General features: G+C 45.3%; 2 protein-coding genes across 4 annotated transcripts; both read right to left on the minus strand.

The window, feature by feature from the left end:
* Nucleotides 1-7,579: 7,579 nt before the first annotated feature.
* NOC4L (nucleolar complex associated 4 homolog) lies at nucleotides 7,580-35,746 on the minus strand. The gene is made up of 15 exons (XM_088482076.1): nucleotides 35,488-35,746; nucleotides 30,643-30,763; nucleotides 29,598-29,704; nucleotides 29,359-29,466; nucleotides 29,133-29,282; nucleotides 28,149-28,248; nucleotides 27,118-27,152; nucleotides 26,878-26,928; nucleotides 26,638-26,749; nucleotides 26,473-26,533; nucleotides 26,031-26,141; nucleotides 25,740-25,903; nucleotides 16,790-16,872; nucleotides 13,751-13,864; nucleotides 7,580-7,782 (listed from the first exon to the last, which is right to left on the minus strand). Exons 1-15 carry the CDS (start codon nucleotides 35,632-35,634, stop codon nucleotides 7,669-7,671), a joined length of 1,578 nt encoding a protein of 525 aa, XP_088338202.1. The 5' UTR covers nucleotides 35,635-35,746; the 3' UTR covers nucleotides 7,580-7,668.
* Nucleotides 35,747-59,062: 23,316 nt separating this feature from the next.
* EP400 (E1A binding protein p400) lies at nucleotides 59,063-240,580 on the minus strand. 3 transcript variants are annotated; one of them, XM_088482077.1, is made up of 54 exons: nucleotides 240,478-240,580; nucleotides 222,842-224,206; nucleotides 221,220-221,330; nucleotides 188,034-188,121; nucleotides 185,991-186,098; nucleotides 185,349-185,755; nucleotides 182,372-182,656; nucleotides 181,420-181,605; nucleotides 181,146-181,286; nucleotides 180,327-180,405; nucleotides 176,116-176,171; nucleotides 175,782-175,836; nucleotides 173,477-173,566; nucleotides 172,371-172,481; nucleotides 169,375-169,580; nucleotides 165,850-166,027; nucleotides 164,083-164,219; nucleotides 159,374-159,543; nucleotides 158,534-158,708; nucleotides 155,676-155,812; nucleotides 155,300-155,486; nucleotides 147,163-147,329; nucleotides 132,345-132,505; nucleotides 117,081-117,242; nucleotides 116,794-116,961; nucleotides 115,737-115,828; nucleotides 104,108-104,397; nucleotides 103,764-103,966; nucleotides 103,074-103,243; nucleotides 102,763-102,959; nucleotides 102,551-102,662; nucleotides 100,790-100,933; nucleotides 100,544-100,696; nucleotides 99,784-99,867; nucleotides 99,179-99,310; nucleotides 92,945-92,989; nucleotides 92,684-92,837; nucleotides 91,963-92,204; nucleotides 89,957-90,130; nucleotides 89,480-89,527; nucleotides 84,407-84,543; nucleotides 83,953-84,009; nucleotides 81,721-81,799; nucleotides 79,978-80,190; nucleotides 79,458-79,503; nucleotides 73,317-73,426; nucleotides 72,855-73,053; nucleotides 72,496-72,650; nucleotides 72,168-72,410; nucleotides 69,968-70,133; nucleotides 63,942-64,063; nucleotides 63,248-63,418; nucleotides 61,557-61,634; nucleotides 59,063-61,427 (listed from the first exon to the last, which is right to left on the minus strand). In XM_088482077.1, the coding sequence occupies exons 2-54, from the start codon at nucleotides 224,162-224,164 to the stop codon at nucleotides 61,155-61,157; spliced, it is 9,177 nt and encodes a 3,058-aa protein (XP_088338203.1). In that variant the 5' UTR covers nucleotides 224,165-224,206; nucleotides 240,478-240,580; the 3' UTR covers nucleotides 59,063-61,154. The 3 variants fall into 3 exon arrangements, with proteins under 3 accessions (XP_088338203.1, XP_088338205.1, XP_088338206.1); XM_088482079.1 differs by lacking the exon at nucleotides 221,220-221,330 and having other exon boundaries at nucleotides 63,242-63,418; XM_088482080.1 differs by lacking the exon at nucleotides 221,220-221,330 and having other exon boundaries at nucleotides 61,155-61,427.
* Between the last annotated feature and the right edge of the window lie 42,841 nt (nucleotides 240,581-283,421).

The raw sequence follows: 283,421 nt of genomic DNA on the forward strand, positions 1-283,421 counted from the left end.
CCTAGTTGACGTTAACCACCAGGTCCCCTGGCCTTTAAAATATGCCTCTGCGCCAGTATTGTTATGCCCTGGTGGTCTAGTGGGCAAAGTCACTGTCCACATCAGCGCCTCCGGTCTGTCTCCTGAGACCAGAGGCAAGACTGCACTAAGATGTGGGTCCCCGCAAATGGGGTTCCGCCTTACCTGTCCCTTGGATTCCGGGCTGCAGTCTGGGGTCTGGGAAGTCTGCTAGCTGGTCCTCCTCGGAGCACTGCCGGGAGTACCTAGCACAGGTTTGGTGTCACGGCGCCAAGGAGGGGTGATGAATCGGCAGCACAGACGTCAGAAGGACAGTCTGGTGCTACACACCCGTTTGTAACAAAAAAAAAAAAGTAAATATAAGCATAAAAGTAAAGCTTGGGCTGCTTAATACAACACACTGTTATAATGGTGGTCCAGCTCCTGCCGGACACCAACGCCCTCAGGCTGTGGGCGGGGTATAGGGGGAGAAGGACCGGAGCATCCAGGGCTTGAAAAGCTTTGGTGTTGGTGTCTGGTCCTCCAGGTCCCTCTTACACTCCAATGTCTCCCTGTGAACCCTGAAGTAGAAATATGCACGGACACTAACGCTACTGCATACACACTACACAATTATTGGGCTGATCATCCATTTATCGACTTATTGCTCGATAATTGTATAGTCCAGAGTATCCCCAAACTCTGCCATTACAGATAGCCGTACTTGAGCACAGGTGACTTAATTAGAACCTCAGTCAATTTAATTAAACCATCTGGACTCAAGCATGGATATCCTTAAAAACTGAAGTTTTGGAAACTCTGGTATAGTGTATACCCAGCTTAACTGTGCACCTGGGCAAGCCATGTTGTGATGCAGGGAGTGCAAATGAATTTATTTTGCCTGCTGGGTAAATAATGGCTGCATTTGCATGTAACCCACACATCCTGTATAGGTTTACACAACAATTGGCGTAATCGACAGATTGAGTTGAATAGGTATAACGTAAACTTATACTGCCATGACTCGAAGCTAAACCCAAGAGCTTGATGTGGTACCCATAAGCCACTAAACATTTGGGTCTCTGAAACCTTATCCAGATGTCCCTTAAGTTTTTACAAGGAGAGTGATAATCTCGCTCAAAGCAAACAAGGCGTTACACATACTGTAGGTAAACTTGAATCTTTCCTTTTTCAAAAATTCAATAGCTATGTGACCATGGATGTGAATTCAATAGTCCATATGCCCTTAACTAAAACAGATAAACTGCAAGACCATATTCAGATCCATGAGGAAACAGAGGTCACCAAAAAAAGAAAGAAAAAAAAAAAAAAAAGAAGGATGGTGAACCTTCCTTTTCTGGATATAGTAGTTGCCCTCTCTCTCTGGTAGACTGTAAATATTAGTCATATGCTATATCCTCTTAAAACAGGATTTTGGTACTTACCGTTAAATCCATTTCTCCGATTCCACAGGGGACACTGGAGCTTCATGACAGTGGGGTATAGACGGTGGGTTGAGTTGAGCCTGGCACTTTAAAAATCTACAAGTGTGACTGGCTCCTCCCCCTCTATGCCCCATCAACCCCAGTTTTAAAGAACTGAGCCCGAGAGGAGACGGAGAACAGACTGAAGAACAGAGAAGGAGAACAGGAAAAGAAACATCCAACATACTGACACACTGCAAGAACACAGCAGGCTGCAGTGATAAACAGTCACACAATAAAACAGACAAAACTGCAACAGAACTGAAGCAGAACAAACAACTGAGAACAGGCAAGAAGCACTGGGTGGGCGTCCAGTGTCCCCTGTGGAATCGGAGAAATGGATTTAACGGTAAGTACCAAAATCCTGTTTTCTCCTTCATCCACTAGGGGACACTGGAGCTTCATGACAGTGGGGACGTCCCAAAGCTACCCTCCTGGGGGGGGGAGTGCTGAACGCCCTGCAAGACACTACGACCAAAATTTGAAGCAGAAGCCGCAAAAGTGTCAAATCTGTAGAAACGTACAAAAGTATGAACCGAAGACCACGTCGCTGCCCTACAAAGCTGTGAAGCCGAGACACCTCTACGTGCCGCCCAAGAAGTACCCACAGAGCGCGTAGAATGCGCAGAAATGGATACCGGCGGTGGTCGAGCAGAAGCAACATATGCCTGACGAATAGTCAGACGAATCCACCTAGCCAAAGTTTGTTTAGACGCCGGCCAGCCACGCCGATTAGCATCATAAAGGACGAATAGAGCCTCTGATTTACGTAGCCCCTCAGTACGGGACACATAAATGCGAAGTGCCCGAACCACATCCAAGGAGTGAGAATCCCCAGAAGAGTCCGACAACGCTGGCACTACAATCGGCTGATTCAGATGAAAACCCGAGACCACCTTGGGCAAAAAGGAAGGCCGGGTACGAAGTTCCGCCCGATCTTCGTGAAAAATCAAGTAAGGGGAACGGCAGGACAAGGCTCCAAGTTCCGACACACGTCTGGCCGAAGCCAGGGCCAATAAAAGGATCATCTTCCAAGTCAAATACTTCAATTCCACCTCCTGCAAAGGCTCAAAGGTGGATGACTGAAGAAAAGATAAAACAAGATTCAGGTCCCAAGGAGCCGTGGGTGGCACAAAGGGGGGCTGAATTCTAAGAACCCCTTGAAAAAAGGTCTGAACCTCCGGAATCAGAGCTAGGCGACGCTGGAAAAAAATAGAAAGAGCAGAAATCTGCACTTTAAGCGATCCCAAGCGTAACCCCGCATCGAGGCCTTTTTGAAGAAAAAGAAGAAGACGTGGTAAATGAAAAGAGGAAGTGGAGGATCCACGACCTTCACACCAGGAGATATAAGCCCTCCAAATGCGATGATAATGCGCTGATGTTACCGGTTTTCTAGCCCTAAGCATGGTAGGAATGACCGACCTAGGAACTCCATGGCTTCTTAGGATGGCGGTCTCAATAGCCACGCCGTTAAACGAAGCCGCCGTAAATCCGGGTACACACATGGACCCTGTTGTAGAAGGTCCGATCGTAGCGGAAGATGCCAAGGTTCGTCTGCCAGAAGGAATAAAAGATCGGAGTACCAAACCCGACGAGGCCAATCCGGAGCCACTAGGATGACGGTGGACGACTCTCGTTTGATCCGCTTGAGAATCCGAGGGAGGAGCGGAAACGGTGGGAACAGGTACACAAGGCTGTACGGCCAAGGGATCAGTAAAGCATCCGCTCCCACCGCTGCCGGATCCATGGTCCTGGAGCAGTAAAGGGGTAGTTGATGATTTATCCGAGATGCCATCAGGTCTATCTGTGGCTTCCCCCATCTGCAAACCAGTTGATGAAAGACCTCGGGATGAAGGGACCACTCCCCGGGATGAAGATCCTGACGACTGAGGTAGTCCGCTTCCCAGTTGTCGACCCCCGGAATAAACACTGCTGAAATGACCTCTACGTGTCTTTCTGCCCACAGAAGGATGCGACTGGCTTCTCTCATTGCCATCCGACTGCGGGTTCCCCCTTGGCGATTTATGTATGCCACTGCCGTGGCGTTGTCTGATTGTATCCGAACCGGAAGTCCTCGTAACAGAGGAGCAGCCTGTATCAAAGCTCTGTAGACTGCCCGCAGTTCGAGAACATTGATTGGTAAGAGGGACTCCTGCTGCGACCAAAGCCCCTGGAAGTGATTGTCCAGAACCACCGCTCCCCATCCGCGGAGGCTGGCGTCCGTGGTGACCAAGGTCCAATTCCAAATTCCGAAGCGGCGACCCGCTAACAGATGCTCCGTCCGAAGCCACCAGAGCAAGGATATGCGGGTCCGGGGAGACAGACGCACCAGCCGATGCATCTGTAGGTGGGACCCGGACCACTGAGACAGAAGATCCAGTTGAAATATTCTGGAGTGAAATCTGCCGAATTGGATGGCCTCGAAGGAAGCCACCATTTTCCCCAGGAGACGTATGCAAAGATGCACAGATACTTTCCTGGGTCTGAGCACTAGACGAACCAGCTCCTGTATGGCTATGGCCTTGTCCCTTGGCAAGAATATACGAAGCAGAACAGTGTCTAGAATCATTCCTAGGAACTGAAGTCTCTGGGACGGCATCAACTGAGACTTCTGGAAGTTCACAATCCATCCATGTTGAATGAGAATCTGATGTGTAAGGGACACTTGGTGTAAAAGGACTTCTGCCGTCGGAGCCTTGATGAGTAAATCGTCTAGGTACGGAACTATCGTCACCCCCCGAGAGCGCAAGTGAGACACCATGACGGCCATCACTTTGGTGAATACCCTGGGAGCTGACGAGAGACCGAATGGCAGGGCCTGAAACTGGAAATGAGCTTCCCTGATGGCAAATCTGAGGAAAGCCTGGTGAGGAACCCAAATTGGGACATGCAGATAGGCGTCCTTGATATCTATCGACACCAGAAACTCTTCTGCCTCTAGTCCTGCAATGACAGAATGGAGAGATTCCATCTTGAACCTGTGAAATGAAAGATACTGGTTCAATGATTTCAGATTCAAAATGGGTCTGACTGACCCATCTGGTTTCGGAACCACAAAAAGGTTTGAGTAAAACCCTTGTTGCCTTTGTGCAGTGGGAACCGCCACAAGGACCTCGGCCAGCAAAAGTTTCTCGATCGCTTGACGCAAAATTAGTTGCTTCAAGGGATCGACGGGCAAACCTGTTGTAAAATAACGCCGAGGAGGAGTGAAAGCGAACTCGATCTTGTACCCCTGAGATACCAGATTTCGAACCCAAGTGTCTGGAGAAGTCCGTCTCCAAACCTCCGAGAAACGCTGGAGGCGTGCCCCCACCTTCGGATTTCCGAGATGGGATGGGAGCCCGTCATGCCACAGGCTTGTCTGCTGGCTTGGGATCTGGACGGCGGCCAATATTTGCTTGACGTCCTCTAGTACGGCCTCCTCGCCCCGCTGAAGACGAACCTCGCGATCGTCCCTGAAATCTTGCCGATGCTCGAAAGGAACGAAAGGAAGGTCCCCTAAACGAGCGACGCGGAGGAGGTGCTGATGAAGGTAGAAAAGTACTCTTACCTCCAGTGGCCAGCGAAATCCATTTGTCCAGCTCTGGACCAAATAAAATATCGCCTGTGAAAGGAAGAGCTTCCACTGCTCTTTTTGACTCCGCATCCGCTTGCCAGGCACGAAGCCAAAGTGCCCGGCGAGCAGAGACCGCCGAAGCAGAAATCCTAGCGCCTACCTGGCCGATATCTCTGGAGGCGTCTCCTAAGTATACAGCAGACTCCTGAATATGTTCTGCCAAGGTAATCAGATCTGCTCGCGGAGTGCTGGATCTAAGACCCTCAGTCAATTGTTCCGCCCACTTTTCCACAGCCTTGTTGACCCAAGATCCTACCAAGGCCGGGCGGAGAAGTGCACCTGCGGCCGTATAAATGGATTTCAAAGTGGTTTCTAATCTCCGCTCTGAGGTTTCCTTCAATGTAGTAGCTCCTGGAACAGGTAACGTGGTCTTCTTTGACAACCGAGAAACCGAAGAATCCACAGGTGGCGGGGTCTCCCACCTCTTCCTATTTTCCGCAGGAAATGGGTAAAGAGAGAAAAAGCGCTTAGGAATCTGGAATTTACGGTCCGGATTCTGCCAGGCTGCCGTCATCTGTTCATCCAACTGGAGAGAAACAGGGAATGTGACGGCCATCTTCTGTGACCTGGCAAATAAGGAGTCTTCTAACGATTCTGGAGCTTCCTGGCCAGAAATCTTAAGAACTTCCCTTACCGCTAGAATGAGTGCGTCAATACCTTGCAATGCCTCAGGTTCTTGTGAGTAAGTCTCTACGTCTGATTCGTCCAGCATCTCCCCTTCCTCCTGAGACGAGTGATCCGCTGCCGAATCCTCATCCGACTGGAGAACCGCCGGAAGAGCCCTCTTTTTAGATGAGCGACTTACCGTAGCTTCAGGAGCTTTAGACGCAGAACCCATCGCTTGAGCAAGGCTATTCACCGAGCGGACTAAATTCTGAGCCCACGCTGGTTCTGCTAGAAAAGAAGGGTGAGATGTGCCAGGTAGATCTCTGGCAGACTCCCGTTCCCTACGGGAAGCGGCTAATTCAGAAGAAAGGTCCGCCATGACCCCGGCCAAACTATTTATGAAGGAGGGAGTGACAGACTGCGTGTTAGCACTGTCTGCTTCACATGTCTCGCACAGGGAAGACCCTTCGGAGCGAGCATGGGTAAACTTCTTCCTGCACTTAGTGCAGGCAAACAGCTTTTGTGATGCAGTTTTTTCTGTCCTGGATGTCATCATGTACTCACAGACAAGCACCACATACAATTCAGGAATGCAGAAGAAGTATAGAGAGAAGCAGAATTACAATAATAATGCTACTCAAGTATAGGAGCAGACAGAGCAATAAGGGAGGAGCAGAATTTCAATAATAATGCTACTCAAATTGCATGCAGAGCAGTATAAGAGGAGCAGAATTTCAAGAAAATGCAACTCAGTAACAGGGGCAGACAGGCATATAAGGGAGGAGCAATCAATAGGACCAGAAAGTAGTTAAAACCACCCTCTGTATTTACAGACCCCCTGTAGATGCTCTCATCTGCTCCTCTCCCCCTCCGCTCAGTGCCTGCAGTCTGAGGCGCCACTCCCGTTCAGAGCGCGCCAAACTAGCCCAGGCAGTGAAGGAGGAAGAGGAGGAGGGACCCAAAAGCTCCTCCCCTAATGGCCGCCGCTTTGTATGCGCGCGGCATACACTTATACAGTGGGACGTTCTGTCCCCGCACTAACAGCGGGGGCAAGCGGCACGACCGCCCCAGTGATAACCGTGCCGGTGCCTTTTACCAAGCACCGGCACGCAGAGGCAGGACCGCTGTGAGCGCGCCTACCTAACAGCCAGCGCCGGTGTTCTATCACAACACCAGCGTGGCAACTGACAGCAGGGCTGACAGCCGCGCGCTGTTTTCAGACCCAGCAGTTATTTTCACCTCTCCTGCTAGTCAGGAGAGGTGTGCTACTCACCGAGCTGCTGCGGCCAGAGCGCTGGGCAGTGAGGGGAGAGCGGGGACCCGGACACAAGCCAGTGGTAGCTGTGGCGGGCCCCGCTGAGTCTGATGACTCCTAACTGCCTAAAGCAGCCTCCCCTCCATAGGGTGACCGGACACAGGCTGCAGTAGCCGTGTGGTCCCCTCTCTGGCGGCTCCCACGATGCAGGCAGACTGTCACAGCTAACAGTCTGCCTGTCCTCTTGCTTGATTCTTTTACAAATCATATAAAAATTAATATAAGGGCTGGAGACAGCCCCTGTGCACCGGCTCTACTCGGGCACATTCTAAAAACTGGGGTTGATGGGGCATAGAGGGGGAGGAGCCAGTCACACTTGTAGATTTTTAAAGTGCCAGGCTCAACTCAACCCACCGTCTATACCCCACTGTCATGAAGCTCCAGTGTCCCCTAGTGGATGAAGGAGAAATACTGTATTGTTTTAAGTTTTATGGTAGAATAAAAAAGCAGAATTAACATTTATGTTGCCTTTTTGCAAAGGGTCAACTTGAAAGACTGTCTAACAGATTGCGCCAGTAGAAATAAGAATAAAAAAATAGAAGTACGATACAGTTTCTCTTGGATCAATAAGAATTTATTGCAAATATGGAAATGTGGTCTGAGATTGCATGAAAAAAATAAATGAATACAATGTAAAAGAGTAAAACAATTTACAAGCAGAAGTGTTCAGCAGTGATATCATGTTTCTTGCCAAGAAGTCCTCTAACAGGTTCGAATTCCAATGGCACAGACTTGAACTTTTTCTTCATCTGCTTCTCAAAAAGCTTTAATAAAAAAAAAAAAAAAGATCTTGTTATTAAAGATTAATCAAAACAAGAGATATGGTAAGAACTTACCTTTGTTATCTCTGTTTCTACGAAGTCCATAGGGTCCACAGGGTTGACCTTGGGGTATAGGTTGGGAACCAAATCCGGGCACCACGCAGTTAAAGCTTTTAGCTCCCAGGATGCACTTGGCTCCACTCTCCCTATAACCCCGCCCCCCAGCCAGAGGCACCTCAGTTTGTAAGTAGCCAAAGGCCGGAGGAGGAGAGAAAAAGAGAGAGAAAACTGGAACACTAGAACCATACTCACAGAAAAGGAGACGGGAAACCGGTGACCAGTAACACAGCCCATATGAAGCCAGGTGCGTCAGGGCGGGCGCCCTGTGGACCCTATGGACTTCGTAGAAACAGAGATAACAAAGGTAAGTTCTTACCATATCTCTTGTTTTCTACTTCAAGGTCCATAGGGGGTCCACAGGGTTGACCTTGGGGATGTCCCAAAGCAGTTCAACCAAGGGTGGGGACGCTCCTGTGCTGAGAGGAGAATCCGTCGCCAAAAAGGAAGCATCCTGAGAGGCAAAGGAAACCAATGCCTAGAACCTTAAAAAGGTATGGACAGAAGACCACGTGGACACCTAGTAAGGCAAAACAGCCGAGGCGCCACAACGAGCCGCCCACAAGGGTTACATGGCCCGAGAAAAAAACAAGCATCAACAACAGAAAGGCCTACCCCTGGGTAAGCCCCTGAGGAAGACATACGAGGCCATCCAGCCAACATTTAGTTGTAGGCCGGCCATCCTTTCCTGTGAAAACTAGAAATCTCAGACCACCAATAAGGAGTCCGATTTCCGTAAGGAGCTTGAACGGATCACATAAATCCAAAGAGACCGGACCACAGTCAATGAGGCCACACCAGCCGAGAGGACTGGGGGCTGAATGGCTGTACCATAAGTTCCAGAATAATATGGAACCTAAAAACCACATTAAGAAGAAACACAGGGCGAGAGCAACTCACACCCTGACATGATGCCCTCCAGAAGAGGGAGCCACATGAGAATGCTCCCAAGTCAGACAGACACTCTCCTGGTTAATATAAACACCCTGAGAGAAAGAGAGGGAGCCTAAGCAATAGACCATGTAATGGCTATCACAACCAGCGGTTCCATCGACTGTCCCCGGAGGGAACGAAGAACCACTACTAACTCCCAAGGAGTCCCTAGGGAGGACAAATGGAGGCATAAGCCAGAAAACACACCAAAGGATGAACTGGATACCAGAGTGGAGCAATTCCATATCTTAACCATACCGACAGTGTAGAGATCCGCACTGTCAGGAAGGCCAGGCCGAGGGTGAAACCCAAGCCAGCTGGCAGGAATGCCAGAATATCTGGAAATCCTGGACACCGGAGGATCATATCGACAGGTACGATACCGTAAGAATTACGTATGCCACAGTCTGTGGCAGATCCCAGCAAAGTCTGGCCTGTCTGCTCTAAACATCTCAATGAAGACAGAGCCAGGGAAGCCCTAGGACCACAGCAGGGGCGCAGTCATAGACAAACGATCCAGGTCCAGGGAAAAACAAGGACCCTGAGACAACAGGTCCAGATAGTGAAGCAGTAGGAACGGAGCATCGATGAGGAGACTCCGAAAATCCTAGTACCAGTGACGTCTGGGATGAACTGGAGCCCCCAGAAGGAAAGCCCCTCCGTCTCGAATTAAACTTCCGAAGACCTCGAGGAAGAAGGGAGACCAGAGGACACAGGTACACAAAGTGGAAGGACCACTTCACTGACAGAGTCACTGAAGGTAGCTTCAGTACTCCTAGAGCTGGACTGTAACACCGGTAGTGTGTGATAGAGTCAGAAGGCCATGAGGACCAATCACTTCAGGGAGGCACCCTCTGCTCACCAGGAGTTGAAACCTCTCTTGGAGAAGAGACTAGTCCCCGGGATGCACGTCGTGACGGCTGAGGAAGCCCGCTTCCCAATGGAGAGCTCCCGGAATGAACACTGCAGAGTTGGCCAGGAGAAGACCCTTGGACTATGTCAGAATGTATGACATTCCTGTCATTGCCACCGAACTACCAGTGTTGCCTAGATGGAAGCCACTGTTGTGACACTGTTGGACTGAACCTATGCAGGTTTACCGTGACATAAGGGTTAGGCCAGAGTGAAGGCCCAAGACAGCCGAAAGTTCCAACAAGTGGCAGGGCGGAAGCGACAGATGTCCAGCTACCCCGAAATGAATGCGGACCAGACACTGTCTGCAGCAAAGAATACCCTGGACGAGATGGCCATAGCCACCCGGACAGAGACCGACTCGGCTTCGGAGAGAGCATCATCGTCCGAACAGCAATCCGATGGAAAAAACTCGATCCATCTGGAGAAGAGTCAATTATGGCAAGGCCTGGAATGGAACTGAACACATTCCCCCCTCCCAGAAGGTAGACACTCTGGGAGACCACGCATCACCAAGAGTAATGACATATGTCGACCGCGTAGACATCCGCACACTCCAAGTTGAAGAGCGGAGAGCTTGTCTTACGCCAGAAAAATTCTCAGATTCCTGAGAATCCAGCAGTGCTCCCAGATGAAGAATACTCTGTGAGGGATGCAGGGAGGACTTTTTCTCCGGTGACTAATTATCTGTGCCGAGAAAAAGCCACGGTTATCCTGACCCGGCGGTAAAGTACCTCGGTGATCCTGCTAAAAGCAGGATGACGTCCAGAGAAAGGAGCATTCGGATACACTGAACAGGTGAACCGTCAGAAAATCCGTAAAGCTGGTAAACCCCGGTGGAGTTAAGGACAGTCCCAAAAGGCAGAGCCTGAAACTTGCAAGTTTTGCTGTGGCACAGCAAACCTGAACCCCTGCTGATGAGAGGGCTCTGTATGTACCCGTAGGTACGTATCCTGAATACTCAGATATACCATAAAGTCCCCAGGCTCCAAACGTCGGATGATGGAGCAAGGAGGATTCCACCTGAGTCCAGGCACCCTTGGAATCTGATTCAGGGATTTGAGACAGAGTATAGGCAAATGAAGGACCAGTCAGTCACTGCCCCAGAAAGAAAAAAGAACAACCAGTCCCTCGCTGAGATAGTGAGGCTGGCCGAAATAGCTCTGCTTACCGCAAAGGCTGTATAGCTTTCTGGGTTTGTAAGGCCCTGATCGGAAGAAGGGCCCGTGTAACAACGCCTGTGAGGAGGCCGCCTGAGCAATGAGAGACCGTTGAGAATCAGTATCTCACTCTGGAATCCCCCAGATGTAGACCTGCCCCGTCAGGCTGAAGGTTTATCCTCCGGCGTAGAAGCAGGGCCGTCCAGAAGTCCAGGACAGCTCGGTACTAGATATGGTGGCCCCCGTGGAGGCCAACAGCCTAGGAAAAAACAGGCCTTTAGGCTGACCCTGAGGACAAAAAGACTTAACAGAGTTAGTCCGAATGTAGTGGGAGTAGCTAAAGACGGCATCTCTCCATTAGTGATACTGCCAATGATGCAACAATCTTGTCAAGGCCGGACCAAACAAGATCTTCCCCATGGTAGGAGACTGCACCTCTGCTTTCCCATAACGTAGCCATAGGGTATTGCGGCGGATACAGACGCAGCCGAAACCCTGAAAGTTAGAAGACCGGCATCCAATGTAGGTAATCCCACATATGACAACTGCATATTTTATGTGAGCGGCAAAAGACATTTGAATCCCAGACGTGTTGAAGGGGGAAAAACGTTACAAATGCATCAGCCCAGTATGCAACAGTATTAACCAACCATGCGATGGCCATGGTAGTACGGGCAACAGGCCCTGAAAACAAGTACATTGATTTCAGGTAAAGTTACCACCTACGGATCCGTAAAATCTGTCCAGGCCGGGATGGGAGGCATATTAATGCCTGTAACCCGACGATTAACATACAAATCCACCCCAGAAGGAGATTTCTATTACTTGTGAGGACCCTCAGGGAATGGGAAACAGGAGGCCTTTGTGACCCCTCGTATCTGGCGACAGCCAGACTCTCGCCATGAGATCCACCCGCTGGGCAGAAACGAGGAATGTATGATACAGGTGCAGGATCGACATTCTCCATATCCAGAATGAACCTGGCTACCAGCCCCAAAGCAGGAATAATAATACTTGAAATCGGCCCCCCCCCATGTGAGGGGGAAAGAGCCGAATACACCCTCCAGTTCACGGCAGAGCCACTGGGAAGTAACCACAGGGCGTATATCACGCCATTTAGTATTTCGTAGAAAACGACATCCACCAGGGTGACCGTTGTGGTAATCCCTGCAAGGGGAATGACAGACCGATGCGGTACCGGAGGTAATTCATGTACTGTGAAAAACCCCGGCAGGGAGCGATAGTCTGCGACACAGGGGTAAAGTGCAAGAAATTGCGAGATACCCCGAGTTGAAAAGGGCAGTATGGTGAAGTAACCACAAGCGAGTTACGACAATGCGGCAGATAAAGAAAAGGGATAGATATACACTGACAGGTGAGAGAAAAAGCAGACAGTCAGCACTAGCATAAGTCACATACAATGCAGACATATATACTGTACATACATAAGCATGACATATAATATACTGCACAATGTCGCTACATTCAACTGCCCAGATTCAGTGTCTGGGAAGGCTATAGCGCTGTGTACACTCACCCAAAATGGCCAGGTACGCAGGGGGACTGGGCTCACTGTCATCCTAGGAGTTCTGCAGCACCACCGAGAGATAATGGCCGCTGGAGACCTCAGAAGAAGCGTGGCCCGCGGAGGAAGCAACCCAGCGACGCCAGACTGCGTGTTGAAAGGCGCGCTGAGCTGAGGGGAGGAGCCGCTAGACAGGGAAGGCTTCCTCCCCTGGCTAGCAATTAACCCCCCGGGATGCCGGCTCCCGCTGCCACTATAATCCCTGGTGGGCTAGTGGACACGCGGGGTATGCCTCCATGGAGGGGGAGCCCGTCGCCACCGCTAGCGCCTCCGGTCTGTCCCCAGAGGCATAAGGCTGCATACACACGTGGATCACCGCAAGCGGTGACCACGCGACTTACCTGTCCCCGTCGATCCGGCAGCAGCCTAGGGATTCCTCCAGAGTCCGGCTAGTACAGACTCTGGGGTCCCGCTGCGATCCCCAGATCTGTACTGGCGTCGCAGCGCCGGTGGGGTGTAGGAGCGGCAGCTTAGACGTCCATTGGACAGTCTGACGCTGCCGCTCTGAAGAGTAGTAAAAAATAATAAAACTCTTTTTTAAAATAAATTTTAAGCTTAGGGGCTGCTAATCAGCTCCCCACTGCACTCCGGCCGGGCACCAACTTAAACTGAGGTGCCTCTGGTTGGGGGGCAGGGTTATAGGGAGAGTGGACCCAAGTGCATCCTGGGAGCTAAAAGCTTTAACTGCGTGGTGCCCGGATTTGGTTCCCAACCTATACCCCAAGGTCAACCCTGTGGACCCCCTATGGACCCTGAAGTAGAAAAACATGTTAAAGGCGTTTTCCCATTTGAATTGGAATAAACGACGACATGAAAGATTACGTATCACTGCATGGGATGCCAATAGGTTTACTAAATCAGGCAATTGGAAGGCTTGGCAAAAAGGGGAGGCTGGAACCAATTGATGGTAATTAGAAATAAAATAAAAATGGACCTTTCTTTGGATTCACAACTTAAAAGGGTTTAAGTGACAAATATGCAGTACTAATATACCAATGAAAGAAATGATGTAGTCATTAGAGCCAACATCATTGCGAATAGCTGTGGTGTCCATAAAACAGCTACCTACAGGCCATTAGCCAGAAGGTGAATCATATACCACCACCACTCTGTGTGAATAGCCACTTGACGCCTACACCTGCATTTCACCAGCTGGCGTACTGCCAGCTAAGGCTTCAAGGTAAGGAAATCCTATATGAAATAGATTCCATATAGGAATTCTGCTCATTAACACAAACCACATATACAGGATAATAGATCCTACCTCATAGGATGACATCTCCAGGAACTCAGAGACATCGCTTTCTTGTGTTGACAGTGTCCGGCTAATTACATTGGCAGCTCTCACAACATCTGGGTAGTAATGATTCTGCAAAGCCTGCATTTAATATAAAACAAAAAATAGAAAATCAATGGTATTAGAATTAGAAATGGGAAAGGGACTAGAAGAATACAGTTAGTTTTACACTGCATAATGATTTTGTCTGTAGATATGATTTAACATCAATAAATGGTACAAGATCTAATCATTACTGGAGTGAATGTCAGAAAGAATGTAAAGATTTTTGAATTCTGTCCTGTTTATTGCTGAAAATACCAATATATAAAAAAAAAAAAGTGACCCTAACATTCCAATGCAACCACTAATACGTAAAGAGGTAATCGGCAAGTTGCTACCTTGTCCATATAGCCAAATTCCTTTCATGCCCATGTAGTCAATGTTCATGTGTACATCCAATCAAGTGTTGCCTGTTCTCATCTGTAAACATGGCGGATTATACATATACAAGGGTGGTTCAATTAATAAGGTAGCAAGAACTCTCATTGCACATATTTATTAATCTCGTACTGATAGATATAATCCATGGTATAGCCTTGGTACAGATTATTTTTCCACATAGCTCCCATTCTTATTTAAGTAGGAGTTCCAACGGTACACCAAGGCCTCTAACCCGGCATCAAAGAAATCAGCGTCAAGCGCCTGATGCCAGGACATGATGGCTTGCTGAACTTCATCGTCTCTTGCGAATCGCCTTCCACCCAGGTGCTTCTTCAATTGTCCAAAAGAGATGGAAATCACTTGGTGCTAGGTCACAGCTGAAGGGAGGATGGACCAGTACCTCCCAATGGTGGCGTCGTAACAACTAACGCGTGCGGTTGGCTGAGTATGGCCTGGCGTTTTCGTGCAGCAATACGATGCCCGCTTACAGTAACCCAGATCGTTTTAGATGAATTGCCCTCTGCAACCAGCTAAATGTGTCTCAAGAGCAGGCAGCATTCACAGGATTTCTTTTGGTGAGTAAATCAGCAAGAAGCACACCCTTGTGGTCCCAAAACATGGTCGCCATGACCTTTCTTGCTGATGGGAGTTGTTTTGAATTTCTTTGTAGTTGGGGATGATGCATGTTTCCATATCATAGATGCTTGCTTCATCTCCGGTGCACCCATGTTTCATCGCCTGTAAAAATACGCTGCAGGAACTGCACACCCTCATGGTACCGCGACAAGTGCACGAGAGACAATCCCATCCTATTGGTTTTGTGAACTTCTGTGACTAGCTTCGGTACCCAGTGTGAACCATTTTTTCCTGTACCCCCATGAATGATGTGTACAGTACCCACTGAGATGTTCAGTTCATCAGCAATATCATTAACTCGAGTACGTCTGTCCTCTTGGATCAGACCTTCAATGCAGCACAAATTGCCATCTGTGGTAGACACATTTGGCCAGCTAGATCGCTGCTTATCTTGAACGTCTTTCCTGCCGTTATCAAAGGCAGTGCACCAAACCCAAACCTGACAAGATGTTATCACCATACACCTCGACAAGTTGTCAATGAATTTCAGCTGCCGTGTTTGTCCATGTTCCCGCCATCTTACAACTGATGTTGGGACAGTATGACTGAAAGGAGGCGCAGTCTGATGGCCGCGAGGGGAAGCAGAATGAAAGCGTACATTACACGTGTTGTTACCTTACTTACAGTATTGAACAACCCTTGTATGTCAGAATGGCTGCCACAGAGCAGATATTATAGTGGATTTAGTGGTTTAAGATAAAGCGAAAAAGCAGACTCAGTAGTGCAGGTGAAGGGGCACCGGCTTGTCTGTGATGGTCCCAGGACACAGTGAGATACGGTAGTGCAGGTGAAGGGGCACCGGCTTGTTAGTGATGTTGGTCTCAGTACACAGTGGGATGGGTCGCTTCTTAATTTGGACCACAAAATCTATGGGGCATCTTATGTTCCAAAAAATATATATTCTACAAATAGATGTATGCAGTACAAAAAAAACTAATGGCAAAAATACAGTATGGTGATATGAGAAACAAAAATTTTAAAAAATATAATTTATTAGTTTAACCCGATAAAAATTATTAATGAAAACCCATGCAATATGCTAACTGTGTAATAGTGAGGGAGGCATTATTTAATATTTCTAATTAAGAACTAAACATTCATCCAATCTACATCTGGAAACACCTGGAATAGCTTGGTCAGGGGCTCTCGATTGGCTGTGACCATTCATAATAGGCCTCCAAAAATACCAAAATGTGATACATGCAGACAAGTTAAAAACCAGACTTATAGGGAAGAATTTAATATTTGCTTTGATCGGGTGCGAATGCCTCTGACGCACAGATTTCTGCCCGTACACTCCTATGGTGGCAAGCAGAAATCATCAAAAATTCCTGGTTTGCTGCGCGCTAACCAGGACTTTCGCTTAAAGCAGCTAAACCTGGTCTATTTGGGCACAACATTCGTGAAAAGGCGTGGACGCCCAAAACAACTGAATATCGCCCCCGATCTCCCATCACTTTAGATGGGAGATTGGGTACAAAAAAAACAATTGAAGTGCCCTCATAAGGTCATAGGTGACCCCATATGCAGTAAAAACATCAGATCCAAATTAGAAAATCAAAGCACAACGATGACATCTTCAAATAGTTTAAGCAGAAAGTTTTGATAAGAAGAATCACCCATCAATTAACTAACCTGCTACATAGTCAAAATAAATGCAATTGACACACTGGTATCATTCAGGCTACATACAGTCATTCGGGCTACATACAGTCCTGTTGCTGACCACAGATATAGCTGATGACAAGCTGATTTTCAAAATGACACAGGAAAGCAACGGTAATACACATACTGAATCTAAATGGTCTAAAGTTACAGGTGACAAAACATTTCATATTACATAATGGCCTGATCCTCCCAATTTTAGCTATCAAGTTTTAGTGCACTGAAGAATAAAGGTATAGCTATTGCAGGGATACTATGATATAATGTACTTTACTGTAATACCTCCAGCTCCCAGAGAGAACTGTCCAAAGCTTGACTTTTTGCTGGGTCCTGCTCTTCCATGATGTATGGATCTGATGTCAGATCTAAGAGCAAAAAACAATGACTGAGTTGCAGAAATGGCCTCAAAAACTGGATTTTGGTACTTACCATTAAATCCATTTCTCCGATTCCACAGGGGACACTGGAGCTCCTGACAGTGGGGTATAGACGGTGGGTTGAGTAGAGCCTGGAACTTTAAGAATCTAGAAGTGTGACTGGCTCCTCCCCCTCTATGCCCAGTGAGCCCCACATTTAAGAACTGAGCCCTAGAGTAGACGGAGAACAGACAGAACGACAGAAGAACAAAAACAATCGAACCAACACACTGCAGGAACACACACAGTCTTCAGGAACATAAACAGTCAGACAAAAACAACAGATAAAACTGCAACTAAACCAAAGCAGAATAAGTAACTGGTAAGCAAGTAAGAAGCACTGGGTGGTCGTCCAGTGTCCCCTGTGGAATCGGAGAAATGGATATAACAGTAAGTACCAAAATCCTCTTTTCTCCTTCATCCACTAGGGGACAGTGGAGCTTCTGACAGTGGGGACGTTCCAAAGCTTCCCTGCCAGAAGAGTGCTGAACAACCTGCAACACTCGAAGCAGATGCCGCAAAATATGTCAAACCTGTAGAAACGTACAAACGTATTTAACGAAGACCATGTAGCTGCTCTACAAAGCAGTGAAGCCGAGGCACCTTTACATACCGCCCCTCGAAGTACTCACCGAGCGCCTAGAATGCACAGAGATGGATACAGGCGAGGTCGTGCAGAAGCAACATATGCCTGACAAATGGTCAGACGAATCCACCTGGCCAAAATCTGTTTTGACGCTGGCCAGCCACGTCGATTTGAATAATAAGGAATGAATAGAGCCTCTGATTTACGTAGTCTTTCAGTACGGGCCACATAAGTTCGTAGCGCCCGTACAACATCTAGGGAGAAAGAACCCCTGGAAGAGTCCAACAAGGCCGGCACCACAATCTGCCAACTTAGGTGAAAAGCAGAGACTACTTTAGGCAAAAAAGAATGGTGGATACACAATTCCGCCCGATCACCATGAAAAATTAAGTAAGGGGAACGACAACACAAGCCCCAAGTTCCAACACTCACCTAGCCGAAGCAAGGTCCAATAAGAGGACCACCTTCCAAGTTAAATATTTCAAATCCACATCCTCCAAAGGCTCAAACTTGGCCAACTGAAGGAAGGATAAGACGAGGTTCAGGTCCCATGGGTCCGTTTGTGGCACAAAGGGGGGCTGTATTTTAAGCACCCCTTGAAAAAAAGGTCTGCACCTCCGGAATCAGAGCTAGGCGACGCTGGAAAAAAAATGAAAGAGCAGAAATCTCCACTTTTAGAGACCCTAAACGTAGCGTCAAGCCCCTTTTGAAGAAGAAGACACTGCAAATGAAAGGACGAAGTGGAAGATACACGTCCTTCACACCAGGAGATAAGCCTTCCAAATGCAACAATATGCTAATGTCACCGGTTTCCTAGCTCGGAGCATAGTAGGAATGACTGCCTTTGGAATGCCAGGTCTTCTTAGGATGGCGGTTTTGACAGCCACGCCGTTAAATGAAGCGGACATAAATCCGGGTACACGAATGGACCCTGCTGCAGAAGATCCGACTGTAGTGGAAGGGGCCAAGGTTCGTCTACCAGAAGGAGTAGATCGAAGTACCAAGACTGACAAGGCCAATCCGGAGCCACTAGGATGACTGTGGACGTCTCGCACTTGATCCTCTTGAGAACCCGAGGAAGAAGTGGAAAAGGTGGGAACAGGTACACAAGGTTGTACGGCCAAGGAACCGCTGCTGGATTTCTGGTCCTGGAACAGTAAAGGGGTAGCTGTCGATTCATCCGGAAAGCCATGAGGTCTATTTGTGGCCTCCCCCAATGGTAAACTAGTTGAAGGAAGACCTCAGGATGAAGGGACCACTCCTCGGGGTGAAAATCCTGACGACCGAGGTAGTCTGCTTCCCAGTTATAGAATCCCGGAATGAAGACTACCGAGATGGCCTCGACGTGTATTTCTGACCACAGAAGAATGCAGCTGGCCTCTCTCATTGCTAGACAACTGCAGGTTTCCCCTTGTCAATCTATGTATGCCACAGCTGTGGCGTTGTCGGAATGTATCCGAACCAGAAATGCCTGTAGAAGAGGAGCAGCCTGTAGACTGCCCACAGTTCGAGAACATTGATCGGTAACAGGAATTCCTGCTGCAACCAACACCCCTGGAAGTGGTTGTCCAAGACCACAGCTCCCCATCCGCAAAGGGTGGCGTCCGTAGTGGGTCCAATTCCAAATTCTGAAGAGTCTAACCGCTACCAGATGGTCCATCCAGAGCCACCAGATCAAGGATATGAGGAGACAGACGCACTAGACGATGCATTTGGATGTGGGACCCCGACCATGGAGACAGAAGTTCTAATTGAAATGTTCTGGAGTGAAACCTGCCGAAGTGGATGGCCTCTAAGGATGCCACCATCTTCCCTAGGAGACAAATGTAAAGACACTTTCTTTGGCCTGAGCACCAAGCGAACCAACTCCTGGATGGCTATGGCCTTGTCTACCGGCAGGAAGATCCGAAGCAGGATTGTGTCCAGAATCATACCCAGGAACTGAAGTCTCTGCGATGCCATCAATTGAGAATTCTGGATGTTGACAATCCAGCTGTGTTGTATGAGTATCTGATGAGTAAGGACGGCAGGCATTGGCAGTCTGATGTCCTCTTGCGCAACCTTCTTGGTCTGCTAGAGACGAACCTCAAGGTCGACCCTGAAATCTCGCTGGAGCTCGAAAGGAGCGATAAGACGGTCCCTTAAACGAGTGACATGGAGGAGGTGCTGCCGAAGGTAGAAAAGTGCTCTTACCCCCGGTGGCCAGAGAGATCCATTTGTCCAACTCTGGACCAAAAAAAAATATCACCTGTGAAAGGAAGGGCTCACACCGCCCGTTTAGAATCAGCATCCGCTTGCCAAGCACGAAGCCAAAGTGCCCGGCGAGCAGCAACAGCCAAAGCAGAGCTCCTAGCGCCTACCTGGCCAATATCTCTGGAGGCATGTACTGCAGACTCCAGAAAATGCTCCGCCAAGGTAATCAGATCCACCCGTGGAGTGTTTGACCTTAGACCTTCTGTCAATTGTTTCGCCCACTTCTCCACTGCCTTGTTTACCCAGGAGCCGACAAAGGCCGGTCTGAGAAGCGTGCCCACAGCAGTATAAATGGATTTTAACGGAGTTTCCAATTTCCGCTCTGAGCTTTCCTTTAACTATTATAGCTCCCGGAACTGTAAACGTGGTTTTCTTCGACGGACGAGAAACCGAAGAGTCCACGATCTCCCATCGACTTCTATTTTCTGTTAGAATAGGATAAAGGGAGAAAAAATGTCTATGGATCTGGAACTTACGGTCCGGACGCTGCCAGGCTGCCGCTATCTGTTCGTCTAACTTACCGGAATCCGGAAAGGAAACAGAAGACTTCTGTTTCTTAGCAAACAAGGAGTCATCTAACGATCTTGGGGCCTCAGAGTCAGAAAAGTGAAGTACTTCCCTCACAGCCAGGTTAAGTGCTTCAATAACCTGCATCGCTTCAGGTTCTGGTGAAAAGCCTCTATTTCGGATCGTCCAGCATCACCCCTTCCTCCTCCTGAGACGAGTGATCTGCTTCAGATTCCTCATCTGACTGGAGAATCGCCGGAAGTGCCCTCTTCCTAGACGGCCAACTTAGCACGGCTCAGGAGACTTAGGCGCAGAACACATCACCTTGGCAAGGCTATTTACTGATCGGGCTAGATCCTGAGCCCAAGCTGGTTCTGTAGCAAGAAAAGAAGGGTGAGAGGTGCTAGATCTATCCTTGGCAGCCTCCCGTTCCCTACCAGAAGCGGCTAATTCTGATGGAAGATCTGCCCTGACCCCAGCCAAACTATTTATTAAGGAGGGTGTGACAGACTATGCTGTTTTAGCACTCTCCGCTTCACAAACAACGCACAGGGATGACCCTTCAGAGCGAGCCTGATTAAATATCTTCTTGCACTTAGTGCAGGCAAACAGTTATGTGTAGCAGTCTTGTCTGTAGTGACACCTGTGACAGGCAATGTAAACTGAGGCAGACAAAGCAACAGATAGGGAGAAGCAGAATATCAATATAATACCACCAATGTAGAATAGGCAGGCTTATAAATGAATGCTACCCCACAGCAGGACTCACGGACCCCTTAGCAGAGTGGATCTGTCTGTCCCCTCTGCTCTGAGTCAACCAGCCACGTCCAAGCGGTTGTAAGGTACCGGCACTATGCAAGCGCTGATGGCAGGCAGACAGCCCCTTCAAGCAGCCCTGGAAGCCGGCACTTCTCTCATGCAAGCACCGGCGCTGCAGACTGACAGCCGTGCTTCTATAAGTGACAATGCATAGCAACTGACACTAGCCCAGCTGGATTTTAGTAACGCCTCTCTTGCTAATCAGGAGAGACATGTATACTCACAGAGCTGCTGCGGCCAAGATGCTGGGCAGGGAGGGGAAGCCCAGACACGAGCTGGTTTCAGCTGTGGCGGACCCCGCTGAGTCTGTGGACTCTCTATCCTACGTGTGGGAGCCTCCTCCTTAGGGTGACCGGACACAGGCTGCAGTAGCCGTGGTGGTACCCTCCCTGGCAGCTACCACGGTGCAGGCAGAATGCCACAGCCAGAAGTCTGCCTGTCCTCATTGATCTTATTTAAAAAAATTTAAAATAGGGCTGGAGACAGCCCCATGTGCACCGGCTCTCTCGGGTGCATTCTAAAAACTGGGGCTGATGGAGCATAGAGGGGGAGAAGCCAGTCACACTTTTAGATTCTTAAAGTGCCAGGATCTACTCAACCCACCACTGTCAGAAGCTCCAGTGTCCCCTTGTGGATGATGGAGAAATATACCTGTTAATCAAGTTTATAAAAGACATGTGGCATGCGGTCAATACCCGACTGTGGGGATTCAGGTGCTGGAATCCCGACACTTGTCAGAATCCCTGCAAAGGCATCCCAACTGCCAGAATCCAGAAGGTCAGTAGCGGGGTTGCGGGGAGGGGTAATGTTAGATTTAGGCACTAGGGTGGGAGGTTAGGGTCAGGGTAGGGAGAGGGTTAGAATGCGGACTGACAAGTGTCAGTAATCTAACCCTGTCGGGGTGTTGGCATCGGGATTCTGACTGCCAGGATCCCGAGCGCTGGCTTCCTGTACCCATCCCGTGGCATGCTGTAGGAAAAGGAATACATATTCTATAAAAATAAGAAAAAAAAAAATAAGAAAAACAATATATGGCTGGCAAATTAGGTAACAGAACTCACAAGCACAAATAAATCATCTACTATACAATATTGCAAACCCTTGTTTTACTTAACAAAAAATAAAATAGTTAAAATATTGAGTCACAATAATTGAAATGAAGCTGGACATACAATTATATCTTCCATAAGTGAAGCCTCCCTCTTGGATCACTCTGGCATAGCACCTGCAGTCTGCTCAGTAGCAGAAATGCTCTGTCCTAGCTGGTGAAGTCACACATGGACATGGCCAGTTATGTCAGGGAGAAATACTGCCACATTTATTATTCTGTCAGTACCATGCTAGATAATGACAAAATGGTCAGGTCTACATGATCCTCCAACAGTGCACGTTGTCCGGATCTTTATTCAAAGAAAAATGGAGTAAAACAGTGACTGGTCCTAATTGATCCAAATGTGCCCCTTAATACCATGTCTGTAATCAATACAATATTATGGCAAACACACATACCTCTATCATTTGTCCACTACAAGTCGCCGGAGCTCCGTGTGACTCGGTAGCGTCAATCATCTTTTTGCCCTCAAATGCGTCTTATTTGCACAGTGATGCGAATAGGTAGCATAAGCAGCTTCTGTTACTTCAAATGATATGCAGCATGACTATGTTCGCTGAGCGAGTGCGGGTGTATCTGCATGCAAAATGCTACGTTACAGTGTTACAGCCGCTGACAGTAACATAGCATCTCGCATGCAGATACACCCGCACACAGAACATAGTCATGCTGCATATCATTTTTATTAGCAGAAGCTGCTTGTGCTACATATTCACATCACTGTGCAAATAAGATACATTTGAACGCAAAAAGTCACATGAAGATGCTCAGTGCTACCGAGTCACGTCACGGTATAACGCGACTAGAAGGGCTTTTTAACGCGCAAGGAGGCTAGATGTATGAGGACACATCTGTGTGTATGTATGTATTTGTGGCTTTACTGGGCTGCAGTCGGTGTCTCAAATAGCCCAATGACTGCAGAATCACCATAATTTCACAGAAGTCGCAGCTGCTACTGCTTAGCGTCCACCTCTGAATCAGGCCCTCAGTCAGATGCTATTTAGTGGACCCCCATCTCCCAGGTGACTGGCTACCTGTCTTTTGCTAGTCCCATTTCGGGGGCTGCAATTTCTTTCTGGATTCCTGTTTATAGGAAGACTCAATTCAGTTATACCTTGAGCCATCTTGGATGTTGTTTCATTTTTTCTTAAACCTTCTTTAGACCAGAGTAAACTTCAAAAACATGGCATATGCTTTGGACCGTTCCACCAAAAGCAATTCAGGATGCAATTCATGACTCTGAGGGCCTGATTCAGAGATGGATGGAATTGCAGAGCCACACAAGCTGTGCAATTCCGTCCATCTCACATGCAAATGCAGCAGGAGATGTCTTTAGGAAACAGAAACCTTACATTTGCGTGGTCTCAGCGCTGCGACCGAGGTCACAGCTTGGGATCACCATCGGAACAATCGCAACCATGAATCACGATTGTTGCTGCTCTGGCCAGGCTGTGGTAGCTGAAGCTTACCGCAGCCTGGCCGGGTTCTGGCGGCTTGCGAGGCCAGTAAGTCTTCATCCATCTTCGCAGACCCTGGCCTCAGCACTCTCAGAAAACAGGGGGAAAACACACACCCCTTTCCAGGAAAGCAGGCCACCTCCGCACCGCGCCAAAAACGCTTTTGCCTGTCAATCAAGTAGAGCCTTGACGGAACTCCGTGCGGTATCGCAGAACTGGCCCTGCTCAAGAGCACACCACTTACCATCGGAGATGTGCACTAACCATCGGTTAAGCGTACATCTCTGAATCAGACCCTGAGTCCCTAATGATGCTCCTTTTCCCCTTCCCCTGTGTTTTCAGACATTGATTACTTTTATGCAATATTCTGCTTTTTGTTATATACTGACATAGTAACAGTCTGAGCATTTGACAATTTTATACATGTTGATGAAGTTGCTGCCATTACTAAATTGATCAAATAAGAGCCAACTCTGGGCCTGATTCAGCAAGGATTGCAATTGCAAAGCTGCACGCAGGCAGCATTGCAATTGCGATCCTCGCTATTATGCAAATGCAGCAGATGTATGACACCCCCTGCTGTGTTTGCGATCCCAGCACTGCGACGGAGGTGGCAGGCTGGGATCACCATCGCGACCATCGGTGATCAATGGTCGCGATAGTGGACGGCATCGGGCCTCCGCTTACTCAGGCTGGCCGGCTTGCGAGCCCAGGTCACTGGGCTGGCTCAGGCTGGCCGTTTTGCGAGCCCACGACACTGGGCTGGCCACTCCTGGGAAAACGAGGCGACACGCCCCTATGCCTGGAACGCCGGCCGCCCCCTCCCCTTAAATGCCTCTGCTTGTCAATCAGGCAGAGGCATTGAAGGGTCTGCGTGTGACTATGCAGGACCCATTCTGCATGCTTGAAGAATGGGTCCTGCGCAGATTCCAAATAATCGGGAATCTGCAAGTGCACTTGTGAATCAGGCCATCTGTTGAATTGTGTGGAAAATATATTAGCAGGTCCCCCACAATGTTTCAGTATGTACAGTGGGTAACAATTACAATTCACCGGTGACTCTGGAAACATACACTGTTGGTCAGCCCATGAAATAAGAGCTATGAGATGTGGCAAAAAGGTAAGGTACAGTCATTTATTGGGGCTCCTGTAGGCATGGACTTTAATGGGTGGTTTAACCATTAATGTTTTGTATATGTTCCGATATGCAATAGGTGGAAAAAGAGTCTCAGCTCCTATTATAATAATGCCTATAATTTATTTCTGAGACTATTATTTAATACATGTATTTGATATTTATAATTATTCATATTATTGATTGTTAACTGAAAATCTGGGTATTGCTCATCAATGAAACTTGCAAGACCCTTAATCTTTATGTTTTCTTTGTATGCTGTCTCTATTGTAAAAATCAATAAAATAAACGAGGACAAAAACAAACAAAAAAAAAGAAAAGGTCATTTTGTGGCTATGAAAGCTGCAGTGGTAAAATGAAAGATTGCATTCCTGCTGACAATATAAATGTCTGGAATTAGCCATCCTTTCAGCTACAGGTAACATAGCACACATTTTCTAGTCATGAGCAGAGAAAGAAAATAGCAACTTTGCTGTCATAACATCCAGGACAGAAAAACATCTCCATTATCATCGCCTACAACAACTGCTGAACATTCTAACAATTGTTATAAGTGTATAAATCTACAGTATACACCAGACACTATGGTATTAAAAAAACAAACAAAAAAAACAAACATGAACCAGAACGTATGCATGCTGAGGCAATGCTGCCCACATTCGGTGTACGGCGTAATGGCATTGTTGAAGAAAAACAGCCACTCTATATAGACCTATAGGGGTCTATTTACTAAGCCTTGGAGGAGATAAAGTGGATGGAGATAAAGTACCAGTCAACCAGCTCCTGTCATTTTTCAAACATTGCCTGTGATGTGGCAGTTAGGAGCTGATTGACTGGTACTTTATCTCCATCCAAGGCTTAGTAAATAGACCACATTGTCTCCCGCAATGATCAAAGTCTCCAAACTTCTGGAAAAGCATTAACAACATATGATAAACATGGATTCACCTCCAGATGCCATGGGCCTGTGAATGAGAGGTCGACAAGCTGGATGCCTCCGGATCAGGTTGCATATAAATGGAATGATCATCAGCAGGACTTGAGGAGGTGCTGTGAGAGAGAGCCGTGACAGGCGCTTGGCAAACGCAGCAACTAGGTACACAGGTAAGTGCCTGGAAGAGCACATTATAAAACAGAAGAAAAAAAATCTGTAAAGTGCTGTGTGCGGAATGTAAACTGCAACTGGCAAATAGAAAACTTCAGTATGTACGTACAAGTGTGTTCAGCCTTATAACTTACGTGGATGACAAGAATAGGTTTGCCAAATGAAAGAAGCGGGCTCGATATTTCACATGAAACACAGAAGGATCCAGGAGAGAATAAAGCTTCTTGTAGAAATCTGGGTACTCTCTGAGAGGACAAACAATCTATGAGCACATAAATCTGCCAGCAGTACCTTCTGTAATATTCTAACTCCACTCAACTGGTGGTATCCAGGTATGTGCCTTATAGTAGTGTACAATTTCCCGGAAACTTTATGTTGTAAGTTTCATCTCCAATTGTGTCATCTATGGGACACTAACTGCTGGGGGAAAGGCTTTACTACACAAATTCAGGGACTTCCCCAATGAAATCAGGGCCTGGTCTCTGCACAGTTCATTAATGACTACATGCTTAAAAAGCAGACACACTCATCCCCAAGATACATTTCATAACCAGAAATAATCAGACTGTTACTTACAGATTGTGCTGATGAATGAGAACAAACAGCCCATTTAGTGCAAGAAGGCTTATGGCTCCACCTAAGCACACAGCAGGAAAATACAGCAATTTGTTACAAATGTCAAGAGGTTGTCAGCGGGACAACATAGATACACAGACATTTCCAAGTTTTATTTCTGCTTACCAACTTCATAGGCTGCTGTAAGGAAGTCTATCATTAGAGTGGGCTTGCTCATGTGCGGCAATATAGACTCATGCAGGATTAAAAGCACCTTTTTATACAGACTGACTGGGAGCTGGAGAAATGAAACATGTGTCAGCTCTAATAAGAATTTGAGAATTAAAGCTATAGCAAGGAAAAGTACTGTACGGAGTTTGTGCTCCATGAGAAATGTATGAGCGTGTGTAGGCACTGCATACTAACCTTGTGCCTAAGGAAGCTCATCCAGACTCTCTCAAATAGCCTTTTGTGTTCCTGGAAAGTATAGAGAAATTACTTAAAAAAAATAAAAATAAGAAAAACTGTATTATATATATATATATATATATATACACACATATACATACACACACACGTATATATATATATATATATATATATATATATATATATATATACATACACACACACACACACACACACACAGTATATATAGAGATTTACCTTTAATTTCGATGGTTTCCAGTCATCACAGTTTTCTGAGTTAGAAGAAAAGAGAAGTCAATTACATATATTCCATAGCTTGAAGAACTTAATCCAAAAATCTAAATAATAATGATGATAATAATAAGTTAACCACTTAGCTTTTGTTTATTGAAACATTTAAGGGGAGTCCAAATATTTTTTATATCAGTAACTAAAGCAAATATTCAGAAGATAGAACTATTATTTAACACATCCTCACCTATAATACGCACAGATCTAAATGTCCGTACACACGGTAAGCTTAAACTTGACGATTTGAACGATAACGATATCGTTATCATTCAAATCATCCAGGTTTTGGCCCCTTCCAACGACCATCGATGCGCAGGCACAAATGGTCGATAACGACCATCGCTCGTGCATGCCGGTCAACTTGGTCAATACCGACCAGGTTACTATAGGGACCTGAGATCGTTTATCGTTACAGTCGTTTGGGGGTTGGTGCTGTGTTGGATGATCATTATCGATCATCCAGCACATGCAGGACGATCAGACAATATCTTTATCGTTGTCTGATCTGAACGTGTGTATGCACCTTATCACTGATCTTTGGGTTTTAGGTTTCTAACCAAACACAGTGAGGTTGCTAGAGAGACAAATTTGCTTTAGTGACAGTGCATGTTCATTTTTTCCCAGGCACAATTAACCAAAAACCACAGTAAAAAAAACACTAGATGGGTCAACCGCACCAAATTCACCTGTTACAGAGTGGTACCCTAAGCTAGACCAAAACCGCAGCGCAGGACCTTGTGTTATTCAATGGAAAGTCATCTCAAGCAAAAGGCATAAAGGTAGGTTGTTAAGCTATTTAAGAGCAAAAGCTCAATTACAAGGCCTAGGGGATACACCAGAGAGAGAAATAAGTGTGAAGAAGGTCAGTTTAAGAATCGTACCTTAGAACCAAACTGGGATATAATGGGGCGAGACCACAACATATAAACTACAGTATAAATGTAATATAACACAAAGTGTGTATATCGTGTTCTTACCTCTCTGTGTTATCAGGAAATTTGACAATTCATTCTCAATAGGCATATTAATGGATGAAATGAGGCAAAAAACATTGTTCTGGAAAATGGAGGGTAGAGGCTGAAGAAAAAATAAAAAATATAAAAAAATAATCAAGAATATTTAACTGAAAATAAGAATAAATCTATTATAGGCCCCAACACAATTCTGAAAGTTTACAACAGAGAAGCAAAATGGTTTTGCAAATTTTTGAAGGATTTGAAGTTGCAAATATTCTTATTTACAGGATTAGATGATAAATAAAGACTTAAAAACCAACAGTAGGCTTACTTACCTCTATTTGTAAATGCTGGTTAACGAGTGTAAAAAAAAAAAAAAAACCCAAACAAACAGAAAAGAAACAGTACATCCACATTTGGAACAACATAAGTGGGACAGTGGGAGATAGTTATAAAAGGAAATGGTGTAAAGAAAATAGTGTTTCCATAGTAACCAGATTCAAACTTCTATTTCTAGTGCTGTACAGAAATTGAAAGCTAAATAAGTTGTTTTATTTTTTGAGATGGTTAACAATACCTTTTGTTGTATGCACCAGTTTTCATCAAATGGCCCCCAATATTTCATAAGCAGCTGTTTTCTTCAGCAAGATGAAGGCAATTCCTTCATAATGCAAGCAGCTATAGTATATGAAATTATGTATATTTAGGCTCACCATAACACCCCTTAAAACCGGGACACTCAATTACACAGGTTCTGTGGCTGATTAAAACCAGGTGAAACGCAGGCTTGAAGAACCATTCACAGAACCTGCATAATTCATGCGTGTCCTGCTTTAAAGGGATATTATAGTAAGCCTATGTATATTTATTTAGATTGTCTATGAGATGATGTAAAGAGAAAATAAACATTAAAGGTACACTAACAGATGAAGGAATCAACATTTTCAAGCTAAAATTAATTTAGAAACAATTAGGGCAGTTCAATGCAATCCACAACCACTGTACCTCTTTAGTATTCTGCTGCACACGTGCAGTGCGATCATTGATCATCGTCATGGTGTAATAACGGACGTCATCATATTCCAGATACTCTTGGAATCGATGAATTAAAAGGGAAGAATCTTTATCCTCCTTTAATAAACCATCTACAACTAACTGAAAAGAAACACAAGCGTAAGTTTACAAGTAAAAGGGATGATTAGAAGAAAGGTCCCTCCTGGAACAAGCTTACTTTTAACAAGGGACGTGGAAACCGGTAATTATCTTTCCACTTGGCGCTTTCCAAAGGGAACTTTCCTTCTAGCAGGATGAATTTCATAAGTATGCACAAAGTGAGCTCCTTCAGAAGAAAAATAAAACATAGAAAATGACAGCCAAAGATCACATTGAAGTATAAATAACTTCTGCAGTACCTAAAGCAAAGTTATCATTACACAGTTACTCTAGCACTAACAGGAATGTCACACTGACCTGAACTTGAAAAGAAGTATGACACAGAAGCTCCAACAGACAGGACACACAGCTGTTGTAGCGGTGCCTCATCCATACTTTATACTTCTCTTCTGCACTCAGTGAATCTGGTCATAGAAAAAGAAATTCAGGACACGTTAAATGAGCATATGATACTTTACATTATAAACTGAAACCAGAAACAAATCATTTAAAAAATAAAAGTTGGAAAAGCACTCAAGATGAAGGTGGACAGCATGGAAGAGGAACAAACATTTAGCACACTTCTTTTAAAGCCCAGTTAGAGCACTTCTTTCCGATGACAAGCTTTCTTATTACCTCTACATCATTTTGTCCACCCTGAAGTAAGTATCTGGATGCTGCAGGAGGGGAAAGTGTGTGAATGGGTGCTGCTAGGGTTTTTGTAGTGAATGCAGGGGGAATGGTGCGCATCTGGGTGCTGCTAGGGGGTTAGTAGTGAATTTGGGGGGAATGTGTGTCTGGGTGGTGCTGTAGTGTTGGCAGTGAATGCAGGGAGGGAGTGGAGAGCATATGTCTGGCTGCTGCTAGTGTGTTAATAGTGAATGATGTAGCGGATGGGTGGGGGGGGGGTGGGAAGAGTGTTACTAGGTGCTGCTGGGGTAGTATGTGTCCGGGAGATTCTGGGTTGCTGTTGGGGTGTTGGTAGTGAACATGGATTAGAGTTTCTGGGACTAGGAAGTTGGCAGTGAATGCAAATGGGGGAAGGGGGTGGAGAGTACCAACAACTATCTCACCTCTGGGCTCCTGGTATTAACTTACGCCCCTGGTGTGATCAGTTTTCCACTCCGGATTCGAGTGACTCGTGAGGTGACTCAGTCACTCAGCCCAATTTCATATGGCTAGATAGGACAGCGATCCTACTTTTTGCCTCTTGGGCTAAGCAGTTGGATTGCACATGCGACCAGCCTTATAGTATTGAACGCTACTAATGTATATTACTTATAGTTACAAACTATTGAGACAACAAATGTGCTTCATAAAGTTTTTCCCTAATATAACCTACAATGTAGCTGTTTGTGTCTACCTGGAAGGCTTTCATCTTCGGATGGAAGGTCCCCAATATAGAGCTCTCCCTTTTCCAGCAGAGACTCAAAAAGTGTAGAGCATGTCTGAATTGCAGCTTGTACATCATCTTTATTTTCAGACTATACAATGCAAAGAAAAAACACTTAATATTCGTTAACACAGTAGTAAAGATCACAATGGGTACAACAAAACAAAAATAATAAGTCTCTCAAAAACGGGTTGCCTCAACACAAGCAAAGCTGCATGTTTCGTAAAGGCCCGCACACACAGAGCGATATAGCGGCCGATACGAGAGATAGGAACGATATCACAGCTATATTGTTCCATGTGTGGGCATGATATCATCCACTGCACGCTGCCGTCATTTGCTCCTCCAGATCTACCCATGCAGGTCTATGGGGGGGATGGCGGCATATCAGGTGGTCGGACCGCCCGATATGTCTGACGTCAGATCATGGATCACATCGCTGGGTACACATCATACCATGTATACCCAGCTTCAGAGTTCAGGTGTAACAAGGAAACGTTCAATATATTGTAAATATACAGTGAAGAATAAATATTAACACAAGTGTAAAACACATAAATCTCTTTGGATTTCAAACAAACATTTAATACAATATTTTACTTATGTCAACAAAACATTAACTGTTTGGCAATATCGTACAGAGGTTAGCAAGCCTTGTGTTAAGATATGACTAGACTAGATGCTGAACAACAATGATGCATTTTAAAGATAATAAATCAAATTAAAGCTACACCAAGTAGTTTTTTTCTTCTGTATTTCAAATGCAAATTAATTTAAGGTGTATTTGTTACCAGCCATTGGAGCCTTGCTTTAGTCTTCCCTGAGAAGTTTAACCACTATACACATAAATAATAGAAAAAGATCTGTTCCAAAAAAAGGAGAGTTATGGTAAAACTTAACCTTGTAAACTCTTTTTCTTCCATAGTCCATAGGGTCCACAGGGAGACAATGGGGTGTAGGTGGTACTTGGAAGACCGGACACCAACCGGAAAGCTTTATTCAATCCCAGGATGCTCCGGTCCTTCCCAGCCTGAAGGCAACTCAGTTTTGTTAACAAGCCCAAGGCAGTAGAAGGATAGGAGAGAAGGAAGACTGGTACACTGAAGAATCACACTCTCACGCACAGAAGGAAACAAGTGACCAAGAAAAGCAACACATAGAAGTCAAGTGGGTCAGGGCGGGTGCCCTGTGGACCCTATGGACTGAAGAAAGAGTTAACAGGCGTATGTTTTACCATAAAACTCTCCTTTTCTTGTTCAGGGTCCATAGGGCTCCACAGAGAGACAATGGGGATGCCCAAAGCAGTTGTTCAAGGGTGGGGACACTCCTGAGCCGAGAGGAGAACCCGGCCCCCCAAGGAAGTATCCTCAGAGGCAAATGTATCAAAGGCATAGAATCTAAGAATGGTGTGGGCAGAAGACCACATGGAGTCTTGCATAGTTGTTCGGCAGACGCGCGACAGCGGGTTGCCCATGAGGGACACACAGAGCGAGTAGAATAAGCAGATTCCTGTATCCGGCACAGGAAAGCCAGTCTGCATGTAAGCCTGTGAGATAGTCATGCGAAGCCATCTGGCCATTGTCTGTCTGATAGCTAGCAATCTCTTCTTGAGGAATCCATATAGGACAGAGGGAGTCCGATTTCCTGATGGCACTAGTACGGTCCACGTGGATCCTCAGAGCACAGACCACATAAGAGGCCTCACCTGCTGAGAGGTTTGGTGATTGAAAGGCCAGAAACACAATTACCTCATTGAGGTGGAAACGAGAGACCACCTTTGGAAGGAAGCCAGGGCATGTTCGAAGAACAGCCCAGTCCGGATGAAATATTTTCTTTGCAGTGAACCATTTGACATCTACTGAATCAAGGGGTTCGAATGGAGGTTCCTGAAATGCATGGAGAACCACTGACAAACCCCACAGAGCCACAGGAGGAACAAAGGGAGGTTGTATTCGTAGAACACCTTGCAGGAAGGTGTGAACATTCGGTAGAGGAACAATTCTGCGCTGGAACCAGATGGACAAAGCAGAGACGTGCACTTTCAGAGAGGCTAGGTGGAGACTGAGATCCAATCCAGCTTGAAGAAAGGCAAGGATTCTAGAAACCCTAAAAACCTGGAGGGTCAGTTTCTAGTAGCACAGCACTGGAAATATGTATGCCACACCCGGTGATAAATCCTGGCAGAGGCCGGTTTATGCGCTCTGAGCATGGTCTGGACCTCAATGCTAGAAAACCCTTAAGATCTTAGGAGGGATGTCTCAAGAGCCAAGTCATTAAAGACAGACGGGCCAGGTCCAGATTTAGAAAGGGACCCTGAGACAACAGGTCGTAGAGGAAGTTGGAGAGGAACGTCTATGGAGACTTTGAAGTTGGGAGTACCAATGGCATCAGGGGCAAGCCAGAGCTACCAACAGGACCATGCCCCCTTCTTGAATAAACTTCTGAAGAACTCGAGGCAGAAGGGAGACTGGAGGAAAGAGGTATGCCAAATGGAAGGTCCACTTCACAGATAAAGCATCCACGAAGGCTGCATCGGGGTCCCTCGTCCTGGCCCCGTACACTGGAAGCTTGTGGCTGTGTTGTGAGGCCATGAGGTCCACGTCCTGGAGGCCCCATTTGTCCATTTGTTCTGGATTGAGAGACCACTCCCCTGCATGCACGTCGTGGCGGCTGAGGAAATCTGCCTCCCAATTGAGAATCCCTGGGATGAATACTGTGTATAAGGCTGGAAGATAGCGTTCAGTCCAGGTGAGAATGCGGGACACTTCTGCCATTGCTGACCGACTTCGAGTGCCTCCTTGGTGATTGAGGTAGGCCATTGCCGTGGCGTTGTCGGACTTCACTTGCACTGGCTTGCCCAGAAGAATATCCTATATATATTACAGCTGTTCCCTTGAAGCATCAGAGGGAAATGTATCTTCTAGGGCCTCTGCCCAACTCTCAATGGCTTTTGCCACCCAGGCCATAGCCCTGGCAGGATGAGTAATAGCTCCTGTAACAGAGTATATAGACTTCAGGCAAGCTTCCATCCTTCTATCCGTAGTCCTCTTTAAGGAGGTTGCAGTGTGGATAGGTAAAGTGTGGAAAGGCAAAGTAGCGTTCTTAAGTAGAGGTGTCACGTGGGAATCCACAGCAGGGGGAGCTTCCCATTAAGTGCAATCAGTAGCTGGAAGAGGGTAAAAGGAAATTAAGACTTTAGGCAGCTGAAACTTTTTCCTAGGCATGTTCCATGCTTCACACATATGATCAGATAGCTGATCCGAATGTGGAAACTCTGTCAAAACTACCTTCTGTCACTTAAATAGTTGCTCTTTTGCCCATGGAGTGGGTTCTGCCTCTTCTATTTGAAGATTACATTTTACAGCTCTTACAAGTGCAGAGTGAGAGAGGTCTGCATCTTCTGCCTCCCCAGATGATAACTCAGAATCTGATAGCTGGGAAGATAACACAGCATGCTTAGTAGGTTTACTATGTAAGGGTCTCTCCTTTTGCAGCATTTGTTGAAGGCTGTAGAGGTAGCTGCCAGACTCCGTACTGAGATAGAAAGTACGTCTACCCATGGGGGAGGCAAAGGATTCTCAGGGAGTACCTGCTGTGGTCATCCCATAGGGGGAGCTACCACAGGGACCGCTAGGTGGTCCACAATTTTGCTAACACCTGTGAAAAAGAACCCCTACACCAGTCAGGTTCCAATAGAACTGAATGCTCCCCCACCCTACAACCCATTGTCTCTGAGCTGCAATCCTATGAGCTGCGGAGTAGGCAATCTGCAGCATTTACAGTACCTAAGGACTTGTGGATGTTTGTCTGCAGACCCATAGGGCTTCGTACAAAAATCCAAGTGTGGGGCTAGATCAGGCCAGAAGGGGAAAGGAGAAAGGGTGCGAGTTGTAGTGCTGTTGGATCGTGCTACACGCTGCAGTGTTCTCCCTTGAGGTAGTAGGGTAGGATTAATAACCCCAGTGGAATAAAATTTGGGTTTGAGAGCGCTGCTGGCGATATACCTGTAGGGTGATGTTAATCAGTTAAATGAGTCTGCCTAGTCAATATGATATGGTCATTTACAAATCAAATTGGTGCTGAATATTTTAAAAATATAGGCGTATGAGTTAGTGCCTACTTTTATCAATCTTACTTCCCGGGGATAGGTCTCAATCCTGAATCTGGAATCCCGACACAGGACTTAAAATAGGCATGCCGGAATCCAGGAGGACGCGTGCCTGAACGAAGGTAAGCCGGGGCGCCCTTAGTGTTGGCTGCAGGGGGGGGGGGGGGGGGGGGGGGTTAGGTTTTGGCTACAAGAAGGGAGGGTTAGGGGGCGGGTAAGTATACTTACCCGACCCCTGTCGGGATACCAACTGTCGGGATACCTATGTCAGTATTGCGACAGGAGGCATCCCGATAGCCGGCATTACAGACCCATTCCGGTCTGGTTACATAAACAGCATCACTAAAGGAAGGCTATTTTGGAAGAATCCTATTACTGTATCAGGCAAGGCACTTATTCAAGTAGATCAATACATGTTAATCTGAATTGAATTTTAGGATATAAGGCAATGATATAATTCAATGATTTGCAGATCAACTAGGAGTCTGTATGAAAGTTTAAGTGAATTACCTTAACTGTAATTTGGTCCCTTTACATGTATTTGGCTAAACGGCAGCTTGGAATAACACAGTAGTAAAATACATGCTACTTATTTGGAGCACGCTGGCGAGCATGATATTGTCTACAGTCACCTTCGCATGCTAAAAACACATCTGATTACAGGCCTTATCCCGCTCTCATGCAAACATGTTATCACTTTACGTCACCTGCAGATATTCAAGGATATCGAACACAGCGTTTGCATTAGCCCGGCTCTGCAGCACAGCCCCAAGCTTCGCGCTTAGCTCTTGTTTCACTGTATCCCCATTCTCGCACCGGAGCCGGCTCACACGTTTTCCCATGCGCGCAGCCATCTTGTCCAATCCTCATCACGTGAGACAATGAGCACACACAGCGCATGCGTGTGCAGCACAGTACAGAGATGCTTGTGCTTGGCTTGCTTCTTCCTTCATCGTCAGTGTGTACGATTACACAACCGCGTCACTAGTACTCACTAAACAAACATAACATTGCAGTCTGGAGGAAAAAGTACAGTAGTTGTACATAGGGTTTGAGATAGAGGGGATTCATTCATTTATTTTACTTTCAGTAAACACTGCATTGACAGTCTATTTATCAAATGTATCACACTGCAAACTCAAACCCTCCAAGTCAGGGAGCCGAGCTGCAGGACCAGAGAGCCGTGGAAGACAGGCAGCAGTAGGGGGGCGCATGCGCAGACACATTCTCCCTGTGTTTTGCGAAAAATACAATGAGAAGTGTGATTTATCGCAAGCTGTGTCTCAGTAAATACGGGCTTTCGAATGAGATTAAAAAAAAGTACCAACCAGGTTCTAAATGTAATTTTTCAAACTCAGGGGGTGATTTATCAAACCTCGGAGAGAGATAAAGTGGAGAGAGATAAAGTACCAACCAATCTTTGGTTTGTTATCTCCCTCATTGTTGCCTCCTTCATACGAAAAGCTAAGAATTTTGCCATGTTCGGCTGCAGTCTAGTATTGTTATAAGGTTTGTCACAACCCAGCAGAAATAAGTTAAGTTGCAAAAGCTATGTAATTAGTCCTGTAGCCCAGTGGTTCCCAAACTTTTTTGATTCACAGCGCCCTAGAGTATCAGCATTTTTTCCACGGCACCCCTGAGTCAAATGTTTCTAACTGAGAAATTCAGAAAAAAATTAAATGAAGTTGTGCTTCTATGTCAGGCTTAGGTTCAGTTATGTGGTGGTTGACAGGGCTGTGCTTCATTTTGTCCACATATTCTTTGATTGGCAGCCATTAGCACTGGCTTTGCCTATCACACTGAACAAAATTAATTATATGGTACTGTACCACCAACCCAAGGCACCCCTGCAAGTGCTGTGAGGCACCCCAGGGTGCCACGGCACACAGTTTGGGAACCACTGCTGTAGCCACTAAATGGTGATATTAAGATGCAGTGCAAAATACAAAAGAATGCAGGGCTTACCACTAAAGCAACCATCCAGGAAAAATGAAATAATCGTACATCTAAGGCAAATGAATAAAACCAAGTTTCCAGGTATACAATTAATGCTAAGGGGTCTATTCAGCATTGATTTTTTTTACATAAAAAATACGGAAACTATGATTTCCGTATTTCTTTATGTAAATCCCCTATTCAGCAATGGGATAATGGGGAATATAGCGCAATTATCTTCTCCATTGATTCCCATCTCGCTGAATACTGCACTGTAGGGATCAGCCATTGATCTCTACACTGCTTTAACACTTTTTGCTATTCAGCAAAGCAAAAAGTGTTACATCACTCAATAAATATTTCCTTTATATATCGCCATTTCAGAATGGCGTTAATCGAAGAAAATACTTACATTTCCCGAAAACTGCAGGGACAGAGGGAAATTCTCCCATAAGTCCCTGCAGCATCTTGTAAGCCCGCCCAGTCTCCGTCCCTGCTTCCTGGTGATCGGCAGCAGGTAAGTCACTTTAGAGCCTTTTAAACCTGAAATTGATTGATATGTGTATACAGGCTTTATACTAGCCTGTATACATGTATATTTATGTGCGATTATATTTAATGACCCCTGCACTGCATACAGATATCAATCAATTTCGGGAGGCTAGAGCTGTACTTACCCCTCCGCGGTCACCGGGAAGCCAGGACGTAGACTGTTCCCGAGCGCATGATTGAACATGCGTAGAGGAACAAACAGAATGGATGGTTTTCGGAATCCCGAAAACAATCCCTTCTGTGACATTGCAGGGACTGCATGTTACCGCAACCGCTGTCCCTGCTTAAAATCTTGCTGAATAGCTTACTAAACATTTTACAATTAATAATTATTCGTGATGATGTTGCCCGTTAATATTGTGGGCAACATCGTCACTGTTGCTGAATAGACCCTTAAAACTGTTCTGATGTTGAACCAATAGATTGTGAGATAAATATTATAAAAGATATGTAATTCAAAATGGTGTATTTCTGAAAAACAAAACACTATGGAAATGCTCCCCAGTCACCTGGAGGATTCAAACAGGCAGGTTGGAATAGCTTCTGGTGGAGTCCAAGGCTGCCACGATGAAGTCGGGGGTAGGATGACAAATTAATTGTCAGGAAACCTTCCCCAGCCACCACAACCACGGATTTATCCGCTACCATGACGAAACAGAGAAGCTGCATTTCAAACATAGCGCCAGCCGCGAGCCAATCACAGCTTCCGTAAAGGCAACCAATCAAGAGCGGACACTCCTGATTGGCTGCCGTTCCGAGAGCTGTGATTGGCTTGTGGCCGGCGCCATTTTTAAAATGCCAGCGTTGTTTTACCATGCCTGGCGGCAGCAGGTGTGGTCGTTCATAAGATATGGAATATCGGTGAACAGGGCGAATGGGTGGTCCGGTGCAAACCCAGACCACCCCCCAGTTTCACCTATGGTAGTATCGTGCAGAACCCCCTCTAACCCAGCAAAGTGCAGTAACTAACGCGACGTGGCATCGATTCCACATGTGGACGGAAGACCACCGGCAAGATGTTGCCACAGCTCCCTGATATCTGTGGGTGCAGGAACTTGGGTGTGAATGGACCTCTCCTCCATATCCCATAAATGCTCAATTGGATTGATGTGTTGGGTGAACGTGGTGGCCACACCATTCGTCGGAACTCTCCAGAATGCTCCTCAAACCAGTTCTGGACAACTTGGGACAGAAAACAAAGTTTCATTATCTTGCTGGAATATTCCATCATTGTGGGGGAACATGAAGTCGATGAAGAGCTGCAAGCAATGCAATGTAGTGGTTATCGGTCAATGATATATTCAGGCGGACCAGTGGACCCAACCCATTCCAAGTGAACACACCCCACACCATTATGGAACCACCACCAGTCTGCATGGTGTCTTGTTGACAACTGGGGATAAAAGCCTCATGAGGTCTGCACCACGTCCAAACCCTACCATCAGCCTGAAACAACTGGAACCATGACTCATGTTGCCAGTCCTCCAGGGTCCAATTAGTGATGTCACAAGCCCAGGTGAGGTGCCGTGTCTTGTGTCATAGTGTTAACAGGTGCTCTATTGTGGATCCCATGGAAGCTAAAGAACGCTGCACTGACCTGCTGGGTATGCAACTGGTACCTCCTGCATTGAATGTGGATGTGATTTGAGACAGTGTTGCTTGTCTGTTACCACAGACAATTCTGGCCAGACACCACTGGCCACAATCATTAAGCACCCGTGGTCGGCCACTTCTCTGCCCAAGGTGGGTGGTAATGCCTTCCATGAGGTATTACTGTACACACGTGACACCAGTGGTGTATCTATAATGGGTGCAGTGTGTGCCCCGCACTGCACACCCTGCACCCATATTAGTTTAAACACACCTGTCCGTGGTCCCGCGTCGGGTGTCAACGCTGCTCAGAACACCGGAAAATGGCCACCGCGGCCATTTTTCCAGTGTTCTGCGCATGCGCAGTAGACTCGGGGAACACTCTAGTGTCCAGAGTCTACTAATGCTCCGGTACCGGGCCAGCCACGTCAGTCAGTTGCCGGTCACCGGGGAGAGAGGAGGGGGCCCCACAAGGGGAGTGCACACGGGCCCCCTAATTTCTTAAGACGCCCCTGCATGACACCGTTGATCGAGGAATGTCAAATGTCCATACATCTTCGGAAATGGATTGTCCCATCTGACGGGCACCCACTATCATGCCCCTTTCAAACTCCAATAATTAACATCGCCTTGCCATAAGCAGCCTAGCCGGCGTTCAAATCGACTCATGAGATGTCAGATTACAACTGATGAAGATCCCTGCATTTCCAAGATGTCACAGTATGGTGACCATTACCTTTACATACTGCTATCCCATGACTTTTGGCACTTCAGTGTAAGTACCCCACTAAAGTCAATATATAATGGAACAAGTGACCCCATCCATAAATTTTCCTTCTGCTGATTAGTTGCTCCTCAGATATACACACAGGCAAATAGCAGACATTATCCTGCTGCATGTATAAACATGCTTGATCAGACTATTGACTGATAATAGCTGCAATATCGCAGCATGTGTGACTAGCAATATTGTCCTCGTGGATTAAAGTGGTCCTGGAGAGGCATACTTGCCGACTATCTGGCTGCCCCTTCCGGGAGGGTGCAGCCAGATCGGCATTACTGGGGGGCCGGGCCAGCAAACGGGGGCGGGGGCGGCCAGATGAGAAGATTTTGTGGGCGGGGCGGAGCCACGCGAGCACGTCATTTTGGCCCCACCCCCGGTACACACTGCCGATATTACAGGCAGTGTGAAGCAGGGGGCGGTGCCAAAATGACGCGAATCGCGTCACCGCCCCCTCTGGCTGCCGGTATTTTACAAGTGATTGAGGTGGGATTGGAGGGGTCGGCGGCAGCCAGGAGACTTACCTGCCTTCCCAGGAGGTCGGGAGCGGCACCCAATTTTCGGGAGGCTCCCGACCAAATCGGGAGGGTAGGCAAGTATGTGGAGAGGTGATGGAACTCATCTCCCCCGCCGTCTACTCTCCCCCACCCACCCCCTTTAACCTATATGCTGGTTCCCTGAAATGAAAGACCTCTAAAGAAATTAAGACTCCCTAGGTAGACAGAGTGTGGTGTCTGTGGGACTTCTGTGCAGGTGTGCAGGGACTTGGAGGAGGTGGAACTAGTTCCACCTACCATTAGAGGTGATGGAAGTGGGTCGATAGTGGCCCGGAGTGAGCTCAAAAAGCACTCGCTCCGTGGCTCACTACAAAAGGGGCGGCTGTCGATGTTGATCGACAGCCCGCCCCATTTTGTAGGCGTGGCGGGGAGATGGCTTCACAAACGGAGGCGTTCCCATGCGAACGCCTGCCGTTTGCGGGCGGCCCCACTGACATCACCAGTGATGTCAGTGAGAAATCTTCTGGCTCTATTAGAGCCAGATGCTCTCTGGGGCTTGTGGCCACGAGACCCTACCACAAGGGTCTCGTCGCAAGCCCGATGGTCGCGATGGTCTTGACCATCGCGACCATCATCCTGGTCGCTCGCAATAGCTGTGGGTGGTCACCCACAGCTATGCGAGCGGCCAGGAGGCCGCAACTAAAACAAGTGCCCGCCCTGATCCAGAGCGAGCGCTTGCTTTTTGCTAGCGCCTCTGAATCAGGCCCTCAGTTTCACCCCGTTCCTGCCCACTTTAACCCCTGATTGTCCTGAGCAGTTTGCATTTAGCAGGAAAACCTTTGCATTTTCACTTTTATATGACATTTGTGACAATTCCTCTTCTCCCTCTTCCACTTGGGGATAACATACTATCAATTGTATTTAGCTCCACCCAAAGAGCACCAATAAAGCAGATTTTCAAGGAATAGAGCTCACAGCAGCAATGCTCATGGATTTGTTTGCGGATGGCTATTTAACAAGCTCCAAAAAACGTAGCTTTCCGAACCCGGGTAATTACTAGCCCGTTGTTCCTTCTAGGGGGAAATCCGATGGAGAAAAATTTTATGATACCTCTCCTGTGGGCTGAAGTGACTGCAATGGCCAACTCCAGTTTTATGCACAGCTCATGGGTCGCCCGGATACCCGCACATGCACAGTCTTGTGGCCGGGTCCTAACCCGAAAGTAAAATGATAGCAAAATCTATCACTTCTTACTGATTGCCGGGACAGGCTTTTATCGGAAATTTTAATAAATAGGCCCATTAAGATGAAAGATGCCCTAACTCCATACTTGCCTACCCTCCCAATTCGTCCGGGAGCCTCCCGAATATCGGGTGCCGCTGCCGGCCTCCCGGAAAGACAAGCAAGCCTCCCGGGCCCCGGTGACCTGTCCTGTCCCCCCCACACTTACAGTATCAATCCTGGCTGCGGAGGGGCCGGTGACGGGATTTGAGTTGAATCGCGTCATCGTGGCCCCGCCCCTTGCATCACAATGCCATTAATAACGGCCTCAAATACATGTCAACTGCTGGGCCACGCCCCCGCCGAGAAGGCCCGACACCTCCCTCCCAGAAGGAGGGAGTGAAATGTCGGCAAGTATGCCTAACTCCTCCCAGGCTACTTACTCCCTGCTTTAAGGGGCCCATACATCTGCAATGTATTGGCACAATTTTCCATTCTGCCTGGGTTGGGAAATCGGGAAATTCAACATGTTGGAAATCCCCGATTCACCTACTGTATCCTGACCAAAAAATGATCGGAATCAGCGAGTCAGGGATTTTTAATATGGTTTTTTTCCCCGTTTTGCCTACGGATCGTCGATCATCGATTTCCATGCATCAGTATTTATTTTATAGCCAATCGGATCCGCAAAACGGGGTATTGGGATCATAAATGTATGGACCGCATTAGACAAGGAAGCCGACAGGACAGTGGTTTTCAAATCCAATGCTAAAGTATCACTAACTGGTCAGTAACTTTTGTGGGTATTTGAATATTGGAGTTAGGATTTTGTCCAATGCTTAGCTGCTTAATTTATGTAATTATCCCCCATAAGTTACTTGCTTTGGTCTCGTTGTGACGGTAGCGATTACATTCATAAATAATTGTTATATATTATGATTAAGGCAAAATTAAACATATGTAACACTAAGGGGAATATTTACAATTCATCGAGAATTGGGTTCGGACCCCGGCCACACTACTGCGCAGTCGCAGTCATCAGACCGTGCATGTGCAAGCAGACACTACCAGGGAGAGATCCTACGGATTCTTCTCCCGGAAAATGTTGTAAAGTGAAGCCCATAGGCTACAACGGCTATTCCCCATTAGCTATTGGGGCCAATGTGGTAAATTCAAAGTTTTAGTAGCACCCTTAGAAACCTACAGTATGGTGGCTGCATTTGTCAACGAACACAGGGGACTGCAGCAGACATACCTGGAGATACTTACTTTTTATGCAAAATTGCTTTAAGAAAATTGCCCATAAGCCAAATATATATCATGTTTTATCTAACAAACAAAGGTATAATCAAAATTAATTCACATATTTAAATATATATAATTTGCTTATTTATTAAACATTTTAGACCTCATTCAGAGTTGGATGCAGGTTTTTTAGGGAATCGGTATGAAATACCGCCGGCCCTCTGGCCGGCAGTTCGATTTCCGGCAGCGGCAGGCTGACAGAAGCAGAGATCCCGGCAGCGGAAGCTAGACAAGCCTGGAAATCCAGATCGTCTGTAGGTAACTAAAAACTAAGCTAACCTAACCCCCTAACCCTAACCCTTCTTAGGGGTGCCAACCCTAACCTCCCCCCCAAGTGCCTAAACCTAATCCACCCTCTAAGTGCCTAACCCCCCCTTCCCCGCTGCCTAAGCCTAAGTCCCCCGGGGGGGTGCCTAACCCTAAGTTCCCTCCGGGGGTGCCTAACCCTAACACTCCCTCCCCCTAGCCTAATCCTAACCCTCCCGGGGGGGTGCCTAACCCTAAGTCCTGCCTGGGTGCCCTAAACCTAACCCTCCCCCCCACGGCTGTCCGCTCGCGGGAAATGAGCGGCGTCTACATCTAGACGCCGGGCATTTCACCCTCGCCGGAATAAAGCAGTCGGGAAGCCGGCTGTCGGGATTAAGACAGCCGGTTTCCCGATTGCATCCTGTTTTTTAGTGTGGATGCATATCTTTGCGCGATGCACAGCTTTTTTTCACACAAGTTGAATTGACAACCTGATTCAGAGACTGAAAGTAATGCATACACAGCTGCATACTCTCACGGATCGCAATTGCTAATATATGCTAATGCCTTCCGAAGCATCGCCGAGTATAGGGACGGTCACTGTTGCCTTTCCATATCCGTACGACGACGTGCAACAGCATAAACATCAGCTACATAAATGTACTCAGGAAGTCACACAGCATGTAAGGTAAGTCTGACCAGTCGCAAACACTGCAACTCACCTGACAGGCAGAGAGCTCTCATGCCGCGCAGTAGAACGCAATCGCTAATTTATACGCAGCGCTAAAAAACATCCTTTAAACGGTCAGACACGCCTGCATTTTTCTAACCATCCCCCCGTTACCACCCCCAAATGCTGACTACCTGTCACTCACTTTGCGAGTTGGACCTCTGTGTGCGTGATTGCAATGCAATCGTGTGAGTGCACAGTGCTGCATTCGCGTCTGCGCATTAGCAAAAAATCGTGCAGTGTAATAACTGCCATTGCGTCCATCTCTGAATCAGGCCCTGCATACGACAAGGGGGCTTGTAGTAGACATGGGAAAAGTACAGTAAGGGCGGATCAAAGCAATAACCGCCTAAGATGGCCGTGTTTGATTTGTCTCATTATTCTAAAACATACACAATGCTATAAATGAAGTAAACTGTTTAGTACTCTGTTTGGGAAGGGAAATGCTACACATAAATGTATTAGTATGGACTTAATTTTTTTTTATAATTTATAAATGTTTCTGTTTTGTTTTGCATTTTACAGGCTCTAAGCTAGTTGGGTACTTACTTTCTGTACTCCCCTGACTGTTACTGTAGTGTGTATTGTCAGGACCGAATTCAAAATTCCTTACGTGTGGAAGGCAGGGCCTAAAATTATCATTACAATGAATATATTATCACCCCCACCATTCATCCAAGTAAAGCTGGGTACACACTATATGATGTGCAGAGCCGTAACTAGACTTTTTGGTGCCCTGTGCCAGAAAGAGCATTGGCGCCCCCCTCATTTTTCAAAGGGACATAATGCACCCAAAAAAGGGCCATGGCCTCATGGGGAAGCGCCAGGGAAGAGATAGGAGAGGCCAGGAGATGCTGGGGATGAAATAAGAGGAAGCTACAAGCAAGAATTATAATAAACAGAAATTTGACAGGCCCAAACAGAGCCCCCTGACCTGTGGTGCCCTGTGCGATGGCACCGGCCGCACTACCCTAGCTACGGCCCTGACGATGTGTAATCCAGCCGACAGGGCGATGCGATATAACGATACATCATGAGCGCAGTACACACTGCACGATTCGATGTACAATGGCACGATGTGTCACTACATCCTGCATATAACTGCACAGGGTCACACACAGGCCTGGCGACAGGGAGAGACTACGGGCACAGCGCTGCCAGGCCCCGAGTTTGTAGGGGGCCCAGGAGGAGCCCACACATAATACTTCCTTTGATCTCTGTCTGCGCTGCTGCATGATCAGGAGCGCACAGCAGGCAGGTATCAGCAGGGGAGCCGAGAGGGGGGGAGCGGGTACAGATTACCGGGGCCTGGGCTTCCTGAGGGGCCCGGCGGGGCCCCGGGTCCGGCGCCGCTCCCCCTCCCTCACAGCAGCCCAGCACACAGCGTGTGCTGAGCTGCAGTGGAAACTGCTCGTGGCTGCTGAGCAGCAGTCTCCTATGCCTGTGGGGGATAGCGATCACAATGATCGCGCCCCCCCTGGCTTTGAGCAGGGCTGAGGGGGCCCAGAACGCCCCCCTCCCCAGTGGTTTTTTTTTTCAGGAAGGGGGCGTGGCCATGCCTTCCGCGATTAGGCCACGCCCCCTATTACCCGGGCCTGCCGCACCTCTCAGCAGTCCTGGGTATCAGCCGGATCCTTAGGGAGAGTCTGTATCTGTGAACTGATGTAGCTTTATTGCCGATGCAATAAAAATTTTTTGTTTATTGCAGTGCAGCGCGTGACTTCATGACGTCAGCCAGCGTCGCACTGGCACTTCTAGCAGACAGAGGAGCCGCGGCATGGTAAGTATTGGTGCTGCACTTTGGGGAACTGGTTGGCCAGCACTCACAGGAGGCTGGCCACCGGGGGACACTCACAGGGGGCTGGCCACCGGGGGGACACTCACAGGGGGCTGGCTGCAAGGAAACTGACATGGGGTGGCCCCTAAAACATGTGTGTAATGGGGCCCATAATTTCTGTTGCCATCCCTGGTCGTACACTACAGCGTTCCATCTGTTGTGCACCAAGGCAGATGAGATGATGCGATGAACAACCGTCGTACACGTATAATCGGGCCTATCCACTGCGCGATCCTTACGATACATCATATAGTGTGCACCCAGCTTAAGGGGTCTATTTACTAAGCAGTGTTAGGAGACAGACTGAAAAGTGATAAAAAAGTGATAAGGTGCCAGCCAATCAGCTCCCAATTGTCATCTCACTGTGGGCCTGATTCAGAGCCGGACGCTCTGACCAGAGCGCTCGCTCTGAATCAGGGCACTCCTACATGAAAATGGAGTGGCCTTATGGACGCTCGCATAGCTGTGGGTTACCACCCACAGCTTATGCGAGCGTCCATGATGATGGTCGTGATGGTCAAGACCATCGCAACCATCGGGCTTGCGACGGAGACCCTGCGGTAGGGTCTCGCTGCCGCAAGCCCTGGAGTGATTTTGGCTCTATCAGTGCCAAAATCACTCCCACTGACATCACTAGTGATGTCAGTGGGGCCGGCTTCAGACAGTAGGCGTTCCCATGGGAATGCCTCCGTCTGGCAGCCTCGCCCCCGGCACTCCCACCAAAGGGGGTGTGCTGTCAATCAACATCGGCAGCACGCCCCCTTTGGTGCGAGACCCGGAGCAACGGCTATCCCGTCGCTATCCGGGTCTCGCGCATGCGCACGACGGAGCTCCCTCCGTTGTGCGCATGCGCAGTGGGGCAACATCAACCCGCTTGCGAGCGTCCTGCACTCGCGAGCGGGTCTGAATGACCCCCTGTGTTTGAAAAATGACAGTTGGGAGCTGATTGGCTGGCACCTTATCACTTTCTTATCACTTTTCACTCTGTCTCCTAACACTACTTAGTAAATAGACCCTTAAGTGTAATGGAGTATACACACGGTCAGATTTGTCAGATGTGTCAGATGAACGATTGAATGATTTGAACGATCTGAACGATTTGATGAACGATTTGAATGATTTGAACTATGAACGATTTTTGACTGCATTAAAATGAATGGAATCGTCCAATTCTGACTACAAACACATCAGATGTCAGATATCGTTACCTGACCATCGGGAACGCACATCGTTCATCGTTCAGACATGTCAGATATGTCAGATTTTCCTTCAGATATGAACGATTGAACAATTTTTTAATCAGGCCCTTAGTTCATTAGCCTTATAACAACTCTGTAGATTTAAGATAGCCAAAGCGATCAATAGCGTCTTCAAAGTCTAAAGGTGCGTACACACTAGACAATATTTTACACGATACGCCCGATTTCCACTAATCGGAACGACAAATCATGTAAAATATGTCCAAATTGTGAGTTTCCACTCACGATCACTATGCCAATGTGCGTCCCTGCTGGTTGTACATCGCTTCTTCAGATCTTGCCTACTCATACACTTCTGGAGTGCCGGAGAGCTGCCGGGGAGAGTTCAAGGGAAATCGCTCACGAAATTGCATCATAAACACATCATCTACTGTAGTGGCGTCCCTCCCCATGGTGTCACCTGGGGCGGGAAGGGACGCTGTGCTCACGGCGCAGCTGTGCTCTGCTAAAAAGTGGGTGTGGCCTCGCAGATAGGGAGTGGCCACACAGGAAGGCCTCGTGCCCCGAACCCCAGACTCCCGTGCTTTTTACTGGGAGGGCCAGGGGGGTGCAGGAGGTGCGGACTGCCCTGTGTGCAGTGCCAGCTCCCTCACAGTGTCAGGAGCCGAGTGCTCCACTTAATACTACAGTGCAGCACCCGGCTCCTGTCACTCAGGGAGAGTCTGCACCTTGGTGTCACCCCTCGGCGGCCCGCACCCCCCTTGTGACGCCACTAATCTAGAGCATATATGAACAGACTAATAAAAAAAAAAACGCTTACAAAAATGATCACAGGTTACAATAAAAATAGACAATACATGTATAACAATTCAATATAAAAGGGACAGCATACAGGAAATAGAACACATAGTTGTATCTTCTGATGGCTGAGGGGACAGCAAGAAAATTTGTGCAGCATTTTGAATGGAATTTATCCCCAAAGTCTAACACAGAACACAGTTAAAATAACTTTTAAAACCCCACGCCATAGCTTTACTGATGTAATCTCCAACTCTCCTGTGACTGTTTTTTTACCCTATTTTATGATGGCTGGGATGGATGTCCCAGCTAGTTTGTACCTTAAACCTAGAAAATGATACAACTTCCTTTGTGTAGGGGGGAACTGGAAAATGTATGCTCAATTTATGATTTATAAATTAATCTCTAGATTGATACCAAACATCACTGTATAGAGAGAGATGAGTTCAAAGATACACAGTACACATAGTGTTAAAGCCCATAATTTGTACAATTTGGGTGCATCAGGTTGTGTATTTATATGATTTTAGAGATTATTTTTTATTATCTCGGTAGTATAATTTTTTAACCCCAAAACAGATTAAATATTGAGCTGCCTTTATTTCCTCAATGGCTTCACATAGTCTTGCAACCTTTTGCCTTTGGGCGTCCTGCTGTGCCTTGCTGATAGACATTCATTTGAAGCTCAATCTATGTCTGAAAGTAATCTAATTGCAGAACTTGGGTAAATGACTTCCAAGAAAAGGATGTTTACTATTTAAAATGTAATTTTACCTGGCTGGTGGAAGTAGTGTACATATGTAAATATTCCCCTACACATAGGATACCACAAGTCATTTACAAACGGTCTCCCATTTTCCTGTTTTTACAGTGGTCCCTTGCAGGGGCTGGCTGGCAACTTTCAGCTTGGGGGGCAAACAAGAACAAGTGGCCCAGCTATTCTACCAGCGAATGCAATATTAAGATGGGCGTGACAATAATGTTGGGGGTGTGGTCTGTGTAATGTGGCGCTGCAGAGCAGAAAATATTTTAATTTTTTTTTTGCAGGGGTCCTATCCTATATGTGACAGCTATTTATGTGATGGGATGAAATATATTGCAGCTGTCCCATGTGTTTGTTACTTATGTATCATGCACATTGACATTTATGTAGTGGGCAAATGTAGTAATTATTTAGGTGACATGCACATGTGCAAGTACAACCTACATAAATGTCAACGTAACAAAAACATAAGACACCTACACTATATATCATTCCATCGCCTAAATAATTACATATAGTATAGGAGGACCCCTGCAATATATAATAGTGAAGTGTCCTATGTATTTGTTACAAAATATAAAATATGCTGGCAGTGGCACTTACGTTGCACTTGCGTGTGTAGTAATTGTTTAGGTGACATTCGCATGTACATGTCACCTGAATAATTACATGTGCAAGTGCAACATAAATGCATGATATTTTATATAATTAGTAAACACATAGGACCCCAGCAGTATTTATAATACATACAGTATGCAGCCCATTGCCATAATATAAAATAAATGTGTGACTGTGCCACTGCCCTTACCTGTTTTGCCTCAGTCTTTGGCTGCACATGGATGCCCTGGAGTTGCTGCAGTCCACTGGACTTGGATGGGGCGGAGCCGTGAGTTGTGACTTACGAGCTCTGCAAAGTCCCATGGGAGGAGCTGCTGCGGCTGGGCATGCGCGGCAGCCCTCCCACGGCCATTTTAGTATGGGGTAGCCAGGACTCAGCGGAGCTCAGATCGGGGTAGCTGCGGCGCTATGTGGCCGGGTAAGTAGCGCGAGCTGGCCCGACATAGGGGGACATGGGACCGGCCCAGTGGCGGTGGCCCAATCATCTCTCTCTCTAGCTGTGCAGGGAGCAGGAGCATCCTCTGCCTGCTTGCTGGAGCCTGGCGGCCCTGGAATACTAACATTGTACTGGCCCGGGGAGCAGATGGCACCCTGCCCCTGGTCCAGCCCGCCACTGGTCCCTTGAGTGTAATTGACAAATCTCTATTTTCATATGGGCATAGCAGTCTTGCGGTATTTCTCTTGACTGCCCATACCTCTACATTTAATAATTGTGTACTACAGTGGTTCCCGAACTGGGTGCCAGCCACGGCCGGCCCGGGTGGAAGGGGGCGTGGCCTAATCACAGTCACTTTTGCAGCGCCAGGGAGGGGAACGCTGTGAGCTCCTCAGCCCAGCGCAAAGCCATAATGGGCGCGATCAGTGTGATCGTTCCCCCCCCACAGGCATAGATAGGAGCGCCAATTTACCTGCCAGCAACTGCCCTGATCTATGGACAAATACGGCTAACGGCTCGTTATTCATATGAGCCATACCTGCAACCGCCTGCTGCAAAGAAAACTTATGCTGAAGGAAGTCCAGGCCGCGGGACAAACACCGCTGACGGCTCGCTATTGAGGTTAGCCACATATGCGGCTACTGCCACCCGGATTACCCGGCTGATACTATCCTACCTTGCACAGCTCAGGTGTATATCTCATAAAAATATCTGGTCACACACAAGAAGACACCCAATACTCAAAGATCTTGCAACAGTCCTATGACTCCGAGGACCCCCCAAATCAACTACCATTCCTAAGTGGGATAGGATCTACCTGGATACAGACTGGATCATATAACCGATGAGATCCATTTTTTATACAAATTTTTTTTTAACAGTGCACTGTAACCAATGTGACATTCTCACTGAAGTTTCATGATCTAATGACTATATCACGTTACAGCGCCATATAAAAGATTGTTTCAATAACACAGATACAGCAGCAACCAAGTTGCCTTTTTTATGCAACCTTTTTGTGCCCATAATACATTTGACTCTTTTTCAACAAATACTTAAGGAGTTTCTAATCTAGTCAGCTGACATCTATTACTGTAAATGTCTATAATTCTTATATTTTATGTATTTTTTAAGACTGCTAATACCGAGCATTATAAAATAAATTATTGTTACATTTAATTGATTATTTTCTCTGGATATAACTGTTTTAGAAACCCTTAGCGCTTCCCTTAATTCTTTATTTGTTTCTGTACTTCTCTATACGGAGAGCCCACATCTCCCCTAAGGGATAGCTGATGTGGGTCTCTTGACCACACATAGCTGGACATTAGTAGCGCCTAGTGCTGGGTACTTAGGACCTCATTCAGAGCCGCTCGCAAGATGTGACCGCTCGCTTGCAAAAAGGGGCCGGGTATACAAATCAAGCGCTCGCTCTTTGCGCTGGAAGGACGCCCTCTATGTCTTAGTGAGCGACGGCAGTTAGCGTACGCTGAACTATAAAACCTCCCACCTGTCACTCGCAGCACACGTCATCTCCAGGAAGTGTCTGATTAATCGTGAACATCGAGGGCCATCGAAGCTGCTCGCAGCGCTTGGGGTTGACCTAACCTACCCCAAGCACTGCGAGCAGTTTAGGCTAAACAACAACCAAGTCACGTGTGCAATGACGCTACTTTGCTAATTATGCACGCCCATTAAACGCCGTTCTGACGGTCAGACACGCCTGCGTTCGCACAACCACTTCCCCGTTCACAAGCACCTTCCCCTGTTACCACCCACAAACGGCGCAATCTGTCACTCAAAGTAGCGTCCTGTGTACTACGAGCGCTCGATTGTACATCACAGATGCTAGTTTGCGCACGCGCACTGCGACTTAGACGCATGCACAGACGGGCGAAAATCTCTCTGAGCAAGCGCAGCTTAGTGAGCGGCTCTAAATGAGGTCCTTAGTACACAGCTGTTTTATAGATAGGAGACTGCTGCAGCTGCTGCGAACCACCTCCCACTGCAGCCCAGCACACAGCAGCGTGTGCTGGGCTGCTGAGAGGTAGGAGGGAGGGGGGGCGGTGCTGGACCTGGGTCCCTCCAGCAGGCCCGGTCCTGGGTATTTAGTACCCCCCTTCTCTTGGTGCCCCTGCCCTGGGGTGCCTCAGGGCACTTGCAGGGGTGTCTCGGGTTGGTGGTCCAGTACCAAATAAAATAATTTTAGTCAGTGTGATTGGCAGCCATTACCACTGGTTTTGCTTATCTAAAAAGAAGCACAGCCCTGTCAACCACCACATAACTGCTCCTAAGGGTGACATATAAGCACAATCAGTGGTTAAAGTGAGCCAGAACTGCGTTCCGTCAGTTTTAATTGGAGACAAAACCAGTTCCACCTCCTCCAGCCCACCTTACCTAGCCAGTCAGCCCTGTGCCGCAGGGAGTTGCTGGCCACCCGCTGAGATTTTGCCCAGCTCGTTCCCTATAGCAGCAGCTGGAGTTCAGTGTGTGGGCACTATGGGAGAGATGTCATGACGTGAGGAGCAGCCAGTCGGACAGCAGCGGACGCAGTAGTGGGGCTTAAGCTAAGTATTGTGTGTTACTGTTTTTTTTGTGTAAAAGGCACTACTACTGGGAGTATTACTACTGGTGGCACTACTACTGAGGCATTGCTTATGGGGGCAATACTAATGGGGGTCACCACTCCTGTGGGCTCTGCATAAGGGGCACCACTACTGGGGACATTGCATAAGGGGTACCACTACTGTGGGCTCTGCATAAGAGGCACTACCACTGTGGGCACTGCATAAGGGGCACCACTACTTTGGGCACTGCATAAGGGCACCACTACTGAAGGCATTGCATAAAGTACACTACTGCTGTGGGCATTATGGGTAAGGGGCACTACTGCTGTGGGCACTGCATAAGGAGCACTACTACTGTGGGCATTGTGTGTATTAGGGGCACTACTACTGTGGGCATTGTGTATAAGGGGCACTAATGTGGGCATTGTGTAAAAGTGGCACTACTATGTGTCATAACATGAATAAGGGACACTACTATGTGGTGTAATGTGAATCAGGGGCACTATGGGCCTGATTCAGAGCCGGACGCTATTTGCGGACGGTTGTTCCAAAAAAGGGCCCGGCTATTTAAATAGAGTGCTCACTCTTTGCGGTGTGTTGACACCTCTATGTCTGAGTGAGCAAACGAAAAATGTGCTCGCTATTTTGTAAAGACGCCCCTTTGCCGTTCGCAACACACGTCATCTCCGGTATTAGATTAATCGGGTACATCGAAAGGCATCTGAACTGCTCGCAGTGCTTGTGGTAGGTTTTTCTTACCGCTATCACTGCGAGCAGTTCAGGCTAAAAGTCAACCAAGTGACGTGGTCGATGACAATCCTTTACTAATTATGCACTCCGATTAAACGCCCGTTTGACTGTTTGGCACGCCTGCGTTCGGATCTCCACTCCCCCATTTTCAAGCACCTTCCCGTTACCACCCACAAACGGTACATTCTGTCAATCAAATTAGCAGCCCCTCGCTGTTTTGCGAGCGCACGATTTCTGACCGCAATGACTGGTTTGCGCATGCGCATTACGACCCATACGCATGCGCAGTTGTGCGAACATCGCTCAGAGCGAACGAGCAGCCGCTTACGAGCGGCTCTGAATCAGGCCCTATGTGCGGTGTAATGTGAATAAGATTGTGCTATTGTGTGTCATAATTTGAATTGGGGATACTATTGTGTGACCACGCCCCTTTCTTTTGAGATCACACCCCTTTTTGTGATGCGCCCTGTCACTTTATTAAGATAGCGCAGTTAAGATATATCTTCTATCATATTAGTGCCACGTCTACTCATGTTACTTGCATGGGGAGGGAGACGAGGCATTGCATAAATAAATAATAAAATCTTTTTAACTGATAAAAGCTGCTTAAAGATGGTAACACTCCAAAGGCACATGCATTAAACTGATTCCTATTTGATCCTGTGGGGCTGAGGGGATGTAGAGAGTAGGGTTTTAGCTACAGACAAGTTTAGTTTAATGTGCCAATTACTCACAGTGCCTTTACACTTGCCTTCAGCTCTGAATAAGGCACTGTGTATATGAATTAATTGTTACTGTCTCTATTGTAACTTTGAATTTGTGTATTAAGATTACAGATGTGCCCAGCTAGTTTTTTGCTCACAGCGCGCCATTCAGGCCTCTGGGTCGCGCCATGGAACGTTATGTGATGGCTGGACTTTGGCGCACGGTGGTATTCTTCAACAAAAGATACGCAACGGCATGTAATACACCACTTAACTGCTGAGTGGCGAGTGCTCCACTGATATAATTTGTACTGAATACCATACTGTTAAATTGGATGGATATCACATTCACGCAGTGTATTTGCATATTGCATGTTCACACAACCAATCTTTTTAATATCACATAACGGGACGCAAATCAGTACACATACTGTACATAACTGTACAGTAGTATAATTGCCGTGTTCTTATAACGGTATAACCGATACTATACATTAATGAGATGCACGCACAGCTTTCAATGAGATGGGATGAATTATTCTCTGATGGTGGGGTACTGTGTATATATGTACTAGTATAATATTTTGAAAGGAAGACACATTTTTTTATTATTAAAAACAGCAGTGGGTGGAGTACACAAGGATGAGCCCGCTATTGACATTGTACACACTGCCTGCTGTAATTTGCACACGTCACATCACATACACGACAGGTGCGGTTCTTGATATGGCTGACATGTGGGCTAGAGATTAGGTGAGCGCCATGTTTGTCCCGGGTTCGAGACCTGGAAAATATATATTTTTTTAAAATCTTCACTACAGGATAAGAAATCTCTGGCGCATGCCTAGTGGAGCCGCTCTATATGCCAGTAGTGCAATGCTGTGGCGTACGGGAGGCTCATAGTACTGAGCATGCCCAGTGGGTCGGGACTCACACACAGTGCATCCCAGACTTAGACACTATAGTGATTTCATGTCTTTAGAAACTAGTAGAGGGCTGTTTGAAGGGGTCTCTGTATTACAAACTGACTGTGCACTTTAATCCGCACACTTGTGGCACTGTCGGCACGTCGGTGCTGTGGTGGCTGCCAGCTCTGGGATTTGCAATGGGATCTCTGGTGCATGCCAAGTGGAGCCGCTCTATACGCCAGTCGCGCTATGCTGTTGCAAACGGGAGGCTCATATGTGCCCTTGTGCCCTGAAAAGGTGAGGAATGGTGACCATTGCCAAGGACACCATCCCCCATCTGCTACAGTAAGACAACTAATGTGCTGCTTTGAATGTGTCGGTCGCTGTGGCACTGCAGAATACGCGGTGGCATGTTTTAGCAATTTGTAGTGTTGTCTTAACAATGGTGCATAAAACCATCACACAGCACCAAGTGATTTCTTTTTAATCCTGTAGTGAAGATTAAAGAAAAAAAATATATATATTTTCAAGGTCTCGAACCCCCAGGACAAGCACTGTAGCAAGGCGATCACCTAACCTCTAGTCCACACGCCAGCAATTTCAAGAGCTGCACTTGTCGTGTATGTGATGTGACATCTGCGAATTACAGCAGGCAATGTGTACTATGAGCCTCCATACGCCACAGCATAGCGCGACTGGTGTATGGAGCGGCTCCACTGGGCATGCGCCAGAGATCCCATTGCAACCACTAGAGCTGGCAGCCACCACAGCGCCGACGCATTGACAGTCCCGCAAGTGTGCGGATTAAAACCCCACTTTTAAACAGCTCATTGCTAGTTTTTAAAGTCATAAAATCACTATAGTGTTTAAGTCTGGGACAGCACCGACAGTGCCGACATTGATGCAAGTGTGCAGCTTCAAACGCACAGTCAGTTTGTAATACAGAGACCCCACTTATAAACAGAGCCCACTACTAGTTTCTAAAGTCATGGCATCACTTTAGTGTCTAAGTCTGGGATGCACTGTGTGTGATTCCCGACCCACGGGGCATGCGCAGTAGTATCAGCCTCCCGTACGCTTTAGCATAGCACGACTAGCAGGATGCTACATGGCGTATGGAGCGGCTCCACTGGGCATGCGCCAGAGATTCCATTGCATCCCCCAGAGCTGGCAGCCACCACAGCGCCATGTTGAAAGTGTGTGGATTAAAACCCCACTTTCAAACAGCTCTATGCTAGTTTCTAAAGTCATGAAATCACTATAGTGTTTCAGTCTGGGACAGCGCCGACATTGATGCAAGTGTGCAGCTTCAAATGCACAGTCAGATTGTAATACAGAGACCCCACTTTTAAACAGAGCCCACTACTAGTTTCTAAAGTCATGACATCACTTTAGTGTCTAAGTCTGGGATGCACTGTGTGTGACTCCCGACCCACTGGGTATGCGCAGTAGTATCAGCCTCCCGTAAGCTACAGCATAGCGTGACTAGCAGGGCGCTACATGGCATATGGAGCTTGCTCCACTGGGCAAGCGCCAGAGATCCCATTGCAACCCCCAGAGCGGGCAGCCACCACAGCGCCGACATGCTCGACAGTGCGGCAAGTATGCGGATTAAAACCCCACTTTCAAATAACTCATTGCTAGTTTCTAAAGTCATGAAATCACTAGAGTGTTTAAGTCTGGGACAGTGCCGACATTGACGCAAGTGTGCAGCTTCAAATGCACAGTGAGTTTGTATTAGAGACCCCACTTTTAAACAGCCCACTACTAGTTTCTATAGTCATGACATCACTATAGTGTCTAAGTCTGGGATGCACTGTGTGTGACTCCCGACCCACTGAGCCTCCCGTACACCACAGCATAGCGCGACTAGCAGGGCACTACATGGCGTATGCAGTGCCACACACCACTTTCTTGTGCACACAGTGCATCAGCAGTGCAGTGGCATAAAGTAGCATAGAAATGCCAGGTGGTGGGAAGTTGTAGATATTGTATTGAGTTCAGTAAGGGTTGGATAACAATACTGAACTTCAATAGCTTGGTCTTTATGCAATGCTGGGAGTGCATCTGTTTGGTCAACACAGATATCTGTATAAATGACAGAGCTCACACACCACCAAGTGATTTCTTTTTCATCCTGTAGTGAAGATTAAAGAAAAATAAAATATATATATTTTCCAGGTCTCGAACCCCCGGGACAAGCACTGTAGCAAGGCAATCACCTAACCTCTAGCCCAAACGCCAGCCATATCAAGGGATGCAACTGTCGTGTATGTGATGTGACGTCTGTGAATTACAGCAGGCAATGTGTACTATGAGCCTCCATACGCCACAGCATAGTGCGACTGGTGTATTGAGCGGCTCCACTGTGCATGCACCAGAGATCCCATTGCAACCCCCAGAGCTGGCAGCCACCACAGCGCCGACGTGCCGACACTGCCGCAAGTGTGCCGATTAAAACCCCACTTTCAAACAGCTCATTTCTAGTTTCTGAAGTCTGGGACAGTGCCGGCAGTGCCGACATTGACACAAGTGTGTCAGTTTGTCATATGAGACCCCTCTTTCAAACACAGCCTGCTACTAGTTCCTAAAGTCATAAAATCACATAGTCTGGGACGGCGCCGACAGTGCCATGTACAGCTTCAAACGCACAGTCAGTGTGTAATACAGAGCTGTGCGTGCATGTGAAATAGTTTTATAAAAAAGTACAGGACTAACACACCTAATGTAATGTTTTAAAACTTTATTAGACATTCTTCTACAGCTCTGATTCCATGAGAAAAACGCTGTACTATAGTGTACCGAATCACTGCTTCTGTCAGTCAATCATCGGACGGTGATACAGAAAATGCATTGGAAATCTGACGCATGCGCTGTGTAGTTTAGGAAAAGTGACACCTGGTGGACAAAAAGTTGTATTACACGTTATGACTTTTTTCCATCGCTATACTATGTTCCGTTACGAAAAACATTCTGTGTGGCACGACTCAAGGCGTAGTGTGTGGCACAAGATGCATGGCGCGCTACATGGCGTATGGGCACAACTGTATGTAATTCAGAAAAATTCATGTTTGCACATGCCGAGATGATGTTGTAGACATAGAATATCACCTGAATAAGTGGTAAGACCCCCAAAACATTACGTTGCTTCACAATAAACATGGTCTGAGTTAGTTCTTGAAAAACATCTGTGTGCAGTACACCTTTATGTCTACTTGCGTAGTCTTTGGGAGGTAGTGTATAGAAAACTGAGTGATTTCCTGCAATTGGCGAGAAGCTTGGATGCGTCTGCAGTTTTGGCTCGGATATTTGCCTCACGACCATTGGACAGATTTAGACTAGAGGTTGGACCTCCTTTCTGAGCATGTCCTCACTCTGTTGGATGGTAAGGTGACAAACAAAGTGGAAAATTAAGGCCAACTCTCCATAACCACATAGTAGTGAGGAAATCCTTTCTGCTCAGAGTCAATGAGCAGATTAATTAAGGTGACTCTCAACACTGGGCATTACAGACCCAATACTTTTTGCCCACAGGTCCACTCAGCTCTTTCCCATTCCACAGAGTAAGGACCTTAAGAGCTGGTCATTCTCAAAGGGAAATACGCAGAGAAAATCCCTCTATTACAAGGGTGTGTGTGAAGATTATTAGACTTTTGGTTCTTTTACAGGGATTGTTGACTTTACGGTGCCTTATATTTTTGTCTGTTGCTGACACTAATCCCTAGGGACACTCCTAGTGCTCAGGGCCCTTCATAAATGCTCTCATGGAGGTCAGACTTAATATACTGGTTACCTAAACCCTAGGCACCGTTACTTTGGGACAAGCTACCTTCCTTCTGAGGTATTTTTGAATATATAATTTATACACATTTAATTTGATACTGTTTGACTATTGTCAATTTATACTGCTATATTACGGTGACAGGATGGGCTTACACTGCATGGGGAAGGGTTTAGATATTTGTTTTCAGGTTCCTCATACAATACGTCAGAACTTGCCATTACTGGCCAATCTTACTGGCCACCAGACACTTAGGGCCTGATTCAGAGCCGCTCGTAAGCGGCCGCTCGTTCGCTCCAAGCGATGTTTGCCCAACTGCGCATGCGTACGGATCGTTATACGCATGCGCGAACCAGCCAGTGCAGCCGAAATTCGTTTGTTCGCTAAACAGCGAATGCCTGCTATTTTGAGTGACAGGAGGAGGCGTATGTGGGTGGTACCAGGGGAAGGTGCTTGAAAACGGGGAGTGGCGATCCGAACGCAGGCGTGCTTAACAGTCAAAACGGGCGTTTTAAGGGTGTGCATAATTAATACAGGAGCGTCATTGACCACGTCACTGGGTTATTTTATAGCCAGAACTGCTCGCAAGATTGTGGTAGCAAAAACCAACCACAAGAATAGCGAGCAGTTCATACGCTGGTCGATGTACTCGATTAATCTAATAAATAGCGGACATGAGGTAGGATGCGAGCGGCCAGGGGGTGTATTTTTCCAAAAAACGACCGCAAGTTTTGTTCGCTCGTTCAGACCTAGAGGCGTGAACAGACCGCAAAGAGCGAACGGTTCATTTGGATAGCCACCCCTATTTTCTGGACGAGCAAGTGCTAATTGCGTCCGGCTCTGAATCAGGCCCTTATACCGCTTTCAGACATCCTGGCTTCAACCCGGCTCAAACCTTTGCTCCTGGGTGGACTGTGTAGCACCTCTTTCCTGGTTACTTTGGCTGGATCTTCCCGAGTGTTTGGATGAGAATATTCGCTTTTATCTGTGGGTCACAGGTATAAAGCAAGTACAGGCATCTTTGATGCCCGACTTCATTAAAGTAAAAACACATAACAAGTAAGAACGTTTATAAAAAATTTAGTTTATTACACTGGCAATGTGCTATGCATCACTCACTATGGTTCTACAGCACGTACAAATGTGTTTTCATAGTATATGTACATGTTGAACACAGTATGGTTCACGGAGACCAAGCTTTAACCCTTTTTCTGCCAAGGGACTTAAAATTGAATGCGGAACAAATCCAGTAGTGAAAGGGTGGTCATATTGTTTTAAATTATACACATATATATATATATATATATATATATTGATAGTTATATAAAACAAAAGAAGACTTTTTTTTTTAGCAAACAATAGTTTACAAACATTCATGCACATACATATAAAATGTTTAAAACAGGACATTAGGAGAAATCTCTTCCAGAATACACCATATATTTCATTCAAGTTTCCTCTCTGTTCTATTGATAAAACTTCTTTCTGTGATGTAATAAGAATTTCATTTGACTATAAGGTGGCACAGGAACTAGGAAATACAGGTGCTTAGGATTTGGTAAAATTTATCCATCCAACCTTTAGTAAAAGCCAATGCAATAGTATGCTTCCTAAAGAGACATTGTAGTAGCAAAACTACACACTTACAACAAATAACAAACACATTATACTTAAATAATCTAACCTAACAAACACAGGAGTCTACTTTCTACACAACGAATTAAATATGTGCAAATATAAGACATGGATAATAAGGTTTCTAATGTAAATCATGGACAGGGAATTACTGTGGGTTTGCAAATTGCGCAGTCAGGAAAATGCATTTTGTTGATGAATAATTCTCATCTTTATATTCAACAAATTGATTGACGCTGTTTTTTTGTACAAAACACACACACACACGCACACACGCTCACACACCATTTAAAGGCCTTATGGATTTTGAACTGTACAAACACAAGGAGTGGGGAATTCCTAGTTACACAGGTTTAAATTCAGTAATAACAGAAGACATATGGTTAGACTGTACACTAGTTAATATTTTGCTGGACAGTGGATAATGTCACGTACAGTACCACGACACTTAATATTGTAGAGCAAAGCAGCTTCTTAGTAACATTAAACCAGGAGGGTCCAATGGTAGATTCAGATATTCCCAAAAGTGCACAAGTTTATAATGAAATCAAAACACAGCTTGGCAGAAAAACAACAAGTTTTAAAAATAATCTGAATAAATGGAGATAGGGAGTAAAAAGTGCATAACAAAGAAAAAAGAGCAAAGGGCTCAAAGCAACTTTATCAACATTCTGAAGCAGCTAATTCTCTGCACTGTATAACAAGTTTGTCCTTCACATAAACGGGTAAAGTAGTTGGCTTTAGGCAGCCTGTTTTAGCTAAATTCATTGAAGCTGCACAAAGGGTCAGACCTTGAAGCTGCACCAATGTAATAACCAATTAGTACTGTATCATCACCCTAGACGCATTGAAACCACAGCGATACTTCTACATGGGAGCACAACACAAGCAGCTGCAGAAAGCCTTTACTTGCCACCCTGTGCCGTACAGAGGAAACACTTTATGATGCATTGTAAACATACACTCTGACATGGAGGTTGAATGCGGGAGATGTTTCAGATCATAAACTAACCATCTAATGTGCTGCTCCACTTTGTGTACCTTCCATTTGTAAATCAAATTGAAATACAAAGCAGTGTACCCCAACACAAAACTACTTTAAAAAACATAAATAAAAACAAACTGCAAAATGACGGAGTTGGGTAACTAAAAGTCTATACATTAGCATCCTTCCCAAATTGGCTGATTGGCTTTGTGCAAAATGTACTATCGAGAAGGAAAGACATTAGTAGACCCAAATGACACAGTGGGTTCCTCCACTTTACTTTTCAATTGAGAAGCATCTTCCTCTGACTATATTATAGCCTGTGACGTCTTCAGTAGCTGTAGCAGGACCGTCTTATCCCTTTCTTCATATCCCTTTTTTCACATTTACAAAATGTCTTTTTTTTTTTCCAGATGAATGAAACACTTTCTCATAAATGAACAACACAATACATCTAGAAGCCATTTAAAGGTGGTTTGTAAGAGCTCTTCTTGGAGATGGAAATTCTTCAGTTATCTCTCAGATCACCTTGTCCCTCAGCTAGGTTTCGTGGGAGCTTTGATTCGGACAGTAGATGCTCTTACTTGAAGCTTTGCCTGCTGGTTTGGGGCATCTGCTGTGCCTGATGTTGGTGCAGGGCACTGATTGGATGGAGCTTGGAGTTGTGGTGAAGCTGCTGCTACAACCTGCTGTTGTTGCTGGAGAAGTTTCTGCTGCACTACTTGGGCGGCTGCTGAACCAGCTGGTAACACTTGAACCTGTTGTCCAGCTGTCGTTGCCTGGGTCAGTGTAACAGCCTGGGGCTGGACCTGTATGATTATACGATTACATTAAAAAACTGGCACTGGTTCCTACAATGTATCCTTCCAAGAGCTTGTGTAACAGAAAAGATCACATATATTTTTTAAAACAGAGCAGGAGACATGACCTAAACTAACCTGTTGAGATGCTGGTACCATTTGCTGGATATTGGCCACTGCTGCCTGCTGTTGGACCACCTGGGGAAGCTTTGCAACCTTGAAGGAAATGAGCCTTTATGAATTTCAGATAACAAAAAAGCATAACTCCCGTCATTCACAACTGTTCACCCAGCCACACACTGATATTGCCATGTACGCTCCCAGTAAGAATGAGGTGACTTTTCATATAGGAAATCGGCACTCTAGTGCAAAATGAGAAACCTGATAGTACTGTATGCAAACAAGCACTAATAAAGCATTATTAGCTCCTCAACAGGACACAACAAACCTCAAGTGCTTGGTCAGCGCCTAAACATTTACAGCTATACTCAGCTTCCTTGAGTACTTTCTGAAAAGACAATAAGGGCCAGATACTGAGTTACGTGCTATGTCGATGTTGGGTGCAGTTGAATGATAATTTTCTACTGCGCATGCGCCTACGTCGCACTGCGCAAAGAGTTCCAGTTGCGATTGAGACGCATGGCTTTCAATAATGTTTGTATAATTTATTGAGCGGTCCTGTGCGGTGGCTAAGCGGACGCACAAAGATGGTCCGTCTTATGGGCGTGTCGCTGAAGTGGTTGCGAACTCAAGACGCATAATCATTCACATTGGAGGCCGTACTCTGCCAGAGAATCTGTATCTAGCATGGGGCTGGTGCAAATTTCCATGGTGCATCCAGTGGTTGCTTCTAAAGATGCACCAAGCGGTATTTGAGCGTCTAATGCCTGTCCAAGTGGGTTTCCTAGTGCTTGCATGCTTGTATACCAAGGAAGGTCTTGTAGCAGTACTGGCATATAGTCGCAGAAGCAATACCTGTAAAGGATGAACACACAGATGCTGCAGACATCCGACTCAAGGGGCACATCCACTAGGCGACTAGTGAAGGACTGAACGATAACGATATTGGTACCGTTCAGTCGTTCATTAAACTGTGCATGCCTACACTGAACGATATATCGTTCAGCGCAGGCACCCTCCCTCATACTTGAACATGGTCAATCTGTCGTTATCGGCACATTGACCAGCATGTTCAGGCGATGATTGAAGTCGGAAATGACCAGCGGGAGCGCACATCACTGGTCGTTTCCGACATTATAGTGCATGATTTGTGCATGATTAATGAGCGATTGAGCGATAACGATGTCGTTATCGTTCAGTCGTCCATAAATATCTGCTAGTGGATGTGTGCCTTTAGAATTAGCCTCTAAATCATGTAGTTTACTGCACTAGGAACGTAACATTTTGTAACTACAATATAATTATTCAGTGAGGTGGTGGAACTATCTGCATTCCTAGCAAATGATACAATGATCGCTATTCTCAGCTACCAATCCTCCAAGACTTAAATATATTGAGGCTCCAGCAGATAAATTCAGATCCTACTGATATGCGGAATCAGCCTCACAGGTATAAAGGGCAGGTGCACCACCAATGGTGGAGTTGTCTGCAGGTGAACATCTTTCTCTAATAGAAACTGATCTGGGTTTGATAGAAAACAGTTACTTTTTTCATGTAATTATTCCACCACCCGTTTTCTTATTATACTAACTCATTTTGAAATGGGTGAGATAGCATTGTTAAAAAATGAGCAAGTGTCAATAAAAATCTGAAATAAACAAATGCGTTCTGTAATGTTCTCAGGGGGGCAGCAGTTACAGTACCTGTACCTGAATCTGTGCCTGCACTTGCTGAGCTCCTGGCGACTTTTGTGTCTGAGCAATAGGTGTGGTTAAGAACTGGGTTTTAATGGCTTGCTGAGTGGTGTACGTCAACTTCTGCTGTTGGGCTTGTTGCTGTTGCTGCTGGGTCTGGACGGTCACTTGCTGGGCTGTTATTTGCTAAAACGCACAAATCAGTTTTATCACATTATGCTCTTTCCATAGACATGAGACTCTAATATACTTTATTGATGTGATTAGCCGACTTATTTAACATTTGCAATAGTACGGTCAACACTGTTGTTCAAAGTTGATGATTAAAGCCTCCTAGTAAGTTAGCACTCAATTTAAATGTAAAACTCATGAATATTAATATATATATATATATATATATATATATATATATATATATATATATATATATATATATATAAAAAAAAAAACATGAATTAGCTGTATAAAATATGTAATAGAAAAGTTCTCTTTCATCCCTCTTCAGCATGTTGCCATGTTAGGAGAGAGGTGCTTGTCTAAATGAGTATACAAAGTGTGACTGACAGACTTTTAGGCTTGCTCTGCAGAAATACACTGTGTGAATGGAGTGTAAAGGTTACATTTTACATTGCAACAGAGTAACAGTGAAATATCAGGGTAACACTTAAAACTGTAATGTACAGCATTACAGAGTTGATATTTGTATTACCTTCTGCTGCTGTACAGTGGACTGTCCTGGAGCTACCCCAGATTGCAAAGCTTTTTGCTGTTGTTGCTGTTTCAGTTTCATAAGGTGTACATTCAAGGGCTGAGCGACCACAGCCTGCCCACCTGCAGGAGAAATTTGTAAAGGGTCATAACACTATCAAAATGTTTAGCCCATTTAGGGTGTTACCAATAATGGAAGCAACACCAGCAGGACAATTCTGTTTGGTTGAATGAATCTTTAAAGGGAAAAATGAATTCCAGATTTTTAGAACATTTTCTACAAGGGAGATGAAATTTCCTTGTTACACAAAGTAGTAATATGCTTTCAACTTGCAGCATAGGAAGACATATAATTATTATTATCTTTTATCTGTTCAAGTGGCTAAAACTGACGAAGGGATACCTAAGTTTAAACTAACACAGACAGTCTACATATTCACACAGGTACATAATTACTATGAGCTGTTAGCATATTTATGTAGAGAAGACAAGGAGAGAGGGTGCTGCTATGAGTCTCTAAGTTAGGGATGGGCAATAATCGGCACCCCAGCTGTTTTAGAACTACACATCCCAGCATGCCTTGTTACCGTTTTGCTATTTGGCCATGCTAAACCATTGCAAGGCATGCTGGGAATTGTAGTTCAACAACAGCTGGAGGGACGCTTGATACGAGAGGACACAATGGGAAAAGAGGGCAGAGGAGTTCCTGTAGTCTCCCATAAAGCTCTATAGTATTGTGCTATACAGGTCTATGAGGGTGGGTTGTGGAGGTTTCTGCCCTTTAGAAAAACTGACCAATGTACTTCATAATCAACATGACAAGCCCAGATCATTATTATGTATAATAATTGATTTACTGTGCACTTACAAATAGTTCATTAACCACTTAACTGACATGGTCATATGGGTTGTGAAAGCAGCCAGCTGTACTTCAGCTGACAAGGTATGACCGCACCGCCCGTTGTATTTTTGAAGAGAAAATTTGTTCTACACATGTACAGAGCGGATCTCCTCTGACTCCCTGGACGTTCCCGCTGACCCGGCAATTTCTAACCGATTTTGCCGAAATAATCGTCCGTTAAGTGGATAAGAAACTATTCTGCAAATGAAAATGGGCCTTACTTAATTTAATACCAACATCAATATTATTTCCCTAAGGTGTTATGGACTTAATTATAGCTCCTATGTCTATCTACAGGTGATAGCTAATGATAGGTATGGCTTAATAAAGCCAGTGGAGGACAGGTTTAGACACAACAAAACCTTTTAAGCTCAGTAATTGGTTCTAAAAGTAATATTTGCAAACATTTAACTTAACAGTACTCGGTATTAGTTGCTCAATTAATTACTAAGTAAATGCAGGTGCTTATAAATTGATTGAGCAACTTCCATTTTGGGTATAATTATCTGTCAGGCATGTATGGGATCAGCAGTTGATAGTGTCACTTTGGAGACTTTTGGGGTACCTCCTAGTAAGTTAGCACTCAATTTAAATGTAAAACTCATGAATATGTGGCCCAACAAAGGGACACCCATTGTTTATTGTTAGGACCTCTCTTTTACCAGAAGCGCCATGAAATGGTATGTGGCTTTTCATATAAAAAGATTTTTGTCTTACCTGTTAAATCTTTCCATGGGGGATACTGAGGCCATGGGTATAGGTGAAGTTGCAGAATGCTCAGACTCCTGTATCTTCACCTATATCCATGGTCCCCGTGTCCCACATGGACTCAGAAAAAAGGATTTAGCAAGGAAAACAAAAATCACCTTTTTTATTTCATCTACTGGGGGGACACAGACCACGGGATGTTCCAAAGCTGTCCCTTCAAGGGAGGGAACGTTCCTGTGCTGTGCTAAGGACCCGACGCCCAAAAGCCGCATCGGGCGAGGAGAAGGTGTCAAAGCTGTAAAACGTAATGAAAGTATTGGCGGAGGACCACGTGGTAGCTTGACAGAGTTACTCCACAGAGGCACCTCGGTGAGTCCCACACAAGGTTCCCATGGACCTACTGGAATGAGCCGTCACGGCTGTTTGCCAAAAGATGAGACTGACTAATTGTCATGCGTAACCAGTGAGCTAAAGTTTGTTGAGAGGCCGGCCAGCCACCCTTGTGGAAGTCATAAAGAACAAATAAGGAGCCTGACTTCCGAATATCCTTGGTTCTGTCAACGTACGTGCAAAGAGCCTGGATCATTTACAATGTGAGGAGAGAATGACCCGAGTCTGCAGCTTCTGAAGCCGAAAGGGAAAGTACCACAATCTCCTGATTGATGTGGAAATGTGATACGACCTTCGGAAGATAGCCCAAACTAGCACGAAGGATAGTGTGATTCGAATGGAAAACCAGGAAAGGAGCGCGGTAGGATAACACTTAAGTCCGGTACTCTGCAGGCTGAGGCAATAGCCAGTAAGAAAACAGTTTTCCATGTCAGCCAGCGCAGATCGACAGAATACAATGGTTCAAAGGGAGATATTTTAAGAACACTCAACACACAAGGCAGGTCCCACAGAGTCACCAGGGGAACAAAGGGTGGTTGAATGTGAAGAAACCCTTGCAAGAAAGTTTGAACAGCCAGAAGGTGAGCTATCTTGTGTTGTAGCAAGACAGAGAGGGCCAACACCTGTACCTTCAGGGAAGCAAGGCGAAGGCCCAGATCCAAGCCTGCCTGCAGAAAAGACAAAATCTTGGAAAGGTAGAAGATAAGTGGATCCCAACCACGTGCAGAACACCAGCCAAAGTATGTTCGCCATGCACGATAATAGATCCTTGCTGAGGGAGGTTTTCTGGTGCAGATCATGGTCCGGATAATGAAATTAGAATAACATTTGGCCCTTAGGATCGAGGTTTTAATAGCCACCCCGTTAAAGCTAGTCTGGCGAGAACGGGATGGAGGCACGGGCCCTGGGATAGAAAATCTGGCCAGAGAAGAAGACACCACAGGGACACAATGGACAGACAGTGAAGGTCTGCATACCAAGCCCTCCGTGGCCAATCCGGAGCAATGAAGATGGCGTAGATTCCTTTCTGCTTCAACTTCCGAAGGACCCGCGGGAGAAGAGCAATATGGGGAAAGATGTAAACGAGTGGGAAGTTCCATGGCACCGCGAGTGCCCCAAGTCTCTGGTGCAGGAGCCATAGCAAGGAAGTTTGTAGTTGTGTCTGGAGGCCATCGGGTCGATTTTCAGGCGGCCCCAGTGCCTGACCAACATCTGAAAAACCTTGAGGTGCACAGACCACTCTCCGGAATGAACGTTCTGCCCACCTCCCAATTCTGGACTCCCGGAATGTAGACTGCTGACAGAGCTAAAGAAAGCGCTCTGCCCAGCAGATGATGCGGCTAACTTCCTTCATATCCCAGTGACTTCGGGTGGCTCCCTGATGGTTTATGTTAGCTACAGCCGTCGCATTGTCTGATTGTACCTTCACTGCCCTGTGTTGAAGAAAGAGCCATGTCAGACAAAGTGCCCTGTAGACCTCTCGAAGTTCCAGGATGTTGATCGGTAGACTTGCCTCTCGACTTGTCCACTTGCCCTGAAAGGTGTGACCTCCGGTGACAACCACCCAGCCTCGAAAGCTGGTATCCGTGGTCAGAAGAACCCAATCTTGGATCATGAACGGATGACCCTTGTTGAGGTGAGGTGAGGTGATTGGAGCTACCACGCCACGGAATTGCGGACCTCTCTGGACAGCATTTTCGTTTGGGATTTGAGATGGCGGGGAGAGCGGTTCCACTGCTGTAGAAGTTCCAGTTGCAGTGGCCTGGAATGTAACTGCGCATATTCCACCATATCGAAAGTGGAGACCATGGCCCTCATTCAGAGCCGCTCGTTAGCGGCAGTACGCTCGTTCCGAGCGATGTTTGCACATCTGCGCATGCGTACGCTTTTTAGTACGCATGCGCGAACCAGTCAGTGCGGCCGAAAATCGTTTGTACGCTATATAGCGAGTGCCTGCTATTTTGAGTGACAGAATGAGGCGTATGTGGGTGGTAACAGGGGAAGGTGCTTGAAAATGGGGAGTGGAGATCCGAACGCAGGCGTGCTTAAAGGTCAAAACGGGCGTTTTATGGGTGTGTATATTTAAAACAGCAGCGTCAATGACCACGTCACTGGGTTATTTTAGAGCCAGAACTGCTCGCAAATTTGTGGTAGCAAACACCAACCACAAGAATAGCGAGCAGTTCATACGCTGGTCGATGTACTCGATTAATCTAATAAATAGCGGACATGACGTAGGATGCGTGCGGCCAGGGGGCGTTTTTAACAAATAAACGAGCGTATGTTTTGCTCGTTCGTTCAGACTTAGAGGTGTGAACAGACTGCAATGTGCGTACGGATCATTTGAATAGCCACCCCTTGTTTTTAAACGAACGACCGCAAATAGCGAACGGCTCTGAATGAGGGCCCATGTTCCCAAAACTTGCATCCAGAAGTGAATCAAGACTCTGCACTGGTGTAAGAATAGTTTGACAAGGGACGCTAGCTTGTCCCCGGGAAAGAAGACTCTCTGGTATTCAGGCGAGCGCCCAGATGGAGCATTCCCTGAGACGGAGTCAGGCTGGACTTGCGCCAATTGATCAGCTAGCCATGTGACTGCAAGTCATTTATGGTGAGTTGCAGGTGTTCCTGAAGGGTATTCGGAAACTGAGCTAATAGGAGAAGGTCGTCCAGATACGGCAGCATTCTGAATCAGTGGCGACAAAGGTCTGCCGTCATGCCTTTGTAAACACCCGAGGTGCCGTAGACAGTCCAAGCCCAAAACTGGAAGTGGTCCTTCTGTATCGTGAACCGCAGGATCCGCTGATGATCGTCCCGGATAGGCACTTGCAAGTAGGTATGCTGTATGTCCGGGGAGGCGATGTTATCCGCAGGCTCCATGGCTTGTATGATGGAACAGAGCGACTCCATCCTGAACCTGGGAGCCCTGAGAAACAGGTTGAATGTCTTCAGGTTGAGGATGGGGCAGAAGGAGCCTTGTGGTTTTTGAACAAGGAACAGATTTGAGTAAAAACCTGTTCCCCTTTGGGTAGGAGGAACTGGAACAATCACCTCAGAGGCCAAAACTGCCCTTACAGAAGTTTCGAGGGCAGCTACCTTGCTGACATTGATTGGAAAACCAGTGGAAAAAAAAGTGGACTAGAGTGTGTTTCCGAAATGGTAAGGAGTAACCTCTGGATATGATTCCTCTTACCCAGGCATCTGATGATGTTTCCAACGATATATATGCAAAGCAAAGATGATGGCTGCCCACCGCGTGAGGTCCCAGGTGGGGGCTGTCCCTTCATGCCGCAGGTTTATTGGCTGACAGCGACCTGACCAGTTTTGACAGATCTGGACTTTTGGAGGAAGAGCCCTGAGCTCTGGAAGGCCTATCCTTGTAGGTGTATCGAAAGGAAAAACCGTCGGACTTCAGAGCTGCCAAGGGAAGTACAGTGGTGCTGACAGAAGAACCAGCACGCTGGTCGCCGGATGTGGGTGATGGAGTTGACAGCAGTAGCCCAGAAGTAAAAGAAAAAAATAAATAAAAATTAAGCTAACAGGGGCTGCAGTGCAACCCCTAAAAAACATGCTCTCTTTGAGGCACCAAAATTAACTGGCTTTCCGGGTTTCAGGCAGAGTATAGGGGAGGAGGAGCCTGTGCTGCTTCCAAAGAAGTTAACTCTTTGGTGCCCAGACTCTCGCAACTCCACCCATACCGATGGTCCCAGTGTCCCCCAGTGGAGGAAGAAAAATATTTGTAACAAATGGAAATCAGTTTTATTGAGTCTTCTTTACAGGATAAGTGTGTTCTAGGAGATCTTTATGTGTTTCATGTGTTTGGATTTAAAATGATCCCCCCCCCAATTAGTTTTGTATATGTATATATGTTGAGCTATTTTGAACAGCCTGAAGTATCCCTTGAGTTTATTTGAATAAATAGAAAAGTAGTTATATTTACAATGATCTGTACATATTCATGCCAGTTTATATATTACTGTAATAGAAAATCTGACAGAGACACAAGACACGATTGTTACACAGTATACCTGCAGCTTTCTGAGGCTGGCCAATAGCAACGCTGATTCCAGCAACTGTGACAGGAAGGGTGGTAACACCGGTTGAAGACACAACAGCAGAGACCACTGGAGGCTTTGCTAGTGCCACCTGTGCCGTTTGTCCTGGCTGTGCCTGGATTTGACCCTGAGCCTGAAGCTGAAGGAAATCAAATACAATTGACTGTGTCATTTCACAATACTGATAAAGATGTTATCCCCTCTCAGTATACACAAGACAAACAATGGGAAGTTCCTTGTTTACAGCAAGACATATAACCACTTAACCGACGATTTTTTCCGGCAAAACCAGTCAGAAATTGCCGGGTCTGCAGGAGAGTCCGGGGAGTCGGAGGAGATCCATTCTCTATGTGTAGAACAAATTTCCTCTTCAGTTACACAGTGGGGCGGTGCAGTCGCAGCTTGTCAGCTGAAGCACAGTTGTCTGCGTTCACATCCCAAACGACCACGTCAGTTAAGTGGTTACTAACACTGACAAACCCTCGCTTCAGGACCTAGGGCCTGATTCAGCAAGCAATGAAGAGGAGAGAACCCACGCATTTGGCCAGTGTTTTTGTACTGCGCATGCGTATGAATCGCACTGCGCGTGCGCAAACTAGCCAGTGTGGTCGAGTAAGCGTACGCAGACTACACGCAGATTCCACGCAGACTCCTTCCAATATTGATTGAGAGGAAGTGCCGTTTGTGGGTGGTGACGGTGGGTGGTCGGGCGAACGCAGCGTGCCTGGGCGTTGGGACGGCGTTTTAGGTGTGTCTATAATTAAGCCAGTGCGGCGATGGACGCAGTGATGAGACTCTGTGCACAGAGGAAGTTGCCAAGATCCTGCGCAAGGTCTGGTCAACCACTATTATGCAAATGTGGTCAATGGTTCTCAATGTTACTGATGTTTATGCTATCTTCTGTACTCATCAGGCTTTGAGTAAAGGGAGATGAGCGGCTTAATATAGGGCTGAGAGTCTGCATCTTGTGCTGCTGCTGTCTCCGTGTGTATGCATTGATTAGCATATTCTCGCAGCGGACGGATGCGTGCATTCTCTCCTTTGTGTTGCTTATTGAATCAGTTACAAAAATGTATGTACAGTACACACACATAAAATCCCCAGGAGCAACTCAAACAATCACCAGGGGGCCAGAGACCTGTTGTGTGCAGATGCATGGTACTAGTATAACTGTACACACCAATGCCCTTGCTAGCTGCTGTGATTGATCAGATTTGGGTGAGAAGGCTTATGTGATCAGTGAACAACAGGATTCTGGGCCTGATTCAGAGACGGACGCTCTGAAAGAGAGCTCGCTCTGAATAAGGGTGTTTGGTTTTTTTTGGAGCGGCCTCCTGGCCGCTCGCATAGCTGTGGGTGACCACCCATAGCTTATGCGAGCGGCCAGGATGATGGTCGCGATGGTCAAGACCATAGCGACCATCGGGCTCTATTAGAGCCAGAGAGTTTCTGGCTCTAATAGAGCCGGAAGCTCTCCCACTGACATCACTGGTGATGTCAGTGGGGCCGCCCACAAAAAGCAGGCGTTCACATGGGAACGCCTCCGTTTCTGAAGCCACACCCCCGCCACGTCTACAAAATGGGGCGAGCTGTCGATCAACATCGACAGCCGCCCCTTTTGTAGTGAGCCACGGAGCAAGTACTTTTTGCGCTCGCTCCGGGGCTCGCGCGATCGCTTGCAAGCGGGTCTGAATCAGGCCCTCTGTCAGGACTAGCTCTCTGTGACGGGATCAATGCTTTGAATGAACCTAACTACTTAAGACCTGACTTAGAGATGTAAGCAAACCCGATGGTTTGTGTACATCTCCGATAGTTACTGATCTGCGCATGTGTAGATCTAGTACTGTGAGATCTCTCGCAGTCGCCCCTAAGCTGCAGCATGATTGACATGCTGCGGCCATTTAGGGGCGGGGAAGGTGCAGAGACAGGTACTGTTTTACAATACGGGGGCGTGTCTCCCATAGGCTGTACCTTCAGACGTACAACTCTGAATCAGGCCCTTAGTTCACAGAAGTACAATGATACTACAATATCATATTGAATATGATTATTGATAATATATATATACATATTTATATATATATATTTATCACAATAACTACCACATCAGGTGCAGAACAATAAATGTCTTACAGAGCTTATAAGAAAAGCATTATTTAATGTCAGCACCTACCAGTCGAGCCACCTGTAGATTAGCAACAGTTGCACCAGTGAGGACAGCTCCAGATCTAGGTGCAGTGACTGCGGTAAGCTGCTGAGCCTGTTGCTGCGGTTGTGCCTGCTGCGCTTGTTGCTGACCCGGCACTGGTGCTGGCTGTGGTCCTCCCTGTTGAGGCTGCTGCTGTTGTTGAGCTACAGTCTGAGTTGTCTGTTGTGATAGCTGCATTTTCTGCTTCTGTAATTTCAGTAAATGTTCCTGGGTGTAAAACAAGAATGTAGCAGTTTTTGAGTGACCACTGATATTCCTTAGGAAACTCATGAAATAATTCTGGATAAATTACCTGGGATAGTTTTCCAACAGCTTTTATCTGTCCCGGGGACTGTGTCTGGGATTGTATCTGAGGAACCTGCACTTGGGCAGCTTGCTGTTGGCGAAGAAGTTGGAATTGGGCTGGGGTTATGGCTTTACTGGCAAGTTGAACCCCAGCAGTTGTAGCTGTAGAGGTGGAAAGAAAGAATAAAAAGAGATATAATAGGCAAACAGAAAATAGATGAGCAGAGTATAACAATAAACCCCCACAAAAAAGCATTCATTTCAAACTAAGCAGAAATCACTGGTAACCACAGTGTGATACAGAATGAGATGAGATGGATGTAATGAGTTATAGAAAGTACAAGAGAAATGCAAGCGGAACAGTACCTGTTGTCACCTGTGTAACTATTGACCTGGTCTGTGTTTGGACAGGGGTAATACTACTGCACACCACAGTTCCACCAGTCACTGGCGTCACGGCTCGCACCCCCTGATTTGATCCTAGAGTAACGATCTCTGCAGGTGCGGCTGAAGCTGCTACAGCTCTCTGCTGTGTGTGGACAACCTGCGGAGCACCACCAGGAGACTAACAGGAAAATAATGCCACTGTTAGATTGACATTCAATTCTCAGTTCACATGTACAAATCTGTTGGAATGGATTCCCTACAGCTTTCTCTGATCTGATCAGAGTTCCAATGATTTCACATCGGTAGGCTTATTTTACATCAATTTGAAGATCAAGGGGTGCTCCAAACCCCAATTTCAGTAAAATTCTCATTTATTCAGTTCAATTACTTATCTACCAACATTATCAGTTCCAAATCTTGAGAATATATTTGTTTACTTACTGTAAGCGTTCCTGGTATGACAGGGGATGCCAGCCTCTTATTGATAGGCTGGAAAGTGGCAGAAGGGACGCCAGCAACAGTGTTTACAATGACATTCCCACTGACAGCAGCTGTAAACATGATAATGAATATTAGGAATAAAGAAGGACATCTGCAATTCACACTGAGAGAACAGGCTCTCTCCCAGCAGGCCTTAGCATTTGATTGACAAATGCTGCTATCAGGATGGATACATTTCTGTTTCTTGTAAAATGCATGGAGACCTATGGATCATGTATCCTTAGGGCTGCCCACCTCATCTGTTCAGCAGCCTAAGGAGCACTACACTAGGAATGTACCTTGAAAGTTTCCTGGGCTGTTGTCACAGGTGGCAAAAATTATAAGTGTTAATGAACCATAAGGCACTGTGTACTTTACAAAGAATAAGAGGATTTTGGGGTACTTACCGTTGAATCATTTTCTCTGAATGATGCTGGGGGACACTGGACCATGGGGTTGTAGCTGGGACTGCAAGGAGCTGGAACTTATTTAACTCTGTAACTTTAACTCTCAGCTCCTCCCCTCTGCAACCCCATGACTTCAGTATAACTTCAAAAGTGCCTGGTAAGGAGAAGCAGTAACCCAGTGAAACTGTTATTATCAAAAATAAAAATAGAACCGCAGGAATTAACCGGTCAAAAAAAACTTAACACAATAGAGCTCGAGGGAGGGAACGCAGTGTTCCCCAGCATGATTCAGAGAAAAGGATTCAACGGTAAGTACCCAAAGATAGTCTTTTCTCTTTCATCGATGCTGGGGGACACTGGACCATGGTACGTTCAACAGCCGCCCCCAGGGGAGGGAACGCACAGTCTGCCTGACTGGAGAACTGTACGCCAAAGTGGGCGTCGCCGGAAGCAAAAACATGAAACCTGTAAAACCGAGCGAGTGTGTGAACAGAGGACCAGTTAGCTGCGCTGCAGACCTGTTCAGCCGAAGCCCCGTGACGTGCCACCCAGGTAGTTGCTACCGCCCTCGTATAATGAGCCGACATCCTGGCAGGTGCTGGTCGCCCTGCATCAGAATAGGCCCGAGAAATGACTGATCAGATCCAACATGCGATGGTCTGCTTCGTAGCCGGCCAGCCACATTTCTGAGCGTCGTAGAGAACCAGTAGGGAATCCGTCCGACGAAGTCCTGTTCAAGTTGGTCCACACCGCCCAGACGATGTCCAACGGAGCCAAATCTTCCCGGTTCTGGGAAGTCTCAGATGGGCCAAACACAGAAAATACAATGTCCTGATTTAAATTGAAAGCCGAAACAACCTTCGGTTGGAACAAAGGTACTGTTCGGAGTACCACCCTATTGTCATGAAAAATGAGGAAGGCTGTTTGCAAGGCAAAGCCCCCAACTCCAAGACACCGAGGTGAGGCAATGGCCATAAGGAAAACCAATTTCCATGTGACAAATCGAAGGTCCACCGAGTCCAAAGGCTCAAAAGGAGCCTGCTTAAGAGCGGAAAAGACCAAAATCAGATCCCACGGAGCCACCGGCGGCTGAAACGGAGGTTGAACCCGCAACACTCACTGCAAAAAAAGTCCGAACCTCTGGCAGGAGGGCCAGACGCCGTTGAAAATAAATTGACAGAGCCGAAATCTTAACCTTTAAGGAGTGAAGCCGCAAGCAGGCTTCCAGACCTCCCTGAAGGAAAGCTAAAACCTTGGCAGGTGAAACCGGGATGTGTGAACCTCTCGCCGTTCAAACCACAAGATGTAGGTCTTCCAGACCCTGTGATAGTTGTGCAACGAAACTGGTTTCTGGGCCCGCAAAATAGTACGGACTACAGAAGGGGAAGATCCCTTAGCCTTTAAGAGCTTGGTCTCAAAAGCCAGGCCATTAAAGCCAATCGAGGAAGGTCCTCGTACTGAAACGGATCCTGCAGGAGCAGGTACCGCCGCTGCGGAAGACGCCAACCTGGACCTACGGCCAGCTTGAGAATGGCTGCATACCACGACCTGCGTGGCCAGTTTGGAGCCACAAGGATCACCGGAACCTGTTGCTCCCTGATCTGCTGGAGTATCCGGGGTAACATGGGAATCAGCGGAAAAAGTTATGCCAGCCGTAACCGCCACAGAACAGTCATGGCATCCACTGCAAAGGCCTCGCACAAAATCGGGCACCTTGCAGTTGTGCCGAGACACCATCAGGCACAAGTTGTGCCGGAAGACCCCACCTCTGTACCAACTGCTGGAAGACCTCCGGATGGAGAACGCACTCCCATGGCAGGAAGGTGTTCCTGCGGAGAAAGTCCACCTCCCAATTCTCTACTCCCAGAATAAATACTGCCGAAACAAAGTCCTCCGCCCAAGTGAGAATGAGGGCCGCCTCCACCATAGCTGTCGCACTCTTGGTGCCGCCCTGATGATTCACATACGCCACAGCCGTGGCGTTGTCTGACTGGATTTGCTCCCAGCACAGCCAGATAGATGGCATGGAGCTCCAGCACATTGATCGGCAGGACAGTCTCCGATGATGCCCAAAGACCCTTAAAACGAAGGTTCGACGTCATAGCTCCCCAACCGAGGAGACTTGCGTCTGTGGTCACAATGACCCATTCTGGAGTAGCCAAGGAGCGACCTTGGAGCAGGTGTCCGACAGAACCAGATGCAGAGAGGAGAGGTCCTCCGTGCGACCTGCACAATTGTGGAGAATTTCCCACTGGAACTCCCGCAAATGGAAACGGGCATACTGGATGGTCTCGAAGGTGGAGACCATCGTGCCCAACAGCTTCATGCACAGCCGTATGGATGGGCGAGGGACCAACAGCACAATCGTTAGCAAATACTGGAGGGCCCGGATTTGGCCTCGGGCAGGTAGACTCGGTGGAGAGAGGTGTCGAAGATGACTCTCTGGAACATAAGGCGCTGGCAAGGCGTCAAGTGAGATTTATCGAAGTTCAGGATCCAGCCAAGATCCTGAAGCACCTGCAACGTGTGGAAGCTGAATCTACAGATGGGCCTGCAACTGGGAAGCTGAATCTGCATTTACCAGCAGATCGTCCAAATAGGGAACTACCGTTATCCCGTCCTTGTGTAGCAGGCTCGTCATAGTCGCCATGATCTTTGTGAATACGCATGGGGCTGTTGCCAGGCAGAAATGCAGAGCCTGGAACTGATAGTGTGACGGGAGAGAATAATGACCTGATCAAATGGGAACGTAGAATTATGCGTCCCAGATGTCGAGCGAGGCCAAAAACTCATTGACAAACATTTCCTGGATCACCGAGCAGAGAGATTCCATGTGGATCTGGTCCACCCACAGTCTTGTGTTCAAGGCCTGTAGGTTCAAGATTGGGCGATAGGTGCCGTTGGGATTCCGAACAAGGAAGAGGTTGGAGTAGAACCCCCGTTTTCATTCCGACCCCGGAACTGGAACAACAACTCCTTCCGCAAGCAGAGAACTGATGGCCCGGTCCAAGGCTGCTCCCTTCTTCATGTCCCGGGAAAGGGCCGTAGTGAAAAAACGTTGCGGCAGCGGACGCCTGAGGTCGATGACATATCCACGGGAGATGATGCCCTGCACCCAGGCATCGGCAGTTGACTCCACCCACCGATCTCTGAACTGGAGCAGACGTCTGCCAACCCCCGAACGGACTGGGTGGGCCGAGACCCTGTCAGGCACTAGGCTTCTCCGTAGCCTTGGCTTCCGAGCGCCTGTAAGTACCCGAGAACCTGCCCAGAGGAGCGGAATCCCTGCTGAGGAAAAACCAGCCTCGGGCAGACTGACCTCTAACAGGTGCCCCCCTTGAAAAGAGGAGCGAAAAGCATGGAACCGTGGTCCCCACTGTCTTTGGGCCACTACAGGCAGGAAAGTGCTTTTTCCCCCAGTAGCTTGGGCAATAATGGTGTCCAACTCAGCGCCAAAAAGAAACCCCCCACCAAAGGGGAGAGATTCTAAGGAACGCTTGGAGTCGGTGTCTGCCTCCCAGGGGCAGAGCCAGAGTGCCCTTCGAGGCGAGACGGCCGTAACCGAAACCCTGGAGGCTACCTCAGCACCATCCTGGACGGCTTTGCACACATATTCAGCCACCACGTGAAGCTATTCCACCAAATCCATTAAAGCATCTCTGGACAAATCACCCTGAATTCCAGCAACGAGCTTGTCGGCCCATGTTTCAATTGCCGAGCAACCCACACTGAGGCCAGCAAAGGTCGAATAACGACCTCAGAGCCAATAAAAATTGACTTAAGGCAACCTTTCAATTTCTTATCCAACGGATCCTTGAAGGACGCCGCACCCTGCACCGGAAGCGCAGTGTGCAATCCACTTGGTGACATGCCCTGGCGGAAGTGGGTAAAGAGACGCAAACTTGCGAGGAATAGAGAATTTCTTGTCCGGGGCCTTCCACGCCTCTTCCACGACATCTGAGAGATCCGAGGAAGCAGGGAAAGAAACAATCCTCTTGCGTTGACGCTTGAACGGGCCCAACGCTTGTGCCTGGGTATCCAAGTCTAGGCCGTCCAGCTGCAGTAATGAGGTCTTCCACAACGAGGGCTCTGGATCCTCCCCCTAACGGAGAACCTCCTCTTCTGGTAATGCAACCTCCTCCTCCTCGGGCTCCGAAGCGTCTAACGCCCCCCTGGAAGGAGTATGGCGCTTATGCGCCTTGCGCAACTTAGGATCCTCAAAGAAACGTTCCATGTAAGAGGAAACTTTCTCAAAACCTGCCACAGAGCGCTCCATTGTACGAAGCCATGGTGGGTCGGGCCCTGGATGTGGTGCCGCACTGGCTGCCGCTGGAGACGCAGCACTCTGTATGGCAGAAACAGACACAGCAGCAGCCGGGTGCGCCTGTTCCTCATCATAAGCTGCACCAAGTCGGAAAGTGACTGACCCATAGCCCGAGCCCATGACGGTTCTTCTGAGGCGGTCGTTGTGCCTCCCGACGCCTGTGCGCCACCAGGCACCGCCTGGCAGTCTGCGCACAGTGCCCCGGAGTCTGACTGTCCACATGGCAGTTTCACGTGACACTGGGCACACGTAAAAAACAATGCCATAGTAGCGTTGTTTGCCCTGACGGCTTTCAGTTTGTCCGCCATCCCTACCACCCGGTTCCGCTGAATTTCAGTGGGCGGGGGCAGATAGTGCAAAAGCAATAAGGCTGCGGCACTCTGAGACTGGTTATCAAACTAATGTATTAAATGGTGTCACATAATCAATACCAACGTTTTGGAGCACTAAGCTCCTTTGTCAGGGAGGGACGAGCAGCCCTCCCAAATTGTGCCTCTCTCCTAAGGCACTTAAACTACACTGAAATCATGGGGTTGCAGAGGGGAGGAGCTTAGAGTTAAAGTTACAGAGTTGATTAAGTGCCAGCTCCTTGCAGTCCCAGCTACAACCCCATGGTCCAGTGTTCCTCAGCACCGATGAAAGAGAAAGATATGCTGCCTGCATATACTCACTTTATCACTTCTAAAGTGGATGTAGACCTTGACAGCAATTTTGTAATTGTGGTTTAAATGAAATATATGTAGGATTACTAATGATGCAAAGACAAAATTATTTAAAACTGTATGAGTGGTATTGCAGATGAATAGTAATCACAAAGCATAACAATATACATATAAAACAAACAGGTCACAACATCTGCATATATTTATACAAATTTCCACCAAAATGCAGAACCCTTACAATGTCTGACATAAATATGATTGTTAATATGATACAAATTGGTGTGTCCTAAAATTTACATAGACCTAAACAGAACAAATATAATAAGAGGGAATTACATTTTTTCCGCCTGTGGCATGGTGCCGAGCACCCGACAGAGCAATTTAATTGTTGCTCTGTTTGGCTGCGTACAGCCGCTGGAGTACACATTTCTGCTCGCAGCCCCCTAAGCAGGAGAGCAGGAATGTGCAATAAGTCGGCACATTGGGTGCCCAAAGCAGGAGCTTAGACGGGTTTACCCATTTTACATGGCTAAACCCTGACTATTTGGGTGACAGATGTGTGATATGTATGGGTGCCCAAAAACAATTGAATATCATACTCCGATTTCCCGGCACCTTAGACTGGAGATAGTGTGCGATAAAATAATAGATTTGCGCCCTAAATGTCAGATGTACTAGTGGCACATTGGGATACACTGAAGTAACTTACCAGCTTGTATACTTGCTCCTGTTGCTGCTGTCTTGATGGTTCCAGCCTGTATGAACACATAGCATGTTATATTTAAGTTTGCAAATTAAGGAATGTACAATTTATACTGTATAGACTGGTGACTCACGAGCAGGGCCCTATTTTCTTATGTGCTTTTCCTTCCTCACTTATACCATCATCTCCACCCCACTGCTAATAATTATAGTACATATAGTACCTAACCTTTGGGTATGGATGTTCTACTACTATTTGAGCATTATGACCGCTGTAGGTCATAATGCTCAAATAGGTTTATGAGTTAGAGCCTCAGCTAGTCATGTGATAACTGTACAGCCACAGAGAACACAGACTAGTGCACTGATACAATCTATGGTTGGAAACACCACAAGTCTTCAATCAGAGCAGAGAACTTGGCATGTGAAAACATATATAGTGTAAAAAAAAAAAAAAACATTTAAATATGTTTGGAAAATACAATCAGAATATGAAAGAAATGTGCATCTCTGTGCGTACTGCTTACCAGCACTGCAGTGGTTGGTACATTGGTGCCAGTTGGACTGGTAACTACTGCCTGTGGCTGCTGGACAACCTGTTGCTGACCTGCTTGTTGTTGAGGCTGTACCTGAGCAGGTTGAACAGCTGGAGTTGATGATTGCTGCCCATTCTGTAGTGGCTGTTGTGGAGTCTGTGGACCTGACTGTTGCTGGGACCTGTGGTGTTGCTCTACCAATGCCTAAAATACATTTATGCAATATTACTATATTGTGCATCTACTGTACAATAAAATATTACACATGCAGCACATTTATATACTGCAGCACATTTATATAGGACGCTATTTATCATGAACCCGTGAGCCAGTTATTTAAAAATGACCATTTAGGAATTATAAAATTCTTCAAACTACCAGTGTATCAACCTTTATAACCTAATTTGTCAGATGTGTCCTCATACACTATTGCTGCAGTCATCTCGCAGCGTACCAGGTCCCATGCAACTCAAGCAGAGTGTCTTTGTCGGCTGAAAATGTGATGCGACTGACATGCACCGGAGACTGCACTGATTAATATATGTGACACTTGTATATCTGTGTGTGACTGAGTCTGAATCTGTATACAAAGTGCTACGATGCAGCGGCCCCAGCATTTTTTCATGCAAGATCCGTTGTACTTTGTTTACAGACTCCTATGCACACATATATACAGGTGTCACATATCAAATGAATCAGTGCAGTCTCCTGGTGCACCTTAAAGCCCCCATACATCAGCAATTGATTGCAGCAGTTGTGCAATTTGCAATCGATTGTGTATAAAAATCTTTCCCTTTTTCAATCGATTGCAGAATTGCCACAATCGAATGAAAAAGGGAAAGAGTTTTATACACAATCGATTGCAAATTGCTGCAATCAATTGCTGATGTATGGGGGCCTTTAGTCACATTGCCACTTAAACGCACTTTCGGGCAAAAAAGATGCTCGACACAAGCTGAGTCGCGCTGGACCAGGCGTCTCGCGCCGCACAGGGTATTGAGGCTAGATGTATAAGGACACATCTGTATATGAAAACAAAACCCAACCACACAGGATACTTAGAACAATATATATGCTTTAAACATTTCTTTACTGACATAGAAGGCTGTGGAATGTGATGTACTGTAGTCATCATATTGACATTGAGAATATCAATATTCACACTGAATGTACACATTACGAGTGTCGACAGCCAGAATGTTGAATTTAGGGTTACACTTAAATTAGGGTTAAAGGTGCGTACACACGTAACGATTTTTTGAACGATTTAACTAGAACGACGTCGTTATCATTCAATAGTTCAAAAAATTGTTCAGTTCCTGAGTTATAACAATGAACGAAAATCGTTCAAGCGCGATCCTGTTTGTAGTTCTTTTCAGACTGACCAACATAATGATTTTCATTAAGGGAAGGAACATTTTTCGTTCATCGTTCATTACACTTCAAAAAATCGTTCACTTTTTCAAGGGAAAATCTGACAGATAATCGTTGGTTGCAAAATCGTTACGTGTGTATGCACCTTTAGTTTTAGGGTCAGTTTAACGCTAAAATTGCATTATAGACAAGTTGACTGTCGACATTCACATTGTCGACATCCTGAATGTTGACATTCAGAGCATGCTGTCAACATATTGAATGTCGGCATTCTGAACGTCAACATGTTATATCACACCCTGGGAATAACTTTTTAAAAAATACATAGTTATTTTAAAAAATGTAATGAGTAGAAACTACCTTCTTCTCCTTGGCAATGCGTTCAGCACGCAGAGAAGCCACTTGGATAGGTGGTAGTGGCTTCTCGTAGCTAATTCCGCTGGAAAAAAAATGCATTTAAATTTAAAACTGATAGAAACCTTTAAATAAATCAAAACAATTCCAAAATAACATGTTATACTTTCAGTTAATGTCACAAGACGGCATAGGAGATTAATTTCGAAGCACACATCTAAGGGACAAACATTATTGAAAAGTTATCTATTGTTATTTCTTCAGCCACAGGGGGCCACTATGAGCGAGATTGGTTTGGGTCCTGTAAATGTAACTCAATTGACAAATACTGTAGTAGGAGTGCCGTCCTTCTACTCTCTAACTAGCCTAAAGAGTCACAAGTGAAATTCACTTAAAAGGTCAGGAGTGTAGTGTTGAGGCCAGGTTTTTCCTTCCGAGATGTAGGCATATTCAATTTCCAGCAATCAATTTCCAAGAAGAGGGACACTAGGCCCCCAAATCATGGTGGTCCACCATTATGTCTGTGCAAAATGCTATAGAAATTACAAGCAACACAACCAGGCTCCCAGGGCTGACACCCATCACACAATGCCTGAGTGATAGTGGCCTTAGTCACTAGCACAATCAGACTACGTTCAAGTAGTAGGGAAAGAAAAAACTCCTTGCTTCTCAAATTAGCTTGCTGGTGATAATTAATCAACACTAATTCATAAAATTCAATATGCAATAAATATAGTTACTATCAGTGTTGTTTTCACTTTGCACTGTAGCACAGAATATATATATATATATATATATATATATATATATATATACATACATATATATATATATATATATATATACATATATACAGTATCTACTAGCTGTTTTCAAATATTTAGCAAGTCCACTTGTTGGGAAGCAGTTATGTAGCAACTGCTTTCTCATTTTTCTACAATATCAGTTATGTAGTTCTATCACAGGTAAATACCAGCGACCTTGAGGAACAATTAATTTTTTTCCCTACTACAGCATCTCTTAAATACTCTGGCATTATAACCGAGAGGATTGACTCTTGTGTATTATACTCAGTTAAAATATATGCCATCAAGGTTACATACTGTACAAATGATGGGACAGTAATTGTTCTGGATTGCTGTCTTTGGAGCAGCTGATTACTCCATTTGCGCATATTAAGTCTTACTTCTGAGCAAATCAAAAAGTGACAGATATGTTTCCTAACCAGTCGGGTTGACTTTGTATAAGGCTGCTCAAATTTCAAAGGTAAGACTGTGGTAGAAGAATTGCCAGAAGGCCCGTATCCCTAAAACATTTATTAGAAGTCTTGCCTCTGCCCGAGACCAAACCCTATTGATTCGGAGATGAAGGCCCAGCGTTAACGCACCTTACCTCTGTAGACTGACATCTGTGGTCATGATGGTCCACTTTAGAATAGAAAATAGTGTCCCACAATGGCAAATTCACAAGTGTCCACCAATTTGTATAAGTTCTCTTACACAGAAATTCCATTTAGTCCTTTTCCATAGACATTGCCAGTTTAACAGAGGTTGACTCAGGTTGTGTCTGTTGAGCCATCACAACCGAGACTTATGGGTTGCCTGTGCCAATTGGAACACTTGAATCACAAAGTTAGGCTTTGTTCGAGAACATCGGGCGAGAAGTTGCAGCTCAAAGGTCCGTGAGTGGAAACATGCGAAAGGAATCCCTAGAAAGCAACATACCATCTGCCAGATCACCTAAAAGACTCTGATAAAGGGTGTGACAGTCTCTGTTAGTCAGTCTCGCCCTGTCTGGGGAACAGGTCAGAGGGCTGTTGAGAGACACTGTGCTTACTTAATGTAAGTGCTGTGTTACATACTTCTGTTTTGTGAGAGGGACGTTAGGTCCTTCCACTCTTTGCTTCTTGGACTATAATTTGACAGTGGAACAATGCCCAAATTACAACTGAATTGTAATAATATTTGCTGGTATTTGACAAGCAATAGCTTTTAAACAAAAAAAAGCCATCTGAGAGCTAATACAGCTTTATTATAATGTCCATTAAAGTTAGCCTAATCACAACCCTTTACCATATCCATCAACTAGCCTATGGCTGTTTTCATGCATATAGAATAGGTAGCCCAAAGCTCACTTAACAGATAACATGGATTATCATGAAAAGGTCATAGAAACAATTGGAGTCAGAGGTAAGTAGCACCAGTCTGGGAAATAAGTGTGTTTGTTTGTTGTGATTACCTTTCTGCAAGCACAGAGGCATGTTTTGGATTCTTCTGAAATGGGTTCATTCCCAAGCTAAAAAACACATTAATGACACATACATTACAAATAGTAATTTCTCCACTGAAACATCAGCAATAAAGTATAAGCACCTAGATGAAATGCACGGTGTCTTTCTATGTGTGAATACTATGGAAAAGGCCATCCAGGGTTACTTCTGTAAAGAGCAACCCTAGTAATAATTTATGTAGCCATACATATTTCTTATATTTGTTTGTTATTTCTGATATGCTTATATTTGGTGCAAAGTTATTATAATGTCATGTTTTAAAACTGCAATAAACTTAAATTACAAAATAAATAAATGCCTAGTTGAAGTAATTTGTTAGTTTATAATTATATCCATGCATCCAGCACATCTACACTAATCCTACAAAGCAAAGTGAGTTTAGATGGAAGGAGGAGTCCTTACAGTGGCTTTATAGGAGGGCTCCTCTTGCCTGCTGTCATTTTCATCAGCTCAAAACGATTTGTATAGAGCTGTGTGTGCGTCACTCCTTCATCCTGAGCATGGATCTGACTGGTCCGGAGAGGTCGGCTGTTCTTAGTCTGAAGACATAAAGTCCCATTAGTATGAAATAAAAATGAGCGCACAAGCCACAGTACCCTTCAATTTGTCTAACAAAGTCCTTAACTATCAGGTATCATACATTGAGTCGGACAGTGTCATGTCACTGCACTACGTGGCGGCTTTTTGCATTCCTGAGACGTGCACTGGCACTACTGAGGCATGCCTGACATTTACCCTCCTGTCAGTTCCACAGCTGTGGAGCATGGGTGTGGCCATCTTGGATTTGTCCCCATGACTACAATCTGCCAACCGGATTCCAGCAGCTGCGCTCACATGACCTGCTTGGCCAATAGGTGTACGTGGCCCTTTATTTAAAACATCTGCTATGTCCAGCTAATTGCCAAACCAGCTCTCTTCTCCCTGACAACAGTTTCCTGACTGAAGTGACTTCCAGCTCTGTTCCAGTTTCTACATCTGTCTCAGCTTTCAGTATCCTGCGCTTACAAACTGCATCTGACTCAGCTTCCAGTGTCTTGCATTATAGTGCATACTGACTCTGACACCAGCTCCCTGCATATAAGTGCTTTCTGCATCCATTCAGTCCACATTCATTCCAAGCATCTACCATCTGAGCTGTTCTGCACTTCACACCCATTCCAGCAGGTGTCCCACTACACACTGGTAAATCCATCTATTAGTACTGTGCAGCACTCCAGTATCATCTCCTGCAGGCTGATACCAGTACTACCAACATTTTGCTGAGGTCATCTACTGCCTGTCTCTGCTCACTACAGTTCTGAGCACCGTATCATCAAGAGATTATTCCTGTCCTTCAACCGGCACTCTATCCAGTATTTTCCTAAAGACTATATTATATCAGTTTGTTGGCAAGCACCCATACATATTCTTCTAGTAGTTGTCTGATAAGTAGGCACTTTATCAAGGCCTCAAGCTTCCACTACTCTCTCACATACAAAGCTATCCGCAAGGGTTCTGATCAAAATCTACAAACTCCCAGTGATCTGACATCACGACACAGGGTTACAATGGGGATATCCCAAAGCTGTCCTGTACGCTTATAGATTGTGGTGCACACAATTAATGTCCAAAACTGGCATCTTTAGGTGCAAAAGTATTAAATTTTAAATATTTTGTGAGAGTGTGCACTGAAGACCAGGTGGATGTCTCGTACAACTGCACTGCATAGCGGCCATTATATTTTCAGGAACTGGCAGACCTGATTTAAGGTAAGCTTGGCAAATTATCAAAGTAAACCACCTAGAAATATATAATGCCAGGGGGCTGAAGGAGTATGCACCCGTGTGCTTTGTAAAAACACACAAGTTTGTACTGCACATGCCCACAAAAAGAGGATTTTTGACACTTACTGTACAGTTAAAGCAATTTATTTGAATCCATCTGGACGACACTGCTATACCTTGGGGTGTAGAGGGCACCAAAATAGGAGCAGGCACAAAAAGACTTCCTAAGTCGTCAAGACGTCCATGCAGGCAAGCTGGCCTTACATCTAGACGTCTTCCAGCTATTAGTCCATCGCTGGGGCCTACCGAACATGATGGCGTCCCGCTACAATTATCAGCTTCCGAGCTATTGCTTTTGCACCAGGGATCCGGAAGTTCTCCTGGCAGATGCACTAGCGGTTCCTTGGAACTTCCCTCTAATCTCAATGAGAGAAGTTCAACCAGGTCTTTCCACCTTTCCCGTGTCCTCTCCTTTCTGCAGACTGGTCTGGATTTGGGCCTTTGGCTCTCATCTTTGAAGGTCCAGGTTTCGGATTTGTCTGTTCTTTTTCAAAGGCAAATAGTTCTGTTCCCGGAGGTACGAACTTATTTCCAGGGGGTTCTCAATGTTCAGACACCGTTTGTTTCTCCTGTGGCTCCCTGGGATCTTTCTTTCTCTCTTTCTCTCCGAGCTCTCCAATCGGCTCCATTTGAACCATTGCAGACGGTGGAATTGCGTTGGCTCACGTGGAAGATGGTGTTTCTACTAGCCATTGCGTCTGCTTGGAGGGTAACGAATTTGAGCACCCTTTCGTGTCACTCCCCTTTTCTCGTGTTCCATTCAGACAGGGCTGTCTTGAGGACTCACTTGGGCAACCTTCCCAAGGTAGTATCCCGCTTCCATATCAATCAGGAAATAGTAGTTCCTGCATTCCAGACTACAGATACATCTCAGTAGGAGGCTTCACTGGATGTGGTGAGGGCTCTCTGGCTTTATGTCAAGCGGACCAGAGAGATTCGCAAGTCGTACTCTGTTTGTCTTGTATGATGTCCATAAGTGGGGCTGGCTGGCTACTAAGCAGACCTTGGCTCGCTGGCTTCGCATTACCATTCACCAGGCTTACTCATTGGTGAATCTTCCTGCCCCTGCCGTGGTGATGGCCCACTCCACTCGGTCAGTGGAAACTTTTTGGGCAGCACGGGTGAGTTTTCTTGGTGACTGGTACTTGACGTGGCGTGTATGGCTTTGTATGTATGCCGCCCCTCCTTCTCCTTCTCCTCTGCCCTGCTCCTGCCATGGGCTTGCAACTAAACTGAGGTCCAGTGGCTGGAAGAGAGGGGCCTGGGCTTGTTGGAAATTTTAATTAACCGTTTGGTGCCCAGACTCTCCTCTCCAGGCTAAACCCAGAGTCATCCCTGTACCCCCTATGGAGTCAAAGAAAAAGACTTAACAGGCAAGACAGGGATTCCGAACCACGGTCCTCAAGGCACACTAACGTGTTTTAAGGATAGCCATACTTGAGCACAGGTGAATTAATTAGTACCTCAGTTATTTTGATTTAACCATCTGTGCTTAAGCATGGATATCACTAAAACCAGGACTGTTTGTGTGCCTTGAGGACCGAGGTTGGGAATCACTGAGGTAAGACATAAGTCTTCTTTTTACTAAAAATTACCAGTGCAGCAGAGCAATACAGCATTAAATTTCAGTCACAGTGAGGATTACACTCTAGGTCTCTTTATATTTAAACCCATAGGCTGCAGGCTCTAAAATATTCTTATACCTACAGATAAGTCTTCAAACATTTAGCCTCCATACGCCATGAAACATTACTTCTCTGGCATGACTGAGCTGCCGGGTCCCATGCTACTCTGCTAGCGCTGGGCATTTTTTTTGCCGAAAATGCGTCTAAGTCGTACAATGCGAGCGATTAGGGTGCACCGGCAGACTTTGCTGATTAATTTGATATGCAACACTTATTTATCTGTGTGCACCTGAGTCTGTAAATTAAGCACAACGGAACTTGAAATGAAAGACGCTGCGGCCGCAACATTGTAGCACTTCGTATACAGATTCAGAGAATAAGTCGCACACAGATATACAAGTGTCACATATCAAATTAATCAGCACAGTCTGTTGCTGCATCCTAGTCACATCACATTGCGACACATTTTCGTCCATAAAGAGGAAAAAGATGTCTGGTGCTAAGAGTCTCACAGGATCTGGAGTGCCGAGAGGGGCTTTTTAGTGCGACTGCAGCAAAGATGTATAAGGACACATCTGTGGGCTAGGCTAATGTAGGCTGACAATCTAAAAGCACAGTCCACAGACTGCAGTCCCTCACAGCCTAACAATGTAAATGTTAATTATTATTATGTCTCACAAGCAGGAATGTAGGGAACATACAGGAAAGATAAAAAACAAACAATCCTGCATACTCCAGGTAGATAGCAACCAAGAAGTCCTAGCATAAACACACATAGACTGACTCACCACTTCCAGCAAATCTTCTCTACACTTCCCCTGTTAGAGACAGCTGCCAGAAGAATTTTGGCAGACTAATTCCTGCAAAAGCCCACCATGGAGGAGAGTAATGGATGCCCCTCCACCAGAGGTCCATGCCAGACCATGCTAAAGTCTGACCAAAGATGCGGCTCAACCATAGGGTAAAGCCCGCACTGAACCTCCAATCCTTGCACCGGGATGCCTTGTACCATCGTACACAGCCCGAGAGGTGAGAGAACCTTGCAAGCCCTGTCTCAATCGCAGTGACAGAGATGGGTCTGCATTATTGTTCTGGCCACGGCTCCCAGTGTACAGTGCCCAGGCTGAGTGGTGGGCAGGTAGTCAGCAATTGACACCTGGAATTGTCCGGTCTCAAAATAGCAGAGACCGGGACACCTCTCCATCATTATCCAGAGAACACAGGGACAGGTGTGGTGGGTGGAGCGCTGATGAGCTCTCTTATCTGGCCCTCTCCAGTGGAGTTCTCGCAAAAAACTAAGTCACATAAAACGTAAGTCTACGGAAAAACAATCCAGCTGTAATGTAACATGTGCCATGTTAAGTAGTAAAGAGGTGGACTCAGCATATCAAGCTTCTACTGCCACTATCTTTTTGTAATATGCTGCTAACTGTTTAACTAAAGTCTGCTCCATTTATGTGTAAGTATTAATAACAGAGTAATAGCTACATGTATAGTCCAGTGTCTGCATGTACAGCACCTACTGAGTACAGCATAGCTCAAAGCTGTACCTGCCATGTACGCCATAATCCCAGCACCGGCACTGGCCATTTTTGTAGTCTGATACGGTTACTCAACATAATATTGTAACACAAAATGTGCTGCAAAATTATTGTTTTAATAAAACATTTTTTAATACTGATATAATTGAACAAAGTTCACTTTCTTTCAAGTAATAACAGCCAATATTATTTTTGTTCACAAATTAAATTTTGTATTACATAGTGATGTTTATAATTTAATCCTTGAAAACTGTGTGTAAGCCATAATTGGAAAATGATTGCAATTTATCATTATTTAATACTGTAGGGATTGCAGAGTGTCTACAGGTAAACTGGATTAAGCAGTATTCATATGCTGTGATGACAGGACACGGTGTTTTAAGTGTCTGAAGTAGATGTAATACCCTTTGCATTACAATTACTAAAATTCATTAACACAAAGTATAAAGTTATTATGCTGTAAAAAAAAAAAAAAACATCACAAACCTTGTATAGACTCTTAGTCTTCTTTTTCGGGTTCGCTTCAAACATGAGCTTTTAAAAGAAAGAATTAAAATTCAAATTAAATCTTAGTTTTACAATATTATTTATAATACTGGTTCTCGACTTTTACAACTCTGAGATTATTTTTTTACCTACTGGGACTGAGCAAAGTTGGAATGTAAAAGTTTCTAGCAATCTTTAGCAAACTGAGCATGCATCGTAGGCTGGATATACATCTTTATGTATTTCTGAGCCATTCTAATACATACGCAATTCAGTCTTTTCTGTGCAACCTCCGAGTAGGCGTTATTAGGTGTCAGCTGGGAAGTCGCATGTAAAAGAAATGTTCCATGGGTGTGTCATAGGTTTCTATTCTGAGTATGTTCACAAAATGTAGTTGCATCTCCAGAATTGGGTTCTCATTATGTGCATTAAAACACATATAAAGCAGCATTAAAAAATAACATGTCAACTTCTCACCTTTCCTTCCTCTCTTGGAATAATGACATTTTCATACCGAGTGCGGCATTGTTTAGAGGAGCGATAGATTCTGCTGCAAGAATTCACCACATCGCTGACTAGATCCCAATTGGGGGTGTGAGCCGGTGACACCACTGTTAGATTTAGAGGTAGCTCCAAGAGATGCTTGACAGCCTGTGTAAGTGCCAAAAAACAGCTATGTTCATTACAGCAGTTTGCATAAAACACATTTATGTGCGTGCCGTGTAATTTCATCTGTTCCACATTCACCAACCAACATAGAATTTTCTTTGTCTTCCCGGAGGACATGTTTGCTTTATGTAATTTGCTGCAATAAACACCTCCACAGTAGGTTACTGAAGATGACAATGGGCCTGATTCAGAGGCGCTCGCTATTTGCTCGCTCTGAATCAGGGCGGATTGTAGTAGGGTCTCGGTTCCCGCAAGCCCGAGTGAACTTCCTGCTCTAATAGAGCAGGAAGTTCACTACTGACATCACGAATGATGTCAGTAGGGCCGCCCACAAACGGCAGGGGTTCCTTTGGCAATGCCTCCGTTTGTCCAGCCACGCCCCCTCCCCGCCTACAAAATGGGGCGAGCGGTCGATCAACATCGACAGCCGCCCTATTTTGTAGCGAGCCCTGGAGCGAGTGAAGTTCTCACTCGCTCCAGGGCTCGCGCATGTGCATTGGCCGACCATCGACCCGCTTGTGAGCGCTATGCACTCGCGAGCGGGTCTGAATCAGGCCCAATAAGCTGTAGATTTACTAAAAAGCGGGTAGTCAAAGCTTTCCGGCTTCTCGTCACAAGCCGGATATTGTAAAATGGCTATAGTAATAAATGCTAAACAAGCCTAGTCTAGCATTTATTTATATTGCAGTTTTAAAACTATGATAGCTGTCTTTGACCACCCACTCCTTAGTAAATCTACCCCTTAGTCTTCACGGGAGTTTAGCCATATACAGAAAGGTTTAACTATACTGTATTAAGAATTTACATTTAGTGCTTATTAAAAAACAAACAACAAACAAGACAGATGACAATTCCAATTCTTATCGTACAGATGGAGTTAGTTTACGTTAAATGTGGAACACGATACACAGTGTACCATTACTAAATGTAAGGCTTGGTACTGAATGCAATGTCTATGCGAGTGTAGAATGCTTGAGTGGATTCAGAGCACTGCCTGCCCTGAGCGCATAGTGTCACAAGCATCTCCTGCTTCCTTTCCAAATCTCCTTTTTTCTAGATTTATTACCTGCCTTGTTTATTACTTTTTGTGAGTGATTCACATTAGCGTCTATACTAAAATAACCATGTCGGGAATAGCATAACATATCAGTACATACAATGTGAACACGGGGCCTGATTCAGAGCCGGACGCTATTTGCGCTCGCTCGTTCAGAAAAAAGGGGTGGCTATTCAAATGAACCGTTCACTCTTTGCGGTCTGTTCACGCCTCTAGGTCTGAACGAGCGAACAAAACTTGCGGTCGTTTTTTGGGAAACTACGCCCCCTTGCCGCTCGCATCCTACGTCATGTCCGCTATTTATTAGATTAATCGAGTACATCGACCAGCGTATGAACTGCTCGCTATTCTTCTGGTTGTTTTTTCCTACCGCAATCTTGCGAGCAGTTCTGACTATAAAATAACCCAGTGATGTGGTCAATGAGGCTGCTGTATTAATTATGCACACCCATAAAACGCCCGTTTTGACCTTTAAGCACGCCTGCGTTCTGATCTCCACTCCCCGTTTTCAAGCACCTTCCCCTGTTACCACCCACATACGCCTCCTCCTGTCACTCAAAATAGCAGGCATTCGCTATTTAGCGAACAAACGATTTTCGGCCGCACTGACTGGTTCGCGCATGCGTATTACGATCCGTACGCATACGCAGTTGTGCAAACATTGCTCGGAACGAACGAGCGGCCGCTTGTGAGCGGCTCTGAATCAGGCCCACAGTTCACTTATTACGTTTATTTACACTAAAAGACATGTTTGCACCTGAAGCAGAGCCCAGTCTTCGCTGATCAACCACTCTGGGTTGTCAGGCCCAGACTCAGTTGCTGGTTTCACCAGGGTTGGCAGTGGTTTGGCAAACTGGGTTTGCTGTTTCAAAAGGATGTTCTTCTTCTGTTCTTTGCCTTCTCTCTTCACTTTCAGCATGCCTGGGGCGGCTCTATCAAACAGTGAGCGCGGAGGAACTACAGATTCCCCATGCCTTTGTTTCTTCTTTCGGCCTGTAGCTAAACAAGTAATGCACATTTTAATAACACCCATTTCTTTAACTGTTTAACATAAATCACAGATCAAGAATATGACAAAGAATTAAACTAAAGTTAATGAGCGAGAAGATCAAAATGACACATATGTCAAATAGTTGGAATGTTCCAAAAAACGAACATAGCAATTGACCAATACATTATTTCTCAATTGCTATAGAAATAATTGATGCACAACTACTTTCCTCAATAAAGAACTTGAAGCTTTATATGTGATCTCTAAATTGACCCCTCAACTCGATCCACAACCTATTGTTTTGTTTTCCTCTCATGACCTCTATCTGTGCACTTCATCATCGCTGATCTGTGCACTTCATCATCGTGTCTAATTAGGCTCTGGCTCCCCAATTTTTCTTCCTTCAAATCTCTTGTCAAATAGACCAAAAACCAAACCAAAAGTTTCCAAAACAGCAGTTCATAAAGGCAATTTTATTACTGCTCACCTGCAGGATCTGTCTTGTGTCTCTTGTGCTCTTTTCTTACATATACTGGGGGCAGTTTAGATTCAGGGATGGGGTTGGTATCGTACATTAGACACATCACCGAATCTATATAAATGTCATTCTCATCTTGTGGGGGAGTGGGTGGGGTCCAGATCTGAGTAGAAAATAATTATGTGTGCTATATCAATTTGGTAAGTGCATAGCATCAACGTATCAAACATGATCATCTAAGTCTTTAGTGCATTATTACTCCACACTTACTGGCATCACTTCTGTCTGCCCATCTGGATTCTCGTAAACAAATTCCTGCAGGAAATAAAAAAAATATATATATCATTTTTTTTCTGTAATCACCAACAGCTGATTTGCTTAATAGTTCCCATGTTCTCTTTATATTACTGTAGTGATTGATCATCAATACTGTAAAAGTTGCAGTAGTAACAAATTGACACAATATTATTATATATTAACATAAGCAAGCTATAAACTCACATTACAAAGCATGAGTGAAACAGTGATTCTGATAGTTGGCAATACTATGGAAATGTAGTAGTAAAAACATTCCTATGTGTTTGTATATGGTGTCCGAACACTGGAGCACAAAGATATCCCTTTAGAGCAGGGGCGTCAGACTTTTGGAATCAGTGATCTACTCAAAAGGATGAAAATCTTTTGCGATCTACCATAGTACATAATGCAATACTTCTTAGGGCTTTTTAGGCAATGAAACAAAACTAACAAAACATTTTAAAATAATTAACCACTTAACTGATGTGTTTTTCCTACAAAACCGGTCAGAAATTGCAGAGTCTGCAGGAAAGTCTGGGGAGTCAGAGGAGATCCGTTCTGCACATGTGTAGAGCAAATTTCCTCTACAAAAACACAGTGGGGTGGTGCGGTCTCACCTTGTGAACTGAAGCACAGCTGGCTGCATTCGCATCCCATACAACTATGTCAGTTAAGAGGTTAAAGGATGGTTTTCACTTATAATCTTGTTGGTAATGAGAGGTTGACTTGATACATGAGTCTGCATGTCTTATGTTAACCTGCTAAAATACATTTCCAATTTAGTCATGTTCATCGGTCAGACGGCTTCTGTATCTTAATGTTATTATTTTCATCTGGGAGAAAGCAGATTCACAAAGGTAGGTTGATCCAAAAAATGCCGTCGAATGAAGAGCTAGTGATCTCAAGCCTGGGTACCGTTCTTCACAGAGTAGTTTCCAGAAATGAATGTCAGAAGTTCATGCTTTCAGAGGGATATCAGATTCCAGCTTTAATATTTCTTCCTCTAAATGTTTCAGCAATGTCAACATCAGCAAATGGAAATGACATGAAAGCTAGGATTGGCTAAAGTTGCTTAATAACCTGAAATCACATAAATCGCCTCTTTAGTTCTTGTCAAAGATTTGTAAAGTTGAACCTGGATAAGTGGGATCTCAAGGGATGGCACGTTTAGTCTCACATAAAGAGGTAGCTCACTTATCCAGTTTCTCACTTACCCAGGTACAAAAAGTGTTTGTCTCACTTATAGATGTACAGACATAGAGACTTGTCAATACCTGTACTAATCCCAGTTACAGAGGTTCTAAAGGCGGTCGTCTTATTTATAGAGGTTAATAAACTGCACTAATCTCACTTAAAGATGTCCAAACAGCAATCGTCTCAGTTATAGAGGTTATTATTCCTAATAATCGATAAAAATCAGTCTCACTAACAGAGGTTTTTTGGTGCAAAAATGCAGGGACCTCACAATTAGTCCCAGTAATAGAAGTTTCCCACTTATCCAGGTCCCACTTATCCAGGTTTGACTGTATTTCTCCTTCATCCATTAGGGGACACTGGAGCTTCTGCCAGTGGGGTATAGACGGTGGGTTGAGTAGAGCCTGGTTCCTTAAGAATCTAAAACTGTAACTGACTCCTCCCCCTCTATGCTCCATCAGCCCCAGTTTTTAGAATGTGCCCGAGAGAGCCGGTGCACATGGGGCTGTCTCCAGTCCTTTTATCTATTTCATTTTGACATAAGTTCAATGAGGACAGGCAGGCTGTTGGCTGTAACAGTCTGCCTGCACAGTGGGTGCCGCCAGGTACCGCCACAGCTACTGCAGCCTGTGCCCGGTCATCCTATGGAGGGGGCCCCCACCTAACAAGAGTCCACTGACTCAGCAGGGCCTGTCACAGCTGAAAACGGCTTGTGTCCGGTTACCCCCTTCCTGCCCAGCACTCTGGCCACAGTAGCATCAAGTAAGTACACGCAACTCTCCTGATAAGCAGGAGAGGTGGTACTTTCTCTGCTGGGCAAGTGACAGACGGTCTTACTGGCAGCGGCCATGGTTCTCTCCTCCTTCTCCATACTCTGCGGTATTGGCGCTCTCTACTCACTAGGAGCGGCACCATCTTAAGTATAAGACACAGGTCCCAGTGCTCCTCTTCCCTGCTGCCTGCAAAGAGCATCTCAGAGAGCAACAGTGAACAGCTCCAGTCTGCTAAGGGGTCTGTGAGTCCTGCAGTGGGATAGTATTAAATTTGTAATTCTGCTCTCCCCACCTGTTTCTACATTGCATAGTAATAATGGGGTAGCATTATTATTTGAGAATTCTGCTCCTTCCCACCTTTTTTCTGAGTAGAATTGTTATTGAAATTCTGCTCCTCCCCATCTATTGCTCTGTCTGCCTCAGTTTACCTTTTCTGTGTCAGATTATCTGCAAAAACTGTGTGCGTGTGCTTGTCTGTGAGTGGGCTATGATGTCTTCCAAAGCGAAAAACAAAACTGCTACATAGAAACTGTTCACTAGGTGCAAAAAGAAATCTACCCATGCTTGCTCTGAAGGGTCATCCCTGTGTGATGCTTGTGAAGTGGAGAGCACTAACACAGCGCAGACTGTCACACCCTCATACTAAATAGTTTGGCAGGGGTCATGGTAGATCTTACATCAGAATTAGCCTCTTCCTGTTAGAGAGGGAGGCTGTCAAGGATAAACCTAGCACCTCTAACCCTTCTTTTCTTGCTACAGAACCAGTGTGGGCTCAGGATCTAGCCTGCTCAGTAAATAGCCTTGCCCAGGTGATGTGTTCTGCACCTAAGTCTCCTGAGGCCGTGGTAAGAAGAGGGCACTTTCGACGGTTCTCCAGTCAGGGGAGGATTCTGAAGCAGATCACTCGTCTCAGGAGGAGGAAGGGGAGATCCTGGACGAATCCGATATAGAGGCTTCTTTACAGGAACCTGAAGCGACACAGGGTATTGAAGCACTTATCCTAGCTGTGAGGGAAGTACTTCACGTTTCTGACCCTGAGGCTCCAGAATCATCAGATGATTCCTTGTTTGCTAAGAAACAGAAGTCTTCTGTTACCTTTCCGGTTTCAGGCAAGGTAGACAAACAGATGGAGGCAGTCTGGCAGAATCCCGACAGTGAGTTCCAGATCCCTAGGCATTTTTTCTCCCTTTATCCTTTTCCAGCAGAGAATAGCATTCGATGGAAGACTTCACCACCTGTGGATTCTTCGGTTTCTCTTCTGTCGAAGAAAACCACACTTCCAGTTCCGTGAGCTAATGCGTTACAGGAAAGCTCAGAGCAGAAATTGGAAACTACATTAAAATCCATTTATACTGCTGCTGGCGCACTTCTCAGGCCGGCCTTGGTCAACTCTTGGGTCAACAAGGCAGTGGAGAAGTGTGCGGAACAATTGGAGTAAGGTCTAAAGTCAAACACTCTGATTACCTTGGTGGAGCATATTCAGGAGTCCACAGTATACTTGGGAGATGCCTCCAAAGATGTCTGCCAGGTAGGCGCTTGGATCTCTGCTTCGGCTGTCGCTGCTCGCCGGGCTCTTTGGCTTCGCGCTTGGCAAGCGGATGCTGAGTCTAAACGAGCGGTTGAAGCTCTTCCTTTCACTGGTGATATTTTATTTGGTACAGAGTTGGACAAGTGTATCTCTCTGGCCACTGGGAGTAGGAGTACTTTTCTACCTTTGTCAGCACCTCGTCCACGTTGTTCATTTAAAGAACCATCTTTTCGGTCCTTTCGAGCCCAACGAGATCTCAGGGTCGACCTCGAGGTTCGTCTTCAGCATGTCAAGGAGGTCGTGCAAGAGGACATCAGATTGCCAGTGCCCGCTGTCCAGATCCCAATCCAGCAGAAAAGCCCGTGGCATGACGGGCTTCCATCACACCTCGGGGATCCTGCGCTTCTCGGAGGTTTGGTGGCAGACTTGTCCCGACACTTGGGTTCAGAATCTGGTATCTCAAGGATACAATATAGAGTTTGCCTTCTCTCCTCCAGTGCGATTTTTCACAGGGTTTCCAGTCGATCCTTTGAAACAACTAGTTTTACGTCAGGTGATCGACAGACTTCTGCTGGCCAAGGTTCTGGTCCCAGTTCCGAAAGCACAAAGAAACCAGGGATTTTATTCCAATCTTTTTGTGGTTCCAAAGCCGGATGGATCCGTCAGACCCATTCTAAATCTCAAGTCTTTGAACCAGTATCTCTCCTTTCACAGGTTCAAGATGGAGTCCCTTCATTCTGAAAATTGCGGGACTAGAAGCAGGGAAATTTTTGGTGTCATTAGACATCAAAGATGCCTATCTACACATTGTGTTTACCAAGCTCCAGCTCATTTACCAGTTTCATGTGTCTCCTCCTGTACCATTCCCAAGCACTAGTTTCAGTAGCTTTCCCTGCATCTGGTTTCACGAAGCACCTTCCATTATCCCCACGACTGGATATTCAGTGTATCAAGTTCACTAACCTGCATCTGAATTCCCTGCACAATTACTTGTATTCGTGACTGGATCCACAGTGTGTCAAGTTCACCAACCCGCTTCTGAGTTCCCTGCATAGTTACTTGTATTCCATGACTAGATCCACAGTGTATCAAGTTCACTAACCTGCGTCTGAGTTCCCTGCACAGTTACTTGTATTCCGTGACTGGATCTACAGAGTGCCTATGCACTAACCTGCGTCTTAGTTACCTGCACAGTTATCTCCATTCCGCGACTAGATCTACAGTGTCTTTACCAGGGCTGCCAAGAGCCACGACAGGCCCGGGGAAGGATGCATGGCCTAATCGCAGGAGGCGTAACCACGTCCCCTTAAGAAAAAACATTGTTGCAGCGAAGCGGCACTGTGAGCTGGGGAGGGGGTGCTGTGAGCTCCTCAACCCAGCACATATCAAGGAGGGGGGGGGGCACGATCAGAATGATCGCTCCCCCCCACAGGCAGAGGTGACTGCTGCTGCAGTCTCCCTTTGCAGCCCAGCACACAGTAGTGTGTGCCGGGCTGCCCAGCTGACAGGGAGAAGGGGAAAGCGGTGTCGGACCCAGACCTCCAGCAGGCCCGTACACGCCCCCCCCCCTCGGCACCCCTGGTCTTAACATTACCCTGCGCCTGGGTTCACTGTACACCCAGTGTCTCTCTGTGTCTGGATTATTGAGCTTCCTTTACACTACTCTGCCTTCAGATATTCCGAGTTACCCAAAGCATCCAGTATCTGATCTTCCATTATTCCTCGTAACTCCCAACTAGTCTGCGCCTGGATCTCCTGCATCACTTCCTGGTGTATCCTGTCTCTGAATCCTGCAACGTTTCTTAGAGCATACCAGTGCATCATTCCACTCATTGTATTATTGTCATTCCCTAGTCTCCTCGTCACTCCCAGGTACCTAATCAGAGGACCGCAACCTGCTCACACGGTGCGGCGAAACCCAAATCCCAATAGGAGGGGTCACTGGTGAAGACCACCGAGCGGGTTAGACTCCGCTCCTCTGGTTAGGTCTAGCCAACAGCTGGGTTTGACCTTTATTGAGGACACTAGTACTGTCACTCCTCTAGCTGTCTCCTAAAAATCCTAACCCCCCGGCTCATTGTCCTCCACAGAGAAATTCCTTGTACCGGATCGTGACACATATAGAGGTTTAGGGCTGGAATATATGGACATGAGGGGCTTTATGGTATGTACTGTATAGGTGCATGAGATGGATTTTAGTTATATATGGGTGGCTCTGAAGCATAGAATGTATAGGTGAATGGGAGGGCTCTGAGGCATATACTGTATAGGAGCATGAGCAGGCTCTGAGGCATATACTGTATACAGATGTGTCCTCTTGCATCTTTGCCACTTTCGCAGCAAATCAAGCCACGCATGGCGTTCGCACCCGCGACTCCATAGGATTGCATGGTGCGAATGCTGCACGTGTCATGGCGTAGCGTAGTGCACAGGGCTAATCGCATGATGCGATGCATGCGTACGGTTTGTAGCGTAATCAGCAAAGATGCAAGAGGACACTTCTGTAGGTGCATGAGGGGGCTCTGCGCTGGCATATAAAAGGGCATGAGTGGACTCTTTATTATAGTGGTAAGATAATGGCTTGAGATATGACAAACAAAATGACTGTAATTCTTTTGCATTTGTGGCCACTTCTGGCCCCAGGGAGGTCACGGGGGTTGACATGGCTGCTTTAGAGAATAACATAGACAATCCAAGCCAAGGCTACTGTACCTTGTTACACACATCTTCTCTTGTGTAGGTCAGAAGCTCTTCCTCAGCTTCTTCCCAAGCCATTTTCTCTTCCCACTCCTTTTTCTCTTTTAGCTGTTGAATCACCCAAGTTTTCTTTGCCCTTTTAAGTTCCTGTAGATCGCAAAGATGTCACATGAAAAGGAAAGAATAAAATGTGTATTTTTTCACTAGGATGTGAGTGTGCCAGTTTAGTGCTAGCGGGCGTTTAAAGAATATCTTCCTCAAGTACATTTTTTTATATGCTCATTACATTATGAGGCTGATTTAGAGTTGCATGCAAGTCAGCTGCAAGTGCACAATCCTGTCTACATGCCCACGTCACAGTGTCCAAACACTTAGCCTATGTCCAAAGCACCATAGTTACAACCAATCCGAGCGATAGCATATGAACATAATTAGCATGCAGCAGGCAGACAGATTGACTTGGAAGATAAGTAAGGATATGCAGTGTTCTCTCTGGGGCACTTTCTTATTACATCTCTCCTCTTAAGCAGACAAGAGAGGAATTATGTGTTTTGCTGATGACATTTCTTTAACCTAAAGTTATAAATACTGAAGAATAACAAGAGAAACCAGATACTTACCTCTGAGTCCTTCAATTTCCCCTCAGCACTGGATGTGTAGAATTCCTCCAGGTAGTTTAGAGCATACTTTTCAATGGGGGTAAGCTGAAAAAACACAGCAGCAGAGAGTGACAGATTTTCAAAAATCTTCAAAAACAAACATCAAATCACAGTATACTATTATTTAAAAGACTAGTTTAAGCGTTACAAGTGATGAATGGTAATTTATGACATTTACAATAGTACATCATTGTTTTGTAGCTATGTTTTCAGTACACCACTGTACAATTCACCTCCATTACTGCAATACAGCTATATGTTCCAATTACGAAACTGAAGACATTATAGAGTCTCATAATTGGTTAGCCGCATAGAGGTCTAAAGACTTTGGGGCTGGATTCTGGTGCTGGGGGCTCATTGTATACACAACTATTGCATGCAAAGTGGTTATGTCTCACCTGCACTCCCGAACCCTTATAGAGGCCCAGGTAATCTGTACCTGCTCCCCCCACTCGGCATCCCTTGGCCACAGAAACAATCTTTGCAATGTATCCGTGCACTTGGTTTGCTACTTGTCATTATCACCAGTGCACACTTGTACAAGACCATGCTTTGTGCAAATGATATGCCTGGAGGGTATTTACTATACGTGAAACTCTGCATATCCTGCAGGTCAGCTGCGTGCCCTCCCTGAACTTACATTTTCTTTTTCTTTTCTTTTTTAATCTGAGACTCTTTATCAAGAGAATTGTAGTAAGTAATTTATAAAATCCAGATTTACCTGCTCTACCACTGCAGCCAACTCTTTCAGCTCCAAGGTCTCACCATTGCAGCAGCAACCTTCTGATGCCTTCATCTTTCCTTGGTCTCCTTTTTTCTCAGACACAAATAAATCCACGTCCATTTCAGCTTCATGTTCGATGCTCTTCAGAGCCTTTATATTGTAAATACAAGAACAGTTGCAGGAAATTGGTATCCAATAGCTTTCAATATAAGCAAATAAATCAGTAATACATTGGCCTTTTACCTCTATAAATGGTTTGGCAAACTTAGTAGCTATTGTCTCTGCTGGAGGTGGTTCTTGGGAGAGCATGACAAACTCTTCTGCTTTAGCTCCAAATCCTGAGTCTTCAAGTGGTGAATAAAGCTCAAATAGCTCATGTATTGTTTGCTGGGGAAGGAAAATGTTGTTTCACCTTAATATATCTCGTTATTATGCTATAAAGCAATGTATTACTGGACTCAGAAGATGAGTAGGTCCTAATTTCAGGAATGCATCGCTACATCATTTAGCTCTATATAAAGTGTAATGGGTATATTTTCCAAACGTCGATTTTTTATGTCGATTTTAATCGACTGAAATCGACTCAAAATCTACTGTATAAATGGCCAAAACTCTAATTTACTAACATTTGATTTTGAAAATGATTTCAAAATCGAACGCGATGTGGGGAGATTTTCAAGAGTGTAAAAATGGTCGATTTGGAGTGTGCACTTTAAAATTACCTACAAATTCGACAAAACACTTCCAAAACTTGCCACATACCCGGTAAAACACAGAAACTCATTATAAAAAGGCTGGCACACACACAAGCAAATTGAAAGGGAATTTTGTGAAGAGAGAGGAGGGAGGAGTGATTAGCAGGACACTGGGTGATTTCATTTAGGTGCTTAAAAAGTGATATCTGGGAGTTTTGTCCTGTCCATTTCTGTATTATTATTGTAATTTTGAAGTTTGTCTTATTTTATTTTTTGTCTTATCTAATTTTTTATTTAGTCTTTGTTGGTGTTTCTGTGTGTGTGTTTAAGTTTTTCTTAGTTTGTAAGTGTAGTTTGTGTATTTATTTTTCTCTTTGCTATGGATGCTGCCAGCAGTAGAGATAGAGAGGATAGGGTGGTGGAGGAGTGGGATCCAGTTGGTGGGGATAGTGTGATGGAGGAGGCAGAGGGCCAGGACTCCGATTCGGGGGAGGAGTCTCAACCTGGCAAAACTAAATCTGGTTGCAATGTCAGGTTTAACTTTGAGGAGAATTTTGCATTGGTAAACTGCTTGTTGTCTAATTTTGTGGAGTTATTTGATCATTGGGCCCAACGCACATCTGCAAGAGGAAAGCGGCCCATGTGGCAGGCAGCAGTTAATGCAGTGAATTCTATAGGGCATTTAAAAGGAAACAAGCTCCAGTGTGTGAAGTGTTTTTCAGACATCCGACGCTGTGTTATATCCAAGATGGCTCTGGAAAGGCGCACTACACGCAGCACTGGAGGAGGGTCACCTGTGGAGCTCAATTATAATGAGTATGAGGTACGAGCAAAGGGAATTATACCGTAGGAATTAGTGTCAGGTGTTAACGTGCATACCACATAATCTTCACATGTAAGAAAATTGGGATGGTAATTTGTTGAGTGGCATCTTCTAAACTGTGGATTGTCAAAAGTTTGGACTTTAGTAAATACAGTGGATGAAAATCCAACAGACAAAAAACATTGTTTTCACAAACTACTGTTTAAGATATTTACCCAATCTAACTTGCTTAAAACAACTCTGTACTGAGACATGGTGAATAGAAATTTACTTTTTGTTCACCAATGTTCTAAAAAATAACCAACTACCCATCCCACACTGTGAATCCTTAGATCAAGCAGTTAATAGTAATCCAAAAATGTAATAAACCATAAGGCTGTGGATTTGCATCATTTAGAAATGTCCAAACTGATCTTCACAGGTTGTTTAATGAGTAAAACAGACACATATTCAGTGTGATATATCTAGATTCAGAACAAAATGTACCTGCGTAAGGAAAGCCATTGAAAAGTCATTCCCCTGAGCTGCAACTTCTCGAATCAGATCCTTGGTGCCATTCTTCAGCAGCTTCTCTTCAACCGAGTTTCCACTAACAAGTCTAGGTGCATAATGTCCAAGGTTGGTTATAATAAAGCTACAGCTTGTAAAAATTCTATTTGCTCTTTTTAATAATGATCATGCAAAATCCATATTCTCACCGATATATGTGAATGTCCTTAGTTCTACCAATTCGATCACACCATGCATGAGCTCTAGAGTCCATCACTGGATTTAAATCACTATCATAAAAGATTGCTGTGTCAGCTTCCACATAGGGAACACCCAGTGAGCGGCTTTGGGTTGATATTAGAATGCAGAAAATTCGGGGGTCTTTGTTAAAGCTCTTCATCAGATCCTATGTAGAGGTAATACAGTAGTAGTTAGCTAACAGAAACTTTTACTTTGTGACATTTACATTCCTTAACTTATCATTCTGCAATGTAAAAAAAAAAGATAAACTACTACATACATTGCATTGATCATAGTTAGCAAACTCATCGATCCTCAAGAAAGTGAAAGAGTTAACGTCCAGGAAGATCTCCAGTATGTCCAGCATGAGCAGCATCTGGGAGAATATCAAAGCACGCCGGCCCTCAGACTTCAGTTTCCGGAGAAGAATGGACAAAGCCTCAAGCTTGCCTACATAATGGGAAACATCAAAAGTTATGTCTATAATTAATTATTTATACCTTTTGTGGTTTCATTTTTTGAACATCCTGTTCCTTAGAAGCTTTCTCCAAGTATAAGTGTTGGTCCCTCACATGCATTACCTTGCTGTATATTCAGAATGGCTGCTGCATTTAAAATACATTTAGAAGGCTAAAAGACTCCAACTGCTGGGAGATATTAAAACGGCTGGTATAATGAAGGCAGCAACTAATTGGATAGCCACACTATCTGTCCAATCAGGTGCCACCGTCACTGGACACCTCATCAATGAGATTTGTATTATTTCCTGCAATTGGAGTCATCCAAGCTCCTCATCTGGAGCTCTACCACAACAAGCTGCAACCTGAAACAAAAACTAACTTCAATAAGAGCAGAGTACTAATAAGTAAAATGGGATATCTGAAAGAGGACATCCCATTGCAACAGAAATACTTGGGAGTAACAAATTAAGATTTATGGGTCTTTTATGAATTATAACAATGAAGCCTACCTGAATCACACTGGATGAGACGCAGGTCTGGAGTCTGCATACAATGAGGCGATGTTCGCTCCTGCAGGTATTTTATATATGGAGCTAACTGTTCCCTCAGGTTGCGAGTTAGGATCTTCATGTTGTGAGTGTATGTGGGAGGAGGATGTGGAACTACCAAAAGTGGAGGAGCAGCAACAACAGCAGGGACCACACACAAAGCACTATGAAAAAAAAAATTAGGAAAAGGAAAGTAAAAATTAAACCGATCAGGTTTCATATTTCGCACCTTATACCAATGTAACAGGCATATCTATACATGCTAATAGCAAAAAGTTGTGTTGTCTCTAACTCATGACAATCACCTCTTTGCAAGGGGTTCCAGCAACAGTTTCTGCTTCCCTGAGGATAGAATAAGGTGCCCCAATGGATCACTGAAGCCTTTGGAGGAGTGGGAGGATAAAAGACAGTTCACAGACCCCACCCATCTCCATCTTGTGCCTGTCACAGGTGTCAGAACTCCAGACGACTGCAGAGAACAGAGCGATAATAGGTCAGTCCCATACACTGGAGTCTGTCCACAGCGCCGTTCGTTACAGAAAAAGAGTCGCTCCAGCCGCTCCCTCATTAGACGTTGTTTTTCTTCTGCTACATCCTGTATGAAAGGAATAAAGATTTATTTACTAAGAATAATGTTTTTTTTTCCATTATAACCATTTTAGCAGAAATAAGAAATTATTTCAATTGATTTTGCAGGAAAAAGATTATGGATTTATTATTTATACCTTAATATTATGCAATACTATTTCCTAAAACAAATTAATATTGTATTAACTATAAAGCTAATGTAAGTATATCTTCTTGCTTTCTACCACTCCTTGTGTGCTTTGGCCATATTAGGACAGATGTAGAGTTGAACGTATGCCAATTTGTGTAGCGGTTCTTGAATGACTTCACACTGCATTTGCTCAGAAAATGTACGTATGCAAATAAGAGAATGCAGAGTTAAACTCATTCCAACTGTATGTACACTTATGACCAGAGAGGCAAAACGGATACAAGAAGGGGGCGTTCTCATGTACACAAAGTTCAGTGAGGGCATGTTCATGCAAATGTAGCCCAGCATGTTTGTGCATATACGCATGTTAGGAGGTGTATCTTTTCCACCTAGTATAGGACAGGTGCAAGTACACACTGATGATGAATTGTTGTAAATCAGGTGCAGTTGCTGAAGACACAGAGGTGGAAGCATCTCACGATAGAAATAGGCTCTGCATATGTGCGAAAATGCGCTATTTTTCCATTCATGTTTCTCTTGAGTAATGTGCGTGCAGTCTACCTCCAACTCTGCATCGTCCCATTGTATTTACAACAGTACATGTTTTCAGTATACATATGTTAGTAACATAACATTGAAGAGTGCCATTAAGGGCATATTCACACAGAATATGGTTTACACTCTGAACATGCTAATAAAGCATGAAAGGTGCATGAAAAATGGGATTTACCGAATAAATCCTTTTCTCTGATTCCATGAAGACACTGGAATTGTGGGTATTGAATCTGGGCACCAAAGTGCTAACGTTTGAACAGCACAGGCTCCTCCTCCCCTGTAACAGTTAGTTAACACTAACAAAGCCCAAGGACAGGGAAAATAGTGTCCTTTATGGATAAAAGAGAAAATGTGATTTTGGTTCTGAGTTCAAGGGGGACACTGGGTGCCCACCCATACACCCCTGGCTTACTTGGGTTGTTTTTCAAGACATACGGTGATCTAGGCTCACCAACCTCTCTTGCTTGGTGGTTTTCTGTTTGCCTGGTCTTTTTCCTCCTCTAATCCTACTCCCTATCCTTGGGTTTTGTTAGTGTTAAGTGGCTGTTAAAGGGTATAGAGGAGGAGGAGTCTTTACTAGCACTTTGGTACCCAGGATCTATATCCACGGTTCCAGTGTCCCCCATGGAATCAGAGAAAAGGATTTATCAGGTAAGAGCCTCAATCCCATTTTCTCTTTCATCCATGGAGGACACTGGGTCTATGGGAAGCTGTCCCCCTAAAGGAGGGAACGCTCCTGCACTTTGCATAGGACCCTTTGCCCACTAGCATCTATAGAAGTTGTCAAATCTGTAGAATTTTATGAAGGTTTGCATAGAGGACAAGGCAGAGTTGTTCCATCAAGACACCCGGACTAGCCTCCCAAGAAGTGCCTACTGATCGAGTTGAGTTGGCTTTTGCCAAATACAGAACTGGTGTAAGCCTGCTGGATGACTAATTTTATCCAACGTGCCGATGTCTTCTTAGTAGCAGGCCAGCCTCATCTATGAACATTATAGAGAGTGAAAAGCAAATCTGACCAGTGGAAATCTTTGTTCCTGTCTATGTAAATGTGGATGGCCCGCAGAACGTCCAGTGAGGCAAGGGAGGAACTTGTTACCTGTGGCACGCTCTCCAGTAAGATCCTGGTTGATATGAAATTTAGAAACCACCTTTGAAAGAAAATCCAATCTGATGTGGAGGACTGCACGGTCCAGATAAAAAGAGAAAATAATATTTATGAGACAAATCACTCAAATCAGACAACTGTCAAACAGAAAAGATAGCTAGTAGGAACACCATCTTCCACGTGAGCCAGTGGAGGTCAACAATTCATAATGTTCCTACGGATGAGTCTGAAGAATCCTTAACACCAGAAATTAATCCACTGGACAACTGGGGAAAGGAAGGGTGGCTGAATATGAAGTACCCTTTGGAGGTAAGTGTGTAAGCACAATCTTGCACTGGAAAAAGATCAAAAGGGCTGAGACCTGACCCTTTACGAAAGAGAGACGGAGACCCAAATCCAATCCTGCTTGCCATAAGGCAGCTGAATCCAGGTTTTGTACAGAACACCAGTTAAAATAGGCATGCCACAAACGATAATAGGCTCTTGCTGGTGCAAATCATGGTGCCAGGGGGAAGACACCAAGGGGAGGGGGCTACCGACAATCAACAAAGATCCACATACCAAGCCCTGCATGGCTAGTCTGAAGCCACCAGAAGGGCCGATTCAACCTCCAGTTTCAGTTTGCAGAGAATGTAAGGCAACATGGACACCGGAAGGAAAAGAAAGATGTGGGGATATGTCCATGGAACTGAAAGGGCGTCTACCAGGATCCTGAGTTCGGGAACAGTATTGGGGAAGCTTGCAATTGTGATGGAAGGCCATCATGCCGATGTCTGGACAGCCCCAGTGATCCACTATCATCTGGTACACGGCAGGTTGGAGAGAAGTTGGCCTCACAGTTTTCGACCCTTGGGATGTAAACTGCCGAGAGTGTGGGGGAGAAATCCTTGCACCCAATCTTGCTGACTGAAGAAGGATGTACATGACTGTGATCACGTTGTCCGACTGGGCTTTTACCTCCTAGACCTGAAGAATTAGTTTCACCTGGCAAAGGGCTCAGTAGCATGCATGGAGTTCTAGAATGTTAATTGGAAGGAGGGATTCCTGTGCTGTCCATCGACCCTGGAACGTGGTGGGGAGCTACAGCACCCCCATCCCCTCAGGCTTGCATCTGTCATAAGCAGGAGCCAGTCTGGAATTAAAAAGCCTGGCTGCTACCACCGAAGCCGTAACCTTAGCGGAGAGGATGCTGGAATCAATAGCTGCCTCTTCGAGATAAGAATCCGCTTTCCAGATATAGTTGATAACTGACAACAAGTACGAGGGGCCCCTGACCTGAGTCTTTTGTGCAGGGAATCCGGCAACCACTTCAAAGCTTTAGAAAAACAAGCTGAGGTGACGGCTGGCACTGCACATACAGTACAAAATAAGGATTTCAGAAAAAAAAAAATTCCTGTCCACATTAGGTATAGGTAACATGGTGGCCTTAAACCATTCTTGCAATAGGAGCATCTACTGGGTTTGGCATCTTCCACCTTGCTCTGTCGACAGAAAGGTGTGGATAAAAAGTTATGACTCATTTGGAGGCCTGAAAACATCTATTAAGAGTCCAAGCTTCTACCATTAGATTCTCTGGCTCTGCAAGGGAAGGGAAGGTAATAGTCTCCTTCTTCTTGCATTTGAAGGCCACCTCTTGAGGAGGGGTAGTATCCTCTTGGGGGGCAGCCTCAGGAATGAGAGGGCGTATCCGTGGGAGACCACTTCTTGTACTCAGGCATCTGTGGTGTTCTGACGCCAGAACTGGGCGAACTGAAGAAGTCGGCCTCCCACGCTGGGAGCCCCCAGGGAGAGGCCCACCCCGTCAGGCTGAAGGCTTGTCCTCAAATTTGGTAGGTGGACGTCTAGTAGCCCAGGCCTGTTTGGTCCTAGGCTTGGAGGCATTTGTGGATGCCGACTGCCGTGGAAAGTACTGACCTTTAGCTTTTCCCTGGGGACAAAAGGACATCCAAGGCTTCGTAGATGCAGAGGACAAGAACGCTGTCTTAGAATCTGCCAAGGTAGTGACAATATTGTCCAATTCTGGGCCAAACAGGATCCCCCCAGAGTAAGGCAGAGACTCTAAAGCCTTTTTAGAGTCCGAGTCTGCCTTCTATGAGCGAACCCAAACAATACGGCCGGCTACCACGGAAGTGGCAGATGCCTTGGAAGCTAGGAGACAAGTATCCAAAGCCACCTCTCCTAAATAGGAGGCTGCATCTCTAATGTGAGATATGTAGGAAAGCTGTTCCCTCAAAGCATCAGAGGGAAATGTATTTGCTAGGGTCTCTGCCCAACTCTCAATGGCTTTTGCGACCCAGGCCGTAGCCCTGGCAGAACGAGTAATAGTCTTCTTTAAGTAGGTTGCTGGATAGATTATTATTATTATTATTATTATTATATCGTTTATTTATATGGCGCCACAAGTGTTCCACAGCGCCTTACAAAGTACATAAACAAATAATTTGACAATGGACTTACAGTAAAAAATAGGACAAGGACATGGATAATATATACGTTGATACATAAGTGACCATAACACCTAGATATGCAACAGAGCGTAAGCAACCAAGTGTTAGGTGCCATGGTGGGGGGTAAGAAGTAGGTGAAAGTAAGGAGAAGCACAAGAGGGTAGAGGCCCTGCTCGTAAGAGCTTACATTCTAAAGGGGAGGGGCAGACAAACAGGTGTGACACAGATGGGGTAAACGGAGGAAGGAGCATGTTGCAGCAAGTTAGGATGGGAGCTGGAAGGCTTTGATGAAGTAGTGGGTCTTGAGAGCCCGTTTGAAGGATTGTAAAGAGGAGGAGAGTCTGATAGGGAGAGGGAGAGAGTTCCAAAGGTCGGGAGCATCACGGGCAAAATCTTGGAGGCGGGAGTGGGAGGAAGTAATCAGTTGGCATGAGAGGCGGCGTGCATTGGTTGAGCGAATGGGGCGGCCAGGAGAGTGGAGGGAGATGAGGTCAGAGATGTAAATGGGATAGGAATGGGTGAGGGCTTTGTAAGCAAGTGTGAGAACCTTGAATTGGGTTCTAAAAGGGAAGGGAAGCCAGTGGAGGGCTTGTAGGAGAGGGGAGGCAGATGTAGAGCGCTTGGAGAGGAAGATGAGTCGAGCAGCAGCATTGAGGACAGACTGGAGAAGAGAGAGATGGGAGTTGGGGAGGCCAGATAGGAGAAGGTTACAGTAGTCCAATCTGGATATGACCAGTGAGTGTATGAGGGTTTTGGTGGCATCCTGGGTGAGAAAGGGTCTAATCTTGGAAATATTTTTGAGATGGAAGCGACAGGACTGTGAGAGGCTCTGGATATGTGGTTTGTAGGAGAGGGAGGAGTCCAGGATAACTCCAAGACAGCGCACCTTGGGGCAAGAAGAGATAGTTGTGCCATCAATTGTTAAAGAAATAGTGGGAAGTGAGGTTATGATGGAGGGTGGTAAAATGATCAGCTCAGTCTTAGACATATTAAGTTTAAGAAATCGCTGGGACATCCAGGAAGAAATAGCAGAGAGACAGTTGGAGATACGAGTGAGGAGAGAGGGGGAGAGGTCAGGGGAGGAAAGGTAGATCTGAGTATCATCAGCATAGAGGTGATAATGGAGGTCAAAAGAGCTGATGAGTTCACCTAGAGAGGACGTATAGAGGTAGAATAGTAGAGGTCGAAGAACGGAACCTTGGGGAACACCTACTGTAAGAGGCTGTGGTGGGGAAAAGGAGTCATGAGAAGAGACAGAGAAGGACCGGTCTGAGAGGTAGGACGACAGCCAGGAGAGAGCAGTGTCACGTAAACCAAGGAAGTGAAGGATTTGCAGCAAGAGAGGGTGGTCAACAGTGTCAAATGCAGCAGAGAGGTCAAGGAGAATAAGCAGAGTGGCCCATGGATTTGGCAGCAAGGCGGTCATTGCTGACTTTTGTGAGGGCAGTTTCAGTGGAGTGGAAAGAACGGAAGCCAGACTGAAAAGGATCAAGGAGGGAGTGGGAGGAAAGAAAGGGGGTAAGGCGTTTGTAAACAACACGCTCAAGGAGCTTGGAGGCAAAAGGGAGGAGAGAGATGGGACGGTAGTTGGAGAGAGTGTTGGGATCAAGGGTAGGTTTTTTAAGAATGGGGGAGACTATCGCATGTTTGAATGCCGAAGGGACAGTGCCAGATGAGAGGGAGAGATTGAGGAGGTGGGCAAGATGGGAACAGGCACAAGGAGAGAGGTAGCGGAGGAGACGTGAAGGGATAGGGTCAAGGGGGGAGGTAGAAAGGGGGGAGGACTGGATGAGAGCCATGACTTCCTCTCCAGATACAGAGTCGGTGAAATGGATGGAGATGGGTGATCAGGGAAAAAAGGAGGTATAGAGCAGGGGGACTGGTGGGATGTGATGTCCTGACGTATGGAATCGATTTTGGATGTAAAGTAGGTAGCAAAGTCAATGGCAGTGAGTGAGGAGGGGAGGCGGGGAGGGGGTGGACAGAGGAGGGAGTTAAAGGTGGTGAAGAGATGCTGGGGATTTGAGGACTGGGAGGAAATTAGGTGCTTGAAATAGGACTGTTTAGATAGGGAAAGGGCAACACTGTAGGATGAGAGCATAAATTTGAAGTGGAGAAAATCTGCCTTAGAGCATGATCTTCTCCACTGTCGCTCGGCAGTTCTTGAACACCTTCGCAGATATCTGGTGCATTTGGAATGCCAGGGTTGTAGTGTGGATCTGCGAGGGTGAGTAGTGATTGCCGATGCAACAGAGTCCAGAGCAGAAGTAAGGGAGGCATTGTATAGGGAAGCAGCTTGTTCAGGGCAGGAGAGAGAGAGGATAGGGGAGAGAAGCGTGTCAAGCAGGGAAGATAAAGAAACGGCATTGATAGCCTAAATGTTAAGTTTAGTGATGGTGGCCTTCGGAGGTAGAGGAGAGGAGGGAGAGAGAGATAGGTTAAAAGAAAGAAGGTGATGATCAGAGAGGGGGAATGGGGAGTTGGAACAATTAGAAATATTACAGCGGTGAGTGAAGACTAAATCAAGTGAGTGCCCACTCACATGTGAGGGTGAGGAGGTCCATTGTGAGAGACCAAATGAAGATGTGAGGGTAAGGAGTTTGGAGGCAGAGGATTCTGTGGGGATATTAATTGGAATATTGAAGTCACCAAGGATAATGGAGGGGAGGTCAGAGGAGAGAAAGTGAAGGAGCCAGGAAGCAAAGTTAGAGGGAGGGCCAGGGGGACGGTAAATGACAGCTACTCGCAGGTGTACTGGTTGGAAGAGGCGTATAGCATGAACCTCAAATGTAGAGAATGTAAGGGATGGTTCAGAGGGTAGGAGTTGGTAGGAGTAACCTGGGGATAGAAGGACCCCCACACCACCACCATGATAGGTAAGGTAGCATTCTTAACCAGGCGAATCACGTGGGAATCCAATGCAGGGGGAACTTATTATTTAGTGCAATCAGTAGCTGGAAGAGGGTAAAAAGAAATCAAGCGGTTAGGCAGCTGAAACCTTTTATTCGGCATATTCCATGCTTCACTCATTAGATCAAAGTGAGGAAACTCTGGCAAAACTACCTTCTGTCGCTTAAAGAGTGGCTCTTTTGCCTTAGGAGTGGTCCTACCTCTTCTATTTGAAGAATAGATTTACAGCTCTCACAAGTGCAGGTATATTCAATTTAGAGGGGGGCTCCTCCTCTTCCGAAGGGGGCGTCAGAGTGAGAGAGGTCTACGTGTTCTGCCTCCCCAGATAACTCAGAATCTGATAGCTGGGTGGACTGGGAAGATAACACAGCATGCTTAGCAAGTTTACTAGGCAAGGGTTTCTCCTTTTGCAACATTTGTTGAAAGGCTGTAGAGGTAGCCGCCTGACTCTGCACTGAGGTAGAAACGTCTACCCATGGAGGAGGCAAAGGATTTGCAGGGAGTACCTGCTGTGGCCATCCCATAGGGAGAGCTACCACAGTGACCGCTAGGTGGTCTGCATGGGGGGGGTCCTGAGGAGAGGATGCTGGGGCTGAAGGGCCAGGTGCCGTATAACAAGATGCACATAGACCATCTTGAATGAGATCCTCTGAAGCTAAGCCTGCTAAACAGGACTTACAAGAAACTAGAGTGGGAGCAGCAGGCTGCTTGTTATTCTTGCCTATGCTAGACATAGCTGCAAGTATAATGTAGCACACAATCTGGCACAGCGCAGTGAGCAACCCAGAGATATTTACAATATGGCACATTGTAGGGCACAACCCAGATATACAGTATGTGACAGCCCTCACCAATATAGGTAGATGTGAGGTACAGTGAGCCCCCTGTACCTCAGTATTCCAAGGTTATAATGAAAGAAAGGGAAAGGTATAAGCTGACAGTTGAGAAAAATAAACAGACAGCAGCACTAGCACAAGTCACATACAATGCAGAGCATACAAGTTAACTGCAGTGGGCACTAAATTCAACTACACAGACTGCTTTGGCTGATAGGAAATAGCTCTGTATAACCTGACTCCTGGGAGAAGTATACAGGGAGACCGGACCCAGCGTCCCGGAGACCTGAGGCTGTTGCTGAAAATGGTTGCCGTGAGTCTCTGAGGGTGCGGTGGTGAGGAAGGAGCAGCTCCGGAGCGGCAAGACCGGAGTTAAATGGCGCCCTGAGCTAGGGGAGGAGCCGCAGGGAGAGGACCTTCTCCCCTATGCTGACATCAACCACCAGGTCCCTGGCCATAGTCTGTCCCCTGCACCAGTATAGGTTATGCCCTAGTGGTCTAGTGGAGTCCTGGACGAACCAGTGTTTACATCAGCGCCTCCGGTCTGTCTCCTGACACCGGAGGTAAGACTGCGCATAGCGGTGTCCCCTGTCTGAGTCCCTGCTGCAGTCTGGGATACTAGGACCCCTGCTATCTAGGTCCCCCTGGAGCCCCGCCGAGAGTACCTAGCCGATGGCTGGATCGCAGTGCCGCGCAGGGGTGATGGAGCAGCAGTGCAGATGTCAAGAGGACTGTCTAGCACTGCTTGTTCTATAATACAAAATGAAAATAAAAATAAATCATAATATAAAGCTTGGGCTTTTCTAACGGTGATCCAGCTCCTGCCGGATACCAACGAAACTGAGTTGCCTTCAGGCTGTGGGTGGGATATAGGGGGGAAGGACCAGAGCATCCTGGGATAGAAAGAAGCTGTGCTGTTGGTGTCCGGTCCGCCAAGTACCACCTACACCACATTTTCTCCATGTGGAGTCCTATGGACCCTGAAGAAGAAAATTGGTTATCTGTAAAAGTACTGCAACTAACCTAAGAGATACAATCTAAAACCTGTATGAACACAGATGCAGTTGTAAAACAACTTTAAACAGTAAAGTAATGACATACTGTAGTATTTAACCAGTATACAAAAAAATCTTAAACTATATATATTGTGGTAGAATGAAGCTAGGTGGCGTTGGTGAGCCACCGAGTCTGTGCTGTGATGATGGGAACCGCCCAAACAAGTTTAAAAAGGGGTGTGACCACATCTACAGTATCTGCTGCTCAGAGTATGCAGCCCAGGTGGTGCTGTGGCAGTCAAGCTAGCCAGGAGGCTAGTGGGCCATACCTGCAAGAAGCAGGCAGGACTGAGACTTTGGGGAGAATTTACGTAGCATCGGCTTCTGTAAGCCACTGCTACCCGGCGGGTTGCGGGTCCATATTTAAAACGGCACACGCAGTCAGTGTAAAGCCCGGCATGCTTAACTCTGACTCCGGGTGCCGATTAAAATACTCACTTGCAACCCGCCGGGAAGCAGCAGCTTTGTAAATTCTCCCCTTTGTGTGAAATTGTGCGCAGACTAGCTGCCATTGATAGTTTGGGCTGAATAAATGAGGTAGTGCCCTGAATGGGGGCTACATTGTTTCTGTTGCTGTATGCTGACTAAAACATCATTGTGTTTGTAATAACCCAAACAAGCTGTATGGTTACTTTTATTTGAGCACCTAAATACTGCATCACTGACATGCAGCAGCAAAACACACAGACACACGGAAATTATCAGGGAGCTTTCAACTACCCTAACACCAAAAGGTGAGATAGGGAGTATAATCTATAACCTGAAACCTGGCTGTGAGATATAGGCGACAATGGTTTAGTGTATCTCTTTTCAGCAGGCAGCTATGCAGTACTGGAAAAAGGCTTCCCAAGATAGGAGGAGAGAATGAGCCTTTCTTGGGCAGCCTAGGAAGAGGACGTGCCGAACGTTGGCATAGGAGTGAGTTGTGTGAAGACACTGAGTCATGCTCCTTGGCGGCCTTCTCCGCCATATGGGAACCGCTGTTGTGTCTCCTGCTGCCCCTACACTCCAACTGCAGCTGTGTCCCGATTGAGTGCTCTGGGGACCTCCCTGTGCAGCTGACTCAATAGTCAGCGCTCCGGACACTAGAGCATGGTCCTAATGGAGTGGATGGTGAAAGAGCGGTGTCTGCACTCAGTAAAGTAAAATAAAAATAAAAAAAAGTATTCCAAGCAGCCGATTGCTGGAAAAAAATGGTATACAATTGGGAATCCGGCTGCCTTAATACCGGCAGCCGGCTTCCCGACTGTCATATCCCGGCGAGGGTGAAATGCCGGGCGTCTAGATGTAGACGCCTGACATTTCCCCGACGCCGGGAGACCGACGCCAGGCATCCTGATCGAAGGTATGCCGGGCCCCGCGAGCGGACAGCCGCAGGGGGGAGGGTTAGGTTTAGGGCACCCGGGGGGGACTTAGGGTTAGGCACCTCCCCTGGGAGGGTTAGGCACCCCTGGGGGGGACTTAGGATTAGGCACCCCCCCAGGGGGCTTAGGTTTAGGCAGTGGGGAAGGGGGGGGTTAGGGTTAGGAACTTAGAGGGGGGATCAGGGTTAGGCACTTGGGGGGGGAGGTTAGGGTTAGGCACCCCTAAGGAGGGTTAAGGGGTTAGGTTAGGTTAGTCAATACTTACCTATAGATGATTGGGATTTCCAGCGCTATCGGGCTTCCGCTGCAGGGAACTCTGCTTTGGTCGGCCAGGCGCTGCTGGGAATCAAACCGCCGCCCATGCGGCCGGTGGTATTTCATACCGATTCCAAAAAAATTTTTCCCAGCTCCTTGAGCACCACAAAAAAACTGGCTGTTACAGATAGAGGGTGGGGTATAGGGGAGGAGGAGCCCGTGCTGTTCAAATATTAACACTTTGGTGCCCAGACACCTCCAGCTCCACCTTTACCAACGGTTTCATCCTCCCCATGGATGAAAGAGAAATGAGTTTTAATAACAGCTAATGGTATAATATGTGTATTATGTTCTAAAATACAAACATACAGCATTACCTATTCCTCCTAAGTGTGCTATCAGTACAATAGATTGTATTTCTAAAGTGCACTGGACCACACATTATAAGTCAACAGCCACATTATTTAAAAGAACATCCTGCGCAGTACGACTACATGGGAGAGAACAGACACACCTTAGCAAGGGTGTAGGTACAGTAGGTGCAGGGAGTGCATCTGTTACAGGGCCTGTGGAAAAATGTTGCTATGGGGCCCCCATAGGTCTTGCTACGCCCTTGCACCTTAGTGTTTTGTTGTTGTTGTTGTTGTTATTGACCATTTTCAAACTAATGCCTGCATATGACATACTTGTGCTGGGGTCACTGAGCTCTGTGAAGGTTTGAGAGGAGATGCAGCATCACTACCACCTGGATAAGGCAATATGCTTCTTCCTTGCATTCCTGTAAGAGGAGTAACCAACATATAGCAGCAAATTAGTCATGTAACAGTCTTTACTAGTTAACAAACATATCTCCCTCCTGTATCTTACTATAGGGCTAAGCTGCGCTTACATAGTAGAGATGTTTTCTCTATGGAAAAAGACACTTTAATATTAGCTGACAAATCATAGGATAAAGGTTATAGATAAATAGCCGCCATTAAACATAAAGATGTGTCTCCTTTGTTATTTATCCCTGTCATTTCAAGTTCAGGGACTCAATCAATATTTAAACGAAGCCGTCCTTCAGGATGTTGTCAAACCATTATTGTAGATTTATGGATATGTCCTTATATATCCTTGCTGCTGTCGCCCTAAAAAGCCTCTCTTGGCGCGCCAAGTCCCATGACTCTGCTAGCGCCAAGAGGTCTTTTTTCACGAAAATGCCTCTAAATCGCAATGCAATGTGGCAGGAGACTGTGCTGATTCATTTGATATGCAACACTTGTATATCTGTGTGCGAATGAGTACACACTGGGCGATTTTACTGAGTTATATACTGAGACATCGTAATCGTACAATGGTGCACTATAATGTCGGAAACGACCAGCGATGCGCGCTCCCACTGGTCGTTTCCGACATTGTCCATCGCCTGAACATGCAGGCCAATCTGTCGATAACGACAGATTGGCCATGTTCAGGAATAAGAGGATGCCTACACTGAACGACTGATCGTTCAGTGTAGGCACTACAGGGGATCAGGAACGATGGTACGTTTACGATGTCGTACTGTGTTTCCTGATCGCCCAGTGCATACGCACCTTTAGAGGCATTTTCGGCAAAAAAGACACCAAGCGCTAGCAGAGTCTCAATGGACCTGGCAGCTCACACAGGCTAGGCAAGTCGCTCTGTGTGGCGTATTGAGGCTTGATGTATGTGTGTGATGCTTTGCTTATAAATGTTGTGTTGCCCAGAAGATAACCTGACCTGTCTGAGGGGAAACAGCAGTATTGGGTAGGTTGGCAGGATGCTGGTTTCCCAAGGCATTGATTGCATTTTGAATGGAGCTCCCCTGTGACACTGTCTGCATTACCACAGGGCCAGGGGGCCGAAGATACTGCTGTCCAGGTGCTGATACGATCTGGAGAACGCTTCCTGAGGATTTACAAACAAACATAATCAAGGCAATAACGCAGCGGCTACAATGTGACAATACAGAACTGTGTTATTAAAGATGTATTATTTTCATTTTGTGATCTACACTCCCCACTTACCTTGCAGTTGTAGTGGTTGCCCAGCAGTAAGTTGGCGCAGCTGACTCTGTGACAAAGTGAACGTATTTCCTTGGAACTGCAGAGTAACTGGGGTCTTGGGCTGTGTTATCCTGCCTTGAGCTGCACCTGAAGTCAGCTGAGCCATTTTTACCACTTCACCACCTGAAGAAATTAAAACAAAAACAATTAAACTATCTCTCAAATTGTAGTCATTTTACCTTTATTGTAGTAACCAAATTTGTCTGTACAGTAGAAAGCCTACAATAGTATTACCAGATGTTTTTTCACATCCCATATGTACAGACATCCTCACCATACCCAGAGAACCCTGTAACACTTTCCAGAGATTACTACTTAGATAGATATTACTAATTAAAATAATAACTTTTAAATTCTCTCTCGCTGGGAGGACAACCCTGGGGTGAGAATATTCTTCACTTATAATGAGGCTAACCTACATCATTAAATCATTGCTACTACTGCCTATGCAAGGCAGTAGTCTTCCTAAACCACCAAGTACATCTATATTTTGTAGGGTGGCCAAGAAGAAGGAACAGTTCTCAAAAGGTAATGTTTGTCGTTCATCATCTTTCCGTGTAATCTACACAGTGGGCATGTGACAAAACCCAGCCACATGCTGCAATGACAAAATTAATGGAACCGCACCCCCATCCATTACAATCCTAGATTATCCAACTTCAGGTGCCCACAGGTTCCCCTGCATCAGTGAAAGGTAACCATATAGTCATAAAGGACAGCATTGAATGACCTCTAATCTTTAACATGCCACACATTACTGTTACTCTCAGTAATAACTCTCAGTAATAAGTTAATTTAAAGACAGACACCTATCTGAAATAACATATAATCAGGTATTTCAAACAAGTGTTACAAACTATAGTAACAAATATAACATAAAGCAGGAAGGAGCTGGGAGCTGCAGGTTAATGCTGAGGATCATCTGTTGCAGAACTAGGATCATCTGTTGCCAATCACTACCCTAGTACCGAGGTTATGTAACTTGCACTAGCTGTATTGATTTTAACTATCTGTGTGAAATTGCTGAACATAAGATAACCGTTCAGCACTCTGCAAAGTTTAGAACAAATGCATTACTAGTGTGTTTTAAGGGCATGCTTTAAACAGTAGAGCCACACACTAACCTATTCCTTGTGTTTATATATATATATGTTGGGAAGCACCCACAGGGAAATGCCAACTGGGTCTCTAAAACCTCCCAGCAGCTGGGAGCAACAGAGTGAGTTTAAGCTGACTGCAGCCTTTTGTACTAGGAGGTTTGTCCTTGTCCAGCTTCAGAGGAAAAGTATATCCCGGACCAGCATTCTGTGACATGCAACTTTGCTGATTTCTCCAACTCTCCTTTTCTGTTTTCCAACCACCAAAGTCTCCCCTTCACAATTTCCTCACCTTCTGCTCCCTCTTCCCAAAACCTCCTTTATGAACCTCGACAACCTTGACAGTGCTTCATTCTCCTTCTCGCTCAAATCCCTCCTCTCCCCTATCACTGACCTAGCATATCCAACCCAAGCTATTGCCCTGTACAATCTGCCCTAGGTTAATATACCCCTGCTGTCTTGGTCAGCCTCCAGTTGACCAAAACCCAAACCTGGTAATCCAAACTTATTAGAATCTTCCAAAACTGCTACAGCATTGCTCTATGCCTGTGGAGTAGGTCTTTATTTTCAATTTATAATCTCTCTGTAAAGTTCATCTCTCACACTAGTCAAGCATCGTAAAGGCCCTCATCACCACTCAATCTTCAAATTGACAGCTGTGTTTCACCATCTTCAACTACCTTCTCTGCCCTCTACATGCCCTCCTCTCCCTGCATCCATTTCCCCCTCTGGCTTCGCCTCTTTCTTCCCCTGGAGTCATGTGACACATGCCAAGGACAAAGCATTATGGTTAAGGGCGAACTGTTCGTTCTCTATTTGTATTAATGTGGCTCCATGTTCAACTTAGCAAAGGTACTATTCAAGCTGTCAGCAGCACACTGGTTTCTGGCACTATGGACCTCATTCAGAGTCGGTCGAAGCGGCCGCACGGTCGTACAGGAAAAGGGGCCGGATATTCAAATGATTCCCTCGCAAGTTGCTTCCCTAAGTTCGGATCAGTAGCTGGCCGACCAAGGGGAGGAAGCGGTCGGAATTCAAAAAAATACGCCCCCTTCTCATACGCATTGCACGTCATCTCCGGGCATATAAGGATTAATCGAGACCATCGGGAACCATCGAAACTGGTCGTAGAGCTTAAGGTTGACCGTACCCTCTCTTAAGCTCTACGATCATGTCAGTGTAAAAACCTCCCATGTCACATGTGCCATGACGCTACTTTGTTAATTATGCACTCCCATAAACCGCATGCACTCCCATAAAACGCCGTTCGCACAATTAGGCACGCCTGCATTCGGATCTCCACTCCCCCGTTTTCAAGCACCTTCCCCTGTTACCACCCACAAACGCCTCATTCTGTCACTCAAACTACCGACCTGGCTGTGTTCAAGGAGAGAGAAATTTCTGATCGTAGCGGCTAGTTTGCGCACGCGCATTGCGAACTTTACGCATGCGCAGTATAGCGAACATCGGTGGCGTACGACCGTGTGGCCGCAACGACCGACTCTGAATGAGGTCCAATGTGCTTCTGCAAAATATATGTTATGGGCTAGAGACCTGTCACTTCAAAAACCACAGACTCCTTGGTTTGAGTCGTTCTTATGTCATATTTGTAAGTCAGGCCTAGCTGTTTGGTAAAATGTTTGGATTTGCTTATTGTAAATGATAGGAAGCTTAAAAGTAATGAAAGTCTGCACTGATTTAAATTGACATGAACATAGTGAAATAGTGTCTAGTTAGTTCTTAGTGTATAATTATAAGACAGCATCATAGTACACGTCACCTGGCTTGTTTTTACACTGAAGTGCTCGCAGTGCTTACGGCAGGGTATGGTCAACCTCAAGCGCTGCGATAGCATCCGATGTATCGATGGTTGCATACACTTCCTGGACATGACGTGCACAAGTGGGCATCTTAAAATAGGCTGGTGTGTCTGCATACACTATGTGATCGCTCTCTAAGAAATACTGGGCATGCTAATGCATTGCTGTGCACTGTCTACGCAATTTGCATACACATCGTGCGAGCAATCGCATCTAGCTAGCGGCTTTGAATCAGGCCCTTAGTGCGTTGTCACATTTACCACCAGGCAGGGACAACCAGGCAAGCCCTCAGAGAAGTGAGTATTCAGATCTGTTATATCATTGTTATGCAGGAGAGCTCACGTTCTACATCACATTGCAGCCTGTGCTGACTGGCTGGTAGATTAAGGGGAGCCTGGAAACCCTGCAATCTCCTCAGTTAACATTGAGAATTGTAGATAGGTGAGGTAGGGGGCAAAAGCAATTCAATAATATGAGATATGGTAAGAACTTACCCTTGTTATCTCTATTTCTACGAAGTCCATAGGGTTCCACAGGATACCTTGGGGTATAGGTGTGACGTCAGTCGCTGGGCACCATAGAGTTAAGCTTTTCAGCCTCCCAGGATGCACTAGGGTCCCCCTCCTATACCCCGCCCCCGAGCCAAGGCACCTCAGTTAGTTATCAAGCCATAGGCCGGAGAAGGAGAAGGAAGAGAGAGAAAAAAGATCTGGACACATACAAGAATCACATTCTTACCAGAGGGAGACGGAAAACTGGTGACCAGAGCAAAGCCCATCGGCAGCACAGGTGCGACAGGGCGGAAGTCCTGTGGAACCCTATGGACTTCGTAGAAATAGAGATAACAAGGGTAAGTTCTTACCATATCTCATATTTTCTACTTCAGGGTCCATAGGGTATCCACAGGATACCTTGGGGATGTCCCAAAGCAGGAGCGTCCCCACCTTTAAGGGTGGGGACGCTCCTGTGCAGAAAGGAGAATCCGCCGCCCGAAGGAAGCATCCTGAGAGGCGAAGGTGTCAAACCTGTAATACCTCACGAAGGTATGGACAGAGGACCACGTAGCAGCCTTGCAGATCTGAACTGCCGAGGCACCACGTCGAGCTGCCCACGAAGGACCCACAGACCTAGTGGAATGAGCCTTCAGAGAAGGAGGAACCGGTAGGCCTTCATGAAGATAAGCTTCAGAAATAGCCATACGGATCCAGGCTGCCAAAGTTTGCTTTGAAGCAGGCCGACCCTTTTTACGGAAGCCATAGAGGACAAACAAAGCGTCCGACTTCCTAAACGAAGAAGTGCGGTCAACATAAGTCCTTAAGGCCCGCACAACATCCAAAGAGGCCTCACCCACGGAAAGACCCGGTGAGTTAAAGGCCGGAACAACGATTTCCTCGTTAACATGAAACTGGGAAACAACTTTGGGAAGAAACTCGGGCCGAGTGCGGAGCACTGCCCTGTTCCCATGAAAAACCAAGAAAGGGGGTCTACAAGAAAGAGCCCCTAACTCAGAAACACGTCTGGCCGAAGCAATAGCCAGAAGGAAAACAGTCTTAGCTGTCAGCCATTTAAGATCCACTGAGCCCAGTGGTTCAAACGGCGGTTCTTGGAGAGCCCTCAGGACCACAGCCAGATCCCAAGGCGCCACAGGTGGAACAAAGGGCGGCTGAATGCGGAGAACACCTTGCATAAAGGTGCGCACATCCGGGATTGTAGCAATTCTACGGTGAAACCAGACAGATAGGGCCGAAACCTGTACCTTCAAAGAAGCAAGGCGAAGCCCATGATCTAGTCCCGCTTGCAGGAAGGCGAGAATCCTAGACAGACGAAACTCCCGCGGTGCATAACCTCTCGGTCGACACCACTGGAAGAACGTATGCCACACGCGATGGTATATCCTCGCGGAAGACGGTTTCCGAGCTCGCAACATGGTACGCACCACAGAGCTGGAAAACCCCGGGACCTCAGCATGGCCGTCTCAACAGCCACGCCATCAAAGACAGCCGAGTCAGGTCCGGGTGAAGACAAGGACCCTGAGACAGAAGGTCCGGTCGCAGCGGCAACCGCAGAGGAGAGTCCACGGACAGACCCTGAAGGTCTGAGAACCAGTGCCGTCTGGGCCACGCAGGAGCTATCAACAGGAGCGTCCCTCCTTCCTGTTTGAATTTCCGGATTACCCGTGGAAGAAGGGAGACCGGAGGGAACAGGTATGCGAACCGGAACGTCCACCGGACGGACAGAGCATCCACCAGAGACGCCCCTTCGTCTCTTGTGCGAGACCCGTACACCGGCAACTTGTTGTTGTGCCGGGACGCCACGAGGTCGATCTCTGGAAGACCCCACCTGTCCACCAGCATTTGAAAAACGTCCGGGTGCAGGGACCATTCCCCCGGATGAACGTCCTGGCGACTTAGAAAGTCCGCCTCCCAATTTAGTACTCCCGGGATGAAGACCGCTGATATGGCCGGAAGATTGTGCTCCGCCCAAACCAGGATCCGAGAGACCTCTACGAGAGCCGCCCGACTGCGAGTCCCTCCTTGCCTGTTTATGTAGGCCACGGTGGTAGCGTTGTCCGACTGGACCTGCACCGGGTGACCCTGGAGAAACCGATGTGCCTGCTGGAGAGCATTGAAGACCGCACGGAGTTCCAAGATATTTATTGGAAGCTCCGCTTCTGTCGGCGTCCACCTGCCCTGGAACAAGTGTGGACCTGAAACTGCTCCCCAGCCCCGAAGACTGGCGTCCGTTGTCAACAGGACCCAATTTGGAACCCAGAACGGACGTCCCTTGTTGAGGTGGGTCGTCTGTAACCACCACGCAAGGGACAGGCGAACCTCCGGGGTAATCACAATCGTCTGGGACTTCAGAGACTGAGGCAGCCCGTTCCACTTGGACAGGATCAGGTGCTGCAGAGGTCTGGAGTGAAACTGGGCGTATTCCACCATGTTGAACACCGACACCATGGAGCCCAGTAACCTCATCGCCGAGTGTAGGGACACCCGGCGGCTGTGCAGACAACTGCGCACCCTTGACTGTAAAGCAGAGATCTTGTCCTCCGTCACGAAGATCCTTTGCTGTCCCGAGTCCAATAAGGCTCCAAGATGCAGAATCCTCCGAGATGGGATTAGAGTGGACTTCTGCCAGTTGATTAGCCAGCCGTGCAGTTGCAGCAGTGCAATGGTCAGGTCCAAGTGGCGTAACAGGAGCTCTGGAGATCCTGCCACCAATAACAGGTCGTCCAAGTACGGCAACATGCTGACTCCCTGCAGCCGCAGAGAAGCCGCCATGACCGCCATCACCTTGGTGAAAACACGTGGTGGTGTCGCCAGGCCAAAGGGTAACGCCCGAAACTGGAAGTGGTCGCTGCGGATTGCAAACCTGAGGAACTGTTGATGGCGCAAAAGAATAGGGACATGCAGGTGAGCGTCCTGTATGTCCAATGACACCATGTAGTCCCCAGGTTCCAGCGCCAGAATGATGGACCGTAGGGTCTCCATCCGAAACTTCGGAACCCGCAAAGACTTGTTGAGTGCTTTGAGGTTGAGAATCGGACGATACGACCCATTGGGTTTCTGGACCAAAAATAGATTTGAATAGAAATCCTGGCCCCTCTGGGAGAATGGAACAGGCACTATAACTCCAGCCTGGAGCATAGTGTGCAATACCTTCCGCAGCTCCGTAGCCTTGTTCCGGTCTGATGGTAGACCCGTGGTGAAGAATCGAGCCGGGGGTCTGTGCCGGAAGGAGAGGGCGTATCCGTGGGAAACCACCTCCAGAACCCAAGTGTCTGTCGTAGTGGCTGACCAACACTGGGCGAACTGCAGCAGGCGGCCTCCCACCCTGGGATCCCCCAAAAGGAGGCCCGGACCGTCAGGCCGCAGGCTTGTCATCTGACTTGGGGGCCGGACGTCTGGTACTCCATGCCTGCTTCCGGGGCTTGGCCGATTTCTTAGGGCCAGCCTGTCGAGGAAACGACTATGGTTTGGGCCTGCCCTGGGCCCTAGATGACCAAAAGGACGATGGTCCAGAACCAGAAGGAGCAGCGGCCGACGGGAGAGAAGCCGATTTGGCTGCCGCCAGCGTGGCCACAATCTTATCCAGATCCGGACCGAAGAGAACTTCTCCGGTAAACGGCAACGCCTCCAGACCCTTTTTGGAATCTGCGTCCGCCTTCCAGGATCGCAGCCACAAGGTGCGACGAGCAGCCACCGCTGCTGAAGAAATTCTAGACACCAGAGTACTAATGTCTAGGGCCGCCTCGTTGATATAAGTGGCCGAATCACGGAGATTACCAATCAACTCCGCCTGTTCGGCCGGACAGTCGGAATCAAAAGAAGCCTCTAATGAATCCGCCCAGCGCTCCATCGCTCTGGCAACCCAGCAAATGGCCATAGCCGGCCGCGCTGCCCCCCCCGCAAGGGAATAAGCGGACTTCAGGCAGATCTCCACCTTGCGGTCCGTAGCATCCTTAAGGGAGGACATAGATGGCATCGGCAATGTGGCACTACGGACAAGACGGGTCACGTGAGAATCCACCTGTGGAGGGGATTCCCACTTTGCAAAATAATTATCCGCGAACGGATAAGCCACCGCCAGGCGTCTCTGCGGCTGGTATCTTTTGCCAGGCTGTTTCCACGCCTCCTCTAAATGGTCCACCAACTGACCCGAAAGAGGAAAGACTGTGGCATCGCCCTTCACATCTTTGAAAAAGGCATACTTAGATTTAGCCGCTGGGGGAACTTCGTCCTCAATCACCAAGGCTGTGCGGACCGCCCGAATAAGTCCAGGAATAAATACTTTGGACTTAGCATCAGCGTCCTTAGTATGGAGAGGTTCCTGATCGTAAGGATCCAGAATCTCCCCATCATCAGACGTCCCCTCGTCATCCTCATAAGGAGCCGACAGAGACGCCACCGGCCGTTTATGCGGCCGCATCACAGACTCCCCTTGCAACACATCCGACAAGTGCTGTACAGAACTCGTCAGGGAGTTAACCCACGCTGGCTCCTGAGAAACCGGGAGCGGGGAAATAGGGAGACTGTGGGGTACCACCAATTGTCGTGGGAAACCCTGCATGGGTGACGACACCACTGACTGCTGGGATAAACCCATCGGCGTAAACGCGGGCTGCGGAGCTAACTGGCCCACTAAGGCTGTAAGCGCCTGAGCGAAACAAGCCCAGGGCGGCTCCTGTACCGGTGCTGTAACCGTAAGAGGCCGCGCCATGGACAAACACTGCCGGCAAAGGCCCTCCGCGCTACCCTCCCCCTCCGCTAACGGTACTTTACACGTAGTACACTGTAGCCGGAGGGGAAAATCACTTTCGGACATGATGGCACCACGTATGTGACCTCTCTCACCAATTATAACTTAAATAGGCGAGAGACCACCCTGCAGCACCGCACCGCAAGGGCTTAGCAGAAAGAACAGGGACAGTAATAAAGCTGACAGTTTAGAGAAAAGTTACAGGCAGCAGCGCTAGCACAGTCACATACAATGCAAAGAAAATAAATTCCTGCACTAACAGCGCTGATCACTCAACTACGCAGACACAGGGCCTGGTAGGACACAGCGCTGCATACACAGACCTGACCACAGCGGAGGAGAGGTATGTGGGGGCACCCAGACCACGATGCTTCCGTCCAGCGCTTCCAGCAGCGTTCACCATGCGTTCTGGAGAAGATGGCTGCCGAGGAGCAGAGAGGAGGCTGGCCTGGGGGAGGAGCGCTGCAACAGGACCAGTCGGCAGCGTGCAGAGAGGGCTGTGTGCAGCGGGGGAGGCGCGCTCCCCTGGCATGCATTTAACCCCTGGGACGCCGCAGCGCTACCGCTCTGCTGCGGTCCGCTGTCCCAGGGGGTAGTGGAAAGCGCAGGTTGGTCGCCTGGCTCCACGCTGCAGCCAGTCCCCAGGGAGCCCCCTGCCTGGGGACTTAGGACCATGTGACCAGCGGGGACCCACCGCGGGACCCCGCTGCTTACCTTTGTCCCCCTTGGATCCGGCCATCCCCGGATCGGTACCGGCGTTCTGGTACCGGCGGGGGTGTAGGGAAGACAGCATGGACGTCAGGACTGACTGTCCATGCTGTACAACCAGATGTGCAGCCACAGCTGCACTGAAGAAAGCTTCAGGGGCTTCTAGCCCCCACTCCGACAGGTGCACCCGACTCCGGACGGGCACCAAACTAAACTGAGGTGCCTTGGCTCGGGGGCGGGGTATAGGAGGGGGACCCTAGTGCATCCTGGGAGGCTGAAAAGCTTAACTCTATGGTGCCCAGCGACTGACGTCACACCTATACCCCAAGGTATCCTGTGGATACCCTATGGACCCTGAAGTAGAAAATAATAATTATTATTTGCTATGTCACTCTGAAACGTGTGTTACCATGGAATGACCCCTAGGGCATCTGGAATGCCTTAGGGCAGTGGTTCCCAAACTGTGTGCCGTAGCACCCAGTGCTAGTGGCTGACAGTCCAAAAAATATGTGGACAAAAAGAAACGCAACCCTGTCAACCAACACATAACTGAACCTAGGGGTGACATGTAAGCACAATTTACTTTCTCAATAAGAAACTTTTGGCCCAGGGGTGTCGTGGAAAAATTCTGATACTCTAGGGCGCCATTATTCAAAAAAGTTTGGGAACCACTGCCTGCAGCTGTGAAGCGGTGCCTACTGGATACTTACCCTCAGAGCCGGCCTAGCAGCTGTGACGGCGCCAGCCACTGCAACTATAGACTACCTACCCTGCTGGCTACTGCGATTGGAGCTCAGCTCCAATCAGGCAGCGGTCAGAATGAGCTTCTGCACATGTGCAGGAGCTCATTCTGGCTACAAGTAATATGGCCGCTGGAGGGCATGCCCAGACGCGGCCACTCCAATGGGCCTTTGCTGAGCTGAGTCATGAGTAACAACTAACGGTTCTGCCTCCATTTTCCGCTGCCACCCAGCGCCCATCAAGTCAGGCCAGCAGCAACTGCAGCACGGACAGTCGGTCACACTCCCAGGACAAGAGTGTGAGTGAGACTGTCTCTAACTAAGAGTTGAAGCTGAGGTTTCAGCTGGGAGAGGGCAGAGGGTTGATGCTGGAGGTTGGACCTGACAAGGGCTGTCTGTGCCTGGGGTGCTGACTGTGCTGGCAAAGGGCCGGGGTGCTGGGTACATAGAGACCAGTTTTGCCAGGGGTGCTGAATGTGTTGGATGATTGAGGGGTGCTGTGCTGGGAAAGGAGTGCATAATTAATGGGGCAAGGGTGCTGACTGTGCTTGGAAAGAGGTGCATAATTAATGAGGGATGTGGTGCTATGCTGATGAGAGGCACTGTGCTGGCTAAGGGTTGCTTAATTAATGAGGCCAGGGGTGCTCTGCTGCATGAGTGATGCTGATTGTGCTGGGAAAAGGGTACATAATTAATGAGGCCAGGGGTGCTATGCCAGATGAGGGGTGCTGGGAAAGGGTGCATAATTACTGAGGCCAGGGGTGTTGTGCTGAATGAGGAGTGCTGTGCTGGCAAGGGGATGCATAATGAGGCCCGTGCTGCTGTGCTTGATGAGGGGTGCTGTTCTGGGAAAAGGGTGCATAAGGAGGCCAAGGGTGCTATGCTGCATTGGGGTTGCTGTGCTTGGAGAGGGGTGCTGTATGAGGCCGGGGGTACTGTGCTGTGGGCTGGAGGGATCAGCCCACACATGGTAGAAAAACCCAGGTGTTAGCTCACCTAAGGGCTGCCCTTTGCACAGAGCCCAGAGAGGGCTGGATCAGTCAGACAGTCCAGGTGGGACTGCAATTGGGGACTAGTGTCTGCTGGGAAGCCACAGGTGGCTAGGAAGCCGGTGTTCAGACCTACAGGAGTACCCTAAACCTCTAAAAGACTGTGTTGAGAGTGCAACTGTGAGGCGGTGGCAGCCAGCCAGGTAAAGACCAGGCCGGAGCCTGTGTCAGGACAGCTGATAATTGAGAAACCAGAGGCCAAGCCAGGCCAGGCTAAATATCCCAGTATTACTCTGCAGTAAGCAGAGAGAGACTTTGGACTTTTATTTGCAGACTAGCTGCCCTGAATGGGGGCTAGGCTTTTGTTATTTTCTTTCTATGCTGACAGTAAAGCACTTTTCTTTTCTTTATAACCTGAGAAGTTGTGTGTGGACCCTGATTCAAGCACCTAACACTGCACCACTGACGTGCATCTACCAAGCCAATTACCCCACAAGATCACAAAATGGTGGAAAATGCGGGTATTTGATCTACGCAGAAAGTGGATTACTGCAGCTAATTGAAATATGGATGCTTACTGCACAGCATAAAGGAGACAAAAGGACAGGACAGGTGGTGAGTGAAGGAAAGCCAGTTGTAAACTGTTTAAGTAGAACATTATCTGCATATGGGAGATGTAACAGTTGTTGGAGCATTGTCTGCTACCTGCAAATTGTCTGCATATATGAAAAACCATTATAACACGTGCAAATGTTTGGGAATTATACAGTATATTGTCTGTGAAGAGAAATGTGCACAAATGTTGAAATTCCTGCTGCAGCATTGGAAGGGTTAAAGGAAAATTTGTGGTTTATTCTGCTGGAATGCTCAAGCCTATGACCTCAATAAGTCAGAGTGTGGTACTGGGAGAGTAGAGATTTCTTTTGAAAGGCTGTTAAAGAGACAGTACTTGATACATGTGGGTAAGTGTAGTGCCACATGAAAAAAATGTTTTGCTGTATTGAGAATAGTTCTGAAGTCAAAGTTTGATACTGTGAAAATTAAAGCTGTTCCTGTGTTTATGCTGAGTGGAGATAAATATGCGGAAACAGAAGCAAGGTCATAGAAAAGGCAGGTTCCCTAGAGTTATTCAAGATGGAGATTTGCAAATCCAGGACTGGAGTTTACAGTTTGAATGTAAAGAAAGTGTATTTCAAGGAAGTGATTTAAAGTTGTTTGAAATCCTCTGTGGTAACTCTTTTCAAAATGCTGGGGCTCCGAGTAATGTTCCAGAGAAAGAGACACCAGATTATATGTCAGCATGGAAGAGTTTGACCATATGAACAAAGTTATGCATGATAGAATGACATATTATTATGTGCAAATAAGTGACTTGGAGTCAGCTGAAGAAATGTTTGTACATAAGCAAGTTGAAGAAAAGTTGCTCAGTGAATTGTCCTCTTTAAAAATGTCACTTAAACAAGAGCAAGACGAGAGAGAGCTGGGAATTGAGGCTCTTAAAGAGAACGACAACAGAAAAGATACCCTTGCGCAAATTAATAAAAGTAAGAACTAGTATAGAAAATGTCGTAAGTTTCAAAAATATATAAACACATTTATTATCATATGTACATTAAAATATGTTTTTCATTGACCAATCTCTCAATAATATGGAAAATAATTAATATGCTTGAAGAAACAATATAAACTCAGGATCCAAATATTCTTAATAATATTTGGATACTAGTTCTTACTTTTATTAATTAGCGCAAGGGTATCTTTTCTGTTGTCATTCTGGAAAACCTGGCCTATAGGTGTTTGTTTGTGTGCAACCACAAGCACGCTGAGTCTTTGCTGCTTGAATTATTATATTTTCATATCAATTTACTTTTTATTTATTACAGTATTAGTGCCAGGTTCTTTCTGTTAATTATTTCTTAAAGAGAGAGACCTAAAATTGGCAGCTGTATCTATATGCCTTGAGGAGACTGAAGCATTCAAATGTATTATAAAGTATGATAATGATGTGGTGCTTGCAAAGAATGAAGTATTAGATCAAGACATTTTTGTTGAATTGCATCAAAAGTGTCTGGTACTTCAGCAGAAGGTGAAAGAATTAAAAGAAAGAAATTCACTGTCTGAGAAGCTTCGTGAATGTTCGGAAGAAAGGAAGAAATGTCTCCAGATGGAGCAGAAAGAGCGTAGTGCAATGGACATGGAGGTTGTCCATCTTGAGGCAAGCTTTAAGGAGCAAATACAAACCCTCCAATTCAACTTGTCTGCAGCCTAAGGACTGCCCTTTGCACAAAGCCTAGTGAGGGCTGGAGCAGTCAGACAGTCCAGGTGGGACTGCAATTGGAGACCAGTGTGTGCTGGGAAGCCACTGGTGGCTAGGAAGCCGAGGTTCAGACCTACAGAAGGTAGGGAGTAACCTAAACTTCTAAAAGACTGTGTTGAGAGTGCAACTGTGAGGCTGTGGCAGCCACCCAGCTAAAGAACAGGCTGGAGCCTGTGTCAGGACAGCTGATAATTGAAAATTTATGTTCGTGTGAAGGACCGCCCAGTCCTGGTGAAAGATAAGGAACAGGGATCTGTGTGACAAGGCTGACAACTCGAAGATCCGCCTGGCCAATGAAATAGCAAGTCCACTGAATCTAACAACTCAAAAGGGAGTTCCTGTAGAGCCCGAAGCACCAGGACTAAATCCCACGGTACCACCGGAGGAACGAAGGGGGACTGGATATGTTCCACCCCTGGTTGGAAAATCTGTACAGCAAGTATGGCTGCAAGTTTCTTCTGAATGAAAACGGACAGGGCAGATACATGAACTTTTAAGAGCAGTATCCAATTAGCCCCGAACAACGGGCGCTAATTGATCCCCACGATCGTTGAAAAACGGGGATTTTTTGCCAATTATCCCAGATTTTCGCCAATGTTTTTTTTCACCCTATCCTATGATTTTGGACAAAATAATAGAATAGTTCTCCCGAAAACACATAGGAGCCGCAATAAGCTTGCGGACCTATGTGTTTTTGCCTTTTTTTGGGTGAAAAAACAGCACTTATTGTGGATTATTTTTGGTAATTTACTGTGGCTAATTGGATAGCCCCCTAAATTGGAGCCCCAAATCCATTCCTCTCTGAAGAAAGGACAGCAACCTGGATAGCCAGAATACCGAAGGGGAAAAGTCCTCTTGGGCACACCAAGTGAAATAGGCCTTCCACACCCGGCGGTAATTAAGAGCCGAAGACAGTTTCCTGGCCTGGCACATAGTCCTAACCACTGCAGCGGGGAAACCCTGTGCAGCTAAGATGGATGCTTCAAAAGCTACTCCGTCAAAGCCAGTCTCAGTAGGTGATAAAAAGAACCTTGACTGAGAAGTTCTGGGCGGAGAGGTAGGCACCAAGAAGGGACTATGGATAGTCGAAAAAGGTCTGCATACTAGGACCGGCGAGGCAAACTTGGAGCTACCAGTATTGCCAGAATGCGTTCTGCCTTCAGCTTGTTGAAAACCAGCGGAATCAGAGCAGTTGGAGGAGAGATAGACTAGGTTGTAAGCCCACGGGAACGATAGGGCGTTGATGAGATAAGCTCCTGGATCCCGAGTCCGGGAGCCATACCTGACCACTTGTAGTTTCTCCCGGAGGCCATCAAGTTGATCTCTAGTTGACCCCAACGATCCCCTAGAAGATGGAAAATGGCTGGGCGCAGGTACTATTCCCCCCTTCCCCCCTGTTCTGCTAATTAGGCTGGTTATATAAAAAAATGCTGCCTATGTCCCTGGTGGTCCAGTGAGGGCCACAGTATATCGGACTGTCACTCATTCATCCCCCATGGGGGGAGTCGCTATCCAAATATGGTGTCCTGCTGTCAGCGAGACACCCTTATAAGCCACTCTGCTCCGGTGTGTGGCCAGGGGCTCCAGGCGTGGGGAAGCTGCAAGGGACTCCTCTGCTGGCCGCTGGGTCCATGCAGCACTACGTCCTCTCCAAAGTCTGCCGGGTCAAGGCAACTGTCTCAGAAGACAGTGCTTTGACTCCAGAGTGGCAGTCCCACAGCAGAGGCGGACTGTCTACTCACACTATCACAGTACAGCCTGCCCCAGAAAAATAAAAAATAAAAACTGCAGATCACTTTTTAAAATGTGCCCTCTCTCCTGAGACACTAAAGCAAAACTGACATCAGGAGGCAGAGGGTGAGGTATAGAGGGTGAGGAACCTGTGCTGCAAAGATCTATTTAGTGCCCAGACTCCTCTCGCACCTGCCATACCCCACCTGCTATATCCCATTGTTTCAAGTGTCCTCCATCAGATGAAAGAGAAAAATAATGTTCATTATTTCCTTCTAACCTACACCATTCTTGTATTTTTTCATCTAACAGTCACATAATGTATACATATCCCATCTATTAGCCCTCTGTGAGTCTGAGGTGTTAGATTTACAAATAAAGCATCAATTACTTACGAGAGATAACCTAGCTATCAGCTACAGTACAAAGCATAGATCTCAGCATTAGAATGCAAGTGGCTGTAGAGTAATTAAGCAAACAAACAACAATAATAGAGGGTAAAAATAAGTAAGCATTCGCAAAAGCACTCACAAACAAAGGCAATAAATGATCCTTCCTTACCCTGATTTGTAGAGGCTGATGTGACTGGGGATCGCCCTCGAGCCTGGCCTTGCTGAGTGACTGTGGCTGTAGTTGTGGTTACCAAGCGCGAGGCCGGAGTACTGGAGAAAGCCACAGTTCGTCCTTCTGGCTTCTGACCATAAAGAACCGGCTGAAAAAGCCTGTAGGGTGTATAACCACAAAAATAGTTACACTTTATGTTAATTTCATAAAATTCTTCTTCTTAGTATTGATCTGTAGATATTTACTTTATTTAAGCATTAGTTTACACAATGGTTAGGCAAAGTTTTCTCTTTGGGTGCCAGACATTCAACATTGGAAGTAAAAAAAATTCCAGGGTGCCATTACCATTACACAAGTTATAGATGGATGCTAACAATGTTAGTGGCTTCCCTGTCTTTCCTTTTTAAGATAACTTGCTAAGGTTAATTCATAATTTGTAGTTTGGGAATGAACACATGTATTGTACCATAATTGAACTGTAATCAGGGTAATAGTGGCAGGTTGCAGTCACCAGAAACCCAGGCTTCACTGTGTATGCTGGACATGCTGGGGTTCTCTGGTTTGGAGAGATTCTACTAGACCAAACAGGTTTATCTCTGTGGGGTAATAAGATGGAGCAGGAGCTGCACATGCTGCACAGTAGGAGAGTTCCTGAGTCCAAGACTAAATAGAACAAATTTATAATGCAATAACAGTGGGCCTGATTCAGATCTGCACACAAATGTTTATACAGACTGAGCGACAGTTAGCCATTGCGCATGCTCAAAGACCGCACTATGCACACGCAACGATTGAATTGCGAATACGCCCGCACAGAGTGTTCACTCACAAACTGAGTGACAGGTAGTCAGCGTTTGGGGGAGGTAACCGCGGGTGATTAAATAAACACAGGCATGTCGGGAGCGTTTAAACACTGTTTTCTGGGTGTGCATAAATAAGTCACTGCATTCAGTCATTACCGTATTTTCAAATTGCGATCCATCAGAGATCGCAGCTGTGATGGCATTTGTGTGCGGATCTGAATCAGGCCCAGTGTTTCCTACTTCTAACAGTGATAGAATGGGATAATTTGTTGGGGGTAAGGTGTTACAGATTAATTTGCAGATTAAAAGTGCTATAACCCCTAGAAAACAAAGAAAAGCAGCCAGTAGAAAAATCACCTGAGTAAATGAAAAAAAAAAAAGCATAAAGAATAATGCGTATTCTAAACCTATAAATCAAAAAGACATTTCAGAAATCATAAAAGGTAAAAAAAAAATTTACAATTATTTAATATTTGACTTACCTCATAAATTATATTTTATTCTAAATATCTACGATAATAAATATGATTGCAAGCTTACAATCTATAGGGAAATAGGCATTGATACACAAGGATAGGACGGTGTTACATATTGCATATTTTTCCAGCCAGATAGCAGAGGTTCTTGGTGGGCAGTATGATCCAGTCACACAGGAATGTTGTTAGGAGGATGTGAAAGTGAAGAAAGCAAATACGTGAGGTTATGTGTGGACTTTAAGAAGGGATGTAATTAGTTAGGGAAGCTATGAAGGTTATGTGGGCAGTTCTGAAATCTGATAAGCTTGTCTGTAGAGGTGAGTTTTCAGGGAGCGCTTGAACTTTGGAGACTAGAGGAAAAAGTCTTATTGTGCATGGGAGGGCATTCCACAGAGTGGGTGCACCCCGTCCTGTAACCGTGAATGGGAGCAAGTGAAGCGTGTGGATTAGAGACATAGATCTTGTGAAGAGAGGTTGGGTTGGTAGATATTTTGAGATAAGTGAAGAGATGTATGTTGGTGTGGTTTGGTTAATAGCCTTATGTGTATGTAAAAGTGTTTTATATTGAATACGGTAGAAAACCAATAGCCAATGGAGGGACTGACAGAGCGGATCAGCAGACGATGAACATTTGTCGAGAAAGATCAGCCTTGCAGCTGCATTCAAAATGCATTGTAGTGGTGAGAGTCTGTTTTTGGGAAGGCCAGTAAGGAGACTATTGCAATAGTCAATGCAGGATATAATGAGTACATAGATAAGAGTTTTTGCAGTGTCTTGTGTAAGATACGGTTGCATTTTGGATATGTTTTTTAGATGTATGTAACATGATTTTGAGACAGATTGAATGTGGGGAACAAAGGCATCCGGCTTGTGGGGTGGGGTTTACTGTTGAGTTATCAACAGTGATAGAGATATCAGGTTGATAACTACTATTGGCCGGTGGAAATATAATTAATTCTGTTTTAGAAATATTAAGTTTGAGGTGGCAAGATGACATCCAAGATGAAATAGCAGAAAAAACATTCAGTGACAAGGACCAATACAGATGGTGACAAATCTGGGGAGGATAGGCAGATTTGAGTATTAGCTTTGTACAGATGATATTGAAATCTGAAAGAGCTGAAAAGTTTGCCAAGAGAGGTGGTATATATTGAGAAAAGCAGAGGACTTAAAACTGAGCCTTGCGGTAATTCAACTGAAGAATAGAATTATCTGCACTGATAAATGTATCATAAGTCCTTCCTTACAGAGATTATATTGAAAGTGTCAGTTAGAAAAACTGAATTTGAAATAATTTAAATTTGAATAGGAGGTGCACCCTGGAAAACAATTAACAGTATAGAGTGATACAAAGAGAACAAGTTATTCCTTTGTGGGGCACTCACGGACTAATATTTATTACAATTAATTATTAGTCTGTGAGTGCCATACAAAGGAATAACTTGTTCTCTTTGTATCACTCGGTACTCCAACTGATAAAGGTAGCGAGGAGGATGCAGAATCATAAAAAAACTGTGAAAGAGCGATTAGATAGGTTGGATGAGAACCAAGAAAGGGCTATGTCCTGAAGACCTAAGGATTGTAGTGTTTGTATGAGAAGAGAGAGATCTAGAAGAATAAGAAGTGAGTAATGGCCTTTAGACTTGAAAGTGACCAGATCATTCACTAGCTTAGTCAGTGCTGTCTCTGTGGAGTGTTGGAAACAAAAGCCTGACTGAAGTGGGTCCAACAAGTTGTGAGAGTAAAGAAAGTGTGTGAGGCGAGTGTAGGCAAGTATCTCAAGTAGCTTGGAGGGGCATGGAAGCTGGGAGATGGGACTGTAATTTGAGAGAGAGTTAGGGTCAGAATTTTGTTTGATTTTTTTCAGAATGGGAGTAATCACTGCATGCTTGAACAGTGATGGAAAGATACCAGTAGAGAAAGAGATTACAGATTTTAGTTAGGGTTGCGATAAGCACAGGAGACAGAGTTTTACTGATTTGTGAGGGTATAGGATCAAGAAGAGAGGTAGTAGAGTAGGAGGATAAGAGTGTAGACACTTCATCTTCATTTGGGGGGGGCAAATGAAGAGAAAGCGACAGAGGGTTCAGGTAGGGAATTGAGCAGGTCTCTGGCTGAGGAAGAGAATACCATTTAATTTCGGATCTCATCAATCTTGTCCTTGAAATAGGAAGCAAGATCTTGTGCACTGATAGTAGCTGGTGGATTGAGTGCGAGAGGGGTAAGAAGTTATTTAAATGTATTAAAAAGTTGCTTGGGGTTAGAGGCTTGGGCAGAGGATGAGAGATTGGAAATGTTTGTTTGGCAGTGTCCAGAGCAGTAAGATAAGAGTGGTAGATAGTCTTATATATGAGGAAGTCACTTGGAGTACGGAATTTACGCCACTGCCGTTCTACTTTACGTAAGAAGATTTGTAGGTGCTTTAGAGTGCCACGGTTGACGGCTAAGTCTACACTGACTGTGATGAGTAGCTGGAGCCACTTCATTGAGGACTATTTTTAGTGTCTGGTTCAGGTGTGATAGAGCAGTCTCAAGAGAAGTAAATGTAGAAATTGGTGAGAGTTGTTGTCGCAGAGAGGTGTAAAATTGTTGAAAATTAATAGCATTAATATTTCTACGGGTTTGAGGATGATTGGTTGATTTCAATGCCATTGTGGTTGATGTAATAGAGGAAAATGTGCAGGTGATAATGTTGTGATCTGAGAAACAGAGCATAGGACCTGATTCAGAGCCGCTCGCAAGCGGCTCGATGTTTGGCCACTGCGCATGCGCCGCGTCCGGCGTGCACATGAGCGAGCCGCGCCGAGCGACTGAACTTCAGTTGCTACGGGGCTCGTTACAAGACGGGGCAGCTGTCGATGGTGAGTGACAGCTCGCCCCGTTTTGTAGGCGAGTAGGGGGGTGGCTGCACAAAAGCAGGCGTTCCCTTAGGAATGCCTGCCGTTTGTGGGAGGACCTACTGACATCACTACTGTCAGTAGTGGACTTCCTGCACTGGCCTTGCGGAAGCCTAGACCGTACCACAGGGTCTTGTCGCAAGGCCGATGGTCGCGATAATCGCGACCATCTCCAGGTCGCTCGCACAAGTTTTGGGATCTCCCACTAGTTTTGGGATCTCCCACAACTTTGCGAGCGGCAGGAGAAAAAAACAAACGCCCACAGCCCTGTGAGCTGCCTGCGGCAGCGAGCGGGTCTGAATCAGGACCATAGTCTGGTGAATACAAGATCAAGGCAGTGACCAACCTGATGAGTGGAGGAGTCAGTCCATTAGGAGAGGCAGAGAGAGGAGGTTAAAGAGAGTAGTTAGGAAGCATGAAATTGTAGACTGTCAATAGGGATATTGAAATCATCCATGATTATGATGGAGATGTCAGAGGATAGGAAGTGAGGGAGCCAGGCAGAAAAATGTTCAAGAAATTGTGGGGGTGGCCCAGTTGGGCGATAAGACAGCAGCATCACGCAGTTTATATTCATTAATAGGCTCATGCTGTTCTGTATCAATCCAAAAACCTGTTATCACACAGATAATAGTACTTGATTAATGTAGTAGTTGGGCATGTGGATTCTATATTGTATTATATATTCAGTCATCAAAGTAATTGCTTTTGCAATATTAACAAAAATATACACTGAGTGGTCAAATTATTGTGACCATCAGGTAAGTACCTTGCTGGACCACCTTTTGCCCTTAATACAGCTTGAATTCTTCTAGGCATTGTTTCTACTAGCTGTTGGTATGTTTTGCGGGGAATATTAGCCCAAATGTGATGAACTGCATCTTCCAGTCCTGAAGGTTTGATGGTCAGATCCTCCCTTCTACCTCATCCCACAAATGTTCAATGGGATTGTGATCTGGGGATTGAGGAGGCCACTGTAGCATAGAAAAGTCTTGGTTATGCTTATGCTCCTCAAACTATACATGTTCAATGTTAGCCCTGTGAAATGAAGCATTGCTGGTAGTATCCATCTCCATGTGAATAACCATCAACTTCACTGGGTGCACTTGGTGGGCAATGTTATTGAAATAACCTTAAGTGGTCAGATGTTGCTCAACACAAATCAAAGAACTGGTCAATAAATGAGATTGAGTCATCCCAATAAATTAAAAGAATGCATTCATCAACATACATCTTTATGTGGAGGTTAGCTATCTCAGAGCAAATGTACCATTGTGCAGTCTGTGGTTCAATGGAGCAGAATGAAAATCTGCCCCATACCATAAAGTTGCCTCCATCAGATTGAAGAGTCATAATGATGCAAGACGGATCTATGATTTCATGCTGTTGTCTGCATATCCTCATCCTACCATCTGCATGGTGTAACTGAAAACGTCAGACCACATGACCTGTTTCTGATCATTTACTGTCCAATTCCTGAGTAAACTGGAGGTGTTTCACCCTGTTTGCAGAAGACACCAATGGCATATGGAGAGGCCTTCTTTAACTGTAGCCCATGCGATGGAGTAGTCCAATGTTCTCTGAAAGGCCATCTGAATTGGTTACTGATTCATATTATCTGTAAGTTGACACACTGTTGCTCGCCTGCTGGACCGAAACGGTGTGCCCGCTGTCCGTTATGCTCAATTATCCAATAGCCATTTACAACCACAGGCCTTGCGCTCAGTTTTTGCCTGCTGATCAACTTCTGTGTACACTTTAGCAAATGCCGCACTCAAACAACTTACCAATTGTTTGAGTGCGGCAGTTATTAATGCTCACACCACTGCTGTGAGCGCCAACAACAATTCCATGTTTAAAGTCTGTCAGGCTGCGTTGTGTATACATTATTTTATGAGTGATAGACTTCATTAGTCTCTGCATACCTTCGTCTTTCCGTTCTTTTTTTTTTTTTTTTTTAAATTGAGTAAATTTTTATTGGTTTATAGATATACATTAACAAATAACCAAACAAAATAAATAATAAAAAAAAAAATATAAAAAATAATAAATAATATATACATATATATATATATACACACATACATACACACACATATATATATATAATTATATATACATACACATACACATAAATGCACAATCAAATAACAGTATCTGGAATATAAAACCTAGATCTACAAACTGCATCCCAGATCCATTGCTTATAAAAAATATAATATTAATCTGTATACCAAAACAATAAACATAGAGAAAAAAAAAATATATATATATATATATATATATATATATATATATATACATACACATAAAATACATTAAAAAAAAATAAAATAAATAAATAAATAAAAAAATTACCACACTATACAAATATTGGAATATTGTCAAAAATAACACCTGAAAAATTGGCAAAATCAACTAGATCCCAATAAATTCTGCTCTCAACTTATCACACAGCACATTACCTCCAACAAAGTAATAATCTACCTCATTATCCTAACAATAATATACCGGTCAATCATTAGGCAGTGCACGGGCATAACAGGATTTAAGCCAACTGCTCCAGATACGTTCATACTTCTTCTCAGCTTTGCGATAAATAAACACATGTTTTTCATGTTCAACAGTGGTACGGACCAAGGACAGCCAAGCATTATAATCTGGTCCTGTAGGAGCCATCCACGACCGAGCCACACATACCTTAGCTAGTGTACACAAATTGACAATGTATTGCTTAAGATATCTGTCCACTACCTCATCGTCCATAGAGCCTAAACAGCACGTCAATGGCGTAGCTAAAGTGGGAGCAATACCTGTATTGGACAAAACTCTCAGAACCTTATTCCAAAAAATGCTAACCACCGGACAATCCCATAGAAGGTGCCAGAAAGTACCGCTACTAATTTTACACTTAGGGCATATGTCAGATGCTCTCCCCCCAAATTTTAACAAACGAACAGGAGTTAAATAGGTACGGTGTAGAATAAACAGTTGAATCTGTTGAAATCTTATAGAAGTCGTGGAAATACGAGGAGCTTCTAGAGCATTATCCCATTCCGTATCACTTATAAGGCCAATATCTCTCTCCCACTTTGATCTAAGATGTGGTAAACTATCCTTATGATAAGAAGACAATATATAGGAGTATAAGTAAGAAAGCGTCTTCCGGGGACCTAAAGATAAAAGGAATGACTTCAATGGGGATATTTGAATTAGAGGAGGGCCATCTGAAAATTGAGCCGAGAGAGCATGCCGTAATTGTAATTATCTATAGAAATATGATTGAGGGAGATGATGAGCTTCTTGGAGTTGCGCAAAAGATTTAAGAATTGAAGTGTCATATAAATGACCCAATGTAGTTACACCCTTAGAACCCCATGTCACCTCAAGCTGCAAAGAGGCCAGTTCAGGTAATATACGATAACTACATAGAGAAGTGTCTGGATCTAATCCCGTAAACTGTAGAATACTAGATACCAATTTCCATATCTTAATAGCTTGCATCAACAGGGGAGGGCCTTTCTGTATAATTCTACCCGCAAGCAAGGCCTGTAATGGTGTAAAGTTAGGGAAAATCTGAGAAACCAACAAAACATGCAGGGCATTAGGGGAGTCATCTTGAAGCCATAACCGTATATGTGCCATCTGCGCCGCATAATAATAAAATTTGACATTTGGAAGAGCCAAACCTCCCCCAGACCTAGATCGGGTCAGAGCTGCCAATTGAATACGCGGTCGACGATTCACCCAGACCAATGAAGAAAGAAGACTATTCAAACGCCTAAACAATGTATCTGTAATAAAAACAGGAGAATGCTGCAAAACGTACACAAATTTTGGCTGCACCACCATCTTGATTAAGTTAATTCTATCAGTAACGGTAAGAGGGAGCCGGCGCCAGGACTGAAGTTTGCCCTTTAAGTAGACAAACAGGGGCTCAACATTCAATACTATATAGTCCTTTGGGGAATTAGTTATCCAGATACCTAAATATTTAAATTTATTTACCCAACAGAGAGGGAGGGTGATAATGGGAACAGTCGGATACAACCCCTAAGATGAAGGATAGATGATTTGTCCCAGTTTATCTTAAGACCAGAAAAAATTCCAAATTGTTCTATGACTTGAAGAACCACAGGCATAGCTGTTACATAGTCAGACAAAAAAAGTAATAAATCATCTGCATATAAGGAAACTTTGTCCATACTATTACCCAATTGTAGACCTATAATATCAGGGTGAGAACGTATAATACAGGCTAACGGCTCAATAGCCAATGCAAACAGGGTTGGGGACAAGGGGCAACCCTGTCTTTTGCCCTGAGACAGGGGGAAGGATGGGGAGATAAACCCATTCACTGACACCCTGGCAGTAGGGTTCGCATACATAAGTTTTACCCATTTCAAGAACACCGGCCCAAACCCAAAACATAACATGACCTCCCACAGAAAGGGCCACTCCACAGAGTCAAATGCTTTTGCAGCATCTAATGACACAATAACAGAGGACGATTCCTCTCCATGGGAGGCCTGTAAGTGAGTGTACAGCCTTCTAATGTTCTCCGACGTCGACTTGCCTGGCATAAATCCTGATTGGTCTGGGTGAATAACCAAAGTAATAACAGTGTTTAGCCGAATAGAAAGGATCTTAGCCAAAATTTTGGCATCTGTGGGAATTAGAGAAATTGGCCTATAGGAATCGGGGTATCTAGGGTCCTTCCCGGGTTTAGGGAGCACAACAATTATGGCTTCAGACATAGATGGAGAGAACAAATTCTTTTCATAGAGCCCATTAAACAGATCTAAAAGTCTTGGAACAAAGATACGAGCATGTTTTTTATATATCTCTATGGGAATCCCCTCAGATCCGGGTGCCTTGTTACCGGGAAAGGAACTAATCGCAGCATCTACCTCCTCCAGGGTCAACGGGGCATCTAAATACTCCTGAGCCTCGGATGACAATTTTGGAAGCCTAGCAGAAGCAACATATAATGACAAAGCATTCACATCCTCAGTCAACTGTGTTTGATATAAGTTTTTATAAAATAAACTAAAAACCTCTATATCTTGTGTAGATGTGACCATAGAACCCTCAGGCCCAATTAGTTCCGAGACAACAGCAGAAGGACGATCAGCATGAACCAAGTGTGCCAGAAAACTACCAGTTCTGTCAGCCTGCATATAATATAAATGAGAACGGAATAACAGTCTACGGTTCATTCTATCTGTTAAATGATCAGTCCACTCTGTCTGTGCAGTCAACCATTTTAAACGTGAAGATTCCAACCTGTCCCCCAAGTAATCCAACTCAAGATTTCTACAGGCCATCTCCAAAACACGTTCTTTTTCCCTGTAAAATGTTTTTAATTCTGCTACCCTTTTGATCAGAGACCCACGTAAATAGGCCTTGAAGGCGTCCCAAACATTAGCTACAGAGGCAGATCCCACATTGTCAGTAAAATAGCCATCCCACATAACTTCCAGCTCTGAACCTGCACCCATTTGAAGTGGGGAGTGATCTGAGATTCCTCTGGCTTTATATTCAATGTTGGTTATATTAGGTACAACAGATGGGGACACCAGGGCCAAATCCAATCTAGAGAAAGAGTGATGCGTGGAGGAAAAACAGGAGAATTGTTGTACTCCAGGGTGTTTAACTCGCCACGCATCAACCCATCCCAAATCAGTTACAAACTTAGCAAAGCCCTCACCACCTTTAGAAAGAGAACTTGAAGACTCACGCCACTTATCCATAGACTGGTCCATTATATTATTGAAGTCTCCCAAACAGAGCACTGGCGTATCTGGAGAACGGGCCACAAATTCAGCAGCTTTTTTTAAAACAGCATATGAAAAAGGAGGGGGGATGTACACTGCTAACAATAAAATGGGCTTAGAATACAGTACACAATCCAGAAACACATATCTGCCATAAGGGTCAGTTTGGACTGCAGTAAAAGAAAAAGGGACAGATTTATTAATAAGAATGGAGACACCCCTGGACGATGAAGTATGTGAGGAGTGATAAGCCCATCCCACCCATGGTCTTTTAAGAGCTAGTACCTTACTCCCGACCAAATGCTTCTCCATTAGACAAGAAATATCAGGCCCATATTGCTTAATCATTTTAAAGACCAAAGAGCGCTTTAAACGATCATTAACCCCCCGGACATTCCATGTTAAGAGTTTCACCATTGTAATACATTGAACTATAAAGCATAATTGAAGTTACCTTGAAAATAGTGTGGTAAAGAAAAAATAAAGAAAAACATTTGTAAGAAAAAAACTGGACAACCCATCCAAAGCCACCCCCCACCCTGTATACCCACCCGAACTTAGGCATACTTAAACCCAAAACTAAACTAAACTACACTAAAACCCACAGGATACAACTACTCGATCCTTATAGGTGTAAAAGGAACTGGGATAAAAATAACCACCAATGCAACGGAACTCTCCGGCCATATTTTGACCGAAATATCAACATAAACAACGAATAAAAAAGAAAAACCCTACCAGAAAAAAAAGAAATATACTCAGTAAGGGAAGCGAGACATAGAACAATATCCAACCAATATCACAACATAAATACTATTATAGAAATATAAATATTGGAATATCAGAAAAAGGCCTATTTAATGTCGTAATGAGAGATGCAGCAGGGGGAGGTGGGGTCACAGACTTGGATGTACCCTGGGGATCACAACACACTGGGGGCACAGGAGTGGAGGAATGGGCAAAGCGTTCCAGTTTTGCAGCAGCAGCAGCAGCATCATGACCTCTTTTCCCCATAGTATTAATATAATGTAGGAGAATAATGTAGGAGACAAGTTATAATATATAAATGCACAGGTAGTGACACAGCAGCAGCAACAGGCAGAGATCCCTCCAAACTTAAAATCACTCACAGGAAGAGAAGTGTTGCTGAGTCCCACAGTTGCAGAGCTGACAGTTCTTCACACAGAGCAGGGAGAAATAGTGATGTCTGGCAGAACTCTGGCAGCATCAGACTCAGAGATAACCTCCCTGACCCTGACTCTAAACACAAGCCAGGCAGGAGAAGCAGACCAGAAGCTCCCAGCAAAGCCCCCTTGTCAGGCACAGATAGGTTGCGTAATACAGAAGCCAACAGGAGTTGAGAGGCCTGGGTGCAGCTCTGGAGTTACAGGATATAAAGACAGGCAGGCCCAGGGAATGCAATGGAGGCCCTCAAGAGCCACTCTCCTCACTCCACACAGCTCCAACCAAGTCAGCAGGTTCCTGGCAAGGTATGTGAGAGACAGCAGGGTAGTAACGTTGATATAGGGGTCTCAGGAGGGGTAAGCAGGATTATCAGCCGGAGAGCTCAGAGTCCCTGTGTCCTACACTATTGCTGCCGTGGCCACGCCTCTCGTCTTTCCGTTCTTATACAGATACAGACATCCTACATCATAAAATTTGTACATACATTAAATCTTTTTCTCAAGTGCATTGGGGCACATTGGATTACCATGGGGCATAGTGTGTGGTGACAGGGAATTTGGTTGAATTAAATTTTCCAGCAAAAAAAAAATTACATTTCTCCCTCTCAATACCCATTGACTGTATGGGAACTCAGTATTTGTCTTACAAAGCTCGAAGGGAAAGGCCAGGAGTAAAGAACAAGAGAGAGAAAAAAAAGTGAAAATAAAGCACTGACACACAAACACAGTGCATAAAGGGTGGGCGTCCAGTTTCCTCCAAAGGACTGAGAGAAAAAGATTTAACGCATGTACAAAAATTCCATTTTCTCTAATCATCCATTGGAGGACACTGGAATACCACGGGGATGTTCCAAAGCTGTAATTAAGGGAGGATACACATAAAAGTTGCAGTGCATATCACCTTACGTTCAAAAATAGTATCTGTCAAGTTTTGTGAACGTGTGCACTGCAGTCAAGGTGGCTGTCACCCACAACTGCTCAGTTGAGTCCCTCTTCTCCGTCACCAATCTCTCATGTTCAGGAAAGCTCGCCAGACTCTCTTGTGGACATCTTAAAGAACCAACAGGGCAACTTCCCTTGAATATAGCTACCAAAGTGAACCGGATGAGCACTGATAAGACCTTTATAGAGATTGCCAAAACTTGGGGCAAACCTGATTCTCGTGGCCATCCCAAGATTTATCAAAGAAAAAATAATTGTATTTCAAAATAAAATTAATAGATTGTAAGAGATTCTCACATGAGTTTGGGGATCACTTTCTAAAAAATGCATCACTGAATAGGAAATGTTAGTATAAAAAACCTGAAAGTCAAGTATTAATAACCCAAATGTAATTTTAATACAAACAGGGCCTCATTCAGAGTTGTACACTATTAGCATCGCTGCTGTAACCAGAGGAACAAAGAGTGGCTGGACCTGTAGAACACCATGCAGAAAACTCTGAACTTCAGAGATGGCGGCCAACTCGCACTGGAAAAATATAGAAAGGGGCGACTGAGCAGATCCAGGTAGACGGGTAATCGTCAATGATGATCTGCCACCATGCTGAGGATATCGGTGTACCATGACCACTAGAGAACCACCAGGCTGACGGGAACTCCATTGGATTTTACCTTTTTAAGCTCGCAAGGGAGTAGTGGAAAATAGCTGATCTGGGAAAATAGCTGATCTGCAGCCGAGGGCAAAACCACCTCTTTCCTGAAGAAGACCAGCATCCAGAGTCAAAGAGGAGACCTAGAATATCACCCACTATAATATTAAAAACACAAATTTAGTAGTCAGCCTAACTGCTGCCAGCTGAAAGGACAGGAAACCAGGAGTAAAAAGGGAGTTCAATGTTATCAGAAAGGTCACTCAGAGAAGAACAGCATTAACCATGTGAGCAGTCTAAAAACTCTTCCAGTATGACATCCCACTCCAGAACTTGGCTGACTAATACCATCTTGTATTGTCAACAACCACCTTACCAATTTTTTCCTCCTACTCCAAAACCTTAATCCTTTTCAGTCTGGCTTCCATTCTCTCCACTGAAACTGCCCTCAAGAAAGTCAGCAATGACCTCGTTGCTGCCAAATCCAAGGGCCACTACTCTCTGCTCACTGTCCTCGACCTCACTCCTGTTTTAGACACTGTCGACTACTCTCCCCTCCTGAAAATCCGTTACTCACTTGGTATCGTGACACTAGCCCTCTCCTAGCTGTCCTCCTACCTCTCTGACCAATCCTTCTCTGTCTCCTCTCATGACTCCCCCCCCCCCCCACATTCTCTTACAATAGGTGTTCCCCAAGGCTGTTTCTTGGACCTCTGCTATTCTCCCTCTGTACTAGGTGAACTAATCAGCTCTTTTGACCTTCAATATGCTATCCCATCTTGGATGTCCCAGCAATTTTTTAAACTCAATATGTCTAAGACTGAGCTGATCATCTTCCCACCCTCTCACTTAACCTCACTTTCCACTATTTCTTTATCAATTGATGGTACAACTATCTCCTCCAGTCCCAAAGTGCGCTGTCTTGGAGTTATCCTGGACTCCTCCCTCTACTTCAAACTACACATTCAGTACCTCCCGCAGTCCTGCCATTTCCATCTCAAAAATGTTTCCAAGATCAGATCCTTTCTCACCCAGGATGCTACTAAAACCCTCATACCCTCACTTGTCAACTCCACACTGGACTACTGTAACCTCCTCCTATATGGACCTGACTTCCACCTTCAAACGGGCTCTCAAGACCCATTACTTCATCAATACCTTCCTGCTCTCATCCTAACCCACTGCTACATGCTCCTTCCTCCCTGTCTACCCCACCCATCTGTGTCACGCCTGTTTGTCTGCCCCTCCCCTAGAATGTAAGCTCTTACGAGCAGGGCCATCTACCCTCTTATGCTTCTCTTTACTTATACTTCCATCTACTCCTTACTCCCCACTAGGGCCCCTAATTCTATAGATTGTAAGCTTGCGAGCAGGGCCTTCCTACCTATATATCTGTCTGTTATTATTATCCAGTTTTGTTCTATTAATGCTTACAATTGTATAGCACAACGGAATATGCTGCGCTATATAAGAAACTGTTAATAAATAAATAAATAAATAATACTTGGTTGCTTATGCTCTGTTGCTGATTCGAGTGTTATGATCGTTAATGCAGCAATGTATATAAACCATGTCCTTGCCCTGCATTGTATTATACTGTAAGTCACTGGCTTCTTGTTCACTTATTTGTTTATATACTTTGTAAGGAGCTGAGGAACACTTGTGGCGCCATATAAATAAACAATAATAATAATAATTATCTGCTAGAGCTGCCGACTCACACGATAGGTTCTGCTTTTGAAGAAATGTCATGGAAGGAGTAAGGCAGACAAACACCTGGGTGGAGGCCCGAGAGATCATCCCATTAATGCCTTTGACCCAACATCAGACTATATTTTCATTGCAGCTCTGCTAAAAAAGTGTAACGGAATATCTTATCTCATCATTCTCTCTAACTTACTGATAAAGCCTAGTCCCACAGTTCATAGCCAGTAACTGGTACAAGACACAAGCTTAGAAATGCATAGAACATTTGTTGTGATATAATTTTCGTTTAAAATCTTAAACACACCAAAATAATCTTTGATTCTGCAAGAACATAATACAACAAGTGGCCAATATATAGTGTATATTTGAATGTCATATACCTGCTAGGTTTAATTTTAACCGGGTTGGGACGAGAAGCAATGTCAGGAGAGCTATAAATTTCTTCCATTAGCCTTCTAGTCACCTTCTGGACAGGCAGCACCTGGGCTTCATAACGTGTCATTTTATTCTCCAGTCCCAGTAGATCAAATAGCGACAGATCTGGGTTCTGTATAATAAAAAATGATAATCAGTCATATGTATTATGCAGCTTTCTACTGGATACATTTAATAGCAAAGCATTATATGTGAGCAAAATGTAGATTGATAACAGCAAAAGGGGCTTTGGACTGCACAGCTTGACATGAAAGGTGTCTAAAACTACATGCAAAGTAGCTGGCATTATGGGTATTAAGAAACAAAAGACAATTATAATTCAAACTTAAGAGTGAAAGTACAAATCACTGTATACAAAAGACCCTTAAAAACTTAACTACGTAACCCCTGTATCTGTGGAGTTGCGTTTTCTCTCCTTAACTCCCCTCTTTCTTAGCACTCGAGAACCCAATGCATAGTAATAATTTTTAGCTTTTATTTCAGTACATCAACATAACATATATTATGTTACAGTACATGTGCCAATAGTTAAATTTTTTGTGCAAACTCAACTTCACTTGTACTAAGAAGGCGGGTCCAAGGGAAGAAAATGACACTATTCGGGTATGGGCGGTGTAATGATTATGACTTAATCAAGAGTTAAAAATACAAATATATAAATGATTATCCAACATGCAAGGGTTCTAATATAAATACTATGGACCTCATTCAGAGCCGGACGCTATTTGCGCTCGCTCGTCCAGAAAAAGGGGCTGGCTATTTAAATTGACCGTTCGCTCTTTGCGGTCTGTTGACGCCTCTAATGTCTGAACGAGCGAACAAAACATGCGGACGTTTTTTTGTAAAAAACGCCCCCTGGCCGCTCGCATCATACGTCATCTCCGCTATTTATTAGATTAATCGAGTACATCGAAAGGCGAATGAACTGCTCGCTATTCTTGTGGTTGCATTTTCCTACTGCAATCATGCGAGCAGTTCTGGCTAAAAGACACCCAACTGACGTGGTCGATGACGCTGCTTTGTTAATTATGCACACCCATTAAACGCCCATTTTGACCGTTTGGTACACCTGCGTTCGGATCTCCACTCCCCGTTTTCAAGCACCTTCCCCTGTTACCACCCACAAACGCCTCATCCTGTCACTCAAATTAGCAAGCATTCGCTATTTTGCGAGCACACGATTTCTGACCGCACTGAATGGTTCGCGCATGCGTACTAAAACCCATACGCATGCGCAGATGTGAGAACATCGCTCGGAACGAACGAGCGGCCGCTTACGAGCGGCTCTGAATCAGGCCCTATGTTCCTATCTCCTTGTGTGCAAGCAAAGCAGGGGTCAATCTAACTACGCTGGCAAACTTTCCTGACCATTTGCTCTCTCCTAGTACCTGAATCCTGCTGCATAGCAGGGGATGTCATATTTAGGCAATTTAATGTGTCCAACAAACAAGTCACATGTTTCATATAAGAAATGTATACATAAATGTAAATAAAATAATTATTCATAATGTATATTTGGGATGTCCACAATATTTTCATAAAAGGAGAGATAAGGTACATTAAATACAGATGTGTCCTTGCTCATCTAGCTGCAATATGCCATGCAGCACAATATGCCTGGTGTGAGTGAGCCATCAGGTTCCGAGCTACTCTGCTAGCGTTGCACGTCTTTTTTCTGCAGAAATGTGTCTAAGTTGCAATGCAATGCACCTAGGACGCACCAGGAGACTGTGCTGATTAACTTGATACTGTATGTGACACATGTATATCTGTGTGCGACTGAGACTGTAAATGGAATTTGGTGTAGGAAAAAAGCAGATTGTATGCTAATTGAGAGACTAAGGGCCTGATTCAGCAAGGGATGCATGTGAGAGATCGCATGTACTCGGCCGCTGCGTGTATATGCTAATCAATGCATACGCACGGCAACCGCAGCATAAGATGCAGACGCCCAGCACTACACAAAGCTTCCCACTTCCCTTTACTCAAAGCCTGAGTAGTCTGCAAGACAGTGGGTACATCGGTAACATTGGGAACCATCAGAATCATACGCACAATAGAGGCTGACCTGATGTTGTGCAGGATTTTTGCCACTTCCTGTGTGAATCGAGCTGTCTGGCTGTGTATGCCGCCGCATTGCCTTAATTATGCACGCCCATATAACGGTGTCCCAACGCACAGGCACGCCTGCGTTCGCCCAACCACATCCCATCACCTCCCACAAACAGCACTTGCTGTCAGTCAATATCGGAATGGTCTGTGTACACAATGCGTGTAGTCTGCGTACCCTTACCTGATCGCACTGGCTAGTTTGCGCACGCGCAGTGCAATGCATATGCATGCGCAGTGCAAAAACATCGGCCGAGTGCGTGTGTTCTCTCCCTTGCGTTTCTTGCTGAATCAGGTCCTAAGTCACACAAAGATATACAAGTGTCACATATCGAATTAATCAACACAGTCTCCTCGTGCGTCCTCTTTGCATCGCCTTGCGACTTGCACACATTTTCATCCATATAGGACAAAGAGGGAGTCTGATTTCCTGATGGAAGTAGTATGGTCCACGTAGATCTTTAGAGCACGGACCACATCCAAAGAGGCCTCACCTGCCGAGAGGTCTGGTGAAATAAAGGCCGGAACCACAATTTACTTATTTAGGTAGAAGCGACAAACCACCATGGGAAGGAAGCCTGGGCTTGTTCGAAGAACAGCCCTGTCCTAATGAAATATCAAAAAGAGGGAGCGACAAGAAAGCACCCCTAAATCCGATATCCTACGGGCAGACGCTATAGCCAGAAGAAACAGAGGGCCTGATTCAGAGCCGAACGCTCTGACCAGAGCGCTCGCTCTGAATCAGGGCCCTCCTACATGAAAATGGAGCGTCCTCCTGGACACTCGCATAGCTGTGGGTGACCACCCACAGCTTATGCGAGCGTCCATGATGATGGTCGCGATGGTCAAGACCACCGCGACCATCGGGCTTGCGACGGAGACCCTGCGGTAGGGTCTCGCTGCCGCAAGCCCTGGAGTGATTTTGGCTCTAGTGATGTCAGTGGGGCCGGCTTCAGACGGTAGGTGTTCCCATGGGAACGCCTCCGTCTGGCAGCCACGCCCACCAAAGGGGGTGTGCTGTCAATCAACATCGACAGCACGCCCCCTTTGGTGCGAGACCCGGAGCGACGTGGAGACCGTCGCTATCCGGGTATCGCGCATGCGCACAACGGAGCTCCCTCCGTCGTGCGCATGCGCAGTGGGGCAACATCGACCCGCTTGCGAGCGTCCTGCACTCGTGAGCGGGTCTGAATGACCCCCAGAGTCTTCGCATTGAGCCATTTGACATACACCAATTCCAGGGGTTTGAGTGGAGGTTCCTGAAGTGCTTTGAGCACCACTGACAAATCCCATGGAGCCACAGGAAGAACAAAGGGAGGTTGTATCCATAGAACACCTTGCATGAAGGTGTGAACATCCGGTATAGGAGCAATTATGTGCTGAAACCAAATAGACAAAGCAGAAACCTGCACTTTGACAGATTCTAGGAGGAGGCCTGGATCCAATCCAGCCTGAAGAAAGACAAGAATTCAAGACACTTTAAAAGACTTGAGGGTCATAGTTTCGTGGAGCACACCATTGGAAATACGTATGCCATATTCTGTGGTAAATCCTGGCTGAGCCGGTTTACGTGCTCTGAGCATGGTCTGGACCACAGAGCCGGAGAATCCCTTAGCCAAGAGTCTCAAGAGTCAAGCCATTAAAGACAGACGGTCTAGGTCCAGATGTATGCAAAAAACAGAGTTGCAGATGCACTATGCGATCATTACTGTATACATTTAAATTTATAATATAGAATTTCAGAGGTAGTTTGCATATCAATGGCCACTGTGACGGGCCTGCCCACCAGCGTCAAGGTCACCTCATTGAGCAGGTCCCTAACACTCTGGGGTTTACATCTGGGACGCAGGGCACCCAAAAAGTCAGCTCAGCCAAAGACCTCCCCAGGGCATCACACGAAACAAAGGGTGACAGTGAAGTGTTAAAGTATCAGGTGTGTAAAGTAGTTAACAAGTGTTATAATAATGATAAGGGTAGAATATGTGTGAAAAAATACATAAATAATAAACAAACATGAAAGTGATATACAAAGTGACTATATGTATTAAATGGTGATGCCCTGGAGAGGTCCAGCCGACACAGCTCAGGGGGCCCCACACCCAAACGCTCACCCCAAATAAACTGATACTAACAAAATAAATATGACTTACTTGTAATTATGCCTGGTGCCTTGTGCAGTGAAATGCTAAGTCCCTGCTTAAAAACACATGAGGGGGTGGGGGAGGGGTGAAAATCTAGACTGGAGCAATCTCAGGCTTCAGATGTGTGTATAAATACACAATATGGAGTATAAGGAGGGGCTCTAGACTGCACACCCTAATAGTAATGAAAGGCCGTATCAGTGGCCATTGATATGCAAACTACCTCTGAAATTCTATATTATAAATTTAAATGTATACAGTAATGATCGCATAGTGCATCTGCAACTCTGTTTTTTGTATATGTCACTTTGAAATCTCAGCATGATGGCACCTTTCATTACTATTAGGGTGTGCAGTCTAGAGCCCCTCCTAGGTCCAGATGTAGACATGGACCCTGAGACAACAGGTCTACTCATAGGGGAAGTTGAAGAGGAACGTCTATGGAGAGCCTTAGAAGATCCGAATACCAATGACGTCTGGGCCAAGCCGGAGCTATCAACAGGGCTGTGCCCCCTCCCGTCTCAATTTCCGAAGCACTCGAGGAAGTAGGGATATTGGGGGGAAGAGATATGCCAAATGGAAGTTCCATTTCACCGACAAGGCGTCTATGAAGGCTGCGTCGGGGTCCTTTGTTCTGGCTCCATAAACAGGAAGTTTGTTGTTTTGTCTTGAGGCCATGAAATCCACTTATGGTAAACCCCAATTGTCTACCAGAAGTTGAAAGACGTCTGGAGTAGAGACCATTCTCCTGCATGCACGTCGTGACGGCTGAGGAAATCCACTTCCCAATTGAGAATCGCCGGGATGAACACTGTGGAGATGGCTGGGAGACTGCGTTAGGGCCCATGTGAGAATGCGGGACACTTCTGTCATTGCTGACTGACTTCGAGTGCCCCCTTGGTGATTGAGATAGGCCACAGCCATGGCGTTGTTGGACTGTACATGTACTGGCCTTTTTTTCAGAATATTCTGAGCCAGAGTGAGAGTTCTGTGGATGGCTCAAAGTTCCAGGATGTTGATTGGCAACACTGCCTTGACTGGGGACCATCGGCCCTGGAAGGAGTGCTGGTCAGTTACTGCTCCCCACCCTCAGAGGCTTGCGTCCGTGGTGAGGAGAGCCCAGTTCGGGCTCCAAAAGGGACGACCCTGGTTCAAATGGGAAGTCTGTAGCCACCAGGCTAGGGACAGACAAACCTCTGGGGGGAGGCTCATCGTCTAGGAGTTGAGAAGATGGGGTAGCCTGTTCCACCTGGAGAGGATCAGGTGTTGTAGGGGCCTGGTGTGAAACTGGGCGAATTCCACCACGTGGAAGGTAGACACCATTGATCCCAATGCCTGCATTGCAGAGTGAATCGACACTCTGCAATTGTGAAGCAGACTGTGCTGCAGTGCTGAATCTAGTCCGCCGTTAGTAAGATTCTCTGAACTCGAGAGTCCAGGAGGGCAACCAAATGTCCCATCCTTTGAGTGGGTGTCTGGGAAGACATTTTCCAGTTGAACAGCCAAACGTGCATTTGTAGAAAGGCAATGGTTACATGCAGATGGCGGTGATGAGTCTCTGAGGAGCTGGCCAACAGCAAGAGATCGTCCAAATATGGGAGCAGTCTGATCCCTTGACGACGAAGAGAGGCCGCCATAACTGCCATGATCTTGGTAAAGACTTGAGGGGCCGTTGAAAGGCCTAATGGCAGAGCCCGAAATTAGTAATGTTACTGCAGTGTAGCAAACCGGAGATATTGTTGATGAGAAGGCGCTATAGGTACATGTAGGTAAGTGTTCTGAATGTTTAGGGATACCATAAAATCTCCAGGCTCCATAGCTAGGATAATAGAATGATGGTTTCCATACAAAAGCTGGGCACCCAGATAAACTTGTTCAGAGATTTGAGGTTGAGGATAAAGCGATGAGACCCTTTGGGCTTCTGAACTAAGAAATGGGTAGAATAATAACCCTTACCCCGTTGTGAGGAGGGGACCCAAATTATTACTCCTGAATTCAGTAAGGACCGAATGGCTTTTTGGAGCAGCAGGGCCTTGGTTGAGTCCGATGGAGGTCCTGTGCAATAGAACTGTTGGGGAAGTCGCCTCAGAAAGGAGAGGGCATATCCGTGGGAGACCACTTCTCTTACCCAGGCATCTGATGTGGTTTGATGCCAAACTTGGGCGAATTGAAGAATTTGGCCTCCCACCCTGGGAGCCCCCAGGGAGAGGCCACCCCGTCAGGCTGCAGACTTGTTCTCAGACTCAGCAGGTGGACGTCTAGTAGCCCAGGCTTGTTTGGCAGATGCAGAAAAAAACATTACATGTTTGCAATGGGCACTAAAATCAACTACACTTGACCACAGTGGCTAGTAGGATATACACCTGGCCAGTGGGAGAGGTATACAGGGAGACTGGATCCAGCATTTCCTGGAGACTTGGTTGCATAAAATGGCTGCTGCGTGTCTCTGAGGGGCGGAGGGTGAGGGAGAAGTAGCTCAGGGAACATCCTGAGCTGGGGTAGGGGCTGCAGGGAGAGCGCCTTATCCCCTGGCTGACGTTAACCACCGGGTCCCCTGGCCTTTATAATATGCCTCTGCGCCACTATATTTGTGCCCCAGTAGTCTAGCAGAGTCTTGGGCGAACTAGTGTCCACATCAGTGCCTCCGGTCTGTCTCCTGAGACCGGAGGCAAGACTGCCAACAAACACTGCATGCGAAAGCCACTTATGACCACCAGTTGAACTTGCTCTCTGAATTGCCTATCCCCTTCTACATTCCTGACTACCCAGTACATTTACAGAGTGCAGAAGAACTCCCTATTGCAGCCTTCACTCTAGACACTCTTCAATCGAAGCATACTACAGGAAGGTTTGTCACATTGGGTCTACTAAGATATATAGGGATATGGTCAATACTCACCACTCGAGCTGGCTTCCTTCAGGGCTAGACCATCCCTGGGCAAGACAAAGGCAAAATCTGCTGGGAGGTATCCATGATAGTCAAAGCATGACCTACCTGCTGACTCCTCATTTGAAACATACCACTGATCACTGGTCTCGGTCTGCACTGTAACTGTAACATTCCAACATCATTGTAGGATCAAGAAGGTGTAAGCTCACTACAGTGATAGAGGTCTCCCAAGTTTTTTATCTATTCTCTCTGAAGGACTGGCTACCTGTGACCTCACATGTTTTGATTAGGGGGGTTCTCCTGCTCATACAGTCCTTGTGGCTGATTGCTGGAATAATGCTTCTGTCAGTGTGGCCAAACTGCCACATAATTGTAAGCCAACTGGGCAGCGGTTTCCAACATGGAAGGTTCCTCGTATAGCTCCCAATCACTCACGCCCTGTGTACATTGGTGGTAAAACTGTTCCAAGCATATTCATTTTATTACTTTGTCTTGGTGGTGGTGAATCCATCATCCCATTTCATCATGTACTGCCACAGATGATGGTGAATTCCTCATGAGCAGTTGCCATTAAACTGCCTTGTGCCAATTGTAGCACCCTTCACCTACCACCACCATTTGCTCAGCATTTCAAGTGTCAGGAACTCTAAGGCAGTGCTGTTTCAAGGAAAGAGAATTGGAGTGCTTACATATCACTTCCAGATTTGTCATGATCCCCAAATTACCACTAGGATAAGTTAATCTTTACACTAAATATATTTTAAATACATTTTAAACAGTATTGGTATTTTGCATAAGGTGTACAGCGTTGACATTATGCATCAAAAAATCCCCCACATTTGTGCGATGGAGGGAAGGAGAACAGTTAGTAATACATATTAAAATATTTACTTTTATAGTTATGCAGATGATCAGCTTGTATAAGAATTCATTGGTTCTTACCTTCCATGGATCATATTCCAATGCTTGCAGTACTAGTGATGCAGTCTTATATTTCAAAGCTTCAAATGTATAAGAGGATTGTCCAGATCGTGGATCAACCAGATCTGGATGGTTACAAATTCTCTGCAGCTGCATCAGCACATGAAGAACACTGACAAAATGTCCTCCCTTTAGGGAATCCTGAGTCCTGTTCAAGGGAAGGATTGGTTCCTGGTTAGTAAATTGTATTATTGTTCCAGTAATTGGTATGACAGTGTACAGTATAATGCAAAGGTTTTATGAGAAATAAAGAGCTGCCTTGCAAAACTCCACCAACATTTCCTTGTATTTAAAAAAAGTATAGTGTATGTGAATTTGCCCACAGTTATTAGCATACCCTGGCTGTAGAATAACATCTTCATACAAAGCTCTCTGACGGTTGGAAAGACGACATTTTAGAACATGCTCATATTTTTTTGTTAGTTGCTTCTCAACATCTCTCTTTGATCTCCGTAATATAAAAGGTCGAACAGTCTGTAAAAAAAAGAAAAAAAACTGAAGATGCAACAAATAAATGGAAGTAACATTTGAAAAAAGATTGCAATTTATTTGTTTTTTTACATATCTTACAAATTAGTGCCTGATACTGAGTTATATTTATGCCAGTCTGAGTAGAGTAAAATATACAAACTAGCTTTGTGCGTGCTCAGGAAATATACGCACTTGTGACTGGAGAGCCGGGACAGGAGAGGGAAGGGGAATGCTTACATGGATTGAGTACAGTAGCATAGATATGCAAATTTGCTTTGTGCAAGCCCAAGATATGTTGCTTACATATCCTGCGCACAGAAAGGGAGTGTTTGCGTAATTGCGAATAGTTACAGACTGGCACGGATATGTATTACTTCTTTAAAAGTCAATGGGCCTGATTCAGCGTGCACTGCTGATCGCAGATTTCCGATGTTTTATTAATCTGCGTGTGCAGACAGGCTGTCAGTGTTTGACAGTATGCTGCGATTTCTGGAGGGGGAGGGGAGGACGGCCTCCGTTTCCCAAAACGGGAACATGTCGCCGTCGTTTGGAGGGGAGTAAAGAGGTCAGCATCTCCGTTGGCTGACTGAGTTTTCCTGCCCTCTTTTGAGCATCTCCAGCCGATGGACATGCAGGTAATGCGATGTTGTATCCTAGGATGCAGCTTGGATCAGTAATCCATGTAGGAGGCGTGACGCCTTCTGCTGCATTACCATATTACAGCTATCGCAGCTGCGATAACTAATGCATTCTCTGCTGAATCAGAAACCATATCAAATGTGGATGACTGGGCTTCTGCAAATAAATGATGATGATGGCACCTGCACTATCAAACTGATTCTGAAAGGCTGATTACAAATTAATCTCCAAAGCTGACGGGTGATTCCTTAGTGCGCACACAGTACTCCCCAAATAATGTTTGTATGTGACATGCAGAGTTGTAATTGCAGATTAAGTTTTATTAAATAACTATTTTGCAAGCAAAAAATATGTTTTAAGTGTAGGTGACATGTCTTCTGTAAACTGGGTTCATATGGTACCGTTGCAGATATGAATTCATCTTGCAATGCATACAAGTCAGTATATGTGCATAAGGAATCGGTATGAATTACCGCCGACATAAGCTCTGCGGATTAAATACCGACGCTGGAAGGCCGGCACATGAAGATCCTGATAGAGGTAAGTAAGACCCCTAACCCTCCCCTCTCCCCCCCTAACCCTAACCTTAGGGGTGCCTAACCCTAACCTCCCCCCCCCTACTGCCTAACCCTAACCTCCCCAGGGGTGCCTAAACCTCCCCGCACCCTAAACCTAACCCTCCTGGGGGGGTGCCAACACCTAACCTCACCCATGGGGGTGCCTGACGCTAACCCCCACTTCCCCTAGCCTGATCCTGACCCTCCCGGGGATGCCTAACCCTAAGACCCCCTGGGAGTCCCTAAACCTAACCCTCCCCCCCGCGGCTATCACCTCCCGACGCCCGGCTTACCTACGTTCGGTATGCCGGGGCGTTGGGCTTGGGGCTAATGATAGGCGTCGGTATTTCGACGCATCTCATTAGTCCCATGCCGGGATTTCACTGTCGGGAAGCCGGCGTTCGGCATTTCGACCGCCGGCTTCCTGACTACATCCCGTGCATATAAATACTATTTTTATGTGCAGATTTTTGTAGCATAAATTTTGTCAAATATGTGTCCTACACAGCATCAGGACCTTAGATTTCAAATGAAGCTTCATGCCTTTAAACACAAGTGCCTTTAAGGGCAGTGTAAACTGGAAAATGCTATGGATAAGCATATGCAATGGTCAATTAGAGTTTACCAAACATAGGTCATTTACATTAACTGCAATGTATGTAGTAGCTACTGGTGTGGTACAAAAAGTCGATATATTCAAAATGTCAACATGGTCTGAAAGCTGTCATTCAAAATATCGGCATGACATATGTCGACATTCACAGTGCCAACTGTCAAAATGTCAATAGATGGTATGTTGACAATGCAGTTTTGGATAGACTTATTAACTAAATCTATACCTGACCACAGCCTAGCCCTAACCTTAAAATTCTGTAAATGTTGACAACAAACTTTGTTTCTTTCAAATTGGTGACAATGTGCATGTTATACAACAGTGGCGTCAGTAGCGAGGTGCGGGCTGCACCTGGTGACACCAATTTACCAGAGCTGCTCTGCTCTTTTGATGTCATTCCCTCGGATGGTGTCATCAAGCAGTGTTGATGGATCCACTCTGTGCCCAGAGAGGCTGGGAGCTGTGAGGCAGTAATGCTAACCATTACACCATCTCCTGCTTATCTTTCAGTCTCAATCTGGCCTGGCGTCCCTATACAATTGTATAAGGACCTAAATTCATCAAGCTCTGCAAATATTACATTTTCAGAAACTTAACAGTGGGAACCTACGACATCTTCACATGGCGTTGATTCCGGGACCCCCCTCCATCCTATGGGAGCCATTCGCAGAACGCAGTTTTTTCATGAGCATGCGTAAACCCAGTTCATGCATGTGCACTAACACTGCCGAGTCAGACTCGGCAGCGGTAACTTTGAAGCAGTGTTAGAGATTGCGGGGACATGTGATTTTCAGATCAGCTGTCCCTGCACCAGAGTAATGTTGAATTGCTCTGGGGTTTTAGGATCCAATGCCACTACTCTCATATTGTGTTGGATGACAACCAGCACCAGCAGTGGTAGGGAACATCACTAACCCTGTGCAACATTATAAAAAGCTTGTGGCAATTTTCCTGGCTCTCTTCCCCGCTGGTTTTCAGAGGGAAGTCCAGATAAGGTTTGGATATGCCTGGGATTAAAAAATGCATCATAGTCCAATGATCTCTCCATGTGTTTTGCAGTGGAGTGTCTCTGAGAAGTAGTCGGTTCTGGCTGTAAAGAAAGCATGTAGTTAATGCACAGTAAGACAGAGCTAAAGCAGATAAGTATGGCAAAGTACTTACAGCAGTTTTCAGGTTTTAAAAAAGGTGAATGAGGGTGGTAAAAAACATTGATCTGTAAACTTGTATAGCTTTTTCATTGCCATCCTTAAACCTTATTTTTTTATTGATTGCTACCAATTATTATTAGTGTTGCCCATTATTGTTATATGTATTTTATATAAGGTTTGAAATTTTTAACACACATAATATATTCATTACAACATACTGTTTATTTATACAGCTGGTGAGGACATGTTATAATCTTATAATTAATGGTAACAAATAAATTACAGATGTAATGTAATTATTGCTATTGTCATCTTGGAGTAGCAACAAGACCTATGCAAAGACAGAAAACAATAATCAAATAAACAACTGAAATGATGTGCATAACGTCCCAGTGACAGCAACAGGAGAACTGTGCATTCAACAACGTATTTACATTCCAAATGAAATACTGTAGCCCTTTATACTTCTCTTGTTTTTAGCTATAACTTTAAAAACACATTTGTTGTTTTCCTTCTTGGAAAAACACACATACACATTATATTTCAGTGTCACTGATGTTCAAACACGGTAATACAGGTTTCATCCATGAACACATTTATCACACACCTAGGCAGATTCAAGATGGCTTCCCAGTGCTTCTCAGTCATATTTCGGAGCTGATGGACTTCATCTAGGACAAGGTATTTCCATCTCATCTTCATAAAGGCCTGCAGTCCCTTGAACAGCTGCTTGTAAGAGGTGATGCAGACATGGAAGTTGTTGGGTTCCTCCCATTTCTATAATGTATGCAATGATAAAGTCAGTTGAAGCAGTATTAAACAAATAAAAAATCCCACTACACACAGCCACTTATACATATAAATAAATTCAATTTTTTGCATCTGTCTATCAATAGCAGAACCATACCTCTGACATCAGATAAATAAGAGATTACGTCTACCTGAGGCTGGGAATCTTCCGGAACAGAGGGAGATTCCACATCGGAAGCTACAGATACATGTTCTTCATGATCTGAAGAAACTTCAGTCAGACTTAATATCAGACAGGGGTGTAGAGCTGTCCCTTTTAGAGGGTCTACACTTAGAAGGACGCCCTCTGTCCAGCATCTGTTTGAAATATTCTGACACTTGCGCTAAACCCTGAACAGACTGCGCAAAAGACTGCATCCAAGGAGGCTCTACAGAAGAAGACAGCAAAGGGGATGGCAGCACATTGGGGGCCACACTTGAAGGGACAGCGGCCGAGGGAGCAGGCCCAGGGGCTGAAAGCCTATCCACTACCTTTAACATTGCCTGGGATAGCGAGGCAATCCAAGCAGGTTCTTGGATAGCAGGTGAAGCTGAAGGACCCGCCTGCTGTGGGGTTGTAAAACAGCAAGCACAAAGACCATCGCGGTCTGGAACCTATGACGAGAACACAGCAGCACAAGCCCTGCAATTACCCAGTACTGAAGCACCCGCCTCCCTTGGAACTTTACCCCTGGAAGACATACGTATAGCAGTACCGGAGGACCCCACACACCAGAGCAAGAAACCGTGATGTGCCACACAGGGGAGAGCAATGAATGTAAATGCACCACAAATAAGTAGGGCTATGCAGAGACTGACTATAGCAAAGTACAATAAATAGTCAAACACACAGACACATTCAATGCAATAATAAGGCAAAATTGAAGGCAATAAATGCTCAACAAAACACCCCAAGAGGGGGGAAAGGAGCTAAATGTACAATCTGACCACTGGGGCGAGGAACACGGGGAGACAGGAGCCTGCACTCTCCACAGACAAGCTGCACCAGCAGGCACTCAGAAATGGCTGCCCAGCATCTGTGAGGAGGGGAGATAGGAAGAGGAGTGACCCTGGAAAGGAGGGCCTCTAATGAGGGAAAGTGCCGAGGGGTGGGGGATGAGCCAATGGGGAGGGCCTACCTCCCCCTTCTGACATGGACCACCCAGGGCAATGGCCGCCAACTACAGAGGTGCCCCACTGCATAAAAGTGCCCTGGTGGCCTAGTGGGGATGCGGAGAAGACCTGGTCCCCCCTGTCAGCACTGCCGGTGACTCCCATACCAGCGGTGTAAAGCAGGGAGCCATCTTACCTTGTCCCCTCTGCGTCGGCTGTGGCTGCTGATCCCTACTGTGTCTGGAGCAGTGGCTGAGGACGCTGACCCATTCGCCAGCGCCGTGGCCGCTGGGGTGATGGAGCAGCAGAGCTGGCATCCTATAGGATGCCTAGCGCTACATACTCAGTTAAAAGAAAAACATTTGTAAAAATGAAAAAACAAGTAAACCAAACAGCTTCTACAGTGTGCCCTCTGAGGGCACCAACACTAAACTGAGGTGCCTGTGGCTGGTGGCGGGGTATAGGGGGAGGGGGAGTCTGTGCTTTGCCCAACAAGTTTAACCGCGTGGTGCCCAGACTCCAACCCACCAACCTATACCCAGCGTAAAGCCTGTGTCCCCTATGGAGAAAGAAGAAATAGAAACTTTTTGTCTATATCTTTTAAACAAACCCACGCAATAAAAAATAGCACGATATATCCTTCCCATAACAAATAACTGGTAATAAATACCAAGTCTCAATAGGGCAAGTCGGATATAGTACAAACTGTGTCGTACAAGAAGTGAACCTCAAGCATTTCTCTCCTCATTTACTTTGGATGTTTCCCCAGATACTGTAAACTTTCAAAATGTCTTCATTAAGCCTCAAGTCCACCAGAAGGTGGGTGGAGAGAAATCACCAAAACTAATGAACTACATCCCCCAGATTGAAACCTTTTTTTTTTACTTTGAATGGCTGCAGCATATATACAGTACAGGAGTAGCCTTTTGTAGATTTACCTTATAATACTGAGAAATAAATTTGGAATATAGTTAAAGAATTTATAAACATAACAAATTTAAGGACAGTAATAGACACTGATAAAGTTCTGATAAATAACGAATTAAATCATGGCAATCTCCACACTCTTCTGTATTTATCCAAGTATGTCACTGTCCATTCTAAACAAATATATAGATGTGCATACATATTTAGTAGCTTGAAGTACAAGCATACATCTTTGTCGGAGGATTCTCTTGCCAGGGTGAACTGAATATCATCTGTTTTTACTATGATGTTATGCTAATTGATGTGATCCATTTAAATGTATCTGCAAATAGACTGTTTTATTAATTTATATTTTAAGTGTCATTAAATGTGGTTATTAAAATCTGAATTTTTACAAAATAATTTTTGAGGGTTCCTATAAGTCTTATTTTCACTTTTTTCTACCTCTCTTCAATTACCAACATGAAAATGAAAATCCCACTTATAAAGGACACATTGTGCATCTTTTCTAGCATCATCTGCAATCTAAACAAACAAACTTACAGGGGTTTATTTACCAAGCGCCAAGTTCTAAAACCTGGCACTTCAGATAGTATAGGAATATTTGGTTTGTGCTGGAAATCTAGAATCTGTGATAGCCCCAGGAAAAATCGTCTAGGTTTAGGAATATGGGGCCTGATTCAGAGCCGGACGCTATTTGCGCTCGCTCGTCAAGAAAATAGGGGTGGCTATTCAAATGAACCGTTCGCTGTTTGCGGTCTGTTCACGCCTCTAGGTCTGAACGAGCGTACAAAACTTGCGGTCGTTTTTTGGGAAACTACGCCCCCTGGCCGCTCGCATCCTACGTCATGTCCGCTATTTATTAGATTAATCGAGTACATCGACCAGGGTATGAACTGCTCGCTATTCTTGGGGTTGGTTTTTGCTACCACAATTTTGCGAGCAGTTCTGGCTATAAAATAACCCAGTGACATGGTCAATGACGCTGCTGTTTTAATTATGCACACCCATAAAACGCCCGTTTTGACCTTTAAGCACGCCTGCGTTCGGATCTCCACTCCCCATTTTCAAGCACCTTCCCCTGTAACCACCCACAAACGCCTCATTCTGTCAATCAAAATAGCAGGCATTGGCAATTTAGCGAACAAACGATTTTCGGCCGCACTGACTGGTTCGCGCATTCGTATTATGATTCGTACGCATGCGTAGTTGGGCAAACATCGCTCGGAGCGAATGAGCAGCCACTTGCGTCCGGCTCTGAATCAGGCCCATGGTTTGTGCTGGAAATCTAGAATCTGTGATAGCCCCAGGAAAAATCGTCTAGGTTTAGGAATATGGTTCGTGCTGGAAATCTAGAATCTGTGATAGCCACAGGAAAAATCGTCTAGGTTTAGGAATAGGAAGTGACCCAATCGGGCTTTTTAACCATACACTTTTTCTTACTTTATACACCATTCCTTTAATTGGTTATAAATAATTTTTAAATGTGCGAATAAAAGTTATTTTTTATAATTATGATGCATTTGTAATACAAACATATATAGAGCCAAGCCTTTTCCCCCCTTTTTTTCTTCTATTTTCCTATTCATCTAAGAGTGCACCCACAAGTCTCACAACTCTTTTCTTTCCCATAACTATTCTGATAGTGTTTCTGGACAAAATTTAAAAGGGCACTGATTTTACTAGCAAACCATGGCTACTAAAAGCATTGCCCTTTTAAATTTCGTGCATAACCACTAACGGAAGTGCCAGGTTTTAGAACCTGACACTTAGTAAATAAAGTGAACAGAAGTGTTTAAGCTGAGACAGACAGGGAAGCATGGATTGATGCCAATATAGGTGGGACTGAATTTAGGGTCAAATTCAGAAGTCATGGTCACCCCCGTTATTACAATACCAAAGTATTTTTGTATGTATCCTTTATATTTGTAACTATTTAAAAAAAAAAAAAAAAGGTTAAAAAAAATAGAAAGACAAAGCAAAAAGAAATAATTTGGACTATTTCTACGTACTTATTGATGCATATGTACTTCAAATATAAAAATAAACTTTACCAGGAGCCAGGCGCACACATCTTCACAGTGGCATAGAGGCCTACCTGCTTATCCTAAATATTATCCTACATTAAGGAAAAGAGGCATGGCAGAATGGTCCAATAATTAAAGCACATAGAAACTCTGGGCCTGATTGAGAGATGGACGCAATTCACATCTCTGCTGCATCGATGTGAAAATATGGCAATGCAGCAGGAGGTGTTGGAGGAGAAAAAACGCCTCCTGACAGCATCGCAGATCTGAGTGCTGAGACCGGCATCAGACAAAGGCTCTGGTTGCATCTGCCCACTTGCCACCCCTTGGCACGTTACTGACAGGAATAAAAATGAAAAAAGATCTGTAAATCAACCTTCTGACAATGTGGCAAAGTTAGACCCTGCTATCAGAAATATGTTTCCAGCGTGTCATAGCTTACACACAATCACTGCTTTACCTGTCTCTTTTTTCTTAGTTCTCGCTGTTTGCCAAAATATAAAAGCAGCTTTAAGCCTGGGCACCATCGTTTAAATTCAAGTTCCCACTTCAGAATCTTACAGCTTCTAACCACAATCAGGTGTGGGCCCCAGTTACCTATAAACAACAGAAATGTATTGGTTAACAGCTATTCTCTAGATAATAAAACATAGACAAGCTGACATGCAGCATAGACCATCTCAGCTCCAAACCTCACATTTTCCAGATTGGTTTGACTGCAATAAGTGACAATGAACATGTTTTTCAACTCGCAGCACACTAAACAAAATTTTAGAACTGTCAAGGCACACCACTAGTTTTTATTCAAATATAATATATAATAGCAAATATCAACAACATAAAAAAAAATAAAAATTAACACTGTCAGGGGCGTTTCTAGAGAGGAGGGGGCCCGTGTGCAGGATCCGACACGGGCCCCCTCCTCTCCGCCCGGCAGCACACTGAGCTGTGCCCGGCCAGCACCGGAGTTATAGCCTCTGGGCATTAGAGTGTGCCCAGAGTCTATAGTGTCTGCACAGGTCACCGGGAAAATGGCCACGGCGGCCAATTTCCCTGTACTGCGCATGCGCAAACGACGGGAAAATGGCCGCCGCGGCCATTTTCCAGTCGTTTCTCAGCGCCGGAACCCCGCGCCAACGTGGGACTCCGGAGAGGTAAGTAAGATTATGAGTGCAGGGTGTGCGGTGCGGAGCCCCCTGGACCCAGGGGCCCGTGTTCCCCGCACCCATTATAGATATGGCCCTGAACACTGGCCCCCAAAGAAGAAACACAATCACAATGACCCCCACAGAAAAAAATAAAACACATTGGCCTCTACCTTCCAATAGCAGAGAAGTTCGCAGTTGTCCCTGTCCCTCAGACAGTGGCAGGAGTTGCTGAAGCACTGTGACTGGAGTACAAAGAGCCTACAGAGCACTGAGCACTGTGCGGACAGGAGGGACAGCGATGCGGCGTTCATGACCTATGATATCACGCCGCTGCATCTCCATAGGTAAGGCCCAGGCTGGTTCTGAGCCACTTCAGGCCCAGGCACTGCCTGGGCCTGAAGTTTTAAGATAAACTGGTGGCGTTTGCGCAGTGGCGGGTGCATCTCTGGCAGCACAGCTGAGAACCACTCGTGGCACACTAGTCTGCTATGGCACAGTGGTTGAAAAATGCTGCAGTAGAGTTTATCATAACTGTTTTATGTATTTATTTTTACGAGTTAGTTATAGAGAACACTTATATTAAGCTGCGCTTTACAGAGAATATTTAGTTATTCACATCAGACCCTGCCCCATTGGAGCTTACAGTCTATATTCCCTACCACATGTACAAACACACTAGTGTTAATTTTTATTGGGAGCCAATTAACCTATCAGTATATTTTTGGAGTGTGGGAGGAAACCAGAGCACCTAGAGGAAACCCACACAAGCACAGGGAGAATATACAAACTCCATACAGTTAGGGTCATGCTAGGAGTCAAACCCAAGATCTTAGTGCTGAGAGACAGTACTGCTAACCCTTACAGCATTAGTGCTCGACTATCAGTATTCTTAGTAATGAGCCAAGAATTTTAAGAGATATAACATGATACAAAACACCTATAGTAACTAGCCCCAAAATACAGAAATGTAACCATTTTGTAAATGCATAGCAAATTAAATTTTCCTCTAATTATAAAGAGAATGTTCTAAAATGTCAAATATTGATGTTAAAGGTAAAAATGGGATTCTATTTCCTCACCTTCAGTACTGGCCAGATGTGCCATGAGAGCAATCACCTGGATATTCTTGCCCAGTCCAGCCTCATCAGCCAGAATACCATTAAGATTCTTCTTGTATTGTTTCGCAAGCCAGTCTAGCCCCACCTGCTGGTATTCCCGAAGAGTACCATGAAGCAGCTGTGGGGGCCGTGGCTTCACCTGAGAAGAAAACAGATAGGAGTCTCAATATAAAAGGCAATAAGCGTCCAGACTGGGTAAATTTACTAAAGTTTCTAAAAATGTTAAGTGGTGGTGTTGCCCATATCAGAATCAGATTCTAGGGGCAAAATTTATTAAGAGGCAGGTTTGGTGTCATTTAGAAACCGCCTTCAACTGACGGCGGTTTCAATGTCAAATTGCTAGCATTTACTAAAGGCCAGTTTTAATGTCTAAACTGAAAACCCCATCTAACTCCAATGGTTTCTAAATGACAACCTGCCGTGGCTTGTTCTATTGAAGCAAAGTGGAATAGAAGCTAAACAATAGACAGGCACTGCACAAATCACTATGCTCTGTGCAGGCTTCGTTCTGTTTAAAAAAAAAAACGAAATAGTTAAAAAATTTAATTAAAAAAGTGTGTGAGCCCCCCATCGAATCCATAACCATCCATGACCCTCTGAGCCTCGGCAGGTTATGTTAAATAGGGGAAAAAACAGCATCAGGATGAACCAGCCAGGGTGAAAGTGCTATAGCAAGTAGACACACAGCATGGTTTCCACCTGCCATAACGTTAAACAGCCTCAAACTGGTTAGTCCAGGGCTGGAATCCCTCAGAAAGTTGGGACACACCCAAAAATGCTCTTCCATGCATCCTGGGTTTTGGGTACATGGATAATAGTGATTAGTTAATAATATTGCTATCTATAGGTGGACTACAAGTCTCAAGCAAAGCATGCTCCGGCATGATGGCATATGTAGAACCACAAGTGCCAGCATGTCCGTACATTAAAGGCCTGCTGGTGCTTGTAGTCTGTAAAAAAATGTAAATAAAGACACAGAGTAGTGTCATTTTTTATTAAAAAGAAAAAAAAACTCTTCCCACAGCCTTCGTTCTTCATTTTAATACTCACAAAAGCAATGAAGCAGGCCCACTTTGGTCCATGTAGGTATCCAGGGATCTTTGGAATAAAGAAAAACCCATCAAACTGTCCTTTTGCACTGTTTGCATGGTCTCATCGAAGAGTGACAGGTTACTGCTGGTAACTCCATAACAATAAATGGGGAAGCCGCTTTTTGGCCAAGGGCGGCAGTTTCCACACAGTGCAAAGAGGCAATTCAACAGGTTTTCCAATACCAGCCTAGGTTCAGAGGTCCAGGGCTGGCTATAGATTTTTCGGGCATGACACCATGCTTTAGTTATTTTTTTTTTACTATCTCTATCCTTTTATACAGAATGAAGCCTGCACAGATCATAGTGATCTGTGCAGTGCTTCACAAATACTCTCCTGCCACAGGCAGGTCTATTGTTTGGGCAAGTTTGCCTATAGTTATACGGTGGTTTTCAAAACCCCTGCTTGAAAAATCATGGGTCTCTATTCTAATCTTTTTTTTCTATCTATCGATGGTGCTTTGATTTTCGATTCTGTTCTTTTCTATTCCAAAGTATGCTTTTTCATCTATTTTGTCCTTAGTATATTGGCAGATAGCGAAACCACCACTAAACCGCTGGATTTATGTGTGTCCTCATACATCTAGCCTCAATACGCCATGAGACTTGCGACTCCTGGAGTAAGTGAGCCTTCAGGTCCCGTGCGACTGCTTGTGTCGAGCCTCTTTTTCATCCGAAAACGTGTCGTAGTCTTAAGTTGGTTACACACTAGACGATGTGTGTACCCAGCGATGGCAAATGCGATGGCACAATATACATGGTGGTCCATACACACTGCACGATCTGTTGTACGACCGTCCAATATATCATTCCCCTGCAGCATCTAAAAGCATGCACAGCAGATCAGAAGATGCAACGAACGACGCACGGGAGCGCACTATTATGTGTACACACTGAGCGATGTGGCAAATATATCTTTCTGATCCGCGTCATCTCAGCTATGGCAGCCATTCTGAGTGACCACAGACTTACTCGAGGAGTCGATGTTTGCAAGATCTGCGTCCGATGTTGCGTTTGTGTATGCAGTTGTGGACAGCTGTGATGGCTCGGTTGGGCATCTCAACAGAAGTCCAAGTTGCCGCCGCATTAGCATATTTTCGCACATCCACTGGTGTACAACTCTGAATCAGGCCCTCAGTCACACACAGATAGAGAAGTGTTGCATATCAAATTAATCAATACAGTCTCCTGGTGCGTTTTAGAGAATGTGAGTAAAACACATTTTCGGCTGAAAAAGATGCAAAAAATAAGTTCGGTCCCATGCAGAGTCAGTGGCGGAACTGCGGGAGACAATGGAGTCAGCGGCTGCCGGGTTCAGTCCTGAAGGGGGCACCTCCTCCATTGTCCAGTTCCGTGTCCTTCCTGCTGTAACTAAGGAGACAGCGCTCCTCCTCTGTGACTACACGACCCTGAGCCTGACTGAGTATCCGGTAGACAGCAATGAGGGTGTGCAATCCTTAGATTGTAGTGTTTTTTTGAAAGCATATTTATGTTCTGAGTATTACAAGTTTAGAAGAGTCAAGCAGGCAGCTTACTCTGGCGCAGCCGGAGGCAATAGCAGAGTCCCGTGAAACAGGACAGTGCTAGCAGGACAGCACTCACTGTCTCCCGGACTGTGGGCCCCTCTATCACCACTAACCTTTAGCACCTCAAGCGGGCAGGAACTGGACACCGGGGAGGCAATGGAGGATGCAACGGGGGAGAGATGGAGGATGCGGGTAACTCTAAACCTCCCCCCAGTGCCTAACCCTAACATCTCCTCCCGCAGTCTAACCACAGCCCTTCCCCTAGTTGCTAACTCTAACCCTCCCCTCCCGTAGCCTACCTCTAATCTTCCTGTCTCTCAGCCTAAACATAACCCTCTGGTGGTTCAATGTCGACATTTCAACAGAACCATCATCATACCTGTCAACATTGTGGTGTAGGCATTCTGTAAATGTCTAAATTATGACTGCATCCTGAATATCACACATGCCTTTTATCACAGCAGTCTCCTCTACTTTTTGTGTTGCTAGGAGGCACGGGGATGTAGTTAGTATGCCGGCGGACGGGATACCGGCTATTGAAATCCCGGCGTTGGAAATCCCGACGCCAGTCATGATCCCGACACTGGAATCTCTACAGCCGCAATCCCGATCGAAGGAACACCAGGGTGTCTTAGTTGTTAGCCGCGGGGGGGGAGGGATTGTTAGGTTTAGGCACCACGTGGAGGGGTCTAGGGTTAGGCTTGGGGGGGGCGGTTATGGATAGGCTCACTGGGGGGGGTTAGGCACTAAGGGGGAATGGTTAGGTTTAGGCACCAAGAGGGGAGGGTTAGATTTGGGCACTAACGGGGAGGGTGCGGGTTGGGGAGGGTTAATCCTTTTTGCAGCGAAAAATAAAGTTTTAAAATTCTTACTGCACATGTAATGCGTGTGCTTCCACTTGGGAGAAGTAGTTCTGCTGCTCTGGCAACATCTCCAATATCTCTGGTGTGTTTCCTGGAACTCAGAAGTGCAGGACTTGCCCTGTCAGCTGTTCTAAACTGGTCACTACCAAGCAAAGAGTCAATGAGAACAGTATGTTTCTGGGAAATGTCTGGGTCTCCTGCTAGCTCTTTCATATCTGCAAAAATAAACAGTTAAAGGTTATTAAACATTAAAGGAATATGTAATTATCCTAAGAACTTTTTACTGTGACCCACCTCTCCTCCAAACAGATAGAACCACAGAGATTCCTCCCTGGGGACTTGTGCTAAAGGTTTGGAGGTTATCACTAAAATACACCCCCTTGTACAGGGCTGCCATCAGAAATTATGGGGCCCGGGACTGACAGAATAGGCAGGGCCCCTCCCCTTAGGTGGGGGGGGTGGGCAGTTTGTCAGAGGTGGGTGTCACTGTGGATAATGTGGGTGAACAGCGTGAGGGTGAGAGCAGGGTGTGGGTGTGAGAGCAGGGTGTGGGTGTGGGGATGAGAGCAGGGTGAGGGTATGAGAGCAGGGTGTTGGTGTGAGAGCAGGGTGAGGGTGAGGGTGAGAGCAGACTGAGGATGTCGAAGCAGGGTGAGGGTGTGAGAACAGGGTGTGGGTGTGAGAGCAGGGTGTGGGTGTGAGAGCAGGGTGAGTGTCTGAAAGCAGGGTGAGGGTGTGGGTGTGAGAGCAGGGTGAGTGTGTGAGAGCAGGGTGTGGGTGGGAGAGCAGGGTGTGGGGATGAGAGCAGGGTGAGGGTGTGAGAGCAGGGTGTGGGTGTGAGAGCAGGGTGAGGGTGTGAGAGCAGACTGAGGGTGTCGAAGCAGGGTGAGGGTGTGAGAACAGGGTGTGGGTGTGAGAGCAGGGTGTGGGTGTGAGAGCAGGGTGAGAGTGTGGAGCAGGGTGAGGGTGTGAGAGCAGGGTATGGGTGTGAGAGCAGGGTGAGGGTGTGGGGATGAGAGCAGGATGTGGGTGTGAGAGCAGGGTGTGGTTGTGAGAGCAGGGTGAGGTTGTGAGAGCAGGGTGAGGTTGTGAGAGCAGGGTGAGGGTGGGTGTGAGAGCAGTGTGAGGGTGTTGAGAGCAGGGTGAGGGTGTAAGAGTAGGGTGAGGGTGTGAAAGCAGGGTGAGGGTGTGAGAGCAGGGTGAGGGTGTGGGTGTGAGAGCAGGGTGTAGGTATGAGAGCAGGGTGAGGATGTGGGTGTGAGAGAGCAGGTTGTGGGTGTGAGCAGGGTGAGGGTGTGAGAGCAGGGTATGGGTGTGAGAGCAGGGTGAGGGTGTGGGGATGAGAGCAGGGTGAGGGTGTGAGAGCAGGGTGTGGTTGTGAGAGCAGGGTGTGGTTGTGAGAGCAGGGTGTGGGTGTGAGAGCAGGGTGAGGTTGTGAGAGCAGGGTGAGGGTGTGAGAGCAGGGTGAGGGTGTAAGAGCAGGGTGAGGGTGTGAAAGCAGGGTGAGGGTGTGAGAGCAGGGTGAGGGTGTGGGTGTGAGAGCAGGGTGTAGGTATGAGAGCAGGGTGAGGATGTGGGTGTGAGAGAGCAGGTTGTGGGTGTGAGCAGGGTGAGGGTGTGAGAGCAGGGTGAGGGTGTGAGAGCAGACTAAGGGCCTAATTCAGATTTGGGAATAGAGTGAGATATCTCTCTCAACTGTGAACCTGAACAAACCATATTGCAATGCAAGGGGTGTAAATACATACATTTTTTACATGTGGGGTAAATACTGGCTGCTTTTGCATGTAGCCCACAAATACTGCACAGCTTTATTATTACTCTACAATTTAGATGTCAGTTTGGAAACACTCCTCCCAAATCTAAATCTATCTTCACATTTTAAATCCGCCCCAACTGCAGTGCAGCATGGTTTCACCAAGATGATCAGTAGAGAGAGATATCTCTCTCTATACCCAAGTCTGAATCAGGCCCTAAGGGTGTGAGAGCTGGAGTCTATGTACCTGGTGTGTCTCCAGCCTCTCCTGCTCCTGCCCGTCCTTCCTCTGCACCATCACGCGGCAGCTGTAAAAAGCTTCTCCGCCCGCAGCTGCTGCTCCCTCTCTCCCCGGCTGCTGTCTTCCTTGCACAGTCTCTCCCTACTCCTGCTGCAGCCATGCCGTTCACATTTACCCGGGCAGAGAGAGAGAGAGAGAGAGGGACCCGGGGGGCAGGCAACGGAATCTTGAATATAGCACTGGCTGCAAGCCAATCAGAGCTTGCAGACCGGCAGCCAATCAGGAGCCGCAGCTGTGGCCGCTCCTGATTGGCTGCCAGACCGCAAGCTCCGATCAGTTTGCGGCCAGCTCCAAATTGAAACTACCACCGGGCACTTGTCCACTCCGCTGCTACCCGGGCCCCCTTTCTGTCCGGGCCCAGGAGTTCCCCCCTGATGGCAGCCCTGTATAACAAGCATAATGGTACCCCCTGCCCCCTCTGAACTGAGCTAACAGCGCTGAAAGTTCAAAATACTCATAGCTCACATTTATCATGTTGACATTACTAAGGTCTACATGATTAGAATGTCAACAAAATAGTCCCGGTGGTGCAGCAATCACTTAGCTGCTAATAAGTCTCTGGCGGCTCTGGCGGTGTCTTCTAGGCCTGGCGGCCAAGTGATGACTTCCGGCTGTCATCCAGCGGAAACAACTACAATTGTTATAACGTTACTTTAAATATCAAGTGTTTCCCCTACTCTAAAAATTGTAAGCTCGTTTAGGTCACCTTTACCTTTTGTTTGTATGTTTGTATCAGAATCCCTCAGTGTAGAGCACTGTGTAATATGTTGCTTCTTTATAAATAAGAAAATAATGCAATGAACAGTTATGGCAAATCAATTCACCTGCAGAAATGAGCAGGTCGCAGTGAAATCCTACAAGTATCATTTATCATTTAATATACAAAGAGAAGGGACCTGTATTTTTGATGGGAATATAGAAAATCACAATATAACTAATGTACACACATACCTTGGCCAGTTTGTCTCCCTTCTTCGTTTCTGTTACACGCATGGGGCCAGTGAAAACTCTCATCATAAGCGCCTTCATATTCCTTTACTAAATCATCCAAAGGCAGATCAGCTACAAATACAAATGAAAGAAGCAATGCGTACTATAAGCACAGCTTGGTAAGATATGTATGTACAATTTACACTATTTATACAAGTCAAATTATTAACACAAAAATAAATCCTCCAGTAATTAGAATGGAGAGCAGGGTACTGGAGAAAATAAATGTAACGCTGGTAACTATGGGGCCTATGTATCAAAGCTTGATGAGAGATAAAATTGTGAGATATAAATCACCAACCAATCAGCTTACATTTTATAGGCTGTGTTTGAAAAATTACAGTTAGGAGCTGATTGGTTAATACTTTTTCTCTCACAATTTTATCTCTCATCGAGCTTTGATACATAGGCCTACTGTGTAGTGCTCTTCTAGAAGAGACTCTAGAGGAAGGCCAGTGTTGTTAGGGCTATATTTACAGAATAGATTTTCCAAGTCCAATTTTGCATGTTTTACTTACTATTTAGCCTTTTAAAACAGTCCTCAGAGCAGCTGAGAATTGGTGGCTTTAAAAAAATTATCTTTAGTAAATACATCCCTTAGTGTTTTGCTTCCCAAGATGCAAATACTTCTGCAAAATGTTCCACTAGAACAAAACGTAAGATCCCCTACAACCAGATGTTAATTTCATTGATAGAGCTCCCATAAAGCATGCATAATTTCTTTTGGGAAGCAAACTAAAGTGACACGTATAGCATGCAATCTTCGTTTATTTTTTAAGTCTGGCAGCATCAAGATTGCCAAACAAGTACTGCAAATAAAATTTCTAGCTAGAAGAAAAAGGGCTATCGCGCCCGAACGAAGCAACATTTGAATTGCTCTGTTGGGTACCCAAAACAAATAGCCACCTTAAAAACAACTGAATTGCCCTTACTCTGTTTGACTTGTACAATCTCACTGGTCTACTTGGCTACATAGGACTCAGTGGATACAAATAGATATGTTGCCTCACATTTGCCAAAACAAAGTTTAGCTTTGCTCTTCTTTAAAAAAAACAACACTCAATTACCTTCCCGCATTAACTCTGTTAGTTCAGCCTGGTGGTCAACATTCCCTTCTTTGGTCTCTTGCTCTGCAATGGTTTCCTCTTCATCATCTCCTTATGAAAGAAGCAAAGACATTAAAAATATTATTTTATTATACTCCAGACTTAAAAATATTTGTAGGCTAACATGGCTCAGAAAATTAAATAAAGCCAAAGCAAAAATGAGTCTCAGTGCTTAGGCTACAAAGGAGGTAATTTCAGAGCTTAGATCAGGTCAAGATCACTTATTGAAGACGTTAGCTGATAAACAATGAACTCAAAAAAAGTACCTGATACAGTCACACTAAGACACCTTGCTTTGGCGGCAGATAATTAAAAGAGAACTACCATTGTGAAGCCCTCCGCAAAAGCTGTAGCCAGCATGTGCTATGCCTGTATGGGATGGTTTTATAACAGGAAAATCCCCATTCTGGGGTCCATCTGTCATAATTTAAGCCAGTTCCAGCCTGTCAGCACAGGGATAAATTCTCTATAGAAATTGTGCCAACTAAAAAAAAAAATGAAAAAAAATTTGCTCCCCTTCCTTCACAGGGAAAATGAGCCCAGTGCTGGTAAACCAATTGGCCAGTTCCCTGCTACTACATGCTAGCCACATAAAGCCCACTTGAAAATGGTCCCAGCTTTAGTCACATACACTATGCAGACAAAAGTGATTGATCCATTTGCTGTTAGTGACCAATGAGATTTTATTGACATCAGTACTTTACAGACCCACCACGTGCAGTGATTACTGCAGACACCCTTCTTGACAAACTATCCACAAGTTCCTGGACAACAGCAGGCGGTATGTTTTACTATTCCGACTTAAGTACAGTGACCAACTGTGACACTGAAGAAGGTCAAATCGGCCTGAAGGCAACCGTTACGGTAAACCTTCTGATAATCTGATTTGCTGCAGGATTTTCTAATTAAGCTCCCCTCTAAAATCCAGGTACAACCAGACAAGCAGGAGATGAATATTTATAGGAATAAGTCTGAACTTGGTCTCCATGTGAAGCACAACCAGCTTCACCAGGGAGGACACATACCTGCTGAGAGCCGAAGCCCACGCATGTCCCACCATGGTGGACGCAGCACACCAGATGCCTGCACATCACCGGGCCCTATACACACAAGGCCCCTGAGGGCAACTGCACGTTACCCTGTGCATAAGCCCAAAATTTTGTAACATTCCTGCCCGGGCCCAGGTGGTCTCACCCCTGCCGGCCCGCTGTCCACATAGAGGGTCAGGCTGTGCCCTGCTGTATGCAGCGCACAGCTTAACCTAACTAAAAAGTGAAAAAAATAATATGAAAATTTAAACTACAAGAAAGAGCTGCATAGTAACCTTTTAAATTGTGCCCTACTCCTCTTAAAGAACACTGGAATTGTGGGATTGCAGGGGGGGGGCTTAGTATTTAAAGCTACAGTTCCAGGCCCAACCTACAATCCCACTGTCCAATGTTCCCCAGCCTTGCTGCAAGGGAGATTTTATAAAAGGTTCCCAGAAACTTGTTGAAGTTCTTACAAATGAAACATTTTGTACAATAGGAACAATCTACTAGGATATCTTAGGGACAGTTTCCAGAATAAAATAATAATCATATAATAAAATCTTATTCAACTACTGCATACAGTATTTTATGGGTGACAATTTTGGACTACAAAAATTTCAAAGGGAATTTTAATATTAAAATTGATAATCTCACATAACATTATCAGACATTTCTATATTCTGTGTTTAGTAAATGAAGCATTGATAATCATGTTATCCTGTCATGATAATATTATATAATCTGGATTGTACCATACTCTATGGGCCTGATACAGAAATGTACGCAATGTTGATATTCTCGTGATTATATGTAAACTGCGCATGTGTCAAGGTAGATTTCCGTATACGCTTTCATCGACAATTTACATGCAGTGTGATCGACAGTCAGGGAGCGTTTGGAGGAGGCAACGTGGAGTGGCGGCAAAGAACGTAGGCGTGTTGCAAGCTTTTTTGGGGTGTGTCACAGCCTGTGTCTGCAATCCCATATGCAGTGAAAATGGCTCCAGCATCTCAGTTACCACGGCCAATTTGAGTAGCCACAAACTAATGATCTACAACTGATGCTGCTTGTTTGTACGTAGATGCTTGGACTTGCAAAGCCGCAAGTGGGCGTTTCCGTATAAATCTCGGCGGTTGCGACATTTGCATATTTTTGCACAGCAGCTGCGTACACAGACGCAGCAGTGGCAGCATTGCCGTACAATCCTGTGTCAGTACTCAAGTATATCAACAAACCTTCTCCATCACTCCAAGAAGAACTTGCTTTCCTTTTTCTCCAAATGGGTGAAATCTGTCGGAAAGCAGAAAACATGGTCATCTTCCATCACGTTATTACCAGCTAGCACAGTCATTTTGCTAATTTAGAAGAAATCTTGTGATCTAACACAAAGACTCAGAAAAAATTTACTTACGGTTTAAAATTTCAAGCTGTATTTTAAAAGCCTTCAAAAATTGCAAACAAATAATGCAAGAGCATGCTTTATAAGCACAATAACACAGGACATTAGAGGAAATATGTATAGCAAGAACTAAAAATATCCCGATTCCAACAATTGATTTAATTACTTACTTTTTTGTTTCCATGCTTGTGTTTCGCATACACCTCTTCAATTGCTTTAAGGGGACCTGTAAATTAGTAATTATTAGCAAGCTATTTAACAACTGAAGATGAATACCATGTGATAGTAGGCATATGTATACGTAAAACAGACTAAAATGAAAATAAAACATCCAAGAGATTAGCATAGAAAAGTCCAAATGCAAAGCCACAGTCGGGGCAAGCAGAAAACAGGCAAGAAGATCAAAAGACACCAAAGAACAACAAGTAACAGTCTGACCAGAAACCTCACAAAACCTGTTATGGACATAATAAAACATGTGTGCTTTATGCACAATACATATTCATTACTCAAAGAGACACACCTATTAGCATATTCCAATACAGCTCAGTAACAGGCAGGTGCTCCAGGTACTGAGTCTGGTAAGCAGTAAGTGTTTTGGTGTGGTCCTACTGTTCTTCCTACTTAAGGAGGTGACTCACAGCCAAACAATGGGCATGATTCAAATATGTACGTAAACCCAATGGTTTACGTACATACACTATCCGATGTCCGGGGGTCTGCTTATGTGCAGAACGAGTCCTGCTTGTTCGCTCGCAGCCCCCCCATTACCTGCAGCATGATTGCCATGCTGCAGCATTTGGAGATCAGAGCGATGGCAGTGACCAGGACCGTTTTGTAGGCAAGCCAAGTCCATGGTCTGCGTTGTCAGCTGCAGACTTCCTGGACCTTGCAGAGGGGTTCCTACAGCCAGGCTGAGTAAGCATCGGATTACACAGCTGCTGAGGGCAGCGATGGTTCATTGAGGCTGTGCAATACTGCCCACATCTGAATCAGGCCCCATGTTGTTTGATAGGATTAGCTAAATTACATTTTTTCAAAAGATGATTAGTACAAGGATTGTAAGAAAGAATTCAAGAGCATTACTGTGTACCATATCCCTTGAAGTGAATGTAATGTTGCAAGTAACTCACTTTTTCTGAAAGGATACTACTGTTCTAAATTATTTAGAATCTCTTTACAAATTTTAGTCAATCGAATTGTCAGTTTGCTTCAGGTACATGTGATGTAAATAAAAATAAGAAATACTTTGCATAACTGGCATAAACACAAAATATTGGTGATTTCCCAAATAGGTGAATGTGAAATATTATAGAGCAAAGTTAGTTCAAAGCAGGAACTGCTGTTCAGATAGGCATACAGTATAGCAGCTAAGGTACTGTTTTAAAACCTGGTTAAATGTTTGTGTTTGCTCAGTGCTTTGGGGGGATAAGCCGGTGAGAAGGATAGGTGTGTACCTAGTACACAAGTGTTCTCATACACCTATCTCTTCTCCGCCATATGATGCGATGCCTGTGCTGCGTACTTTTTCCTCAACTTTGCTACTTTTCTTTAATTGTGCTACTTTTTCCACAATTCCCAGCTTTTCTCAATTTCTAGTTCCTAATAGTCTACTAGGTACTTGGTATTTTTTATAAAGTCGGAGATTCAGCATAACGGATGCATGGCGCGGGTCACTCGTATCAGACCTGTCTGTGCATGTTAAATCTGGATTGTGTACTTTTTCCTAAATTTTGCTACTTTTTCTGTAATGTGCTACTTTTTTCTTCAATTTCGTGTCTTAGATCGCTTATAGTGTACTAGATACTTAGGAATAGACGTGGTTACGTAGCAAAGACTGTGACAGGGCAATTTGGTGAAAAGTGGACATATCTGTATATTACAGAATGTTTTCCAAAATCTGGACATTAATTGTAAACCTCAATCAGAGCCTATGCTTTCCAGAGCCTGTGTATTTTCTTGACATGATTAATAAACAATTAACTACAACGGAATATGCTGCGCTATATAAGAAACTGTTAATAATAAATAAAAATAATTTGTGCCAAAAGGAATTTGCAGAAAAGGTACAAAATGAGCCTTGTTACTGAATTCATCAACAGAACCACACAAATTACCCCCTTCTGTAATGTTTTCTTCAATGTAATCTTTCATCACCAGAGATTATGGAGTTGAGGGAGTGCACGTTAGCTGGCATAACTCTAATATCTATGGGGCTTCGATGTTTTTATACAACATCATGGTACTGAAGAGGTCATTTCAGGAGTAATTGCTGTCATTTATAAAGGAGAAAGAAAACAATTCTAATAACAATCCTGACTCCACTTTACACAATCTGCCTTTTTCCAATGTATCTGTATATGCTTTTAGCAAGGAAATCTTAGCCTTAATGGATATTCCAGGTAGTTTATCAAATAAAAAGATACAGTTCAACAATGAAGACAAATTCTCACTGAACTTCCAGAGCAAACATTATAAATCATAACTCCCAAGAGCAACTGACCAGTCACTGCTTCTATATTGAAAGTGGTAGGAAAGGCTCTTAAATAGGCTGGCTGCAGTGCCCTTTGATAGACAATAACTGAAAGCCTTGACTGAATAAGAAATGCCTTGGGTATGTGTAAGTCAGAATCCAGAACTTTATTAGAGGGATGGGACACCATTCTTCCATGAGAAAGCCCATCAGTTGATATCATGTTGGGTGATTGTGGAAATCGTTAATGCCCGTAGACATTGATCAAGATCTCTTAATCAGACTTAAATTTAGTGACTGTCAATGGGACTGGTACTGTCATGATAGTACCATTATCATTCACTGCCTTCAGGATACAAAATGCTTTACCATAGAAGGAAGGTTATTTCTTAAAATGCAATTGTATTTATTGGAAATTACCTTTCCATGTTACGGGAGAACTGGATCTAACCCAGACCAAGAGAAAGCACCATAATATAGCCAGCTGGGCCATTCAGCAAGGGAAACAAGTCTATGGGCTTCTGAGTTCCATACACATACATGTTCATTTTTGAGAACACAGTGAAATCCTCATCATAAATTAGTGATTTGAATTAAGTCACAGATTCCATACCGCCTGCCATAGTGGACATATATGATAGCAATAATCACAGTAATAGGATTGGGGGAGCAATTAGGCAGAATAGCAAATGAATGGATGCAGTAAACAGAGCAAACAGCAGGCATACAGAAACAATTCAGCATCAGACATGGTTACAATTGAGCATAGTAAGAAATATATGGATGCAAATAACAAAAAAATTCAGCATTAGACATGACAGGGTCATACAATTGAGAAGAAGAATACATTTATGGATGCAATCAACATAACAAATAGCAAGGCACACAGAAAATATTCAGCATCATACATGACACAGGACATATGAAGTAGATGGATGATGGACAGGCATGAGACAGAAGAGAGGACCCTGCCCACAAGAGCTTAAATTCTAGAAGGAGGAGAAGAGAGACAGTAGGATTAAGTGGGACAGTTTAGTCTTGGGTATGGACCAGGTGATGGGACAGTGTGTAGTAACATGGAATGTAGGAGGCATAATAGAGGTACATAGAGGTAGAGCAGTTTGTAAAAAACTAGTAGATGTCCTCCCTAGCAGAATGCGGGCACTGTCTAAGGAGCAATCAGGCCTGTCAGCTGGAATGCTAGTCCAGAGAAGGTTATGAAGGGATAAGGAAGAGGGCAAACCTGTTGTTGGGAGTGTATTTGGGGTACTGCCTGCTCATGCCCTAGTCTGAAATGTGCAGTTATCTGGTTGAGAATTGCTAATTTAATTTGCCTTGCATGCTAAATCATTGTAACCTCTTCTAAGCATCTTTCTCTACTTTCCTTGTCAAAGTGTTCCCTATGGAGTAATAAGTACACCATCATTGCAACATACTCTGACCAATGAGCATGCCCATACTTCTGCACTCAGTACATGAAGAACATAAAAAGTGGCTGCAGGGGAAGAGCAAATATTAAGATGATTTAGGTTACAGACTATTCTTAAACTGTCACATTACGTTTTCGCCAGCAAAGTTGTAACGGCATAAAGCAATTTTCATCAAATCAGCTCCTCCCGAAGATGGCCCAAAAATCATCTCTCTCTCCAACTCATCGAGGTCTCTTTCTGTTTAGTTGATAGACAAAATATTGCACAGCTGGGCCTGTTCAGCATTTTATACCTGACCCTAATCATGGTGGGATGTTACCTGTATCTTTATTATTATAGGACTATACATTTTGTATTCCTATTCCTTTATTTTAGAGCTATCAGGATTTGTTATCCATCGTTTATATAGAATATATTATGCTGAGCATAGTTATATAGTTTACCAGCTTTTTAGCTAGTACTAATAAGTTACATTTACCTTTCATTGAATCCATATTTAAGTTTAGCACTTTCCGTCTTTTTTCTTGAAACTCCATTTGTAATTTAATTTCCACAACCTATAATGAATATACAAAAATAAAATACAATTTTGTCCCATCTACCAGTGTTATAGGGTTACAATACACAGAACAGTATTTAAACATTTGAAAGAACCTCTGGGCCTGATTCAAGGCGTTTTTTTTTATTTTGTTTCGGCCTCTAGGCCGCTCGCTAAGCTGTGGGTGACCACCCACAGTTAGTGCGAGCGGCCTGGCGATGGTCGCGATTATCGCGACCATCGGGCTTGCGTCGAGACCCTGCGGGAGGGTCCCGGCTCCCGCAAGCCCGAGTGGACTTCCTGCTCTAATAGAGCAGGAAGTTCACTACTGACATCAGTAGTGATGTCAGTAGGGCCGCCCACAAACAGCAGGCGCTCCTAAGGGAACGCCTGTGTTTGTGCAGCCACCCCCCCTCCCCGCCTACAAAACGGGGCGAGCTGTCACTCACCATCGACAGCCGCCCCGTCTTGTAGTGAGCCCCGGAGCGACGGAGCTGCCGTCGCTCGCTGGGGCTCGCGCACACCGTAGGCGGCGCATGCGCAGTGGGGGAACATCGACCCGCTTGCGAGCGCTGTGCGCTCGCAAGCGGGTCTGAATCAGGCCCTCTGTTCACAAACTGAATACGGTATAGGTTTACAGTACATGGCTACTAAATCACTTGCAGTGAAATTCCCTTCACTTAACCAGCAATAAGAGCAAGTAACAATACTGGCGGGGCAAGCTGTTCTGGCACACATGTCCGGCATGGCAAAACTTACTTGTTCTATATTGGACCAGAAATACTCAATTTCTCTAGCAATTGATGCAGCAATGCGCTTCAGTTTTTTCTCTTCTTCCCTCCTGGCACGCTCGTTGTTCACTCTCTTTTCTTCATGATAACGGGCAACTGTTCTAACCAGCTGCGTAGGGTGGAAAAAATATCTAATTATGAAAACCTCCAACAGAGTAACATCTAACAAATAGGTCAAATATAGTATGTATATGTACATTTTACAATAATTTGCTATGTGTAGATTTTAATTTTCGGTTTACCTTCTTGGCACTAGCGACTTTCCACATCTTCTCCTGAGCAAAATCTGCCGCCATCCACTGCATCTCTTCTAGCAGATAATCCCACTGAGATTTAGGCCTGGACGGTTCTTGCAGTTTGGGAAGTCTCCTCAAAGACCATAAACCTTCCTTGCGAAGTTCTGCAATGCGCTGATGGACAAGGTTCTCCTACAAATTGTAGATAACATATTGTAAAGTCTATTATGAAGGGAAAAAAGTTTGTCTCTATCTGGGAGTTTTTAGGATAGGATCACCATGTAAACAAAGGCAATTATTTACCGCCTTACTCTTAGTGAAGAGAACTATGGCCTGATTCAGCAAGGAACGTACCTGCGAATGCAATAGCGATTACGCACGCAGTTTAACTGCGATAGTATGCTAATCCATTTTGATCGCAATGCAATCTCAGCACTACATTAGGACGCCCACTTTACCATCAGTACAATCGAGTACCATAGCAGCCTCACGCATACTTGCACAAGCCCTGACCTTACTCAGAAATTGCTAACATCCACGCACGCTATCAGCCTGAGGCTGCGTAGTGCATCGCAGTGGATAATTTAGGCACGCCCCTGCAACAGCGTTGAAATGCACTGGCAAACTTGCGTCCACCCGACCCGTTACCACCCACAAACGGCACTTCCTGTCAATCACTCTGCGATGGGTCTGCGTAGTCACTGCAATCGCAGTGGCTGGTTCGCACACACGCACTGCAATGCATAAGCATGCGCAGTACGCAACAATCACCCAATTGCGTGCGTATTAGCAACTGGGTTCCTTGCTGAATAATGCCCTATATCCCATAATGTCTATTCTGTGTGATATTTTAATGGATAGATGCACCAACAAAATAAGGATACTGTGGTATGAGGTTTGCAAATTCAATCATTGTATTTTATATGATTATGAAAACACAATCCAGCACTAGTTTTACCTGTTCCACTAACTTGTCCTGCGAGTTCTCTGGAGTTACTCCAGCTGTATTCTGTGCAGAAGTCTGCACTTTTAAACCCACTGCTCCGGCAGATGCTAAGGCTTTGGAAACTGTGGAAGATAGGGCTTTGTTTGTGGTAGTGTTGGCTCTATTTGTTGGCAGAGAGAAGGACGCAACTGGGTTACTGGCAGAGATAGCAGCTGGAGCCACAAAAGAGTTGAGCTGTGAGTTGTTGGTGAGCCGTTGCTGCGGACACTCTGTAGCTGGCCTCATTAGGGTGACGGTCTAATGGGAAACAACATATTTATTTACTATATATTGTACAACTAACTTACCGAATGTTGACCATGAACAAATATATCTCTTGAGATCTGTAGTTGGCTAGTAGTAAAGTAGATTAGGCATTAGAGGCAAGATAAAAATGACAAATGAAGATAGATAAGGATTACCAGCAATGTTGCAATATGGCCATTTAGCATGACCACTGTAATAAGCCACAGTACAGAATCAAAGCTAAAAACATGTCCACATATGTGACAGAGCAGGGTACAAAGAGGCCATCATCACAACTGTTTTTCTATTTAATAAAATTTTATTCTATAGTACAGGAATTTGATTACTTATAAAGATTATTTTGATGTGTACAAATGGTATACAAATGTGTCCTGCTACATCTTTTCTCCATACACCATGTTGCGCGTAATGCTTGTCGTGCCCTGCCGTGCCGCTGCTTGGCGTTCTAAATCGCAATATGCTGCAGTAAGGAGCAACGCAACGTACTGAAGCGCTGGAAAATCCGGAGCGTATAATACAACTTTCTGCCCACCAGATGTCGCTTTTTCTAAACTGCACAGTGCATGCGTCAAATGGCCAACAAAACTTTTGTAGCGCCGTCTGCTAATTGGTTGACGAAACCTGTCATTCATTATACTATACAGTAGTACTGAACTGCGTTTTGTCATGAATGCAGGATTAAATAAAGAATGAAATAATTTGGTGTGAGTTACATATCAGTGTTGGCCAGGAAAACCCACGCCCAGTATTAAATAAAGACAGAGCAATTCAAGTTCAATATTCTTAAGGAACTCTGTCGAACTCAATACATTGCCCCAAACTTCCCACCACCTGTCATTTTTATGCTACATTTTACGCTAAACCGCTATAGACATTGTATTGTACACGTTACAGTGCCATCCATACTGCACAGTAAACTGTCCTTGCATGATGTAAAAAAACCTCTTGTGAAGACGCATGGGAAGTTTATCATAAAAACAGATCATTACAGGTTCAAAACTTAGAGATGAAGGGAGGGGGAAAGTGCAGGGCAATACATAAAGTTGAACAGAGTACCTTAAAAGTACTGAACCTGAAATGATCTCTTTATGAAAAACTGCCCGTGCGTCTTTAGGCCAGGCGTCTTTATACCATGTAGCGCCAGTACTGTAAAGATGAAGGGATGTGGAAAGTGCCCGATAGTATACAGTACGGACGGTCCATAATGAGTAGAATATACTGTAATGCCTATAGCGGGTTATTCTTGACACAAAGTGATAATTTCAAGCAGCACTCCTGGAGGCCACCGAAATTGCAAGGACCATGGCACAAATAGCAGTGTGTAACACTTTCAAACTGTAGGCAGCTTCCCTGCCCCCACTCCCCTATGAGATTTGTGATGAATGACTCATGCTGCCTTGGGTATGGGGAGAAGGGCCCCATCCAGCAATACATTATCTATAGCAGTTTAGAGTGTAATGCATCTTGGTGACATAACAGAGATAAAGGGAGATGGGAAAATGCAGAGCAATGCATAAAGTTGAGCAGAGTACTTTAAAAGTATTGAACCTGAAATGATCTCTCCTTATGAAAAACTGCCTGTGCGTCTTTAGGCCAAGCGTCCTTACACCATGTAGCGACAGTATACAGTACGGATGGTCCGTAACGAGAACAATACAATGTCTATAGCGGTTTACAGTTAAATGCAGCTGGGTGGCATAACATAACATTGCTCTGTCTTTAAGAAATGAGGCGTCTTCACACCTACGCAAATATGTATTCTTGTAAAACACAGGACTCACACACCACATGATTTAATCCTTTATTTAAACCCGTATAGTAAATTTTTTTTAAAAACATAAATTAAATATACTGAATTACAAAAAGATTTTGTCTCTTTTTCGGGTCTCGAACCCGAAGCGCCGGCACTGTAAGGTGCTCACTTTACCCACTCGGCCACACATACCAGCCGTATCAGCAGCCACACCTGTTGTGTAAGTGATGTGCAGTGTGCGACTTTACACCAGGTAAAGTGTACAATACAATGTCAACAGCGGTTTATAGTCTAATGAAGCTGGGTGACATAATATGGAGACGAAGGGATGAGGAAAGTGCGGATCAATGCATAAAGTTGAGCAGAGTACTTTAAAAGTATTGACCCTGAAATTATCTATGAAAAACTGCCCCTGCGTCTTCAGGCCAGGGGTGTCTTGACACCGTGTAGCGACAGTATACAGTACGGTTGGCCTGTAATGAGTACAATATAATGTCTATAGTGGTTTAGTCTTGACACAAAGTGATCATTTCAAGCACCTGGAGGAGTGACTATTTACACTGCCTGAACATGACTGGCCAGCCACGCACGGATCACCGTCCACTGCTACAGAATTGTATTCAGTACTGTAGTTTTCATCCGTGGAGCATTCGCCACCAGCGGTTAAGCTGTGTACTGCATGGCATGTAGTCTTTTGCGGCATACAGTACACCACGCAACACCATAACGCGTATTGACATGCTGCGTCAGGGAAGCCAGAATGCTGCGCTATGAGCAAAGATGTAGCAGGACACATTTGTAGTGGTTGGTCAGTTTATTCAAATTGACCAACCAATGCTGTGAACAGTGTAATTTATATATGGGTCAGGAAGAGATAGACAAAAGTCCACTTATAAGTTACTACACTGATGATAAAAGTATCTTTCTTACCTGTTGCTGAATTGTAGTTTGTGGCTGAGAAACAGTTATGGGCATCTGTGTATGAAACACTGGCTGCAGCGTCTGTGAGATCTGTGCAGGCAGTGAAGGTTGTTGAGATGCTTGTATAGGAACACCTGAGGGCTGTGTTTTCAACTGCAGCTGGATATGTCCTTCTGTGATTTGTTGTTGCTGCTGCTGCTGCTGCTGCTGCTGCTGCTGCTGTTGTGCAAGGTGCAGGGCAGTGGGAAGGGAAGAGATGGGAATATTGGAACCCTGCACCCTACCAGGTAATTGTGGAGGAGGGGTATGCAGGCTGGCAGCATTCTGCACAGGAGGACCTTTGGAGGGATCGTATTGTTGTTGGCTTTGTTTCTGCCCTGTTAGCTGTACAGTCTGAGGAGTAGGAGGCATTCCACCTGGACAAAGAACAGGCATAGAGTAAATAATTTTATTTCTCCATGGAAAAGGAGCAGTAAAATGCCCTACAGGTGTAATGCCCATAATTTCAGATGTTATCCCCAGGTGTTTCTCCCAATTCTGTAAAAGTGAATCTATATGAACTAAACAAACACAATGAAGAATTGTGGAAACATAAATAATATCATATATTATAACTAGTGAAGGATTTGTTCACATATAATATGGTAATACCTTGTGCAGTTGGCATAAGTTGTTGTAGGGGTACACCGGATGCCACCCCTGGATGTTGGAAAATCATTCCATGACGTGTAATATCAAGCCGTGGTCTCTTGCTGGGATCTGTAGGGATCAGAAACACTTCTCTTATAATAAGCGGCAATCATTTCATACGATCCATCTTATTGCATAGCCTCATTATTTAGGAATAGTAATTCTACTTGGTTAGAGAAAAACAGAGAAGCCGAAATCTATCTTTTACTAAGACTCTCTCTATTACTAGAACACAGTTACCTCGCAATATAATGGTATGCATGCATTTGATGTGTCCTTAATTTACTACAATTTACCACAACTCTGTGGATTGCGTATACCAAGGTACCCAGACTACAAACCAGTGGCGTAAGTTCATCCCAGACGCCAGGAGGCAAGTTATCATTTGGTGCCTCCCCCCCCCAATATGTGAATATGTTTCTATTAGGCCTAATTACTAAAGTTAATTTGCAGGATATCCACCAAAAACACCTCCCCCAAATGTTTCTGCATTCCTGAGACTGGCCCCGGTATCTAACACTGTCTCAATGTGGCGTTAGCTGCTGTTGCCTAGAAGTGCACGATATGTAGTCCGGCCCTGGCTACAGATGACAAAAAGTACCAGGAGAGGGATCCCTAGCATCCCTCCCTGGCACTCTCCACTCAGACCACTCATGTACAGTAGCGCTGAAGGAGAAGTGAAGGGTGTGCATTAGGTTTTTTATAGATTCTCTTCAGTTGATTTGCCTGGAATATATCCATAGGTATACAGCTCTCCCATTGTATACCAGAGACACGAGATAAGGGATAACATTGCAACATTGTCTATTATAAAGTTGTGGACTGCACTGAGGAATGTACAGTAATGTATGTGTTGTATGAAGAGTGACCTCAGCTACAGCCCTGGGGTTAATGAGAAGTATATACAGCTATGCATTAGTCACAGATAAGATTGTGAACTGTATAGTGCAATTAGCATGAGGCTCAGAGTCCTCCTGATGGAGGAGAAAAGCCACCTGATGTGGATGGGGAGCCGTCCTGATACCCCTGATGGAGAGGAAACCCACCTAATGTGGGGTCTTTGAGGACTGAGTTTGAGTCAACATACTGTAAGACTGCCACTGTGTTGGGACTACAAATCACAAAATGCCCAGTCTACTGGCGATTGCTTCACATGTCGGGAAGTTGCTCCACCATAGATCTGCCCCCAGACTCAGTCGCTGGTGCCCCAGGTCCCAGCCTCCCATTACCTCTTACCCGCAGCTCCGTCTGGTGCATCCTTGTTGACATCCAGCTTCTGGAAGATGTGCAGCCGCGCTTATGCTAGGGCCCGCCGCATGGGTCCGCAGCTAGAGCTTCTGCCAGGGAGGAGTGGGACGGGAAGTTGTGGGTTGGGGGGGCACCGAGACTGCTCCACGGGTCCGTGGCTAGGGCTGCGGTCAAGAATGAGTGGGCGGGGTGTTGTGGGTGGGGGGCACAGAGACTGCTCCACGGGTCCGCGGCTAGGGCTGCTGCCAGGAAGGAGTGGGACGGGGAGTTGTGGGTGAGGGGGGCGGCGGACGTGTCTCACTGGCATAAGAAGCTACTGAGGAGCAGCAACACCAATGAACAGAGGCAGGATATATAGATAGATGGAAGCAGCAGCTGATGGTCTGACACAAAGCCCACCACTACTATATGGTTATAGTGGCTTCTCAGATGCCAGGAAGATGTGCCATGTATTGGGCGGCTGTGACAGTACACTCTGGGTACATATTTACAGCCCTAAGTGGGGTGAATATATTGTGGGTGATGGAGGAGGTGCTCCTTCAGTGCTGGCACCCGGTGGCAGGCGCCTCCATTGTCTTCCATAGTTCTGCCCCTGCTACAAACCATACAGAAATACTAACATTGGGATCACTGATTTGCTGTTTATTGGCAGCATTCCAGCAATTAATTCAGTGGTGCATTTTAGACTGCCAATGAGAAGCAGGTTTACATATTCAGCCTTTGTTCATTATCAGCAGCAGCTTGTTGTAGACATACCTGCTTGTGTAAGGACCTGCTGTCTTTTAAAGGCTTCAATATCTATTGCATTTGCTGTTCCTACTGCTCCAGGGCCTGTCAGAGATTGCTATTTGTGAGAAAATACAACAAATACAAGAGAAGTTAAATCAAATTATTGTTATATAAATCCAATATTCACAGAAAAAACTCAAAGTAAAGTCCAAAGTCTGTTAATGTGAGAATCCTGTGCAGGGCACTTATCCTTCATAGAATTAAGGACCACATTCAGACCCGCACGCTAGGAAGCGTTCGCACGGAGTCAGCCTATTGTATGCATTCTGCGCATGCGTACGCAATGCGCGTGTGCTAACCAGTGCGAGCGATAGGGAAATGTACGCTCGCCGCGCATAGACTGCCCTGCACAATGAGTGACAGGAGAAGCCATTTGTGGGTGGTTACAGGGGCTGGCCACTAGAAACGGGGGAGCGGAGGTGCGAACTCAGGCGTGACTGAGCGCTTCAACGCCTTTTCAAAGGCGTGCATAATTAAGAAGCAGCGTCATAGTACACGTCACTTGGTTGTATTTCACACTGAAGCACTCGCAGTGCTTGCGGTAGGGTATGTTCAGCCACAAGCTCAACGTTCGCTTCCTATGGTACTTGATGTACCGATGGTTGCATACACTTCCTGGTAATGACGTGCGCAAGTGGGCGTCTTTAGTCAGGCTGGTGAGCATCTGCATTCAAAATGCGATCGCACGCTAAGACATAGTGGGCGTGCTAATGCCTTGCCGTGCGATCGCTTGCCTTGACGAAATTTGCATACATATCTAGCGTGCGAACGCATCTAGCGAGCGGGTCTGAATCGGGCACTAAGTGCAGTGTACAATATAGCTTTACACTGTAGTTGTCCCTGAGCACAAGCTGACATTAACAACATGTGTTAATGTGAATAAAGTAAAACTGTAATTTAGGATAGATACCTTTAGCAGAGAATTTTAAACAAAACAACTGGGTATAAAAGTGAAACTCCATTTTATGAAAAATGAAAAGTAAGTTAAACCCCTTCTTAGTGTTGTTGTGATATAATCGCTCCGCTTTTCCCACTTAACTGAAATGTGAGGGTCTCTCATCAATGCTGTACCTGAGAAAACTAGACCCCTCCTGACGAGGACCAGATTAGGAGTTGGCTGCAGCATAATGTTATGTTGACCCCATTTCCTACAGTCACAGCTCAATATCCCAATGCCAATTGTTGGATCTTTGCACTTGGATGATTTAATTGGTGACCAGAAGCAGTGTTATGGTGATGTAGGAAACAGGGTGACAGCCTACTTCTTGTGTGGCATCAATTTCTACAGGGACCCCAAACAGTGCAGAGGATACTGTAGTGGACTCAAAAGAGTAACTCCCAGAATACAGGAGTGGGAAGGGATTGTAGGCTATTTTTTTAAATGTTCCACCTAAAGGGTATTTTTTAACTGAAATACCATTTTTGTCCTGCTTTGGACGTTTTTTTCACTTAAAAACTCAGGAATTTACCAAGGTCCCAGTTTTGACAGGAACGTTTTGATTAATGGTGTATTTGGTCGATCCTGTCCGTTTTGAAGTCCCGATTTCACCACCAAAATTTCTCTCCCGAACAAGCAGGCTGCACATATCAGTGAAATGTGTGCAGACTGTTTGTTGTTTTTTATTTTATTTTTATGGTTAAATTCTTGTAAAAAAATTGACGTGAGGTCCCCCCCAAAAAAGGCTAACAAGCCCCGGACTTGCCAGCCTGCCCTGGTACCTAAAATTAAGGGGAACAAAATGAGTAGGGTTCCACCGTAATTTAGGTACCAGCGCCAGGCTGCAGGGCCAGTCCTGGTTTTAATTATAGGGGGAAAAAAATTGCGTAGGGGTCCCCCTATAATTAAAACCAGCACCGGATCCTTTCTAGCGGGGGGCTGATGCCACAGCCAGGGGAGCCCTTTCACCGGGCCTCCCAGCCGCAGCATCAGTCCTGACCGCTAGTGAGCCCAGGTGATCCCTGGGGAGTTGGGGACCCCCCCCAATAAAGGGGTCCCCCTCTCCAGGGCACCCCTGGCCTAGGCTAGGCTGATGACCCGAGGCTATCCTCTTCACCCCTGGGGGGTGGGTGACGGATTCATAGTGTATGTAGTGTGTAAAAAATAGAATTAACAACATTGTATTTACAGTCGAACTGCAGGTCCCAGCAAGCCTCCCCATGTACTGGTACTTGGAGAACCTCAAGTACCAGCATGCGAGGCAATAAGGACCCACTGGTACCTGTAGTTCACCTGTAAATCTGTAAATACATGTGTAAAAAACACACAACACACGCACTGTGAAAGTACAGTTTTATTACATAAATACACACACATACATACTCACCTACATTACCAGGAGTGGTCCCCTTGTACAAAGTAGGTATCCAGAGTCTTCTTAAAACAAAAAAACTAAAATCGCGATCCACGCAACAGATATCAACCAGGATGGTTGATATCTCCCAAACAAAACGCTCCGACGCGGCTTCTGCCTTTATACAGCCGTATCTGAGCGTTCATTGGCTGAGAGAGGTGATCCCCCGCTTCTCTCAGCCAATGAAGGCTCCTCCATTGAAGTCAATGGTGGGAACCGCAGAATGAACTTTAGTAACCTGTGGCTCTCCATTGACTTCAATGGAGTAGACGTTCGTTGTACTTTCACGGTGTGTGTGTTGTGTTTTATTTACACATTTCTTTACAGGTGAACTACAGGTGCCAGCGGGCCCTTAATGCCCCGCATACTGGTACTTATGGTTCTCCAAGTACCAGCATGCGGGGGAGGCTTGATGGGGCCTGTAATACCACTGTAAAGACAATGTTGATATTTCTATTTTTTTACACACTACATACACTATCAACCAGCCACCCACCACCCAGGGGTGGCAGGGATAGCCCCGGGCTATCAGCCTAGGCCAGTGGTTCCCTGGAGAGGGGGACCCCTTTATTGAGGGAGTCCCCAACTCCCCAGGGATCCCTGGCCTGGGCTGACTAGCGGTCAGGACTGATGCTGCGGCTGGGGGGCCCGGTGAAAGGGCTCCCCTGGCTGTGGCATCAGCCCCCCATTAGAAAGGGTCTGGTGCTGGTTTTAATTATAAGGGGACCCATACACAATGTTTTGCCCCCTATAATTAAAACCAGGACTGGCCCTGCAGCCTGGTGCTGGTACCTAATTTACAGTGGAACCCTACTTATTTTGTTCCCCGTAATTTTAGGTACTAGGACAGGCTGGCAAGTCAGGGGCCGGTTAGCCTTTTGGGGGGGAACCTCACGTCATTTATTTATTTTAATTAACCCTTAGAACACACTTACCATTCAGAAACATACACAAATCACACTGATTTGAGTATGTTCGATGCCAACTCGCAGCTCAGGAGGTGATGCATTTAAAACTTCTATTGAGCCCCCGATTTCAGTGTAAAACGGGCGACTTTAGCAAAACGAATAATGGTAAATTCCCGAAGTATTAAAAAAGTGAAAAGTACTTCCGAATTGAGTCGATGGTGATATAATTTCTACTGTTCAAAAAGACCGAAATTTGCGGCATTAAATTCCACACGATTTTAAGGTGAAAAAATGAAGAAATCATCCTACTTTAATGATAGTAAATTCCCGATTTGCAAAAATATGAGATATGGTAAGAACTTACCCTTGTTATCTCTATTTCTACGAAGTCCATAGGGTTCCACAGGATACCTTGGGGTATAGGTGTGACGTCAGTCGCAGGGCACCAAAGAGTTAAGCTTTCAGCCTCCCAGGATGCACTAGGTCCCCCTCCTATACCCCGCCCCCGAGCCAAGGCACCTCAGTTAGTTACCAAGCCATAGGCCGGAGAAGGAGAAGGAAGAGAGAGAACAAAGATCTGGACACATACAAGAATCACATTCTCACCAGAGGGAGATGGAAAACCGGTGACCAGAGCAAAGCCCATCTGCAGCACAGGTGCGACAGGGCGGGAGTCCTGTGGAACCCTATGGACTTCGTAGAAATAGAGATAACAAGGGTAAGTTCTTACCATATCTCATATTTTCTACTTCAGGGTCCATAGGGTATCCACAGGATACCTTGGGGATGTCCCAAAGCAGTATCCTTTAAGGGTGGGGACGCTCCTGTGCAGAAAGGAGAATCCGCCGCCCGAAGGAAGCATCCTGAGAGGCGAAGGTGTCAAACCTGTAATACCTCACGAAGGTATGGACAGAGGACCACGTAGCAGCCTTGCAGATCTGGACTGCAGAGGCACCACGTTGAGCTGCTCACGAAGGACCCACAGACCTAGTGGAATGAGCCTTCAGAGAAGGAGGAACCGGTAGGCCTTCATGAAGATAAGCTTCAGAAATAGCCATACGGATCCAGGCTGCCAAAGTTTGCTTTGAAGCAGGCCAACCCTTTTTACGGAAGCCATAGAGGACAAACAAAGCGTCCGACTTCCTAAACGAAGAAGTGCGGTCAACATAAGTCCTTAAGGCCCGCACAACATCCAAAGAGGCCTCACCCACGGAAAGACCCGGTGAGTTAAAGGCCGGAACAACGATTTCCTCGTTAACATGAAACTGGGAAACAACTTTGGGAAGAACCTCGGGCCGAGTGCGGAGTACTGCCCTGTTCCCATGAAAAACCAAGAAAGGGGGTCTACAAGAAAGAGCCCCTAACTCAGAAACACGTCTGGCCGAAGCAATAGCCAGAAGGAAAACAGTCTTAGCTGTTAGCCATTTAAGATCCACTGATCCCAGTGGTTCAAACGGCGGTCCCTGGAGAGCCCTCAGGACCACAGCCAAATCCCAAGGCGCCACAGGTGGAACAAAGGGCGGCTGAATGCGGACAACACCTTGCATAAAGGTGCGCACATCCGGGATTGTAGCAATCCTACGGTGAAACCAGACAGACAGGGCCGAAACCTGTAACTTCAAAGAAGCAAGGCGAAGCCCATGATATAGTCCCGCTTGCAGGAAGGCGAGAATCAGAGACAGACGAAACTCCCGCGGTGCATAACCTCTCGGTCGACAACACTGGAAGAACGTATGCCACACGCGATGGTATATCCTCGCGGAAGACGGTTTCCGAGCTCGCAACATGGTACGCACCACAGAGCTGGAAAACCCCCGGGACTTCAGCATGGCCGTCTCAACAGCCACGCCGTCAAAGACAGTCGAGTCAGGTCCGGGTGACGACAAGGACCCTGAGACAGGAGGTCCGGTTGTAGCGGCAACCGCAGAGGACTGTCCACGGACAGACCCTGAAGGTCTGAGAACCAGTGCCGTCTGGGCCACGCGGGAGCTATCAACAGGAGCGTCCCTCCTTCCTGTTTGAATTTCCGGATTACCCGCGGAAGAAGGGAGACCGGAGGGAACAGGTATGCGAACCGGAACGTCCACCAGACGGACAGAGCATCCACCAGAGACGCCCCTTCGTCTCTTGTGCGAGACCCGTACACCGGCAACTTGTTGTTGTGCCGGGACGCCATGAGGTCGATCTCTGGAAGACCCCATCTGTCCACCAGTAGTTGAAAAACGTCCGGGTGCAGGGACCATTCCCCCGGATGAACGTCTTGGCGACTTAGAAAGTCCACCTCCCAATTGAGCACTCCCGGGATGAAGACCGCTGATATGGCCGGAAGATTGCGCTCCGCCCAAACCAGGATCCGAGACACCTCTACGAGAGCCGCCCGGCTTCGGGTTCCTCCTTGCCTGTTTATGTAGGCCACGGTGGTAGCGTTGTCCGACTGGACCTGTACCGGGTGACCCTGGAGAAACCGATGTACCTGCTGGAGAGCATTGAAGACCGCACGGAGTTCCAAGATATTGATTGGAAGCTCCGCTTCTGTCGGCGTCCACCTGCCCTGGAACAGATGTGGACCCGAAACTGCTCCCCAGCCCCGAAGACTGGCGTCCGTTGTCAACAGGACCCAATTTGGAACCCAGAACGGACGTCCCTCGCTGAGGTGGGTCGTCTGTAACCACCAAGCAAGGGACAGGCGAACCTCCGGGGTGAACACAATCGTCTGGGACTTCAGAGACTGAGGCAGCCCGTTCCACTTTGACAGGATCAGGTGCTGCAGAGGTCTGGAGTGAAACTGGGCATATTCCACCATGTCGAACACCGACACCATGGAGCCCAGTAACCTCATCGCCGAGTGTAGAGACACCCGGCGGCTGTGCAGACAACTGCGCACCCTTGACTGCAAAGCAGAGATCTTTTCCTCCGTCACGAAGATCTTTTGCTGTCCCGAGTCCAATAAGGCTCCAAGATGCAGAATCCTCCGAGACGGGATTAGAGTGGACTTCTGCCAGTTGATTAGCCAGCCGTGCCGTTGCAGCAGGGCAATGGTCAGGTCCAAGTGGCGTAACAGGAGCTCTGGAGATCCCGCCACCAATAACAGGTCGTCCAAGTACGGCAACATGCGGACTCCCTGCAGCCGCAGAGATGCCGCCATGACCGCCATCACCTTGGTGAAAACACGTGGTGCTGTCGCCAGGCCAAAGGGTAACGCCCGAAACTGGAAGTGGTCGCTGCGGATTGCAAACCTGAGGAACTGTTGATGGTGCAAAAGAATAGGGACATGCAGGTAAGCGTCCTGTATGTCCAATGACACCATGTAGTCCCCAGGTTCCAGCGCCAGAATGATGGACCGTAGGGTCTCCATCCGAAACTTCGGTACCCGCAAAGACTTGTTGAGTGCTTTGAGGTTGAGAATCGGACGATACGACCCATTGGGTTTCTGTACCAAAAAAAGATTTGAATAGAAAACCCTGGCCCCTCTGGGAGAATGGAACAGGCACTATAACTCCAGCCTGGAGCATAGTGTGCAATACCTTCCGCAGCTCCGTAGCCTTGTTCCGGTCTGATGGTAGACCCGTGGTGAAGAATCGAGCCGGGGGTCTGTGCCGGAAGGAGAGGGCGTACCCGTGGAAGACCACCTCCAGAACCCAAGTGTCTGTCGTAGTGACCGACCAACACTGGGCGAACTGCAGCAGGCGGCCTCCCACCTTGGGATCCCCCAAAGGGAGGCCCGGACCGTCAGGCCGCAGGCTTGTCATCTGGCTTGGGGGCCGGACGTCTGGTACTCCATGCCTGCTTCCGGGGCTTGACCGATTTCCTAGGGCCAGCCTGACGAGGAAACGACTGTGGTTTGGGCCTGCCCTGGGCCCTAGATGACCGAAAGGACGATGGTCCAGAACCAGAAGGAGCAGCGGCCGACGGGAGACAAGCCGATTTGGCTGCCGCCAGCGTGGCCACAATCTTATCCAGATCCGGACCGAAGAGAACTTCTCCGGTAAACGGCAACGCTTCCAGACCCTTCTTGGAATCTGCGTCCGCCTTCCAGGATCGCAGCCACAAGGTGCGACGAGCAGCTACCGCTGCTGAAGAAATTCTAGACACCAGAGTACTAATGTCTAGAGCCGCCTCGTTGATGTAGGTGGCCGAATCACGGAGATTGCCAATCAACTCCGCCTGTTCGGCCGGACAGTCGGAATCAAAAGAAGCCTCTAATGAATCCGCCCAGCGCTCCATCGCTCTGGCAACCCAGCAAATGGCCATAGCCGGCCGTGCTGCCCTCCCCGCAAGGGAATAAGCGGACTTCAGGCAGATTTCCACCTTGCGGTCCGTAGCATCCTTAAGGGAGGACATGGATGGCATCGGCAATGTGGCACTACGGACAAGACGGGTCACGTGAGAATCCACCTGTGGAGGAGATTCCCACTTAGCAAAATAATTATCCGCGAACGGATAAGCCACCGCCAGGCGTCTCTGCGGCTGGTATCTTTTGCCAGGCTGTTTCCACGCCTCCTCTAAATGGTCCACCAACTGACCCGAAAGAGGAAAGACTGTGGCATCGCCCTTCACGTCTTTGAAAAAGGCATACTTAGACTTAGCCGCTGGGGGAACTTCGTCCTCAATCACCAAGGCTGTGCGGACCGCCCGAATAAGTCCAGGAATATATACTTTGGACTTAGCATCAGCGTCCTTAGTATGGAGAGGTTCCTGATCGTAAGGATCCAGAATCTCCCCATCATCAGACGTCCCTTCGTCATCCTCATAAGGAGCGGACAGAGACGCCACCGGCCATTTATGAGGCCGCATCACAGACTCCCCTTGCAACACATCCGACAAGTGCTGTACAGAACTCGTCAGGGAGTTAACCCACGCTGGCTCCTGAGAAACCGGGAGCGGGGAAATAGGGAGACTGTGGGGTACCACCAATTGTCGTGGGAAACCCTGCATGGGTGACGACACCACAGACTGCTGGGACAAACCCATCGGAGTAAACGCGGGCTGCGGAGCTAACTGGCCCACTAAAGCTGTTAGCGCCTGAGCGAAACAAGCCCAGGGCGGCTCCTGTACCTGTGCTGTAACCGTAAGAGGCCGCGCCATGGACAAACACTGCCGGCAAAGGCCCTCCGCGCTACCCTCCCCCTCCGCTAACGGTACTTTACACGTGGTACACTGTAGCCGGAGGGGAAAATCACTTTCAGACATGATGGCACCACGTATGTGACCCCTCTCACCAATTATATATTAAATAGGCGAGAGACCACCCTGCAGCACCGCACTGCAAGGGCTTAGCAGAAAGAACAGGGACAGTAATAAAGCTGACAGTCTTGAGGAGAAAAGTTACAGGCAGCAGCGCTAGCACAGTCACATACAATGCAAAGAAAATCAATTCCTGCACTAACAGCGCTGATCACTCAACTACACAGACACAGGGCCTGGTAGGACACAGCGCTGCATACACAGACCTGACCACAGCGGAGGAGAGGTATGCGGGGGGACCCAGACCACGATGCTTCCAATGCAGGCTTCCAGCAGCGTTCACCATGCTTCTGAAAAGATGGCCGCCGAGGAGCAGAGAGAAGGCTGGCCTGGGGGAGGAGCGCTGACACAGGGCCAGTCAGCACAGTGCAGAGAGGGCTGTGTGCAGCGGGGGAGGCGCCGGCTGTGAGACAGGGAAGGCGCGCTCCCCTGGCATGCATTTAACCCCTGGGACGCCGCAGCGCTACCGCTCTGCTGCGGTCCGCTGTCCCAGGGGGTAGTGGAAGCGCAGGTTGGTCGCCTGGCTCCACGCTGCAGCCAGTCCCCAGGGAGCCCCCTGCCTGGGGACTTAGGACCATGTGATCAGCGGGGACCCACCGCGGGACCCCGCTGCTTACCTCTGTCCCCCTTGAATCCGGCCATGGTCCAGAACATCTGGGGTCACCGCTAGCTGTGACCCCAGATGCCCACCAGCATCCCCGGATCAGTACCGGCGTTCTGGTACCGGCGGGGTGTAGGGAAGACAGCATGGACGTCAGGACTGACTGTCCATGCTGTTCATCCAGATGTGCAGCCACAGCTGCATGAAGAAAAAGCTTCAGGGGCTCTTCTAGCCCCCACTCCAACAGGTGCACCAAACTAAACTGAGGTGCCTTGGCTCGGGGGCGGGGTATAGGAGGGGGACCTAGTGCATCCTGGGAGACTGAAAGCTTAACTCTTTGGTGCCCTGCGACTGACGTCACACCTATACCCAAAGGTATCCTGTGGATACCCTATGGACCCTGAAGTAGAAAAAGTGATATTATCACCCGAAAATGCAAATCAGGACCAACACGAATCTTAGTATATTTACCCACCATTGTTTTAAACACTTTAGAATGGAAACACTGTGCAGAATTAAATGGTTGAAACTACATTACCCAGAATGCCAACCTCTGAACACAAACACCTCTACATCACTATCATACTAGGTCTATGCCACACAAACTTACAACCAACAAGGCATGTAAATAATAGGGCCCATACATCTAGGCTATATTGATGCAATTCCCCGTTCTGCAAATTACGTAGTTGGGGGATTGGATAAATCTAACATTTTGGACAATTCTGATTCCCCGAACCGAAAATGGTCAGAATCGTCGAGTCTGGGATTTTTATCATGTTGAATTTCCCTGAATCCCTGACGAATCGCCGATCATCGATGTCCGACAAACTGCGGATTGTATCACCATAAGCAGAACAGGGAATCGAGCAGTAGATGTATGGCCCGCATAAGAGATTTGAAGCTGATTCAAGCAAATAACCGAAACACAGTACATACATTTTTTTATTATATTGCTATGATGAATGCATTTATAATATATTTGCTCAAAATTTACATACAATTAAAATGTTCAGAATCAAATTCAATATTTTTTTTGCATAGATCTCTATATACTATTTATAGCCACAATAAAACTTCTGGTTCTATATTCTTAAAACCTAACTTTGTAACTTACATAAGAGCATATCCACAGATTTTAATTAGAACAGATGATTCCCGTGTTTTTCTTGGTAGGCTATAGTCTATAATTGTATCATAATTAAAATAAAGAGCTACTAAATTTAAATCATGAAAAAATGGGAACACCATTTAAATAAATTAGGATTTTTTTGTACTCACCGTAAAATCAATTCCTCTGAGTCCATCTAGGGGACACTGCAAACTGTGGGTTTATAGGGGAGGCTGAAGAGTGGGCACTAAATAGTTAAACTCCCCCCTTCCTTTCCAATCCCTCCAACCTGCTGAATCAACTCAGTTATGTAACTAATACCCCTTTCACACTGCTGGCAATAACCCGGGTTATTGCACGTGAATGTGCAGTAACTCGGGTTATTGCTCAGTGTGAAAGGGACCAGGTTGAAATAACCGAGATCGAGCAACCCGGTATTTCAACCCGGGTAACGAGCAGGGGTGAACACAAGTTTAACCTGTCTCTTGGTACAGTGTGAACAGGTAACTCAGGTCCTGTTCTCAGCATAGGAAGAGCCAGTTCTTGGAGATGATCAGTGCACAAAATCCCGAATGCGATAGCAGTGTGGAAGGGGTATAACAAAGTCGAAAGAAGACCTCAGCATGCAACAGCACAACTAACAAGAAACAACCAGGGAGGAAGGCTGTGTCCTCCAGATGGACTTAGAGGAATTGATTTTACAGTGAGAACAAAAAAAATCATAATTTGCAAAATAATTCCAACAGAACAGCCTAGCAATTGAAACTAGGGAAAAGTACACAGGAGCACAGCCACACATTCTAGGAGCTAACAAAAAGCCCCAAATAAACCAGCCTCGGATAGGCGAGAAGGCCTGAAAGAGGAAAATGTGAACAACTAGAGCCCATAATTCTTAAGCAAACCCCTGAAGGAGCCAAAAGCTGAAAGCTGTCAACAAAACCCAACTAAGAAGGATGCCCATACGCAGTGAAAATTCTGAAAAGGGCCCCCTCATACTGGTCCACTTTTCCGAATCTAAACCTTGATCCGCAAGGAAAGGAAAGTACTGGGTAAGAAACCTGCCCAGAGCAAACAAAAGAGGTTGTCCAATAAGGAGGACACCCAAAGTGCCCACTTCAACTGAGAACTCAGAGCGTTAGAACCACTGTTAAAAGTCACTGTGAGCCACAGAAGTGGCAGAATCATAAAGTACTCTCCAATGACTCTCTACCTAAGGATAGGAAAATTTACTAAAGGTACAGCCAGGGATGAGAGGCAGACAACCCCACACACTGTTGGTGCTAGTTCCACACTTAAACAGACTATTAATGTGTCAGGCCTTGAAAGTCCTGCAACCAGATGATTGAGTACTTCAGGTCTTGTCTTACAACTGGTCATCTGGATTTATGAGGGTAGTTTGGATAATTGACACATGCATAGAAAAGAATAAAATATAAATTGAAGACAGTCCCAAAACATCATAAGAGACTGCATTATATGTCATAAACAAACATGAAGTGACAGACTCCATAAGAAAATGAAGGCCCATATCCTAAAGAAGTGGATTAGAGTGTCATCAGTTCCATATTAAAAGAAATACTAGCTTCACCAGATCCGAACCTGGCTGTGTATATACAGATATATACATAAGTATGTGCCCATATAAGCACCACACTTTATAATAAGTACAGGGTTGGGTTATAACCTAGTCTTACTGTTGTAGACCTGTGTAATAAACTATGGCCCTCATTCAGAGCCGTTCGCTAGCGGCAGTATGCTCGTTCCGAGCGATGTTCGCACATCTGCGCATGCGTACGGTTTTTAGTACGCATGCGCGAACCAGTCAGTGCGGCCGAAAATCGTTTGTACACTATATAGCGAATGTCTGCTATTTTGAGTGACAGAATGAGGCGTATGTGGGTGGTAACAGGGGAAGGTGCTTGAAAACGGGGGAGTTTTATGGATGTGCATAATTAATACAGCAGCGTCATTGACCACGTCACTTGGTTTTTTTTAACTCAGAACTGCTCGCAAAATAGCGGTTGAAATAACCAACCACAAGAATAGCGAGCAGTTCATACGCTGTTCGATGTACTAGATTAATCTAATAAATAGCGGACATGACGTATGGTGCGAGCGGCCAGGGGGCGTTTTTATCAAATAAACGAGCGTATGTTTTGCTCGCTCGTTCAGACTTAGAGGTGTGAACAGACTGCAATGTGCGAACGGTTCATTTGAATAGCCACCCCTTGTTTTTGAACGAACGACCGCAAATAGCGAACGGCTCTGAATGAGGGCCTATGTTTGCTGGAGAGGAGACACGTATAGGCGCCTTATTAAAGAACAAAACAAAGACTCAGTTGTATAAATATGAACCTATATTAAAATTGACACTAAGCATAACCAATATATCAACGTAACCTGTATCCTTCCTATAAGGAAAGGATAGTGAGTAATTCCTAAAAACTCAAATACAAACAAGAGAGTTAAGATAAGACACTGTAGCTAATGATACAACATAGTTTTACAGTAAGCCGAAATGTGGATATATGCACAAAAGGTAGGTAACAACTGGAATAGGTATACTTGATGATGGCGAACATCCAAGGGGTAGGGTAGAATCGGTACTGAAAACCCATAGACTATACCTATCAACCTAGTCTGTATAAATATAAACTGGTTAATCTTATACAGAAGTATATATAGCATAATATACCCTATAGTCTTTTGTAGGAAAAGAAAAGGAAATACCAGCATTTGATGACTATAAGGCAGTAAGGCCAACCAGCACTATACCTGTGCTCAACTAGATAAATACAAACGTATCGTCTAGTCCGATGAGGATTCTGAGTATAGGTAACCACAATAATTTGAATATAGCATAAATGCTGAAGAGAACTCCTACACCTGATAGACTAGCAGGGAGATTTGAATAGTGGGAGGATCACCACTTCTGGGGTCCACTGAACTCAAGGGGAAAAACTGCACCAATGTAATTATAGCAGTTGTCAAAAAAATTACGCCCTAGTAGAGGACCTGTCACGAGCAGCACCCTGCTGATAACTACCCCGAGCTGTGACATTACAAGGTCAGTGACGAGGATATCTGATTACAGGCCAGGACTACCTAAGTACCGTTTAATTTCAATGAACTTGAACCTTGGCAATATGGAGGAGGGGTACTGTAGTAATACCTTCCTTTGCACCCTGTACTGCAATCAGCCTACCATAGTAGTTCTATGTACTTAAGGTAGGCACTAAATAGTGACTAATTAGCACTAGGGACACTCAAGTCAGCACTATGGAGTGCTTTAATAGCATCACAAGGTGCCTCAAGATGATGGCTGCCATAGAAATGGCGAAAAAACAAAATTAAGCTCACCGGAACCCAGTCGAATACTGTGTTTTCCAGAAAGAGAGAGTAGCAGGCCCTGGACTGAAGTACCACTACTTGGCTGCTGCATGACCAGTGCAACCATTTCCCCAGGAGACAACACCCTCACCCTGATCTTGCTACACATGATAGAGCATGTGAGAATTGCACTTAAATTGCAGGCAAAAAATATTATGTAATAAATTTAATTGGATAGACATGTGTTGTAACATTACTGGTGGTGTCATCGTCAGATGCTTAGGGGAGCCCGATGCTGCTTTTCCACATACACCATGAGATACAATGGAAGATATAGTCAAGGCACTGCTACAGGCTAGAGTGGAAGAGGACGCTACCAGGGTGCTACCAGAGGTCTGGAGGCTACAACAATTGGATATTGGAGGTCCCTAATACTTAGTCAAAGTCTGGGACGCGGAACCTCAAATATATGCAGCTGAGATCTCTGAATTATCTACCATCATGTAGTTTTTCAAATCTTATTGCTAATATCATTCAGAGTGCTGTTTCTTGTATAGAATAACCCCTCCCTTTCAAGAACCTGAGTGATATTACTAGTGATTGAGCAGCTACCAATATGTACTGCTGTTCTGAGAGGCATAGATGGGACCAGCGTTTGGAGGGCATGCTGGTTCCTGTAGTGCCATTAGGAGGACCTAGGGGTGACTCCAAGGTGAGCTGGCTCTCATTTTAGATATACTTGTGTATGTGCCATTATCTTGTGTCTTTATATTGGGCAATTACATGACCCAGATTGGATGTTATTAGTTTTAGGGATGAGTCTGCGGCGCGGTGCCCCCTGGGTTGGTGTGGGTGGAATGCTTTATTTTCCACTTTCAAATAATTTTTCTACTAATACTACTTTATTTAGCATTTTAATTACACCTTTCACCTATGTATCAGCTTTTAACATATAGCTTTTGATTTACTATTATTAACACTTACTAACCTCCAGTAAGTATAGAAGTCGTGATGTGGCCTGGAGGCTTAGCCATATTCTTGCAAATATATGTGTCAGGTTGCGGCCTAGGATCGGCCGTTAATCACCTCAGCGCCAGCTTCCCCTGACCTCTCGAGAGGTCAGAAGCCAGGTGCGGCGGCTAGTGACACGTTGAGGATTATACCTAGGGTCTGCTAGGACATCCATGTGCTCACTCCATGATTTGGTTCCTGCGGTTACCATCATGGACGCAGCCATGACAGTCTACATCACCTAATTAGCCCTTTACCCCACGGTAGCATTGGTTGCTGTCAGCTGACACTATCCTCCAGTGGACTGCTACCTTAGGGTATTTAGCCGTGCTCCTGACAACAGGAAGTTGCCTGTACAACGTTGTTACTTCCAGTGTATACTAGCTTTTGCAGCGTTCCAGGTTCCAAGCTCCTTTCTTCCAGCGATACTGTAGTGTTTACCCATGGTGTGGGTGTGTCCACTGTGCCTGATTCAGAGCCGCTCACTGCTGGCGAGCGATCACTCTGAATCAGGATGTGTTATTTTTTTCACCTCCAGCCCTCTCATAAAGCTGTGGGTGGTCGCAAAGCTGAGGGTGACCACCCACAGCTTGTGCGAGCAGCCTGGAGTCCGTCGCGATTATCGCGACCATCAGGCTTGCGACGAGACCCTGTGGTAGGGTCTCGACTCCCGCAAGCCCGAGTGGACTCCCTGCTCTAATAGAGCAGGAAGTCCACAAACGCCAGGCGTTCCTAAGGGAACGCCTGCGTTTGTGCAGCCACCCCCCCTCCCCGCCTACAAAACGGGGTGAGCTATCACTCACCATCGACAGCCGCCCCATCTTGTAGTGAGACCCGTAGCGACTGAGCTGCAGTCGCTAGACGGGTTTCACGCATGCGCACACCAGAGGCGGCGCATGCGCAGTGGGGGACCATCGACCCGCTTGCGAGCGCTGTGCGCTTCTCCTGTGCCAGCCCTGCATCTGGATCACCAGGGTGTGTACCTAGCACATTACGCAAGTGCAAAACTTTCAGCATCATTCTCATGTGCTTTCCCTGTGATAGTGTTCTTCCATTTCCCACTAGTGCAGGATACCTGGTCAAAGGGCCGCGACCTGCTTGCTGGGTGCAGCTTAAACCCAAATCCCTCTTGGACGGGTCACTGGTGAACACCTCCCAGTAAGTTAGACTCCGCACCTTTGGTCAGGCCTAGCCGACATCTGTTGTGGATGAGGAAGGCATATATCCAGGCCCCTCGCCTCCGATTCTTTTCTCAACCTGGGTCCACATCTTCCAATACTTTTACAGAGGAATACCATAGCCCGAACGTGACAATATGCAATTGAGATCTCTGAAGTATCTACCACCATGTAGTTTTTGAAATCTTATTGCTGATATCATTCAGAGTGCTGGGGGGATACCCTTTGCTCTAACAATTGGATATTGATGAACTCCCGCTGCAACAACAAATGGATACTGAGGAGCCAGCAGTGCCAAGACCACGAAGCCTTGAAAGAGGTGGTGCAGCAGTGTCTGAAAATGCTCCCACAGATGTGACAATTAGCTCCAGCTCCACATGTGCTAGTCATTTTTTAAAAGATGACAAAGAGTGATGTTGAAGCCTATCTAACAACTTTGAAAGACAGCGGAAAGAGAAAGATGGACTAAAAATCAGTGGGAGGCCTTTTGGCAATATAACACAGTCCCGTTTCCTGTGTGCAGGATCACAGACAGAGGATGTAATACGCCACGTCTGTGTTTTTTGCCAACACTCCCCGATGCCTCCCACAAAGGTTCCCTGCCTGTCAATCACACTGCGAATAAAGACTGCATGCGACAACAGTAATGTACCTTGCATGCACGCACATAGCGACTCAGGTGCATGCGCAGTAGCAAAAAATTGCTCCATTTGCGAAAACATCAGCGTTGCATAATACTCTAAATCAGGACCTATAACTTCTATTTATACTACATATCGCTACAAAAATATAAAACTCTGTACTTCCTTATGGCTAAAAATGAAATAAATTACAGCATGCTTGCCCAATGTGCATAGTCCACATTAACCAATTATAATTATCTAGTATCTATAGGGTGGTAGTTTATTACTTATGTACAATGTTCTTGGTTCCAACCACTTTGATAGATCCAAAAACAACAGTTTTAGTTAGTAGTTAGTAGCAAGTTAAAACAGCCAGTGTCAGTTATCAATTAGTAGCAATTATTCCGTAGCAGTAGTAATAATGAATTCAGTCCTCCTCAGCAGTGCATAAGCCAAACCAGGTCTCCCAAATTAGTGCTGGCTTATGATCATGCTGGAATCCAAACAAACCAGCCAATTGCTGTTTAGCTTAACACACTTCTCTGCCTACGTTAGTGTAATGGAAACCGCTGATCACTAAAGTAGGCGGAGAAGTCATAAGGAAGTGAAGATTTTTTTATTTCTGTAGCCATACAGTATGTATAAATAGAGGTTATAGTTGATTATATCGTTCTTAAATATAAATTTAATTTACAATGGCCGTGTGATTGTTGTGCATATTGGTAATATTTTTAATAATAACATTTGTACTATCTGACTGATAGCGCTTCCATATGTGTTTTTGCTGTAGGTCTTTTGGCACCCTTCCTGTGAGGGGAACCGCAAAAGGCATATTTTGACTTAATCCTTACTGATGCCAAGGACTATAATAAACTAAAATCTGAGATTATGACTCATTTGGGTGGCAGGATGTCTGCTCAAGCACAACATGTTCATCGCTGTGGATACCAAATGGATAAGCCTCCCTAATCTCAAATGCATGGCTCATCCAACTCACAAAGAAGTGGCTACAGCCATAGGGCCGCAGAACGTGGAAAGGTTTGTTATGGATCAATACCTATGATCACTGCCTGCAGCTCTGTGCAAGTGGGCCACGGCGACCCTAAAACAGGAGACGAGCTGGTGGAAATGATAGAGGGGTATGTGGTGGAAGAGGAATTGTTGAGTATACCCCACTGGCCCCTAGACCTGCAACGGCGACCTCCAGTGACTTCTGGTAATTGTGTAATTTGTATCCATGGAATAATCAGTATTATGTTACAGCTGAAGTAAACATAGAAACACAGTGTGGCCCCATTCTACTATAGTCACTGTGGAATTAGGGCCTGATTCAGCAAGGAATGCAGCTGCTTATACGCACGCAACCGGTCGATTGTTGTGTACTGCACATGCATATGCATCGCAGGATGCGTGCACGAACTAGCAACTGCGATGGGAACTGCGTTTGCAGAGGCTACACAGACCCAGAGCTGAGTGATTGACAGGAAGGGCCGTTTGTGGGCGGTGAAGGGGGTGTGGTTGGGTGAACGCAGACGTGCCAGTGCGTTTGAATGCCCGTTGCAGGGGTGTGCATAAACTGTGTGGCTATAAGCAGCCAAAGCACTGATAGCGTGCGTGGATATGAGCAATTTCTGAGTAAGGTCAAGGATTGTGCAAGTGTGCATATAGGTCCGATGTTACTCAATGTTACCGATGGTTTCGCTATGCTCCTATAGTATACAGATTTGAGTAAGGGGAAGTGAATGCAAACACTTAAATAGCACCGCTGATATTAGCAACTGCGGTGCATGCGTATAAGCAGAATAGCGATCCATGCTGAATCAGGCCCTTAGTTCCTTCTTTGATGCTGTATTGGGGAAAGAGTTTTTCCCCCTCTGGAAGCTGTATGAAACCCAATTTGTTACAGAAGTAAATTACCCCTACCCGTTTGATAATGTTACTGATACAATGGCAATGTCTCCTGACTCTAAAATGTTCCCTTTTCCAAGCATAATTGGGGAGTAAGAAAATGATGAGAACAGCAGTGGAGCACAGAAAGATGTACCCCCGATTGAAGTAGAAAATGTTGTTCAACCAGTTGATGGTATGTCTGATCTGGAAGTGAGAACATGTATATTTGCCTCAAAACAGTTAAAAGACCCAACTCTGGTAATAGCTAGAGAGCATGTAAAAGTGGTTGATGGAAACCCAGTAGAGGCTGAGTAGGTTGTCATTCATTCACATGTCAGTACGTGAAGATTTGTTGCATCAAATGTCCACAAAGGGAGAAGATATTGTGAAGCAATTTATAGTTCCCAGGGCATATAGAAGAATGGCAGTGGACCTGACTTATGGGCACATAACTGCGGGATATCTAGGGGTAGAGAAAATCTCATGCTTCTCAAATGCAGGAAAGATTAGCTGCAGTGGTGCCAATAAGGAGAGAGAGCACTTGGAACAGGCCCAAAAAAGGGTGTACAATCGTAATGTCCAATTACGCACTTTGCTCCTGGGGACAGAGTGCTTATTTGGTTCCCACAGTAGAAAGTAAATTCTTGGCGAAGTGACAAGGACCATTTGAAATCATAGAAATGTGGGTAAGGTTAACTACTGTACCAGCCTGGGAAAAGAAAGATAGAACAGATCTACCATATGAATCTTATAAGACCTTGGAAAGACAGAAAAGCTCTATCAACCTCCCCATTCCCTCTGGTGACCGCAGTACCAATGGTTCCTGAAGTAACAATAGCTCAAATCCTCACAACTATTCAATAGCATGAGGCTAAAGAATTTCTTGTAAGAGATAGAGGGGGCGATGTATTATAACGGCACTCACTTTACCGAGGCGAAGCAGGAAGCACTAATGATGAGATGTATCCCTGCCTGAGTACACAGCGCATCAGCCTAGTGCTGATGCGCGGTGTCTCAGTCCCGGCCGGCTTCACTGTCGATAGCGACAGCTGCAGCGGGGGGAACGGTCAGGTGAACTGACTGTTCATACATAGCCCTGCCTATCTGCTCTGCTACCTTGTAGATAGCAGCGCCGGTAATGATAGGGGTGCATAGCGCCCCTGTCATTTACCGCCCAGGCACCCCAATCATACATGGGGGAGAAGCGGTATCAGCGCACTTAATGTACGCTGATGCCGTTTCGGTGGTTAATACATCTCCCCCAGAGATTTGTTTTCTCACATACCTAATAAGAAAAACAGTCATTAAACCTGACATAATCACTGAACCAGGGGTTTAGGTTAACCTAAAGCTCTATAGAATACCTGAAGTCTAAATAAATTAAAAAATAGTTGGAATTAGATATAATGGAAGAGTCACATAGTGAGTGGTCAAATCTCATTGTACTCATTCTTATGCTTCTGCAATGATTTCCGTAAATTCAACAGAGTGCCTAAGTTTGATGCCTACCCAATGCCTTGTTTGGATGAACTTATTAAGAGCAGAGTCGGCCCTAGGCATAGGCAAACTATGCAAATACCTAGGGCATTTGGAATGCCTAGGGGCATGCACTCCAAGCTTAGGGCCAGCTCAGCTCGACACTGGGCAATGGCGGGAACGGGACAGGCAGATGGCACCTCTGCGCTTACTGTCCTACTGTGATCAGAGCTTTCAACTCAGCTCTGATTGGGCGGCAGCTCATAATACAGCCGGAAGCAGTGGAAGTGGGGAGCAGAGACAGTGGAGGCAGCGGCCAGTAACAAAAATTGCCGCTGGAGGAGGGCTGCTGGGCATGCCCAGCCACAGCAGCTCCTCCTCCCATGGACATTTTTGGAGTCCAGTAGGGACTGCAGGAAGACAAACGGGGGAGGGGGCGCCAATGCTCTTGCTGGCACAGGGCACTAAAATGTCTAGGTACAGATAAGGATTGCAACGGGTGAGGGGTGATGGATGTTGCTGACTGCTGCTGTAATCTGTACTGCTGATTGATTGGTGCTGTGCTGAGAGAGGGATGCTGGGTCAGAGGCAGAACTAGCGACAGTGGGGTACCACCCAAAATCTTGCCTACGGCATCAAACTGGTTAGGGCCAGCTCTGATTAAGAGGTTAGGAACAGCTCAATACAATAGACCAAAGGGTACTGGCAAGTGCCGTTGACAGACAAGGGAAAAGAATAGACAGCTTTTCTGCACTGGAGGGTCATTTGGGCTACACGGGGCACCCTCCTCTTTTCAGCGGATGATGGCTAAAATTCTAAGTCCTCACCAACAGTATACTGCTGCTTATCTTGATTATATAGTCCTGATTGGCAGTCTCACTTACCAAGGGTACAAGCATGTAGGGCTCCATTGGTGAGGCAGGACTGACAGCCAGCACAAAAAAGTCCTGCTTAGGGATGAAAGAGGTGAAGTATCTCAAATGCAGCATAGGCAGAAGTTTGATAAAGTATCAACATCATAAAAGTGAGGCAATACAAAATTGTCCACGACCTCTAAATAAGAAGGTGAGAGCTTCGGAATCACAGGGTGTAATATTAGATTTATATCTAATTTTGCCACCATTGCTGTCCCTTTTATGACCTTACCAAGGATAAACAGTCAGCTATGGTAAGTGAAATCCTGAAGTAGAAAAGGCTTTTCAGACATTGAAGGTAGCATTGTGCATGAAACCAGTTTGATTACACCTGACTTTAAAAATTAATTTGTCGTGCAGACAGATGCATGAGATGAAGGGATAGGTGCTGTGTTGTCTCAAAGAAAAGATGTTGAAGAGCATTCTCTTATTTAAGTAGGAATTGAATATACATTAGAGAAATCATGCCTCTATTGAAAAATAAGCATTGGCTATAAAATTTGCATTAGAAACACTAAGGTACTAGGGTAGATTGATTACGGATCATACTGCGTTGAAGTGGATAGCTAATAATAAAAAGATCAATGGAAGAATAACTAGATGGTTCTTGGCATTGCAAAATTTCAGTTAAGAATACAGATATGTCCTTCCTACATTATGAGTAGCGTTACATAGGTGGTGTGGAAAACAGCAGCTGATACTGTAACATAGCATTTCGTATGGAGATACAGCTGCAGACGCACATTGAACATACACATGCCACATATTATTTTAATAAGCCAGGTCTGCTTGTACATGTTATTAGCCTTGCGAACAAGACACATTTGTGGTGAATAAGGCGCACGAAAAGATGCTTGACATGAGTAGACTCGCACGGGACTAGGATCGACTAGAAGGGCTGTTTAACGCGACTGCAGCAAGGATGACGGAGGACACATCTGTAGACCGGAAAGCCAAGTGGTCAACGCAGATGCTTTGTCCCGTGATTTTTGCTTAGGGGCTACAGATGTTCCGCCCCACAGATCAAAACAGAAGGGGGGGGGGGATATGTGACAAAAACACTGGAAAGGTTGTCAGGGGGAGATATATATGCCCAAGGTGTTAATCTTCTGTCTGGTAGAAAGAAGCTGATTAGCAGCCATGGTTGCCAGACCACATGTGGGAGGCTGATAAAAGGTGTATCCACTTCTGTAGTCAGTCTCTCACTGCCTGGGGAACAGATCAGAAGCCTGTTGAGAGATTGTGATTACTGAATGTTAGTGGTGTGCTAAAGACTTGTGTTTTGTGAGAGGGACATTAGGTCCTTACACTCTGAAAGAGGTAATCATTTTATTTTGTTAGAGTTGGACAGGCCAGGATTTACTTTTATGTTTCATTTTTGTGCTGCTAATAAAACTAGCTGTAGTTACTTGAACCAAGGCCTTGGACTGGTGTACTACTGCTTGGCTGCTGCATGACAAGTGCAGCCGTTTACCCCCGGAGATGCCACACTCACCCTGATCTTGCAACAACATAAAAGGTTGACCCTTTACATTTACTCTCCTAGTATGCTGTTTAAAAAGGAAATGTCCCCTTTACCATGTGTTGGTCATCAGATACAAAAGAACACAAAAGTAACATATTTAGCAGGAAAGAGGAGATGGGCTGGAAGTGAAGAGGTATAGGCGGAAAACAGGAGAGTTAGCAATCGTGATGATGATGATGGTAGTAGTGGTAATAATAGTATTGATAATACTAGCAACAAATGAAACTGGTTGACATTATGTGAGAAGGCAAACTGGTGAGCAAGGGATATGTAAGCAGTAAGCTGTAGGAGAAAAGCTTGTGGGCAAAAGAGGCCACTGAAGAAAAATGTGAATGTGAGGGAATAGCTGTGGGTAGAGTGGTATGTAAGCATGAATCTGGTGGGCAGGAGTAGCATGTGAGGGAAGTGCTGGCAGGCAGGTGATCATGTGACGGAAAATGTGGTGGGCAGGGGGGGAAAGCGGTTGGAGATCTTAATGATTTTACTGATTTAGAATAGACATTTTATGTATAATACAGATACAGGCCCTGATTCAGAGTCGGACGCTCTGACAGAGCGCTCGCTCTGAATCAGGGCCATCCTTATCTTTTTTAAGAGCGGCCTCCTGGCCGCTCGCATAGCTGTGGGTGACCACCCACAGCTTATGTGAGCGGCCAAAATGATGGTCGCGATGGTCAAGACCATCGCGACCATCGGGCTTGCGACGAGACCCTTGCGGTAGGGTCTCTTTGCCGCAAGCCCTGGAGTGCTTTTGGCTCTATCAGAGCCAAAAGCACTCCCACTGACATCACTAGTGATGTCAGTGGGGCCGGCCCCAGACAGTAGGCATTCCCATGGGAACGCCTCCCGTCTGGGCAGCCACGCCCCCGGCACGTCCACCAAAGGGGCGTGCTGTCACTTACCATCGACAGCATGCCCCCTTTGGTGCGAGACCCATAATAACGGCTTGGCCGTCGTTATTCGGATCTCGCGCATGCGCACAACAGAGCCGCCTGTCGTGCGCATGCGCACTTGGGCAACATCGACCCGCTTGCGAGCGCTCAGCGCTCGCGAGCGGGTCTGAATTAGGCCCACAGTACACAGGTATTTAACTTTGCATAATAAATAGATAAGGGACTCAAACTAATCATTCCAAAAAAAGTTTGTTGCTGGAAAAACTTGTTTTGCTTTGTTTTTTTAATCTAACATTTGCAATAATATCAGTGTCATATTGACGCTGCGCTACGGTATGAGCCCTCCCTTGTTCTATTTCTGTTCTGCACAACTCCTGATTTATGAGTAGGGTTTAGAGGTGGTCTGAGCTGCCTACCTCCTCTACTCTTTTAGGTAGTGCAAAACACTGGACTGCCTCCTCCCCTGCCAGCTACACATCTGAGAGCTCCAGCCTCAGATGGGGCAGGATGTTACCTTGGCATTCACTTATGTGGTGTCTGTGTTGTCTGAGTGAGAGGGTTCCTGTTCGGCTAAGATAACAATGTTGTATCTGGATTTATGCTGCTACTGAAGGACATGAACCAGTTCCACGCTGTGGCAGGAGTTGCTGTTCTCCAAAATTGTTGAATCAGTGGCACTCTTGGCTCTGGCAGGTGAGGTACAACGGACAGGATGTGGCCTGGGATCAGCTGCTACTCACCTCTGCGCTGGCGTCCTTGGGCTTAGGTGTCCAAACGCTGGGAGTGGAGGTGAGTGGGGTCCGCTAGGGCTTCTGTGCGTGCGTCCTGGTTTCCGGGGTGCCGGGCATGGGTGCAGCCATGTTGGTTCATATCACCTGACTAGTCTCTCCCAATGGTAGTCCTGTGGTCACTCAGCTGATCCTCTGATCCAATAATCAGCTACCCAGGGGTATTTAAGTCTGACTCCAGGAACAGGTAACTGCTGTTCAACTTCGCTGTTCTAGTGACTTGTGTTCTCATCAGTGTTGCACTGTGTTTTCCCTTCAGAGTGTTGCTTCAGCCCACTTACAGTTCTCTAGTATTCCTGCATTAGCTCCCGTGTTATTTTCTGTCTGAGACTTAGGGCCTGATTCAGACCCGCTCACGAGCGCACAGCACTGGAAAGCGGGTCAATGGTCCCCCACTGCACATGCGCACACGAGAGCCGGCGTGCGCATGCGCGAGACCCGGCCAGCAACAGGCGCTCCATCTCACTAAGGGTCTCACACCAAAGCTGTCGATTGTGATTGATAGCTTGCCCCGTTTTGGAAGCGGGCAGGGGGGGTGGCTGGCCAAACGGAGGTGTTCCCGAAGGAACGTCTGCCGCTTGGGGGCAGCCCCACTGACATCACGAAAGCTCACTGGGGACATCACGAAAGCTCACTGAATGGTCGTGACCATCGCGACCATCACCTGGCCACTCGCTAAAGATGTGGGTGGTCACCCACAGCTTGGCGAGCGGCCTGGAGGCCATCTTTAAAAAAAAAACAGGGCCGCCCGGATTCAGAGCAAGCGCTCTCAAAGAGCGTCCGGCTCTGAATCAGGCCCTTAGTTCTCTCCCAGTACTGTCTTGTTTGTTTCTATGCCTGTGTGTCTTGTAATGTTCTGCCAGTTCTTCTGCAATTTCCCTATGTTACTGAGGTGTCAGATTACCTGCTATTACTAATTAGCTCCCAGCTGCATCTCTCAGCATTCCCAGTGTATGCTTGTGTCTACTATGCTCTATGTCTTGTCTGTGCAAATCAGCTCCTGCATTTCTAGCATTCCCAGTATATGCCTATGTCCAATCTGCTCTATGTTAGTCTGTGCAATCAGCACCTGGATTTCTCAGCAATCTTCAGTACATTTTTCAGTATTCCCATGCAAGCCTGTGATTAGGATCTCTACAGTGTCCTAGCATTTACGTAATTAAATATGGTTCCGGTCTTCTGCCATTCCCAGGTACCTGTCCAGAGGGCCGCGACCTGCTCACTTGGTGTGGCGAAAACCAAATCCCAATTGGAGGGGTCACTAGAGAAAACTACGAAGTGAGTTAGAATCCGCGCCTCTAGGCAGGTCTAGCCAAACTTGGGTTCGGCCGCAAGTAGGAGATCTAGTTCAGTCACGTCCTTAGTCACCCGAACCCCTCGGTTCACCGTCCTCCACAGAGGAACACTTGCACCAGATCGTGACAACATCATTCTGCCTAGACTGCCCTTCACAGCCAAGGCACTCGTGGTGGTTGCTGACCTGGATAAGGAGACCCTGCTGGGTGAGCGTGTGGTGGTGGGACTCAGTATCTAATGTATGCAACATGTTGTTCCGGCGTTGGCACATCAGTGTTTACCTATATCATTGTGGACCATGACAATAAAAGGTACTGGGCACACTATTGCAGCCACGAAAGCGCCTTTTGCCGTAGTGTGACTGCGTCTTTATGCTAAGGCCGCAGCTGATGGAATTCATATAGAGACGAGTTAAGCTGCACCATCAGAGATTGCACCAGTCCTATGGCAGGTGCAAATTCTCCATCTGAATATGCCCGCCGGGGTCAGTGCGGTCTCTGGCTAGCCACTTCCGTTACCACCCAGTAATGCCCACTGAAATTGCATCGCCCTGTGCACAAACTCATTCTTCGGCTCTCGTCTGTAACCATCGGGGCGCATTTGTGACTCGAATGCATGAACAGACTAAAAACATTGCCGCCTAGCGTGCAGCATTGACATTACGTGCACCCCTAAATCAGGCCTACTGAGTGGTGCCAGTATGATAATGAGCATCTTGGCATATAGCTGTATATCCCCAAGCTCTTGGTTAGATCCACCGAGCTAGGTGTGATGCTGTTATTGGCTGGGATAGCATTTTCTAATTGCCTTCAAATCTATTATATTGGATTTTGCCGCTTGTGATTCTTATAGAACTTAAATATAGGTGCAACTAAGGGGCAACTTAACAAGTACTTACATTAGTATACAAATTACCACAAACTTGTTATGCTTCAAGTCAGAGCTTTTAATTCAAAAACATAGTTAACGGTATTTTGGTTGAAGTTAAGAATCCGAGATTAGTCTTATGAAAGGAAGCAAGCTTGTTTCAAAGTCTATTTAGATATATTTTTAAAGCAATGGGACAGGATGTTGGGTAACACTTTGTTTTACTTTTTTTTTTACAAATCTTTTTATTGAATCAGAGACATATAGACATACAATTCAATTCAACATTAAGTCAAAAGCAAATTTGTGGATACAAATTGGCAAACAATTTAAATTTGATGTAACAAAATATCAGGACATATATGATACAATATATAGATAACATTGTATTGAAAATAAAATTACTATAAATTATGTAAGTAATATAGGTGAAGGGTGCATCGTGTGGGATATCACCTTGGAGCCACTGGAGGATCGTTGTCAAGCAAACGTAAAAGGTACCACGAGGAAGAAGAAAAACATTTAGTAAGAAGTTGTAGAGTAGTTATTGGAAGTGTAGAAATATAGCTCTCCCATATTTCAAAAAATTTTGCCACCCTGGACTCTTTGTCCAAAGAGGCCTCCATCCAATCCATTTGGAACAAATAAAATAACTTCTCTTTAAATAGTGAAAAGGGGGGTGTACCTGGCTGATTCCAGACCTGTAAAATAGTTTTCTTAGCGGCCGCGCTAACCGTCAACAGCAGTCTGTGACAACCTTTTGTTATATGCTGATCTTGGGGGAAAATACCCAATACTGCCCATAGGGGATCAAATGGCACAAAATTGACTAAATTATCCATAGCATATTTGCGAACCCTCAGCCAAAATATTCTGACCAGGGGGCAAGACCACAGACAATGAAAACTATCTGCGTTGTCTTCCCCACAGCGGCGACATGTGTGTGAGGTCGAGGATCCCATCAGGAAGCTACGATGTGGGCTAATATATGTTCTGTGGTTGACATTTAGAAATAATTTTTGATAAGAGCTAGCAGAGATAAGTCGACAGGAGTCATATAAATTCTTGAAAAGAACATCAGGTGTGAGTTGGGGGAATTGGCGTGTCCATAAGGGCAAACCTGTTTGAAGAGTGTTGTAATCTAAGCTATCTCTCAAAAATAAGTAATGGTGAGATATCGCTTTACATGAGGGTGGGGGGACCGATAGTAATGCATCTAAATTGTTGACCCAATCTTTTTCTGAAAAATATTTAGTGACTTGCTTTATATAATGTTATACTTGGTAATAGGCAAAAGGAAAACAGGATAAAAACTTAAATTTCTCTACCACCCCATGTAACGTGAGAGGACCTCTAAGATCAGAATCCACCAGATATCGTACAGATTGAATACACCGGGCAGCCCACACTGAAAAAGGGAATGTAGCACTCCCATGCTGAAATTCTGGGTTTCGGTGTAGGGAGACAGAGTTTTATGGGCATTCAATCCCTGCTTGTGCCTTAATATGTGCCACACCCTGCGTGTGGTCCATAAAAGAGGGTTGGCTTTTTGATCCAAGGTAATTTCACAGTCATGAAGATGTAAAAAGGAGGTTAGATTATAATCTGTTAAAAAAATTTCTTCCAGGGCTAAATCAGTGTAAATAGATGTGCCATTCAACCAATCTCGTAAATGGCGTAGTAAAGCGGCATGGTTATAATGAACGATATTTGGGAAATTAATTCCCCGTTGGATTTGCATTGTTGGAGCCGAATCAGACCAATTCTACTTCGTTTATTGTTCCAAATAAACCTAACAAATGATGTGTTAAGTTTTTTAATGTCTTCTTGAGACAGTAGTAACGGTAAGGATTGGAACAAGTAGAACAATCAGGTAATCGCTATCATTTTAAGCAAGCTTGCCCTACCCAGGTAAGAGAGCCGAAGATGCCCCCAACCACTTAGAACCCCAAGCAAAGGTTTAATAGCCCTGGATATATTGGTATAATATAGGGATGAGGGATTTTTAGTTATCTGAACTCCCAGGTATGTAAAACACCCCTTTGCCCAGGTAAAGGGTACATTGGCGTGTCATTGTGGGAGAGGAAACCCAGGCCGCAGGTATAAAGCTATAGATTTTTCTTAATTTACCCGGAGTCCAGAAATATCTCCAAATTCTTTAAGCAAAGATAATAGATAAGTTATAGAAGTATTGGGTTGAGACAAATACAGGAGTACATCGTCTGCAAACGCCATCACCTTAAGTTCACTAGTACCTATCTTAATGCCTCTAATAGAAGAATCCTGCTGAATTAGACTGAGTAGGGGATCCAATGACAAATTAAAAAGAAGAGGGGACATTGGACACCCCTGTCTAGTGCCTCTATGTAGTCTCATCATGCCTTCCCAGTAAACCATTAATTAGAAGATTAGTCTGTGGAGAGTTATAGAAATAATGCATTAACTTAATAAAGTCTTGTCCAAAGACTCTACGTGACAGACTTTCGAATAAGTGGAGCCAAAGAATGGTGTCAAAGGCCTTGTGTGTATCAAGACTTAGCAGTAAATTGGAGGAGGATACATCTTGGGAAGAAACAACGGTAGCCACTATTGCTGACCGAATATCTTTGACCGAATGTCTGCCCTTTACGAATCCAAGTTTGTGTGGTGTCAATAAGTTAGGGAGAATAGATTGTAATCTATTGGCCATGATTTTTGCCAGAACTTTGAAATCGACATTGAGCAAGGAGATGGGTCGATAGGGGCCACCAACTGGGGGTCTCTGTCGGGTTTGGGCAAAAAAATAGTATGAGAGGAGTTAAATGATGGGTATGGAGGGGATTGTCTATGTATTAGATGAAATAAATCTAACAAAATTGGAGACACCTCCTGGCGTAACATTTTGTAGTAGTCACTTTGTTTTACTTTTAATATTAAGCAGCTTGTGACAGTTGATTGGCCTTTATTGTAGCGGTAATAACTTGTTTGCTGGTGTATTAGCAATTGTGTGCATTACTGTAATGCATAATATTTGTTGGGGGAACTTCTATATAGCATAATATGTGGGCAGTCCTGTATGGCACAATAATCTAATTTAACTAGTATTTAAAATCCTTTTTTTTGTAAATTTAAATAAAGCTTATACATTTAATATAATAGTTCTTTGGGTTGTACCTGTAACTTTGATCAGAATTTGCTATACATAAAAAGTAGTTCTTACAGAAAATAAAAATTAAAAAACTCAAACTGAATTTTGTAGAGTAGGCCTAAATCTTATGTAGGAAAACTGCTTACAATACAAAAACATATTGCTTAATTTACTTCTCATAACATTGTATGGGAAAAATACAAACATACAATAATTACTAAATAAGTACATACTTTTTTCATGATTGTAAACTCCCTAGGTTGGATGATGCTTCATTTACTTCCCTTAATGCCCCATAGACAGATTAAGAGGTCTTGGAAGGTATTAAGAGCCTGATTCAGAGATGTACACTAACCCAATGGTTAGCGCACATCTCCGATATTTTGGGGTCTACGCATGCCCCCTTTTCCCACTGATGCACGTTCTAGAGGTGGAACCTTTAGCACTTAGAATCAGGGAACTTCTTCTCTAGGCATATCAGTATCATCATCATTATGTTTATTTTCAGACGATATCTTGCTGTTTGTTAATGACCCAGAGACATCCCTACCTCTTTTATGTGCTAATATTGGGGGCAATTCAATTCTTAGGGAATTGAATAGCGTCAGGAGGGAGCTCCCGGAGCTGCTCAATTCATTGTGTTGTTTAGTCCGACAAATGTTTTCTTCTCGCACCCTTCTAAAGGTGCGAGAAGAAATCAGACTAAAGTGTCGGCCGAGAAGCAGTTTTCCGGCTTGGCGCAGTGTTGCGGCCGGCACTTTAGTCATAGAATGCCGGTTCTCGTGACTAAACACCCAGGGTAAGTCACGAGAACCGGCATTATCCGTAAACTGTAATGCTGGGTACACACTGGCAAATATGTTGGCCAATCAATTGATCGGCCAATAGAATGTAAGCTCTCACGAGCAGGAACCTCTTCCCTCATAAGCTTCTCTTTACATTTTCTTCTACTCCTTACTCCCCACAAGGGCACCTAACACGTGACTGCCAACTCCCTGCTGCTTATTGTGAGTGCTTTAATCGCTATTGCAGCAATGTATATAAACCATGTCCTTGTCCTGCACTGTAATGTACTGTAAGTTACTTGTTTCTTGTTCACTTATTAGTTTTATGTACTATGTAATGCGCTGCGGAACACTTGTGGCGCCATATAAATAAAGGATAATAATAATAATATGCCCATGAGCCAGTGTGTACCAGCGATATGTCTGTAAACGACAGATATATCTGTCCATCGTGCTGTGTATACGGGCGAACAGCCGACCGCCCATAGACTTGCAGCGGCAGCCGCGGGGAGGGGGCCGCGGCGCTGCCCCTGGCCAGTGGGACCCGCAGACAGAAGGAAGATGATGGTTGTTCATACACTCGATATGCAGATATATCTGCCTGGTGTGTACCCAGCTTTACTCACATACACTTCTATAGAAAGCTATCAGCGTTCCTAAACTGGTCCCATTGTCTCTGTATAATGTTTAATAAACTTTGCCTAAAGCATACTGCACATTAGCTGCAGTTTGGAACCATCCTGTGGGCTGTACCTGTGACTCGGAAATCTTGCACATGCCCACTGTGTGGAAAGGAGGAATGCAAAAGCAAGTAAGTTGTTTGACACTCTGGGATTCTGGGAAGTGTTGATTACCTGCCCTAGCACAAAAAGTAAATGAGATCCTAGGAGATTTCAATAAGCAAGATGAACACAAAAGAAAATGAAAAGCACTAAGCTACACACTGACTGCTTAGGACAAGTTTATATATCTTTAAATTATAGGTTTTTTGTACACATGTTAATTTGATAAATAATAATGGGACTTATTAATAGCTACTAACTGAAAGGACCATGATTTTCCCGTAGATATAAAGTATATGCTTCTTTTAATATACAGCAATATGACTAATTTAAGACTTATACAAGAGCCTAGCAGAGAGGTAGTAGCAACAGTGAGAACTGTGATAAGTAATTTTGTCTGTGTTCATTAACCACACAGTCAGAACAATCAGTTGGCGTAGTAGTGGAAGAGGATATTTTTATGCTCGTTGGCAAGCCTTCTAGCTAGATATCAATCATTCATATTTATGTATTGCCTTCTGACTGCCAGAATATATATATATAGTATAAACAAACTGCATTTTTGGTTGTTAATACTATAAAATATTCTCTCCTTTGAAAATGATGGTCAAGCATCTGAAAACGGTGTTTCAGAGTACTTAAATAGTTATACATTTAGATACAAAAGGTAGAGGTTTAGAGTAGCCAAAGAAAGCAGAGAGAAGGGGTTGGCGGGAGAAACAATAGGAGAAAGCCAACAAAGACAGCTGATGCGACAGAGCCAGAAAATAACACAAGCCAATGATACTGCTGGGTTAAGTAGAAAAATAAACAGAAAAAGCTCTGAGTCCAAGCAATGCAGCTAGTAAGCCTTTACATGAACACTAATACAAAATAGCACATGTATGTTTAGTTCCACTAAACTTTAAGATGCTTAATATAAAATTGCTACCGGACACATTCCCAAACCCCCAGGGCTCTAAAATGAATAATGTAAAGACAATAGCATGTACTCAGTAAGTCAAGGATACTTATGCTGGTCATACACACAGAGCTATGATTGGCAATACTGTATCTCCAAATTGGCCAGAAAATTATCAGTATGCCTTAAAAAATCCAGTTCATATGAGCCTGGGAGCAAGTATTGTGTGGGGACTTAATTGCATACATTTTACAAGATACAGTTAAAAGAAAAAGTTTATTGATCCCTTAATCTTTGTCCAATCTTCTGGATAGATCACGTTTCCACCCAAATGAAGATGCCGAATCAGATTTCATGTGGCTAATTTAAAAGGTTCAACCGTATAATGAGACACCTTGGTATTGGGAACTTTGACATATTCAGTTGTGAATGTTAAAAGTTGCATTTTTATATTGGATCAAATTGAATGTTAGGTTTTCTGGGCCTTCAAGTACTGGGAAGGTAAAGGCACAGCGGCACAGCACAGATGCTAATTTTCTATATAAAGTCTACTAAAGATAGGGATAGTATAGCATCTGATTCTATCTGACAGAGGCCAGGAGCATCGGTGCCAGAGACAAAGGATTAGGAAATAGGGATTATAAATATAAATAAGTGATTCTCTTTTTTTTCTACCAAAGGACAATTTAAAAAAAAAAAATTTTGAGGACACATTGTTGACCCCGCAGATGAATACGAATAAAAAAAATATTTATTATTTCAAAACAACATATTGCATAAAAATACAAGTTTGAAAACAAAGTGCACCATTTATACACTATGGTCATTGTTTATTTGTGGTGCAATGAAATTATTCAGTAGTGATATCAATTTTATTTGTTTAAAAAATTCCCCCAAATGATAAGAATAAAACAACTTCATCATATGATGACCACGCTGTCTTAAGTTTGTTCCATTTGGCCATTAAGAAGAGGCTACACAGGCTGCTTTATTATGAGTGTTTTTTTAGATCACAAAATGGTTCATGCTATTGTCTGCATATTGAGCAGAGGCGAATCTATGAGCAGATGAATGCTTGGTATCTTACAATCTGAATACTATACTTATGGATAGAAATAAAAGCAAATGCTTCACAAGAAAAATGGAAAAAATAAAACGAAGACAAATACAAGAATCACACAAGCTTTTACTTGTGAAATTGTCACAAAAATGGAGCTCATGCATTTCAATGGTTTGAAACTTATACTTGGGCCCTTTCACCCCCGAGTTTGGCGGCATCGGTGGAATGCTGGATTTCAGGAGTTAGCAGATCATTTAGTGTCAAAATGGATCTGCAAAGTGTCACCCCACCATATATCAGTATGAGAAAACTGTAAACTCCAAAGCTCCTGTACATATTGCTCTCGGGGTGAAGGAGTTATATGAGAAAATGATGGCCTTTAAAATATGGAAAAACAGATAAAATATCTGCTTACAACAAAAAAACTGGAATGGATGGGAAAAAAAAGTAAATCTGAGATGAGGCCACATTGTAGAACCATCAAAAAGGTACCTGAAATGGCTGCTGCTGGGATGAAAAAGCAGCAGAAACATTGGGAGGAAGCTGGGTTGCTATAGCAACAGGAGTACCAGTCTGCCCATCTTTTCCTGTCACAATCTTTACCTGAGAGAAAATATTTCAAGAAGAGGGAAAATCATTTTCGTTTGGATTTTTGTTTCTCACCCATATTAAAATGGATTCAAATAATCATATAAAAACAATACAGCCTTCTGTTGCCGGCACAAATTATACTGATTTTTTATATTCTTTTGAAACTAAAGAATTTGAGATGCTCAAAGTGAGCTATATATTAGTTTTCCATTCTAAGATGGCTGTGCACGAGATTGCCAGTGTATACAATAGATGATAACAAGTTGTCCCATTTACACAGGAACTAATAGTCACTGGTTAGTCACCATTCCATGTCTAAAGGAAGGCAAAGTGGCATGACAGACAGGTGTCACTCAAAGGAGGCCCCAACACTTAGTAAGCAATGGATGCTGGAGCAAATAGTTGACCACACAACCCTTGGAAAAGGGAATACTCCCAGGGGTGGGTTGAGGAGCACGGCAATAGCAAGAAGTGGGTAAACAATAGAAAGAAAGAGGGAAAGAAAGACAAGAAAGTAAGAATTAAACAAGTAAAGCAGAAATGTTTTATTATATATTGCTGACTGCCCAGACTAACACATTGCCTGCTTGACTCATCCTCAAATATGAATGGCTTGCTTAATATGGGATAAAGTAAAAATATATGTCCTTTGCTCCCTATATAAGGTTAGGATTGTCTCCATATCACGGATCAGTGTACTATGCCAAGTATACCCTTTAGAATAACAAGAAAGACCTAAAAAAATATCAGGAGTCATTAAGGTGGTGTCAAGATTTCACACGTGTTATTCTTTTTACAATTGATATCAAATCATGTTCAGCGTGACAGGATATAATGGCTATGCGTTTGTATCTGGCATTTAATCCTAACTACCTACAGGAGTTTCAGAGCATTCAGTAATGCCTATCCACCAAAAATCTTGTCTACTCTGATAACTGGAAATAAGTGCAGGGTTTACTAGAAGCCACAAAAGCAACACAACAAATAAACAAAACACAACAATAAATATGTTCTATTTCCAAAGGAGAAATGCTTCTTAATAGCAAGTACTTTGAGAGAGAAGGGGATTTCCCTTAAATATATTTAATGGGAACATTAGTAGGCAGCACTAATAGATATATTTATCCTATTTATAACACATAACTTTCATGCCAAGATGTCCTAAGGGGATTTTTTTAGGTCACATTGACACATGACATTATTTTCCACATGGCAGCTAGGCTGCGTGCAACATTAAGGCCCCCTGTGTTTTCAATTCACTTATATGTTGTACATCAAAGAGCATGATTTCTATCCTTCACAAACTCTTTTTTATCTCCGTTGTGAAAGATAAGATTTGAAACAAACAAATACTTTTTTTTTTACCCAAAATTGTTATCCATGTCAATTTAAAACAATAAAGAAAGATGGAACCACCTAAAATCCTATATAAAAGAAAATGGCAAATTTACTTTCACATTGGTCTAGAAGGAATTATAAACCTAACTCAATGTTTACAAAATGGAACAAATAGCTGATTTTACCTCATCGTTAATAACCTCTGATTGCTCTTCTTCTTCCTCCTCTTCCAGATCCAAGTCATTTTGCCTAAGGTAACCATGGAGGCCCATTGAAGGTTTCTTTTTGAAGGCCAAGAAATCCATCATATTTCCTTGAAAGTGTTGTAAGAAGAACAACTCAATCAGGTATTCTTTGAAGTGTTCCTTTAACATTTTCATATTTTTGTGGTGATGTTCCAAGCACTGTTTTCTCATCTGAGCATCTTCAGCATTTGCAGGAGGAATCTCTTCAAGTTTCTTACTTTGTTTCCGGACAGTGCTTACTGTTGGAGTAAGAGGAAGACCAGAGAGTCCCTGTGGACCAGGGACTCGAGATGGACTTGTTGGTGTAGGTGGTGATGTTATCCCAAAAGATGAAGCTCCAGTTACACCAGCTATCATTCCCCCGGCTGTCCTATCAAAGTTAATGGTCCTGCCCAACTGCTGGCCATGAAGCACCTGCTGCTGTTGGATGAGCTGACCTTGTATAATACTACTTATCTGTGGTGGTAGGTTAGTTGTTGTTATGTGGCTCGGTGTAGACAATGTCTGCATATTTGTTCCACCTGCCACAGGACTCTGAGGCCCAAGGTGATGGATAGTGCCTCCTGTTTGAGAGTGAGGTTGTGAAAGTCTGCGCTCTCTCATGGTAGCCTGTGCCGCTCCTGATGGAAGTTGTACCTGTGCTGTGGCTCCCTGTGTAATTTGGGCAAGGCCAGATCCCTCTTGAAAAACAAAATGTCCACCATTTGAAGGGCTCAAACTGATCTGTCTCACAAGCACACTGGCATCCACAAATCCACGTGTGGGGCTCTGGCTACACATTCCCAAACTAGCTCCAGCAGTTCCTGCTCTGACACCCTGTAATGCTTGGATTGGAACAGCACTGGGTTGTGTGGGGCTCTGTGTCTGGACCTGTTGAGACATTGGAGAAGTAACTTGAATATAAGATGGAGACCCATGTTCAAACCTCCTTGGCTGGGAACTGAACTGGAAACCAGGAGAGGCTGGGTTAGGTATAGGCAGGGGTGTCAGAGTTATCTGCTGATTACCTGCTACCACTTGCCCTACATTTTGTAGAGTTATATTCACATTCTGACCTGCAACCGGATTCCGGCTCATTATCAATTGCTGTATTTGGTAACTAGGGGATTGGGGTCCAGGTGAACTAACTGCTGGGGCAAATGAAGGAGCAGGAGACTGGGGCAAAGTTGTCTGCATGGATGCTTCCTCTCCATCATTGCCAGTGAAGGATTTGGACCTCTGAAGTTGTCGTGGAGTGCTTGGTGGCCCATTTCCATGATGCATTGTTATAATTTTCTGTTGAGTTCACTAGATAACAAAGCATTCCTAAAAATCAAACAGAAAAAACGACATAAAAAATAATTTTTACTTAAAATAATTTTTTATACATATTACTATTATCTTATTGCAAATAAATTACACACATAAATTATACATACAGTGAATAAGCTGAGAAATAGTTAACAATATTTTAAGCTTATGTTGAGCAAAGATAAAATGTATGGACCTCTTGACTGTTTAGACAATGGAATTTGTGAAAACAGAGATTTTCAGCGTGTTGCAAATCGCAGTATGTGAGAGGCAAAATATCCAGAAAATCAGAAATCAAAATATTTTCAAACACACGCCACCGCAAATCGTCATTACAATTTTTCCAAGGTACAATTACAAAATGTAGAATGTAATATCTGTCAAGTACAAAAATCACAGAAAAATACAAGTGGTTGTGACAGGCAAGAGAGCTGCAATATATACTGTAAGCACTGATTGATATGATAAACAAATATTCTGTGTGGTGTAATACATAATATGGTGGTCCTGATAAATAGAGAATAACAATAAGGTCTGGTCCTCTATATGTTGAACAAACCTGTGCCAACCCCCCCCCCCCACCCCACTTACAAAAATATTGTACTAAGATATATAACAAATGATAAAATACAGATGTGTCCAGCTACATCTTTGCCAATCGCGCTACAAATGTGCGCACGCATCATGCCATGCGATTACCCGCAGCAGCATACTCTATGGACCGTACCCTATGGCAGCATACTCTATGGTACCCTATGGCGCGCACTGTGATCGCACTAGGAAAGCGCGGGTGCGAACGCAGTGCGTGTATCCACTCCCTTGCGCACGCCTCGCGCCATGCGTGGCGCGATTTGCTACGTATGCAGCAACGATGTAGCAGGACACATCTGTATTTTTAAAATAAAAATTAAGTACCCCCTATTAAAATAAATAATAAATGTGTCCCTTATAGCAAGATAATAAAACAGTACTCTCTTAATAATAAATAAAAGTAATACACCCACTTCGGTAAAAAAAAAAATCAACAGCTTACTACCTTTTATCTCATTCTTATCTTGATCTGATGTAATCTATTTGGAACTGGAGAAAAAACATACCCCACGGTTTCGAAGGGCCCAGGCAACACAATTAACTAAAATTAGGAGGTCTGGCTACTTATTAAATAAGACACATCAAATTCAACGAGGGAGGGCCTCACTGGCTGTGTCTTGTCTTGGAGAGAAGACAATACCCCGTATTGGCTGTCCAGACTTCCTCATTTTAATTAATTGCATTCCTGGGACACACTAACGTGTGTCTAAATATGTTGAAAAAATGTGATTGAAAAATTCTCCCATGATGAAAAATACCCACAATGCATCATGGGACATTATATCAATTACATTTTTAACACATTTAGACACACATTACTGGATTATTTAATTTAAGGTTAACTCCATGTTGATACACTTCACCAATTCATCCACTATAACTCATTTTAGTATTTCTTTTTACACAATGACAAATACAATCCCTCCTATCAGATTAGGGGGGTAGTGATTTAGGCCACATGGTTACACTGCACACTGCTTTCTTCTACACTCAAGAGGAAACATTTTGGTTATCCAAATAATCAATAAATCTGTATTGAGTGTTATACATATGTTTGTCTACCAGCTATGTAAAAACTGCTGGTATACTGATGTTTATTGTTTGTCTTTGTTTCCAATATTTGTTAATTTGTACAGTATACTGGCTTTAAAGTATGCCTGCCTAAAATTGTTTCCTATAGTATATTTGTTAACTTTTATACTGGCTTAAAGCCTATAATTAACAATTGAAGCTAGATTTATTTAGAGATTATGGGGGAGATATATTATAGCGGCACTTAACGTGCTGTTATAACGCTTCCTGCTTCGCCTCTTTACCGATGCGAAGCAGGAAGCACTAACGATCATCGGCCGGAGAGGGGGAGCATTAACTCCCCCTTCCGGCGATCCCTGCCTGAGGACATAGCGCATCAGCCTAGTGCTGATGCGGCAAGCTCCACTGAGCATGCGCTGGATTTCGCAAGTATCGCGAGTTCCCGCGTGCAGCCCTGGAGCCACCAACCGCCGCAGCAGGGACAGCGCTGTCCCTGCTGTGGGAATAGGGCATTCATGCCCTGCCGATAGTGCCCCTGTCATTTACCGCGCAGCCCCCTGATCATACATCGGGGAGAAACGATATTAGTGCACATCACGTGCGCTGATACCGCTTCTGCGCTTCTTACATCTCCCCCAATGTTTGTCCACAACTAGGTGTTAAAACCAAAGTTATTTACTAGGAAATTTAAGATAACTTTATTTGACAATTAAGAATCATTTTGGGCCAGTATGAAGGATTGTACTAATATATATGCTCATTGGTATGAGTAATATCTACTCTATTGCCTTATAGGACACTTCTGATAACTCAGTTTTTGAATGTGGGACCTAATTAGGATCTCTGTATAATACCTTTATATCTAAAATAGTTTGGGTTTTATAAAATGTATGCAACTGAGAATATTTTGTTGATTTTCTATTTGAAGGAAATCACTTAAGTGCAATACCTTACAGTCCTTACAGATGAATTGTCACCTGTTGTTTACGTTGTCATCGTCTGTTTGTACGCAAACAATTGTATGTTTTAATAAGACACTTATTTAAGGTATGTAAGCTGAAAATTGATTCTTTATGAGTACCTTATTACTAGGCAATTAATACTAATAATACTCCTAATCCAATAGGTTAAACACCTTTTTAATTGTGACCCTGAACTTATCAAGAAAACCATTGGTCTGGTTTATACTGAATTCCGCTGGTCTGATTTATGCTGAATTCCAGAAGTGGGACTTCTGTTTGAAGACAATTATATGTATTCTCCAAAGGTATAAAATTGTGAAATGTTGACCTCAAACCTAATATACTGTATGATGCCCATGTACTTTATACTTATGTTAATGTTTTTTTTTGTATGTGTCCATTGATACCCATTTTTTATGTATTATAGTAAAAGGATAACCCCTGAAGAAGTTTCTTATAGATGAAACGCATAGGGTTAAACACTAGAGGACTCATTCAGAGAACTTGAGACTGAAAAAATGCATCTCTAACAGTAAGGGTGGAATATATACATGCTGATGCAAAGTATTGTATGACAAAATGGTAAATGTATTTAATTTTTATCAATGTGTTGCTTTGTAAAATTGGAATTTTAATAAATTGTGATTATAAGAGTTTTAAAGTCAATAATGAGTGTCAAGGGCATAAAACATTTTTTTTTTTGTAACAGTATATCATACCTCCCAACTTTTCATCCTCCCAAGGAGAGACATGTTGCGCGCAGCAAAAAAGGGGGAGTGGCTTGCGCAAAAGAGGTGGGGCCTACTGAAACCGGGGTGGAGCCTCGTGGCTTCCCCCTTTTCCGTCACTATGGGGGCGTGCCCAGCACTCTCTGAGATGCTGGGCAGCCCCCAGGCTCTCCCTACACGAGTGAACATATGCCGTGCCCGCGGGTGGGACAGCGGGACAGCCCCAGAAAAGCGAGGCTGTCCCGCTGGATGCAGGACAGATGGGAGGTATGGTATATGGGCATTTTTTTACATAATGTAGGATTCTATATAAAGACTTTTAGATTCACCACCCAATAAAAGAATATACTGGTCTTTTAGAGGACATTAAAAATAAGTAGAGTGAAGCACCTCCTTATAGATACTCCAAACCACAATGAATTCTGAAATACAAAAATGCAAATGGAATTTAGAGTAGAGCGCTTATCTTACATATGATTCCCTAGTAGTGGGAATTTGTACTGGAATTTCCAAAATGTCTCTGTTGCTGTATATGCTTCCAAAATCCTGGAGGTAATTTGTCTTTTCTTCTCTCTCTCGGTGTGATAGATAAAAAAGACAGAAATACCAATGTGTAGGACCATCCTTCTAAAGATGGATTTACAGGGGAGAGAAATCTTCTTATGTCCCGCACAAAGAACTGTTTGCGTCTTATCTCCAAATTCAATTCCAGGACGTTTTCGCCTAAGCGGAAAGTCAATGCATTGAAACAGGCGGAAAAGTTTCTCCAATGAATGGCAGGCGGAAAAAGTGCAAAATCTCTATTTTGGGGTGCAAATGTGGGGAATTGATTCAAACCCCATTGGACACCCCCCCAAAGGACAAATCGTCGAAAAATAAAAAATAAATACCTCAGAACACCCTAAAAAAGACGTCATATTTGGGGCACAAATGAAAAAAGTGGGGGGACAAGGATAAAAACTAGTGAAATAGGTTTCTTGGGGGGCTGTGGATGGGGCAGGGGTTTTTAGAATTGCAGGTGCTTGCAGTAGGTGGATTTTTCCGATTTTTTAAAAGTGCACTTTAGAGACACAAAAATATGCTGGCACCCCATTTTCAAGTACCCCAAAATTGACTGGACTATTTATTTTAATCAAACAAATATGAGATATGGTAAGAACTTACCCTTGTTATCTCTATTTCTACGAAGTCCATAGGGTTCTACAGGATACCTTGGGGTATAGGTGTGACGTCAGTCGCTGGGCACCATAGAGTTAAGCTTTTCAGCCTCCCAGGATGCACTAGGGTCCCCCTCCTATACCCCGCCCCCGAGCCAAGGCACCTCAGTTAGTTATCAAGCCATAGGCCGGAGGAGGAGAAGGAAGAGAGAGAAAAAAGATCTGGACACATACAAGAATCACATTCTCACCAGAGGGAGACGGAAAACCGGTGACCAGAGCAAAGCCCATCTGCAGCACAGGTGCGACAGGGCGGGAGTCCTGTGGAACCCTATGGACTTCGTAGAGATAGAGATAACAAGGGTAAGTTCTTACCATATCTCGTATTTTCTACTTCAGGGTCCATAGGGTATCCACAGGATACCTTGGGGATGTCCCAAAGCAGTATCCTTTAAGGGTGGGGACGCTCCTGTGCAGAAAGTAGAATCCGCCGCCCGAAGGAAGCATCCTGAGAGGCGAAGGTGTCAAACCTGTAATACCTCACGAAGGTATGGACAGAGGACCACGTAGCAGCCCTGCAGATCTGAACTGCCGAGGCACCACGTCGAGATGCCCACGAAGGACCCACAGACCTAGTGGAATGAGCCTTCAGAGAAGGTGGGACCGGTAGGCCTTCATGAAGATAAGCTTCAGAAATAGCCATACGGATCCAGGCTGCCAAAGTTTGCTTTGAAGCAGGCCAACCCTTTTTACGGAAGCCATAGAGGACAAACAAAGCGTCCGACTTCCTAAACGAAGAAGTGCGGTCAACATAAGTCCTTAAGGCCCGCACAACATCCAAAGAGGCCTCACCCACGGAAAGACCCGGTGAGTTAAAGGCCGGAACAACTATTTCCTCGTTAACATGAAACTGGGAAACAATTTTGGGAAGAAACTTGGGCCGAGTGCGGAGCACTGCCCTGTTCCCATGAAAAACCAAGAAAGGGGGTCTACAAGAAAGAGCCCCTAACTCAGAAACACGTCTGGCAGAAGCAATGGCCAGAAGGAAAACAGTCTTAGCTGTTAGCCATTTAAGATCCACTGAGCCCAGTGGTTCAAACGGCGGTCCTTGGAGAGCCCTCAGGACCACAGCCAAATCCCAAGGCGCCACAGGTGGAACAAAGGGCGGCTGAATGCGGAGAACACCCTGCATAAAGGTGCGCACATCCGGGATTGTAGCAATCCTACGGTGAAACCAGACAGATAGGGCCGAAACCTGTACCTTCAAAGAAGCAAGGCGAAGCCCATGATCTAGTCCCGCTTGCAGGAAGGCGAGAATCCGAGACAGACGAAACTCCCGCGGTGCATAACCTCTCGGTCGACACCACTGGAAGAACGTATGCCACACGCGATGGTATATCCTCGCGGAAGACGGTTTCCGAGCTCGTAACATGGTACGCACCACAGAGCTGGAAAACCCCCGGGACCTCAGCATGGCCGTCTCAACAGCCACGCCGTCAAAGACAGCCGAGTCAGGTCCGGGTGAAGGCAAGGACCCTGAGACAGAAGGTCCGGTCATAGCGGCAACCGCAGAGGACTGTCCACGGACAGACCCTGAAGGTCTGAGAACCAGTGCCGTCTGGGCCACGCGGGAGCTATCAACAGGAGCGTCCCTCCTTCCTGTTTGAATTTCCGGATTACCCGTGGAAGAAGGGAGACCGGAGGGAACAGGTATGCGAACCGGAACGTCCACCGGACGGACAGAGCATCCACCAGAGACGCCCCTTCGTCTCTTGTGCGAGACCCGTACACCGGCAACTTGTTGTTGTGCCGGGACGCCATGAGGTCGATTTCTGGAAGACCCCACCTGTCCACCAGTAGTTGAAAAACGTCCGGGTGCAGGGACCATTCCCCCGGATGAACGTCTTGGCGACTTAGAAAGTCCGCCTCCCAATTGAGCACTCCCGGGATGAAGACCGCTGATATGGCCGGAAGATTGCGCTCCGCCCAAACCAGGATCCGAGAGACCTCTACGAGAGCCGCCCGACTGCGAGTTCCTCCTTGCCTGTTTATGTAGGCCACGGTGGTAGCGTTGTCCGACTGGACCTGCACCGGGCGACCCTGGAGAAACCGCTGTGCCTGCTGGAGAGCATTGAAGACCGCACGGAGTTCCAAGATATTTATTGGAAGCTCCGCTTCTGTCGGCGTCCACCTGCCCTGGAACAAGTGTGCACCCGAAACTGCTCCCCAGCCCCGAAGACTGGCGTCCGTTGTCAACAGGACCCAATTTGGAACCCAGAACGGATCGTCTGTAACCACCACGCAAGGGACAGGCGAACCTCCGGGGTGAGCACAATCGTCTGGGACTTCAGAGACTGAGGCAGCCCGTTCCACTTGGACAGGATCAGGTGCTGCAGAGGTCTGGAGTGAAACTGGGCGTATTCCACCATGTCGAACACCGACACCATGGAGCCCAGTAACCTCATCGCCGAGTGTAAGGACACCCGGCGGCTGTGCAAGCAACTGCGCACCCTTGACTGTAAAGCAGAGATCTTGTCCTCCGTCACGAAGATCCTTTGCTGTCCCGAGTCCAATAAGGCTCCAAGATGCAGAATCCTCCGAGACGGGATTAGAGTGGACTTCTGCCAGTTGATTAGCCAGCCGTGCCGTTGCAGCAGTGCAATGGTCAGGTCCAAGTGGCGTAACAGGAGCTCTGGAGAGCCTGCCACCAATAACAGGTCGTCCAAATACGGCAACATGCGGACTCCCTGCAGCCGCAGAGAAGCCGCCATGACCGCCATCACCTTGGTGAAAACACGTGGTGCTGTTGCCAGGCCAAAAGGTAACGCCCGAAACTGGAAGTGGTCGCTGCGGATTGCAAACCTGAGGAACTGTTGATGGCGCAAAAGAATAGGGACATGCAGGTAAGCGTCCTGTATGTCCAATGACACCATGTAGTCCCCAGGTTCCAGCGCCAGAATGATGGACCGTAGGGTCTCCATCCGAAACTTCGGGACCCGCAAAGACTTGTTGAGTGCTTTGAGGTTGAGAATCGGACGATATGACCCATTGGGTTTCTGTACCAAAAATAGATTTGAATAGAAACCCTGGCCCCTCTGGGAGAATGGAACAGGCACTATAACTCCAGCCTGGAGCATAGTGTGCAATACCTTCCGCAGCTCCGTAGCCTTGTTCCGGTCTGATGGTAGACCCGTGGTGAAGAAGCGAGCCGGGGATCTGTGCCGGAAGGAGAGGGCGTATCCGTGGGAAACCACCTCCAGAACCCAAGTGTCTGTCGTAGTGGTCGACGACCACTACGACCAACACTGGGCGAACTGTAGCAGGCGGCCTCCCACCCTGGGATCCCCCAAAGGGAGGCCCGGACCGTCAGGCCGCAGGCTTGTCATCTGGCTTGGGGGCCGGACGTCTGGTACTCCATGCCTGCTTCCGGGGCTTGACCGATTTCTTAGGGCCAGCCTGTCGAGGAAACGACTGTGGTTTGGGCCTGCCCTGGGCCCTAGATGACCGAAAGGACGATGGTCCAGAACCAGAAGGAGCAGCGGCCGACGGGAGACAAGCAGATTTGGCTGCCGCCAGCGTGGCCACAATCTTATCCAGATCCGGACCGAAGAGAACTTCTCCGGTAAACGGCAACGCTTCCAGACCTTTCTTGGAATCTGCGTCCGCCTTCCAGGATCGCAGCCACAAGGTGCGACGAGCAGCTACCGCTGCTGAAGAAATTCTAGACACCAGAGTACTAATGTCTAGAGCCGCCTCGTTGATGTAGGTGGCCGAATCACGGAGATTGCCAATCAACTCCGCCTGTTCGGCCGGACAGTCGGATTCAAAAGAAGCCTCTAATGAATCCGCCCAGCGCTCCATCGCTCTGGCAACCCAGCAAATGGCCATAGCCGGCCGTGCTGCCCCCCCTGCAAGGGAATAAGCGGACTTCAGGCAGATTTCTACCTTGCGGTCCGTAGCATCCTTAAGGGAGGACATGGATGGCATCGGCAATGTGGCACTACGGACAAGACGGGTCACGTGAGAATCCACCTGTGGAGGGGATTCCCACTTAGCAAAATAATTATCCGCGAACGGATAAGCCACCGGCAGGCGTCTCTGCGGCTGGTATCGCTTGCCAGGCTGTTTCCACGCCTCCTCTAAATGGTCCACCAACTGACCCGAAAGAGGAAAGACTGTGGCATCGCCCTTCACATCTTTGAAAAAGGCATACTTAGATTTAGCCGCTGGGGGAACTTCGTCCTCAATCACCAAGGCTGTGCGGACCGCCCGAATAAGTCCAGGAATATATACTTTGGACTTAGCATCAGCGTCCTTAGTATGGAGAGGTTCCTGATCGTAAGGATCCAGAAACTCCCCATCATCAGATGTCCCTTCGTCATCCTCATAAGGAGCGGACAGAGACGCCACCGGCGTTTTATGAGGCCGCATCACAGACTCCCCTTGCAACACATCCGACAAGTGCTGTACAGAACTCATCAGGGAGTTCACCCACGCTGGCTCCTGAGAACCCGGGAGCGGGGAAATAGGGAGACTGTGGGGTACCACCAATTGTCGTGGGAACCCCTGCATGGGTGACGACACCACAGACTGCTGGGACAAACCCATCGGAGTAAACGCGGGCTGCGGAGCTAACTGGCCCACTAAAGCTGTTAACGCCTGAGCGAAACAAGCCCAGGGCGGCTCCTGTACCGGTGCTGTAACCGTAATAGGCCGCGCCATGGACAAACACTGCCGGCAAAGGCCCTCCGCGCTACCCTCCCCCTCCGCTAACGGTACTTTGCACGTGGTACACTGTAACCGGAGGGGAAAATCACTTTCAGACATGATGGCACCACGTATGTGACCTCTCTCACCAATTAAGTATTAAATAGGCGAGAGACCACCCTGCAGCACCGCACCGCAAGGGCTTTAGCAGAAAGAACAGGGACAGTAATAAAGCTGACAGTTTAGAGAAGAAAAGTTACAGGCAGTGCTAGCACAGTCACATACAATGCAGAGAAATAACAATTCCTGCACTAACAGCGCTGATCACTCAACTACACAGACACAGGGCCTGGTAGGACACAGCGCTGCATACACAGACCTGAGCCACAGCGGAGGAGAGGTATGCGGGGGGACCCAGACCACGATGCTTCCGTCCAGCGCTTCCAGCAGCGTTCACCATGCGTTCTGGAGAAGATGGCCGCCGAGGAGCAGAGAGGAGGCTGGCCTGGGGGAGGAGCGCTGCCACAGGACCAGTCGGCAGCATGCAGAGAGGGCTGTGTGCAGCGGGGGAGGCGCCGGCTGTGAGACAGGGAAGGCGCGCTCCCCTGGCATGCATTTAACCCCTGGGACGCCGCAGCGCTACCGCTCTGCTGCGGTCCGCTGTCCCAGGGGGTAGTGGAAAGCGCAGGTTGGTCGCCTGGCTCCACTCTGCAGCCAGTCCCCAGGGAGCCCCCTGCCTGGGGACTTAGGACCATGTGACCAGCGGGGACCCACCGCGGGACCCCGCTGCTTACCTTTGTCCCCCTTGGATCCGGCCATGGTCCGGAACATCTGGGGTCACCGCTAGCTGTGACCCCAGATGCTCACCAGCATCCCCGGATCGGTACCGGCGTTCTGGTACCGGCGGGGGTGTAGGGAAGACAGCATGGACGTCAGGACTGACTGTCCATGCTGTACATCCAGATGTGCAGCCACAGCTGCACTGAAGAAAGCTTCAGGGGCTCTTCTAGCCCGCACTCCGACAGGTGCACCCGACGCCGGCCGGGCACCAAACTAAACTGGGGTGCCTTGGCTCGGGGGCGGGGTATAGGAGGGGGACCCTAGTGCATCCTGGGAGGCTGAAAAGCTTAACTCTATGGTGCCCAGCGACTGACGTCACACCTATACCCCAAGGTATCCTGTGGATACCCTATGGACCCTGAAGTAGAAATACTGTTTTCTATCATTCTTCACCACTTTTACATAAAAGCATCTAGAAATCTTTTAAGAAAATGTAAGGACACAAAGTACGTTTATTAGGGCTAATAGCACATATCTGTAATGATTTCCAGTGTTAGAACGTCTTATTTTGGGGTACAGACTGATTCCCCAATTCTATTCAGTACTTTCCGCCTGTTATGCATTCACCTATTTGCATTTTTGCCTATTCTGCAATTGAATAGGGCGAATCGAGGGGACGCACATGCCGCGATTTCGCGTCCCAAACAGGTGAATGCGGCGGAGAGTACAACAGGCAAAAAGTCACCGAATTTTCGCGGCTAATTGAATATGGGCATTTGCCACAAAAGTTGAATACTGTAATAAAAGTGTAAAATTATAAATTTTTATTTCTGATGGTAAATCTTACACACTTTTAGCAATGGGAATGATGTAAGTCAATTAAATAACTCACGCAGGCATATTGTGTTGCATGGAGTATTGAAGCTAGATGAGCAAGGACACACCTGTAGATGTATGTGTGTAATAAATTTGTTTTACATATACTACATCATAGTTTGCTATCTCTATTTCCACTTATGGTTAATATACTTGAAACTATGGAAACCTATAATTGGTTTGGTCCTCCGGCTATGTAAATATACCTGAAGAGGTCAAAAAGGCTCATATAGGCAAAAAAGTGTTTTTGGGTTGTTTTTTGCCATCATACATGGTACGTTGGCAGTTTGGGACTTTTTCCTCGGATCACAATGAAAATGGCACTTGCTGTATTTTTTTTCCAGATTTACTAACTATGCGAACCATAGGATCTTTGATTTACAGTTGCCACCCGCCAGACGGAGAGTGTATTCACCTTCAAAGAAGATTGAGAGACTATGGGGGGAATTTAATTAGCCATGATAAGCCGCTTTTTCGCAAAAAATGGCTTGTTGTGCGACTAAATACTTACTGCGCAATCCTATTAGCCACGGTTTAGTATTTAGCATCCAACGCAAATTAGTTATCACCACCTCCTGAGCAGGTAAAAAGTTGGGGAAAATTCCTATTTTAAGGTAAAAATGTCAAGACTCGGTTCCGAATCACTGGGACACCCTCCTTAATGATTAGGTAAAAAAAAATGTACTTAGCTTAATTTGGCCAATAATGACAGGTAATTTTTGAGGTGAAAATGTGCAAAGTGTAGGAAAATGGGTTAATTGATGCGGTACAGGTTTATGGGGGTGCTATATGAATGGGACAGGTGTATTTAAGATTGCAGGTGAGTGTTAGAGGTGTATTTTGAATATTTTTTAAAAGTGTTACTCATGTTTTAATAGTTAGCGTTCCCGCTAGGCTGTTTTAGCGGGGCGCGGCGCCCTGCCCTCCTCCTGGAGGGCAAAAAGCACCCTGCCCTCCAGGAGGAGAGCAAAAAGCGCCCTGCCCTCACAGCCTGCGGGTGCCGTTCTCACCCGCGGGACGCAGTGTCCCACGGGTGGAGAAACATGTGGTGTCCCGGTCACCGCCGGAGAACAGACGCCGGGCGCATGCGCCCGGCATCTATTCTCCCTTTCTGCAGCGCTTGGGGGCTGCCCGGCGTGTCCGTAAGCACCGGGCACGCCCCCAAGTATGACGAAAAGGGGACGTGTCTTATAGACACGCCCCCTTTTCATGACCACGCCCCCTTTTCAGGCGCGCGCATAAGGCGTGCGCATAAGGTTGCCCTCTCTAGCTCCGGCGCCCTGCCTGCCACCGGAGCTAGAGTGAACACTAATAGTGCTACTTATAGGCATTTTTATTCACCCCAATTTAAGAACATTATTTTGCCAAGAAAAAACTTGCTTATTATTTGACTCTTTTAGAAAAATGCCTATAACAGACATTTGGCACAATTTAAGAACCCGAAAAACTTTTATTAGGGCTACTAATACACTTCTATATTGCTATCCTATATCACTTTTCCTTTTCTGGGGGTACAGGCAGATTCTTTAATTTTCACCTATACTTATCGTGGGTAAAACCAGCAAGAAATATTATGCGAATGCCGCAACATGACTTTTGCAATTGGATTACACGAAAAAAAGGAGAGCACATAGACGCGATAAGCATAATTAATGTGCGATGGCTGTGATAACTTAATGCGCGACAATTTATCGCTTTATCGCGGCTAATTGTATTCCCCCATTAATTGTATGTTTGTCCTGTTATTTATTTGGTTAACATTTTTGATTTAGTTATATTATGTACATTACACACACACAAATATATATACATATATAGACAGGAACTCCAACATAAGGAGGGAAGGCAAATTTCCATATACATAAGTGCTGGATAAGGGTTTGGATTTGATTATTTTATACACACACAGCATATATTTTAATAAATCATTGTCTTGGTGGTTAATGAGCTATAGCTAATGATTTCTGTGAAAAAGCTAGCCACATATGGTTTGTCAGTTAGTTAAATTATCATTGAGCTTCTTGTCATACAAAGCATGGTCAAGTTTAAAAGCTTCATTTTCTTCAGTGATAATATTGTTTGACCACTAATAACCAAATCGCCACACACTAACCAATTTTCACTTATTAACACTTTGCTCCAATGTTGGCTGAATGTTATTTTTCAAGATGGATAACATAAAAATAGTTTATAAACAACAAAGGTCTCTATTCAATTCAGCGCAATGCTAAATAGCCCCGGGAGGGAGCTCCTGGAGCTATTCAATTCACCGCGCTCTTTGATCCGGCAGTTCCCAGTTAAGTCGGAGAATGCCGGTTCTCGCAACTTAATATGGGTGTTTAGTCGTGAGAACCGGCATTCTCCAAATACAGTGCTGGCGGCGAGGCTGTTAGTGCCGCGCTAAGCCGGAAAACAGCCGCGCGCCCAGCACTTTTGTCTGATTTCTCCTCGCACCCTCAGGGGGGTGCGAGAAGAAATCCTTTAGTCGGACCAAACAGTGCGGTGAATTGAATAGGAGGGAGCTCCCGGGGCTATTCAGCATCGCGTTGAATTGAATCGAGCCCATAGATTGAATTGAAATAACTACTTAGGACTCAGATATTTGGTTACAAAAATGTTTAGCTCAAATCCACTAGATGGAGCTGTTACATTTCCTCAGACTTTTTCCATCTCAGTATAAACTTGGAAATTGCAAATAACATTGCTTGAATAAACAATATATATCATATGAATGCTTCGATGCGAGTGCAACCTCATGAAAAGGAGTACAGCTGTTATATAAGCTCAAAGGCAGACATTTTACTACTTGTTTTAACCTTCAGTCTGTCATTTCACCTAAGTTGTTACCTAAAAAAAATCATAATAATGTAAATAGTTCAAAAATCGTTATTAACTTGTTTCCAGACTGCAAAGGTAATGACAGCTGCTGAATGTTAATCATTGTTGGCTTTTGACATTGATTTTTTTTTTTTTATAATGACAATTCTCTTGGAAAACTGGGGCTAGTGGTTTATGACTATATATAGAGTGCTATATGTTCCTGCTAGTAATGTGCAGTTTGGTTTTGACTCTGTTCTTTTCGCCACATTAGTGCAAGGTCGGATTTATCCTATTGGCTATTCAAAACACGCGAGAGCCAGAAAGACATTAAGATGCCAATTTTGAAATCCGAATATAAGCGAGTAAAAACGTACCGATCATCTCTAGTTCCTACACACTATAGTAATGTTTCTATTGTTGCTTGTATTACAACAGTCTATTAACATTTAAAGCAAAACACTAAAAAAAAATACTTTAAGACAGTTAAGAAGATTTCAAACTTTCATTTATATTCCACAATTGTTGCAACAGTGTAGACATAAGATAACATAAAATACATCAGAGCCAGACAATAAACACTGGAAACCAAGTCAAAGCACTAGACACAGAAACTAGAACAAAACTTACAATAAACCACCCAAAAATAAACACAAAATAATTAAAATTATACAAGTAAAATGAAGTAGGAAAGCAGAGCATGAGACTGGTAGCAGTAATATAGGGGGACATGACAGTCTGGTATCAGTGGAAGTAATATAGGGGGACAGACTGGTATCAGTGGCAGTAATATAGGGGGACATGACAGTCTGGCATCAGTGGCAGTAATATAGGGGGACATGACAGTCTGGTATCAGTGGCAGTAATATAGGGGGACATGACAGTCTGGTATCAGTGGCAGTAATATAGGGGGACAGACTGGTATCAGTGGCAGTAATATAGGGGGACATGACAGTCTGGTATCAGTGGCAGTAATATAGGGGGACATGACAGTCTGGTATCAGTGGCAGTAATATAGGGGGACATGACAGTCTGGTATCAGTGGCAGTAATATAGGGGGACATGACAGTCTGGTATCAGTGGCAGTAATATAGGGGGACATGACAGTCTGGTATCAGTGGCAGTAATATAGGGGGACATGACAGTCTGGTATCAGTGGCAGTAATATAGGGGGACATGACAGACTGGTATCAGTGGCAGTAATATAGGGGGACATGACAGACTGGTATCAGTGGCAGTAATATAGGGAGACATGACAGACTGGTATCAGTGGCAGTAATATAGGGGGACAGACTGGTATCAGTGGCAGTAATATAGGGGTACATGACAGTCTGGTATCAGTGGCAGTAATATAGGGGGACATGACAGTCTGGTATCAGTGGCTGTAATATAGGGGGACAGACTGGTATCAGTGGCAGTAATATAGGGGACATGACAGACTGGTATCAGTGGCAGTAATATAGGGGGACATGACAGACTGGTATCAGTGGCAGTAATATAGGGGGACATGACAGACTGGTATCAGTGGCAGTAATATAGGGGGACAGACTGGTATCAGTGGCAGTAATATAGGGGTACATGACAGTCTGGTATCAGTGGCAGTAATATAGGGGGACATGACAGTCTGGTATCAGTGGCAGTAATATAGGGGGACATGACAGTCTGGTATCAGTGGAAGTAATATAGGGGGACAGACTGGTATCAGTGGCAGTAATATAGGGGTACATGACAGTCTGGCATCAGTGGCAGTAATATAGGGGGACATGACAGTCTGGTATCAGTGGCTGTAATATAGGAGCATATGACAGTCTGGTATCAGTGGCAGTAATATAGGAGGACAGACTGGTATCAGTGGCAGTAATATAGGGGGACAGGACAGTTTGGTATCAGGGGCTGTAATATAGGGGGACATGACAGTCTGGTATCAGTATAATATAGGAGCATATGACAGGCTGGTATCAGTGGCTGTAATATAGGAGCATATGACAGGCTGGTATCAAGGGCTGTAATATAGGGGGACATGACAGGCTGGTATCAGGGGCTGTAATATAGGGGGACATGACAGGCTGGTATCAGGGGTAGGAATGTAGAGGAACACTGCGGTAGAACATCAATTATAGTAATAATACAGCAGGGAGACATGACAGATGACAGGCGGACACAGGGCAGGTAGAAAGCAGGATCAGGACAGACTGATATCGCCAGATACCATAAGAAAGTGGGACACAGTATTACTAGTAGCAGCACACAGGGCGAACCTGAAATTAGGAGCAGTATCGTAAGCGGGGAAATGAGTGGCTGGCGCAGTAATACGGGGGTGTCAGTGTGATTACAGCGGAGATCAGTATAACGGGACAGGGGAGGAGAGCTGTCACCCATCGCTGAGGGGGATGTACCGGAGAGCACACAGGCAGACTAGGGAGCATCCTCCATCTCCAGGCAGGTGACAGCTACGCTGCACGGGAACTGACAGCAAGGGAGACGGGCCGGGAGGGGGCGGTGCAGGCCCGCAGCTACGTGAGAGGGCAGGCCTAACTGCAGGGACAGGCCCCGTACCACAGACAGCAGCCAAGCCCAGAAACAACATGCTGCCGACACGTCCCAAAGTCCCGGTCCCATCTTCGCTTCCCACTCACCTGTCTCCCCCATCAGTGTCCAGGCCGGGAGCCGTTCTCTGACAACAGCCGCTGTACGGGTGCCCTGATAGGCCAGACTGCCCGGAGAGAGCGCGCATGCGCAGAATGACCCCCAGCCAGACAAAGGCATCCATCTAGCTCGGGTACCTGCTGCTAGCGGCCAATACTGGGCGAGCCGGGTATCACCTGTAAGCATCTGGCATTGTCAGTGAGCCTGCAGATGCCACACGGCCTGTATAGGACATTACAGAGGATGGGACGCTTCAGCTTTGCGCACACTAGATACTGTATACACAGGACAAGGGCTCCGCACTAATATCTGAAGGAGCAGCACTCTATCAGTACCACTACCAATATCAAGTTTCTTGTGTTTTCCACAATATTTGACATATTTGAGTGAATATACATTAAGAATACCTGCCATAATATAGTGAGTCGTTTGTAATTAGAGTCAAAATTAAAATGTTTTATTTATTCATATTTGCTGATATCTAGTACACAGGGGCGGATTGGGAACTAAAAGTGGCCCTGGAAAAATTTCTCAAAGTGGCCTCAAGTGGACAGCACCAAATCAACTGTAGGCGTAACCAACATCAAATTAGGTGGGTTAGTGCATCACTATACCTGGAGACATCGTTGATAGCTAAGGCTAAAAATGACCATACACCAAATCAACTTTCTTCCAACTGTCCAACTAAAATGGTGTTCCACACACACACAACCAACTTTTTCATCAGACCAGCCAACTTGTGAAGTCACAGAAGTAGGCGGACAATGTCATAGTTATGCCACGTATCCACTAGACAATATCGTTCAATTATTCATTATATCGTCCAGTGGATATGCCGTCAATGACAAGCGATGCGCGCTCCCGCTGGTCATAGATGACTTCGCTCATCGCCCGAACCTGCTTTCCAATCTTATCTTATCGTCAGGTTGTGCAGGTTCGGGGATGAGGGAGGGTGTTGGCACTGAACGATATATCGTTCAGTGTGTGCTTAATGACATTAACGACATGGAGTGAATCGTGTAGTGGATATTCCCATTTAGATATGTAACAGATGATAAATAGCTAGATAGATAAATACAGAAAAAGATGTTTAATACTTGAATATCTTACAATTTACAGCATTTTTCTTTGGCTGCAGAAAATGGTGTTATGGTTCAGGTTAAAGGGGGGAGACTATACCAGAAGCCCAGACTAAAATAATTCCCCTACACGTCCCTAGACTTCTGCCACAGGTGTACAAATTCTCACTCCCCTGGGCTTATCAACATCTCCAAAATTACTTTTTAGACAGCACATGACTTTAGCAATGTTATAGACACACTACAGCAACCAGTGACCTGTACCAGTATTTCTGGCATTACAACTTTGTTGGTGGCTCAGTCTGTCCAGGAGGACATTAACCAAATGGAAAAAAAATAAAGATATCATCAGATAATGCTTCTGAGCTGTAATATTAAAGAAATCAGCTCCCCACTTATAAATCATTTTGGATGTGTCTTGAAACTTATTTAATCTCTGTAATTAGGAGATCAAAACACCCTGATAAAGGACAAAGAAGGGAGATGGAGCTGACAGAGAAAATAGGGAAGGGGGGATGACATGGGAAATAAAATAGTAAGTAAAGGTGCCAAGCGGAAATAATAGCGGAAGCAAAAACATTTAAATCTAGAGAGAGAACATGTGGAAAAATTGCACGTATGTGTAAATTAAAAATCAGAGGTGAATTTTCAGCAAAATTCTAAATTATTGGATACGATAAGGGAACAAAAAGAGAATTAGCCCCATCAGCATCGGATAAAGGGCTATTTGTTGGTGCCCTTTGACCACAGATTCAGGACAGGAATCCAGCCACCACCTAAGCCACAGAATCGACAGCACATGTTCAGATGCCTGGGACTCACCAAGTCAATAGAGACCAAGGGGTAAATTTACTAAAGTGAGAGTTTTAAAAGTGATGTTGCCCATAGCAACCAATCAGATTCTTCTTAACATTTAACTAGCACCTTCTAGAAGATACTATTTAGAATCTGATCGGTTGCTATGGGCAACATCACTTTTAAAACTCACTTCTAAAAACTCTCACTTTACCCCCTAGACAGAAATGACACTTCACACCAGTAGAGTGGTGGTAGACAAAACTGTTAAACAGGTGCAATGCAAAATAATGTTTGTAATTAGGACTGGACTGCACTCAAATGATAGAGAAGTTTTACCTTGGGTGGTTAGTCAGAGCTGAGAAATGGCTGAACAGAATTCCCTGGATTTCTGCGCTGCTGCTCAGAGATGGAGAGAGAGTGCATCTGGCAGAGCTAAATCAGTCATCTACCATAACACCATCTCCCCCCTGCAGCGCTGGGTGCCACTGACTGCAATCAGTCCTAATTATCTCTTCAGACTTTGAGGAGCAGTACATTTAAAATGGAGTTAAACAATGCAGGGTAAAAAAAAATGGGAGATGCATGCCTACCTGGGAAAGACATTGCAGCAAACTGGGCTCTCAATGCAATCAGGGCCCCATAACAATGGCATCTTCTATAGTTATGTGTTGCCCTTGCCACTTCAAGAGTCTCGGCTCCTCTCTGCTCCACCTGCCACCATACTCACCATTCAGTCCAACCTGTCATCCCCCCTGGCTGAATGACACAGTCCGGCCCCTTAAGCTCAACCTGCCGCCATCCTAGCCAGTCAGCCTGACCTTTCACACCAGCAGGCTGACTGACAGTCCAACTCCGGCTCCCCGACACAGTCAAGCAGGCCCTTTCAGCTCCACCCACCGCCAGCCTCATTAGTCAGCCGTCTCCAGCTCCACACAGCTCTGCCGACTGACAGACACTGCCTGGCCCTTTTAGCTACGCCCACCGCCAGCCTCATTAGATAGCCTGCTGCGCGGCCCCTCAGCCCTGCTGGCTGATTAACCTAGTAAATATCTGCCTTCACAAAAAAAAAAGTCCAGGAACTTGGTCATCTGCTGTACAGTCCAGACCTGGCCGCCTTCGGCTTCATTGTGTTCCCACAAATCAAGCGCAATATGTGTGGGATTCGTTCTGAGTCACCGGAAGTTGCAGTGGAAACCTTCAAACAGCACGTAGAATACATACTTGCTCCGGACTGGTCCAGCTGCTACACCAAGTGGTTTCAGCACATACAACTTTGCATAGACTCCTATGGTTTATACTTTGAAAAAATTTAATGTTCACTTTTGTTTGTAAATATAATACTTTTTGTACATCCGGAAACTTATTGCACACCCCTCGTATGCTACGTGGAACAGTTAAAGATATCTGTCTATTTAGAATGTTTTTTTTTTTCTTTTAAAGCTGGATACACACTGGGTCGTCTTGATGACAGACTGATTGGCTGATTCAGGTAAGTATACACACTTATCGATTTGAATTTGCCCGCCCAGCTGTGGTCAGTATGTGCCGATATATCTACAGATTGTGCTGCACAGCGACGCAATATGTCTATGAACTATGTCGTTCACAGACGTATCGGGGTACACACCCGCCAACAAGCTCGTGCTTGGCCAGCTCTACCATAACGCAGAACACATGGCTGCGTTACACTGAAGACAGCACTGCCGTGCTGCAGGCCGACATGTGCAGCCACCATACTCAGTGACAGTGAGTCATCATCACTCAATTGGTCCCCCTCCGGCCCTGGACAGACTCCTCCTCAGATAGGCTGTGTCGCTGTTTATAGGAGGCTTGGCAATGACCGCTCTGCCTCTTAGAAGCATGTAGTGACAGGGAGGCAGAGTTGCTTGAGGAGATCAGGCAAAACTCGCATCAGCTAGAGGAGCTGCACTTCTGGGTTCTGGTGTAGCGCTAACAAGACCCAGGAACCGGCTGCAGCGCTGCAGGACACAACTTTCACTTTCACACGGGGACTGCATAAAGAGATTTAGTAAGACCTTCTCAGCAAACTCCACAACTGTTTGAGTGGAACTCAACTCTCTGCTATCTCCCAAATTAATTTCCTCCTGTCTCTCATCTCTCCTTATTCCTCCTCCTCTGCCCTCTTCCATCTCCCACTGTTTCCCCATATTCCTCTCTCTCATATTCCCCTATTTCTCTCTCTTCCAGCTCCCCCTATTCCTCCTCTCTCTCATATCCTTCTGGCTCGCCCTATTCCTTCTCTCTCTCCCGGCTCCTCCTATTTATCCTATGTCTCTCCCAGCTCCACCTATTCCTTCTCTCTCCCCCTTTTCCTCCTCTCTCCTAGCTCCCCCTATTCCACCTCTCTTTCTCTCAGCTCCCCCTATTTTTCCTGTCTCTCCATTCCTTCTTTCTCTTCCAGCTCCCCTTTTCATCCTCTCTCTCTCCCAGCTCACCATGGCCCTCATTCAGAGCCGTTCGCTATTTGCGGTCGTTCGTTCAAAAACAAGGGGTGGCTATTCAAATGATCCGTTCGCAAATTGCAGTCTGTTCACACCTCTAAGTCTGAACGAGCGAGCAAAACATACGCTCGTTTATTTGATAAAAACGCCCCCTGGCCGCTCGCACCATACGTCATGTCCGCTATTTATTTGATTAAACGAGTACATCGTACAGCGTATGAACTGCTCGCTATTCTTGTGGTTGGTTTTTTCAACCGCTATTTTGCGAGCAGTTCTGAGTTTAAAAAAACCAAGTGACGTGGTCAATGACGCTGCTGGATTAATTATGCACACCCTTAAAACGCCCGTTTTGACCTTTAAGCACGCCTGCGTTCGAATTCCACTCCCCCGTTTTCAAGCACCTTCCCCTGTTACCACCCACATACGCCTCATTCTGTCACTCAAAATAGCAGGCACTCGCTATATAGCGTACAAACGATTTTCGGCCGCACTGACTGGTTCGCGCATGCGTACTAAAAACCGTACGCATGCGCAGATGTGCGAACATCGCTCGGAACGAGCGTACTACCGCTAACGAGCGGCTCTGAATGAGGGCCCATGTTCCTTCTCTCTCCCAGCTACCCCTTTTAATCCTCTCTCCAAGCTCACCATATTCCTTCTCTCTCCCAGCTCCCCCTATTCCTTCTCTCTCTCTCTCCCAGCTCCCCCTATTCCTCCCCTCCCTCTCTCTCACTCGCTCTCTCTCTGTCCCCCAGCTCTCCCTATTCCTTCTCTCTCTCCCAGCTTCCCTATTTCTCCTATATTTCTCCCAGCTCCCCCTATTCCTTCTCTCTCTCTCTCTCTCTTGGCTCCCTCTTTAGCTCCTCTCTATGCTAGCTCTACCTATTCAATTTTTCTTTCTCTCATCTCCCCCTATTCCTTCTCTCTCTCTCCTGGTTACCCCGATTCCTTCTCTCTCTCTCGGCTCCCTGTATTTCTGCTATGTCTCTCTCGGCTCCACCTATTCCTTCTCTCTCGGCTCCACCTATTTCTCCTATATCTCTCTTGGCTCCATCTATTCGTTCCTTCTCTCTCTCTCTCTCTCTCTCTCTCTCTCTCTCTCTCTCTCTCTCTCTCTCTCTCTCTCTCATGGTTCCCCCTATTTCTCCTATGTCTCTCCTGCCTCCACCTATTCCTTCTCTCTCCCAGCTCCCCCTATTTCACCTATGTCTTTCCCGGCTCCACCTATTCCTTCTCTCTCTCTCCCCCAGTTCCACCTATTCCTTCTCTCTCTCTCTCTCTCTCTCTCTCCCGGCTCCCCCAATTACTCCTATGTCTCTCCAGCCCGACCCAGTGCTATTTTTCAGCTGGAACAAGCCAGAACTAACATCATGAACCTCTCATAACTAAAGCGTAATGTTCTGAGCCAAAATGTATTTTCCATAAGATAAGTTTTATTTTAAAGCCCCTTTTGAGTGTCCTCATTTCTAAATACTATATATATATACATACATAAGCAAACAAGGAAAGAACTGCACACACTTAATGATGAAATCATAGGTGCTAAAGTCACGTATGGTATACAAAAAAGCACTTCAGTCCTATCTAGGACCAGAGAACAGAGACCAGCACACCACCTATATTGAAGATGCAAAAAAATGTTGTATTTAAGGTTTAAAAGTCATAGCCATGCTCAAAACATATCGAACAAATTCAGTCACAGAACAGGAGCCATATAAATGTGGATGACTTATCATATGCCTGTGACCATATCATGTAGCCCTAAATTCACAAGTCCGGCACTCAGTGTGAGCATAAACAATCTTTGACCAGGTGCTCCCACATGTAAAACTCACAGAACCCCAACGGTGCGGCACTCCGGCACCATCAACTTTCAAGCCTCCGTTATAAGATTATAGACCATGTACCCCCCCTTAACCCTTGGAGGTGATTGAGCATATAAATTACTCCGTATTGAATCTAAGTGGATTTCCACTCTCGACACCATTCATCCGAAGGGCCTGAATGATAACGTTACATGGTCTGCTTTTTTGTGATCTAAATGGGCCCACCCTTATGGTGTTATGATTGAGCAATATACAGATGTATTAGGAAGTGCATATAACATAATTTTGTATAGTGATCTGTATAGTTGGTGGCAGACATAGATACGTAACGTTGCCTCAAAGGAACATACTGGAAATATTAGGATCCGGATAGGACTGTGTTTTTATCCCCCATAGTGCATAATATACATGTGACCTTGCATAATTAAGAAATTATCTTTATGCATGGAATGTAATGTTCTACACAGTTTTTTATTTGTGCACTTTGCGCACGGCATCTATTCACCGCTGCTCTGTATAGCGGTGAAATTGATTACTCCCAACTCCCCCGCACCGCGGGAAACTGCGGCCTGCCAGTGGGATGGCGGGACAATACCTGAATAGCGGGACAGTTGGGGGGTATGGCTATATGTGGTTTTTCTGGGGAACTTCTGGGCCCCCACAGTTTCCCTCCATGTCCCACACTTACCTTATGTCTATATATGCCTGCTGCAGCATCTCTGCTTGTTTGTCTTTTCCTCAGCTCACCATGTGCCGGATCCTCTCGTCTCTCTGTGCTGGCTTGACTCCGCAGGCTTAACCTAAGCAGCATAGGGACTGGTATTAGCTCCTTTGCATAAGCATATTATATATATATATATATATATATATATATATATATATATAAAATTCTTTATTTTTACACAGAAGCTCTTCATCCACACTGTGCTTCCATATCCCACTGTGCTCCCCCATCTGACACTATACTTTCTCATACCTACCTCATCCCACAATGTGCGTTCCTATTCACCATTGTGGTCCCCATCCCACACTGTGCTAATCCCATACTGTGCTCTCCCATCCCCCTCTCACACGGGATGCAGTCAGGAAGCCGACGATCTAAATCTGACTGCCGGTTTCCCGACTGTCTAATCCCAGCATGGGTTTAATGACAGGCGTCGAGATCCCGATGCCTGTCATCTTACCTACGCCAGGAGTGTGACACCCGGCATACCGATCGAAGGGGGGGAGGGTTAGGTTAGGAGCTCCCGGGGGGGGGACTTATGGTTAGGCACCCCCCCCCCGGGAGGGTTAGGATCAGGCTAGGGGAAGGGGTGATTAAGCAACCACAGGGGGCGGTTAGGGTTAGGCACCTTCTCGGGAGACTTAGGTTTAGGCTGTGGGGAAGGGGGGGTTAGGTTTAGGCATTTACAGGGAGGATTAGGGTTAGGCACTTGGGGGGAGGTTAGGATTAGGCACCCCTTAGGGGGGGTTAGGTTAGTAAATAGTTAAAATACTTACCTAACGGTATCTTCACTGGTGGTGTTCCGCCGTCGGGATTAGAAACGCGACATGCATCCGGCAGTATTCCATACCGATCCTTCTCACACTGTGTGCTCTCCTATCCCCCATCCCATACTGTGCTTCCATATCCCAATGTGCTCCCCCATCAGACACTATACTCTCTCATACCTCATCCCACAATGTGCTCTCCTATTCACCATTGTGATCCCTCATCCCACACTGTGTGCTCTCCCATCCCCCCACTGTGCTATCTCATCCCACACTGCCCTCCCATCCCCCATTACACTGTGCTATCCCATCCCCCACTGCTCTCCTATCCCCCGTTTGGCACTATAAAATGGCAGCAATCATTTTCATTTCTGACGTTCCAAGCTTTCAAGGCAATAGGTTAGGTATAAGAGATCTCACACCGGTACATGCATCAGAATTGTGTTAGAGAAATGTGAATTCTGTGTTTAAAAAATATGACACTTCTACATGGTCCTAGTTCTAAGGAAAAATTATTGCAGATATAAAGGACTGCTAAACAGTAATATAGTTTAAAAATATATATGTATAATAATCACCCACAAACAATCACAATAAAATAAATTGTTTCATGTTACAGGCAGAAAGGATATCAGTTGGTAAAATTAAATGAAGCAATTACTGAAATACATTACGCTACAAAAGATGGGGTAAAGCTGTTTAAAAAACATATTTTAATGATTCAGCAGGTATACAGGGTGAGTGCACTGCCCAGGCTGGTAGGGACTAGGCAGGTCCCTTTGACATCACTATTTAGTCCTTATGACATCACTCACACCTAGCTGGTAAAAGCAAGTGTCTTTTTAATACAAGCTGTTTTTCTTTCCACTCACCTGGAGGAAAGACTCACATTGCATCTTCCATTGTCTGTCTACCGACCTGTCATCATGTGATACAGATACCTACGACAATGAGTGACAGCAGCTGGGTCTCAGGCCAAGCAGCCAAGCTTTTGGTCATGCCCTGGGGGCATTCGCTGTGGCTGCAGGCGTAAGTGCAGCCATCCATTGGTATCTTTCTCGTGATAGCCAGAGGGAAGCAGAGGAGGATAATGAAGCTGGCTTACAGAGAAACCAGGACTTAATACAGGATGGACAGTCCCCAAGGGATAGTCCTAAAGAACCTGATGAAGTGCCAGGAGAGAACGTCGAGGAACCACAAGTCAGTGATGATGTTGGCATAAAGTCGTCAGTTCTGCCATATGTCTGTCAGCTACCAGGACTCTCAGATATTTCTGTAGAAACATCTTGTAGTGCTGAATCTAATGATGATGTCCAGGAAGACAGCGGAGAACTGACAGTCGACACCTTATTTCCACAGACTGGGCTTGCAGCAGACTGTTACGGATATGACATGTACAAGTTCCAGCATGACATGTTTTGAACAAGATCTGCAAAGTGATTTAAAATGTTGTGACTCCATTATTAGTCTTAGACAAGATAAAGATAAATCATTATCATCCAATACTATAAAACCACTGTGTGTGGTAATCACCTCAAGAAACAGCATCTCCTCTATGGCTGAGACTCCAGACCACCAGCCAGGATCATCGTGCCGGGAACCCACTGTGGAAGACGCCCAACTGTGCTCATCACCTCTGCATTTTATGGTGAATAGGGCAGCTAAGAGAGTCGCAGGAGCAACTTCCATCTCCATGCCCAGGTGCCTTCAGTACAGAGACTCAGCAGAGAGGTTTCAGCTGACGCTGGGGAGCTGCCTGCCACTGTTACAGCTGTCAAGGTGCCCGGACTACTTCACGCACTGTAACACCTAATGAGTGACAACTACCTCAGCGTGCTGAAGGACTCTGCCATTTATGGGCATTTGACTGGCTGGGAGAAAAAGCGGATTCTCCAGCTGAGAATGACTGGAACATTGTCCCTGTGCAAACTTGAGGCCAGGAGCACATTTGACTGGAATACGAACTTCAGGAGTTCAGTGGAGGCAGAGCACCCTCAGTGCGGAGCACAACTTCTCTCACTTAACATGCAAACAAACCGCTGGAAAATGGTGACAACTATCCCTGAGGAGGCCTGTCTGGTAGGATGCAGCATATGCTCTATGCTTAACTACCTATTCATTGCAGGAGGCCTCCGAAAGACCAAAGAGGGCTCGGTTTCCACCAGCACATTAATATGCTATAACCCTCTGACTGGCAACTGGAGTAGACTGGCACCAATGATAACAGCAAGGTGCCACTTGAAGCTCATCCCGCTTGACGGTTGCCTGTACGCCATTGGAGGAAAGGGCCTGCACACTGCGGAAAGATACAATCCAAGATCAGAAACCTGGACCCTCGTGGCTCCCCTTCCTAAAGACTCATTCCCAGTGGCGCATGAAGCTTGCACTTGCATCCAGACTGGTGTGCTGCTTCCCTGCTGCTGTGTGTGTGTGTAAGGAAGGAGTCCTCTACCCAGGAGAGGGACCCCCTAACCTAACTGTGTCACAATATGGTGGAGAATGCGGGCACCCACACACACTGAACTTGCAGCAAGAGGAAAACTTTCCATTTAAAAATTAAAGGGACAGACGCCCAATTTGTGAGAGTGGAAATAACACTGTGTCCTTAGAGTCCCATAGAGGAGGCATCAGCCAATGCTCAGAGAGGCAAGGTTCAGCTTAAAATCTACACCCCAGGACAAAATGGAGGAAATTATTAAGGCCTTGCTCCAAGCTACAGCAGCTCAGCAGGAAGCTACCAGGGCTCAGCAGAAGACTAACAGACTTCAACAGGTCTCCATTGAGGAAAACAGCCAGGCCATAAAAGAGGTGATACAGCACCTGGTCGCCCGACCCAGCGATGTTAATACTGGTTCTCCCACCCCCACTCACTCCGTACGAGCCAGTCACTTCCTCCAAAAGATGACTTCGGGCGATGATGTGGAGGCCTATCTCGCCGCATTTGAAAGAACGGCCGAAAGGGAGAGTTGGCCCAAGGAGCAGTGGGCAAGTCTGGTGGCACCTTTTTTGTCTGGGGAGCCACAAAAAGCATATTTCGACTTATGCCTGGCTGATGCCAAGGACTATAAAAAACTAAAACAGGAGATCCTAACTCGCTTGGGAGTCACCACCTTTGTTCGTGCCAAACGGGTCCACCGCTGGGAGTTCCATAAGGACAAGCCTCCACGTTCACAGATGCATGACCTCGTCCATCTGTCCTCAAAATGGCTACAGCCCGAGACGCTGACGGGACCACAGATCGTGGAAAGGGTCGTGATGGACCGGTACCTGCGATCATTACCTGTGACTCTGCGCAAGTGGGTGAGCCATGCAGACCCTAAGTCCGCGGACCAGTTGGTCGAGCTGGTGGAGAGGTACGTGGCGGCTGAGGAGCTGATGAGTATGCCCCACCGAGCCCCGATGGCGCACCGGCGAACTCCCAGAGACACTGGTAAGACTGTTCCAGGGGAGAAGGGTGCTGGGCGGTGGAATGTACCTAAGACTGAGGGTGTAGAACCTGGAGACAGGCCTGCCAGGCCAGGAAGGTTCTTGCCCCGTAAACGACTAGACATTAATATGACTCAGTGTTTCCGATGTGGTGGCTTCGGCCATATTGCCGCTAATTGTGCACTTACAACTGAACCTATGCAATGTGATACTGCTCATGTCTACCGCAGGGGGTCTTTCTTTGCAAAGATAGCCTGTATGGCTGACCGGCAGGCTGAGACTGATAAGCACATGTGTGTACTCACTGTAGATGGAAACCGAGTAGAGGCACTGTTAGACTCTGGTAGCTTGGTGACACTTATAAAAGCTGAGCTGGTGAACCCCTTGAGGCATACAGGGAAAACTGTTGGTGTGACCTGCATACATGGGGATACTCGATATTATGTTACGGCCGAGGTGAACATCGAGACACCACGTGGCTCTGCTATAGTTTCTGTGGGTTTGGTGCATGGTCTGGTGTACGATGCAATATTGGGGAGAGACTTTGCTCACTTCTGGAAGTTGTGGGAAAGCCGTTTTGTTCCAGAGGTGAACAACCACGATCCATTTGAGAAGGTTGTCGATGTAGTAGAGGAGGGAGTTTCTTCTGAGTCAGAGTTATTCCCTTTTTCTACTATGGTTGGCGAACTAGAGAATGCGGAACGTGACGGTGGCCCGCCAACTGATGTGCCTCCCATTGAGGTGGGAAGTGTTGTTGGGCCAGGTGATCGTCTGCCTGATTTAGAGGTCAGAAGAGAGGTCTTTGCCGTGGAGCAGTTGAATGACCCTACTTTGGTAAAAGCCAGGGAGATTGTAAAAGTAGTTGATGGTAAACCCGTAGACCCTGATAGTCCTTTGTCCTATCCCCACATGGCAATGTGTCAGGATTTGCTATATCAGGTGACTAAGAAGGGGGAAGATGTTGTGGAACAACTAATAGTTCCCAAAGCCTACAGAAGAACAGTGTTGGATCTGGCCCATGGTCATATAACGGCAGGCCATCTAGGGGTAGAGAAAACCACTGAGCGAATAATGCAGAGGTTTTTCTGGCCCGGGCTTCATAAAGAGGTATCTGACTTTTGCACATCCTGCCCTGAGTGTCAGTATCATGCTCCCAGGCCACATTTTAAGGGTCCACTAGTTCCATTGCCTATCATAGAGGTGCCGTTTGAAAGAATAGCGATGGATTTGGTTGGACCCTTAATGAAGTCTGCCAGGGGACACCAGTATATTCTGGTCATAATGGATTACGCTACCAGGTACCCGGAAGCGATCCCGTTGCGCAATACGTCAACCAAGACCATTGCCAGAGAGCTAGTTCATGTCTTTAGCAGGCTGGGTATACCTAAGGAGATACTAACTGACCAGGGTACACCGTTTATGTCCAAAGTCATGAAAGAGTTATGCCGCCTGTTCAAAATCGAACAGTTAAGAACTTCGGTTTATCACCCCCAAACCGATGGGCTGGTCGAGAGGTTTAACAAGACGTTAAAACACATGCTTAGGAAAGTGGTCGACAAGGATGGTAGGGATTGGGACTACTTATTGCCGTATTTATTGTTGGCCATAAGAGAAGTTCCCCAGTCCTCCACCGGGTTTTCACCCTTCGACTTGTTGTATGGGAGACACCCAAGGGGGTTACTAGACATTGCCAAAGAGACATGGGAGGGGCAGTCTAGTCCTTACAAAACGGTGATTGAGTATGTTTCTCAAATGCAGGAGAGAATTGCTGCGGTAGTGCTGATAGTGAGAGAGCACCTGGAACAGGCTCAACAGGCACAGCAGAGGGTATACAACCGCAATGCTCGGTTACGCAGCTTTGCTCCTGGGGACAGAGTGTTAGTATTGGTTCCCACTGTGGAAAATAAACTTTTGGCTAAATGGCAAGGGCCCTTTGAAATCTTAGAAAGAGTGGGGCAGGTCAATTACAAAGTTTACCAGCCGGGGAAAAGAAAGCCGGAACAGATATACCATATAAATCTGTTAAAGCCCTGGAAAGATAGAACGGTACTGTCGGCCGTCCGAGACCCTCCAGTAAGTCCAGGGCCCTTAGTTCCCAAAGTGACAGTGGCAAAAACCCTGTCGGCAATTCAACAACAAGAGGTCAAGGAGTTTCTGATTAGAAATAGGGTGCTGTTCTCTGACGTACCTGGGAAAACCTCGGTCATTAAACATGACATCATCACTGACCCAGGGGTTAAAGTCAATCTAAAGCCCTATAGGTTACCAGAAGCACAAAGAGAATCGGTGTCGAAAGAAATTAAAAATATGCTAGAGTTAGGGGTTATTGAAGAATCACATAGTGAATGGTCAAGTCCCATTGTGTTGATTCCAAAGCCCGATGGGATGTGTGCGTTTCTGCAATGACTTCCGAAAGTTGAACAGTGTTTCAAAATTCGATGCCTACCCGATGCCAAGAGTGGATGAACTGATTGAGAGACTAGGGACGGCAAGGTATTTAACCACTCTTGACCTAACCAAAGGGTATTGGCAAGTACCGTTAACCGAGAGCGCCAAACAAAAGACAGCTTTTTCAGTGCCAGAGGGCTTGTTTCAGTACAAGATGTTGCCCTTCGGGCTACATGGGGCACCTGCTACCTTCCAAAGAATGATGGACAGGATTCTAAGGCCCCATAGACGGTATGCAGCTGATTATCTGGATGACGTGGTCGTTCATAGTCCTGATTGGCAGTCTCACTTACCCAGGGTACAAGCAGTGTTGGACTCCATCTATAAGGCAGGTTTGACAGCCAACCTAAAAAAGTGTTGTCTAGGCATGGAGGAAGTAAAATATCTGGGATACACCATTGGCAGAGGCCTGATAAAGCCTCAGCTCAATAAGGTTGATGCCATACAAAACTGGCCACGGCCTCTGAATAAGAAGCAGGTGAGAGCCTTCTTGGGAATTACGGGGTACTACAGGAGGTTTATACCCAACTTTGCCACCATGGCAGTCCCACTGACTGACCTGACCAAAGGCAAACAAAAAGTCATGGTAGAATGGAGTCCTGAGGCGGAGAAAGCTTTTCAGGAGTTGAAAGTAGCGTTGTGTTCCCAACCAGTCCTGATGACTCCTAATTTTGACAGGGAATTCATAGTACAAACCGATGCATCAGAAGTAGGTATAGGAGCGGTCCTGTCCCAGAACAAGGAGGGTGAGGAACACCCTATTTTCTATCTAAGCAGAAAGTTGAATGTACATGAGAGAAACTATGCCACAGTGGAGAAGGAGGCGTTGGCCATAAAGTGGGCGTTAGAGGCTCTCAGGTACTACTTGGTTGGAAGAAAGTTCAAATTGATCACTGACCATGCCCCTCTGAAGTGGATGTCTAAAAATAAGGACAGTAATGCGAGAATTACAAGATGGTTCTTGGCGTTACAAACTTTTCAATTTTCAATGGAACACAGGCCAGGAAGCCAGCTGGCCAATGCTGACGCGTTGTCACGCTTTCATTGTTTGGGGGCTTCAGTTGTTCCGCCCCACAGGTCGAAACAAAGGGGGGGGGTATGTGATAGGATCACTGATAAAGTGGTCTGTGGGAGGTACATTTGTCCCAGATTCCTGTCTTTTGTGTTTTAAACCCCCAGGAGAAAGTCTGCAGTGTAGCAGGCTTGAGTTTCGGCTTTTTGAAAAGCCGGTTTGGGACCTGGGGGTTGTGGGTGAGAGGAGAGGGAGGGCTCCACCCACGGCCACTCCAGGTTTTGGTTCTCGCAGCCTAGTAACAGGCTTGTTAGTTTTCCACCTGAGAGTGGCCAATATAAGCCTAGTGTGTTTAGGGCTGAGTGTCTCACCTGGGAGAGCAGACAGGGAGTTTGCTCAGAGACACTTGGAAACCTAACTGTGAGTGTTGTGCTGTGCTTTTGTTGCTGGCGAGGGCATTAGGCCCTGCCAGATTCTGGTAGTGAGGGAACTACCTGTGAAGTTAGTGCCCCGACAGGGCTAGGATTTATATTTATATTTTCTTTATATTTCTGACATTGTACAATAAAGACTGGCGCCGACCAGCTTGTACTTGCATCCAGACTGGTGTGCTGCTTCCCTGCTGCTGTGTGTGTGTGTAAGGAAGGAATCCTCTACCCAGGAGAGGGACCCCCTAACCTAACTGTGTCACAATATATATATATATATATATATTATTGATACCCCTTAATCGCTATACCTAAATGTCGCTATTTAGCGCTACAAGTCACATAAGAAATAATTGCTTTCCAATCTAATTGTGGTTCCAAAGCACAAAAAGCTATATTATTCAATGAAAAGTATAATGCGCTGTGATCTAGACAATTAGCGCAAAAAGCAAGTAAATACAAAGGTACAAGCCGGTACATACACACTGGTCCAGTATGTAGTATTTCAATCCTGAAACTGCGGTCACCGTCACCCAAGGATATAGAGAAATGACTGACTACTGCCCCAGCTCACAAGCCTATATTCGGTACAGATTTCAGAGACAACAAAGGCACAGAATAACATGCTCATTGGTTCTTGCTTCAGGTCACTCCGTTCATTGGTTAGTTCATATGGTGTCATCAGAGGTATGGATCAGCTTTCCAACAGCTTCTTTGTGTAGGTTTCCCGCTGAAGAAACTGGCTACAGACACTACATACTTAGATATACATTCTAACCACTAATGCCCTATAATCCATAACTTGCGGACACATGATGCGATCTCCTTGCCAATAGAACCGGAGATCTGCATATAAACAGGGATTTAGAATGGTACCAAACATGACATGTCTACTAGTTTCTGTACCTTAAATATTATATACATACATTTCACAGCATAATTATTAGCTAACAAAACCTAATATTAAGCTTAATGTGAGGGAACCTTTTTATAAGTGCGTGCATGTGTGAGATAGTTGTGTAAATTCGCTATTTATGTATGTCTTGTGTATAACGCAAATGTGCGTAGTGCGTGAGTATGCATGTGAATACACAAACGAGCGTCTGTGTGTGAGCATCTAAGTCTATGTATGTGCATTATGTGAATCAGTGTATGTGTGATATACATATATATTTAATATTTGGTTTGCCTAAACCAAATTCCACAGTGTAAGGGTGTTCTTCTTAGAGGTAACCAGCCGACCTTTGCTGGGGTCTTGAAGTCTGCTAGCTCATAAAAGGCTTTTCTCTGCTTGTTTGAAGTGCAAATATCAGTTCCTCTAAACTACAGTAGCATTGAACAAAAGGCATACAATTGCTATAGATATGCAGGTTTCTGACAATGGCTTTTAACTCTGCATTCAGAACACTTCCTCTGAGCATACCAGTCTCTGTGTTACACTTCAATTGCCACAGACATATTGTATCTGTATGCGGAGCTTCTCCATATATATATTTGCAAACACACACAGACATACGCATGGAACCTGTTTCTCACACACTTGACTAAACCTTGAATGAGATATATATATATCTATTAGTCAATTCCGCACTCACTTTAGAGTAGAAAAATGCTGGGGTGCAACATCAAATCGTGGTTCCGGAAAATCCAAGTAGCCACCAATAGACAAGGAGTTTTTTAGGGGTGCACTCACCAGACTTCAAATAAGGATTTGAGAAAATCCGCTTTATTCCAAACAACGCTATTCCAACATTTTGGTCCTCTTGGGACCTTTGTCAAGCAGTAATAGTCAATTGCATACAGCACCCTTAAATACCCCTATACCCTCCCCCAAAAACGGTACACAAACATATACACAAAACAAGACATGGACACATTTAACACATTACTTCAACCAGCATCACTATATTACTTGTCTACTTATCCACGGCATACAACACCGTAGCTTGTATCTTTCTAGATACAATTAGCTACAATTAGATACAATTAGCCATAGCCGGCAGCTGAGAGCTGCGGGCGGCATCTCCATAGCCCACGTGGTTTGCGCATAGCGCTGACATCACATCCCACGACTACAAGCATGTGACATCTGTAGCTAATCATAGTATCATACGTAACATATCTCCCAGCACAGTGAGTGGATCAACATAGAGATCATGTAGCCTAGCAACCCAGCGTGTCATTAAACAATCCCAGCATCGCGTGGATACACAAAGTAGACCTCATACAGCAAAGTATATATAGGGAATGTCTAGCTGTCGATCACCATTTTTCAAAACATAACTGCAGCAAACAAAATCCTATAACAATATAGATACATATACAAATATGCATAAACCTCAACATTTCTCGATATTGTTTATCATGGGCACCAACTATCGAAGAGCCACTGAAAAATACAAAAAAGAATAATAGAAAAATACAAAATAAAACATAAAAAATATATATGTATATTGAAAAATATCCTCAATATTTCCAATCGTCCATATTATCAGAGCATCGATGTTCAGTCCACTCTCCTTAATTATTTAAAATCCATAACGTTTCACATAATGATTATCAGAGTGCACCCCTTATAGAAAGATGTTATAATGAATTGCTTCATTCAACCTTCTAGGCCAGATGGTATCAAGTTTAAATATCCACATAGCTTCTTTGCGTAGGAGTAACTTTGCTCTATCACCTCCCCTTTGCAACGGTGGTATTCTATCGATAACCATACATCGTAGGGAGGAAAGTTGATGTTTATATTGTAAAAAATGGCGGGCAACTGGTTTATCAGATACACCTGAATCCAATGCCAACCTTATAGTGGACCGATGGTTTGCAAATCGTTCTCTGAACGGACGGATAGTTTTGCCAACATACACCAAGGAACATGGGCAGATCAATAGATATATCACAAAATCAGATGTACATGACAATCGATGTTTGATCATGATTTTCTGCCCATTATGGGGATGTGTAAAATATGTACCTGCATTCATGCTCCTACATGTAATACAGTTCAAACATCGAAAACATCCAACTTTAGTGGCATTCAGCCAACTTTCCTTAGTCTTATCCATCAGCATGTTAGGACGCATTAACATGTCCTTCAGGTTGGGTCCCCTTCTATATGCGATGAGAGGTCTTTTTGGTAAAACTTTATTCAAGACGGGATCAGTCTTAACCAGTTCCCAATTTTTCTGAATCGCTGTCCTAGTGGCATAACTTCCAGTATCGAAAGTCGTTAGGAACACAAATTTTTTTTCACCGTTGACGTTCTTACGTACATTGCCATACCATACATACTATAAACGCTACATAGATGATATATTCATCTTGTGGCGTGGTGATGTGTGTGCTGTGCAAGAAATGCTTAACTATTTAATCAGCTTAGAGACGCCTATTCGCTTTACCATGTCATATGATAAATGTCAGATTAATTATTTGGATGTGACTGTGTTCGCTACCAGCTCAGGTTATGGGCACCGATTGTTTAGGAAGGCCACTGATCGTAACACACTTTTAGACTATAATAGTTACCATCCAAAGCCACTCAAGGAAAGTTTACCTATATCCCAATTTATCAGGGTTATGAGGAATAATTCAGACCCTGAAACAATGGAGATACAGATTTCTGAAATGGAGAAAAGATTTCTTGATAGAGGCTACCATCCCAATGTTATCAATAGATGCCTCTTAAGAGCTCGCAACCTCTATAAAGATGCTAATGGACGTAAGAACGTCAACGGTGAAAAAAATGTGTGTTCATAACGACTTTCGATACTGGAAGATATGCCACTAGGACAGCGATTCAGAAAAATTGGGAACTGGTTAAGACTGATCCCGTCTTGAATAAAGTTTTACCCAAAAGACCTCTCATCGCATATAGAAGGGGACCCAACCTGAAGGACATGTTAATGCGTCCTAACATGCTGATGGATAAGACTAAGGAAAGTTGGCTGAATGCCACTAAGGTTGGATGTTTTCGATGTTTGAACTGTATTACATGTAGGAGCATGAATGCAGGTACATATTTTACACATCCCCATAATGGGCAGAAAATCATGATCAAACATCGATTGTCATGTACATCTGATTTCGTGATATATCTATTGATCTGCCCATGTTCCTTGGTGTATGTTGGCAAAACTATCCGTCCGTTCAGAGAACAATTTGCAAACCATCGGTCCACTATAAGGTTGGCATTGGATTCAGGTGTATCTGATAAACCAGTTGCCCGCCATTTTTTACAATGTAAACATCAACTTTCCTCCCTACGATGTATGGTTATCGATAGAATACCACCGTTGCAAAGGGGAGGTGATAGAGCAAAGTTACTCCTACGCAAAGAAGCTATGTGGATATTTAAACTTGATACCATCTGGCCTAGAGGGTTGAATGAAGCAATTCATTATAACATCTTTCTATAAGGGGTGCACTCTGAAAATCATTATGTGAAACGTTATGGATTTTAAATAATTAAGGAGAGTGGACTGAACATCGATGCTCTGATAATATGGACGATTGGAAATATTGAGGATATTTTTCAATATAAATATTTATTTTTTATGTTTTATTTTGTATTTTTCTATTATTCTTTTTTGTATTTTTCAGTGGCTCTTCGATAGTTGGTGCCCATGATAAACAATATCGAGAAATGTTGAGGTTTATGCATATTTGTATATGTATCTATATTGTTATAGGATTTTGTTTGTTGCAGTTATGTTTTGAAAAATGGTGATCGACAGCTAGACATTCCCTATATATACTTTGCTGTATGAGGTCTACTTTGTGTATCCACGCGATGCTGGGATTGTTTAATGACACGCTGGGTTGCTAGGCTACATTATCTCTATGTTGATCCAGTCACTGTGCTGGGAGATATGCAACGTATGATACTATGATTAGCTACAGATGTCACATGCTCGTAGTAGCGGGATGTGACGTCAGCGCTATGCGCAAACCACGTGGGCTATGGAGATGCCTCCCGCAGCTGTCAGCTGTCGGCTATGGCTAATTGTGTTGGATCTAGAGAGATACAAGCTACGGTGTTGTATGCCGTGGATAAGTAGACAAGTAATATAGTGATGCTGGTTGAAGTAATGTGTTAAATGTGTCCATGTCTTGTTTTGTGTATATGTTTGTGTACCGTTTTTGGGGGAGGGTATAGGGGTATTTAAGGGTGCTGTATGCAATTGACTATTACTCCTTGACGAAGGTCCCAAGAGGACCGAAACTTTGGAATAGCGTTGTTTGGAATAAAGCGGATTTTCTCAAATCCTTATTTGAAGTCTGGTGAGTGCACCCCTAAAAAACTCCTTATATATATATATATATATATATATATATATACGCATCTGTGCGCATCGGATTGCGCAGATGCAAAGCATGCATCCGATTTACTCTTTACCAGGCAACAGGCAACTAGATCATCAGATAATAATTGCAAATGATCACATCCAATTATTTGACTTCGACAGTATATATAAAATTGTTTTTCTATAGCTCCACCTGCCTTCACCGATTCCTTCTCTCTCCCAGCTCCCCCTATTTTTCCTATGTCTTTCCCGGCTCCACCTATTCCTTCTCTGTCTTGGCTCCCCCTATTTATCCTAGGTCTCTCCCAGCTTTTCCTTTTCTTTTTTAATTTTTCTCTCTCTCTCTTTCTCTGGATAATTTATCCACGCCCCTGTAACAGCATTCAAAATGCACTGGCATGCCTGCGTTTCGCCGACCACCCCCAAATGGTACATCCTATCAATCACTCTGCAATGGGTCTGCGTAGTCACTGTGATCGCAGTCCTGATCACAGTGGCTGGTTCGCACATGCGCACTGCGATGCATACGCAGCAATTGGCCCATTGCGTGTGCAATCGCAGTTGCGATCCTTGCTGAATCAGGCCCAGTATCTTATTGAGTCTAACCAATGATAACCATTACAATTGACCTCAATAATAAAGGAAATATGTGTCTAGCATGACCAGCATAATCTCTCTTAAAGTGCAGTGGAATTATATAATACTCACAGTGGGGAGAAATCTTCCCTCTAGGATTCACAAAGCTGTACTTGACTGCAACCATATGGAGCGCTGCGTTTAGCAATTCTTTTCTTTTTTTGTAATCTTTTTATTTATAATTTTGAAAATGTATACATCACAAATATTAACATACACAAAAAATATTTGTATAATCAGCAATACAAATATATCAAGTAATACAACCAAAAATTAAGACTTTGCAGAAATCCACATTAATCAAATGTTTTTGATTTGTTACAATAATACATTAAAACAAACAAAAAAATTAAAATAAAAGAACACAAGAGGGGGGAGGGGGGATTAAAGAAAAACAAGTTACCGTATAGTTTAACACTTCCATTATATCTAATTCACTCCATTCCAGGCAACTGTCTATTAAATGCAGAATACCAGGGGCCCCAGGTAGAATGAAATTTATTCAGAGTCATGAAGGAGTGCAGTAATATACTCCATAGAAGCCAAATACCATATTTTATTTAGCAAAGTGGGTAGTGCCAGGGCTTCAATTTGTGGCAATCAATAATTTGGTAGCATTATATATATGACCGCAGAGTTTGTTCGGAGGCTTAGATAAAGAGCCAGTGGGTTTGCATAATAGCATATGTAGAGGGTCTCTAGGACGGGAAACACTAAGTACCTTAAACACCAAGGAAGTGACTTCATCCCAAAGTTTGGAAATTACTGGGCAGTCCCACCATACATGTAGATAGGAACCTGTTTGGCCACATTGTCTCCAGGATAGGTCCGGGGACCCTGATCTTATGTATTTTTGCAGGTACCATGTACCAGTGCGAGTAAACCTTGAAGGAATTTTCCTTAATATTGGTGATAATAGAAGACTTAGCCACCCATTGTCTAATATCTGCCCAGTCGTTATCCGTCACATTAATCCCTAAGTCACGTTCCCAAGTCTGCTTGGGAGAGGGCTAACATCGAATATATAATAGATATCGAACCCTTGCAACCAGGATTGTACATACATTTGCTTTCGAATGTGGTTTGTTCTCGCAGTTTGTGGGATTTGCTGTGTGAGTGAATAAAACTGCAAATTTGTAAGTATGCAAATTTTTGGGGGGCAGAATCGCCTAGAATATGCATAAATCTAGTTAATCCGGCCGTTACCCAAGGATGCATATAAGAGTACATGCACCCCAACGGGAAGTGTGGGTGGCGCCATATTGGGGTCAGAGGGGATGGATACGGTGCCAATTGTAAACGTTTATTTAATTTATCCCATACTTGTAGGACGGCTCTTACACAAGGAATTTCCTGGACCGAGGCTGGTTTCAAATTAGGGGGAAACCAGGGAAGGGAACTAGCCAATTGGGTGCCCACTAATTCATTTTCGAGTGTTACCCATTTTATACTTCCTTCTTCCTGAATGCCATGATGTAATGTGGCTCAATTGTGCTGCTGAGAAATATCTTTCGAAGATGGGAAGGCCCAAACCACCATTACTCGTTGACTTGGACAGACAGGCTCTACTAAGTCTTGATTTCTTTCCTGACCACGCGAAAGAACCACATAATGATTGCACCTCACGAAGATAAGAGGTCGGAACCACAATTGGATGCGTTTGAAATAGGTATAATAACCTAGGAAGGATGGACATCTTAATTGCGTTAACATGCCCTGTCCATGAGTCGCAAAGAGGAGCCCATCTGGACAAATCTTGTTTAATTAGTTGCAGTAGAGGGATATACTTAGCCTGAAATATATGTTCATATTTCTTGGTGATCGTAATCCCTAAATATTTGAAAGATTTATGTTGCCATATGTAATCGATATTAGTCTCTAGAAGTTTCTGTGAGGGAGTAGGGAGGTTAAATGCCAGGGCTTCCGATTTGGTGCTATTTATTCTATGTCCCGAGCATTCACCATAAGCGTTCAATTCGACCTGCAAATTAGGGAGTGAAGTCATCTGTGATGTCAGAGTAAGCAGTAAATTATCTGCAAACAATGAGACTTTGTATTGTGAGTTTCGTACAGGTATCCCCTTAATATCAGGATTACTCCGAATTTTAGCCGCAAGAGGCTCTATACTCAGGGCATAGAGCAAAGGTGAAAGTGGGCAGCCTTGTCTTGTACCATCACCCAAAACAAAAAACGGTGATGAGAGGCCATTAATTGATACTATAGCCAATGGTTTACAGTAAAGAGCCTTAATGGCCGACAAAAAACTACCACTGAAACCGTACGTTTGTAAAGTTTGAAACATAAAAGGCCAGGATAACCTATCAAAGGCCTTTTGTGCATCAAGTGACAACACCACGGCTGGTATCTTATATTTATTCATATGGGAAATCAAATTAATCATCCTTCCGGTGTTGTCTAGGGCCTGTCTCTTGGGAACAAAGCCGACTTGGTCGGTATCTATCAACCTTAACATGTGCAAATTCAGTCTATTGGCCAAGATCTTTGCGAACAACTTAATGTCCGAGTTTCTCAAAGATATTGGCCTGTAGTTAGTCCGACAGGTGGGATCTTTTTATGGCTTGGGAAGAACTATAATTGTAGATTTGAAAGAATCAGGATGAAAATGTTCCCCTTCCAGTATCCTCTTATAAACTGCCATCAGGTGGGGAGAAAGCAGTGCAGAAAATTATTTATAATACACTGAAGGAAAGCCATCAGGGCCAGGAGCCTTAGATGACTTTTGTGATTTAAGAGCTAGTTCCAACTCCTCCACGGTGACAGGCGCGTTCAAATCTGCCTTGGCTATGTCAGATAGTTTAGGAAGTCTACATGAATCAAGATACTCCTGTCTGACCTAAGAAGGTGGGAATAATGTCTGGTGAGGACCTTGTAGGTTATATAATTTCTTGTAGTATTCGTGAAAAGAGCGGTTAATTTCTACAGTGTCATAGGTAATAGCTCCCTGGTGGTTTCGAATAGCTGCTATAATTTGGGAAGCTTTTCTAGCTTTCAACTGTTATGCCAACAGAGTATCAGATTTGTTAGTTTTTTCATAAAATTTTTGGTTTGCCCACCTTAATGACTTTTCCGTCTGCTCAGCCAGTACAGATTGCAATTCACCTCTGACACACTGCAGTTGTATAAGCTCGAGGGAGAGTGGGAGCGCTTGTGAGAGCGTTCCAGTTGCCCTAATTGCACAGTTAAATCATTCATTTTTTTAGTTTGTTGCTTTTTTCTGTGTGAGGCGTATTTAATTATCGCCCCCCTGATTACAGCCTTATGTGCTTCCCACGCTGTAAGATAAGGGACTTCTTGATTGACATTTCAATCAAAGTATTCTTTAATATGATTGTGGAGGTAATCTTTAAATTTAGAGATGCGGAGAAGGGTCTCATTTAATCTCCAGGAAGGGCAACCTCTCTTCCAGAGAGTAATAAGTCCATATGGGCTACAACCATGGAGTGGTCTGACCACACAATAGGTACAATCTCAACCTTGGTTAGCATTTTCAGTATCCCACTACATCCCAAAATCATATCTATCCTAGAATATGTGTCAGCGGCGTTGAATAAAATGTGCAGTCCCTTGAGGTTGGATTATGGGCCCTCCAAGTGTCAAAAAGACCAGCCTCAGTAATTGTCTTGCGAAGAGTGCCATTTGGTAAACGGGAAGGGTGGTCGTATTTTGGGGTGCTTTTATCCAAATCTGGGGACAAAATTGCATTGTAATGCCCTCCCATTAATAGTAATCCTCTACGGATTTTCGAGATTTCTGATAGTAGGGTGCGGAAAAAACAGGCTTGACCAGTATTGGGGGCATACAAATTCACAATAGTTAGGATTTGATGGCCTAATTGTGCAACCAAAATAAGATATCTCCCATCCGAGTCACTCTTAGAGGAAAGAAGCTGGTAAGGGACCAATGAACGAATAATGATAGTCAACCCTTGTTTTTTAGAATTGTGGGTAGAGTGGAAAACATTGGGTTATCGTTTAGATATTAGAGAAGGATGAGATCCTTTTTTAAAGTGGGTCTCTTGCAAAACAATTATGTCACCTCTTTGAGATTTAATTTTGTTATATAAAAGTGATCTTTTTTGGGGTTATTAAGGCCCTTTACATTAAGCGTTAAAACATTTAGCAACATGATACAAAACTATTAACCTGTTATTATTAGGAACCAATAATTTTGCCTAATATGGAAAATAAAAGAAAAAGAAAAAAAAGGGGGGGGGGGGGGAGAAAAAATGAAAAAGAACAGTAGAAAAGTGAACAATTCTATCCCCAAATAAGAAAAAGAATATCTGGGGGTAAAGTTCAAAACTAGTGCGCCCTTTAAAAAAAATAAAGGTATGAAATAATTTCACAATAGAAACACTTCTAGTAGGCGCTAAATTTGGGAGAGTAAATATACCTATATAATAAATAGTGAGAGATACCTCTCGTTAGACCCACGTAATGGGGGGGGGGATGGTTTGACAGTGAGTGGACGAGAAACTGTCCACCCGATACCATCAACCAAAATATTTAAACCTTATACAATACCAGTTCGAAGAAAACAATAAATGAAAATACATATGCAATACAAAATTTAGCGCAGAATATAACATTCCAGGTAACCTAGAAAAGGAACAAACAACCTGTTAATATAACCATTGGGTATAGCATAGAAAAGACAGGAACGGAACTCCATCACGGCCCACATCTCATGGAGCAGGATAGTCTCGCCCGTCGCGAGGAGTATGGGCATCGGTATCAGATAGTTGGAGTTTATGTAAGAGCTCTCTGGCTTCCTTAGCGTCATGCACGAAGAGTTGTCTGCCATTTACCTCCACAATCAGTCGAAAGGGAAAGCCCCACCTATATTTGTAGTCATTGTCCCGTAACACCTTGGTAACGTTGCGCAGATCTCTGCATTTTAGTATGGTTGAAGGAGCCAAATCCTGAAAAATTTGTAGGTGAGAACCCTCAAAAAAGATCTGTGGGGTAGGTCTACTGGCAGCCACAATTTGATCCTTAATATTAAAGGACAGAAACTTTAGGACAACGTCTCTCGGAGGGGCATCTTCTTTAGGTATTGGTCTGAGGGCTCTGTGGGCCCTTTCTATAAGCAGTGATTGCTCAGGGAGAGAGGGTACCAGCATCAGAAAAAGACGTTTCAGAGATTGTTGGGAGATTGTTTCAGGAATATTGCGGATTGTCAAGTTATTCCGTCTTTCCCTGTTTTCAAGGTACTAATTTTTGTCTCTTAAGAGATTCCACTTCACGGTGCAAAAAATCTATGTTATGTGAGACATCAGTCAAACCCCTAGACAGTGATTCCGTCTTGGCTTCCACTGCTGAAGTGGGTTTAGATAGAGAAGCAAGTTCATTGCGGAGGTCTGCGGAGAGTTGTTGGAAGTTAGAAGTTAGCGTTTTATTAAGTTCCACCAACATAACCTGAATATCATTTTTAGTAGTACCCAGGAGATATCGGGGGAGACAATGAGGATTGACGGGAATCAGGATGAGTTAAGTGTGGTGTTATACCCTGTTGGGTGATCTTCTTCCCTTTGTTAGCGTTTCGATTCATTTTGCATGCAATTATATTTATAAACCGAACAGGTATTGCAATGCGAATGAAGGTTCGGGTGGACAGAAAAATTGTGACCTCAGAACATGGTTTCTTTCCCGGTTGCAGCCAATGAAATGTAGAAATACAGCAAAACAGCAATCCTAAATTAGAGAGTTATACAATTCTTGAGGGAACTTTCCACTTGTAATAAAACAGAATAACCACAAGATGGCACAGAGTCACTGGACTAAAGAATTGCTATTTGTAGAGATCATGAAGTGCTAATTGAGCAGTAATGATACGATATAGAACTATAAGCACAGTCCAGGAATAAGTGAATTAAATGCTGCTGAAACTGTAGTTAAAGTGAAGATACCGGCTATTATACAGTGACTAGTTAATTACTGTTGAGTCAAGCCTGCGAATGGCCAATAATTAGGATCAGCACCTGTCCTACCTTCCGTGTCTGACACTGGGGTCCAGAGCACAGGAGACTCTCCACAGCACAGCCTGATAAACAAGGGGAAGGCACCTCCGTGACCTCCAGACACTCCCCCAGGTAGCGGCGGCGGCCCCCCAGAAGGGATCTCACACTATCCACCCAGATGGGTAAGCACAGCTTCAGTAGCCGCTGTGTCTCCGTCTGGACCGCCTGTACACCGGGCCCTGTCACGACCAGGGGTTCTCGGCATGCCGGCCGGCAGGTATTACCTGTGAGGATGCTATGGCGAGGGGCGTCTGGTGGTGGGGCTGGTATCTGGTGGGGTGCATTGGCTACGCGTAGTCCTGTGCGGGCATACTGTCACTCTGGTCTGGTTAGGCCTGGTGGTGCTTCCATTCCGCTCTGGCATGGGCGCCGTCATCTTGCCTCCGGTCATGTGACCTAGTAGCCCTATCCTGGTGTGTCACATGCTCTCTCTGGCCAGTCACAGTCTGGCACTGGGGATTTAAGGGAGTGTAGAGCTTCTTTTCATTGCCAGTGCAACGTGTTTCTGAGCGAGAGCTGAAAGAGAGAGTTCCTGTGTTTTCACCTGTCTGTGGATCATTGCCTAGCCTGCTTCTCCCTGCCTGTTCCAGCCCCCTGGATGCTCCTGCCTCCTCCATTGCCTCTCCCTTGCCTGAGTACCTGCATCAGCTGTTACCCTGCACCCTGCCTTCACTTGCCTTCTCCCTGCAAATTCAATTCAGTTTGCAAGTTCACTTCAGCCTGCAAATCATTTCTGCCTCACAAAACCTGGATTACTGGACTACTTTCTGTTATCACTACCTGGACTTTTTCCCATTGCTTCACTACAGTTCCCCAAGTGCACTTTAGTGCTTTACCCGGACCTTTTGTTTTGATACTCATTAAAAACTCCACGTTTATTTTTAAATCAGCTTCAGTGTCTGCTCCTCTTACCACCCCGGGCCCACAACAAACTAGAACCTCACAGTTTGCACTGGCCCCATGGACCGGGCCACGGGACAGGAGTCTGGAGCGGATTTATTCCGATGTATTGCAGATCGTTTGGAAGACCTGGAAACTATGCAGCATCAAATGACAGGATAATCTGCAAACTTCTTTGTCTACCTCTAATGTAACTAAGGATACTTCTACTCCCCCACCTGACAATACCAGTTACAGGGCATCCCCTCGGCTACACCTTCCGATGCCACATAAATTCGATGGCAATCCCAAGCTCTGCCGCGGATTCCTGAATTAATGTGATATACATTTCACCCTACAGCCTGACAACTTTCCCACTGCTAGAACTAAAGTGGCCTACCTGGTGTCTCTGTTGTCCGGCACAGCCTTGGATTGGGCTTCCCCACTCTGGGAGTGTTCATATTCCCTGCTGGATAACTATACAGACTTCGTAACATCATTCAGGAGGATTTTTGACGAATCTGGGCGAACTGTATCAGCCTCGTCTAGCATTATGTCTCTGAAACAAGGAACCCGCCCTGTCAGCCAATATGTAGTACAGTTTCAGATTTTGGCATCAGAGCTCAAGTGGAATGAGGAAGCCCTCACCTCAGCTTTTTGGCATGGGTTTTCCGACAGACTGAAGGATGACCTTCCTAATAATCTCAATGATATGATTTCTCTCTGTAACAAAATTGATCTACGCTTCAGAGAACGTCAGGTCGAGAAGCAAAGAACTGACCGTACTAAGCCAGTCACTCCACCTCACCAGGTGAATCATACCCATCTCTCCAGAGAGGAACGACAGAGAAGAATATCAAAAAACCTCTGCCTTTACTGTGGAGAACCGGGTCACCTGGTGGTCTCCTGTACCCGCAAGCCGGGAAACGCCCACTCCTAACTGACCCTGGGGACATCAAGTTAGGAGTAATTGGTCCGTCCCCAACTTCTAAAGACTTTGTCCTGATCTTGGCCTTAGATGTCAAGCCTGAACCTGCCTTTGTCACTGCTCTACTAGATTCTGTAGCAGCCAGAAATTTTATGACCTCCAGTCTCGTTGATAAATTACAAATTCCCTGTTCTACCCTGGACCATTCAATCTCGCTGACTTCTGTAGATGGACGTCCTCTGGCTAACGGAGTTGTCACTAAAGAAACTCAGCCAGTGCAGGTCCGCATTGGAGCACTCCATTCTGAGCATCTAAAGTTTCTCGTGATTCCTGAGGCTTCCCAAGAAGTCATTCTAGGGTTACCCTGGTTGCGTCTGCACAATCCCAGGATTGACTGGTGCTCTATGCAAATTCTTTCCTGGGGAGTCGAGTGTCAAAAATCCTGTCTTCCCAAGATACGACCTGTGAGGAAAACAGTCTCTTTAGTACCTCCAGCTATCCCCAAAGAGTATCAACTGTTTGCTGATGTATTTTCGGAACAACAAGCTAATGTCTTACCTCCTCACAGGGAATTTGATTGTCCCATCGATTTGTTGCCTGATAAGATACCTCCTCGAGGTCGCACCTATCCTCTATCGGTGCCAGAGACTAAAGCAATGTCTGAATACATCCAGGAGAATTTAGAGAAAGGGTTTATTCGTCCTTCTACGTCCCCTGCTTGTGCTGGATTCTTTTTCGTCGGGAAGAAGGATGGTGGGTTAAGACCATGTATAGATTATCGAGGCCTTAATGATATAACAGTCAAGAATTGATACCCTCTTCCGTTCATTACAGAGCTATTTGACAGGGTCAAGGGATCCACCATTTTCTCTAAATTAGATTTACGAGGGGCTTATAACCTTATACGTAGCCGTGCGGGAGATGAGTGGAAAATCGCTTTTAATACCAGAGATGGACACTTTGAATACCTTGTGATGCCCTTCAGCTTATGCAATGCCCCTGCTGTATTTCAAGGCTTCGTCAACGAAATCTTCCGAGACTTGTTGTATGTCTCCATAGTCGTTTATTTGGACGATATACTGATTTTTTCCTCTTCTCTAGAGGAGCATCATAAACATGTGAAGGAAGTGCTGTCTCGTTTAAGAAGAAATCATATCTATTGTAAGCTGGAAAAATGTGTCTTCAGTGTACCCGGGACCTCATTCAGAGTCGGTCGTTGCGGCCGCACGGTCGTACGCCACCGATGTTTGCTATACTGCGCATGCGTAAAGTTCGCAATGCACGTGCGCAAACTAGTCGATACGATCAGAAATTTCTCTCTTCTTGAACACAGCCAGGTCAATAGTTTGAGTGACAGAATGAGGCGTTTGTGGGTGGTAACAGGGGAAGGTGCTTGAAAACGGGGGAGTGGAGATCCGAATGCAGGCGTGCCTAATTATGCGAACAGCGTTTTATGGGAGTGCATACGGTTTATGGAAGTGCATAATTAACAAAGTAGCGTCATGGCACATGTGACATGGGAGGTTTTTACACTGACATGATCGTAGAGCTTAAGAGAGGGTATGGTCAACCTTAAGCTCTACGACCAGTTCCGATGGTTCCCGATGGTCTCGATTAATCCTTATATGCCCGGAGATGATGTGTAATGCATACGAAGTGTGCGTATTTTTTTGTCTTCCGACCGCTTCCTCCCCTTGGTCGGCCAGCTACCGATCCGAACTTAGGGACGCAACTTGCGAGGGAATCATTTGCATATCCGGCCCCTTTTCCCATATGACCGAGCGGCCGCTTCAACCGACTCTGAATGAGGTCCCCAGTGTGCCATTCCTTGGATATGTCATCTCTGGCTCCAGTCTGGAAATGGACCCCAAAAAGGTTCAGGCGATTCTAGATTGCTCCCGACCCCAGACATTGAAAGCCATCCAGAGATTGCTTGGATTCGCTAATTACTATAGACGTTTTATCAAAAGATTTTCGTCTCTGGTGGACCCAATCACAGCACTGACTCGTAAAGGCGCTAATCCTACGCTATGGACTCCTGAGGCTGAGACAGCCTTCCAGCTCTTGAAACAAACCTTCATCACTGCTCCAGTGTTAAGACAACCAGACGTGGATAGAAATTTTCTGTTGGAGATAGATGCATCATCGGAGGCAGTGGGAGCAGTTCTATCTCAACGGTATGAGGATAACCGAGTTCACCCTTGCGGCTTCTTCTCCAAAAAATTCTCTCCTGCTGAAAGGAACTATGCTATTGGAGAACAAGAACTTTTGGCAGTTAAGCTGGCACTTAAAGAGTTGCGATACCAGTTGGAAGGGGCTAAAATCCCTTTCACTGTCTTTACCGACCATAGAAACCTCCTCTTCCTCAAAAATATCCAGTGCGTAAGTCCTCATCTGGCCCGGTGGGCAATATTCTTCGGCCGATTCAGTTTTACTCTGACTTTTTTGCTCCGGAGCTCTCAATCAGAAAGCAGATGCTCTGTCTAGATAATTTTCCTGTAACAATACTGAAGTCTCCCACAGTACCCCTGTGCTGGAATCCAGGGTGTTTGCCACCATACAGTTACAGCCTCCTACTGGGAAAACCTTTGTGGCACCGGAGTTAAGGAAGCAGCTGCTCACGTGGGCTCACTCTTCACACTTCGAAGGTCATTCTGGTACACGGAAGACCCTGGAACTTTTGAAAAGGTCCTATTGGTGGCCCTTGATGAAGACTGATGTATTGGAGTTTTTCTCTTCATGTATCCCATGTGCCCAACACAAATCCTCACGTCAAGCCCCCGCCGGTGAATTGTTGCCTCTACCTATTCCATCACGTCCATGGACGCACCTCTCCATGGACTTTGTAACGGACCTGCCAAGTTCTGGGGGCTACACCACCATCTGGTTCATGGTGGATCGATTTTCAAAGATGGTCCATTACGTTCCTCTAAAGAAATTACCCACAGCTTCTGAGTTAGCCCATCTGTTTGTCCAGCATATATTCCACCTGCATGGACTTCCTGCAGAAATAGTCTCGGACCGTGGTGCTCAATTTGTGGCAAAGTTTTGGAGAGCTTTATGCTCCATTCTGCAAATAAAACTAAATTTTTCCACAGCCTATCACCCACAGAGTAATGGATCCACAGAAAGAGTCAACCAGGACCTTGAGACTTTTCTAAGAATTTTCATGTCATCGTCCCAAGACAATTGGTCCGAGTTACTGTCCTGGGCGGAATTCACGCACAATGCCTCGTATCACTCCTCTACAAATCAAACTCTGTTCCAGGTGGTTTACGGGCTTCACCCTCGAATTCCTGAGTTCCGGAGCCTACCAGCTTTTGATGTTCCAGCCATGGAGGATACAGTACAGAGATTTGCATCCATTTGGGCCCAAGTGTGCACTAATTTGGAGCAGACGTCCTGTCGCTACAAACTACAAGCAGACAAGAGGCGCAGGAAGGTACCCTGCATGAAAGTTGGAGACCAGGTTTGGTTGTCCACCCGGAACCTACACCTCAGAGTCCCATCCATGAAGTTTGCCCCACGTTACATTGGACCCTTCTCCATCACAGAAGTCATCCTGTGGCTTATCGCCTTCAACTCCCCTCTTACTTAAGTTCCAAACTCTTTTCATGTCTCCCTTCTCAAGCCTCTGATTCTGAACAAATTCTCCCTGTTTCACATCGTATGCAGACTGAGAGAGGAGTGGAGTTCGAGGTCTCTCAGGTCCTGGATTCTCGTGTCCTCAGAGGCCGTTTGCAGTACCTCCTAGATCATCAGGAAATTCCATTCCACACATCCTGAGAAGCCTGGTGAGTGTCCTGAGGCCACGCATAAGGGGGGGGGGGGTTGCTGTCATCACCAGGAGTTCTCGGCATGCTGGCCGGCAGGTATTACCTGTGAGGATACTATGGCGAGGGGCGTCTGGTATCTGGCGGGGTGCATTGGTTGCGCATAGTCCTGTGCGGGCATACTGTCACTCTGTTCTGGTTAGGCCTGGTGGTGCTTCCGTTCCGCTCTAGCATGGGCGCTGCCATCTTGCCTCCGGTCATGTGACCTAGTCGCCTTATCCTGGTGTGTCACATGCTCTCTATGGCCAGTCACAGTCTGGCACTGGGGATTTAAGGGAGTGCAGAGCTTCTTTTCATTGCCAGTACAACATGTTTCTCAGTGAGAGCTGAGAGAGCGAGAGTTCCTGTGTTTTTACCTGTCTGTTGGGATCATTGCCTAGCCTGCTTCTCCCTGCCTGTTCCAGCCCCCTGGATTCTCCTGCCTCCTCCATTGCCTGAGTACCTGCGTCAGCTGTTACCCTGCACCCTGCCTCCACTTGCCTTCTCCCTGCAAATTCAATTCAGCTTGCAACTTCACTTCAGCCTGCAAATCATTTCTGCCTCACAAAACCTGGATTACTGGACTACTTTCTGTTATCACTACCTGGACTTTTTCCCATTGCTTCACTACAGTTCCCCAAGTGCACTTTAGTGCTATACCCGGACCTTTTGTTTTGACACTCATTAAAAACTCCACGTTTATTTTTAAATCAGCTTCAGTGTCTGCTCCTCTTACCACCCCGGACCCACAACAAAACTAGAACCTCACAGCCCCAGTCAGCTGATGGGTGCAGCCGCGTCAAGGCCAACACTCCGCAAGTCACGCGGAGCCGCCCGTCCCAGGCAGCAGTCAGCGGGAGTCTCGCGAACCCTAGGAGAGGACCTCCAAACAGAACGGGAGCCGGGGCCGAAGGTAAGGTCACGCTTCTCTCTCCGACGGTAACGGGTTGCCGGTGATGAGGTTCAAATCCAGGCCGCATCTTTTCACCCTGTGCAGGCCTCTGCGACAGTTTGTCAGTGGAGGTCCCGCAAACCGGTCAACAGGATCTCCGGGAACAGGTAAAGCAATAGGGGTCTCCTCTGGAAGGGTCAGCACGAGGAAGGGGCTATAAAGGTGTCCTTTTTTTGCCCTGCAAACGGGGACCATGTAAAGCACGTCCACTCTAGTCTTAGCAATTCTTTTCATTGTACATCACAGATGGTATAATCATTTTTTACATGATTATCCCCGCTATGTACTAAATGTAATTTGCAGGGACAGTGGTAGCGATAATTGTTCTCCCTGCAAGTTACATCCCCGGGGGTATCAGAGAAGTCTTTTACATTTGTGCAAGACTCCAAATGGTAAATCTGACGCTGATCATGTGCAGAGTGTCAGATTCGGGGGCCATGCAGAGACTGCAGGAAACCTTCATAGGAATAAAGCAGTTTACGTTATTGACATTAATAGGGACTGCAGTCTGCAGTCATAGTTTCTGTGAGATATCCTACACTGTTAGCACATAGCAGTGATACATAAAATTGTGCAGTAGCTGTAGTTTCTGCATAATTTTATGAAAAATCTTAATAAATATGCACCAGAATGCTTTAACTTTATCTGTGTATAATAATGTTTATTCCACTGTGGCACCAATATCTATATTTGCTTACCAAAAAAATTTAGGCTCAGTGCGGCCCTGGGGGAGATTTATCAGTACAAATGGAGGTGTTGCCCATAGCAACCAAACAGATTCTAGCTATCATTTATCTAGTACATTCTATGAAATGATAGCTGGAATGTGATTGGTGGTATGGGTAATATTGCCACTTGTCCTCTTTAGTTGGTTTGATACATCTCCCCCACAGTTGTCTCCATGTGTACAGTACTATTTTTTAATTATAATGAACTAATAGCCTGATTCAGACCCGCTCGCGAGCGGGTCAATGTTTGGCCACTGCGCACGCCGGAGCCGGCTCCGATGTGCGCATGGACGAGATCCGCGTTGCTACGGGTCTCACACCAAAGCGGGGCAGCTGTCGATTTTGATTGACAGCTTGCATCCGTTTTGGAGGCGGGTAGGGGGGTGGTGGCTGGCCAAATGGAGGCATTCCCAAAGGAATGGCTGCCGTTTGGGGGCGGCCACATTGACATCACGAGTGATGTCAGTGGGTGAGCTTCCGGCTCTAATAGAGCTCACAAGGGTCTCGTCGCAAGCCCCGATGGTTGAGACCATCGTGACCATCACCTATTTCAAACAGTCAGATAAACAGTGTGGGCGGCTGCAGGAAGAGAATCTTCCTGCAGCTGCTATCTGCCATACTGCCGATTGCTGCTTATTGTTCAGCACAGTAAGACTCCCCACCCAGCGGCTGCAGAGATTAACAGCCGCTGAGAAAAAGTAAATTAACCCCTTACCCCCTAAAGTGTACCTGGTGCCTGAAGCCCGCTGTTAAAAAGAAAGACACAATGGTCGCAATGTTCCGATGGTGGTGATCCAATGTTCTGTTTGAAAAAAACATTTCTTTTTTGTTTTTTAACAAATATTAAAAATAACTTTTTTTTTTTTTATGAAATCATTTAAAATAAGTTGAAATAGATATTCTTCACCTAACTCTGAATGGTTTTTAGAAATTTTTTTTTGTCAGTTAAGAGGTTAAATCAGTATCTCCACTTCTGATGCTGTGAAGCAACTGGCAACTTATGGAAACATTTGAAAAGCACAATACAACTTGTAACACTATTAGGCAGATGTCACCTATAGTAGGTCCTAATGTTCAATTGTAACTGCTTCTGAAATGAAAATGTGAAAGTAGCAATGCAGATTTGGGGCCAAATGTAATAGGATGAGAGTTTAGAAAATGTGAGAGTTTAGCAGTAAACTCTCACATTGGTCAAGTTTTATCTTCAAAGTGGGAAAATATCTGAATGAGAGTTTAAATCGTGAGGGTTTTTTTAGTCTAAAAACATGGGAATTTGCATGATCTCAGACTCCATTACATTGGCAGAGATTAATAAGTGTGAGAGGTTACTGCGCAACGCTCACATTTTCTAAACTCTCATCATACTTCATTTGGCCCTTCATGTTTTTAATTTATACTTTCAAATAACAGAACATATTGTTTCCAAATGTATTTTATCTCCAGATATTCTAGACTAGAGGTTCTCAAACTCGGTCCTCAGGGCCCCACACAGGTCACGTTTTGCAGGTCACCCAGCAGGTGCACAGGTGTATTCATTGCTCACTGACACATTTTAAAAGATCCAAAGATGGAACTAACTGTTTCACCTGTGATTCTGTGAGGAGACCTGGAAAACATGCAGTGTTTGGGGGTCCTGAGGACTGAGTTTGAGAACCTGTGTTCTAGACTGAATTACCTGAATTTTTTTTTTAAACAGGGCCAAGGGGGAATGCTTGGTAAATCTGACAGCCTATAACAAAAGATATAGGTGTTGCGCTAATAATTAATTAATTATTAATGACTGGACATGGCAAAAATCAAGATCAAGACACCAGATGTATGGTTAGAAATAGTTCTTTATATAATATGCATACAAAGTAACAATGTACAATAATTAAAACTACTTCTTTATAAGAAGTCTATGCAGACTAGTCTGATTATATTGTAAAAAGAAAACTGCTACGATAGCTAGTACATGAATTCCCTGCTGTGGGGACTGTATATATATGAAACAATATGTCCAGAAAATATGACAATCTCACCGGACATCCATACACGTAGTTAAAGTCTTCTTTCACCTTCTCTGACCTCCAGGTCCAGTAATGTTGAGGCATTTAAACAACTCTGTGTATTGGAGAACTGAGCCACCCGTTTTGTGACTTCCAGGTCTGATAATAATCGGTCACTTACTGGCTCAGTAGATAGTGCTGTTGGTATAGTGTCTCCTGTTTAAAGATCGCTGGTGGGTGATCCAAGGACAAGCACGTCTGGAGGCTATAATGAAGTCAACTCGTGACCGCTTTCACCTTACTCCGCACACAGTCCAAGTGCAGCGTACTCACGGTGTGTATAGAAAGTAGTGCTCGTGGCTATCATGGATCAGAGAGACAATCCTTAGGCAATGTCCAGCAGGTTTAAAAGCAAAATAGTAGCAGTAAGTATCAATCCACTGACGCGTTTCGGCTTCCAGTCCAGGAAGCTTTATCAAAGAGTATAGTGAGGCTGGAAGGTCTCTTCTTTTATACAATCCTCCCCTTTCCTAATTGGATAATTGGCTTCCACATGTGTTCTAATCATACCATTCTCTAAGTATTTGAACTTACAAGGAGCATAAAACATATGATATATACTTTAGTGTCTTGATCTTATAAGACATCAAAAACCTATAACCAACCATTTCCTATTGGCTTATAATTATTTATATATATATATATATATATATATATATATATAAGGTACATAGGTACATCAAAAGGTACATAGCCCAATAGCTACCAACGTCCGTTCATATAAGCCAAAAAATATGACATGCAGTCAAGTAATGTAATTCCAGCATGATACTCATCGTTAGTTGAACCTTCGTTGTAGCAATAACGTGTGGCCCGGACCGACAGCTGTTTCGGTACCCTCCGGTACCTTCTTCCAAGGGCACTGCCACATACACTAAGGCCTCATGTCTTATAGCACCCTGACGACCTGCACCTGAAAGCAAACGGCATCAATCAACAACGCTCACCTGTACATGATCTTCTCACCTGGAACCTCCGGAAAGTGGAACCACGCGTCCAACGAGAAACCGGAAGTGACGCATGCATTCCACCGGAGCTTGCGTTCCAACAACCGGAAATAGTATTCCGGTTGTACTGTGCATAATCTAGATACATAATATCAGTATTAAATTACCATAAGTGTATTGTATTGATGCCTATGAGTTCAGGACTGGCTATAAAGGTGCTACAAGGACAAACACACACAGATTAGACAATAACAACAAAAAACATCCAAGCAAATCCGGAAGATGCATAGGAAAAAGGCATGTCAGAATATATGGAAATTAGTTATAAAAAGCAGTTCAAATTAAGTTCTTCATTTAGTCCACCAGGTGAAGTTGTATGGAGATCATATATCCAGCGACACTCCTTTTGCAGTGAAAGTTTGTTACGATCGCCCCCTCTTATCAAAGGTGGTACATTGTCAATGGGCATTACTTTAAAGTCCAGCAGGCTATGGCCCTTTTCAATAAAGTGTTTAGCAACTGGTGGAGTATTACTGTCTATTCCAACAGACGCTTTGCGTATTGAAGATCTGTGTAAAGCTATTCGCTCCTTCAGCATACGTACAGTTTTACCTACATATAGTAGGTTACAAGGACATTTTATCGCATACACAACATATTTGCTTTCGCAATTCAATCGATGTTGTATCTTATATTCTTTGTTGGTATGTGGATCTTTGAAAATATCGCCAGTTGTCATAAATCTACAGTTGATGCATCCTGAGCATCTAAACACGCCATTATTCAAAGTAAGCCAAGTATTTTGCTTTTTGATCCTAACATCAGATCTTGTTACAATGTCCTTGATATTATTGCTACGCTTGTAGCTAATTAATGGAGGATCTTGACAGGATCTTGACAGCTAGTTGACAGGGCCGGGTCCAACTGCACAATGTGCCAATGGCGTAAAATTGCCTTTTTGATGGTTTGTGAACAGACTGAATATGTCGTGTTAAATATTAACCTCTCAGGTTTTTTATTTTTTATTTCGTTCTTTTTTAACAAAGCCAGTCTGTCGATTTGTAGACATTTATCCATTGCGTCTTTCATTTCTTTAGGGTCATAGCCTCTTTCAATAAATTTCTTGCCCATTTGTTGTAGAGCTTTAGGTAGCTCAGTGTTATCAGAAGTAATACGTGGATGGACATGGATGGAAACTATCTGCCGCCAATAATGTATTTTTATCGGTTACCTTAGTGTAAACCGATGTTTTAAACAGACCATTTATAATTTCAATCATAACATCAAGATAATTAATGTTTACTTTACTAAAGTTAAGTGTAAACCTTATCGTGCTATTAATAGCATTCAAATAATCTACCATTTCCAAGAGACTTTTCTCACCTCCAGACCACACCATCAATACATCATCGATATATCGTACGTAAAATAAAATGTATTTAGCCAAAAGGTGACTCATAATGTTCTTTTTTTCATAGACATGCATGAATAAATTAGCATACGCTGGGGCCATATTCTAACCCATCGCGGTGCCCGGCGTTGCAAAAAAAAGTGTATTATCAAATAAAAAATAATTTTTATGTAATATGATGTAAATTAATAAAGTAACAAAATCGACTGGTGGTCCCTCATAGTGTGGGCTGGAGGTGATCATCTCTTTAACTGCTTGCATTCCATCAATATGTGGAATGTTGGTATATAAGTTAACAATATCCATTGTAACAAGTAACACTTCCTTAGATGGACAGACAAAATTTCTCAACATATTTAGAAAATGTGTAGTATCACGTACATAATAATCAGTATTCTGAACAATAGGTTGTAATAAATAGTCTACATATTGAGAGATTGGTTGACACAAAGACCCTTGAGAGGAAATTATAGGTCTACCTGGTGGTCTAGAGAGAGACTTGTGTATCTTCGGTAGAATATAAAGTAATGGAATAATCGGGTGCTCTTGTATCAAAAATTTAGACAATGTCTCATCCACCCAACCATTAACTACTCCCATATTTATGACACCCTCAATCTCTCGTTTATACCTCCAGGTAGGATCACTCATCAACTTCTGATAGCACGTTTCATCTTCGAGTTGTCTATAGACCTCATCAATATAATCCATCCGGTCTAATATTACCACGCCACCGCCTTTATCAGCGGGGCGTATGATTATATTTTTATTATCACGTAGGGATTTAATTGCATTGGCTTGATCAGATGTAAGATTATGGTAGGAAACCTATTGCTTACGAATAATAGGTAAAGTATCTCTTCTAACTAATTTGATGAAGGTGTCTATATAGAGGCTGTTCACAATAGGATCAAATGTGCTTTATATCTAGATATAGCACAGTACAACCGGAATATTATTTCCGGTTGTTGGAACGCAAGCTCCGGTGGAACGCACACGTCACTTCCGGTTTCTCGTTGGACGCGTGGTTCCACTTTCCGGAGATTCCAGGTGAGAAGATCATGTACAGGTGAGCGTTGTTGATTGATGCCGTTTGCTTTCAGGTGCAGGTCGTCAGGGTGCTATAAGACATGAGGCCTTAGAGTATGTGGCAGTGCCCTTGGAAGAAGGTACCGGAGGGTACCGAAACAGCTGTCGGGCCGGGCCACACGTTATTGCTACAACGATGGTTCAACTAACAATGAGTATCATGCTGGAATTACATTACTTAACTGCATGTCATATTTTTTGGCTTATATGAACGGACGTTGGTAGCTATTGGGCTATGTACCTTTTGATGGTTTTTATGGATTAAAACTATTTTTTGCATATGAAAAAGGTGTGCCGGTCGTCTGGTGTTCTGGACTTTTGAGACTATTAATATTTATGATCTGGCACCCTATGATCTTTTTATAAAATAGTAAGAGTGTGCAGGATTTGCTGATCATATATATATATATATATATATATATATATATATATATATATATATAAGAAAAAATTCTGAAAATACGAACACAATTATTATAATTTTTTATTGAGACATATATAGCCTTAATAAAAAATCATGAAAATACGATTCTACTTAAAAAACAGATGCAAAATGAACAGATAGAAAAATCCTATTTTATCCATCTGGCTCAGATTTGAACTAGCTTAGCCCTATTTGTATTATCAGCAATCCATGTCATTACCTCTACACCACTAGATCTGCTCATGGGACATGGTGAACAAACCTTCCTCTATAATCTAGAGAATTAAACACAACATAAATCTGTGGATACTCATTACTTAATGATGTTAAGGACTAAAATGTTAGAACTAAACCAAAGATATTCATCTTGTTATACTAAAAATTCTAAAACAAATGGAGAAATGAAAAAATGCTACTTTGTCCATCTGACTCGGATTAGAACTTGCTTAGCCTTATTTGTATTAACAGCAATCTATACCATTACCTCTACACGACTGAATATGACAAGGTGAACAAACAAATATATATATAACAAAGTCCCCACAGCAGGGAATTCACATACTAGCTATTGTACCAGTTTTATTTTTACAATATATTCAGACTAGTCTGCATAGACTTCTTATTAAGAAGTAGTTTTAATTATTGTACATAGTTCTTTATATAATATGCATAAAAAAAGTAACAATTTCTAACTATACATCTGTTGTCTTGATCTTGATTTTTGCCATGTCCAGTCATTATTATTTATTAGCGCAACACCTATATCATTTGTTTGTTTTTGTGATTGCCTTGGTAATCTCTCGGGGGTTTACACAGACCCTTTGGTGTGTATATATATATATATATATATATATATATATATATATTTTTTTTTTTTATTTTATTTATTAGTTTTCATTAGCACTAAACTGGGATTTTTTTTGCTGTTCAAATCTGACAGCCCAGCAGCCCTCATGGAACTCTTCGGTCGGAAATGGAAAGATCACGGCAGATATTGAAGATATTTGCTGCGGTCCTTCCATGGTGCATACACGGGATCCTTAATAGTTGCGAGTACCCCTGAAAACATCAGATATCCCAAAAATATTTTTTGATAAATAGGTCCTTAGCATACTGTATGGCCAATGCCTCTCACAATATTATCAAACTTGTCCTCTGAAATAGGGTCTCAGGTAAAGTTGGACACACACGTAATTTACACTTTATTTTCTGAAAATTGTATTTTCTTTCAACTGTGCATAAGCACCAAAAATTTAGATTTAATTGGGGTTGTAGGAAGTGTGTAAGTGCAGATAAAGTACAACTAGGGCGTGTACTCTCAAAATGCATTCCATGCTGACCATAAGAAAGATACATACAGTATGTGCCTGTGTGTAGGCGAATGACTTGTGGTGCAGGACTCCTGGCACAAAATGTGAATGATGATGATTGGTGGCAATTTCTGATTGGATGAATGCTCTCTGAATTGCTCCCATTTATGGTAATATTATAGTTATTTGGCTGTAGTGATCTATTCATATTTATACAATGATCAGTGGCATCACTAGGGGGATGCAGGCCACACTGGAAGACACCATCCGAGGGGGTAGAATAGCTGAGCTGCTATACTATTTTGGTGTCACCCTCTTGGATGGTGTCACCGAACTGGGCTGCAGCGGGGTGATGGATGATGCACGCATGCCCACGTCATCCACACTGTGTTAAGGGAGGCTTGGGGCTTCCCAGCAGCTCCCAGAGAGCTGAGCAAGCCCCCAGAGGGACAAGGACGGGGACATGACACATGGTCACACCTCCAAAACAGCAAACACCAGTGGGTGTGGCCACAACACCGGCATGTGCAAGGGGTCAGTGAGTGCTGTCACCACACCCAGTGATGCCTCTGACAGTGATATCTGCAATTGGTCCATATCAATATATAGCATTTTTGCATGCTAAATGCAACTTTATTAGTTATTAACACTTTCCAGGCATGCTCGTACTATGGGCCTGATTCAGCATGGATCGCAATTGCAAACATCAACGCAGCCGAGCGATTTTTATTCTGTTCGCATGCGCGTATGCAGCATAACGCATGCGTTTGATAGCACTGTGATCACATTGCGATGGCACATGGAAGCCAGCGAACACACAGAAATTATTAACAGCTAGCAAGCGTTTGGGGGAGGTGACGAGGTAGTCTTAAAAACGCAGGTGTCTTACCGTTTGGACGCCATTTAACCACTTAAGTGACAAATTCTTATTCCAAAAACTGCTCAGAAATTGTCGGGTTTTTCTATGACTGCATTAGGTCAAGAATATCTTTTTTAAATGTATCCAACACAATTTATTTATTTTTTTTAAACACTGTAAAGCATAAAAATGGACCCCTTTGCACACCGCCACATACACCACTGGACCCTGCCACGGATGCCGCTGAACTCTCGCAATGCAAGCCCCGGACCCCCACGGATTGTGTATACTGAAAAAAATCCCATATCCAAAAATGCTCCTGGTCCCGAGCATTTTCGGATATGGAAAACTCAACATGTGTGTGTATATTAATTTATATATATATATATATATATATATACACACACATTTTTTTTTTATTACTGTACATATTGCCCAATCATTGTGGTGGCCAGCAATGATCGGGATACATGAGGCGGAGCGGAGGCCAGAAAGGAGTGGGCAGGGCACGAGGGTACATAGCAGCAGCTGTGGCTACCGGAGAGGAAATAATAAAACTTACTGCACTGCCAGGTCCTCTTCATGCCGGCGCTCT

The sequence above is a fragment of the Taudactylus pleione genome, unplaced genomic scaffold (assembly GCF_031769625.1).
Source record: "Taudactylus pleione unplaced genomic scaffold, aTauple2 ptg000282l, whole genome shotgun sequence".
In the NCBI taxonomy this organism is placed as follows: domain Eukaryota; kingdom Metazoa; phylum Chordata; class Amphibia; order Anura; family Myobatrachidae; genus Taudactylus; species Taudactylus pleione.

Coding starts and splice junctions, on each gene's coding strand:
- NOC4L (XM_088482076.1), bottom strand. CDS start 35,634: ATGGCTGCGCGCATGGGAAAACGTGTGAGCCGGCTCCGGTGCGAGAAT. Junction 26,750..26,877: donor TGAGCTTCCTTAGGCACAAG/GTTAGTATGCAG, acceptor TCATTTCTCCAG/CTCCCAGTCAGTCTGTATAA. Junction 13,865..16,789: donor GTTCTCTCTGGGAGCTGGAG/GTATTACAGTAA, acceptor TATTAAATGCAG/GCTTTGCAGAATCATTACTA.
- EP400 (XM_088482077.1), bottom strand. CDS start 224,164: ATGCATCATGGAAATGGGCCACCAAGCACTCCACGACAACTTCAGAGG. Junction 90,131..91,962: donor AAGACTGGGCTCTGCTTCAG/GTGCAAACATGT, acceptor GCACTTACACAG/GCTGTCAAGCATCTCTTGGA. Junction 70,134..72,167: donor ATCTACAGGTGGCTCGACTG/GTAGGTGCTGAC, acceptor GATTTCCTTCAG/CTTCAGGCTCAGGGTCAAAT.